This window comes from Xiphias gladius, chromosome 11 (assembly GCF_016859285.1).
Source record: "Xiphias gladius isolate SHS-SW01 ecotype Sanya breed wild chromosome 11, ASM1685928v1, whole genome shotgun sequence".
NCBI lineage: Eukaryota > Metazoa > Chordata > Actinopteri > Istiophoriformes > Xiphiidae > Xiphias > Xiphias gladius.
In genome coordinates this window covers 20472-306885 of record NC_053410.1, presented here as the reverse complement: position 1 = coordinate 306885, position 286414 = coordinate 20472, and the positions used below count along the sequence as shown (strand labels likewise).

The window sequence follows — 286414 nt, the reverse complement described above, 5'->3', positions numbered from 1 at the left end:
AGCTCAGAGCCTGTTTACCGTCTCACCCTACTCCCTCTCTCTGAGGATCTCACCTGTGTGTCTCGCCTGTGCGTCTCAGGTGCGTTCGGAGCTGCAGAGCTGTGTGAGTCGTCAGCAGGAGGCGTTGCGCTGCAGAGAGGTGTGGCTCCTCGGTCAGATCGAGCTCCTGGAACAACTCAAGACTGAAACTCTGCAGCAGCAGCTGCAACAACTGCACTGGGTAACTGAACAGTAATATTGACGATGATAATAAAAATAACAGTAATAATTATGACAGTAGTAATAAATAATAATAGAAATAATTGGTATTATTTATTGAGTACCTTTCAAGATACTCAAAGAAAATATAGACAACCAGTTCTTTACCAGTTGCAGAGTAGAACAGAAAACACCTGGACTGTCCACCAGGGTGGAAAACTGCCTTAAACTCAACGGAACATAAAAGCAGCACAAGAACGTAGAACATATAGAACACGTGGGGCAACAAAAAGACAGAGCGGAAGAAGAACGTTGTCTAAATTAAAGTGCGAAACTGGAGAAATCGCATCTGAGATCAGTTTTCAGCAGAAACAGATTCGGATCATTGCTGCGGTGGACACATTCAGTACAGACTGAGGTCTGTTCCTGAGTTTACTGTGCGTTTACTGTCGACCATGTTTATGACGTTGACTGGCTGTTTGTGCTCTGTGTTTCAGCTCAGAGGTCAGTTTGATGTGATCGCTCATCAGCTGCAGAACTCTAACAGCACCAACAACCTGAACAACCAGCTGACCAGCTGCATGGAGAAGTAAATACACACACACTCACTGCTGGGATCCACTGATAAGTAGAAGGTATAAGAGTAGAGTTGTTCCTAAAACAGAGAGAAGCGGAATCGTCAGATGTACCTTCGTGTACTGCAGCTGTGAACAGACTCTGTACTTATGTTACATCAGTCAGCAGATGAGGTGAAGCCTTTCTGCGGCTGCTTTAGATAACTGTTACCCTAAAACCTACGACACCCACCCACCAGACTTTGCCTCGCTCTCCTTCCTCATTTTGCTCTGATGCTGTAGCAGTTTGAACATATTTACAGAAGTGTTCAGCTTTACCCAGAAGTAACCAGATAATTACAAAACTTACTCATTCATCATAAAAATATCATTGTCTCGGTAGACACGTGTCACGTGCCTCCCTCAGAAACCAGGAACGCCAAACACACTGAGGGTGGGAAGGGGTTCACTGAATGACTGGTTCTGTTTTTCTTAATAACAGTCCTAAGAGTTTCTCCTCACACACCCTGATCTGTACATATTTAGCGCCAGTTGTTTTCATCAGTCTGGAGATAAATGCTGCCGTCTGCAGAGGCTCTGTTCAGACACATCCAACTCTGCAGCATGAAATGTGTGAGGGTGAAAGCAGCAGTAGGGAGGGACTCAGGGTTTGATACAGTCAGGATGTTCTGCCTGTGATAAGACAAGAGGAATCCTGTGATACAGCACAGAAACATCCTGCACTGATTCTCCAAATTTTTCATTTGAGAGTTTCACAGTCAGCTGAAGACAAACAGAGTTTTTAACTCAGCAACATGAACAGTGTTTGTGTTCAGCTATAGAGTCAGAGCATGTAGTTGTAGCATATATTTTTTTACACTTACTGAAAAAATGCGACTTGAACGCATTTAGAAACACGGTAACAAACATGTTGAACATAATCGAACTCCAGCGACTGCACAGCTTCATTTAAACCAACGAGCTCAGACGTGACCTGTTCTGGAGAGCTGTTATATATGTTAGTATACAACAATTCTACAATGGAATTATAGACCTAGTTATCATAGGACAATATCATATTAAATGATACAAAATATTTATTATTTACAAATTAGAGCTGCAACTAATGATTATTTTCATTATCAGTCAATCACGCTAACTAGTTTCTGAATTATTCAATTAATCATTTGGGCTGTGCATCATCAGAAAACTGAAAAATCATCAGGACATCATATCCCAGAGCCCAAGGAGACATCATTAAATTTCCCTTTTTGTCCAACAACAGTCAAAACCTCAAAGATATACAGTTTATTCTCTCACAGACAAAGAAAAGCAGCAAATTCTCACATTTGAGAAGCTGGGATCAGTCAACATTTGGCATTTTTGCTGGACTTAAACAATGAATCAGTTATTAAAACAGCTGCAGATTAAACTTAAACCTGAGGATATCATGATCTCTGCTGTCCCTCCACAATAAAGCTCCAGAAATCCACTTAGAAATTGGAGGAAAAAGGGGCCTGCAGAACTTCATTCAGAATCTTCCTGTTTTTAAGTTTCCTTCAGTATCACAGTGACCCAGTGACAGTTGTCTGTACATCCATGGCTACACTGCAACAGGAGCTGATCACAGCTGATTCAGCAGCTTTTAATGGGACAGTTTGACTAAATGTGAACTAATACAGGCCTACAACAGCTAAAAACAGTACAGGTGAGAAAATGAGTTGATTATACTGTGATAAAATCCAGGGTAGGGTGTGTGGTGTAACTGCTGGGTGTGTTTGTTTTCTCCACCTGGTTGTGCAGGTTGTCCTCTCTGAGTCTTACACCAGAGGAAACACCTGAGATGAGTTTCCACGCCGACACTCGCTCTCTGAGGCAGGCCATTACCTCATTTGGCAGCATCACCGCACAGGTAACACACACACTTAGGTAACACAAACACACGCACACGCACACACAGGTAACACACACACACAGGTGTTCTTTGGACTGAGTGATGCTAACCAGGTATTTTCTGTACTTCCTGTTTTCAGCTTGTGGAGGGTGTGTGTTCTCAGAACCCCGCTCCACAGAGAGGTCAACTGCAGAGTTGTCCAATCGCAGGCAAGAACCAGGTAACTCCACCTAGCAGGTGATAGCAGGAAGACGAAGTCAGATGTTAACGTCAGGAGTTACATAGCATGAATCAAAATATCTTTAATCTGCTCAATGTTAGTGCTGAGCCGTGTAACCTGCCTCATCCGTGTAATAGGCTGCTGCTGTTGACAACAGAACCAGAGAGTCCATCACTTCATTCAGCGGATAAAATGAACCATGTAGTGTAAAAACAATCAGCGTCAAGCGACAAGAAATACTTAACAAAAACATTAGTGCAACAGATTTATTACTCATTATTAACGTCTATAAAACCCAACATAGAAAGATAAAGTTTTTCCTATTCAGTATTTTTGAGGATGGAGACAGACGGTGTCTGACCAGAGAAAAATATTAACACCTGGACAATGAAGCCATAAAAACAGACTACAGATGTGCCAGTTCTACTGATACTGATGGCATCACACTGTGAACATATAACAGCTCTTCTGTCATCATTAGAGGCTTATACTGATTCTGTGCAGCTGGAGATGCCGTGTGAGTCGTAACATTGAGTGAGAGTGAGAGCTGCAATTTACATGGCAGACAGAGAGGAAACTGTCGCAGGTTTCCTCAGGTCAGCTGTGAGGAAGCCTGCGACAGGTCCAACGCTGTTCGGCAGGAAACCCTCACTGCAGAGTTCGGTGAACGCAGACTCAAAGAACCAAGTGATCGACAGCAGGCAGGATTTTTGGGGTTCTTCACGACTATTAGCATCTAAAAGAAATCGCGACATTCACGAAAACATGAATGGGTTCCTACAGTCTCACTCCAGTCGCATGTCTTAAACTTGCTTCTGTTTCAGGTATTTTTAGTCTATTTGATGTTGGTTCTTTTGCAGAGTCCTAGTCATTTCACTGTATTTTAGCACTCATAGTAATATACTGTAATTTAACCTACTGTGACACTTTGGCCACAATATTTTGATACTGGCACATCCCCAAAGTAACGTACTATTAAGAAGCAGAGTCAAAATGTATCCAAGATATCCCATAATTGCACAATTGAAAAGACACCAGCTGATTGACAATATTCAGAGGAAACAGTAAGAAGTAAAAGCTGCTGTCTCAGAGCTGCAGAGTAAGACAGAAGAGCTGATCATTCACAGAGCTGGGCCTGGAAACACTCCAGCATTCATTCCACAGCCAAGGCCACGCTAACGTCACCGAGCTGCTCTCCGCTGCCTGCACATTAATACGCTACATCATCTGTGGTCCAGCTGGGATCTCTTAAGGGGACCACGGATGATCCGTGATCTGGATCAGTCTGATCTGTGTCTGATCTGTGTCTCTGCAGAAGACGGAGGTCGGAGCTCTGGGCGACTGGCTGCTGGGAACTCGTCCAACCAGCAGTGCTCCTATTGGTTACCAGTCCAGCAAGAACCCTCAGGATTGGCTTGTGTCACACAAGGAGAGCAAGGTCAGAGAGACATCTTGAGATTTTTTTTATCCAGTCCAGAACCCAGAGAGATTCACATTAGAGAAACTAAAACCTAAAATATTCAGCATTGTTGCTTGAAAACTTACTGAAACGACGAATCGATTATCAGTCAAAAAAATCAGACAATGGTTTCAGTTATAATTTGATCATTTCTTTAAAGTTTAACGGACAGAACTGTAATTTCACACTAAAATTTCTGGAACCATTTGAGTTTAATTAGTTTTGTTGAGTTTCCCAAGAAAAACTGATTTTAACCCGAGTACATATTTATTCGTTATTATGGAGAACTTCATTCTCCGTGGATGTGGACAGATCTGTCATTTTCAAATCTTCAGCTGACCTCAGTAAAACACTCTCAGGGTGACTTAGTCATTAATCAAGTTAATCAAGTTTTACCTGTAATTAATGCCAAAGTACATAGTTCTGTCCTGGGAACTTCCTAGAAAATTAAAAGGAGTGAACTGAATCCATAAAATAAAGAGTTACTAATAATCAGTAGATAATTTTCAGGCCCGCAACTTTTTAGTTTGAGGCTGAAAATGATAATTAACAAATTACCGTGAACAGTGAGAGAAAGTGTAAGCACAGGAAAGGTTTGTTTTCCGTTTTCATGAGTAAGCAGCTCCAGACTTTTTACTGTAAATACATCAGATATCAAATAACTCGTGATCGCGTTGACATAAAGTGGCCCCGAGGTGGAGAAACTGTGAATGAATCGATATTAAAATATTGTTTAACTGGAGCTGATTCAGGTTTGAAACCATCCTGTCGTTGATGACGACATGTTAGATTGACCTCGTGTGCTTTTGCAGACTTCCTGTCCCGTCCTGGCCTCGGTGGACTTCCTGCAGGCCTGGGGTCAGCTCAGGGACCTGGAGGCGTGGCTGCTCCAGGACCAGACCCCCGTCAGCAGGGAGAGGACCAGCAGCAGCAGCAGCAGCTGCAGCTCCTCCTTCTCCATCGAAAAGATCGACGAATCAGAGTTCACCGTCACCCCTGAGGAGGAGGGGGACGAGGAGGAGCTGAGCGACTGGCTCATCACCCCGCCCACTGTAGCCATGGAGACCATGTCAGACGCTGAACGGTGGCAGCAGGTATTGAAGCCTTTTGAGGACAGCTGGTTGTCTAGTGATTGGCTGGTGGGGTCGAGCCGCCCGGCCGCCGACTGCTCCTCCTGCTGTCAGACCACCAGGGCCGTGGAGATCGAGAACCTGGGCCTGCTCAAGTGCCTGAAGACCCCACCAGCCTCCAGCCCCGCATCCCCCGCGTCCCCCACCTCCCCGGCCCCCGCCGTCAGCCCCCCGGTGCCGGCCCTGGAGGCGTGGCTTCAGCAGGCGGTGCCCGTGCAGCAGACCTGCAAGGCCAACGAGCTCTGCTCCACTTACTCCGACTGCATCTGTGAGGAGAACTGTGGGAGAGAAGCCCTGAGCCTCTGGCTGCTGCAGCAGGACGGGCGAGACAAGAATGGAGTCCCCGTGGCCAAGAACACCCCCCCCATCATGAAAACCGCCCCGCCCAGCCTGTACCACAGAGAGCAGGGGCAGAAGGTAACAGCAACCCACACTGTCTGTTTTTATCGTGATTTATTTAGTCTCGCTCTCTTCGTTTCTTTTCAAAAATCTCTTCTATTCATTTCGAACCAAGGTGCAATGTACAGTGTAAATGGTCTCAGAATGACAGGTCATGTTCTTGGACATAGATCAGGATAAAACCATGACCCTCCCCCCACCCATTCAGCCTGAATAGATCACATGACTAAAGAGTGACCGTAGACAGACCCTGCCGCGCGCCTCGGCCTTTGATATCACGTGACGTGAACATGTCAGTCAAGACTGTCGTGGTCTCTCCTCAGGTTCAGGCCATCCTGGAGGCCTGGCTCCACCCTGCCAACGCCGCCGCCGCCTCCTCGTCCTGCAGGACTCCTCTGCAGGCTCACACCTCCTCCCTCTCTGGCTGGGTGACTCCTGAGGAGGAGAAGGGCAGCAGGGAGGACCGCAGCTCCCAGTTTAAGCATCCCTCCTCCTCCTCCCCGTTCCAGCATCCTCTGGATCCAGACCTCTGGGTCCTCCAAGGAAAGACTCTGACTCCTGCTCCGGTGTCAGGAGATCAGCCCCGCCCAGCTGAAGAGGAGGACAAGTGGCTGCTGAAGAAGAGGACTCAGGCTCAGGTAACAAGACCAGTGCGGACCAGCAGAGACCAGCGCAGACTAGTTGTCATGGCGACAGAGAGGCTCAGTCCCACTGAAGGATCTGGATTTGCGTCTGTCGGGTCTGAGCTTCAGCCTCCACAGTTTGAAGCTCAGATTCACATACACACAAACCAGCCCCAGTGCATTCTGGGAGTTCACAGGTCCAGTTAGTTCAGGAGAAAGAGGGAAATATTGTGAGCAACAAGCACGTTCTCCGTCGCGTATCTGACTGTTCTTCCCTGTTCTCTGTTCTCAGGAGCGTCTGGTGCTACCTACCGTCTGTGACCTCTTCTCCTGTATGAAGGTGGGCGGGGACAAAGAAAAATGGCTGCACAAAGCTCCTGTACAGGTGAGATAAAAAACAGTCAGAGCACTAAGCTCCTCTGTTGACTGAGACTGTGTCCACTGCAATAGGCACCCACCTGTAAAGACCTGCACCCACCTGTAACCTCAGCTCTGACAGAACATTCAGCAGCTGAAACTCGACAGGTGAGAACAGGCTCCTCTCATCGCTTGTCTCTCTGCTTCCCCTCCAGATGTGATGATGACGATGTTTCTTCTTCTTATCCAAATTAATCGCTGATCAGCGCACATGACGGCCACAATCTAACCATCACCGCCTTCTTCCTGTGACATCGCCGCACTGAGCCGCCGCTCCCCTCCGATCAGGATCAGGAGCGGACCGATCAAGAGCCAAACTGGGGATTAAATACTCTCAGCCCCAGGTTAAAGCTGTGTCGGAGCTTTCAACCATGTCTCACAGTCTTCATCTGGAGGGAAAACGGAAAGGGGGGAAAAACTGTCTGTGATGTGGTTGAAAGCTCAGGAGACACTTTTAGAGTAAGGATTGTGGTGTAATGGACTGAGCCTCTCGACTCTGATCGACCGTTATCCAGAAAATCATCAGCTGATTAGTCGTTAATGAAAATAATTCTCTTCTGTCCTGCTTCACGCTTTCAGCCATTTAACCCTTTAGTCTATTGACAGAGAACTGATTAGTTATTGATCAGTTGTTAACTAGTGATTGTAATCATTAGGCAGAAACTCAAACAATCCCAAATGACATGAGGATGTCCAGACTGGAAGCATAGCGGATGTTTGTCATCAGCTGATCCTGACAGGAGAGGAGGGGCGGGGTTAACACGGGGTGGGCGGGGCCAAAGTCAGATTATATATAGTAGCCTTTCTTTTAATGGATCTTATTTTAACAGGTGTTTTTATGAGACTTTTCTGCTGCCGGTTTGGGTGGAATGTTCCTGTTCTTTGTTCGACGTCCTGTCTGTCCAGACTGACGGCTGCTGTCCGACCTTCAGTCCACATGTGATTTTTAGTTTCCATGACGACACGCGGTCTCTTTGAGATCATCGTGAGCTCGTCGCGTGTCTTTTATTGCCTGGCAAACTCGCTTCAAGGCAGAAAGCACGTTCGATCAGAATCAAAGAGAAAGAACTTGGTTTCCCAGGCGACCGATCACATGACTTTGCCGTGGGCAGTGATTGGTGATTTTTATTGAAGCTTTGCTGTGGTCTTTTTTTTGGGGGGGGGGGGTTTCTGTGATGTCATCAGTTCTCTCCTGCTGTGATTCTCTACAGTAATAAAACATAATGACATCATTGCCGTGTCTGTGACATCACTGATCTTTTACTGCAGTAAAAGTACAAATACCACAGAGTAGAAATACTTCAGTAAAAGTACAGAAATATCAGCATCTAAATATAAAGTACCAAATGTAAAAAACACTCGCTGTGCAGAATAATAGGTATGATGATCATTGTTAATGATGCATTCATGTGTTCATCACCTCACTGCTGCAGCTGGTGAATGTGGAGCTGAGCAGTTGAATCTGTAACATCAGTTATTTATTGATCATATTTAGTATCAGTAATCAGTAACTGCAGCTGTCGGATCAATGTAGAGCAGTAAAAGTATAATAATGACACGATAAGAAAAAGGTCGTTAGCTCGTGGTACTCTACCTGTTGGGACGCAGTATTTACAGAAATACTCAGAGAATCTCCTACTTCAGTAACGCTTCATTTTACACATCTGTAAACTCCAATTATCTCCTAAGAAGCTTCCTGGAAAGAACCACGTAATAAATATTGGTTCTATCTGAGGTAAAACAGCGATCAGTTGATGAACTAACAGTTATTTCTAAACGCTTCTAAAACCAACACAACCCTGAGCCTTTCTGAGCCTTTTCACGTGCTCACAGGAGCACGTGACCACAAACAAACCTCTCAGCAGAAGTGGAGAAAGTTTCCAGTGACAAATGACTGAGAAGTAAGTATTTCACTGGGCTTAAATGGAGTCGACGATAAACTCAACACAACTAATGAATTAAATAAAAGAACTTGAGACTGTAAATTACAGGCTGGATTATAGAGTTTCTGTCTGCAGCAGGTAGACGCGCTGCCCCTCAGGTGACCCGTTACCTGAACACACAGTAAACACGCAGTCGGTTTACTGGAATCAAACGGGACGTTGACTCTGGTTTCTGTTGAAGGAAATAAACAGTTTCAATTAAACTGAGGGGAATTTATTCGGAAATTCTCCGAAGTTTCCACCTGAGAAGAAGAGGAAGTTGATTGTCCAGTCAGGAAAATAAGAGCAGCTGCAGCAGTTTGAGCGACGTGTACACCTGTAACCTGCTGCTGAGGCTGAGGACAGTCTGAATAACAACGGATCCATTCTGACGTCCAGATAAGACCCAAATACCACAGGACACTAATGGCTGGAAAGCTGGATGTTTTATTTTTTACTCCAGAAGGAACTGAAACATCTGAAAATTGGAGCCTAGACGTGTTCAGAACAAACAGGAGTCAAAGTCTGATGGTGATTAAAAACCTGCAGCTCAGTTAAAACTGGCTCAAGTTAGAATGCAACAGAGACAAGTCACAGAACCTGGTCCACGTTCAATATCGCATCCTGAACATGGATAAACCAGGGCCAGGATCGGGATCAGAGACTCAGAGACACCAGTCGACCAGTTCTTGACGACAGGACGGAGCAGACCTGACTAAACAGAATGAAATAGTCCCGACACAAACCAGTTTAACCACCGCTAAAACCAGTAACACCGACACTCATGATTCATGTGAATTAAGTTTCATTTTCTTCTTTCTCACATCTTCAGTTTTTCTGAAAACAGTTTCAAGAATTCATTTTTACTTTTGGACACGTTCATTGAATTAATTAGCGATTTAAAAATGAACAAAGGTCGATAAACTAATCAATGAAGTGAAAACTCTCTCTCTCTCTCTCTCTCTCACACACACTCACACACACACACGCACACAGAGATTAAGAGTTTATACACAAAGTGAACCAGTTCAGATATGAAGGGCCCCACCAGGCTCTGGACCAGGGCCCTGAGGGGTCAGGGGCCCCTGGTCCAGAGCTTGTATATGAAAAGTTCATTTAAAAGCAGAAATGTCCTGATTCCGATCACAGTCTGTTAATATTGATCATCTGCAACCGAATCCAATCAATATTTGATTTGTAGTTTTCCTCCATATTTCAGCTGCAGAACAAACTGAGGCTGCAGCAACATTTTATTTCAGCCCAGTGAATTTAGGGAAGTAGTTTCAATCAGCTTGGCGGCAGAACTGCTTTGTGTGAGACCACAGACCACAACGACACACAAAACCACCACAGACACACAAAACCACCAATATATTTATCGTCACAATAAAATGTTGAAAAGCATGAAAGGATAAACGACTGAAGTTGTGTTTAGTGGTTTGATTCCAAACTTGACTGAGCACTGAAGAAAACACTGACCTGAGACCTGGACTATGGAGTAGGATTTGGGGTTAGTGAGGTAACTTCAGGTTAAACTCTGGGTTCTCGGGGTTATGACAGTGGTTCAGGTCTTACTGGGGCACATCGCCATGGTAACATCGTCACCTTTTATAGAAGGTCCCGTGGAGCTCGGTTCATGGATTGTGAGAGGGTCTCTGTGGAGGACTACAGTGATTAAGAGACCAGCAAGCCCCTTTGGCATTTCCTGATGATTTTTATATGAGCGACCCTCATCACCGCAGAGGACCAGCTCCTCAGCAGGACTGGACCCCCGTGTAGGAGCCTGGTCCCCTCCTGTCTTCTTCATCTCATCATCGTGATTTCGTCTTCTGATCTCATCCTACAACAGAGACCGACCGGAGCTCTGAAGCCTTGTGCTTGTTTGACCTATAAGATACGAACCGCAGCCTACTTACTGCTTTGAATTCTGTTTTTAAATGTATTTTTTATTTGACACCATCGGGCTGCAGCTGAACCACTACGAGCCTGTTAACTTACACATTCACACAGTCGATCATTTTATTCCAGCTGTTCTTCCTGCGTTTGGCAGCTGCAGCTGTTGCTTTCGGCCCGGATCACGTGTTCAACTTCTTCGTATTTGTCTAATATCACAGTTTTGCTCTTCGTCTGTAAAATATGCCGCTCTGCTGCCAGTAGACGTGTCCTTGTCTGTGATTGGTCATATGCTGCAAACATGTCACAGCTTAGCGTGATCACGGTTGTCAGGCTCAGTGAGGCCACATAACGAGAAGACATCCTGGTATGTTGAACTGGCTCCGTGGTTCAGGTCTTGGGATCAGTGACTGACTGTTTCCCTGCAGCTGTCAAACAAACAGGTTCAGGTGAGTCTGAAGGTCAAAGATCTTTAACATAGAGCGATGATCCACACGTGATCAGCAGTCTGTCTCCAGGAACAACAGCCTGTTACTGAGAATCATTAACTGACCTCAGGACAGTTCACACCGGGATCATTTACACCAAACTGAAGGTAAAAGCACTGAACTCTGTCAACAGATCGGTCCAATTATCCAGAGGTGTCACAACGTTTCTATTACAACGTAGCGAAGTCTCCATCGAGTCCACAAGTCTCAGGTCAAGTCTCAGGTTAGTCTAGCCAAGTCCAATCAAGTCTCGAGTCAGGTTTCAAGTCACGTCTCAATTTTGTCAACAGTCAAGTCCAAGTCAACTCTCGGATGAGACGAGATGAGTCTATCTTTATGCTCGGGTCAGTTTAGATGACAAAAAGTCTCAGTTTCTGTCGGGACAGGTCCAAGTCAAGTCTCAGGTCTCTGAGATTCTGTGAAGATGGATCGATGAGTTGATCAATGATTCTGATAATTACCTATGAATCAAAAACAACTCTCATCCTCTGCTGCCAGTTTCTCCCGTCTGTCAGGTTTTTGTTTTTTCCTCTGTTTGAAGACGTCACCTGGACTCTGAGAATGAATCAGGAACAAGTGTCATCAAACAGTCAACCTGTGTTCACCTGCTGAACTTGTTTGGTTCCGGCCTGAACTCGCTGGGGGTTTGATCCTTCTTCAGTTTAGAGACAGAGTTTTGTTGAAATGTTCAGCTCAGCTCTGTTGCGACCTTTGACCCCGGCCTGCCCACACTCAGGTGAGTTAACACAGCTGTGTTTGTGTGAATCCCTGAGGGTCATTTTCTGAAAACACAGTGCAGAGGATCAGTGAACTCAGCTGTGTTTGAGCAGAGAGAAGGTGACCTGCCACAGTCAGGTATGCACAAGGCTTTTATTTTGGAGTTTCACTTGTTTACATTCTGTTATTTACGTCCTGTCTGGGATTTTTGGTGTTTAAAGTTTAATAGTTTCGAATCTTGTGGTATTTTGGAGGTTTGATCAGCAGATGTTTTATGTCCACGACCAGAACTGGGTCAAATATTCCATCCATTTTCATTTATTTATTTATTCATTTATTTGCAGCAATTTTCTCCTTTTTATCTCTTCCTTTTTCACCTGGACGATTGATTGTGGCTCAAAGGATCAGCTGCCGACAGACGAGAAACATAACTAAAAGAGAAATATGAATAAAGGAGCTTTGTATTTCTGTCTGAATCGAGAACAGAAGAGTTCTCACATGAGCAGGTGGTTCCAGTTCGGGATTTTCTGGGTTTTATTCGTTGGAAACTTTGTTAGTTCTAGTTTTTAATGGTCAGTGTAATTCAGGTACTTTTATGTTTGGTGGTTTGGGGGTTTTTGGGGTTTGATAGGCTGCTTTGTGTTGGCTGCAGTTACTGAGACGTTTCCATCATGTTTTCTTCCGTTAGTGAAGCCAAATCAGCCTGAGATGCGAAGACAGAGTTGATTCTTGTCTCAGAGGAGGAAAGATGAACTCAGGTGACCTTTCACCTGGCAGTTTCTCCTCAGACTGAGATCTACAAATGACAGAGATGACGATGACGACGAAGGACAGTTTTCAGCCATGGAAATCTGAGTCTGTTTGTGCTGTTGGACTGAAGAAACAGTCTGAAGAATCACTGTGGACTTAAAGATGAACTGTCAACGACTGATCTAACAAATGACTGATAATAAAATACGTAGTAGTTGCAGCTGTGAACTGCAGGACTCCGGTGTCACAGCGTGAGTCAGTAAAGCTCCAGCTCCGCTCAAGTGTCTGATGTGACTCGTGGTGTCCCACAGGGATAAAGTCTTGGACCCTTTCTGTTACTGCACATCTTCATCTATGTATCCGTTACCGGGAGCTGATGATATTCTTTCTTTACAAATTTATTTCTGAGACAAATTCTGAATTACAGAAAATTTCTAAATGGTTCAAACTGAACGAACTTTCTTTGAATTTTGACAAATCTTATTTCATCATATTTACTGCTAAAAATAAAATTTACTGAAAATCGAATTCTTGCCTTTTCACTGGAAATAAATCAATCACTCAGGTCTTCGCTCTCTGTGTGAAAGATCATATTCATTTAGTTTGCAGGAAAACCAAATCCAGTCGGTGGTTTGGTTCATCAAAATGTTTGTTAACCATTTAGTATAGTTCAGTTTATCCCACCTCACATATGAGAGTACTGTATTTTTCACATATGTTCATCTACAAAGACTGATTTGGTTCCTTTATGATTGAATAGAATTTTTCCGATAAGTTCAATGATCCACTCGTGACACCAGACGTCTACATCAACACTTTCTCTGCTGCGTCTCTGTCCGATTCAGATTCGGGGGAGTTCACCACAAACCTCACATTTAAACTTAGAGCTGATCTGATGAGACAAACTACTTGACTTCTGTCCGTTGCAGTTTCTTCCTCCTCGGATCTTGTCAGTTGTACAGTATTCTGTGCTCGTTACTAGAAACCGACATACTTATGGATCTTGTGTTCAATTCATTAATGGCAAATATGATTATTGGGTATTCTAATCGTGTTTATACTCATGTGTTTTTGTATTTTCTCCGGTATGTCGTGTAATATGTGTGTTTTTTTCTTCATTGAGAAGTTTTTTTTCGTTTCTTGGTGAGATGTCTTTAAAAGCCTGTTTTTATGGGTTTTTGTCCTTTTTCTCTGATCGTCAATGAAACAACCACTGAGACTTTGCAGAGTTTCATTCAGACTTCATTTCCCAACCTTCATTGAGAACTGCTTGTGTTTTATTTGGAAACGTGCTGAAAATATTCACCACTGTGGAAACAAACTTTTGTGAAGACAGAGCGCCGCCTGCTGCTCACTCAGGCTCCCTGCGGCTGATTGGCTCTGACTGACACCAACTGTGTGACGGTTTAACTGTGTTCAGGTGTGACAAATACCAGGATTTGGATCTGGATCGGGACCTTGACCTGGACCTGGTCCTGACTGATCACCGCTGTGTAGTTCAAACACACTCACTGCTCTCTGCTGTGTTTACATGCAGACTGGTGTCCTGCTTATGATCTGGTTTCCGGAGAATCCTGGTTTTGATTATCCACATGTAAACGTCAAGTGTTTCAGAAACCTGCTTCCTGATTTTAATAAACCAGAATGTGCTACCTGGGTCTCTCAGAGACTTTATCACCTCTTCCTCTTCCATCGGAGATGCTATCGCTGCCACAGGTGAACTTCCACCTGCAGCTCTTATGTTATTTGAATCTACAACGGATCTGTCTGAGAGAGCGACAGAGCAGTAGGTCTCTCTCTAAGTGCTTCATTTATTCTTTGTTCTCACGGTCACGTACAGCAAAGTGCTGACAGATCTATGATTGATAGATTTATTATTGATAATACTTGCAGGGACTTTGCCCTGTTCTATCATAACGTGCTATTTGGATGCCAGAACTTTCACAAATCAAAAGAAAAAAAAAAGCATAAACTTGTACATTTCATCTGATTATTTGACAAATAGCACGGAGATAAATGTTCTGGATCCAAACCTGTCTTCGCTGAGGGATTCACAATCTTGAACAATTTAATAAACAGTGTTGATGGACACACTCAAATCTTTTACTGCAGTAAAAGTATTAATATCACTGAGTAGAAATGGTCTGTTACAAGTTAAAGCCCTGCATTCACAATTTACTTAAAGCACCGATAGTAACTGTGCAGAATAATATAGGATTTTCAGACTATAATTATTGATGTATTGAAGTGTTTGTCACTTTAATGTTGCCGCTGCTGAAGGTGAAGCTGATTTTAATTCATTTATAAACTGCTGAGTACTTTGGTTCTCACCTTATCTTGAGCTGTATTAATAAATCCTAATTTATTTGTTGACAATATTTTTGTTTTGTTAATCAGAATCTGTAAAGTGACTAAAGTCATCAGATAAATGCAGTTAAGCACAAGTAAAAAAAAGTGGCATAAAGTGGAAATACAAGTAGCTCCAAACTGTACAGTACTGGAGTAAATGTACTTAGTTACTCTTCACCACTGTCAGAGTCTGACCTTGGAAAGGCTGAGGGGTAAAAACTGCAAATCCAGTATGAAGACCAAGAGATGCGGTTGAAAGCTCAGCTCCAGGAAGAACCTAGAAAGTGGACCTTGAGTTCAGACTAATTGTGCCACACTTTCTGATCCCAGGGTCAAGAATGAACTTCCGTGTTCAAACGGACAATTTTCATCAGCTGCAGAGGGCGGGAAGCGCTGACGGCGCAGTGACTGGAGCATAGAAAGCTGACATTTTGTGACATTTGATCGGTAAAGAGTGGATTATTTACAAGCCGAACTGACCGGCAGCCTGTAAACACCGTGAACATCTGCCGGTGTCCTCCCCAGCTGTGTGGAGAGCAGATGTTCGAGGCAAGACTAACTAAACTTTCCGGGTTTCCTTAAGGGAGTTCAACACGACCTGCGAGAACGGTGCTTATTTCAGTTATTCTCCAATGAGAAGACACAACATAAGTTGAGAGAGAGAAATAAGGAGAAATAGGGAGAAATAAACCCCGATATGACACAGCAGCAACAACCGACAGGACCGGGAACACGAACTTTTCTGGCTTCGAAGCCGCTCGGCGTCGATGGCTCTGAAGCTTCACGACACCTCGCGACATTTGCAAGCAGAGTTTGCGGCCGTCCAATCAGATTGGATGCACCGAGCAGGCTGCGCAGGAGCTCAGCCAATCACAGACCAGAGAGGGTCCGCGCGCTTTTCCGCCTGCCGCCTCTCTGCCGCAGCGTCTCATCTACTCTGCCCGGCGACCTGCCGCTCGGTGCCGCTGCGCGCCGCTCCGTGCCGCTCCGTGCCGCAGCAGCGGTTGCTAGCCGAGAGCCTGCCGCTGCTCTCCGGTTGGGATGTGACAGAGGTGCGGCAGACTACCGACCCAGACCTCATCCAGGACGAACCGGGAGAAGCGGGACCGTTCCGGGTTGAATCGTAAGTGTTTGAGTTGAACATTATCTCGGTGGTTTGAGCGGTAAAAGGCTGAAACGGAGCGCGTATGTGGCGGTGTGTGTGTGTGTGTGTGTGTGTGTGTGTGTGTGTGTGTGTGTGTGTGTGTGTGTACACGCCGTTCAACCGGTCAGACGGATCCTGGGGGGAAATACGGGGACAAATCCGGTTAACGCACAAAATGTCGATTCAAGAGACAAACGGTGACGCTGCTGCGGACAACACACCGGAGGCCCGAGGGCTTACCGCCCTCCTCCTCCTTTCCTCCTCTCCTCCTTTTCCTCCTCCTCTTTCCCTCCCCACTTCCCCTCCTCCTCCACCTCTCCTCCCCTTCCGCCTCTCCTCCTTTTCCCTCTCTTCACCTCTCCTCCTCTCCACCCGCACCCTCTGTTTCTCCTCCTCCTCTTCGTCCTTCTCCTCTTTTCCTCCTCCCCCTCCCCCTCTCTTCCTGTTTTCTTCCTCTTCCCCCGTTCTCCTCTTTTTCTCTCCCCTCCTCCTCTTCTTTTCCTCCTCCTACTCTTGTCCTCTTCTTTTCCTCCTCCTCCTCTTCCTCCTCCTCCTCTTATTTTCCTCCTCCCCTCCTCTTCCTTGTCTTTTCCTCCTTCTCTTCTTTTCCTCCTCTCATCCTGCCTTTTTCCTCCTCTTCTTTTCATCCCCTCCTCTTCTTTTCATCCTCTGCTTTTCCTCCTCCCCCCTCCTTTTCTTTTCTTCCTCGCCCGTCCTCCTCCTCTCCTCCTCCCCTCCTTTTGCTCTTCTTTTCCTCCTCCTCCTCCTCTCCTCCTCCCCTCCTCCTCCTCTTCCGTTCCTCCTCCTCTCCTCATCCTCTTCTATTCATCCTCTGCTTTTAAACCTCCTCCTCCACTCCTCCTCTTCTTTTCCTCTTCTCTCCCCTCGTCCTCCTCCCCCTTCCTTTCCTCCTCCCCTCCTCCTCCTCTTTTCCTCTTATCTCCCCTCCTCATCCTCCCCTCCTTTTACTCTTCTTTTCCTCCTCCTCCTCTTCTTTTCCTCCTCTCCTCCTCCTCTTATATTCCTCGCTCCTACTCTTTTCTCCCCTCCTCTTCTTCTCCTCACTTCCTTCCCCTCTCCTCTTCTCTTCCTTTCTTCACCCCCCTTCTTCCTTCCCCTCCCCCTCCTCTTCTTTTCTTCCTCCTCTTTTACTCCTCTTCCCCCCTCCTCCTCTTATTTTCCTCCTCCCCTCCTTTCCCCCTATTTTTGTTCCCCCTCTTTTACTCATCTTCCTCCCTTCTGCTTTTCTTTTCCTCCTCCTCTCCTTTTCTTCTTCTTTTCCTCCTCCTCCTCTTCCTTTCCTCCTTCTCTCCTCTTCGTCTTCAAAACCTAATCAAAATGTTTATCTACGTTACAGGTAAATAAATTAATAGATAATATTGTATCTAGATATCAGCCATAATATAATTAAACCTCCCAAATATCAATGTCACTATCAGATAGACAGTTACAGACAGACAGTTATAAAGAGACAGTTACAGAGAGACAGTGACAGAGAGAGGGACAGCCAGTTACAGACAGACAGTTATAAAGAGACAGTTACAGAGAGACAGATAGTTGCAGACAGACAGACAGTTACAAAAACAGACAAACAGACAGACATGGATACAGACAGTAACAGGCAGAGAGACACTTACAGACAGACAGACATAGAGACAGACAGTTACAAACAGACAGACAGTTATAAAGAGACAGATAGACAGACATTGACAGACAGACTGGGACAGAAATCTGTCAAGCCAAATAGACTAAGTAGACAGCTGGTTCTGTTTGAAAAATTCAAAATAAAATTCCTGTATACAAAGTGTTTCACCTTTGATATTTCCCAAGTAATTAATACTCACTCACGGATTTAACTATTTTTTCCCTAAAGAACAAAAAACTACAGGGAAATGGGAAACGTACCTATATTCTTTGATTTTCTCCTAATATAACAATGAATACGTTTTTTTACATCTCTCCCCGGTGTCTCAAAAACACACGAGGACAAAGTCAGAATAAATATTAACAAACTGTCCATATTTAAATTTTAAATTGTGACTAAAAGTAGCCCGTATTAAGCATTTTTATATATTTATTTTTCAGGAGTGACAGCAATTATTTATTAATAATTCTAATACTTTTCAGATTTTAAAAGAAATTGATAGTTTTTTATTTTGCCATTATTTAACCTCAATTTTATTAATATTGTTTCTTGTTTTTTGTATTTGTATTTTATCTTCTATTTAACTTAATTTTATATCATTGTTTTTTCTTTTTATTTTATTTTACGTTATTTTATTGTGAAAGTCAGTCCGCCGTACTTCCGTTCTTCGCAACCATTTAATCCTATCCCACAATGCTTTGTGTCCACGTCCCCTGCTTCCTGTTTATTGTGACCGTCTCGACCGGTAAAATTTTAACGTTTTCTCCGCTTTGCTGCCGTTAAAGCTCGGTGAGTAACCGAATCCCGAAACGTTTCACCGCCAAATCCGGTTATCGCCGTTTATTCCGCGGTATGTTCTTTTATTTTGACAGTTAACGTTGAAGGAAGAGAAAATCCCTCCTCTGCTTCCTCATCACTGACACTGAGCCCGGCCGAGCCCCGGAACTCCGCTCAGAAAATGGCGTATTTAAAACCTCCTCGCTTTAAGTCAAACAGAAAATAATTTTTAAGAAGATTTAAGACGTTTTGCATGATAAAGGAGTCTTTTAATAATTTCGGCGTTAAGATAAGACATGAAAAAGCTGTAAATGTGGAAGAAACGTCATCTTTAATAATGGATGCCCTGCTAGCAACCGCCCTCCGCGGGGTATTTAGTGGGAAATAATCGCGGGAATAATTAAGAAGTCTGTCAATTATTTTGATATGCAATGTCAAATAAATGCTGCTTATTTTATTTAATACGTCCTAGACTGAAGAGTGAGGGGACAGTCGATTTAAAAGGAAAAGTCTGCCTGTCACGTATGTAGGGCTCCGGCAGGCTTGGAGACATAAAGAATAACAGATTTCTGAACGGAGTTCGGCGAGACGGTCTGTCGAGGTTAAAATAAAGAATGAAAGTGTCGCAGAGCAGCCGAGGGGTGCTATCAGATTTATTGGTTAGTGACCACTTCTGATCAGCTTTCGGCACAACCGTCTCTGCTGCTCATATTAAAGATTTTATAAATGTTAAATTTCACGTTGGTGGCTGTTGTGTCTGACAGAGGTCAGAGGTCACCTGTGTTTATTATGTACAATGACTTCACAGTGTTGTCCTTATATGGGTGTGTCAGCGTCAGTGTGCAGTAATGACAGTTTTTGTTTTCTGGATCAATAATGTCTAATGACAGATTCCAGTAGTTGGTGCACTAACCAGGTCTGTAGAAATTGATCGATTGCTTTTTATATTCCTTCATCCTTTAATGTCACAGTAATGTCAGACATGCGTCTTTAGACTAGATTTAATTAGGTTAGAATAGACTCAGGCTGTCACACGCTCAGCTCACTCCCAGGTAAAACAGAGAAAAGCAGCAAAGCCTCATTGATGAATTTCTGTGAATTAACTCATCGATTAATCGTCGTAATGATTTTGTACCAAAGATGAGAATATGAGATGTGGGACGATGGTGGTGAGTCTGTCACGGCATCAGAGCTCCAACGATCAGTCAATCATATGACTCAACTATTCTGATAAGTAGTCACTTAATTCATTTATCAGTCAAACAGCAGTTATTTCTCCAGTGTGTCAGGAAGCTGAAATTTGGGCCAGTACAAGTACTTGAAAACTTTAGAGAAGTACAGTACTTTAGTATCTGTACTTATTTACTTTCACGTCTGTTAATATTAAAATAAAGTTCATATAAAAATGTCTTTCATGGGGAATAACAGTGTTTTAACAGACTACTGATATTATTGCTGAAACATTTATTTACTTATAATTTTAAGTCAATTTTCAAGCAAAGACTAGTGGGTCAGATTTTTAGTTTTTCTATATTTTTAATCACAGTAAACTGAACATCTTTAGTTTAAGACTGTTGGTTGGACAAAACAAGGCATTTTTACCTTGAACTATAAGAAAATGTGTTGACAGTTTTAATGATTATAGGACATTTTTATAAACTAACTGGATGATTGATTGATTAACTGGCAGATTAATTGACAGTGAAAACATCAGTTACAGCCCAACACAGTGTTGATATATTAAAATTTCCTGGAACTCAAAGTAAAAGAACCAGGAGGGGACGTCTGGTTTACACAGTGAATTACATTCCTGACCGATCAACATGTGTTGATGCAGCAGTCAGTCCTGCTCTAACACCCCCAGACACAGCTGAAACAATCAGTCCACCAATCCACTGGTTCCCAGCCTGTGGCTCAGGTCCCCACAAAGGGTCACAAGATTAATCTGAAGAGAAAACACTGATTTCTGCTACACATTCATCTCTCAGACTCTCCTCTGTCTCTGCTCTTTTCTTGTGAATTTGCGGCTGATTTTTCCTCTTCTGAAATATTCAGATAAAACAAGAGGAAGAGAAAACTGTAGCTGAACACAGCTGATGAGGGGGGGTCGAAGTACTGAGGACTTTTTGTGTTAAGGGGTCACATCCTGAACAGGTTGGGAACCAGTGGATTATTCGATCAGTTGTTCAGCAGAACATTAACTGGTCTCCTGTTCCAGCTGTCACAGATGTCCTTAGTTGCAGCCAGAGGTGTAAGAGAGAGAACAACCAGCTGATCAGCGGCCAGATGTTGTTCTGTTCAGCTGATCAGTGTAATCACTGCTGTGTTTATCTGAAAGAGAGACTGTGACAGCACATGCTGACCCTCACCTCCCCTCCCCCCCCCCTCGCTCCTCCTCAGACCTGTGGCTGTTCCTCTGAAGCTCTTCCTCTCCTCCACCTCGGTTCAGGATGGAGGACTCGGAGACGGAGCTGGCAGTGTCGGAGTCGGATGCCCTGGGTGCGGACTTCATCACGGTGGAGCTGGACACGCAGCCCATCGAGTACGTAGTGAAGTGGGCCGAGGTCGGCTCAAAGTTCACCATCTCCTGCGTGAAGAAGGACTCAGATGACCCGTCGGACCTGACGGCTGACCAGCTGAAGATCGAGACGGACGAAGCCTTCTTCGCTCCATACGAAGAAGTGTACCCCTGCGAGGTGACGGAGCAGAGCGTGGAGATAAAGACAGACTCTGATGAGGAGGAGGAGGAGGACACCGAGGAGGAGCAGGAGGTTCTGGTGGAGGCAGGGAGCAGCCAGCTGGACGGTGAGGCCGACTCGGACCAGGCCGACTTCGAGCCGGATGAGCGGCAGTACCGCTGCAGCTTCTGCGGGAAATGCTACAGCCACGCCTCCAGCCTGTACCGCCACCAGCAGACGCACACTGGGAAGAGCACCGGGGCACCGCCACCCACCAAACGGGCGCTAGAGCCGACGCATCAGGACGCACGCTACACCTGCCCCCACTGCGGGATGAGCTTCAAAGGCAGCAGGTACTCACTGTTCCACCTTTCGGCATGTTGGAGTTCTATATTTGCCAACAGGGAAGTCCTGATCAGGTTTTTAGGGCACCAATCCTGATATCTGACCCAGCAGACACTAAATAATTGCACAAAGGTACTGATTCGAGACTACAAAGTTTATAATCTTTGATTATTGATTGATTATTTATCCGATCAGAATCAAAGTTAAACCGGAGAATCTGACAGAACAAAATGAAACTTGTCTGAACTCAACCAAAGATCTTCTGTGAGGGAAGAAGCTCCACTCTGTAACACCACTGTACAACCATAGTGTTTCTGTAGTTCAACGACGTCTTCTCTCTAACGGATCACATCAAGTCAGTTTCAGGAGTCACATTCTCTAGTTAAACTTTGATTTTGAACGGATCAATAATTTAAGATTCTAAACTTCAGGCCCTTCAGTCTTTGGATCATCATGTAACATCAGATGTGTCACATTTGGTGTCTGCAGCTGTTTCACTGTGTCAGATACAGATTTAATCGCATTTAGGTTCAATATAAGCATCAGATCAGACATAGTCTGGATGGTGATGAGTGAACAGCTGTTTGAAGCGGTTTGTATTTATAGTTCAGATGTTTCAAACACTGCAAGATCCTAAACATCTTTGCTGGATATAACTCACATCAATCAGCTTATATTATATTTAGATGTTAGGCGTCAGGTGTTCAACTGATAACTTAGTTTTTGAATGTCAGGAGAATCCTGTTTGGGTGCTGCTACAGGTGAGCTGCAGGCGCTCAGGTAAGCTCTGATCAAAATGAAGCTCTTGAGGTTATTCAAAAATAAATACAAGTGGAAATTTTAGAGATTGTTTAAATGTAGGTTTATGTCTGAGCCTCGCTGTGGTCTTGAAACTCTCAAGTCTGAATCCTATGTGATCTGAAGACGGTCGGCTCAAACAGTAAAAGGTTACCTACTGGTTACTATCCATTTATTTTCTCGTGACATTCCTTTTAATGAAATTTTTAATTCAAAATATTTAGATAATAATTTTAGTCTCAGATTTTTATTAATAAAATAAAATGTAATATCAGTGAAAAAAACCATGTTATACACGTCCTGTTTCAGGTAGGTTACGTATATAAGTAAATACGTATTAAATACTGTGCATACAGAAGAGAAAGAGAAAGTGTTCATTTGATTTTTTTCCCCTGCTTTTCTGGGCCCTCTTTCTGTCCCAGCCGCACACAGTTGGATTTTGCTGCTAGGTGGATGTAACCGCCCACTAGTCATCAGCAAACGCAGTGATTGGCTGTGCAAAGATCAACTCACAAGGCAGCCTGGGACCAGATTTGCCGGAAGGCTCGTAATATGTACATGTACACACTTTTTATACTGCTCACCCAGCTGTAGACCAGTCAGCACGCACACACGCACCTCCGTCCTCCCTGATGGCAGCCGCTCTGCTGCTCCCTCACCGTTGCTTGACCACCCACTCACTCCGCTAGTTTACCGCTAGCCGTTAGCCTACACACCGTAGCTAAGACAGTAGTGGTACCTAAAACTGTCAACAAAAACTGCCTCCAAAACTTTGTGTCCTTAACGCACAGTTGCCAACACAAGTTTGTTTACACTTTCTTACCCTCCCACAGACCACTCAGCTGCCGGCCACCTATTGATTATCCGGTTTCGACGTAGAAATCGGATCAAATTCCTACTGGCTTGTGAAGTTGGGGGGGCCACTTTGTTGTGGGGGAGCCAGAGGAATGGCAGTCGTAAGCGACTTTATATTTTCACAGCTTTTATTTTACACCTCCGACTTTATAAAAAACACACAACCCATTTTAAGGATGTGGAGCCTCTTATCTTTCTTCAGACTCTTTATATAAAAGTCTTTTACTTTAAATAAAAAACACTTGACTGTAGGCACCTAAGGCCGGTTCAAAAAAATGTCCTGTTGGAGGAAATAAACATTCTGGCATGAACCAGGGTCACTATTATTTTGTCCCTATTTGTTTCCTGACCTCACTGATCTAACAACAGTCCTCAAATAGGTGTCCCTTGTCCTGCAGATGTGGACTGCTGAGTCCTGACCTGAGGAGTTGTCTGTGTTGTGCCACGCACATGTGGAGCAGTTGATTGGTTTCCCAAGTGAACAGGCGTGTGCCTCCCTCGCTGCATTTATCCTCATACACTACATTGCTCTGCTTATGTCTGGGTGCTCAGCAGTCCACCTGCATCTTGAGAACAACGATGTACACAGTTTGGACAGAGAGGACTGATGGTTTGAAAGAGGAGTGAAAGAAGCTATCTACGTTAAACTGGAACAACCATCACTAAACAGAGGAGGTGGTCTGCGACACCACTTATCAGCCTCTTACTAAACAGTTTCTAGATCCCTCCCCAGGCAGATGAACATCCATTCATTCCATGACTTATGTGACCCTGATGACTCACGTGATGGCCGGGTGGGTCAAAGACTCACACGTGACCCTAACGACTCTCAACGTGTTAACGATGCCCACAGGAGGTTAAATGCCCGGGACTCCCCACCAGTCAGTTAGAACTGAAGAAGCCTTTCAGATGAGAGGTATATCGTCTTCAAGAACCTCAATCAAGTCCAGTTTCCTTCGTATAGCACTTAGAAACACCATGACCTAGATGACTGACATTCTTCAACAGACACGATGAACAAGCTATTACTAATAAGGGATTTACTTCACTTGAAAACAGTTAAAAAATAAAGGCTCCTTCTAGCAAAGCAGAGAGCAAAACTAAACTGCAGAAGACCTGAAGTAATGACTGAGGGATTTATCTGACCGAAATTTTTTAGTTATAATTTAATGAGCTGTTACCAGCGAACTCAAGTAAATAAGCTGCTTCAACCACCATTCATTAGGCTGATCGTGTAGTAATGTCTCTGTTTGCTAAAAGTCCACTTTTAAACCCAGAGTGGACACACGGTTCGTCAATAACCATGTTTTCTATCTCTGATATAATAATCATGATTTGCAAAATGATTCCCCTGATCTATAAAAATGTCTCTGTTGCTAATTATTTCTTTTCTCTGTGCATCCATGCTCGTCAGTTTTTGTAAACTCGGGACTCGACAGGTGACCAGGTTACAACACAGAGCTGAAAACAGACTGATCTCGCTTCAGGGTACAGGCCTCTGGTGGTGCAGGGAGGATTTTTATTTGTAGCATATTTATACATTTCCTAAACGTTTAAATTATCACAAGATTATTTTCAAGTTTTGTCATTCGACGAATAAGGTGTCATCTATTTTAAATAATGATTTTAGATCTGCAACGCTTAATCGTTGATCGACAGAAAATAAATCAGCAACTATTTTGATAATCGATTAAGCAGTTCAGTCATTTTTCAAACAAAAATTTCAAACATTTAATGGTTCCAGTTTCTCAAACGTGATGATTTCTGCTTTTTCTGGCCACATATCATAGTACACTGAATATTTTTGGGTGTTATTTTCGGAATGGTCATAGACTAAACAATTAGTTGATCAATCTGCAGATTAGTTGAGAGGAAATTATCTGCAGACAAATCGATAATGAAAATAAAGGTTAGTTGCAGCCCTAATTGATGTAATGTTTGTTTGTTTACCTGTCAGGATGCTGGGGAGTCACCTGCGGCTGCACGGGAAGCGGCGTATCCATCCCTGCAACATCTGCGGGAAGGAGTTCAACCACAGCTCAAGCCTGTCGCGCCACCGCCTCATCCACAAGAAAGGAAAAGGAATCCCCAAGGACGTCGCCCTCGGCCCCAACATGGCCACCCTGCGCCACTCGCTGAAGGCCGGCGGCAAGAACAAGAAGACCAAGCGGCAGCAACAGCAGCATGTGGCGGCTGCCATCATTCAGAGTCAGAGCGGCGACAAGTTCTATGCCTGCCCACAGTGCGACATGAGCTTCAGGACGTCCACGCAGCTGTCGAAACACCAGGTGACCCACGTCAAGGAGCTGCTGGACAACTACACGCCTGGCAAGGAGAACCTGGGCGAGACCTCGTCTGACCTCAAGATCCGCCTCAAGCTCTGCTCCCGCGACAAGCCCAACTTCTACACCCTCTGTAAGAAGAACCGCCGCCGCCGTGGAGGCCGGGCCAGCAAACGGGGCTCCACCACCTCTGAGGAGGAGGAGGGGGGAGGAGGAGGAGGAGGAGGAGCTGGAGCTGGAGCTGGAGCTGGTCGCCACGGCTGCAGCCAGTGTGGGAAGCGATTCAGCCATGCCTCCAGCCTGGCGCGGCACCAGCAGACCCACAGGGCGGGGGATGGCGGTGGGCGGGGGAAACTGCAGCAGCACCAGAAGCAGCTTCATGCCAAGACCGGACACCCCGCCGCCAAAACCAAGACCTACACCTGCGCGGCCTGCAACAAGACCTTCATGCACTCATCCAGTTTCTCCCGCCATAAGAAGGCACACCTGGAGGAGGAGCAGCGGGCTCGCGCCGCTGCTGCTAAGCGCCGGAAGAGAGCCGTCTTAGATGAGACCGCCCCGCTGGAGTCTGACTCCGAGTGACGTTGCCCGGCTCTGGACTGGGTTAGGACCAGTTCTGGACCTGAGTTCTGAGTTGGTTCTGAATCAGTATTGACTGGTTCTGGACTGGTTTGGGACCAGTTCTGGAAAAGTTCTAATTTGAAAAAAGTTCTGGACCAGTTCTCCACCAGTTCTGGACCAGTTGGGGACAGATTCTTGGCCGCTCGTGGTTGTCCAGGTTTTGGGAACTGGAACTGGTTGATTCTTCTCTGGTGTAGATAGCAGCAGGATATCCATATATGGTCGTATGGCGGAGGGATCTCCACATATGGTCGTGTCCATATATGGTCATAATTGACCATTAGTTAATTGCGCTTCAGGATGGGATTAGATTTAAAGTGTTACCCCCTGCCCCGTCCTGTCCCCTGCCACGCCCCCTACTCCACGTGTCTGTTAGGATGCTGTTTGCTTTCATTCTGCCCTCTCCACACTTCATTCCCCATCAGCCCCAGGACCTCTGTCAGCACGCAGAGCAATATGGGAAACTGAGTCTCTACAGAAAAGCTTTACACCGACAACACCTGTAGATTCCGTTTATATTTGATTTCTGTGATAAATAATCAAAGTACTGAGACCAGATGGTAGCAAGCCATTTTGATTTAATGGAAGTTCATTAATGACAAAGTTACTATTTTCTATTTTTATTTTCTGAGCTAAATCAGGATTTTGAGGAAAAAATACTTTAGTCTCAGAGTTCTGTGTTTACAGTTTTTCTCAAAATTTTGTGATTCATCCGAATTCAGAGATGTATTTTCCGAGATTAGTCTGGATCCTGTAAAACACACCTCATAATTCTGACTTTATTTGTAGTGGGGTTTTTTTCTCAGAATTCAGATTTGTCCCTGAATCTGAAAATGTTCTTGAGTTTATTTCTTAGCTTGAAGATAATGATCAAATATTCGTGTCAGCTCTACAGCAGAAAATGTTTTTCCAACCAAACCAGGACTTTTTTTTTTCTCTCAAATCTTTCTCTGCATTTCTGAATAATAACAAGTCAGCTGATTAAAGCTGGAGAGACTATTGTCGTTGATAAACCTCCCTCAGAGTTCAGAGCAGCGACTCCTTCACTCATCTCCATGTTTGTTTCCTTCTCCTGATTTTTCCCCTCGGATGTCACGGCCCAGTTCCTCCCTGAGTGATTTTGATTGGCTGAAGTTCTTATTGGCACAACGTTCTGATCAGTTAACTGTGTTATAGCTTTGATATTTGACATTTTTAAAAGATTAAAATGTGAAATCCGAGCAGACAAGCCGACCGGTCGGAGCTGGCATTCCTCCACATTAATGTATGCATGAAGACTATTACCTGCAGCTAGTCGGCCATATTTGTAGTTTTTCAGCCAGGTGTGTTTGATGACCGATCTGCAGCGTCTGACGTTTGGGTTTCTTGTTTTAGCAGCAGAGTGGTGGTGTTGGCGGACGTTGAAGGGGAAACTGCACTACTTATTTATGAATTTGGAACAATGTTGTAATATATAAATATAAATGGTATTTAAATGTGATTCACAAGTTTAAAAAAAAAAAACAAAAAAAAACAAGAGAGCATCTAGGCAGCCACGCCTGGCCTAGCTGCCCTCGTTACCGTAGCAACATCACCGCCACATTTATCGTTTAGCATCGTCATCATGGGCAGCAGCAGACAGGAAAAGACTCCAACAACAGCAGACGTCCGGTTTTTCAAAGTTAAAGCCTCCAGATCATTTTATTAACGACCAACCTGTAAAGTAAACCCCCCCAGATTTTGTGACAATTTTTGGGGATATGCAGCAAATTTTGACTCAAATGAACGTCCATCTGAGACGACATTTGGACAAAAATGAACAAACAAAGCCAACTGGTTGACTTAAAAGAGATAGTACAAATAGAAAAGTAAACGTGAGATGTCGCGCCATTTTTTGTGAAATTGTGACGCAAACGGAGGTCTGTCTGAGGTAACATTTAGACGTCCAAATCTCATGACATTGGGACAAAAATGTCCAAAAACAGAACAAGAATTAGAGTTGTGTTTTATTGGTTCATGGAAAAGACGAAAGTACAAGTATAAATGAGGAGTTTCCACAAAGTAAATGTGAGTTTTTGCGACAACTTTGCAGTGATTTACCGCAACTGTGGACTCAAACGTACGTCTGTCTGACACTTCAAAAAACTTTGAGGACTCTTGTGTCCCAGCACGGAACATCTGTCTGTCCAGGCTCATGCCAGCTTTGGTAAATTGTTGGTTATTTAGAGATTGATGTCTTGGACCAAACATGAAGGAACATCAAGTTAGTTTTTCTTCCCTGACAGATGGACCAGCTCTCACCTGTGGACATCAGCGGACCTTGCCCCCCCCCACCACCACCTTTCACTTTTTCATTTCCTGCTTGTGGGGCTGTCTGATGGCTGCGGACACTCTGAGTGAAGACTCTGTGAATAACATTTCCCTGTTTGAATTGGATTGGACTTAATTTAAAGGGCACCTATTTATATTTGTGTGTAGGCGGCAGGTCGTCTGAGTCGCGCTACAAACCTCTGGTAGAAAATGAAAAGAAGCACTCTGTGCGCACCCCCCGAACCCCCACCCCAGCTCCCAATGCTCCGGTCTCTGTCTCCTTCATTCCGGGCCTTAAAGCTGCCGTTCTCCTCCTCCTGTCCACAGCAGCGTTTTGCATTTAGATCCATGTTGTGTTGGCTTGTTTTTGTTTGGTTGGTGGTTTCTCAGCTTCACCTGCAGATAGGTCGTTCGTCATTGTATCGTGTTTGAATAGAATAAACCCAGTTGACATGTTTTGTCTTGCGTTTTGTAATAAACCTTTAAAAGAAGTTTCCTCTGCGTGTCTTCACTCTGTGAATTGGATTCAGATCCAGACTTCCACACTCTGGACTCACGGACCGAGTCCCCCATTTCTGACCCTGTGACTCGTTTCACGGTATTTTTCTGAACTGTGCCGATGTTGTCAATTTCTGCACGAGATGTGCAGGTCCGCTGCTTTACACAGTATCTATACAGATCTATCTTCCCTCCACATTAGCTGATAAACACGATATTATATCAACATCAAACCCTCCGAGGATCCCCACACTGACGGACCAAAACCTGCAGATTAGAGCTAATCCAGATTATTCAATCAGTACGTGTTCTATCTGTGCAACATGGAACTTCACTGCATCAATAAACAAATACGGCAGCAATGAAAACAGCAACGTCTGCACAAATGAATCTGGTGATTGTTATTTATTTTTACTTCGTCATGTCCACGTCTTTACGGATTAGGAATAATCTGCTTCAGTCTCCACCCCCAAACAGACTCTTTAGAAGTCCACAGAAAGTCCTCGAGTCCTGTTGTGGACTCCATGAATCCTGGATTTGGACAGACCTCCTCCCGGGAACTCACTCGTTAAATTCTCGATGCGGTGAGTTTGGTTAAGTCCGGACATTTGGGTTCGAGAAGAATTTGTGTCGGAAGCCTCTTTCCCCATGAAATAGCATCAGACCAATATTCCTGTCAGTTCTAGTGACTCAGTGTGACCACAAGAGGGTGATAGACGCTCAGCATGGTTTCTGTATGGTTCAACGGGGTGGGGGGGGGGATGCAGCTCTCTCCATACTACACAGTTCAGATCACAGTGTTTTACATTTAGTAAACCACATTTCTCTGGTTCACTCTTCTTTGAAACTCAGCAGTTAACGTCACGTCCAAAACACTCAGTCACACTGATCCCACAACACGCTGGATCCGCATCAGGATCCACTCTGGGACCAGACCTGACAACAACTGTCTCCCAACAAGGAAAATATCTCTCAGAACACACTGACCTTGACACACTAGCATCAGGCAGCGTTACAGTATGGATCACTGCTGTCACTGCTGATGTAGCTTTTCCCTGTTGATATATTGATGTGCTTGGTTGGTTATTATTTATTTATTGGTTTATTTACTTGTTTCTTTTTATATTTGCCATAAACCACGATTCCATTAAAACAGATAGAATGGCATTTTGTTCCGCATTACAGTAAACGTTATGTAAATGAATCAGAAATGCTGCAACATGGTTCACCAGGCTTTTTTATTTATATTTTATGTACAGATGGGTGACAGATTAAAGGAGAAGCAGCATAAAGCGTCTCAGTCAGGTGTAGAGCCACCACCAGCCTCCAGAACAGCTTCAGTTCTCCTCATGATCGATTCTCCAAGTCTCTGGACTCTGCTGGAGGGATGAACTCCAGACTTCCTAAGGATGTTCCCTCATCTGGTGTTTAGATGGTGGTGGTGGAGAGCGCCGTCCAACACGTGGGTCCCAAATCTCCCGTAGGTGTTCAACTGGGTTGAGATCTGGTGACTGCGAAGGCCACGTCACATGATTCGCGTCATTTTCACACTCATCAGACCATTCAGTGACCCCTCGGGACCTGTGGATGGAGGCATCGTCATCCTGTTCCTCTGCTCATGGTTCGGGTTCATCCTTTAACTTGTCGTTCGTCTGGAGTTATTTATCCGTTGCTATATTTGCATGGAGTAATTCCAAGTGCACAAAGTAAAAATGAAAAGTAATTCCACTAGTGCAACACAACGCTGTAACACTGACTATACAGAGATGTATAGGATGGTAGAGATACAGAAACACAGCACTGTTTTATGTCCTCTCCTCAGTCCACCAGGGAGAGAAGCTTCCCCACAGCCCTCTGCCTATATATGCAGACATCCCACGTTCATCTGATCATAACCCCCCCCACCTTCATGAGGAGGAGAATTCCTCTGTGGGGCTGAGGGATGGGGAGTGAGGTTGGACAGATACTGTACGGATTCGGTCCGATTTTAGCCCTTAAAAATTCTGCCAGATCGGTTGTTGTTCGACCTGCAGTTTGAGGAGGGTCACGGGTCCCGATCGACGATCTGGCTCCTGGGCGATCGGCCGATCTCTGGTAGGTCAGAGGTTCCGGTGGTCCGTCTGCAGCTGTTCCACAGTCCGACCCACCACTCGGCTGCGGGCAGAAGATCAACTGACTCGAACAGAGTGAGCGGAGAAGTCTCAGGTTCAGGCCGAGCAGATCAATGAAATCACAGCTGGGGGGAAAAGGGACACCGTCCTGGGCAGTGCTGTACTTGAGCAAAAATTTGAGGTACTTATACTTTACCTGAGTATTTTCTTTTCCTGTTACTTTATACTCGTACTCTACTACATTTATGTGACAGCTGCAGTTACTATACAGTTTAAGATTTTTCACACAAAACGTGAAAAGTTTATAAAATCTGATGCTCGGTTAAGAATTCAATTACAGTACCTACAATATGTACAAGCACACCTGAGACATTTAGTCAATTGACAGAAAATGAATTGACAGCTACTTTGATAGTGCTTTAAGTCATTTCTTTGAGCAAAATGCCTGAAACATTTCATGCTTCAAGCTTCTCAAACGCGACCATTTGCTGATTATTTGCACCTTTTGAATTTATTTTGAATTATTTTGAGGTTTGGACTTTTGGTCGGACAAAACAAGCTTTGTGAGGGCTTCGCTGTTTTCTGAAAAAAACAATGAATTAAATCAAGCAACTGATAAATGTATAATGAAAATAATCGTTACTCGCCGGCTCGGACAGAAAAATGCTGTTCACACATTAAAGCATCAGTTATAATAATCTAATGATATAAAACAGTAAAACAGTCACTTACTTTTAATTATTCCCTTTAATACTTGAATTAAATTTTCCCGATTACACTCACATACTTTTACTGAGGGAACACTTTAAATGCGGGATTTTTACTTGTAACAGAGTATTTTTTACAGCGCTTTTATTGCAGTAAAGTGTCTGAGTACTTCCTCCTCCACTTATTCCGGCGAAGGGCTGTAAACTGGTCTGTGACTGGGTGAGAGTGGTGAAACACCACATCGGCCACATTTGCAAACTGTTCTGGAGTCAGCCTCACCTGATACAGGTCTTCCTCAGTGTTGGTCCCATTTAGGAGTTTATGCATTTTTATTTTTTACATCGTTTTAAATGCAGATGTAGCAGAATGTGGTAAATGTCAAACTTTGTCGTATTTACGGCTTCTGTCTCTTTGTATAGAATCATATAAAGTTTACTTTTCCTTCTCGACTCCAGCTTCATGATCTTATTTTTCTTTACTTCTGCACCAAAACTTATTCTCCGTGTGAGAAGATGTCAAATTAAGTCTGATTCTCAAAAAAACTGAACCCAGTGCTGGGAAATATGTTACCAACTGTAAAAAAACAAAAGAAACTACCATGTCCTCTGAATCCTTTCAGAATAAAATACATCAACAAAACCCCAGTTTGAGGTTTCCTGTCTGTGTGGCAGCAGAATGCAAATCATTTCAACATCTGAATCTGTACATTACAGATGTTCCACCCTTCAAAGACGGCTGTTTGACACAGTAAATAACACCAAACTACTCGACAATACTTGTGTACTTATACTTAAGATTTTGAATGCAGGAGTTTTACTAGTAACTGAGTATTTTTAATATGAGGTATTTCTACTTTTCCTGGTGTAAAAGATCTTAATACTTCTCCAACCACTGGTTGTCAGTCTGTGTTTTTAATATTTCAAGCAATGTGTGAATCAAATTATTTTGAAACTCCGGTCCCCATCCTCTCTCTGTTTCCTTCCTGTTGGAAAGTTAAGTTTCATTTTCTGAGCTGGTTGTGTTGCAGCTGCTTTTCTCTTTCTAAAGGTTTTTGTGTGGTTACATCAGCGGTGTATGTAATGTTCCTGGGGAATTACTATCATTAATAATCATCTGGACATTTCATCTGTGTTTCCACTACAGATGAAGGGAGAAAGGTTCTGGGAGCTGATGTGGGGGTGAATTCAAAAGCATCTGCCAAGGTAACATGATTCATTTTGGACTTTTCGACGAGCTGCCTCTGCATGCTCTGACTGAATATAGTAGACTTAGAAGAAAAGGGAAAATTTCAAATGTGGAAGAGCTTTTCAAAGTCAGTCAAACAGAAGTGAAAACAGATCTCATCCCCAAAGAAAGCCAAGGAAAAGGCAACATGAAGTGTATGCCTCTCGTCTTCAGACACTCCAAAAGACTAGAGAGCTTAGCGAATGTCGTTTCGAGGAAACGACACTGCAGCTCAAAGTGCCCACAACATTTCTACTGTGCCATGGAAACCGTCAGATGAGTGTATTTAGTATTGAGGTAAATAAGCTGTCCCAAAGCTTGATGGGTTTCCTCCAGTCAGAGCTGTTGTGTTTGTCATGTGACTGATTAGATGCCAGTTGTTGTAGTTGCTCTCAATTTGATAAATGCAGTTCAAACTATTTATATAACTTTGCGCTAAAGGAAAAAATTTAGTTCAGTAACAATGAACTAAATGTTATTAATTGAATACATTTAATTTATTGTCCAGCCCTGTATTAAAACATGTAAAATTATACATTATTTCAATTTCAAAAAATCTTTTATTCAGTGAGGATTTAACTGAATATATAAGCTTTAGTACATTTTATTCAATCAGGATCCATCAGAGACCAGACTCTCCTGAACCTGAACCAGCTTTGTGGCCATGAACAGTGACTGTCCCAGGGAACAGTGGTCTATGGATCGTCCTAATAACTTCCGGTATGAACAGCAGTCGACTGATCAGAGGTGAGGATCTGAAACTGAAAATGAAAAGACACTGATGATTTTTATCAGACTAAAGCCAGCCCTGTATTTAAAAACCTGCATGTGTGTGATGGTGTGACGGTGTTGTTTGAGGTACAGGTGAGGCAGTGAAATATGATCCAGGAAGTCCAGTGTGAGTGTTTGATTGGCCTAAACACAGTGCTGTGTGCTTTTTGCCAGATGAATGAATGAGCTGCATTTCTCACACGGTGCTTAGTGTCTTAACGCAACCTCAGTTCTCGGCAGGTCCTTTGCGCCAGCGGCTGCACGGTACATCACATTACATTCGTCTTACACAGGCTTTTGTCCAAAGTGACTATCAGCAGCAGCCAACCCCCTTAAACCCTTAGACATGGTTTCTTTTTCCCAACACATACAGTACACATAGACATTAGCTGAAACACCAGCGTCGTCGTTCACATACTTGCCAGTGTACTCTGTGTGTATGTGGAGGATATAAAGTAGATTCACTACAGGGCAGATTAGGGCCCGATCAAACCTGGCCGAAAACAGACTATCCTCCTCGTGAGCTTCTGCTTTTGTACAATGAAAACCGAAACCCCAGCGACGCTTGAGCACATTACAATATTGTTAACGAGATCACGAGATCACAGCAGAGAAAACGACATAGGTGATGTCGTAGATGGAGCTCTGAGTTTCTCTTCAGAACTTTCTGTCGTTGTTGTGGTGATCCAAAACCGCCCCCACCAATCATGAGCGGAAGGAACACAGGACACGTCAATCAAAGCAAGTATATTGTTGGCTTTGGAAGCAAGAGCCGGATGCCATCAGAAATCAGAAAACATGGGGCGTGTGCGATCCCATAGCACAACTGCTAAGAGTTTGATTTTGAAATGAGACATAAGCAAGAGCTATTATGGAAGAGGGTGTGGAGGTGAAGTTTAAAAATGTGGTTTTCAGATTGAGGTTGGAAGAGGAGCAGTCACTCTGCTGCCCTAACTTTATTCTGGGCTTCAGTCAACCACTGTGGAACCCGGAGAGAGAGGCTAACTGACACAAACCACCACAGACTATCTGAGGACCAGCGGCAGAGGTCTGAGAAATAACTGCTAAAACATTTTTGAGGTTGATTTATTAGTTTCTTTAACAGGGACTGCACTGATAAACATGGTTACATGCAGATAAGCAGTGCAACAGATGTAATGTATTCAAGGCCTATAACTAAAGCTCATTTGCAGCTTCCATCCTTCACTAGGCCTTAAAATGAGGTTAAAACACCCAAACAATATTGTTGCATGAGGAACTACACAGTGCCCGACCCCCCCGGGCCTGTTTGATGGCCAAATCTGGCCCATGTATTTGAAACATATTCTTCTGCATAATATTGATTATAAATCTATCCTGACGTTTTCTCTGTAATGAAAAACAAACCGAGACTGTTTTGGTATGGTTCAGGGCTCTGTTTTCCTGCAGCACACTGAGGTGTCTTCTTCAGCCATATGGCGCCCCAAATCCAGCAGTGCACTACAACCGAGGTGCCATGAATGAGCACGTTCTGCGCTGTCCGCCGTCCGCCCGCTCAGAGCAGGTCAACTACTCATGTCTCAGCAGATGTTGAACTTGGTCCCCCTTTGAAAACACCCTCTGTGTGTTCAGATGGCCTCCACTAAAACTGTCTGGTTTTGTCTCATGATTCACAGTTTAAAAATATTTAGGAATTTTTCGTATGTGTTGCACAACCACGAATTCCTTGCCAGTATGTAATTTAGTTCCCTTATTTAAAGTTTGTTTCACTTTCAACACATTGTGGCTTTACATAAACTTGCTGAAACTCATTGTATCTATTGAGATTAGGAGCAGGACTGAGATCTGGTTGTTGAAAGGCTTTCTGCATGGTCTCCTGTTGTGATACAGACGAAAGTTCACTTTGTCACAGCCAAGCTCAGCTTCTGATGTTCCAACAATACCTGTTTTCTGATGAAATTCCCTGAAGAAGTCACTCTCCTCTGCAGGGCCAGTGGATGTCAGCAGTAAGCTTGTCCAGGCGTGCCCACTGCAGACTCCCTTCAGTCTGCACATTTGCTGGGAGACTTATATCACCACTTAACATAAGCAAAAACAGCAGTACTTTAAAAACAACGTCCCTGTTGTTTGTCTTCGCTTGTAGAATTTTGTGTTACTGCCAGCAGGTCAAATAAATGACATGACATCCATGCCCAAAAAAGTTGTTTTGCTATGATAGTGAAACATGGACAGGAATATTTGGTGTTTCATCTTTATCTTCATGGTCAGACCTTGTCCAAGTGGAACACTTAGGAACCACAAACAAGGCAGTTATATGTAGACATAGCTTTTGTTCCTGCAGATGTAGCCTAAAGGTTTTCTTTCTTTACAGTTTGATTGGTTGAACTGAATGTTGTAGTTATTTACAAGCCAGGAGAGGAAAGAGGAGCAGGAGAAGCCACTAATAAAGCAGCCATGTGCAGTCGTATCCTTTGTCTCTGGTGCTGTGGTTTGAAGCACAAATTCTTAGGTTACTCATTGGGTGATTGTAGGTTTCTTTTAAACCATAATCCAATCGTTGAAAAATGTAGATCAGTCCAGCCAAAAATAACAGGAAAAGCTGGTACAAGGAGCAACGTGAAAGAGTAGGTGAGGTGCCTAATAAACCACCACTGCTCTCAGCATCCATCTTGATCAATATTATCAAAAGTCTCTGTCTGGATAATCAGTTCATTGCCTTAATATTAATAAATGTAACAGTAACATGTTTGAATAAATCCGAGCAAGTTTCCCTCCTCATGTTGTTCGCTGCTGTTGTTTGTCCTGATTAATTCCAGTCTGACCAGTTCCAGTTTATGGTCTTCTGGACTGGACGGTGAACTGATTGGTTAGTGGAACACGTGGTTAGATGTTATTGGTTGTTGTAGCTGCTCTCAGTTTAACTTTGTGATAACAGTAAGTTCTGTTCACTCACATGTTCAGAATGTCACAAATTTAATAAAATGTAACTTAATGTTCAGCCCTGTATTAAAACATGTAAAACTATACATATTTAAAAAAATCTTTTCTTCAGTGAGAATTTTTCTTAATATGTGATCTTTAATATTTCTCTCAGGATCCATCAGAAACCAGACTGTCCTGAACCCATACACACTTATGTGTCTATGAACTATGACTGGTCTATGGATCATTCTATAACCTTCAGAGATGGATGCCACTCTCCTTATCAATGGTGAGGAACTCAAACTTACAATGAAAACAGATTGAGGCGTTTTTATCAGACACTCTGTTGTGACTTCTCCCATTTTTCAAACCTTTACTGACTCAGAGGAATTTCTCTGAGCACTAACGCTCTTTTTCAACTGTCTCACACTCAAACAGTCTAACACATTCACACTGGTAGCACCCCAGTATAGCCAGGCTTTGAACTAGTCAGGTATTCCTGTCTTTTCTGCACCTGTGAAATGGAATTGAAGCTTCGCTTGGCCAAATGTACATGCCAAAAAACTTCCCTACCTATGTAGGGAAACATAACATAACATAAACTACCTTTTTGTGGGGGTGGTTTAGTTTCCCAATTAGACAGGACCAAAAAAAGACTCCCTACTGACCCACAACTCCCAAAAGCAGACAAGTACAAAGGTATTGAAAATGGACAATTCTCTTCTACTGAGTGGCAAGAAAGTTCCCAAATGTACATGTCCATTTTGATTGCCTTTATATGGGTAAATGGGTTTCGTATTTGGAGAGATTTGAGTTCTTTCAGTACAAAAAAACTGGGCATGAAGCTGATCATTTGTGCTGTGCTACGTATGAACACAAAAAATACGTAGTTTAGAATAAAATACATCTGGACCAAAAGCACCCATTAGCACTGCACTGTATCTGGAAAGCCAGTGGAATATCTGGACTCAGTTGGAGCAACATAGCTACTGCATCTGGACAAAAAGTAGCGTATCTGGACTCAGTTGGGGCCAGTATATCACTTCTGTCAAAAAGGAGCCCAGATGGACTCACTTGGGTGCAATGTATTGCATTTGATCAAAAAGTGCTCCATACGGACTCGGACTCACAAAAAGTTCCCCATCTATACAAGCAGCATCACAATGCGGCAGCAGCACCCCCCAACAGGATTCATCACTTCAGCACAGTCAGACCCCAAATGTCAAAACATTTCAGAAGAAATCGTCCATTTGGAATTACCAGTTACTAACACTGGATAGTGCATTGACACTGGGGTGAATTTTCAGACCCCAGTTCTGCACTGACATGTGCAGAAAGCTTAATGTTCAAATTTTTGAAGGGGAATTCTGTAAGTCTTCTGGCAGTGAGAGAGTAGAATGTCTTCCTTTCCACACTGACAGAGAAATGATCTGAACTCAATGATTGTTTCAGAGTTCTCCTTATTGAGAATTCAGAAACCCCCCTCTCTGTACGACAGGTGTATTAAAGTGACTGATAGACATTGTCTGAGTGTGTGGGTGGTTTGGGTGCAATGCAGTATTTATCCTGTGTTTCTATCAGGAACAAGCTGGAGAAACATCAAGCAAGTTGTGTTTCCATGAAGAGTGACTGGTCTATGGATCTTCCTATATTCTTCAAAGATGGATGCCACTCTGTTGAACAAAGGTGGGGACCTCAAACTGATAATGTAACTACAATGATGTGTTTATAGCTGTGTTTGACCCCAGCTCAAGTCAACCAACATAGAGGAGTCAAACGAGTATCATTTACAAAACAAAGCTTATTTTAAGTAGTAAGTGCTGAGAGAAACACGAGGGCTATGGTTGTTATAGACCATGAGGGCTGGCTGGAAGAGACATACACAGCAAAATGTTCAAGGCAAGAACTAGGGCCAATGCCTCTTCCTCTATACTAGAATACCGTTTCTGATGCAAGTCAAACTTTTAGAAAAATAGTACACAGGATGCTCCACCCTGATGAATCCTCTTGAAGGGGAACAGCTTCAACACCAGCATCACTTCAATCAATGGCCAGTTTCAAGGGCCTGTTAAAGTCAGGGGCAGCAAGATAGGGAGCACTAAGTATGATTGCAAGATTTAGCACAAGATTCTCAAAAGCAAGTTGGCATGTATCTGCCGAAACAGAAGCTTAGCCCCTGCTTGGGGCTAAGTAGGTTAGTCAAAGGAGCAGTAACAATGGCAAAGTTCTTAAGGAAAATCTTATAATATCCTGCCATACCAAGAAAATGTTTCAGCCAACAGCAAGACTTAGGGATACCAAAGTTAACAATAGGCAATTGCACTTTAGGAGGTCTAACTTGTTAACAAAGGTAGAAGACCCTACTCTGTACAGAAATTAGGTGTTTGATCTGACTGGAGCAACATAGCTACTGCATCCGGACAAAAAGTAGCGTATCTGGACCCCGTTTGGGGCCAGTATATCACTTCTGTCAAAAAGGAGCCCAGATGGACTCACTTGGGTGAAATGTATTGCATTTGATCAAAAAGTGCTCCATACGGACTCGGACTCACAAAAAGTTCCCCATCTATACAAGCAGCATCACAATGCAGCAGCAGCAACCCCCAACAGGATTCATCACTTCAGCACAGTCAGACCCCAAATGTCAAAACATTTCAGAAGAAATCGTCCATTTGGAATTACCAGTTACTAACACTGGATAGTGCATTGACACTGGGGTGAATTTTCAGACCCCAGTTCTGCACTGACATGTGCAGAAAGCTTAATGTTCAAATTTTTGAAGGGGAATTCTGTAAGTCTTCTGGCAGTGAGAGAGTAGAATGTCTTCCTTTCCACACTGACAGAGAAATGATCTGAACTCAATGATTGTTTCAGAGTTCTCCTTATTGAGAATTCAGAAACCCCCCTCTCTGTACGACAGGTGTATTAAAGTGACTGATAGACATTGTCTGAGTGTGTGGGTGGTTTGGGTGCAATGCAGTATTTATCCTGTGTTTCTATCAGGAACAAGCTGGAGAAACATCAAGCAAGTTGTGTTTCCATGAAGAGTGACTGGTCTATGGATCTTCCTATATTCTTCAAAGATGGATGCCACTCTGTTGAACAAAGGTGGGGACCTCAAACTGATAATGTAACTACAATGATGTGTTTATAGCTGTGTTTGACCCCAGCTCAAGTCAACCAACATAGAGGAGTAAAACGAGTATAATTTACAAAACAAAGCTTATTTTAAGTAGTAAGTGCTGAGAGAAACACGAGGGCTATGGTTGTTATAGACCATGAGGGGCTGGCTGGAAGAGACATACACAGCAAAATGTTCGAAGGCAAGAACTAGGGCCAATGCCTCTTCCTCTATACTAGAATACCGTTTCTGATGCAAGTCAAACTTTTTAGAAAAATAGTACACAGGATGCTCCACCCCTGATGAATCCTCTTGAAGGGGAACAGCTTCAACACCAGCATCACTTCAATCAATGGCCAGTTTCAAGGGCCTGTTAAAGTCAGGGGCAGCAAGATAGGGAGCACTAAGTATGATTGCAAGATTTAGCACAAGATTCTCAAAAGCAAGTTGGCATGTATCTGCCGAAACAGAAGCTTAGCCCCTGCTTGGGGCTAAGTAGGTTAGTCAAAGGAGCAGTAACAATGGCAAAGTTCTTAAGGAAAATCTTATAATATCCTGCCATACCAAGAAAATGTTTCAGCCAACAGCAAGACTTAGGGATACCAAAGTTAACAATAGGCAATTGCACTTTAGGAGGTCTAACTTGTTAACAAAGGTAGAAGACCCTACTCTGTACAGAAATTAGGTGTTTGATCTGACTGGAGCAACATAGCTACTGCATCCGGACAAAAAGTAGCGTATCTGGACCCCGTTTGGGGCCAGTATATCACTTCTGTCAAAAAGGAGCCCAGATGGACTCACTTGGGTGAAATGTATTGCATTTGATCAAAAAGTGCTCCATACGGACTCGGACTCACAAAAAGTTCCCCATCTATACAAGCAGCATCACAATGCGGCAGCAGCAACCCCCAACAGGATTCATCACTTCAGCACAGTCAGACCCCAAATGTCAAAACATTTCAGAAGAAATCGTCCATTTGGAATTACCAGTTACTAACACTGGATAGTGCATTGACACTGGGGTGAATTTTCAGACCCCAGTTCTGCACTGACATGTGCAGAAAGCTTAATGTTCAAATTTTTGAAGGGGAATTCTGTAAGTCTTCTGGCAGTGAGAGAGTAGAATGTCTTCCTTTCCACACTGACAGAGAAATGATCTGAACTCAATGATTGTTTCAGAGTTCTCCTTATTGAGAATTCAGAAACCCCCCTCTCTGTACGACAGGTGTATTAAAGTGACTGATAGACATTGTCTGAGTGTGTGGGTGGTTTGGGTGCAATGCAGTATTTATCCTGTGTTTCTATAAGGAACAAGCTGGAGAAACATCAAGCAAGTTGTGTTTCCATGAAGAGTGACTGGTCTATGGATCTTCCTATATTCTTCAAAGATGGATGCCACTCTGTTGAACAAAGGTGGGGACCTCAAACTGATAATGTAACTACAATGATGTGTTTATAGCTGTGTTTGACCCCAGCTCAAGTCAACCAACATAGAGGAGTCAAACGAGTATCATTTACAAAACAAAGCTTATTTTAAGTAGTAAGTGCTGAGAGAAACACGAGGGCTATGGTTGTTATAGACCATGAGGGGCTGGCTGGAAGAGACATACACAGCAAAATGTTCGAAGGCAAGAACTAGGGCCAATGCCTCTTCCTCTATACTAGAATACCGTTTCTGATGCAAGTCAAACTTTTTAGAAAAATAGTACACAGGATGCTCCACCCTGATGAATCCTCTTGAAGGGGAACAGCTTCAACACCAGCATCACTTCAATCAATGGCCAGTTTCAAGGGCCTGTTAAAGTCAGGGGCAGCAAGATAGGGAGCACTAAGTATGATTGCAAGATTTAGCACAAGATTCTCAAAAGCAAGTTGGCATGTATCTGCCGAAACAGAAGCTTAGCCCCTGCTTGGGGCTAAGTAGGTTAGTCAAAGGAGCAGTAACAATGGCAAAGTTCTTAAGGAAAATCTTATAATATCCTGCCATACCAAGAAAATGTTTCAGCCAACAGCAAGACTTAGGGATACCAAAGTTAACAATAGGCAATTGCACTTTAGGAGGTCTAACTTGTTAACAAAGGTAGAAGACCCTACTCTGTACAGAAATTAGGTGTTTGACCTGACTTGTCGACAAGCAGACAGGGGGAGCTCCATGAGCTAGCACTAGGTTCAGGACTGCCATGCTGTAACATCTACTTCCTTACACATAAACTGATGCTTCTCAGGACTCACTCTGTAGAGATGCTGTTTAACAAGAGCTGCATTACCCACATCAGTATCATGCTGAAGAAAACTGGTGCAGGTAGGTACATCAGAAAAGAGAAAAGGTCATTTGTAAATAACGTTTGACGTTTGTGATGTCAGAACACTGTGTTGGATCTAGATAAGAAAGGTTACCATCCAAGTTGGCCACGATTTTAGAATCTGGCAGTCTTGCCTCATAAATCTCTGGTTTAACATCAGTGATCTCAACTACAGAGGCTGGGGTGATAAAAACAGCAACAGGTTTCATATCTGAGAGCACAGTCTGATTCCTGTCAAAGTGAGGTTTCAGTACATTTACATGACATAAGCGCATTTTATGTTTGCGATCTGGTGTCTTAACCAGATAGTCACACTCATTAACCTGTCGTTCAGTCACATAAGGCCCACTGTACTGAGCCCGCAAAGTAGACCCTGAAAGTGGGAAAAGCACTAATACTCTCTCCTGGATAGAACACCTGATGTTTTGCCCTTTTGTTGTACCAACATTTCATTTTTTAAATTTGGATTCCAATCAAGTTTTGCTTGGCCAGTTCAGATGCCCTATCAAACATAGACTGGAATTTACACGCAATTTCAAGAAGTTGGTAGAAGAAGGCTGCTCTGCCGGCCATTTCTCTTTCAACAGTTTCAAAGGGCCACAGTGTGGCCACACACCAGTTCAGCTGGGCTAAAACCCAGTGACACTTGGTTCACTCCTCCGGACGTAAGTAGAAGTAAAAGGGTTCTATCATCTCAGTCTTTCTCAAATTCTTTGAAGTATACTCTCAATATGATTTTTAGAGTCTGGTGAAAACACTTGGCATGTTTTACAATACTGTGCAAAATCTGATTTTACACCTAGCCTTTAAAAATACCCCATCACCTGAGCTAGGGACTTTTTGACTCTCATATGTCCCGCGAGGCAATGATCACTACTGCAATCATTATCACAAGTCATTCCATTAGAGGTCCACCTTCTCAAAAGGTACCTACAAGGGACATAAATTATTGCATCCTCTGCAACAGTACAGTAAGCAAAGACAAATAACCCAAACTGAAGCTTTAAACAAGGGCACTGGAGCCTAAAGCGGACTAATCAGTGGAACTGGAGGACACGTGGAAGGATCAGTGATTGAAATGCTCCAGTGTCTCCCAGATCTGCTTTTACCAGAAGCTTACTCTCAGATTAAGTTATCTGAGAACTAACAACAGTAAAACAAATTCACTCTGGTAGCTGCCCAATACAACCAGTCTGATTCAAGCAGACACTGAGCAGCTCCATTGGAGCAGCTGAAGGTTTTAGGTGCCTTGCTTCAGGGCACTTCAGCAGTGTACAGTGAGAGCTATATGGAGGGTTGGTGAGCTGTTGATTCTCAGTGGGATTAGCAGTGAACCTTTACCACTATAGGGAGTCGTCTGATTCACTGTTCACATCCAGACATCACTTCATGGACCTTTACCTCATGTCTGTCTCTGTGTGGACAGGGATAATGTGAGCTAATTCTTCATGATTCTTCCACAGAGTCGACCACGAGAGCTCTGAGGTTCCCAGTGGTCAGTCAGCCCAGCAGCATCGGACACACCTGGACTCCATATTTATGGTCTGTACATGTACAACAACCATTTATACATCTGTTCTGTTCACAGTCATCTCCATGCTTCACTTGTTAGACCAGTGGATTGTCAGTCTGTCCAACATGGATCTGATGTTTAAAGAGTACGGTCTAGACCTGCTTTATTTGAAAAGTGCCCTTAGATAACCTCTGTTATGACTTAGCCTATATAGATAAAATTGAATTGAACTGAATTAACTGTTTGGCTCCACGATTTTAGTTTGACAGTGTCATTCATATACTATTCTGTTCCAGCTGCTGGAGGAGAACATTGTCACTTTTGTGAAGAACGAGCTGAAGAAGATCCAGAAGGTTCTGGGTCCAGATTACCCAAAATGCTTAGAGAGTCAGAAGGAAGATGAGGAGGTGTTGGACAGTGAGGATGAAGAGCAGAGGAGGAGCAGCAGAGAGGCATTTCTGACGATCACACTAAACTATCTGAAGAAAATGAAGCAGGAGGAGCTGGCTGACTGTCTGCAGAGCAGTAAGAGGATTTCTCTACAGATTCAACATGATGGATGAATGTGACATTTACTAACGTCTCATCACATGAGGGGAATTATGTTCTTTAAGGATATGATATGTTAAAATATTTACTCCAATTTATTGATCTTAATTGTTGTGTCTTCATTCAGGACATCCAATTGCAGCTTGTCAGTGTAAACTCAAATCTAACCTGAAGGAGAAGTTCCAGTGTGTGTTTGAGGGGATTTCAAAAGCAGGAAACCCAACCCTTCTGAATCAGATCTACACGGAGCTGTACATCACAGAGGGAGGGACCGGAGGGGTCAATGATGAACATGAGGTCAGACAGATTGAAACAGCATCCAGGAAACCAGCCAGACCGGAAACAACAATCAGACAAGAAGACATATTTAAAGCCTCACCTGGAAGAGATGAACCAATCAGATCAGTGATGACAAAGGGAGTGGCTGGCATTGGGAAAACAGTCTTAACACAGAAGTTCACTCTAGACTGGGCTGAAGACAAAACCAACCAGGACATACAGTTCACGTTTCCATTCACTTTCAGAGAGCTGAATGTGCTGAAAGAGAAAAAGTTCAGCCTGGTGGAACTGGTTCATCACTTCTTTACTGAAACCAAAGAAGCAGGAATCAGCAGGTTTGACGAGTTCCAGGTTGTGTTCATCTTTGACGGTCTGGACGAGTGTCGACTTCCTCTGGACTTCCACAACAATGAGATCCTGACTGATGTTACAGAGTCCACGTCAGTAGACGTGCTGCTGACGAACCTCATCAGGGGGAAACTGCTTCCCTCTGCTCGTCTCTGGATAACCACACGACCTGCAGCAGCCAATCAGATCCCTCCTGAGTGTGTCGACATGGTGACAGAGGTCAGAGGGTTCACTGACCCACAGAAAGAGGAGTACTTCAGGAAGAGATTCAGAGATGAGGAGCAGGCCAGCAGGATCATCTCCCACATCAAGACATCACGAAGCCTCCACATCATGTGCCACATCCCAGTCTTCTGCTGGATCACTGCTACAGTTCTGGAGGATGTGTTAAAAACCAGAGAGGGAGGGGAGCTGCCCAAGACCCTGACTGAGATGTACATCCACTTCCTGGTGGTTCAGTCCAAACTGAAGAACGTCAAGTATCATGGAGGAGCTGGGACAGATCCACACTGGAGTCCAGAGAGCAGGAAGATGGTTGAGTCTCTCGGAAAACTGGCTTTTGAGCAGCTGCAGAAAGGAAACCTGATCTTCTATGAATCAGACCTGACAGAGTGTGGCATCGATATCAGAGCAGCCTCAGTTTACTCAGGAGTGTTCACACAGATCTTTAAAGAGGAGAGAGGGTTGTACCAGGACAAGGTCTTCTGCTTCGTCCATCTGAGTGTTCAAGAGTTTCTGGCTGCTCTTCATGTCCATCTGACCTTCATCAACTCTGGAGTCAATCTGCTGTCAGAAAAGAAATCAACCTCTCAGAAATCTGAAACAAGAAAACACAAATCTGCAGAGACACACCTCTACCAGAGTGCTGTGGACAAGGCCGTACAGAGTCCAAATGGACACCTGGACTTGTTCCTCCGCTTCCTCCTGGGTCTATCACTGCAGACCAATCAGACTCTCCTACGAGGTCTGCTGACACAGACAGGAAGTAGCTCACAGACCAAGAAGGAAACGGTCCAGTACATAAAGAATATGATAGAGAAGAATCTGTCTCCAGAGAAAAGCATCAATCTGTTCCATTGTCTGAATGAACTGAATGATCGTTCTCTAGTTGAGCAGATCCAGCAGTACCTGAGCTTAGGAACTTTCTTCAAACTAGATTTCTCTGCTGCTCAATGGTCAGCTCTGGTCTTCATCTTACTGTCATCAGAAAAAGATCTGGATGTGTTTGACCTGAACAAATACTCTGCTTCAGAGGACGCTCTTCTGAGGCTGTTGCCAGTTGTCAAAGCCTCCAACAAAGCTCTGTAAGTACAGAGATAGATCTACTCATCATCATTTAAATATATTTAAATACTCTGCTAACTTTTGAACATGAAAGACAAATACTTCCTGCATGTCTTTTTTCCATTGTAAACTCTTTAGCCTGAGTGGCTGTAACCTCTCAGAGAGAAGTTGTGAAGCTCTGTCCTCAGTCCTCAGCTCCCAGTCCTCTAGTCTGAGAGAGCTGGACCTGAGTAACAACAAACTGCAGGATTCAGGAGTGAAGCTGCTGTCTGCTGGACTGGAGAGTCCACACTGTACACTGGAAACTCTCAGGTCAGATGTAGTAACAATCTCAAATCTTAAAATTTTTTTTTAATGTCTTTAAACTTAATGGTCTATGCTTAGTTTAAACAGGCTCTTTAATTTTGGCATTTCTGAAACTTAAAAATTTTCATCAGGATCTTAAATTTAACTTTAAAGAAAATCTTTTCATTTCGCTGAAGTCTGTATTTTTTCCTATCCAGCTTCATCTGCTCTACAGCATACAGTGTCATGTGATTGAGATTCCTGCACATTTATTTATTTCCAATTCAGTCATAATTAAATGTAACATCCTCAACTTGTTTACAAGGATTTTAGCTAATGCAGTTTCACTGAATAAATTTAAACAGTTCATAATTTTTGCGCAGTGTGGAAATGCAGGTCTGTCAGTTCCTTGTGAGTTGTAGTGCTCGTTTAGATCTGTCTTTCTTCTGATTTTAATTTATACCAACATCAACTTATAAGAAGTTACCAAAAAATTTTTTTACCAGTATGTTCTTGTTCATTATTGTGTCCTCAGACTAAGAGTGTGTAACCTCTCAGAGAGAAGCTGTGAAGCTCTGTCCTCAGTTCTCAGCTCCCAGTCCTCCAGTGTGAAGGAGCTGGACCTAAGTAACAACAACCTGTGGGATTCAGGAGTAGAGCTGTTGTCTGCTGGACTGGAGAGTCCACACTGTACACTGGAAACTCTCAGGTCAGGATTCATCACCCCGTTCAACTGATGACCGTTTAACTTTACATTAATTCTTTGTATTATTTTGGAGTTTTTATGCCCCCAATGAGCAAGTTCCATTGAAATGAATGGGGGGCATCTTGGAGCACAATATTCGGGTCTCATAATAAATCCATGGGGCTTGAATGGTACTGATTGTTTTTGTTACCATAGTGACAGGAATGCGCACCCCTGTGGTTATGTGGTGAACTGCAATTACTCAATGTCACTCAGGATTGTTCTAACTGAGTGAAAGAGTCAGAAATGTGTTTACATTGGGGCCAAATTACTTGCAGTTTAAATGTGTTTCGATTTTGAACAGCCCTCATATGTTAAATTGATTGATTCCTGCTCCGTGGTCCACTGCAGCAGCTATGATCAGAGACTGTGATGCAGGACAGTGTGAGTTGTTTACCTTTAGCAAGGAAGACCCCAGTAACAGGTGTCTCAGTGACATGTATGAGGTTTTATGCTATTTATTTATTTTTTGTGTTATATTGTTTCCAATTGTGGTATTTGAGTAATTGTCTTATTTTACTGTTTTTTGCCTTATTGTCTCTGTTATTGATTGCAGACAGGATAAATTTCAAAATAATGACAAAGGTTACAGGAAGCTGCAGCTGCTTCACAAACTTAAAATAGCCTTTTAAAAAAAGCCTTAAAATAGTTTACTGATGGAGCAGGAAATATTATGTTTGCATTAACCAAAAATTTTAAGCACAGTGCATGAGAAAATGTTGTCTGATTGTTGATGAACATTACTGCTAAAGGTAATGAGCTCAAAATCACAGTAGCCAACCATGCAGTACCCTCAAATAATGTAAGAAGTTGTTTTGTGTGTTTGCAGGCTGTCAGGCTGTCAGATCACAGAGGAAGGCTGTGCTTCTCTGGCTTCAGCTCTGAGATCCAACCCCTCCCATCTGAGAGAGCTGGACCTGAGCTACAATCATCCAGGAGACACAGGAGTGAAGCTGCTGTCTGCTGGACTGGAGGGTCCACACTGGAGACTGGACACTCTCAGGTATGGAGACACATGCTGCCGCCACAGACAATGTCTGTTAGAGAGGGTAGAGCTGGAACCATTTTTCAGCCTATATTAACTTTCAACTGAAAATAATGAGCTGTAGCTGTTAACCAATAAGAGGCTGCACTAAAACAATATCTGCTGATTAATAAGTTCTACATTTAGACATGTAAGTGCAAATGTAGAGAATAACAAACCTTTGTCTATGAGAAATGTGTAATGTCCATGTTCGCATGCTGAAGGAGACTGTGCTGGTCTGACCCCCCTCCTCCTTTCAGGTTGGAGTCTGGTGGAGTCCGATGGTTGAGACCAGGTCTGAGGAAGTGTAAGTGTATTTTTAATTTGATTTTATGAAAAGAAAAAGCAGCACATTAAACCATCTTCAAACTGTCAGATCACTTATTCGGATCACTGACGTCATGAGTCATCATCAAGCTGTCAATGAATGAACAGATGACGGATCAATAACTGCAGCTGTCTCTTGTCTTGTTCTCTCCATCAGATTTCTGTGAACTCACACTCGACACAAACACAATAAACAGAAACCTCAGACTGTCGGACAACAACAGGAGGGTGACATATGTGAGAAAGGATCTGGCATATCCTGATCATCCAGACAGATTTACCTACTGGTCTCAGCTGCTGTGTAGAAATGGTCTGACTGGTCGCTGTTACTGGGAGGTCGAGTGGAGCGGACTGGTTTCTATAGCAGTGACTTACATAGGAATCGACAGGAGAGGAGACAGTTATGACTGTGAGTTTGGAAGAAATGATCAGTCCTGGAGTCTGGAGTACTCTGGTCGTCGTTACTCTGTCAGGCACAATAACAAAGTGACATCTATCTTCTCCTCGTCCTCTGTCTATGACAGAGTAGCAGTGTATGTGGACTGTCCTGCCGGCACTCTGTCCTTCTACAGAGTCTCCTCTGACACATTGATCCACCTCCACACCTTCAACACCACATTCACTGAACCTCTTTACCCTGGGTTTAGGCTCTGGTCTGACTCCTCAGTGTTTCTGTGTTCTCTGTAGGAGGGAGAACCTCTTCTGCTGGAGGAACTCGCTCAGTACTGACCAAATAGTCAGTTTGCAGAGAATTACACACAGCTTGTCTCGTTTAGTACCAGCCTGATCTCTTGGTGGTTGTAAATGCAGTCTTTACACCCATTGTGTTTTTTACGTGACTGATTATTTTGTCAGGGAATCCAATGATAACATGGACGCTTTGTGACTGAACGTACCATAAGCTGAGGTCTGTTTGATTAGATTCTTTAATTATACTAACTTTTCATACTATATTGAATTGAGAAGTAGTATCAAAGAAACTTTATAGTCTCATTCACAATTGATTAGTTTGAAATGAGGAGATCATTTCTGATTAGTGTACGCTGAACACACCTGTTAATTTCGGCTCCTGATTTTGCTTTAATTTTAGTCAAATTTTAGTCATTTAATTTTTGTTAGTTTTAGTGAACAGAAAATAAAGACATTTTAATTGCAGGTCTCATTTTTGTCTATCGCAAGGTTAGTGAAAAAGGCTGTTTACTTGTTCACACACACTGTGTCCATGTGACTCAGCTACAGTAGACTGACTCTCCTCAGTGAGCCCTGTTATCATTTCCAAAGTCTGGCTTTTCAAACAGACCTGCTCTGTCATTCCTGCTCACCCAGCTTTACCACAGCTACCTGTGCTCCCCACTGCAGAGCAACGAATCATTCAGAGGCTGAATTCAGGAACACGAACACATGACAATGGAGCATCAGATCTCCCTGCAAACTTTGTAGAATGGCATTCAAAAGATTATGACTGCCATGCTGGCCCATTTTAACTCACTAGAATGAAGCCACTGGAGTCCCCCCCACTTCTCAGTCTTTCCTTGATAGAACTTTAAATTCTGATTTTTTTAGACTGCTTCGGTGATCAGTAGTTGAAGGTTCTACGTGTTACAATCAGAGAAGCCTTGTTATTAATGAAACTGGTGGCCGTTAAGTGAACTGCACTCAGCTTTCTGTTGCTTGCCTGCGCTCGCACTCTGTAGGTAGGCACGAGCGAGCGTCCTGGGCATCGGACAAAACAGTGACGTGACATGTGAGACACGTGATTGACAGGCATCACGTTGATAGATGAGGTTAGTGAAGTTACACTGTTATTATAGTTTGACTATAAACTATAAATGAGACAAAAGATTATATTTTACTCTCCAGCACAGTGCTAAAACGAAGTGTGGAGATAGGCCTGGCTGTGTGAGACCACAGTTTGACTAACATTATGTTTTTTTGAAATAGGATTTATAAAGTGTAATATCGTTATCAGCAAGCACAATATAGGCTAGTGATGCTGAACTAATCCATTCTTGCATTATATGATACATCGGCATTAGCTAGCTAGCCAGGTTTATCAGTCGCTGTTGGTCCAGCTTTCACTGAGATGCTCAGCAATGTCAGAATAGCTAAATTTCGCCAGCTCAGGGTTGGTTTTCATCCCCAAAACCAAACAAAGATCCCTCCATGAATCAAATGAGAACTTTTGCTTTTGGAAGAGTTTAAAAAGTGTTTGCCAGAGCATATTATGGTTTATTTGAATGGGCAAAAAGTTGCTTGACTTCGCCAAAGCTGCTGTCCTTACAGATAAATTTGCCTTAACACACAAAAGTGTTTTTTTTGTCGCGAATCCCCGGTACGTGCTGAGAATATAAACGCCGTCATCTAAAGTCTTCCGGCCCGGTCCCTCCGCAGCGGGTGAAAACCGTGAGTGTTTTTATTGTCATGAGCCCGATCACCTCATCGTGGGCTTCCCTGTGTTAAAGAAAAAGCAACAGTCTCAGAGTAAAAGCCCATCTGCTGTAGGACTAATTCAGTGTGAGTCAGTCGCTAGCCAGCGTGACTGGCAGTGAGGCGAACAGGGTTCTGATTACTATTCTGAGAGATACTGCTGCAAAGCATTCTGGGGCTTAACGTGCCTTTTTCAGACGAATCATACTGTGGTTCTGACCCATTGCTGTGGAGTCTATGCGTGCTACTTCACACAGTTACTGTCTCCTCCCCCTGGGTGTCTGGCACAGTGAGAGTTGGTGTGCGAGATCAGCGGTTGATCTCATTCTCAAGAAATCAAGAATCAAGAAAACATAACATATGTTGCTCCGATATTTTTTCTAGCCAGGGTTAAAAAGTGATGCTGCCAAATGTTTTAAGTCTTGTCACGTTTGCCAAATAACAGGAAAGCCAAACCAGGTCATGCCTACGGCTCGTTTACATCCAATTCTGGTAATTGGCAATCCCTTTGGGCATGACAGAGTTGACTGCGTTGGTCCCTAGCAAAACTGGTCACCAGTACCTGCTCACCGTGATGTGCGCTGCCACATATTTTCCTGAGGCTGTCCCTTTGCACACGTTAAGGGTAAAAGCAGTGATGAGAAACCTTGGCTAAGTTCTTTTTCCCCATTTGTTACCGAAAGGCATTCAGACTGACCAAGGGTCTAATTTTATGTCCAAGATTTTTGCACAGGTTATTTCAGACCCTTCTCATAAGCATCAGGTCTCCAGTGTGTATCATCCAGAGTCAGGGTGTACTGGAGAGATTTTACCAGACACTAATAAGTACTGGCTTAAGTCCAATAGGTAGTGGGATGAGGGTCTGCCACTGTTACTGTTCGCCATCCGTGAAACCACAAAGGAGTCTCTTGGGTGTAGTCTGGCGGAGCTGGTTTTTGCGTGGCCCGCTGCAGTTGCTGCAAGAGAGGTGGCTGGCAGAGAAGCCCAGCCCTCTGCACAACCTGTTAGACTATGTGAGTTAATTTGGGGAGAAGTTGTACACTGCTTGTGAGCTGGCACATAGTTCCCTTTCCGCGGCCCGGTCTAAAATAAAAAATAATATTATAAGAAAACTCTCAGTCACCATTTCCGGCCGTGTTTTAGTCTTGTTACCTGTTGATGGTTCCAGTCTTCAGGCAAAGTTCTGTGGTCTTTATGAGGTTGAGTGGCAAGTGAGTTACAGCCTACATGATTAAAACGGCAGATAGGAAGAAAAAGTCCCGTGTGTCACGTCAATATGTTGAAGCAGTATTTTGTCCGTGATCAGTCTGGACTGCCACCTCTGACCGCTGTGCCATGTGTCCTTCCTGTGGTGACTGTGGTGTCCCTGTCTTACAGCCCAGAGGACGACGGGTTATGTGACCGCAAGTCTGTTTCAGTTCCATGTGCAAGTCTGGAGAATTCCAGATTTCTTGGAAAATCTGGAGGGATATTTGTCTGAGCCAATGAAAAGTGATATTTGCCACCTCATTTGTTGCCATGCACCACTGATAAGCCTACCCAGTCCACAGTCTTTCAACATACATAGATGTTGGTGACCACAAGCCAATTAAGCAGCACGCGTCCCGCCAGTGAAGCGGGCGGTACTGCAAAAGGAGGTTGAATTTCTCCTGGAAACTGGCTTTGCTGTGCAAAACTCCAGTCTGTGGCGCTCACCCTCACGTCTGGTCCCAAACTCTGACCAACCTCTTCATTTGGATCACCGCAAGGTGAACACCGTTACCAAGCCGGACTTATTTCCCCTTCCCTGCATGGATGATGGCATAGATCGTGTAGATCGTCTTGTCCCCTATCTCTCTCTCTCTCTTTCAGTTTAAGGTTGAACTGGAAGCTGATAAGATCTCTCCACCACCATCCTTAAAAAATGGGTTGTGTCTATGGAGAACTGTAAGGATTCCTTTGATAAAACCTCCTTCGGGCAGATGTCTCTCTGTTCAGGATCAATATGTGAAACTCCTCACCCCCACATATCAGCATGGATCATTCATGACAATATTTTAAACTCACAGCAGTCTTAAAGAAGGACCAGTCATGCAGTCATGGATGATCAGGTGATCTTCATTGAGTTTTTGTGTCTTTGTGTATAGGCTCATTAGGGACCAGTGTTACGGGCTCAGACTGCAAATGCTGTGGTATGTGCCACTTGTCCATGATGTTTACTCTCCCCATGTATGATAATAAACATGAAATAAATAAATGATGATGGATGCTGGTGCCCTCTGGTGATCAGAGTCAGAAACTACAATACTAACCTGCAGTGGAACACTTGTTGCCACAGCATGACAAAACTAGTGTCACAAAAAATGACATTTAGATTTGATGACACACCTCAGGTCACAAAATGCACTTTGAAAACAAACAGGGCTCCACTGTCACATCTTGGATTTGGCGAAAGGAAATGTACTTTCTTCACATGACAGAGCCCAGCGTCCTCAACTTGGAGTTTGTAGCATGAAATGTCAGAAACTTGTCACAAGTGATGTGTGTTTGGTTCAGAAAAAGAGTTAACATGCATTTTGTGGTGTAACGTTCATCATCTGTTATGATATTAAATGTTGCGAAAATGAGCTGAGGGAATGTTGCGCGAAATGTTATCAATGTGTATTTAATCCGGTGGAACCAATAAACCTAGTGGTTCTCATTATTGTAAATTAATCTTTTTTTATTTCATATGACATAATAAATTGGATGTTAGAAAACATGAAGTGTTTATCTTTGACTATCGCTGAATGAGGAAATGGCTGCAACAAGCTCTATTCTCTGTCACAAACTGTTTGATCCAGTAAAACTGAATGAAACGTTTCTTTAAAATGATATTAATGTTGCTAATATGCATATCCATCCATACAGAATTTCAGATCAATGTTCTTCCAGCCACTGTGTGAACGAAGTTTGTGTCTCCATCTGGTGGGAGTTGAACAATGACTACGTGTCGGACACAGTGTACAAGTCAGATAACAGCCTCCATATGTTGGAAGTATTGTTGAAAAAGCTTCACACTGGTTGTCTGTCCCTCTGTGTGTGTTAATAAGTGGGTGTGTGGCCATCTGCTCCCTTCAATTGATTTCCATGACATTTACAGTGAGAATGCTGCTTTCATGACGAAGCTACAGCTGTGGATCGAATGAAACTACTCCAGCAATCTAAGGCAACAACTGGACTGGAACTCTGCAGATAAACTGATAAAGGTCTGAGCCCCTGGGGGGATTGCAGGGTGTCTGAGCAGGTCCGGTGCCCCTGTGACAAAAAGTCTGGACCCCTTTGTGGTCTACAACGTAGGAGCCAAAACGAACCAGGACTCCTTTTTTGAAGGGCCATTAAGGGCCATTTTTACGAGGCACTCGGACCAAAGTGAACTGTGGGCCCCTATAGAGTCCATAAACAAACCAGAACTTCTGAACTGGTACACTTCCTGCCTCAGTTTTATGAACCATGTGATGATGACTTCAACTGAAATATCAAAGGTATTAAAACTAGACTTTTCCTGATTATACTTGGATTCTCATTCATTGTTTTTATCACACCTTTTCTGAACCTGGTTTCATCTGTTTTATTAGAATAAAATTAAAATATAAAATGTAATCCAGCTCATGAAATGTTAGATTTGATTTTATAATTTTGAAGATTTTAATTTGCTGCCGCTGTGTGAAAAACTTTATTAATTTATGATCGGGGAAACCATCGGTACTACAATCAATGGACTAATCAATCATAAGAAGTCAGTTGATTGATAAACAGACTGTCAGACGTCATACTGTGTGTCATTCCAACCTCACCTGTCGTGTAATATTGTCGCATATTGTCAAGCTGATACTGAATCATGACACCTTTTTTATACCTGCAGACTTTCAGCAGCTTTTTGGAGAAATCTGCTCGTCTGCTTGTTCCTCAAAAATAAAATCGCAGCTTTCAGTATAAAACGTTGTTTTGTAAATCTTGATTCAGAACAAAAAGGTTGAACATCTTGTTAAAAAATATGATTCTGCTGAAAAAATATTATTTCAAAAATGTAGATTTTAAAGTCTCCTCCTGTTTTTGCAACATGTAAAAATACATTAATAATAAAACTTCATTAAAACTATGGGAATCACTAGAGCCGTATTTGAAGAAAGCCTCTTTCCCACACTTTAATAAGACTTGTTTTATTTTATTCAGCTATCATATAATTATATTATACTTTACTATTTATTGGTTTTACTTCTGATTTTATTTATTTGACTGTATCAGTACTTTTGTCGTCATGCTCTCCGGTGTATTGTAATACACTAAAGTCATGTTGTACAGAGGCCTGTTTGAACTGTTGGCTCAACAAAGAAAAAAAACGTACCTGTGTGCTTCGGTTGTAGGCAGAGCCCTGAGTCCTTCCAGGAATCAGCTCACCTGTCACAGAGCTTTTTCTCCTCAGGTGTGGCTTAAGAGTCTTTGACTTCAACACTTTGGACTTTGTGAATCAACGGTAAGTTTGCTTTCTTTCCTGTTTCCACAGTGACTTTTCTGCTTTGTCTCTGGCTGATGTGAGTTTGGATCAGTGCTGAACTTCCTGTTTGATTGCAATGTTTGGAGAACTCTGGCTGGCTGAAGGTCCATAAATCTACATGTTGTTGAATTATTGATGACTGATTATTTCCCTTCTTTAGGCTTTATCAGAAATACTTGATCAGAAGGGTTCAGCCTGAAACAGCTGCAAATTCAGATGGATCTATGCAGGATTCTTTTGATTTTTTTATGTTTTATAGAAGTTTTCTAATGTGAAGGAATTGCATTTCCACTAAAGTTAAAACCGTAAAGCTCCAGAAGACTTTATTGTTGTTTATTGTAGAATGGTAAATTGTATTTTACTGTAATTTAATGGCAACTGTTTGGCAACTTTTGCTGCCAGACTTTTTACCATTTTTTTTTAGAGATTTTTTTGTCTTGCACATTTATCAGCAGGTTGTAGTCGACCTTTTACTAATTCAAATGTCTGGGCCATTTTTTCTATTGGAGATTTGTTGTGGGTCTTTTTTGTGTTAAAGGGGGGCATGTTTCCTTGTGTGGTTTGAGTCAGCCTTCATTGTAAAAACACCAACTAAAGTAAAAACTGCTGTTGTGCCAGAATACCAAGCCAGTCACAGTGCTTCAACAAAAGGTGTGTTAAGTTGCTGTCAGTTGAGGAACACAGGGACCCCAGTTTTCAGGTCTCTGCTGTCACCTGTTGTTTTCAGGACAGGAGGAGGTAAAAAAACATGTCTAAGCACTTGTACTGTAACACTGAACATGATCTTAGTTGTTTGTTTCAAAGGGATACACTCCCAGTTTTGGATGATATACTTCTTCCACTTATCGTTAATCACTTTGCACAAATGCGTCTGACAAATGAGCATAATGTGATGTTAAAAAATGGAGGACAGAAAGATGTAGTCAGTGGAAAAGGGGATGAGGGTGAAGAGGAGGAGGAGAGGAGAAGAAAAATATGAGGAGAGAAGGGGAGAAAAAGATTGAAAAGGACAAGAGGAAGCAGAAGAGGAAAAACTGAGGTATAAAAAGAGATGAAGAAGAAAAGAGGAGCAGGAAGGAAGAGGTGTAGAATAGTTAAATCTTCACTGGCCTCCAGTGGTCACAGTGAGTAACTACAACTGGACTGATGGTATGATGTAAAGGATGCATCAGTGCTGATGAGTTATCAGTTGACATGCTGATCATTGATTGGACGGATGGTTTCAGCTCTGCTCTCTGTGTGTCCTCTACAGATGAAGGGAGAAAGGCTCTGGGAGCTGATGTGGGGGTGAAGGTAACATGATTCATTTTGGACTATTGGACGAGCTGCCTCTGCGTGCTCTGACTGGGTACAGCAGCCTGAAGACACAGAGGACTGATGAAGAACAAGAATGGTTTACATGAATAGATTTAACAGAAACCAGTGAGCGCCCTCTGGTGGTCCCCCCTGCGTTCCTATCAATCCACAGTAATCCTGTAGGATGGATTTATGGTTATAGTACATGCCTGTCATTGTGGATTGATCTCCATCTTTCAGCAGTCCTCAAACCCACAGACCCGACGCTGCGATCTCCGAGGAACAGAGTGAACGCTGAGCTACAGTCTGTCTGCTGTCAGCCGTCACACTGATGTTTGGCTTAGTTGGAGCAGGCAGCGGCAGCCAGAGAAAGGAGAGAGAGCTGCAGTCTGTTCAGTTTTGTCAGTTTTTATTCCGTCTGATAACTATCAATCAGGTCCAATGTATGGGAACGGTGCAACCTTAAAAATACTGCAAAAACATATATATATATTTTTAAATTATCAACAAAAAAAAACTAAACAATTGAGACGCTAGATTTAATTGAAAAAAGTCTAAATACATTTTGAAAATAATCTGGTAAAGCCTGAAAAGCAGAGTTTACCAACACTACACACGATGACGTGATAATCACAACCTTTCATTCTTGGTGAAAGAGTGTGTTACTGAAAAATCCTCAGCTTTGATCAAAACCAAAGATGGACATGACTGTAAAGCAGCAGCTGCTGGAAACGTTGCAGGATTTGGGAGATGAAGAGCTGAAACACCTGCAAAATGCTGAGTTAGTGGACGGTTTCACAGCCATCAAAAAGTACCGTCTGGAGAAGGTGGACAGACTGAAAACAATGGATTTGATGGTTGGATGTACACTACTAAAGATGTTATGAAGGTGGCAAGGTTGATTTTAAAGAAGACCACAAGAAATGAAGGTCAGTCATAGGAAGAGAAAAACATAAACATACATGGCACATAATGCAGAAACAACAGTGTCAAATACATTTAAAAACATGAAATGTTTTTGAAGCTCAAGCTGTATAAGGTTCACTTGACCTTCGTTAAACTTCTTGGCTTTGTCACCGTGTGTTTCCAGACAGTTGATGTCTGAGGACAAATGCCTTCTCTTTGATGTTCTCTATATTTTTATTTTTAAGTCTTGAAAACAGAAAATGCATCATTTTTACAGAGAAGTATTTATGATTTAAGATACACTTTCCTCCAACAGGAAAGTTGTGCCTCAAGATCTGTCAGCCTGTGCAACTTCTGCAGCAGGTAGAGTTCAATAGGTTTTCTGAGGGGATGTCAGTAAAACGGAAACTAGTTGAAGAAAACACAAGCAGCCCAAGCTGACCAATCATAATTCTTGTTGTCTCCATTAGGAGACCTAATGTAGACACCAGAGACACACAAATCCTACAGCGTAACTTGAGTGGTTCCTTTGGTAGGCTCTGTAGCTACACCATAATGAAAACCTCAAATCACCCTTAATGTTGACCATGTGGGAATGTAACCCAGAGAGAATGAGAATAACTTGATGAGAACCATCCACATGATATGAACATGGCATCAGTATCAGATACTTTTTATAAAACTTACAGAGAAATAGTCAATTCCTCTACCACATCTACTTTTTTTTTAACGTTACGTTAAGAATCTGTCTGAGCTGCTCTGAACGTCATTTATGTAAAAGTGTTTGTTTTACTCTCTCACTTACAGCTTTGTCCCAGCAGCATCTAAAACAGTGAGTTTTTGCAGAAAATTCAATCAATTCACTGGACAGGGGATTCTGTGGAGAGTAAAAGCACTGCACTGCAGGTCAGCCCTGCACCTACTGGGCACCGTAGAGGGCGCTGTTTCCGGCCCTACCAGTGACCCATGAGTCAGAAAAACTGACCCACACATCTGGTTTGTGATCTGCTAAAAATCACCCTCAAAGGGCCAACACACCTACAGTCAAAAAGCAGTGTACATCAGTAAGGTTGAATAAACAAGCATAATGTTACTGTATTTGATCATTTAGACGGATATAAAGTTGATGGGTTTTTTTGATAAAATTATACAGAGCTGTGGCATAGGGTGCAATCAGGTATTGTTTTTTTTACAGCCTGAAAACTAACTGTTGTTTGTGCAAAACATATTGAGTCAGGCCAGTTGTGAAGCTCTGTCCTCAGTCCTAAGCTCCCAGTCCTCTAGTCTGAGAGAGCTGGACCTGAGTAACAACAAACTGCAGGATTCAGGAGTGAAGCTGCTGTCTGCTGGACTGGAGAGTCCACACTGTACACTGGAAACTCTCAGGTCAGATGTAGTTACAATCTCAAATCTTAAATTTTTTTTTTAATGTCTTTAAACTTAATGGTCTATGCTTAATTTAAACAGGCTCTTTAATTTTGGCATTTCTGAAACTTAAAAATTTTCATCAGGATCTTAAATTTAACTTTAAAGAAAATCTTTTCATTTCGCTGAAGTCTGTATTTTTTCCTATCCAGCTTCATCTGCTCTACAGCATACAGTGTCATGTGATTGAGATTCCTGCACATTTATTTATTTCCAATTCAGTCATAATTAAATGTAACATCCCCAACTTGTTCACAAGGATTTTAGCTAATGCACGTTCACTGAGTGTTCAAGAGTTTCTGGCTGCTCCTCATGTCCATCTTACCTTCATCAACTCTGGAGTCAATCTGCTGTCAGAAAAGAAATCACATTACTGATAGACATCAGCAGGTGTTGTATATCAATATAAAAAAAAATGATGTGACAAGTTTTTTTTGTGTCAGGCTGTCAGATCACAGAGGAAGGCTGTGCTTCTCTGGTCTCAGCTCTGAGATCCAACCCCTCCTATCTGAGAGAGCTGGACCTGAGCTACATTCATCCAGGAGACACAGGAGTGAAGCTGCTGTCTGCTGGACTGGAGGATCCACACTGGAGACTGGACACTCTCAGGTATGGAGAGCCTTATGTTACGTATACAATATAAAAAAAGACAATGTATATATTAAACAATGAAATAAAAAATATAGTGCAGGATAGATATGAATAAATAGTCCCAAGAACAGAGTTGGAAAAGACTTCAAGTTTTCTGGGAGTTTGCTCAGATATAAACTGAATGCTGTTTCTCCAGGTTTAGTTTTGCTTCTGGGGACAGTGAGCAGACCTGTCCCAGACCATTTGAGAGGTCTGCACAGTTCAGAGTGAGCAGCAGACCCGAGATGCATTTTGGCCTTAAACCATTCAGTGCTTAAAAACAGCAGTATTTTAAAAGCTGAACACTGACTTTCACTGAACACTGTCTCTGGTTCCAAAAAAATTAGTTCAGACCTACTCAGTGCCATACAGTGTGTGTGTATGGCACATACATACATAGTCACCTGGTGATGTTGTTGTACAGATAGATCTGTGTGTCAGATATTGAACAGAAGTGACGCAAGGATGGAGGATGGAGGATTGGATTCAAACCAGTTTAGCACCGTGCCATGAAGTCCCACTCAGTTTTCCAGTCTCTCTAGTAGTATGTTGTGATCAACTGTGTCCAATGCAGCACTGAGATTCAATAATACCAAGACTGAGACTTTCCTACTGTCTGTTTTCGAGTGGATTTCATGCAGGGCCTTCACGAGAGCCGTCTCAGTGCTGTGGTGTGAGCAAAAATCCTGACTGGAAAACACCAAAACAATTGTTAAGGGCCAAAAATGTGTTCAGTTGTTGAAAAAAAACCCTTTTAGATCATTTCACCTAAGAATGGGAGGTTTGAAATATTGAACGTATGTGTGCACATTAAGACCCGTAGAGATGACTAAGTCCAGAGTGTGGCCCTTGTTTGTCGCGGTCGTCATGTCATGAAAATCCAATACTGAGGGGAACTCTGGGTTTTCAGCTCCAGAAACAGAGATGGCTTTAATTCTGAGTCAGTTACTTTGGTAACTTTAACTCTGTTAGCTAACCCTCCTGCGGAGGATGAGGGAGCTGTCTTCCCCTTCCTCATTCATACAGTCCATATTAGGTCATATCAGAGATTGTATCAGATCATATCAGGAAGAGGGGAGAGTGAAGGGGGGAGGTTTTATCAGCATGATGACATAAGGCTGTGCTTTTGTGTCTTCCTGGTGCCGAGGCTGCTGTGTGTCAGAGTCCGTTTGCCCTGAAAAGTTGATCCCTTTCATATCACAGGTTTTACTGAGTTATGCATTCAGTGATAAGAGTCAGCTGAACCTATTGATAGCCATGCTGACCGTTGGCAGTGGTCCACTAAACAACTATTCTGTTTCGTAGTCCACTAAGTTACTGTTGCATCAATGTGCAAACAAGAAGAGCATCTGCGCTCTAGCAAAGTATGACCTCCAAAGGCCGCTATTAATAGGAGGCACCGTGACTCATGTTAGACTCCCGTCTCGAAGAACGCTCTATTGTGTTACTTCTCGGTCACAAGCTTCATCTACAACAGTCAAGTGCAAATGTAGAGAATAACAAACCTTTGTCTATGAGAAATGTGTAATGTCCATGTTCGCATGCTGAAGGAGACTGTGCTGGTCTGACCCCCCTCCTCCTTTCAGGTTGGAGTCTGGTGGAGTCCGATGGTTGAGACCAGGTCTGAGGAAGTGTAAGTGTATTTTTAATTTGATTTTATGAAAAGAAAAAGCAGCACATTAAACCATCTTCAAACTGTCAGATCACTTATTCGGATCACTGACGTCATGAGTCATCATCAAGCTGTCAATGAATGAACAGATGACGGATCAATAACTGCAGCTGTCTCTTGTCTTGTTCTCTCCATCAGATTTCTGTGAACTCACACTCGACACAAACACAATAAACAGAAACCTCAGACTGTCGGACAACAACAGGAGGGTGACATATGTGAGAAAGGATCTGGCATATCCTGATCATCCAGACAGATTTACCTACTGGTCTCAGCTGCTGCGTGGAACTGGTCTGACTGGTCGCTGTTACTGGGAGGTGGAGCGGAGCGGAGGGTTTGATATATCAGTCAGTTACAGAGGAGTCAGGAGAGGATGCAGTAAAGACTGCAGGTTTGGAGAGAATGATCAGTCCTGGAGTCTGGACTGCTCTGATGATGATGGTCGTTACTCTGTCAGGCACAATAACAGAGTAACATCCATCATCTCCTCCTCTTCCTCTTCGTCCTCGTCCTCTGTCTCTCACAGAGTAGCAGTGTATGTGGACTGTCCTGCCGATGCTCTGTCCTTCTACAGAGTCTCCTCTGACACATTGATCCACCTCCGCACCTTCAACACCACATTCGCAGAACCTCTTTACCCCGGGTTTGGGTTCTTGCTGTTTGACTCCTCAGTGTCTCTGTGTTCAGTGTAGGAGGAAGAGTCTCGTCTAAACAGGGTTGATGTCAGCGTCCGAGTTGGAATTACAACTGGGAAAGTTGAGTTTTTATGAAAGCTCTGACATATCTGACTTTGGCAGCCCTTTCATACTTTTTAGCTTAAAGGCTGTCGTTGAGGGAAATGAAATGCTGAAGGTTTGTGCTTATTATTATTTAGTTCTGTGACCCTCACTTTAACCTTCCTTTTTACATTGTGCATCACATCTGTTGTATCTCACATTATCTGTTGATAATCTGTCTGTATACCGTAGACTTTTATCACCTGTGCATACACTGTTTCAATTATTCTGTTAAAATCAAGTGACAATCCTGCACCTAATGTACGGTGTTATATTACCATCACTATACAGTATGTAGTCTAGTTCTTTAGTCTCTATTCTAGTTCATGTCTGTTTAGTTATTGTGCGTAATTTAGCCGCTAATTGTGTTTTGTTTTTGTTTTGTTTATTTTTCTCTTATTGTTTTTGTGATTTATGCAAAGTAGCTGCTGTGGGATGCATAAAGTTCTCTGTCAATCTAATCTATTTATGAATGATATTCCCACTGTGCTGGCGTTGAAGGAGTGCAGCATTAAAACACCTGCCTGTACCTGTCTCCGTCCCCTCACACAGTATCTATGGCTGTGTCTGAAATCACACAGTCACCACATTTACTGTCTGAAATCTGAGCGTGGAAATTTAGGCTCTGCTCTTTTCCACCGCAGCAGCATGACGATCAATCAAATTAATTGGTCGTTGTACTGCTCTTAGTGTCTCTCTGTTCAGGTCGTCTGTATTTTGGATCCGGTCTAATTAGCCTCGGGTTCGGGCCGGTTTTTCATGGGTCCAAGGTCCAGGTGAAGACCTGTACTCCTCACCCCCTTCAGCTCTGCAGTAAATGTGTGCATTGCAGTGGGGCGGTGGGTGTCTGTGTGTTAGTGTGTGGAGTGTTGCGTGCTGTGTTAAAAGGATCAGAGTGTTAATCTGCTCCTCAGATTCACTTTAATCTCATCACTGCTGCTGCTAAGAATACGCACGCACACACTTGTCTTACATTAGTTGTTAGGACACTTGTTGAGGTAATGCGTTTTCTAGTCCCTTACCCTGACCCAGACATAAACCCAGAAAAACCAGGTCTCAACCCTCAAACAGGCCTTTGAAGGTGTGAGGACCAGACAAAATGTCCTCACAACGATGGTTTCAAACCAAAATTTCTCCACACAACCATAGAAAGAAATGTACACGGTAACACACACATGAACAGTGATGTGTCCACTGAAAGAATTACACCCATCAGCGGTGACAAATTTTTTTGAACTAAATTTTTGAAGGAAACGATTCAAATCAGCAAAGTCATTTTTAATTTACACATCAGCCCCCTACAGTCGGCGCTGAAAGTTCGGTTTGACCTGCCCGAGTTTCTTAAATTTTAGAAGAAATATATTCCTGATTATTGGAAAATGAGTCGAATTCATCTCCCGACGTTTTTACTGCAGAAACAAACTGATTCGTGTCCCACAGCTGAGAATTACACCTGTCACTGATGATGAGGACGACAAAAAAATGTCCGCAGTCACAATCTGAAGGTCTAGACCCTAAAGTCTAAAGGTTAAGGTTTCATATCTTCAAAAAGTCACTGTTGTAAAGACGGGTTGTTTTATATTCAGACCGGTGCAGCAGCTGTGGGTTCCCAGTTAAAACGCTTTCACTTCTCGTGACTGTTTTTTTCTCTGGCTCGGAGAAGTGACCCGATTGCTCCAATAACCTCTCAGATAATCTGATCCAATCTGAATTTTGCCTAGCAACAGGCTGTGAGGAGCCGTGTAATTGGTGGTTATAAGACTAAAGTCAGTTAATGGAGAGTTCAACATCATCTTTCATTCATTCATATTTAAATCTTTCTTCTCTTACAGACAGAACTTTAGGTTTTTCTTTTAGTTGAACTTTCAGTTCATCCTCAGTCTGCTGATTTAAAGTTTAAAAAAAAAAAATCAGATGCTGTCATTTGAATCGGGGATAAAACCCCTAATTTTACACAGGTAAAAAACTGGGATTAATTATGTTTGTGATTTATTTGACAATAAGCAATTCCCAATCTTAAACCAAATCATTGAACTGTGAGACCATTTGATCAAAGTAGAAGATCACTGGTCAAGAAACCTGGCTGTGGACACGTTTTCTGATGATTGCAGATCATGTTTGAGTAACATCAAAATAATAACAAAAAAATAATACACAGATGGCATCATACATCACAGCAGTTATATGAATAAATTAACACCAATAGACTGTTTCTGGAGATGAGAACTGTTCTACAAATGCCGGTGGAAAAATATCATAATAATCATGAAGTCTGTTCTGGGTTTAACCACTGAACTTCAGAACTCTGACTTCTCTTTTGAAAGGAGACAAATACTTTTGTCTTTTACAGCAGCTAAACAGAGATCGCTGAAATACTGGAGTCTCATCATGATGAATGAATGGGTCACATACTTCCTGATGAACAAGATCGACGAATGTTGACAAAGAGACACTTCACTGACCATCTGTGACTTTATTATTACATCAATTGTGGAAGAAACCAAACCTGTGCTCTAGACCTGAAGTACAAAATTTCAGCATGTACCTGCAGTAAACCTCCTCTACCTGATTTTATTCTAACTTTTCCCTGCTGCTGCTGCAGATGTGAGACTGACAGAGAGCAGATCTGACTGTGATCTTCCTGCTGTATGAAGAATAAATTAATTTAACAGAGGCTTGTTACATTGGTTCGTTAATAAAGACTTGGTTCAAAAACAGTGAACTTGTCCCTTCCAGGACCCCCCTGGGTTCCTGCGTCATGGCCGCTGTCCTTTGCCCTCAGCTGACATCAGCAGAGTTAATCTGTTTCTCTGAGCTGATTATACCTGTTTATCTGCTCAACTGCTGGTAATGATCTGCACACTGTAAAACACAGTGAAACACTGTAAAACTTTAAAATCGCTGTTAAACACTGAAAAATGAAAGAGAACACCTTGAATGCTGTGAAACACTGTAAAACACTGTGGAAACGGTTCAAAGTCTGCAACAGTTCCCCTGCAGCACCAGACTTGAATAATTTCTAAGTCTTCTCAGAGCTTGTTTTCATGTAAAATGAACTGAACCTAAGCAAAAAAAAGTCTCATAAACTTCAGATATTAATAAGATGACTGGGAGCAGGTTGACCCAGTTTGTTCTTCTTACATATGAACATCACATTTGAGTCACAGAGCTGAACATCTGATTTTTATACCAGGTGGTTTAACAACACCTGCTCTTCTGAAGGTATTTCCAGAATCCTCAAAGGTGCGTCAAAACATTTGGATAAAAAATGTCCTGTCTGCTGCAAGATGAAAAAGATTCTTAACACATTTGCCAGGTTGAAACATGTCCAAGCTCAATTTGAACGACATTAAGCAAAATAAAAAAGTTTTATTTGGCTATATTGTATATACACATATAATATATATGCATGTGAATTCCACCTGTTTATACGTGCATACAGCTGTATACACTCCTATATATGCCTGTGTACAAAACCGTATATACCTCTCTCTCTCTCTCTATGTGTATATATATATACACACACACACACACACACACACACACACACACACACACACACACACACCTGTATATATACTATATACTTTTTGAATACCTCTATGTAAACATGATTATTTTTTATATTCACCCCATTCTTGTATAAATCCCCATTTATAAGTCCGTACATACCTGCCTATACTGTACCTCTCTATATAGCTGTATACAGTATACCCCTTATATACACAGGTATGTACTTGTGTTTACATGTCCAGGAACATTGCTGATGCATTGATGAATTTTATAAAGGATGAGTCAGACAGTTTGGTGTCGGTCACAATCTCTTTATAGGTTTTATCGTACACAGCGGAGCAACTACGAGCTCCAACCAACCCACAACAACTTGCTGAAAACATCACAACTCTCCATGTTACAAAGAAAAAAACCCCAGAAACATACAAATATTACAACCTGCAACTGAAAACTGATTTTCTCTTTAAAATGACTCTTTAATCACTATAAAGCTGATCTGACTTTACCTCCATAAAACTGAACACAGACCAGATCCACACGTTCTTTGATGCAGTTTCCCTCACTGTTAAACTGAGTTAAGACTAATATTAATGTACAGTTTGATGAATATGAAATTGCTCATCAAAGCATGTGTGTTGGTTTGGCTGCAACTTTACAGTAAACTTTCCTGTTTCAGTCTGAACCAGTGTTGTTCTGACAAAGAACCAGACAGCCACACCCGGAAGTTTTCTCCCTGAACTCGGTCTGCTAGGCTCAGTCCTATCCCAATGCCACAGATGTTAGCATCAGTGTTAGCTATTTTTCCTTTGACCATTGAAACTGAAGCTGTGTGCTTTCATGAATCAGTTTATCAGCAAACCTTAAAAAACATGTGAAAGTAGAGAATTTAAGTTAGAGGTTGTGGGGTCAACATAAAAACAAAAAAATTCAAATCAAAGACGATGCTGCATGAATCTTCCTAGCTGCGTATATCACTGTACATACCTGCATATACCGTCGTTGTATAGACCTGTATATATCTTCATATATACCTCTGTATATACCTGCATAGACATCTGTACATACATCTGCATATACCTGTATATACCTCTGTATATACATCTGCATATACTGGCATGTACATCTGTATATATCTGCATGTACCTCTTTATATACCTCTGTATATACCTCACATTTCACCTTCCTGCCTGGTTCGGTCCCCTAAACTGTCAATCTAAGAATAAACTTTTTAGGATTGTGTCAATGGCAAGAAAAATAGTTGGCAAACCCCAAAAGCCCTGGACTCAACATTTCAAAGAAAGGACGGGGAAGAAGGAGAGGAGTATCCCGGCAGATAGCTCCCGTCCGATCTCCAGCCAGTTTGAGCCGCTGAACTCCAGGAGGCGCTATAGTCCCTCTGGCAACTAAAAATGGATTTAAGAAGTCCTTCATCCCAAGTGCCGTCAATATTATTAACCCTACAAAGTGACTGATGACATTTAAGCCGCAGATATCGACATGAACGGTTTTAATGTGTAACGTGACCTTGTCTATGTGTTTGTTTTACTAACTGCTTGTCTGTTCCTTTCTTGTCGCTGTTCCTTGCATTTGGTGAGCTGAAGACAAATTTACACCCTGGTGGACAATAAAAATATATTCTATTCTATTCTGTATATACCTGCATTATACCTCTCTATTTACCTTTTGCTGGTCAGGAGGGCTTCTGCAGATGTAGCAGTACCCCTCCCGACCAGCAGTGGCAGCACTGAGCGCTATGAGGTTCTTTGGATGTTCAGCAGTCTGTTTCCATGTCGACCAACCATGTCAGAAGTCAGACCGCGACACTAAAGACCAGAGCCCGACCGATACTGGACACAAACACCAAAACGCGAGTGTAAAAACAGCCGATAACAATAGAGTCACTGTTTGTTTTTCACAAAAACAAACACATTTGGCAAGAAACTCCCAAACATATTTGTATGCTCTGCGCTCACTGCTGGACAAACTGTGTAACTGCAACAGTTTCGAAATCATCTCAAACATATTGGATATCTGTGTGAAGAGCTGATGTAAGCTGATCAGTGATCAGCAGTGTGACCTATTGGTCAGGCTCTGGTAAAGACCGGCGTCGACTGCCATCTGACAGGAAGCATTAATGAGGAGGCCGGAGAATTTAATTTAATATTTGTATATAGCTTGAAACCCAACCCAGATGTTTTATTTACAGCAGCAGGTTTCTGTTCCTCCTGTTTAAAAATAAACTTTGTTCAACATATTTACAGAATGGAAAATATCGACATCCACAGTACGTTTAAATGACTTTTTCACTTGAACGAGTGTGTGTGTGTGTGTGTGTGTGTGTGTGTGAGAGAGTGTAAGTGTGTGTAATAATCAAGCATTTTAATACATGTATGATGGCGTATTTCCAGAAAACGGGGAAGGCCTCTCCTCTCTCGCTCCCTGTTTTCTGGGGAAGTGGCGGTTGAGAGGGGGATGGGGGGAGATGGGGGAGACCTCAGTCCTATGTGGTGGGCGGGGCTCTCAGGTGGTGGCCTCTGGCCCGTCCCCGCCCTCCTCCACCTGGTTGGTCTTCCCCAGCGTCTTCAGCTTGGCCAGCAGCTCGGTGAATGTCTCCTTCACGCCTTTCTCCAGCAGCCAGCCCTCACTCTCACACTCCGGGTTCTCCGGGTCCGTCATCGTCTCCAGAGCCGTGCACAGGTACTTCAATCCCGCCATGTCCACCGACTGACCCACCCACGCACACACACACGCACACGCACACGCACACGCACACAGGGTTAGAATATGTTATATCACATCACAGCACATCATTATGGAGTAGCAGTCGCCTGGTTCCAGACCTCTGAATCACAGTATTTCTGAGCTACGTCCAGTTCTCTCCAGGGTTTTACGCGGCCGTGTTTCTGTCACGATCTTTGAGTGCGAGATCATAGAGTCTCCACCCCACTGGCTGGAAGTGTCTGGTGCTGATTGGTCCCAACATTGGTCACAACGTCCTCCTGTCCTCCTGAACCTTACGGGGTTTCACTTTGCGTAAACGTGATTGTTGCTAGTTTGCGTGATCTTGTTATACTTACAACTAGGGCACAGGGTCTAACTGTGAACAGAGTAATCCACCATCTGTAAATGGCAAGTTGTAGGGATGAATTTGCCATTTTCTCTCAATTTACTTTGGGGAGTCAGGTTCAGTCAATGTCCTGTTTGTTGCAGCTCAGGTTAGTCAGCACTTTATGGGGAGATCGATTATTTGGTTTGTTGTATAATTTTGTAGTAATACATTTTTCAGAGTCTTGAGATTCTTTTACAAACAATGACGTCAGGTCACTTGTTGAGAATGCAAACAAACACGACAGGAGAGGCTTGTTTTTTTTTAGTGTGCAATTGTTCCTGCAGAATCCCTGGTGATGTTTGGTGGACTGACCCTCAAGAATGACCACCAGTGGGCTTGGGAAAACACCACTCATCACTCACTACATATCAAATTTACTCATCGATATTGCTCCTGCTATGGGTGGATGATATATTAATTACCCATAATGGCTTTGTTTGGAATTCGAGAATGATGATATTGGTGACCGTACTACATTGTAATGCATTAGATACTTACACCTGTTTTAGCCCGCGTGTACTTGAATTCCATTTATTGCAACTTGTCCCGAAACTATTGAAAAAGTTCCACTATTTTTCTTCACTTTTGAATTTTTGTCCTAAAAAGGGGCTTGTTCAGTAGATGACTACTTGCGAGAAAATCATTAATTTGACTGCTAATAAATGAATGGGATTTACTATCCATTGTGTTAAATTTTCTTGCAAGGAGACCGAAAACATAGCAATATTTCAGATTGATAACCAATCGATCTTGCAATTTCAATGCTGATAACCTGGTGGCTTGCACCTCCAACAAAACGGTGGATTGGTGAGCGCCCCCCATTGCCCGTATGTGTACGAAAGAATCTTACTTTGAACAACCTTCATCATCTGCTCCAGCAGGTGATGTTGATTCTCTATCAGCTGATGATCAAACAGCAGCAGGTGGTGGAGATGAAAACTTTATTTTTAACCTTTTCACAGTCGTGTGAAATGTGTGTTTATCAGTCTATATTGTTTGCTGCCGTCGATTCAAGTCGTCACAAGCAGCGTGTTCTCTCTAACGACCTTAACCCGGTACTTTGCCAGTGGGGTTTTGGAGCACGCCTGCTAATGGCTGTTTCTGCAGCTGGAGAAACGGTCGACCAATCCTTAAGTATGAGAACATCATCTTCATCTTTGTGTCAGAACCACAAAAATGGTGATGGAAAAGTATTTCCAGTCTAGATGAGATATCTGCAACTGTACAGGTTGTTGTAAGTGGACAAACAGAAATAAGGACTCTACAGTCGTAATAGAAAACACCCCCTCCCAGGGTAAGTAGCCAATCAGAGGGTTCTCAGAAACCAGGGGGAGGAGTTATAGGTATGGCCAAGTCTCAGGACTTTTTAACTCCAAGTCCAGATCCAACTCCTCCAGGTCTCCGAGACCAGCAGCGACATCAGTGATGTTGCTACACAACAGAGGTCTGAGTGATTGAGTCCAGGATGTTGTTTTTAAATCCGCCGCCTGTCGTCATGCTTCAGGTCAAACTTGTTGTTTTGACCCAGATACCGAATCGCTTCTCGATCTCAGGAACTGTCCCTCATCCTGACCTTCCCAGAATGCAACCTGTTGCTGCTGTGAGCAGATTAAACCCCCCAGAATAGTTCCTGATCCTCGGTGAGCCTGACCACCACTCGGCAGCTTAGCACACTGCAACCTCAGCACCCAATCCACGGCCGAGTCCTGAGTCAACAATCAGCTACTGCTAAAACATCTGAATGCTACACAAACACTGCTTCTTCTCATGTTTCTCTAAAAGATCTCATCCTAACCACAGACTCCAGGTCAGCGTCTGCACACTTTTAATGTGAACAACAAAAACATTTTTATCACGAAGTGCTGTAACAGTTATACATGCAGCTTGATCAGAATTGAAAAATGATTAAATACATTTGGACAAATGTATCAGATTTCAGAACAAATACCGGTGTGATCTTGAATTGGTTACTGAGTTTCGATACAAAACTGCTAAATATAGTTCAAACACAGCATTTTTCCATATGAAGTCTGGTCTATGCACACTAAGGAGCCGAACCCAGTTTTGCTTTTGTGAAGCAGCAGCTGTCCACTCTGAGAACAAACATCAGCTCGTCTCCTTTAGCGCTAATGCTAATCACATGCTAGTCAATTACGCTGTTAACCTGGTGTATTTGAGGTCGCTTCGGTTAATTTACTGCAGGTGTGCTGCTGCGCTTATCTTGTTTTAAATCATAAGATTAAGAAGGTGAACGCAGTTCAGGAGAAAGTCCTCAGAGATTCTGAACTCGTTAATTTGAAACTAACAGCAGGCGAGAGGCAGATTTAGCTCTGAGTTTTCACCTTTTGCGCTAATTTTCCAGCCACGCCCCATCATCAAAATGTAGGTGGCAGGACAACAAAGAAATGTGAAAAACACATCACCTGAGCTTCCAGTCATTGCTCTCACAGCAGAAAACAATGACTGATTCTGCTGCTTTGTGGTTTTACAAGGAGCGATGTGTTGGATTATTTCTGGGCCCAGAAGAGACTGGTGGCAGCCAATAAACAATCTGGCACAAAACCGCTGTAAAACTCAGAGCTGAGAACACCTCCGTTTTTTTTACAAATAAACAAACCAACCAGATACAACATGTTAGTCAGTGAGCTTTAGAGGAGCGGGGAGGTGGATTTTTTTACCTTCGGACAGAGCCAGGCTGGCTGTTTCCAGTCTATGTGCTAAGCTAAATTTGGAAATTTACCATACAGACATTTCAGTTGATTCGATCTGCATATCTAACTCTCACAGAGAAAGAGAAGACGATTTACCCAAAGGTTGAACTGTTTCTCTAAGTGACAGTGTCCCAGGCTGGTTGCTGATTGGCTGAGGCTGGCTGTGGGCAGACTCTTACCTCCAGGATGATGGTGGCGATGACAAGCGCCCCGATGCTGGTCATCATGCCACTGTAGTAGGAGAAGAGGGCCTCGCGGCAGCCCCGGGTCCAGATGTTGAGCTCCTCGGTGCGGTGGTCGTAGTCGTAGTGGGCGGAGTTATTGGTCAGGTGGTGCTGGAGGCAGGGCCGAGGGGACCCGGGGTTACAGCAGCTAAACGGGACGCTGTCCATCAGGTACTTCCCCTCCACGTTACTGAGGACACGACTGCAGGACAGAGACAGTCAGAGGTCATGAATTACTGAGGGACCTGAAGGGTCAAGGAAGACTTCAATTCGTTTTGATTGTGAACAAAAGGTCGTTTGGTTTCGGGGCACTTTGTGATGTCCCTGGCGACTGCTCTGAGGGGGCGTGGCCTGGGAGTGACTGACAGCTACAGGAGGGTAAAATTGGATCATGAGAAATAATCATCTCAGTGAGAGGGAAAGGATCTCTTAAACGCATTAACACAGTAACACGACATGGAAACACGCAAACTCTACAACCCGCTTCAGACCTGCAGCCACAGACACGCGTTTCTGTTTCCTTTTACATCTCTGACAGTCGGCTGGTGTTTACGATTGAGCATATTCAAAGTCTTCTGCTGTAAATTTAACTCTAAGGTGCCCGAGTATGTTTGTAATTAAATGTATTTTATCTGAGTGTTTTCAGAGTTTCAGCTGGGGTTCACCTGGTGAGAGAATCAAAGTCCCCCCCAGTCCTCTGGTTTGGTTTAACCTTGTCATGTTTGCAGGCGTGTAAGCTCCAGCGGGGTGGAAATCAGATCTTGACAGATTATAGACTTAGAGAGGAGAAGCCGGTACATCGACCTCCTGCACAGTAACTTTTACTTCCTTAATTCCCTCATTTATCCTCCACTGACCCCTTTTAACAATACTCACTCTATCACTCTGAGCAATTAAAGTTTAGTTAAAGTGGGATTCAACTGAAGAACACGACTGACTGTGATAATGGTAAAATGATCTGTTGAGGAAATGTTGGAGATTTAATTCAGGCTTTTCTCTTCCCTGAAAGGTGGTTAGGAAGCTTAGAGATGATCCCGGTTTGTGCTCTCGATGACCCCGAGGGACAAAAATGAGCCTGAATTCAGAGAATCGAGACTCAAAAACTTTCTGATGTCCTGCAGAGCTAAACATCCTGATCATAGGCCAGAGTTCAGTTTAATGAGACCCAGAAAAACCCAGGTAAAACCGTAAATCAAAATATATATCAGTGTTTCTGTCTGTTTTTATCCCACGGAGACTTGAATCCATTAGTCAGTGTTTATCTCTTCATGTTATTGTAAACTGTACAGAAATCAGCAGTGAAGTCGTCAGTGAGACCTACAGATGGACCTTTGTCTCCATTTTGGATCTTACTATTAACAAATTCTTGCAGCTAACGCTTAATTTCACTATTGAAAAAAAGCTGCGGATTATTTTTCAATGAATTGATTGGACTATTTAAAAAAAGAAAAAAAAGAAAAAAAAAAAAAAATCAGGTCCGAGCTGGCGTCTTTAAAAGGTCTTGTTTTTTCCAGCCAACAATCCAAAGCCCAGAGATTAAGTTTACTGTGTTCGAAAACAGAGAAACTGACACCAGAGGATGGAGGCAGTTTGGAGCTGATATATAACAATTAATTGATAATGGAGATAGTTGCAGATTAAGTTTCTTGCTGATCTACTAGTTGACGAACGGACTGTTTCAGCTGTGACCGACCGATGGCTGCAGTATTCGGCGTGTACTCACTCTTTGACCTCATCGTTGCTCATGTCCAGGTAGCGATTGCTGATCCACTGCACCTCAAACCAGTCCCTAAAGTTGTTGTTACCGCAGCAGCGAAACTCGATCTGAGTCATGTCCAGCGTCCTCTTCATGAAGCAGCGTCCCGGCGTGTCTGTGTCCTTGTAGAACTTGATGCCGTTCTTCAGGCCCTCAGCCAGGGTCAGGTACATGGCAAACTGCATGAGGAAGCAGAGCAGTGCCGTCAGCAGCAGCAGGGCGTTGAAGCCACAGCAGAGCAGCAGGTATGGCTTCAGCATCGGCTTCCACTTTGCGAACTTGACCGGGTCCAGAGAGTCGTGGCACACCTTTCCCCCAAAGGCGTTGACCCCGCAGGCCAACATACCCAACAGGATCAGCAGGTTGGGCACTAAATGGCTCTCGTTGTTGTCCATCATCTCGCTTCTCTTCCGCAGCTCGATCTTGAAGAAGATGCCGAGGCTGAAGATGAGGATTCCCACGATGACTGAGAGCCAGTAGAGCATCCATAGACCCTGAGCCAGCTTCACCCGCTTCTGCAGGTTGAACTTCACTGGCATGAACGGCATTTTAACGTCTCAGTGCGACCGAAACACTCCGCTGAAATCAACAGTCACTATACGTCAGGTATCGAAAAGAAAAAAAGTTTCCTTTGGTGAGTTCAGTTCGAGAATCCGTCAGGGTTTCAGAGTTTTAATCCATTCCAGAAAGCAGCAGCTGAATGCGAGTCGGCCACAAATCCTGGTTTCAGACCCATAATGCCGAACTGCGTGTCAGGACAGTCCATAGTGCTCGTGGGGCAGAGGGGTCTGCTATCAAATCACAACCCAATATTCGCATAAAACAGTCAGATGGCTTCAGCTGTTGGCTCCTCACACCGATATTTTCCTACAGAAGGAAGCATCGAGGTGTGAATGTGAGCGAGCTGCGACACTTCATCCTAAATCCCCGATCAGCTCTGATCCCATTAACAGCAGATCAGCTGCTGCCTCTAATCCTCCCACTTACTGCAAATTGGTTTGATGATAAGCAGCAGCTTCCTTCTCTCGCAGCGCTTCACTTCTGCAGGCAGAAGCTCACCTGTCTCAACTCACTGCAGGTGTGCCTCAGCGACAGGAAGTAGAACTGATGAACTGGACACTGGGCTGTCCGTCCAATCACCAAAGAAAATACAGGAAAATTCCTGTAACGAGGCTTAATGAAGCAGAGAGAACTTTAAAACGGTGGAGGGTTGTACCATGGCAACAGACTGTCCAATCACACGGTGCTACAGTCAACATTACAACATTTTTCATGTCTCCAAAATCTGAAAAAAGTGTAGAGATTGGCACCAGAGTCGTCCAGTTCGGTTTGTCGGTTGTGAGTTGGTGTCTGTTAATGTGATTGGAGAATCTTGGGACAATCTAAAGTCGTAATTGATTAAATGAAATTTAAACTAATCAACAGATTGTGGTGAACCTGTTGGCTCCACATAGGGTGAAGCTGAGAGATCTGCTGATCCAGATCTCAGAGCTGCAGACAGGTACAAGAACACAGTGAGAGGGTGTAGCTCTGCAGGTCTAAGGCGACTGGAAGATCTGGCCTCCCCACGTTCAGGCTGGGTCCAGACTGCAGCAGAGCCGAGTGGGAGGCCCAGAGCTCACCCCACGCCTTTCTTCCACCTACTCCAGGTCGCAGGTGGAAGAAAACAAGCCCCCGTCGCTGCAGAGACACCTCAATGTAAACCCACAGAAACACTTGGATCTATGCCACTTTTTAAATGCATCTGCTAATCTGTCCCCCAGATCCTGTAAAACCTTTTACATGTTGAAAGTATTTTTCTGAAATCCCATTAAAAGCTTATAATCTACAAAATTAAAGTTTTCCGTTAAAGTCAGAAGTCTTTTCTGTTCTGAGCTGCTTAATGACAAACTGACCCAAAGTCCTCTGCTCCATAAATCTCCATTGAATCCTCAAGTCTACATTCAGAGCGCCACACTGACAAAGAGCCAACAAAGGGCCGACAAAGGGCTGAGGAGTTTGCATACACACTGCTGATGGTGGGACTTCTGATATTTCCGCTGTTACAGCATCATGTGTTTCAGTTTCTTGTGAAGACAGATGATGGTTGAAATCTGAAGCTGACAGTAACTCCTGCTGCAGCATTTTCACATCAAGACCGTGGAGCTCAGACTGAAGCCAAGCCTGCTCCCCTGAGGATGAGCCCTTCAGATTTTAATGACAGGTGGACATAAACAAACAGAAGAACAAACTCCTTTTAAAGTTTTTATTGGTTTTGTAATTCTTATACAATATTGTACATTTCCTCATTTATACAAGAATTCACATATTAACAAGTCAGAAGTGATAAATGATGCAGTGGTGAGGAGGCAACATGCTGTCAAGACCCTCACGTAACCCTCAATAAAAAAAAACAACTAATAGATAAACAATATCTCTCTGTTCATCAGTCTGAAAATCTGGTTTTTATTTTAAACAAGTGTAAAAACTTTGTATCTTTGAAACAAACCAAGTTTTTCACTCGTTTAAAGAAAAAACAAACCAATAAGTGAAGTAAATGATGGAGATTTCTGCTTTCTGTGTTTCTGCTCACTTTAATCTCATCTGGAAATTTCTATTTGCCTCTCACCTCACATTTCAGCCAAAACTCAAACCCATAAAAAACACTCAGCTCTTCAAACAAGCAAACACCTGAAGCACACACACCCAAAGCCTCTTTAAATAAAACATTAAAACAAAAGTTTAAAAAAAAAAAAAAAACTGCTCTGGTATCAGCCGTTCATTCCTAATCAATACGCCGCTCTGATATGTGGTTTGATATGTTGCAGAACTGATCAATACTCAGCTGAAGCTCCAACCCTGAACTCTTTCTAATGAGACACAGAGAACATGTTTTATATGCTTATTAATATTGCTGTTTTTAATAAAATGTGGGGTCTGAAACTTCACGATGCTTCACGTGAACTCTGGGAATCTGTTGTCGTGGAAAGTGAAAAATCAACTGAACCTCAGGAAACTAAATTCAGGATAAAGTTTATTGGTGCACAGAAGATTAATCAGCAGCTATTTTGATAGCTAAATAATCCTTTTAGTCACTTTTCAACAAATATTTGCTGGTTTCAGTTTCTCAAATGTGAGGAACTGATGCTATTTTGTTGGTACATGACAGAGTGTCAACAATGAATCAACGAATCCAGTGGAGTAAAACTAACTGTCAACTGTTTTATTTATCCATTAATCATTTTAAGTCTGATTTTAAACAGAAATCTGAAACATGTTCTGATTAAAGATGAATTTTCTGCTTTCTTGTTCTTACTGAGTATTTGACAAAACACGAGACTTGGTGACATCACTTTGTGCTCTGACATATTGTGAAGGATATCTATCATTGTTTTTTGGTGTTTTAAATCAGCAGATTAATCGATAAAGAAAATAATCAATAAATGCAGTTGAACCAAAGCTTCAAAAAAGACATTTCAGAATAAAACACATCAGCAGGGGCCATCAGTTTTTTTTTGTTTTTTTTTTACATTCTTGTTTCTTGCATTGAAACCTGGGGGAGTGAAAATACCTGGTCAAAGCCTAAATTAAAAATAATGTCCATATCAAACAAAGGTTTGTCTATGAATCAACTGTTATGTCTTGTCTATCTAGAAGTCAAAGGTCTTTAGTGTCATAGCTGAGAGCCTCTCAGGTTATCCAGGTCAGTCCAGCACTCAGGAGGAAACAGACTGTGATTTAAGTGATTTAAGGGGAAAGTCTCACTTTCTTTTTTTACTGTACAGCTTTTTGATAAGAAACAGTCTGTTTAGAGCCGATTCTGATTTTTTTGGTGCAGGTTACTTCCAAACTGTAAAACACCAGAAAATTAGTTTCTCGCAGCCTGAGGCGATGTATTCAGACATCTTGTTTTATTCAACCAACAGTCCAAAACCCAAAGAGATTCAGTTTACTAGGACTACAAAATGTCAAATCTTCACATGTGAGAAGCTCGAAAAGAAAAAGTGGTTTAGTATTCGTGCTTGAAATATGACTAAGATAATTAATCTGGTATCAGAATATTTACTGATTAATTCTGTGGCTTCACTAATTGATTAATCAACTTTTCTTTGATGCAGCTCTAAATGTGTTGCAGAGGAGTGACGTGCTCCACCCAGTGTGACTGGATCATGACGCGTTCATACAGGTTTTTGTATCGATACTACGATACCCATGAGCCTCAGCTGCTGTTGCTATTGAAACTGCTGAACATTTTCTCAGGATTCTACAAAGTATAAAAGGAAGCTACAAACGTTGTGGAATACGAAGCTCTGTGACCGTCATTGAAATGCACCCTTGGAGTTGTAGTTTTTCCGACCAAAGGTACTTTGTACGTGCGACTTTTTACTGAAGCAGCAGATTTTTTCAGTTTCATGTCCATCACAAACTGTCCTCACACTTCACTCGTCTGTGGAAACAAAGCAACAGACCTTTTCTGAACCTCTGAACCAATCGGAGTGTGGACGACAGCGTCTGAAACCAGGTGAACTTTTTCCCATCATGCAATGAGAAACCACGACCTGAGATAAGGTTTAAATCTGAAGGAGTCACATCAAAGATTACACAGATTTTCAGGTATTTCAGCTGCTGGGTTCGTTTGAAAACATCTGTCAAGCAATCTGCACGTGACAGTTGCGAGTGGCCGGCGCTTCACTTTGGCTCTCTGTTAACGAGTTAACGAGTCCTTTTTTCTTTCTGCAGAACGCCATGTGGATTTTTAAAGATTTGCAGATTTCCCACAGAGTCAGAAAGTCAAAGAAAAAACTATTAATGTGAAGAAATTTAAACTAAAACATCTAAACCAAAGGATCCTAACTGTCCTGGAGTCAGTGTTACTGCCTCTCTCTGATTGGACTGAGACATAGAGAGGGTCAGAGGTCAGACAGAAACCAAAAACCCAAATGTCCTGAAAAAATCCCTGAAAGCTGATCTGAGCTCAGCACTGGGCTGTAGGAAGCTGACTGGTCGAGGGGAAGGGTTCATTATTAAAAAGGGGGCAGGGTAAATGCTGACAACCAATCACTGGCCGTCTCTCTGAGTGTGAGGGGGCAGAGCCGAGAAAAACATCACAGGTGCTGCCAGTCGATGGCAACCAGTGTCTGATTGGCCTCCTGAGCGTGGCCGATGACCTCGGCGACGCCGTGCTGCCGCCACAGACGCTCGATCTTCTTGTAACGCTCCAAACACAGATGGAGGGGGTTCCCCCGCCTGCAGGGACACACACAAATATAAACATACACACAAGACACACACAGAAAAAACAAATGAACACAAACGACAACAAACAAATATATAAAACCATAAAAAACAAACACAAATATGAAAAAAACAATCAAAATAAACAATTGCACAAGCAAATAAATAGACAATAAGTAAACAGAAAACAACAACCACACATAAATCAAGAAAAACAAACATTAACACACAAACATCAAATCAACAAAGCATGAATAAATAAGAAAATAAACAAGAAAATAAACACACAGATAGATGTGTTGAAGGTAGTAAATTATTTACCGTGAAGGTTGCGTGTTCATAAAGACTGTCTGTGTGACAGTGTATTATTTGTGTTGTGGGGACATTAATCTGTTGCAACAGTCATGTTGCGGGGACTTGAGGTAAGGTAAACACCTACTTGAGTCCCTGGTCGGTCTCTCCGTAGTCGTCCAGGTAAGGAGGAGGATAGAAGCAGCCTTTTGTTTTACCTGCTACAAACAACACCTGACTCTCTCTGACCCTGCACACAAGCACATGCACCCGCACAAGCACACAAACGGTGAACAGGTGTTGCAGTAGTATGAAGTAATGACCAGTGTAAGAGTGTACAGTCAGATAGTTGAAGTACACCCCAGCTAAAAAATGATTTTTTTAATCCTGTATAATCGGTACATAAAGACGTTATAACCGGTTTATTTATCCTGTATAATCAGAATATAAAGACGTAATAACCGGTTTATTTATCTGTATAATCAGAATATAAAGAGCAATAACGGTTTATTTATCTGTATAATCAGAATATAAAGACGAAATAACTGGTTTATTTATCTGTATAATCAGAATATAAAGACGTAATAACCGGTTTATTTATCCTGTATAATCAGAATATAAAGACGCAATAACCGGTTTATTTATCTGTATAATCAGAATATAAAGACGCAATAACCGGTTTATTTATCTGTATAATCAGAATATAAAGACGCAATAACCGGTTTATTTATCTGTATAATCAGAGTATAAAGACGTAATAACCGGTTTATTTATCTGTATAATCAGAATATAAAGACGCAATAACCGGTTTATTTATCTGTATAATCAGAGTATAAAGACGTAATAACCGGTTTATTTATCTGTATAATCAGAATATAAAGACGCAATAACCGGTTTATTTATCTGTATAATCAGAATATAAAGACGCAATAACTGGTTTATTTATCTGTATAATCAGAATATAAAGACGCAATAACTGGTTTATTTATCTGTATAATCAGAATATAAAGACGAAATAACTGGTTTATTTATCTGTATAATCAGAATATAAAGACGAAATAACTGGTTTATTTATCTGTATAATCAGAATATAAAGACGAAAAAACCGGTTTATTTATCCTGTATTATCAGAATATAAAGACGTAATAACCGGTTTATTTATCTGTATAATCAGAATATAAAGACGTAATAACCGGTTTATTTATCCTGTATAATCAGAATATAAAGACGCAATAACTGGTTTATTTATCTGTATAATCAGAATATAAAGACGCAATAACGGTTTATTTATCTGTATAATCAGGATATAAAGAAGTAATAACCAGTTTATTTATTCTGTATAATCAGAATATAAAGACGTAATAACCAGTTTATTTATCCTGTATTATCAGAATATAAAGACGTAATAACCGGTTTATTTATCTGTATAATCAGAATATAAAGACGTAATAACCGGTTTATTTATCCTGTATAATCAGAATATAAAGACGTAATAACCGGTTTATTTATCTGTATAATCAGAATATAAAGAAGTAATAACCGGTTTATTTATTCTGTATAATCAGAATATAAAAAACGTAATAACCGGTTTATTTAACTGTATAATCAGAATATAAAGACGTAATAACCGGTTTATTTATCTGTATAATCAGAATATAAAGACGTAATAACCGGTTTATTTATTCTGTATAATCAGAATATAAAGACGTAATAACCGGTTTATTTATCCTGTATAATCAGAATATAAAGACGTAATAACCGGTTTATTTATCCTGTATAATCAGAATATAAAGACGTAATAACCGGTTTATTTATCCTGTATAATCAGAATATAAAGACGTAATAACCGGTTTATTTATCCTGTATAATCAGAATATAAAGACGTAATAACCGGTTTATTTATCCTGTATAATCAGAATATAAAGACGTAATAACCGGTTTATTTATCCTGTATAATCAGAATATAAAGACGTAATAACCGGTTTATTTATCCTGTATAATCAGAATATAAAGACGCAATAACCGGTTTATTTATCCTGTATAATCAGAATATAAAGACGCAATAACGGTTTATTTATCTGTATAATCAGGATATAAAGAAGTAATAACCAGTTTATTTATTCTGTATAATCAGAATATAAAGACGTAATAACCGGTTTATTTATCCTGTATTATCAGAATATAAAGACGTAATAACCAGTTTATTTATCTGTATAATCAGAATATAAAGACGTAATAGCCGGTTTATTTATCCTGTATAATCAGAATATAAAGACGTAATAACCGGTTTATTTATCTGTATAATCAGAATATAAAGAAGTAATAACCAGTTTATTTATTCTGTATAATCAGAATATAAAGACGTAATAACCGGTTTATTTATCCTGTATAATCAGAATATAAAGACGTAATAACTGGTTTATTTATCTGTATAATCAGTGTATAAAGACGTAGTAACCGGTTTATTTATCCTGTATAATCAGAGTATAAAGACGTAATAACTGGTTTATTTATCTGTATAATCAGTGTATAAAGACATAATAACCGGATTATTTATTTGTATAATCGAATATAAAGACTTAGCATTATTTATCTGTATAATCAGAGTATTAAGACGTAGTAACTGGTTTCTAATAGACTCTAATGCAGCTGTGATCAGATCTCAGTGTTTATCAACGTCTCTGTTGATCCAACTCCTCCTGTGGACACATGTAAGTGGAGGCTGCTGGATAAACAGATGATGAACGACAACAAAGTAAAACACAGCTGGAATAATATAAAATATGTAGAACAAATACTGAAGATTAATAAACTCTGAAACATGTCGTTAGATTATATCATAAACTGCATTACAGTCTGTTAGAAACCATTTATTTTATGTATATTTACTGATTAAAGATGATAAATACAGGGTCTGAGAGAAATGTCTGAACCAAGTATGTAAGAAACAGGTCAGTATACTACACAGATCAATTGTAAGATATGATAATAAACATAAATTCACTGTTATGGTTATAATTTGAAAGTGCAAGTTAACAGTAAAATAAACCAAAGTACTGGACAAATTCAAATGTTGACCTGACGGTGGCGCTAGATGAAATCAGAGGATCACCAAAGTTACTACAGTTCATCCTGAGGGGAACATTACCGTCTGACCCACATTTCACCACAGTCCATGCAAGATATTCTGAAACATTTCTGATATCATCATCCACAGGGCCTCTGCTAACAGCTGACAGGAGTGCTATTAGCAGAAGGGTTAGCAGTAGAAGTACCCACAGTAGCAGTGGTATTAGCAGTAGTAGTAGAGTCCAGGTGTGCTACCTGAGGAAGAGTCCAAGGCCGGCTCCACAGGTGAAGGTGTGGGCAGTGCAGGCTCCTACGTCCTCTCCGTCCACCTCCGTCTGACAGCAGTAGCTCTGAGAACACAACATGGAGCCACAGACCAAGCATAGAGTGGGAGCACGAGACTTATCTCCACCTGACCGCGGACACCTGCACAGGTAACAAACAGAAAGATTCAGTTTCTAGACATGTGCACATGGTGCAGAAGCAGGAGACATGGTACCGTCACAGTCATCTCATGGTACTGTCACTGTGTGTGTAACATCTAACACGTGTGTGTGTGTGTGTAACATGTAACGCGTTTTTGCGCTGACGTGAAGCTGGACGCCTGGTTGATCAGGACACTGTAATCTTCCGGCAGCTCAATCAGTCTGTTCGACTCTCTGGGGAACCTGACGATGACCCTGCCCCCGTGCAATGTCTGTCTCACACCTGGATGACAACACCACCTGTACCCCCACACACACACACACACACACACACACACACACACACACACACACACACACAAACGACAGAAACACACCCAGTGTTAACAGATTGTGTGATGGATGGCAAGACAGGAAAGTTCCTCATGTGAGCGTTCCTGTCATCCGGTGGTCATGTGACTACAGGGGGTCGTGTGAGGGTTAAAATATGACCATAATGACAATATAACACCATCATGTCTGTCAAACCCGGGTGGAGCTACACTGACTGATGGTCTTTGGCTAAAGGGTTGTGAGGTTTTCAGGTACATCGTTAACTGCTGAGGTGTTATCTGTGTGCGTTACCTGTATATGAGTGGCTCCAGCAGTGTGTATTGGCTCTGGTGGAGCTGCAGCAAGTTGGAGGGCAAACTGAGGTAGCTGCAGAGCGCCTCCCACTGACCTGGACCTGCAACTACAAAACACACACACACACACACACACACACACACACACACACACACACACACATACACACAGTTTATGTAAAATTCAACAGACAGAAAAACAAAAACAGAAAGTTTCTTGTGTTCAGGATGTGTAAAGATCAGTGCTGCTGCTGTGGTTGTGACACTCTGACACATTCCCACCTGAAGCTGCCCAGTAGCTACCCAGTATAACCAGTCAGACCGCAGGGGTGGTAAAGAGGGAGGGGGAACTTCCCCTGCCCTGGTCTGTGTTGAGTAGTTAAACTTTTGAAGAGAGAAATATTTGCATATTCAACGAGTTTGCAACGAGGGAGAAGGAGACGAACAGTTCATTTCTGACCCGGCTACTGAAGTTCTTTGGGAAAAACCCAGAACAGATATAAATATTATTTTATTGGTCTTATCTGGACTCAAAGTGACAATATTAAACGTTCAGAAACTATACAGAGACTTGATGTTCCAGCTTCAGCTGCATGAACTCTATTTTCAACCTTCAACAAAACTACACTAACTACACATCACTCATCTACTTTTGTTTATTTACACTTTTCTAAGTTCTGCATTTCTTTCTCTTCATTTCTTCTCCTCCTTCATTTTCTATCTCTTCATACTCTCAAAACAAAAAAATGTTTCTACTCAGTTTTATGTACAAATCATAGTCAGCCAGTTATTTGTTAAATATTAACGGAATTAATTTGACGATACTTTGTTCTCAACCTCATTGTGTGTTGTCATGTTGTTGTGTTGTTGTGTCTCTCTGTTGTCGTGCCTCTGCGTGTTGTCATGTCTCTTTGTGTTGTCATATTGTGTTGTTGTTACCCAGCAGGTCAGCGTGCGGCGCCGTAGAGTTCAGGTAGTGGAAGAATAGGGCCGCGGCTCGGAGGAACGGCAGGACACCGGCTTTGACACAATGCCACAACTGCCACCCAGAGGACACTTCAGGTAACACACTGATCAACACAGAAAAACACGGCAGTTACTTAATCGCATAAAATGCACGATGCAATATTTAATAAATGTGAGCTGCTGCTATCAGAGTGTGGTGTTTCAAAGTAAAATTAAGAAAACAATGAGCTTGATAAATTAAATTAATTCAGTTAAAAAATGATTTGGCAAGAAAAAGGATAAATAAATTAATAGATGAATAAATAGTATCATATTTTTCAGTAATTATTGAATTCCTAACATACTTGTCTGTATTTTTATATTAATGGCCAATTAATAACTGTGAAAATAAATTTATAAAAGAAATGAATAAATACAGAAAATATAATATTTTTATTATTCTTTTCTTTTTTTGGGCAAATTGTTAATTTGTTACTTTTTTATTTTAATTATGCCCATTCATATTTTATTTATTTATTTTCTGTGTCACTGTTAATCAGCGAATCACTAATCAATATCAGCTCACCGAGTTAACACATCTCAGCTGTTCACCTCCACTTTAAATCTGTCTGTGTGTGTGTTTTCCATCAGACTCGTTTCTTAGTTTTACTTCCAAATTAATTGATTCATTATTTAGTCTAAAAGAAAAAAAATATGACTGATTAACAGCTGCAGATAAATTTGATTAATTCAATCAACCATCTGTTTTAAACATGATGTTATTTAAGACCCTTGAACACCTGGCAGTTGACTCACCTGTCTTTCTGTGTCAGTGTGAGTGTGCTCACCTGCCCAGGTGTTTCCTCAGTGTGTTGTAGAGCCGACAGGTGAGTTCCTCCTCCTCTGATCCTCCACTGTCCTGGTCCATACACACCTCCTCTATAGACAGACAGGTGAGAGGCAGACAGAAAGAAAGATGAGATGGGTCGAATCAGTGACTACTTCAAGTGGAGCTACCTGCAGTGTGTGTGTGTGTGTGTGAGTCACCTGTGGTGGAGGTGAGCAGGATCTGAACCAGGTGAGCCACAGTGACCAGATGAAGGAGGTGGAGGTGGGCTGAGTCGACCACACTCTGTCCTGATTGGTCCAGACTGTGAACCGAGCTGTAGGACAACACAGTGTAAACCTGCAGAGAGAAATACACTGACAGTTAAACTGGATTTATATTAAAAGTTAAATGGATTTACTGAAAGAGAGGTGACCAATAACCCGATGGTCTGTCTGGATGAGCTGCAGAGATCCTGTGTGGATATGGGAGACACTTCCCGAAGGACAACCATCAATGTAGCACTCCACCGATCTGGGCTTAATGGTAGAGTGGCCAGACGGAAGCCTCTCAGTGAAACACACATAAAAACCTCTGGCGTTTGCAAAAAAGTACACACAGTGGCATGTAAAAAAGGGGGGGGCCCCCTGGTCAAAACTTCTGTTACTGTGAATAGTTAAACGAGTAGAAGATGAACTGATTTCCAAAAGGCATAAAGTTAAAGATGAAACATTTCTTTAATATTTTGAGCAAAATTTCTTTTTTTACTTCCATCTTTTACATTTTCTAAATAACAAAAAAGGAAAAGGGTGTGAAACAAAAGTTTGGGCCCCCTGCACGGCCAGTACTTAGCAACATCTCCTTTGCCAAGTATCACAGCTTGTAAATGCTTTTTCTAGCAGTTCAGACTCTTTCAGTTCTTGTTTTGAGTATTTTCACCCATTCTTCCTGCAAAAGGCTTCTAGTTCTGAGAGATTCTTGGTCCATCTTGCATGCAATGCTCTTTTGAGGTCTCTCCATAGATTTTCAATGATTTCGATGATAGGACGGGGGACTGTGAGGGCCATAGCAAAACCTTCAGCTTCCACCTCGAGGTAGTCCATTGTGGATTTTGAAGTGTGTTCAGGATCACTATCCTGTTGTAGAAGCCATCCTCTTTTCCTTTCTAGCGATCCTACGAGCAGTTCTCTCTGTAAGCTTTCTTGGTCTTCCAGACCTCAACTTGACCTCCACTGTTTCTGTTAACTGCCATTTCTTAATTACAATGCGAACTGACGAACAACTACCTGAAAACACTTTACTAACTTCTTATAGCCTTCTCCTGCTTTGTGGCCATCAGTTATTTTAATTTTCAGAGCCAGGCAGCTGCTTAGAGCACCCCATGGCTGCTGATTGTTGGGACAAGGTTTGAGGAGCCAGAGTTCTCATAAAGCTCTGAAATTTGCATCACCTGGCCTTTCCTAACAATGGATTTGAAGAAGCCACAGCCCTAAAAGGCTAATTAAAGTCTCTTTACTGGCCCTCTCTGTGTACTTGTCATTCAGGGTTCACATGAGAATGGTCTGCGTGTGTGGTCCAGGACTGGGCTCACTGGCCAATCACAACATGTAAACAACCCTCACTGACCCGACCTGAGTCGGTGAGGGTTGTTATCTGTTGGACACAACCTGGAGCAGTGGAGCTGTTTATATAGTTTAGTTACTTATTTGTCAAAAAGTATTAAGCAATTGAAATATTTGCACTGGAGCTCCTCATATACGTTATTATTTCATAATTAAGCCAGATACTGCCATAAACAGGATCTAACTTGGTGGGAAACACTGAAGTTAAACTGTATTTAAACTGGATATAAAGTGATTTAACTCACCAGCAGGTGAAACATGTCGATGTCAAGGATACAAGGAGTGTTTTCCACCTGAGAGTCTGGAACCAGGGCTGCATCACAAACACACACTTATTAAAAACTACTTACATTTTAACTGTTATTCACAGACTGTGTGTAATAGAAAGTGTGTGAGCGTTGTGTTGTTTGTTTACCTGCGAACAGTCTGATGAAGTGTGTGTGAACTGTTTTCAGTGGAGCTGCAGTCCAACAGGCTGAACTGAACCTGGTTAAAGAGCTGAGACAGTCGTTCTGCAACAAACAAACAGACAAACACACACAGACACACACACACACTTGAGTTTTACCTGCTCTGCTAATCTTAGTGCCAAATCTTTCTATCTGGTCCTCATGTTGTTACATTGTCAGTCATTATACGGCTGAGGTGAAACTGAGAGATGCTCCGCCTCCGTTCACAGGTACATTTTTATCTTTTACATGAGGCTGGTTTGAGATCAGTTTATCTGAAAGCTAATCAGACTGAACATCTACACAGATGTTATTCTAAGAATCCTCACATCCCACTCCTCACTACACTAAAGGTTTTGTCTGGCTTTTTTATAAAATGAGTAAGTGATACTCAGTTACTGAATATTTTGACTGAGTGTATTCATTCTGTCAGTGCTCATAAACCTCGTCACCAACCACAACGTCTTCACAGTCAAACACAGAATGAAGAGTTTCTTAAACAACACTGCACCGTGTGGTGATGGATTCCTTGCAGGTCTGACTGATCTCAAACCAGCATTTGGTCACGAAAACACAGCAGGAGGAGAAATAACAGCTCCAACACACGTACACGCTGGTTGTAATGATTATTGATCACCTGCTGGCTGATTTTCACTGAACTGATCTGACACCAGCAGTTGCCTGGAAGGAACAGTGACATCATCCAGCTCAGGTAGGCTCAAACTCTGCCGCTCTGCCCCTCCTGACCAATCAGACTGCTTCTGTCTCTTTAACTGGTCTGAACAAACAAAGAGTGTGTTACCTGTCGGCAAGGTAAACTTCCAAACAAGGGCTTCTCCTCGTCCATCAGGAGGCGCTCTGCAAGGAAAAACACTGTCAGGATGATCTCTGACTTCTCAGGTGTGTGTACCTGACCTCTGACCTTTCAAGGTGTATGTATACTTATACTCCAGATGGTGTGTGTGCGTGTGCGTACCTATTCTCTGAATGGTGTGCGTGTGTGAGTCTGTGTGTGTGTCTGTGTGTGTCTCTGTGTGTATGTGTATACCTATACTCTGGATGGTGTAGGCACAGGTGGACCAGCTGAGCACCGGGACTCGGTGGTCCTGCTCGTTGGGGTTCACCTTCAGTCCCACCTTGTAGGTTGACATGCTGAAGGTGGTGATCATCTCACTGATGCTGCTGGAGAATGGGTTCCTGAGGGACACAGTGACATCATCATCTGCTGACATCATCCAGGTGTGCTTTCACAGACGTCCTGTGGTACTTGTTTTTGTACTAATGATCAGTATCAGACTGGGACATCTGAGCTGTAAATCTGAATCGTTCCACCTGCAGCCCTCTGGACTCTGGGCTCACAAGGAGGTCTGGGCCATGTACAGTCATTACAGGTAAACATAATCATTTACCTGTAAGTTGTTCATTAAACTAGATTATCTTCAGTGATGTAGATGTACTTCATAACAAGTACATTGGGCTGCTAAATAATGAGTGATGATCTTTAAATGAGAACAGACTGAGTTTTGATATAATCAGTGTCATTTCACCTAAAGAACAAGTTTACTTATGTTTATAGGACAGCTGCAATGGAACCAGATCCTGTGGACATGAACTGTGATACAGGTTATTGATCGGGATCAATACAAACAGCTCCTGACTCACTGTGGAGTGACGTCGACTCTGAAGCCTTCAGGAACAGTAGACTCCGCCCCCTCTGCTGCACCTGAAACACACACCCCAAAACAACAAAAAACAAAAAAAACAAAACAAAACATTAACACACACACACACACACACACACGCGCGCACACACGCACACGTGTGCCTGACTAAGCGCATCCCCGCCCTCTAAATGACTGACAGGTGACTCACCGTCAGACTGCTTCCTGTGTGCGGAGTGTAGCGCTGCTATCTGCTGATTGGTTGTCTTAAGCCATGTGTCTAGACTGGGTTGATGGACACTGAGAGGAAAAAGAGACAGAACGCACCCGTCAGGTAACAAAAAACAATATCAGTTTGTTAATAAATCAATAAATCTATATCTGGAATCTGCTGGATTACAGGACATACTGCAGTTCTGTGACTGTGTGTGTGCGTGTGAGAAGACTACCAGGTACCTGTGGCCAGCTGTGTATACCAGTTGCAACGTGATTTTATACCTGTGGCCAGCTGTGTGTACCTGTGGTCAGGTGAGACTGTGTGTGGTAGCAGAGGGATCACAGTGTTGCTCAGACACTCGCAGAGCGGACACAGAAACTCTCCGTTTTCCACATCATAGCTGGTGTGACCGCGAAGACGCTGTTGACGCCTCTGCTCCTTCAACTGCACTGCCTCAAAGTACCTGAACACACACACACACACACACACACACACACACACACACACACACACACACACACACACACACACACAGATGAGTGGGGGGATGGGGTGGGGACTTTAAGATGCCTGTGTTCAGGGACCCTTTGTCTCATAATCCCTCCATGATCACTGCAAAAGTTAGTGGACATTAGAGGAACTGCAGCTTAACACACTGATCTGACTATTGGTGACTGCTGGTTTCTGATGTTAGAAAGTTAATGTCACGCATGTTAAACGCACATTTTTCTTGTCCAGGCGAGGAGTCTGATCCCTACATACCTGATGAAACTTTGAATGTTTCACTAATATAATGAGGAATACATGTTAGAAGGGAGAGTTCAACTGAATGGAGGGAGAAAATTCCTGGGATCAGATTTTATTCGAGTTAAAATGGCCCCATTATTGAATTATTAGAGATTTGATGGCTGACTTTTGCTATATGATTGATGTCTCTACTCAGAAGGCCTGTGTTCAGTGTGTGAGAGCTGACGGTCAGTCTTGTCTGACCTGCTGTCTGGTCTGTTTGAAGCTGCAGTGTCGTACCTCTGCCAGCAGGTGGCGTGCATGATGTGTCCACAGCTGGCTGTATGAATCCCCAGAGACAGGTCAGGGTGCATGAACAGAGGGTCATGCCGCTCTGAAACACATTCACACATCAATCAATCAAATAACCATTAACTCCGATTGGTAACTGACCTGATGATGTCAGAGTGAAGCTCACCTGGGTCGGGCAGGTTGCGGTGGCGGTTTTTGGACAAAACGGTCGACCTCTGGACAAACGCAGCCAGCACCATGGCTCTGCCATGACCTCTGACCTCCTGCTCCTCCTGACACAGGATACAGGTCACCAGCTGACGACGCTCAGCCCCGCCCACCCTCCTGGGACCAACACACACCTGTGAAAGACAGGTTGGCACCAAACTGGGGGGACTGGGAGCGTAGGAGGGGCAGGAGAGGGAGAATAATTCAATACTCTGTCACGATTTTTTGTTGGTGGATGAGACAAGAAATGTTTGAACCACAACTGTGTGTCTGCACCAATGGATGTTAACAGGTGAATACAGGTGTACCTGTTCTCAGCAGCAGCAGATGTAGAGGCCTCCAGCTCCTCCAGACTTTGTTGAAAAAGTTCTTTGTTCTCGTTGATAAAATGTTTCTGCATCTCTGACATCTGAGCCATGATCTTCTCCCTCCGGAGCCGAGCCATCTCTGCCTTCCTCTTCCTCTCCGCCTTGTCTTTGTCTCTCACCGTCTGCAGAAGACAACAGGTGTGTTTTCTCTTGAGCCTGCTGATGCTGATGCAGGTCGGTGTGTTACTGAAGGGTTTTTGTGTCTTACCTCCTCCGGTCCTTGTCCTGGGCTGGTGGTGATGATGGACGTGGAGGACGTTCTTTCTCGCATCGTTTTGATGTTTGCCACCATCTGCACACAAACAAACAAAATAACAAACTTCTACATCAAACACAGAAAATCTAAACGACACAAAGAAAAAGGCAGATTGTCCAGATAAACTTCGAGAGGACAGAGAGAAAACTGTCCTTAGCTCTGCGGGATGCGGAGGGACAGACGTGCGGCAAAAATGTCCTGTTAGCAGTGTTAATATCGTCAACTGAAGCTACGACAAAAAACATTCACTGACATCCTTTTTTTCCACGACAAAAACTAGACTAAAACTAAAGAAAAGTGTCTTTTAAAAACAAGAGCTACGAAGAAATATTTTACATTATTTATCAATGAATAAAAACTATATGTTAGAGTGAAAAACAAATCGACAAAGGAACCAATGACTGTTTAAATGTAAAGTTGTTTGAACTGTCAGCTTCTGAATGAGTTGCTACCAACATGAATAACTATGGTTTACGTTACATTCACAGTCCTTTTTGCTGCTTCCTGTCTAATTCTCAGTGGATTGCAGATGAAATTAGTCCATAAATTTGGTCCTTCAGACAACGTCAGAGAACATTGCTGCCAGAGACAGAATGTTACTGAATGGAAGATGCTTCTTATTAACGACAGTGCAACAGGTCAGACGGATAAATCAGTTTCTGAACAGCAGATATTATTGACTCCAGGAGGAAACTTTTTTACTGATCAGGAGCTACAGTCTGTGATTCTGCAGGGTATCAGATAAGACTTTATCCATCACATTAACAATGTTGATGAAAAATTAAAAACATTTCATGGTAGAAAACAGAGTTTTTGTTTTTAAGTGTTAAATTCAATTCTAGCCTAATTTTCGTTGTGAACAAAAGGTCGACTAATGTTAGTCATCATAGTTTTCTATGATGAAAGTATTTCTGGTGGAACAACATGATTTGAGTGAACTGAACCTTTAGGATCAGGTCAGACAGATGATATTTACATCATTTTAATCTGTATGATCTTGTTTACCTTGAGGATCCAGGTGATCATGTCTTTGTGGACTTCCAAGTGAGGAGCATTCTGCAGACTCTCCAACAAAGCTAGGACACTTCCTGAAGTACTGGGAGCTTCACCGGGACCTGAACAAAGACAAAAACACAAAAACACACACACGGGTAAACACATACACCCCCCTCAGTGAGTCAGAGAAAAACAGAGAAAAGATTTAACAGAGAAAAAAAACAGAAACAGATGTGACTAATGGCTCAGTGATTGAACTGAAAGAAACTTTGATTAACAGCATCCAAACACAAACACAGAGTCAGAAACAGGTTCTCAGTCACAGGTCAGGTGTTCTGATGTACACATCAGCAGCAACGTTTGTAATGTTCTTACTCATAAAAACATTAAGTATCTACAGATTACAACAAGCAGATGACAAATTAAAATACAGAAGTAGTGAAGTGTTAATGTGTGCGTACTGTATACAGTATGTGTGTGTGTGTGTTCATGTGTGTAACTGTGTGTTACTGTGCGTTAATGTGTGCTAGTGTGTGTTAACATGTGTAACATGTGTTACTGTGCGTACTGACGTGTGATCTTGCAGGTGTAGTTGTAGGTGACGTCTTCGTCTCCGCTGCTGCTCTCCAGCTGTTGCTTCTCCTCTAGCAGAGCCATGCCCACCAGGTGGAGCACCTGTTCGTATATACAGTACACAGAAGACACAGAGAGAATACAGAGTTAACATGCCATCCAAACACCATACACTGGATATCTATATGTTATTTTCTCATCAGAGAACTACGGTGTCCCCGGAGGGTCATACTGCAGAAAAAACTGATATGAAATCTGACATGAAATCTGAGACACAGATTAAATTGAGAGTTTGGACGAAAATGTTAAACTGGTTTCAGACTGACATCAGTCCTGTCTGTTGTACAGTTTATTAAACTGTTGGTTAATCTGTTTGTATTTGAGGATGTGTTGTTCTCAGCTTCATGTCATTAGTCTTGTGTGTTTCCTTCACTCTCACTGTGGGTTTAAAACATTTTGATTTGGATATTTAGATCAGTGGATATGCTGTGTTATTATGATGATGATATTCAGTGGTGGAAAGTAAGTACATTTTCTCAGGTACTGTACTGAAGTACAAATTCCAAAGCACTTCTTACTTCACTACGTTTATCTGATAGCTACAGTTACTTTACATATTAAGATCTTTGCAAACAAAACATGAAGGTTTTATAAAATATGATGTTTTGTACCTTACATATACAAGTAGAGCTGAAATAATTAGCTGACCAACTGAAAAGGAATTGCCAATTTTAATCTAATCTTTATGATTTTGCGGTTTGGACTGTTGGTCTAGCTTTGTGCAGGCGTCAGTGGAGAAAATTATCCTGAGATCAATCTATGAGGAAAATAATTAGTTGCAGCCAGCATCAAAGCATAGTGATCAGGCTTACTTGTGGTTCCTAGAGTCTCCAAAAGAAGAATGGGAGGCAGAGCCTTCAGTTATCAGGCTCCTCTGTTTTGGAACCATCCTCAAGTTTTTGTCCGGGCAACAGACACCCTCTGCACGTTTAAGAGTAGCCTTAAAACCTTCCTTTCTGATAAAGCTTAAAGTTAGGGCTGGCTCATGCCAGTTTTTACTCTATAGTATTAGTACTTTTACTTAGGTACAGGACTTTCTTCACCCCTGATGACATTATATCAAGAGGCTGAGTTATGAAATTTTTTTTTTCCTGACTGAAATCAGCCCTGTGTTGTTTTTCAGACCCCCCCACCCCTGTCCGACCGGCTCCATTCAAAGACCATTGTCAAATACCTGAAGTCGGTCTGAACAATCCCCCCCCCCGGCTTACCCTCTGCAGCATGGACTCAGTCCAACCCCCCCCGCTGGGCTCCACAGCCCACTGCAGCACAGCGCCCTCTACAGCCAGCAGCACGTCACACTGCAGCAGGTTCACCAGACTGCCAAACAGAGGACAGAGGGGGGGAGGGGGAGGGGGAGGCAGGGCTGAACCACACACACACACACACACACACACACACACACACACACACACACACACACACACACACACACACACACACACACACACACACACACTACCATAAATGACTGAGCAGTAAATATAACCTCATGATGTGATCTGTTAATAAAAGTGAGCTGCAGGAGACGATTTCTCTGACGCTGATCTTTTCCTGAGGGAAAAAACTGGTCCACTGTTTCATGTTCACACTGACCTTGTACAAACAAAAACCCAGAGGAGGGAACATGAAGTGTTACTGACTGACAGCAGGTCAGTTTGCACTTTAATGTGCATAGTTGTGGTAATGAAACACACTTCATATAATTTAGTAATGAGAGGACATCGTGTTGGGCTTTGCTACATGATGGGGGGTAATAACTATTTCACTGTCAACATTTTATAGACTCAATGACTGATGGAAAAAAAACTGGACATAAAGAAGCTGCAACTACGATCATCGTTTCAGGTGTGTGTTGTCTCTTCCTCACTTCTCCCTGCTCCACCTCTCCTCAGATGTGTTCATCTGAGGAAAAAATGTGGTGAAATATGCTGCTTTTCTGAAGAATTAACGCCACTGGTGTGTTGGACTATACAGAGAAATTAATAGGTGCTTCAGACGCTGTTGGCTACACTGGTGGAAAGCCCACAGAAAATGAAGATGATGACGAACGAGGCTTTGAATAGTTCGTCACCATCAGTTCGTCACCATCACCATCACAAACATCAACATTTCAACTGAAAACTGTTTGAATCACCAACATGTGGTCCAACACAGTTCTGCACCCCAACCCAAAATAAAACACTTTTCAACTACATGAACCACAAAGTGCTGTATTTCATTCAAACTGTGAATTTCTCTGAAAGGTGAGGAGCTAAGTTTGATGTCTGAACTCAAATAGCTCACAGAAAAAACTGATTTGATCATTGTTAGTATCCTCAGACTCCTAATCAACGGCATGTCAGGAATGATGACAGAGACATGATGTACAGAAGCATCACAGGAGGATCACTGTGTCACACTTGTCAATGGACTTCATGACCTGATCAAGTACACACCACGGTTACCAAATGACATAAACACACTGGGGAGACAACATTACGACTGCCCAACTAAAACACTGTTGTTCCTCAGCATACAGCCAAAACGGCTCCGAGCTATCGAGGCACAGACTCTACAAGATCTCTGAAGGTCCCTGTGGTATCCAGACCTAGGTTTTGGCAGCAGATCCTTTAAGTCCTGTAAGTTGTGAGGTGGGGCCGATGTGGATCAGACTTTGATATCAGTTGGTTCTGACCTTCAGGTTTAAAACAGTTTCAAAGCTCAGCTTTCAAAACTAACATTATGAGCAGTTAATTAATGTGTAGCTTCCAGACAGACAGGTGTGTTTACCTGTGTCCTCTCCGTTCTGTCTCCTCAGCTTCCTCTGAGCCTCCTCAGCCTGAAACAAACAAAAACACACACACACACACACACACACACACACACTTACCATGACAACATAGATAAATGATTCATGAATCAATAACCTGATCACCACCCTGATCAGTGTGTGTACCTTGGACTGGTCAGCTCTGCTGTAGTGATGGAAGTACAGGTTGAAGTATTTGTTCCACTCAGGACGCAGTTCATACAGACCTCGACCTGTCACACCTGGCTTCCTGTAAATACAGTACAAATACACACAGTACTGCAGTCAGTGCTACAGTCAGTACTGTGACACCTGAATTCTAACAGTAAAACAGACACACCTGTCAGTTCAGGTGGATCGGGGTGTTTTAAGGTGGACAGAGAGCTGCATTTTATTGATTCATTACTAAAAGGAAGAAAAAATATCTGTGGGCAAATATCAGAAATGTTCCTTATCCGGTGTTTGATTGACAGCTGAGTTCCAGCAGAATGACAAAGTAAGCAGACCTGAGTTGTAGTCACAGGTCGTGGTCAGACCAGGTGTTAGCAGGTCTTAGAGAGCAACAGACACAGCAGCAACTGAACTGCTCTAAGTTACATTTAGAGGTGTGCTAATTATCTGCATGGACAGATGACACGGATACCCTACTATAAAGGAGACAAACCCCCAGACTGAAAGAAACACTCTTTGTGGTGGTTTTGCATCTGTTTGAGGTGGCTTTGCATCAGCAGGTCACTTTTACCTGGTGAATGTATGTCTGGTGCCTAGTTCAACAAGTTGAGGTGCAGGATAAGACGTGGTCATGTTTGTAAGTTTGATCAGATGGAGAAAGTAGCAGTAAGGCTAATGCGGTTGTGAGTCAGTGTGACTGTCTGACACAACACTGATGTTACGGCTTTATTCAAATACGGTTTTAAATGAAGCCATCTGATTGGCTGGCTAACTTTATTATGACACGTTAATGCAAGGACAGGGAGCACATCACAATACAAAAATATATTGATTTCTCCCTAAAATTAAATACTATTTAATATCAGACTTCAAGGTGGACTGGTGGGGGATTTTTTAAAAGTGGATGTGTATTTAAGGTGGAAGTGTGAAGAAATCAGACTGACTTGAATGAAGCCACGCTGTCGATGACTCTCTCCAGACCGGTCTCTTTATTCCCCTGAGACAGAGAAAAGTCAGAGATCAACTGTCCGTACACACTGAGGAGAGACAGGTACACAGACAGACACACAGACCAACAGACAGACAGAAAGACAGGTACACACAAACAGACAGACAGACAGACAGGTAAACATACAGACAAGTAAACAGACTCACGTTCTCTGGGAGAGCCTTCACCAGCTCACTGTGAGCCATCGGTCTGATCGACAGCTGGTGGATGATTTCTCTTCTGACCTCATCAAAGGGCTCCACCTGTCCAACACCTGCCACGTACCGCTCACCTGTACCACACACACACACACACACACACACACACACACACACACACACACACACACACACACACACACACACACACACACACACACACACTTAAACCATCAGCTGCACTTTGTTTCATTCTCAGACAGTAACCAGGTTACTACAGAGCAGGTAAATACCCTCAGAGAACTTCCTTCCTGTGTTAACATACTGAATATAGGACTGACAGTCTTAGGCCCTGTCAGCAGTTTGTCCTGGGGAAGGTGCTGGAGCCAAAGTAAGATATCTGCCTCTATCACCTTCCTCAGGCCTCACCCCTGAACTTGACAAACACCTGGAACTGAAACCTGAGATGTTTGTGGTTCACAAAAACAAAACTGAATATGATGCTGCAGCTACCTGTGTCACCTGTTTAACCCGAACACGCCACCTAATTCGTGTTATTTTTAAATAAAACTGAAGCAGTACAGACGGACTCACCGACGACCATGATGATGAGGTGAAGCATCTCTTCGATCAGAGTGTTGTTCTGCTGGACCACATCCTGTGAAACAGACAGTTGAGTGTCAGTGGTGTCAGTACTCACCTTGTTGGCCTCTCTGTATCTCTTTCTGACATCTGTTACAGTGTCAGTGTCTGAAGTTGTTGTACTTGGCCCACAACACCTCAGAAACACATTATCTAATGATATAGTTACTCTAGATGGCTTTGCCCTGAACTCCAGCACCACTTCTAGGAATCTCGGAGTTCAATCTTCAAGCTCTGCCTTATTTTCACCTACGTATCATTGCAAAAATCAGGCAAATCCTGTCTCAAAAAGATGCAGAAAAACTACTTCATGCTTTTGTTACTTCTAGGCTGGATTATTGCAACTCCATATTTTCAGGCTGTCCCAACAAATCTTCACATATTCTCCAGCTGATCCAGAACACTGCAGCACCAGTACTGACAGGAACTGGGAAAAGAGATCATATTTCTCCTGTGTTAGCTTCTCTGCATTGGCTCCCTGTAAAATACAAAATAGAATTTAAAATCCTCCTCCTCACCTACAAAGCCCTTAATGGTCAGACACCATCATATCGTAAACAGCTCATAGTACCCTCTAACCCCAGGAGAACAATGCGCTCCCAGAACGCAGGCTTACTTGTGGTTCCTAGTCTCCAGAAGTAGAATGGGAGGCAGAGTCTTCAGTTATCAGACTCCTTTACTCTGAACCAGTTTGGGTCCAGGAGGCAGACACCCTCTCCAGGTTTAAGAGTAGGCTTAAAACCTTCCTTTTTGATAAAGCTTATAGTTAGGGCTGGCTCAAGCATGACTTGAACCCCCCTGTAGCTATGCTGCTATAGGCCTAGACTGCCGGGGGACTTCCCATGATGCACCGAGCTCCTCTTCTCCATCTGTACGCACTCACTCATATGGCATCAATGCTCGTTACTAACTTGGCTTCTTCTCTCTCCGTAGTTTTGTTCTTCCTCGTCTCTCTCCTCTCTCGTCCTGTCGCTTTCTGCAGGTATTTCTGCCTCTGGAGCTGCAGAGTCTGGATCTGTGACTGCAAACCACCAACTGCCCCCATGATCTTGCTCAACACCCACTGCTTCAATTACTGTTAATATTATTACTCTTATATTTAGTCCAATGATTATGATTATTATTCCAACATCTCTATGTGGAACTTACACTGTGCTGTGTTCTCTTTCATCTCTCTCTCTGTTACTTCTGTTACGATCTGGTGCTATATAAAAAAAAATTAACTTGACTTGCCAGTAAAGCGTCATCACTGACCTTGTTGGCCTCTCTGTATCTCTTCCTGACGTCCGCGGAACTGAAAATGTGAAACAGTTCGAATCGACTCAGAACTATCATCAGGAAGTGGTTTGGATCCATCATGGATGCCCCCGCCTGCACCAAAACATAAAAACAACACCAGTAAGAGACTAAAACTACAGCCACCTGCTGTCAGACTACAGATAGAGTCAGAGTCATAGAGTGTGTTTCTACCTGCAGCATGATGATGTCTTTGTCGAACATCTCCACTCTGCACTTCACGTTGTGGTAATAATAGATCTGAAACACAAACACAAGTGTTACTGCTGTTACCGTTACTGATGTTTGCTCCTGTCTGAGAGAAATTAACTCGCTGTCCCAGCAGCAGATCAGCTGATCACATTATTGATCACTTCAGTATTGATCATCAGGTATGGACTCACCTGGTTAATCAGGGAAAAGCCATTCCTTCTCCACATCCCAGCATGCACCTGGGCACACAGTACCAGGCAGCGGAGGGGGAGTTCGATTAGGATGGGGGGGCTGAGTTCACCCTGAGGACCGACACACGCACACACACACGCACATGCACACACACACACACACACAGTAACAATGACCTTAATTGACTGATCTGATTGGTTTAAACGATGTGATCGGGTTTGAAGAACTAAAGTTTTTCAAATTAACTGGCCTCATGTGAACAGACTCAGAGTCTGTGAGGAGTGTTAAACTTTCAACAGAAGAAAATGAATTTTACTTATTTGAGGCAATGCAGCGTTTGATCAGAGTTAAACATGTCTCATCAAAGATCAGATTAGTTTTTACACAACTGAAGCTTCAGTAAACTATTTTGCAAAGAAACGATTCAAACTGTGAACAAACTGATGATGTATTTAATGTTTCCTGAACACATCCAGTCTGAATCACAGAGAAATCAGGTTTTTACTGACCAGAGGCAGCTGTTCAGGGAAACGAGAGGCAACTTCTGTCCTGCTGAGTAGAACATGGAGACCTGGGGGGTGGGGGTGGGGGGTGGGTGAGAGAAGATCAGTCAATGTCTGACCTGTCCTCGGTCTCTTCTGTCTCAAACTCTACAAATAAAATCTGACACAAAAAATGTAGTTTATAATATAATCTAACAACATGCTTAAGTGTTTATTAATGTTCAGTATTTGTTCTACATATTTTACATTATTCTAGCTTTGTTTTACTGTGTCGTTGTTCATTATTTTTTTACCCAGCAGCCTCCACTGACTTATGTCCACAGGAGGAGTTGGAGCCGGTAACAGAGACGTTGATACACACTGAGATCTGATCACAGCTACATTAGAGTCTATTAGAAACCAGTTACTACGTCTTAATACTCTGATTATACAGGATAAATAAACCAGTTATTACGTCTTTATAAACCGATTATAAGGGATAAATAGAGAATTTTTTTTTTTATTTTCAGCATGAACAAGTAATGAACACAACATTAACATATCGCCAATTTTTAAGTTGAAATGTTGACCTTGATATCAAAGTTAATTATCTCCATTAGGGCTGAAGATCAGCACTGATCTCCTGATTTAATTCAATTAATTTCAATTCGATTCTTGTTGATTCAGTCACATCAGATAAATACCAACGCTGAGTAAAGCTCTTTTCAGAATTTACCCAGGGAACTTAAATTTCTTTTACATTCAACAAGTGAGCAACACTGTTGTTGCCTTGAATATTGAACTGTGTAAAGTCACATTATGGGGAAAACTGTTTTTCCTGGTTATAAAACTGAGAATTTATTTTCCCTTGCAAATTTAAATGAATGAAACACAACACATCTGTATTTTTAGATATACATATGCAAAACAGTTGAACAGGAATTTTAAAAAAACCTGCAGCACTTACATTCTGCATAATTAAAAAAAAACAAAAACAAAACATTCCCATACAGCTACACATGGACTGTCAGCAGCAGATGATTCAGCTGAGTACAGACTTACAGACGTCCACTTTAATGATCAGTGTGAGACCAGACAGGACAGAAACTGATTCTGCTCACTGATTCATCTGCACTGTTTGTGTTGAGATCTGCAGAAAGCTGTTAGCTGGTGTTTGCCCCCCCCTCTCGGGAGGGACAGACTGAATAAAGTAAAATCTCACACACTGATCACTCCACTTCCACGGCCTCACATCTTGTAGCCAGAGATTATATCTCTTCAACAAACACAAACTGAGCTCAGATCAGTCTGCAGAGGCTTTTTTCAGTCTGTCCCTCTGGTAGATGTCCAGAGTCAGTGAACCATCCTGAAACATACAAACTCAACTGAATCTGTGTCAGTGTGTGTACCACTGTGTATCAGTGTGTGTCTGTGTGTATCTCTGTGTTTATCACTGTGTGTCAGTGCGTGTTTACCTGCCAGCAGCCTGCAGACCGGCAGGTGTATGGACACTTTGTCCTGAGACACCTGGTACCTGAACGTCTCCACACAGTGGCCGGCCAGGCTCAAGCTGATTGGCTGCTCACCATCTGGCAGGCCACTGTGACAGTGACTGAGTGCGCTTAGACACTTCCTGTAGGCCTCGATCAATACGTGCTCCTGACACACACACACACACACACACACACACACACACACACACACACACACACACACACACAAGAAATAATAATCAATTCACCTGACAATTATTTCATTATTGATCAGTTATTTATTGTATAAATTGTCAGAAACAGTGAACTGATTGATTATCAATTATCAAATTATGCAGATTAATTTTCTGCCGATGGACTAATTGATTAATCTTCCATCTCTAATCAACGCATTTTTAGCAAATATTCAGATCTATAATTTAGTCTCAGTCCAACACACAAGTGAAGTCAACTCTGAAACACCAGTCAATACTAATCAATAATGACCAATCATTAATCAGCAAAGATGTCTAAAAGTTTAGTTGTAGAAGCTCAGTTTGTCACATCATGTCTTGTTGTTGTTGTGTATATGTTGTATGTATGTAGTGTGTTGAGCTGTATGTACTGTACAGTGGTGTTAAAAGGTTTGGGCCCCTGGTCAAAATTTCTGTTACTGTAAATAGTTAAAGGAGTAGAAGATTAACTGATCTCCAAAAGGCATAAAGTTATAGATTAAACGTTTCTTTATTATTTTGAGCAAATTTTCTTTTTTATTTCCATCTTTTACATTTTTCTAAACGACAAAAAAATTAAAGGGGACTGAAACAAAGGTTTGGGCTCCCTGTATGGTCAGTATTTAGTAACACCCCCTTTGCCAAGTTTGCCAGAGATTTTCAATGATGTTTAGGTTGGGGAACTCTGAAGGCCATGGCTTGAGGTAGTCCATTGTGGATTTTGAAGTGTTCAGGATCATTAACCCGTTGTAGAAGCCATCCTCTTTTCATCTTCAGCTTTTTTACAGAGAGTTTGATGGTCCCTCCCAGAATTTACTAGTATTTAATTGAATCCATTCTTCCCTCTACCAGTGAAATGTTCCCCGTGACGCTGGCTGCAACACAAGTCCAAAGGATGATTGATCCGCCCCCCCTTCTTAATAGTTACAAACAAAACTTCGCTTATACGTAAATGGTCCGGTCTTATCGCTTTATTTTACATTCACACACACATTCATACAGTGCTTTTCTATATAAACAGGGCTTTCTACACACACATACATCGGGGGCAATTTGGGTTTCAGTATGTTGCCCAAGGACGTAGTGTCAAACACATGGCATTCCTGGAATTTAAGGCCATGCTACACAGAAAGATGTTTCAGCATATTGCCTGTGTTTCAACTCTTACTTGAAATGACCATTTTACAAATGAAAGCCACGCCTTGGACTGTTTCTCCCTCTGCGCCAAGACCCCTCCTTGTTGAAAGTTTCCAGCAGAGTAGACGCATGAGTTTGATGTCATTATTTGACAATGCTCAACTGTCAAAATGTTTTTTATCGATGTTGATAGAAAAACATGCTGGCATCATAAAAGGAACCGATAAGCTTGGAGACATACAATTCTGATGGTTCGGGCGATTTGGAACCGGTTCTTGATTCTCATCCCTATTGTGTAATATGTATGTATGTGTTGTGTAGACTCACATCAGCGGAGCACCACTCCTGGATCATGGAGATGATGTGAGTCAGTTTCATCTGCAGAGTGAACGCTGCCTCCCACTCAGGCTCCATCTCTATGTGCTGCCCCACCTGTCTCACCACCGGGTCCATACCCTGAGATAGACGGGGAGAGAAAGACAGGTTCAGAGTCAGAGACAGAGAGAGGAAGAGAGCGAGAGAGAGAGAGAGAGAGAGAGAGAGCGAGAGAGAGAGAGACACCGGATTCAGAGTCAGACAGAGAGAGAGAAAGAGAGAGAGAGAAGTTCAGAGTCAGAGAGAGTCAAGTCAAGTCAATTTTAATCATATAGTGCCAAATCATAACAGAAGTTTTCTTCTGGTCTTCTGGGCAAATGTGGCTCAGGAGGTAGAGCGTGTCGTCCACTAACCAGAAGGTCAGTGGTTAGATCCCCGGGTTCCTCAAGTCTGCATGTCGAAGGGTCCTTGGGCAAGATACTGAACCCCAAATTGTCCCTGATGTAGCATCGGTGCATTACTGTGTGTTTGTGTGCATAGAAATCGCTGTATGAATGTGTGTGTGAATGGGTGAATGCTGCATGTAGTGTAAAGCGCTTTGAGTGGTTGATAAGACTAGAAAAGTGCAGTCCATTTAGCATTTACTATTTTCTCAGGAAACTTTTCATATAGAGCAGGTCTAGATCAGACTCTATATAGTTATATTTACAGAGATCCAACATTTCCCAATAAGGAAAAACTCCCTTTAACAGGTAGAAACCTTGAACAGAACATGGCTCATGGTGAGGAGCCGTCTGCCTTGACCGGCTGGGTTCAGAAAGAAAGCGTGTGAGAGAGAGAGAGAGATTATTTGCCAATAGTCACAATTAAGTCTTTTCCTGTTTCCATGTGGAATATTCAGGGTCTTACTTCTTCAGTGGTTTGGTTATAAGAGTGAGTTCCCTGAATTCAGAGAAAATACCAAACATAAAAACATCATCGTTCTTCAAGAGACCTGGTGGAGATCAGTCTCTGTCACTCACTGTTGGCCAAACTACAAAGAAATCATTCTATCATCAGTCAAAGTCCCTAATGTTAAAACGGGGAGGGATTCAGGAGGCATTTTTATCAAGTACAACGCAGAAACGTCAAATTGCATAATCCCAATAAAATACTAACGATCAAACATGTGTCTTAAAATTAAAAGACATAATTAACTGTCCAAGAGACATATTCCTATGTGCTGCCTACATTCCCCCTGCAGCTTCCAGGCCCAGGGAAGTGTGCTAATCTGTGGAAACCCGAACACACACACTGGCTCTCTACCTGACTACAGTACAGAACTAGGGAACAGTCATATATTTGGGCAAAACTTCCCACGAAACGTAACTAACCTTCCTTGTTACAAAACTGACCTCCAGATACACAAGAATCAAAGAGACCTCCTGCAGCTTTGTCAAAGCCTGGATCTGTACATTGTCAGTGGTAAGTTACGAGGAGACTCCTTAGGAAAATGTACTTTTTGCCCACCTCTCGGCAACAGCCAAGTTGATTACATTGTAACAGATCTAGATCCTTTCTCTCTCAGTGCATTCATAGTTAAACCACTGACCCCTCTGTCTGATCACAGCAATAATTATTGTGTTTATCAAAAGTACAGGGACTAACTACACCAAACCTCTACAGCCAAATAAGCTCTTCAAAATCAGCTAATCATACAGATGGGCCGAAAACAGCAAAGAAGAGTTACAAAAAGCCATCAGCACCCCTGAAATTCAAATCCTTTAAGACACTTATCAGGACACCACATCATTCACAGTAAAGAAGGCATCAATGATGTTGTTGACATGTCAAGCACATTATCATGTAAACGGAAAAAAAAATAAAACACAAATGAAACAATCCAAAAAAGTCCAACGATGCAAAAGAATATAAGGAAATTAGACAAAGCTTAGAAGATTATCCAATTAAAACAAAGAGATCCAGGAAATGTGAATTTAGGCCTTCTTTACTGTGATGCACTTAAACACTTAAACACACAAAAAGGCGCAATACGCATACAAACAACTGACATTAATCGAAGAGTCCACAAACACAGACGGATTTTGGAAAAAATGAAATAATCTTTAAAAAAAAAATCTAAATTTGTCAAATTGGCAATACTGAATGAAGACATATGGGTCAGTCATTTCAAAATACTTCACGAAACATTACCATATAACACAGACCCAAATCCAATTCAAATAATAGCAAAATCAAATGAACTAGAATTGGCAATAAAAGAAAATCAGAAACCCCTGGTCTCCCCGAATCACTGAGCAAGAACTACTAAGCACTAAAACCCCAAAGAGGCCAGCAGGCTTGATGGAATTATGAATGAGATCTGGAAAAGCAGAATTCAAAAACTCCAATTGTCCATCCTGAAACTCTTCAATTTGATTCTGCATGTAGGTTACTTCCCTGATATCTGGAATCATGGTCTCATTACACCAATTTTCAAAAGCAGATATAAATTTGACCCAAATAATAACCAAGGCATTGTTGTGAACAGTAATTTGGGGAAGGTTCTTTGAAGCATTACAAATTTGAGACTCTCAAACGTCCTTACCAAACACAATGTAATGAGTAGAAGTCAGATTGGATTCATACCAAAACACCGCACTTCAGATCATATTTACACCCATCAAGCCATAACTGACAAACGCTTCCAACCGAAACACTAATAAAATATTTGTTTGTTTCATACATTTCAAAAAGGCATTCGATTCTATTTGGCACAATTGTCTGATTTACAAAGTTATTGAATCTGGTGTAGGGGGAAGAACATATGACATAATTAAATCATATTACACAAACACCTGTGGTATAAAAACTGGCAACAGAGGGACAAACTTCTTCTCTCCGAAGCGTGGCGAGACATGGCTGACAGGAGTTACAGCAGAACCTGGACCTGCTAGAACAATACCACTAGACCTGGGTCCTGGCAATAAATATAAAAAAAGACTAAAACAACGATTTTTCACAAAATGATCCAGATCTCAGGAAAACACATAGCTTCACATTAGGAACACACAAATTAGACACCTGTACAGATTACAATTATTTAGGAGTGAAAGTAAGTTCTACTGGAGGTTTTAACCCAGCAGTAAATGAACTGAGAGAGAAAGCACAGAAGGCATTCTATGCAATAAAATATAAAATTTGCATTCAAATCCCAGTTTGACTCTGGCTCAAATTATTTCAATCTGTCATAGAACCAATACTCCTCTAAGGTAATGAGGTGTGGGGTCCTCAAACTTCAGCCCAACAGGACAGGCAAAAGTCGCAACTATGCATTTAGAGTTCTGCAAAAGCATATTGCAGGTGCACAGAAATACCACCAAAAATGTTCTGCCTCAAGACCAGTCAGAGAAAAAACACAGTCTGAATCATCAAAATTATAACACACCAGAAACAAAATTATGTCAACCATCGGAACACACAAACAAATGTAAAAAGCAAAATGCAGCGCTATCTGGCCCAAAATAGACAGTACAGTGTGGCAGACACCCCAGTGTCTGACATTAAACACAGAACCACCTTGACAAAGTACATACTCAGTGAGCACAGCCTGGCCATCGAGACAGGCCGATACAAAAAAAACCCCAAAACTTGGCTCCCTAAAGAGGAGTGGTTCCGCCAGCTGTGTAAAAAAAGACATAGTTGAGAAATAGCTGAGCAGGTCCATAGATCAGAGACAGACAGGTTGTACCAGGTGAAATTCAGGTGTGTATCTCGCTCCATCTTACCTGCATACACTTGAGCAGCTCCAGAAAAGCGTCGAGACCTTCTAGAAACTTCAGTCTGAGCTGATCGCTCCACTCAGAGGGACGACTGATCAGGACATACCTGTACACACACAAAATGGTTTAACTTGAAGATCTGGTTTAATTGGTGGAACTGCTATATAACTAATGGAACTGGTACATTGCTGGGATAAAGTGGTATAGATGTGTGTGTGTCCTTGCTATATCTATATCTCTCTCTATAGATTTTATATATATCTATAGATATCTATAGATATATATCTACATACATCTCTATATATCTCTATATATCTCTATATATCTATAGATAGATAGATATATCTATAGATAGATAGATATAGAAATATATATATCTATATATATAGACACACACACACACACACACACACACACACACACACACACACACACACACACACACACACACACACACACACACACACACACACACACACACACACACACACACACACACACCAATGTACACCCAGAATATGGTTTAAAACATGTGTGTTTGGCTGGGTATGACTGTAACATAATTGGTATCGATCTGTTAACTGGTATAAAACATATCTAACCGGTATATAACTGTAACATAACTGGTATCTAACTGGTGTATAACTGGTCCTCACTTGAGGTCTCCAATGAGGCTCTGAACTCGTCCGAACTTGAAGGCCTGCTGGGCAGTGTAGCGGTCGAACTGGAAGCGCCCCTGCAGGTCTCTGTGACGGAGGTGATCCACAAACGTCCTGATGATGGTGGTCATCAGGTTCTCCTCCACCATCAGCATACGAGCCTGCCGCGCACGCACGCGCACACAAACATACACACACACACACACAAACAATTGTCTTACATTAGTTGTGAGGACACTCAATGACATAATGCATTCCCCAGCCTCTTACCGTAGCCAGAACCTAAACCAGATTCTAACCTGAACCTTGAAACTAGGTTTTAACCGTAAAACACACCCTTTAATACAAAATTCATCCAAACACCTTTTCTGAAGAGTTAAAAGTCCATTCCCCTGATTTAAATTTCATCTTAGTCAACCTGTGAAAACAGCTGTATATCCAGAGATGTGGAGTTAATTTTCAACAAAGAGACATAAGAAGTTTAAACCAAACTACTGATGAAGTACAAACTGATCTGTTTATTAAATCAAAGGCTCTAAAGTTCAGAGTTGGTAGATTTGAAAAAAGCACAGATCATGTATAAAGTCTAAACCAATTGAAGACCTGAAAGTGTCCACAGATTGTGTAAAATGAGACAAAAAGTAAATGACTGAAGAGGAATCTGTAAGTTTAATGATTGATGTGAAAATAACTGTAACAAACTTTTCTCATCTCAGACACAAACAGTCACACTGTACTCACCAGAGATGGGACAGTGAATATTTGTACAGAGAGGTCAGTGATGGAGAACTCACGGTCGTGGTCATCTTTCACGTAGTAGCTCTGCAATCGTTCATAATTCTACCCAGGATAGAGACAGAGAGACAGAGAGACAGAGAGAGAGAGACAGAGAGACAGAGAGACAGAGAGACAGAGAGAGAGAGAGAGAGAGAGAGGTGTATGGAGGTTCAGAGAGGAGGAGGACGAGCACTCACCATGGTCGGGACAGTGAAGAGCTGAACAGACAGCGAGGTCACTGACACCACTCGCTCGTGGTCGTCCTCCATAAAATCTGTCTGGAGGCGTCTGTAGTTCTAGAGGGGGGACGACATTCACCTCTGGGTCAGAAGTCACTGCTGCCAGGACGACGCCCCCCCACCAACTTAAACCCTGATATGCACTGATACACTCAGTGTGAAATCTAAAATGTTGAGGGACAAAGTTTAACTGGAAGCCCACCCTTCATTGCAGGTACTTTAAGGCAGAAGTTTTCAGACTTTAAAACACTTAAGAGACTAGCTGTTTTAGCTTGGGTCAAAAACCCTCCTCTGCTCGAAGATCTGAACACAGACATGAAACACATTGATATCATCCAGTGTGACTTAACAGCTCTTTTCAGACTGGCTTCAATGTCAGACTTATGGGATGTATCTTATTCCTCTGAGCCATAGAGCACCATTGTTTCCAAACAGTATTAAAAAAGGCATCAATGAGCCACACACATGTTCCTTCATTACCATGATTACACACAGTATTCAGTAGTTAAGACTGAGTCCCACACACACAATCTTGCTGCCCCCAAATACTCACTACAGAACCGCTGAAAATAGTCACAAAAAATGCTCTGTTTCCTCCTGTTTGTCTGATAAAAACTACAGAGAGCAGTTTTAGGGGATTACTGAGTCTTTTTTAAAAATTTAACTACACTGGCTTGTGACGCCTTAAAACAAACCAAAGTATACTTTCAACCCCTTGTCACTGGTTACAAATGTCTACCTACTGTAACCACTTGTGACTGATTTTCGCTGCTTGGTTTGAGTAGTATGTAAAGTCCTGAATAAACAAAACTACCCAATAATTCACAAGGAAAAACACAAACATTAGACGAACCTGGTGAAGCAGAAATGTTTTTTGTTTTTTTTCCCCCATAGAGGAATAGGATAAGTAAACTCTGCAGGTCTGCACAATCTGTCACCTCCAGCTGTCCTCTGTTTCTACCCGTTTAAGAAAATAAACTTTAAAGGTCAGGGGTTGGAGGATAATCTGGGCCATCCCATATTAAAACACACCGACTGCAGCTAACTAGGTCACAATGGAAACACTGTGCAGCTGAGGAGCAGCAACAACAACACTGTGTTCACATGTATCAACACAAACAGGTGAATCCAAGAAATCACTGGCAGATCAGAGCAGAAGTCAGATGTATAAATCACGTGTGCATGCAACATTTCTCCCACATGAACTGGTATTTATAAAAGCAGAATATGTCTCGTCTTACAGACCTCAGACCAGCGTACACTCAGCTTTCTACAGTGATCTGAGGCTGATATGATGGAGCAGATGGTAAATAAAACATTCTTTATTTGGGCTGATAAGCAGTTTTACTGTGTGTTTTGATCTTTATTATCCCATTTATAAATTTAATTTGGATAAATTACTTTTGTGTGATCACTCACACACACTGGACGCATCCTTCGATCCTGATATTTTAGTCATCAACTGCTCTCAATCTCACATTCTGCTGTGGGAAACGTTTACAAATCCTTTTCTACAAAACACTCTTAACTTCTAACATCGATTGTTATCAGGAAACGGGCTGATCAGCAGCTGACAAAGCTTTCCTGGAGCTTTTGCTCTTATCACATGATCTTCTTCAGCAGATGGAGTGGCCCAGCTGTTATGGAGATGTCGGCATTCAGATTTAAATTTTTTGGAGCTTTGCTTCATGTTGGCTTAAAAATCGAAGAGGTAACAAAATGGGTCAGCTCACTTGGTTTATCACGTACCATATATCAAGGCTGAGTCCTTATCACAGCAGCCTGGGTTCAAACCCAGCCTTGGCCCTTTGCTGTGTATCATCCCCTCTCTCTCCCCTGCCTTTCCTCTCTCTCTCCATGTTCGCTATATAAATAAAGGCAAAAATGCCAGAAAAATAACTTAAAAAAAACTGTCCAGCTCCATCTGCTGGTGAAGAGCATGTGGTATGATTGAAAATTCAAAAACCCTGAGGTGAGATTGTTTTGTTTCCAGGGTGAAGAATGGCTTTTGAAAGCATCTGATCAGCAGGTTTCAGACATATATCTCAAAAAGAATAACTCAGACAGGATTTGTTCTTTAACCTTAAACAACATGTTTGATATAGATCATTTAACTTGTTTAATAAAGAACAGTGAATCTGGTCTGTGTGTTTGAGATGTTTCATATTTTAAAAAATCTGCTGTTAGTGCTCCGATCAGGCTACACACTCACACAGATACTAAGTGATCTGCAAAGAGATCAAACCTGCTGATGGATCAGTCAGGATCTATCGATCAGGTGGGTTTTGATCAGGTGTGTTACCTTGGCAAACTGGATGGCAAAGATCTTCTTGTACTTGAGGTCCATGAGGAGGCTGTTCATCAGCAGCTGGTGGTAGATGTTCCTCGCTCCTACAGACAGACAGACAGACAGATCAGATGAGTCCCTCCATCTTACCCGCCTCAACGAGTCACATTTAAAAGTCGAAGTTTTACATTTCAGGTGGATCTGATGGGAGAAGCATCAGCACGTGTTCAGTTCATTCTGAGTGAATTTTTATTCACTCAAGCAAAATATTACAAAAGAAAATCTTTAACAGGATCTCTGCAAGTTCACCAAGTTACATATGAGACATTTTTTAATATCCCGTAGAATTAAATTTAATATCAGACCATTTGACCATAAAACCAGTAGGGACAATGTGGCCTAGAATTATATATTTTTATTATTATATCACATTGTTGTCAGTAGTTCCAGGCTTTATATAAGAATAACTCAACTATAATAAGCAGCAGAAAATGATTCATTATTTTCATGTCCACTATGAGCTGATGATCTTCCTCCTGCAGCAGCAGGAGTGACAGTGTTTGACTGAACAGCCTCCTGCAGCTCAGTCTACTTCCACAACCAGACCACTGTTAGTGTGAAAGTGGAGCACGTCTCCTGACAAACAGGTAAGGCAGGTGAGAGAAAATGTTACACACTTCTTTTCATTAAATTTAAGACCTTATACCCTCTAGGGTCTTTTATTATTCTAAGTTCATTTAAGACTTTAAAGACCTGCAGATAACCTGTTCTATAGAATATATTAACCCACGTATGTGTGGTTACTTGTATATTAGTGCACACAGTACTGTATACGTTACCTTTCCACATCTTGGAGTCGTTGAGCATCAGTTGGTCGACCAGTGAGGAGTTTTCTCCTTCTGGACCTTTCTGGAGGCCGACCTGACACAGGATCCTCCTCAGACCGTCTGAAACACAATGTTAATACACTCACAACATGCAGCAGCAGTGACACGCAGACAAAGGGATCATGGGTAATGAAGTCCAGACGTACCAGAGTACTGAATGATCTGCCCCAACCAGCTCAGGGCCTTCAGAGCAAAACACTGATGAGCAACAACAGACGAGTGCATCACCTGGACCCTGAGAGGTTTTGACTGACGACTGGTGTTCCTCTGGGGGGGAGATAAAGAGTTTAAAATGTTTAAAAAGTAAATGTACTCCTCTACTGTCAACAAACAACAAAAGAAGACTGATGCTGAATCCAAAATGTCCAGACTTCATTGCACTCACAATCTACAATAATAATAAGAATCATTTTAATAAAAATAAAAATAATAGCAGTAATGATCTTTAATTTTGATGACATTTGCATGTCTGCAAGTCTGAATTGATAAAATCAATGAAATGTGTGAAAATGAAATCCACCTGCAGTGCAGAGATCCTCAGTTCAGTTTTTATAGTGAATGTAATATCAGCTGTGTTCAGCTTCATGTAAAGAGAAAATTTCACCACCCCTCATAGTCTGAGGCAATAACAGTCAACATGCGATGGTACATCCAATGAACATCTGCAGGGGTTCAATCCTGAGTGTGTGAACATCTCTGTTAAATCAGTGCAGAGTTTTTATAACACACTTTTGTCTTCTGTTTGTTTTTTGATCCAACACCTGTAGAAGTTTCTCGATGTGCATCCCCCCACACCATCTTTGTCTTTGTCTTTAAACATTTGGAATCAGAATCAGCTGTACAGCTTAGTCCAGACTGGTCAGTGTAGTAACCACATTGGTACTCATGTCAGTATGGAGGCACAAACTCACCACTATCACAGACTTGGCCTGTTCGCAGAACTGGAAATCTCCATATCGAACCGACTTCCTGCCCTGCACAGACACAGACACAGACACACACAGACACACACACACACACAGACACAGACACACACACACACAGACACACACACACACACACACACACACACACACACACACACACACACACACACACACACACACACACACACACACACACACACACACACACAGCAGGTAAACATTAAAACATGTGACATCACCTGGACCTTTCAGCAGATAACGTGGACCCCCTCTTCATTTTAATAACTTTCTGTTCCTCTCAGAACATTTACAGGTTTGTCTGAACTTGGGTCAGTGTTTAAGAGTTCCTCCAACAGCAACAACAAAAATGTGTACTTACATCTCTGTCAACAGTGGTGGCGAAGCTGACGGCTTCTTTCTGGCTGCAGTTGACGGCTTTCTGCAGAGTGTAGATCACCTGCTCATACGTGTGGACTTCATCATTAAACAACATGCAGTAGTAGGTGTCTCCTCTCTCCCTGCGTACACACGCACACACGGAGTATCAGTACATGCGGTACAACAGTAAGTGTACTTTTACTGTAACTGATCAGCTGACTGGTATCAGATCAGATGATACTGATATATCTGTCTGCCTTTACTCAGCATCTTTAAATGGACTAAACTGCAAACTCCAACTCCAAGATTTTAAAGTTTTCTTTATGATGTTTTTCTGACTCTTGTGACGTTTTTTTATTATTCAGTGTTGATTATTGGTTGTCTGGCTTTATGAGGTTTTTTTGATGCCTGTCTGATTGCAAAATTTTCTCTTTTGAAAATGAGATTCGATCTGACGGAGACCTGATTAAATAAAGTTAAATACAAATAATGTGTGGTTCTTGATTTTTCTCTACATTTTTATCTAATTCATGAAAACTCCTAAAAAAATCTCTGGTTAAAGTAACTTGTATGATTAAGTAAAGGTATGTGCGTACAGTGGCTCCAGTCCTGCAGGTAGCTGGTCCTCCTGTTCCCAGGTCAGCAGGTCCACAGCATACTTCAGGATGATGGAGAAAATGCTGTAACCACGGGCAACCATGTCAGCTGGGAGCTGGGCTACGGGGTCCTGAAGGGACAAACAGTACAGAGTGATTATTAATGCAGAAAGACAGTGACTGGCAGACAGACAGGTAAACAGACAGACAGCTGTCTCACCTCCTCTGTGTCTCTATTGTTGTCTGTAGGTGTGTGTTTCTGGCAGTAAGGACCCTTCTTCCAGGCTTCAGCATCTCCACAGTCACAGAAACCTCCACCTCCTGACGTAGTCATCTACAGCACACACACATACATACCAGGTCAGTAATGCACAAGGACACAGGTCTGTCTTTCTAAATTTCTGAGGGCCTTCAGTGACAGAATACATTACTGGCCCCTAACCCCAACTTAAAACTGATTCTAACCTGAACCTTAAAGCCAGGTGTGACCCTTTAAACAGCCCTTTGAACCATGGAAAATATCCTGACAGTGCAGATATGTCCTCTCTGCAATGGTTTAAAACGGAAATTGGTCCTCACAAAGATAGCAATACAAGCCTTCACACACAAGAAAACAACATATATATACACACAAAAATGCGCAGACAGTCATAGAAACACACACACTTTGTGCAGTCAGTGGGTCAGGTGTGTGTGCTGGTAGCGTCACCTGCAGCAGACAGCAGACTTTCAGCTTTCCTGCTTTCAGCTGCAGAGTCGCAGCCTCAGCAGCTCTTTGTGGGGCTGACAGGTCGACCTTTGACCTCTAAGAGCTGCAGCACGTCATCACATCCTCCTGTAGACTTCCTGCAGACCTTCTGATCAACAAACCTCAGAGTAATACTGTGTTTTAGGACTAGAGGCTGTTCAGGAGGGTTCTTGCTCTCTATCAGTCCTGTGTGGACTGTCTGCACTGCTCATGCACCAGAAGAGTAAACTGGACTCCTGTTTTGTGGACTGCAACATTGGTCCTGGTATTGTTCAACGATCCCACACACTGTTTGCTTTTTTTGACTTTTTCACATTGTTTAGACAAATACAACAAACACAGGAGTCAGAGGTCGTCATCATTTTTTGTAGTGCACACAGACCCCGATGTCTGTTGGCATGCGATCGTCCTCTGTCCACAGACACGTCTGTCCTGGATATGATCCGAGCTTTAAGATGATCACTACACACCCAGCAGTGGGTGGGTGGGGTCTCAGTGTACCTGCCAGCAGATGTGTCTATTTAACAGCTGCAGTGTCTCACATCAACCTCTCTGTCTACTCACCCTGTATCGATGCTCTTTGTGAACACTGCCCAGGAAACACTGCATGCACAGAACACATGTGGGATCAGCTGCACACTCCCTAAAAACACACACACACACACACACACACACACACACACACACACACATCTTGGTTAATACCTGAACAGGGTATGTGTGTGTTCACGAATAATAAAATGTTCAGTTTGTGTTTTCAGAGAGCTGTTGATTCCGCTGGTTGTTGTGTGTCTTTGTCAGTGTTTGCTACCTGTGCAGGTGTGTGTATATATTACCTGCAGAAGTAGGTGTGTGTGTGTGTTACCTGTGCAGGTATTTGTATACACTCAGCGAGCACTTTATAAGGAACACCACACTAATACTGGGTAGTTCCTCCCTTTTCTCTCAAACAGCCTCAGTTCTTCGTGACCTGGATTCCACAAGATGTTGGAAACCTTCCTCTGAGATTTTGGTCCACGTCAACATGACTGCACATCATCATTTCTGCAGATTTGTCCGCTGCACATTCCTGCTGCCAATCTCCTGTTCTACCACATCCCAAAGGTGTTCTACTGGATCCAGATCTGGTGACTGGGGAGGCCACTGAAGTTGACTGAACTCACTGTCATGTTCACGAAAGCAGTTTGAGACCAGTTATGCTTTGTGACATGGAGCATTATCCTGCTGGAAGTAGCCATTAGAAGATGGTAAACTCTGGCTATAAAGGGATATGTTGTTCATTCTGATATGCTTTTCTGTGCACCACAGTTGTAAAGAGTGTTTATCTGAGTTACCGTAGACTTTCTGTCTGGACATTCTCCTCTGTCCTCCCTCATCAACAATGTCTTTTTGTTTTTGGCCCCATTCTGAGTAAAAACTCTAGAGACTGTTGTATGTGAAAATCCCAGATATCAGCAGTTTCAGAAACACTCAAATCAGCCCGTCTGGCACCAACAATCAACATTCAAAGTCACAGATAACATTTCCCCCATTCTGATGTTTGATGTGAACATTAACTGAACTCCTGACCTGTATCCTCAGGATTTTATGAACTGCTCCCACATGATTGGCTGATTGGATAACTGCATGAATAAGCAGGTGAAGAGGTGTTCCTAATAAAGTGCTTAGTGAGTGAATGTTACCTACAGAAATATGTGGGTGTATCTGTTGCCTGTACAGGTGTGTGTGTGCATTACCTGTGCAGGTGTTTGTATATTACCTGCAGGAGTAGGTGTTTGTGTGTGTGTGTGTGTGTGTGTGTGTGTGTGTGTGTGTGTGTGTGTTTGTGTTACTCAGCATTTTCGTTACCATAATAAAACTTAAGCGCAGCACATAAAGTGAATGAACGGAAAAATCTATGCTGAGAGTTCCCTACCGCTCTGGAGAGAAAGGATACTGTTCTGGCCCAAATATAAGACAATATTTTTTTCCCTCAAACCTAGGTTTAAAAAAATTGGGAGGTTGCCCACTTCAGGACCAGACAATTACGTGGTCATCCATTACGACAGATATTCTTTTTGAATGGAGAGAGTACCGGTGTAACTACGGTCTTTCAAAGAGTGTTGGATTATGACTTATTTGTAGCCTTATTATGTTGCTAGGAAAGCGTGAGTGTTTTCAAGTTTTTGGTTAATCCACTTAAACCTGCAGGAGTTTCTGAAGGCTGCTGCAACATGTTCTGCTGCCACAGAGGAAATAAATTCATGACAACTGAAAACAAGTTCTTCGCATCTCACACACAGAAAATCTGTCAAACAGACAAGAATTACGTGTGTCACAGATGATGAGCTCAAAAAGACTGAAGTGTGAAAAATGAGAAAATAATTCTGCGAGAGCAATGAGTGCAGTGAGAGAAGAATCGACTTGCTACAGTAACTCAGTCAGCTGACAAGTGGGCGCTGGGAAAGTGAGCTGTCTACGGACGTCCAACCAAACAAAAATTTTGGAAAGCAAGCAAACAGTGTTACATTGTCAGGTGAATACGGGAGGGTGAGAGAATTGCATTTCAAATCCATTCACTATGAGTCTTGTTTGTTATTTTGTAAGGCACACAGTGCAATCGCTGATAAAAATGTGAAAGATTACTTCAGGACATGGCCACATTTCATCAGAGAGAAGATTTGTTTCACTTTTCTTCTTGATCATGTCTGAGTTATTGTGAAAAACAACCACCTGTGTTGTGTTTTTATGAATATTGTAATGACAAGCCCCCCCAAAAAATAAGAAGCGATCACAGTGACTGGAAACTGCCCTCCAGGGAAAACCCTGTTACCTGCAGGAGTAGGTGGGCTCCCCCACTTTGAACACGTGACCACACAGTGGTGACGGCTGGTTGTTCTCCTGTAGCTGAGCCAGGCCGGCTGCTGGCTCCTCGCCCAGCAGGAGCCACTCCAGAGGAGCCAGGAGGAGCAGCTGACAAGCCAGCTCCTCCCTCTGCTCCTCCCTCTGCTCCTCTCTATGGTCCTCCCTGCTGCTGCTGCCGCCGCTTGGACCCAGGCAAAGGATTCTGGGTACATACACGGCCAGGTGACGATACACCTCCTGCTGCAGGTTGGCCGCCGACAGCCACCGCTGTGGGAGAGGAGCAGAGGAGAAGAGAGAGGGGGAGGAGGAGAGAGGAGGTGGTACTGGTATTAGTACCAGTGATGTATCTCAGTAACACTAGTAAACTCATGAAAAACAGTTTTCGTTACACTGATGCAGAAACAATAAAAACGTATTTCCGCAGTTCACAGACAACTGATCAGTGATCAGTTCTCTGTGGTCACTGATCAGTGAGAGACAGGAAAGTGTGGTGTGTAACACCTCTGACTGCTGACAATTCATGTCATCTCGCAGTGTATACCACTAAAATAATAATATATTAACAATATGTATTACAATAGATTCATTGTCGATTAATTGATGAGTATGATCTATAAAATTCCTGTTCTTATTTCCCACATCCCAGGGTGACGTCTTTAGACAACACCCAAAGACATTCAGTTTATTATTCTGTCTATTATCAAATGATGCAGAAAAGCTCGTAAGCGTCATTTCAATCGTCATTTCAGAAGCTGGAGACAGCTCATGTTGACATTTTTACTTAAAAATTATTAAAACCATCAATAATTTATCAAAATCATTGCAGCATTAGTTTATTTATAAACAGATAATCAAAGACGCTTCACATGATAAGTGTGAAAACATCTAGAAAACTAAAACAGAACAGTACAGTACTGTAGTACTCTTGTAGTAGTACTGTAGTAGTCGTGTGTCCCTATGCAGCAGCAGGTTCACATTAATCAGCTCTGTCACAGTTTAACCTGCAACACTCACTGACACACTGACCCAGATACTAACACTGAGCTAACACCAGGCTAATATTGCTAAGTTTGACCAGTGTCCCACTAAATCTGTGAAACCTAAGTGCTTTGTTTCAGACTCATAACTTTTAATCAATAATGAATTCTCTTAAGATATTTAGTCGGTGTGTCCAGAAGGACACGATGAACACAAGAACATATTGAACACGAGGAACACGGTGAACGCGAGGACCATGGTGAACACGAGGACCATGGTGAACACGAGGACCATGGTGAACACAAGGAACACGAGGACCATGGTGAACACGAGGACCATGGTGAACACGAGGAACATGGTGAACACGAGGACCATGGTGAACACAAGGAACACGAGGACCATGGTGAACACGAGGAACACGAGGAACATGGTGAACACGAGGAACACGAGGAACATGGTGAACACAATGAACACGAGGACCATGGTGAACACGAGGAACACGAGGACCATGGTGAACACGAGGACCATGGTGAACACGAGGACCATGGTGAACACAAGGAACACGAGGACCATGGTGAACACGAGGAACGTGGTGAACACGAGGACCATGGTGAGCACGAGGACCATGGTGAGCACGAGGACCATGGTGAACACGAGGACCATGGTGAACACGAGGAACACGAGGACCATGGTGAACACGATGAACACGAGGAACACGAGGAACACGAGGACCATGGTGAACACGAGGACCATGGTGAACACGAGGAACATGGTGAACACGAGGACCATGGTGAACACGAGGAACACGAGGACCATGGTGAACACGAGGACCATGGTGAACACGAGGAACACGAGGACCATGGTGAACACGATGAACACGAGGACCATGGTGAACACGAGGAACACGAGGACCATGGTGAACACGAGGAACACGAGGACCATGGTGAACACGAGGACCATGGTGAACACGAGGAACACGAGGAACATGGTGAACACGATGAACACGAGGACCATGGTGAACACGAGGAACACGAGGAACATGGTGAACACAAGGAACACGAGGAACATGGTGAACACGAGGAACATGGTGAACACGAGGAACACGAGGACCATGGTGAACACGAGGAACGTGGTGAACGCAGTGAACACGAGGAACGTGGCGAACGCAATGAACACAAGGAACGTGGTGAACACGAGGAACGTGGTGAACACCAAGAACATCATGAACACAAGGAACACGAGTAACACGAGAAACATGATGAAACACGAGAAACGTGGTGAACACAAGGAACATGGTGAGTGAATATTTGTCAAAGACTCAGGACACATTTGCTCTAAAGTGACCCAGTTCTGCTGAATCCAGTCTTTATAGTGCTTCAGGTCTACTGTCTATATGAATAACAACAACAGAGCTGCAGCAATCGGTCGATTAATCAATAAGCTTATCAACAGCGGGTGATTCCACAAATGGTGTGCCCATGTTATTCATAAATTAACTTAGCTGTTTCCTAAAAAATAAATGTGACCCAAGCCTGAAATATTCAGACATTACTGAGTCACCCGTTATCAGCTGTGGAGCTGTAAACAACCTGTAGAACGCCTCACCTGACAACATCTGATCTATATTCTGATCCAGAGCTGGATGAACTGTGACGTTTATTATCAATTACTCTGTCAGTTACTTTCTTGACTAACTGATGAGTTGTTAATATTCATTCCATCTTCTTAAAGCACATAGTGATGTTTTCAGATGTTATAAAGGTTACAACAGATGTCATCAGTTTACTGAGACTGAGGAAACCATGTAAAGACAAAATATTTTCCTAAAAATGACTCAAAACGATGAATCGATTTTCAAAATAGCTGCCAATTATTTGTCTGTCTCATGACCAATGGATGAGTTGACAGCATTACAGATGTGTGTGCAATCTGTACCGCCTCGCCTCGCCACTGTTTTTCATCAGTGAACCTGTCACAGCGTCAGTGTGTAAATGTGTGTAAAAGGTGTCAGACGAAAGTGCCGAAAACAGAACAGCCCTGTCCTGTGACATACACCCGGGACCGTGTCTCCGAACCTGCTGTGGCACCGCTCCGATGTTGACACACGGTGTAACAGTAAATAAATGTCCAGGAGCGGGTTCAGACGATAAAAACGTATGGATGTGTTTCACGCAGATTAACAGTCGGTGTGTAACCGGTGAGTTCGGGTTGACACAGGCTGAGCATATGTTTCTAGCAGCTTTAATCTGAAATCCAGATGTTTTACACATCACCCCTCCAGCTAGCCTTAGCCTTAGCATTAGCATTAGCCGTAGGTTTAGGTTTAGCATTAGCTTGGCGTAGCCCAGCGGATTGACCTCTAAATCCCGCGTTCAGCAGGCGACAGAGCTCAGACTGATGCAGTGACCGGACAGGTGAGAGTCAGGGGGACTGAAGGGTCGGGGAGCCGCTTACCGACGCGGTGTCTTTGGCGGAGAAATTGAGAAATTCCGAACATAAAGCAGACGGTGGATCTCTGTCGGACTCGGCCGCCGCCATCTTTCCTCCCTCTGCTCTGTAGCTGCTGCAAGAACAACCGGAACCGGAAATGATCAACAGCTGAGGGGCGTTTTGAGTCTGAGGGGCGGGGTCGAGGAGCAGAGGGCGGAGTCTGGGGTCTGATATATATGTGTGTGTGTGTGTGTTTGTGTGTGTGTGTTTTCAGTTTCATAACAAACATATGGAATCCCACTGAAATAATGATTTACTTACTGAAGTTAAAGTTTGGACTTTCTTTAATCGTGACATGACTTTTCATATATTTATTTTCTCTTGATGGTGTAATGGGCCTCCACATGTGAAAACACAGAGGCAGAGGAAGTCAAAAATAATATATATACAAATAAAACAGATCAGTACAAAAAAACAGTATATGAATAAAAACATCTCATTCACATCTTTAAATGTTGCAGTTACAGCATGAAAATCAAATACTGGAACACAACAGATCTTTCATCAAATTTATGATTTAATTCTTAGTTTACATATTATTATGTTACATTTTTACAATTCTGAGGGATTTTAGTCAAATATCAAAAGCGATGGAGGATCACAGAGAGAGGCGCTTCAGTGGTATTTAAACACATTTACATGAGATAAATTAAACTGTTTCTACCTGGTTCCCATTTATTTACACAGAATATTGTAATTCAATTAGAGTGAAGCTTGTGTTTTTATGAAGCTTGAGAAATATCCAGTAGTTGATGTAAGACACAGAACCAGAGAATAAGGAAAGGTTCTGCTGATGCTTAATTTATAGGTTTGTTATTTCTTAAATATTTTAGAGGATGGCGTCATCTCTTGCTAATTACAGGGTACATAAACAAATTCATTATTATATTTTCAGTATAATTAGAGTCTTTAAGTCAGAGCACATGTAAACATCTAGAAATGTATCTATACAACACATATGGAGAATAAAGTTTCCAATAATAAACATGTAGAAATGTATCTATACAACACATATGGAGAATAAAGTTTCCAATAATAAATGAGTAATGACAGAATATTTGTGGATATCATTTATTTATTCAGACAGGTCTGAGTTCTGCTTTGTCTTATTTCACGAACTCAGAAAGGAACTTATATTTTATTTATAGCCAACAGAGAGTTTCCTGTGTGATCAGACTGTTTTATCTTCAGTGATGTTTCAGACAGAAAATGAATCATGAGTTTAGATGAAAAACCATCACCATGTGTTGGTGTAATTATCACAATTTAATTTTCAAAATCAAGAGTTGCATATCTACATTAGATAAAATACACCACAAAATAAAATATTAAGTCTTACAAAGAGCAAACCCTCAAAAGGAAAGGCATAAATTCAATGAAAACATTATGAGTGAACTGGAAAACATGCTTTAACTATAACACTGCGATGGGAATTTTGTCATTTGAAAACTAAATGTGTGTTTTTTACTTGCATCATAAGAGGAAGCTGTGTTTGATTAGACTGAATCAACCAATGAATTTAAAACTGGAATAAATGTTGAAGTTAAAAGTAAAGTATAGACGACCAGTTGATCAGATTTATTGAACTGTGCATCACTGAAAGTCTTACTCAGAGTAACTAATATAACAACAGTTCAGCTCTGTGAAAAACAATGTAGAACACAGCAAAATAATACATAATAACTCTGCAGGAACATAACATCACATGTATTTCCATGAATCTGTTGCCCCAGTGCATGCCTCACACCTACCTCAGGTAACAGCAGTCAGATGATCAGCGCTCGGCCTATCATATGATCAGCACTCGGCCAATCATATGATCAGCACTCGGCCAATCATGATGTTTGAGATTTGATCATGGTTTCAAATTTCTACTCATGTTGCCTTTACAATAAGAGTGTGCTGTTCAAGATAACTTCATTCAGGATCAACAAATTAGTCCTCAAACCATGTTTGAAGAACAGGACATTGGTCTGGTCTGGCTTGGTCTGGTCTGGTCCTCACAAATCAGGTCTCACACAGATTCAGATCTGTTAACCTGATTCAGTCCTGTTATGAACCAACTGCTGGACCAGAGACCGGAGCTGCATCATCTCTGCTCGGATGGCCTGAAACTCCTGGTTCTGCTGGACCTTGTTCTCTTGGTTCTGTTCCTGAATCTCCTGGTTCTGCAGCTTCTGTTTCTGCTGGTGCTGCATGTTGTGTTCCTGAAGCCCCAGGTTCTGCTGGTCCTTATTCTCCTGACTGTGGTTCTTCAGGTACCGATCCATCTGGACTCTGAGAAAGAAGGGATTAAGTGTTAGACCAGCAGCACGGTGGCACACAGGCAGAATCTCCAATCTCATTCAGAAACTGTTTCTCAGGTTCCAGTTTTTCTGCCTGGAGACCTCAGTGATGGTCGCATTGATCTGAACTCACCCTGAACCAATGACTCTCTCCATGTGTCTCTGCAGAACCAGGAACTGATCTAGAGTCTCCTGCAGGACACACAGAAACACACCGACCCTCTTTACTTTCTAAACTTTAAATAAAATAATTTTGACTTATATTGTTTCTTCAGACGCACTTTGATCTGCGTGGTGATGCGTCCCATCTCGCCATGGTAATGGGGGTTTGTGGTGATGTCAACATCATAGGCGTCAGCCAGTGGTGCGCAGTTGTTGGAGATGTACTGGTTGTCATAGAAACGGCGGAGGAGGGGCATGGAGTCCTCCACCTGCAGGATTACGGCAGCCTGCTGCATCACAGCGTTTGCCTGCGAGTTATCATGAACCCTGACACGCACAGACAGTAACACTATATAGAGTAGATACACACACATTTGTATAAATATACAGCATATAAACAAAGGGAAACACACACACACACACACGACACAGACACAACACACGCACGAACACCTGGACCTGAAATTGTTTCTGGACCAGTTTTTCTTGATCTGGTTTTGTATTTATCATCTCAGTACATCACCCCTAACTGTCCAAAAACTGTGACTCATCTTTGTTCCTAAAGAATAAAAGTAAAATAATTTGATCAACTTAACTCTTAACTTGTGAAATCACACGTATCTCAGCCAAAGCTTATTAGATCTACAGATGTGTTTGCAGACAGATGTTCATGAGAGCAGAGATGTTTGGGGAACCCTTGATGACACTGAGCTTATTAAAAGATCACCTTCAGCATTATTCTCAGGAAATAAGCCCTAACGTTGTAGACGTAGAGTAAAGTGTAATCAGCTTTGTTAACTCGCATAATGTCCTGTAATGAAGTTCTAACCTGTTGGAGCTGGAGGAGCTGGAGGTCAGACAAAAACAAACATCACTATGTAATTATTAAAAGATTTTGCTCCAGCAAAAATTAAATAATTTATTGATGGCCTTGTGCGGGATGCAAAACCAGTTAGGAATGATTTCCTACTCAGGTTAGTCGCGGTTTAACTCTCTCTGAGGTAGGATTGGTTTTAGTCCTGGTTTAATTCTCTCTAAATCAGGACTGGTTTCGTCCTGGTTTAACTCTCAGTTTCATCCTGATGACAATTGATAAATACGGGCCCTAATGGAACAGAGACAGTCCAGGTGTAACCTCTGACCTCTGAAAGGTGTCAGTGAGTAGGGCGATCAGCAGGTTGACACACAGGATGGAGGACGCAGCCAGAAACGTCCCACACAACAGAGGAGCCATGACGCCATCCACCGTTGCCATAGCAGCGTATTCATACTCGTCAACCAGAGTGATGCGGTACAGACTGTAGAGCAGGCCAGACACAGACTGCATGCTGGGAACTGAGGACGAGCCTGGTGGGTTGGGGTACAACAGAGTCAGAATTTTCATTAGAGGAGCTGAAAGTATTAGAAAATATTAATAATACAACCTCTAGGAACCTGTACTGTGATTTCATCACAAACTCACTGGGACTGGAACTGGGACATCACTGGGTACAGTGAGAGAAATAAACACATGACATGAAGTCACATGTAAGGGGACACACACACACACACACACACACACACACACACACACACACACACACACACACACACACACACACACACACACACACACACACACACACACACACACACAGACTCTGACCTCCAAATATGATCCAGAAACTGCAGGCGTAAGGAACAAAGATCTCAGCGTACAGGAAGAGGAAACACATCAAATCCCCAACAATGTTCCCCAACATGACAACGAACGGACCCATCAACCTGCGCATAAACACACAGAAACTTTAAAGTGGCTGTTAACATTTGTTGTTTTAAAGTTTACAGTTTACATGTGACATCAATCTGTGTCGACACTGACAGAGTCTCCAGGTGGTTTAAACAGAGAGCTCTGTCCACAGTCAAACACCTAGACAACATGAAAACAGGTAAATCTCGTCTTCTTCAAACACTTTTCAGTTAAACAACAAAACATCTGGTGAGAAGTGAGACAGACAGGCGGCTGATTACATCTGTATTTTCTGCTGTGTTCAAACATATCCACCTTTAAAGTGATGGATCACAAAGAAAGTGAGAGAGGATTAAAGGACGTCTTCTTCACTTCACTGTCACACAGCTCCGACCCTCCCTGAACAACTGAAACACTGAGCTGCACTTTAACAGTTATACACTGAGACGCTTTAACATTTACACACTGAAACAATGAGACGCTTTAACATTTACACACTCTGGAGACTGGTTTGGAAAACCACTGTTGTAATTTGGACGGAGGCTGAAACTGAGAGAAAAATACGAGTTTACTAATTTAGCCTGTTTAATGCGGATGTACTCAGAGTGAGACCTCCCTGCAGCACAGGGGATCTTTGTCTGAACAAATGGTGACCCTGAGCTCCTCTGTTGTCGGCGTAACAGTGAGGTGATATAACTTGACCACTAAGGTGTGCATTGTTCTACTATAGCAACCCGGTCAGCTGTCCTGACCAGAGGTGGAGGAAGTACTCCAGTAAACTGCAGTAAAAGTACTCATAAAAAACAGAGTAAAAATACTCTGTTACAAGTAAAGATCCAGCATTTAAAATGTTACTACAGTAAAATTGTGTGAGTATTATCAGGAAAATATACTTCAAGTATTAAAGGGAAAATACTCAGTGCAGTAAAACGTAAGTGTGACTGTTTTACTGTTTTATATTATATCTTTAGATTATTATCACAGATGCTTTAATGTGTGAACATGTTACTGCTGCTGCTGATTCTTCTCTTGCATCTTGCTTTGTCCAACCAACAGTCAAACCTAAAAATTAAAAAAATTGTTAAAGGGTTAAAGGGAAGAGCAGCAAATTGTCACATTTATGAAACTGGAACCATTAAATATTTTTACATGAAAAATTACTTCAATTTGTAAAATAAGCAATAACAGCAGCTGTTAGAAAACTGAGCTGCAGCAGCAGGACAATACCTGCTTCTGGAAAGTAGCGTGACACGAAAACAAAATACTCAAAGTAATAATATCATCAAGTATTTACTCAGGTTTGTACTTCGTCACTCTTCCACACTGGGACTGAACATCTGGGTCTGAACGTCTGAACATCTGGGTCTGAACATCTCACTAAACCTCAAGGCCTATACAGTGTGTGTGTGTTACCTGCAGATACATACAGTGTATGTTTGTGTGTGTGTGTGTGTGTGTGTGTGTGTGTGTGTGTGTGTGTGTCTGTTTGCGAGTGTGTGTGTGTGTGTGTGTCTGTTTGCGAGTGTGTGTGTGTGTGTGTGTGTGTGTGTGTGTCTGTTTGCGAGTGTGTGTCTGTTTGCGAGTGTGTGTGTGTGTGTGTGTGTGTCTGTTTGCGAGTGTGTGTCTGTTTGCGAGTGTGTGTGTGTGTGTGTCTGTTTGCGAGTGTGTGTGTGTGTGTGTGTGTGTGTGTCTGTTTGCGAGTGTGTGTCTGTTTGCGAGTGTGTGTGTGTGTGTGTGTGTGTGTGTGTGTGTGTGTGTTTGTGTTATCTGCAGATGCAATGTGTGTGCGTGTGTGTCACCTGTGTGTGTTACCTGAAGGCTCTGACGTGTTTCATGAGTCGCAGCCACAGGAAGATGATGGTGACAGAGAACAGACGTAGACTGGCAGTGTGGAGATGGACGGACGGACCAATCACATCGGCCATGTGGACGCTGAAGGACGCCATTAGCAGAGAGTACACCAGCCAATCAAAAACATTCCTGACAACACACACACGACAGGTAAGTGTAGTTACAATACACACTACAGACTGAGAAAACAATCAGCCGACAGCAGAATAAAGTGAACACAACATTTACTGACAGTTTCAGTCGTATCAGGATCATGACCTAACCCCCCCATTTTTAAATGTCTCTCCCTGCAGCAGCTGCGGGCTCCTCCACAGGTAGGTGCTTCTGCTGAGTCTAGTCACTCTGATCCACATGTTCTGGTCTGAATCATGTCTGGGTTCAGGCTCTAAATCTCTTAGGGATCTTTATACAGACTGAACAAGATCCTGTGACAGACATTTTCAGTGTCTGACGATCGGAGACCATCATCTTTTAAATCACTTCATAAAAGTAATCTTTTTAAAAAAGCCTTTTACTAATGTCATCCTTTCTTTTACTCTGGTTTTTAATATATTTGGTTTTTTTTCTATTTAATAATTTAATCCTTTTTGTCTTATTTTTTAAAATTAATTTTATTGTTGGGTTTTATTTTAATGGCCAATTTCTATTAACTTTTTATTTTGCTGAATTGCTTTGCTGAATGCTTATAGATTGAAATTTCCTCATAAATGCTTTATAGATAAAGTTTTTTATGTGATTTATTTTTGAGTTTATTATGGGGGTGAATTTCAAATATTTTGTGTACTATACTGAGGGTTTTTCAATGCTGGGACACTTCTGTTCTATAGGGTTACAGGATTTTAGGTTTCTCTTTAATGCTGTTGTTGTTGGTGTGTGTGTGTGTGTGTGTGTGTGTGTGTGTGTGTGTGTGTGTGTGTGTGTGTGTGTGTGTGTGTGTGTGTGTGTGTGTGTGTGTGTGTGTGTTAATACCACAGGTCTTGGCTGTAGCTTCCTCTCATCCTGTGAATCTGTTTGTTCTGATGCAACAAGAAAACTCTCTCCTGCAACACAACACACACGATATTAAATAGTATTGATACTACTGATACTACCGAAACTACTATTACTCGTAACGCTGCTGTATTTATAAGTGTTCGACAGCCTGCTGTGTAGCATGCTGCCCCCTCCTGGTTGTTCTGCAGCAGTACCACCAGTGTTCAGGATCAGTGTTAATGAAGCCTGTTAGAGTCTGACATTATAAACTGAGTATTTCATTTCATTATAATTCTGCCTCCTGTGTCAGACTGACCAATTTAGTTTGTCATGTGAAAACCATGCTTCTCCAAAACATCGACTTATCATAGACTTGGAAAAACAGCTCTGTTTTCAGATCTGAGTCCAAGCATGTTTCAGATAATCCCACTGGGTTTTTACTGATTTATTCAACTGAAAAGGTCAGTTTGAAAATTTTCTCAACCCAATAAAAGAGCACTCATTCCTTTATGTCCTCTGAAAATATCAAAATCACCAAATCTAGATATGAATGGGTTTAACTAAACAGTGACAGTAGAATTTGAAATGAGGATCACAGAAATGTAGCGATGCCAATATTAACATTAATATTTAGATATTTAAGTTTATTTGTTTGTTAAAAGGTTGTAAACATTAAAAGTGTGTTGTGTGTGTTTTCTCACCTGAGGCCACATTGGATGTGAGCAGCGCAGGTCGTCATGGAGACGATGCTCTGCCCACCGCTGCCAGAGGCGGAGCTTCCTCCTTGAACGCAGGATGTCCCGCGCCTCCCTCAGCACCTCCTCCAGGGTCAACAGCAGCGCCAGGACTAAAAAGAGGACACGCCACCAGTCCTGAGACAGAAAGGTGAGAGAGAGACAGGTGAGGGAGAGACAGGTAGAGACAGTTCAGAGAAACAGACAAGAGAGACACAACAAGTTAGAGAGAGACAGATGAGAGAGAGACAGACAGGTCACCTGGGGGAGGATGTAGCGATCAGGTGAGTCTTGGTGGACAGACGCAGAGAGGGCGACGATTGTCCAGGAGACGTTGAACAGGAAGTTGAGGATGAGGAGAAGCCACGCCCCCAACCTGACAGACAGGTAGAGACAGACAGGTAAGAGACAGACGGCCAGGTAGAGACAGACATTTAGAAACAAACAGGTAAGAGACAGACGGACAGGTAGAGACAGGCAGGTAAGAGACAGACAGGTAGAAACAGACAGGTAAGGGATAGACAAAGAGAGACAGACAGACAGAGCATTGACTGTTCACCTGAGTGCTGATGTAAAATAAATAAAGAGTTTACCTGCCGTAGAGTTTCCATTTGACCTGGATCAGTTTGAGAAAGACTGGATTCATGATCAGGTCTAGTTTTCCTTCCTGGACCACCACCTCTAGCTGTTAAACACAGGAACCATACGGGTGAGCATAGTGCACTTAACTCTACACTGTAGAATACCACACAACCGCTGGTGAAAACTTACTGGAGACGTCGGCTCAATGACCACTGCCTCTGCAAAACAACGGACGGATACAGACAGACAGACAGTAACAGACAGAGAGGTCAGTGAGTGAGTGGTATTGTCAGTACAATAGCAGCAACAGTTTCAGTACTATTGTAAGAGTGCAGTAGTATTGCAGTATTATTATTAGGTGTGTGTCAGACTGAAATCTGAGGGACTAGTGTTGGGATAACGGAGGACCAGCGACAGACCAGTGGGGGCCAGTCAGGTGAGTGTGGTTGTGGCTCTGGGTAAAGCAGGTTCAGGTAGTAGTCCGTAGCATGGTAAAAGCACTGTTACCTTGCAAGTGCTTCTCATGTGAGCATGGTTCTGGATCTGGTTCCAGCAGGTTCAGGTAGTAGTACTGCTGTCTGGTCATTCTGTCAGTTACATGGAACTGAGTGAGCGCCAGCTGGGCCTGAACACAACACACAGCCACATTCACCACAGCACCAGGACACACCCTGTTCTGTACTTTTCAACTTTCCATATTTTACAGTACAACTTGAATTCAAATGTAATGACTTATTTTTGAACCAATCACGCCCTGTTATCTGTCAGTAGGTAGGACATTGTTACCACTGGACTCATCCGACCAATCAGAGCAGTTATACAGAGCTGTCCATCTGAATCCTTTATTCCTGCCTCCGCCCCGAGCTCCAACAGGACCCGAGCTGCCTGATTACGCTCTGCAAAGACACGCCAAAGGTGTCAGTGGTGGTGTCAGTGGTGGTGTCAGTGGTGGTGTCAGTGGCAGAGTCAGTGGTTGTGTCAGCGATGTTGTCAGTAGTGCTGTATGTGGGGTTGTCAATGGTGGCGTCAGTGGTGGGTTAGTGGTGGTGTCAGCGATGTTGTCAGTAGTGCCGTCAGTGGTGATGTCAGTAGTGGTGTCAGTAGTGGTGTCAGTGGCAGAGTCAGTGGTTGTGTCAGCGATGTTGTCAGTAGTGCTGTCAGTAGTGCCGTCAGTAGTGCTGTCTGTGGGGCTGTCAATGGTGGCGTCAGTGGTGGGTTAGTGGTGGTGTCAGCGATGTTGTCAGTAGTGCCGTCAGTGGTGATGTCAGTAGTGGTGTCAGTGGCAGAGTCAGTGGTTGTGTCAGCGATGTTGTCAGTAGTGCTGTCAGTAGTGCCGTCAGTAGTGCTGTCTGTGGGGCTGTCAATGGTGGCGTCAGTGGTGGTGTCAGTAGCGGCGTCAGTGGTGGTGTCAGTGGCAGAGTCAGTGGTAGTGTCAGCAATGTTGTCAGTAGTGGTGTCAGTGGTGGGTCAGTGGTGGTGTCAGCGATGTTGTCAGTAGTGCCGTCAGTAGTGCTGTCAGTAGTGGTGTCAGTGGCAGAGTCAGTGGTAGTGTCAGCGATGTTGTCAGTAGTGGTGTCAGTAGTGGTGTCTGTGGTGGCATCAGTGGTCGTGTCAGTGGTGGTGTCAGCGATGTTGTCAGTAGTGCTGTCAGTAGTGCCGTCAGTGGTGGTGTCAGTAGTGGTGTCAGTGGCAGAGTCCGTGGTTGTGTCAGCGATGTTGTCAGTAGTGCTGTCAGAAGTGCTGTCAGTAGTGCTGTCAGTAGTGCTGTCTGTGGGGGTGTCAAGGGTGGCATCAGTGGTAGTGTCAGTGGTAGTGACATTGCTGGCGTCAGTAGTTGTGTCTGTGGTAGCGTCAGTGGTGGTGTCAGTAGCAGAGTCTGTGGTAGTGTCATTGCTGGCGTCAGTAGTGGTGTCAGCGATGTTGTCAGTAGTGCTGTCAGTAGTGCCGTCAGTAGTGCTGTCTGTGGGGGAGTCAATGATGGCGTCAGTGGTAGTGTCAGTGGTAGTGTCAGTGGTGGTGTCAGTGGTGATGTCAGTGGCGGCGTCAGCGGTTGTGTCAGCAATGTTGTCAGTAGTGCTGTCAGTAGTGCCGTTAGTAGTGCTGTCTGTGGGGGAGTCAATGGTGGCATCAGTGGTGGTGTCAGTGGCAGAGTCAGTGGTGGTGTCATTGCTGGTGTCAGTAGTGGTGTCAGTGGCAGAGTCAGTGGTAGTGTCAGCAATGTTGTCAGTAGTGCTGTCAGTAGTGCCATCAGTAGTGCTGTCTGTGGGGGGTGTCAATGGTGGCGTCAGTGGTAGTATCAGTGGTAGTTTCATTGCTGGCGTCAGTAGTGGTGTCTGTGGTGGCATCAGTGGCGGCGTCAGCGGTGGTGTCAGTGGTGGTGTCAGTGGTGGTGTCAGTATTGGTGTCAGCAGCGGTGTCTGTGGTGGTGTCAGTGGTAGTGGCATTGCTTGTATCAGTAGTGGAGTCTTTGGTGGTGTCAGTAGCAGAGTCAGTGGTAGTGTCATTGCTGGTGTCAGTAGTGGTGTCAGTGGTGGCGTCAGCGGTTGTGTCAGTGGTGGTGTGAGCGGTACTCTCAGCGATGTTGTCAGTAGTGGTGTCAGTGGTGGTGTCAGTAGTGGTGTCAGTGGTAGAGTCCGTGGTTGTGTCAGCGATGTTGTCAGTAGTGCTGTCTGTGGGGGTGTCAAGGGTGGCGTCAGTGGTAGTGTCAGTGGTAGTGACATTGCTGGCGTCAGTAGTTGTGTCTGTGGTAGCGTCAGTGGTGGTGTCAGTAGCAGAGTCAGTGGTAGTGTCATTGCTGGTGTCAGAAGTGGTGTCAGTGGTGGCGTCAGCGGTTGTGTCAGTGGTGGTGTGAGCGGTACTCTCAGCGATGTTGTCAGTAGTGGTGTCAGTAGCAGAGTCAGTGGTAGTATCAGTGCTGGTGTCAGCAATGTTGTCAGTAGTGGTGTCAGTGGTGGTGTCGATAGTTTTGTCAGTAGTGATGTCAGTACTACCCAGGTTGGCGGCGAGCTGCAGTGGTGTTCTTTGTTTGTAGTCGGTGCAGCAGATTGAGGCTCCAGCCTGCAGCAGTAGTCTGATCGAACCCACAGCATCGTTCTTTGCAGCATAGTGAAGAGGAGTCTGCTGGTCCAGGAGAGTCCGAGCCTCTGGATCAGCTGAGGACAATACACACACAGACAGAGACAAACCTAGTGATCAAGATTCTGTAGATCTGATCTGTCCTGTACGTTCAACAACTACAGCTCCAATGAGTCTTTGCCAGATATGGACTATCAAAACCTTACTAGTGCTGACAAACTGACTGTTTTTTCATCATACAAATGAGCAGTTGTTAAAATGTTTCTTTCCGTTTCGGCAGAGATCTTCTTACCTCAAATTTGGACAGAAATCCTCAAACATATGATTCACCTTTAGAGACACACTGACTGAGAATATACCCCATCTGCCACAGACCAGAGGACCAGAGATCAGCTTGAAAATGGGGCAGGACTTTGGCTTTTCTATGGCTCAAAATACCATAGTCATGGACGAAATATGAGTCAACATATATGCTCCTTGGCACTAACATGTAAAAGGCCGACCTGCACCGCTACATAGGAGCAAGCCCCTATGACTGAAAGAGACATAAAACCGCCACAGACACTAAAACCACCACAGACACTAAAACCACCACAGAGGCATAAAACTACCACAGACACATAAAACTATCACAGAAACTAAAACCACCACAGAAACTTAAAACTAGGACAGACAGTCTCATCCACAGACCTTTCCGGTCCAGCAGGAACCTAACCATGTCCTGGTAGTCCAGCGCCGAGGCCACATGCAGGGTTGTGACTCCAAACTGATCCGGGAAGAGGAGGTCTGAACCCCGGTCCAGGAAGAACCGCATCACATCCACACTCCATGCCCTGGAGATCTGAACACACACACACAGCAGTGTTTGTGTGTGATGGTCCAAAAAACAGCCTGGTTACAAAGATGTTTACAGTAAAATAGCTCGTCAATTTTTTTCTAATGCAGTTTGTCTTTAAATGTACAAATAAAGACAAATGACAGGAACCTTAAAACCAAGCAGGAGTTGTATTAAGGAAAAAATCTGCAAGCTTCCGGCTGTTTTTCATGTCAAATGTTCCACGTGTTCAGTGTTTGTTCTGCTTTGTAATTACCAAACCAAACAAATGAAACTGAAGAGTAGAGAAAAATAAAACTCTTGTGTTGACCTCGTGCAGAACGGTTTGTCCATATCTGTCTGAGCTGTTTGGATCGGCTCCATCTGAGATCAAGTCATCCAGAAAACCCACGTCCACCTGAACACACACAAGACACACACAGACACACAGAGATACACAAACACGCAATGATACACAAACATGATTAGGATGATGACCTTTTTTAACTAACTGATCAAAACTGAAAATACAGGTGAACTGATATGAAACCTTACTGTTTTAAATGCTGTTTAATACAACACCTGGCTACTTTCGCATTTCTTTTTTCTTTTCTTCACTCTTTGTTTCTTCCTTATTGTCTGTGTCAGTAATTAAACCTCTTCTTAAGAAGCCTATTCTGGATCCAGATGTTTTAGCCAATTATAGACCTACTGTATATCCAACCTCCCCTTTACTTCTAAAATCCTTGAAAAAGCGGTTGCAAACCAATTGCGTGATTATTTGCATAGGAATGGTGGAATTTTCAGTCAGGATTCAGAGCAAGTCATAGCACAAAAACAGCACTGGTGAAAGTTAACGATGATCTTCTCGCGGCCTCAGACAATGGACTTGTCTCTATAATTGTCCTCCTAGTTCTTGGTGCTGCATTGGTGCGGCTGTGGCTTGGGAGGTAGAGCAGGTCGTCCACTAACCAGAAGGTGGGTGTTTCGATCCCCAGCTAGTCTAGTCCGCATGTCCATGTATCCTTGGGCAAGATACTGAACCCCAAATTGCCTCCGATGTATCATCGGTATGCGAATGTTGTGTGTATAGAAAGCGCTGTTTGTATAGAAAAGCCCTGGATGAATGTGTGTGTGCATGGGTGAATTTGGTATGTAATGTAAAGCACTATGATTGCTCAATACGACTAGAAAGGCTCTATATAAGTGCAGTGCATTTACCATTGGACCCGAGCGATCATAAGATTTTATTAGAGACTGGAACATGTCATTGGGCTTAAGGAACCCCACTAGGCTGGTTTAAGTCATATTTATCGGATAGATTCCAGTTTGTTCATGTTAACAATGACTCTTCCGTGGACACAAAGGTTATTCATGGGAGTTCCACAGGGTTCTGTGCTGGGACTGATACTTTTCACTCTATACAGTATATGCTTTCTTTAGGTAACATTATCAAGAAGCGCCACATAAACCTCCATTGCTATGCAGATGACACCCAGCTGTATTTATCTATGAAGCCAGATGAAACTAATCATGTAGTCACGTAATCAGGTAGATTGGCTTCTTCTCTCTCCCGTAGTTTTGTTCTTCCTCGTCTCTCTCCTCTCTCGTCCTGTCGCTTTCTGCAGGTATTTCTGCCCCTGGAGCTGCAGAGTCTGGATTTGTGACTGCAAACCACCAACTGCCCCCATGATCTTGCTCAACACCCACTGCTACAATTATTATGATCAGTCTGATTCTTAATCTTATCATTATTATTAGTAGTAGTAGTATTAGTAGTATTAGTATTACTATCAGTATTATTGTTATTACTATTATTATTACTATACATCTCTATGTGGAACTTGCACTGTGCTATGTTCTCTTTCCTCCTGCTCTCCCCCTCTTACCTGGTCGGTGTCCTGGTTGGTAGCAGCCAAGTATCTGAAGTGATCCAGCAGTTTTTTGTTCAGTTGATGTTTTTTATTTGTTGTGTCGGTTTCATCTCTCTGCTCTTCATCACTTTCATCATCCTCAGCCAGACCTCTGTACTTTGTTGCCATCTGAACTCCTGAACATACGTCATATCATTAAAACTTTCACGTATCCAGATCTGCTGAGTGGACTGATGAAAACCACCTGGACTCACCTGTCAGTTTTCTTCTCTGCTTCCAGCGGCCACAGGAGTACGATGCCCACCGAGCTGCAGTCGTCATTGCTGCTGACACTGAGGACCTGGACTCCTGAGAACACTCTGAGACCTGAAGACAAACAGAAATCTGAAGACGAACAGAGACCTGAGGACAGCCTGAGACCTCAAGACACCCAAGAACTTAGGATAGACAGAGATTTTAAGACAGACACTTGAGGACAAACATAGTCTAGAGCTGCAGACCAGTAAACCAGTATGACAGTCAGATGTTTTCCAGGTCAAATGATTGGCTGTTTGTGATTTTATTGGTTCTCAGAGGTGAAAGTGGACGGTTGGTGTTTATTTTATCCTACCGGGCGAGGCAGACAGCTGGGGTTTACAATGTTAATTCTTTATTTACTCCTTCTTTATTTAGCTGCATTTGTTTGAACTTTTTCTTGTTTTGTTTCTTTAGCTTTACTTTTCTTTTCTTTCGTGGTTTACAAAAGTCTCCATAAATAAAGTTTTTAATCATTACTGCTAAAAACATTTTCAGGAGTTCATTAGTTTAAGCTCCACGCTACTGGGACCAGCAGAATAAAACAAACACTCAAGACTGCAGGTGGACCTGACTCTGGTTCTGGCTTACATTTACCTGGATTGTCTTGGTGCTTCCTGTCATCTCCAGTTCCAGTCCAGGATTCTGCAGACCTGTCAGACCAGCTCGGGTCCCCCTCTTCATCCTGGTTTGTCAGCCCTCTGTCCACCAGGTCAGAACTCCAGACTTCCACACTGATGAATCTGCCAGACCTCCTGAAACCTGCCAGACCTCCAGAAACCTGCTGGACCTCCCAAAACCTACAGGGCCTGCCAGAGCTCTTTCCAGATGTCCAGTATCTCCTAGGACTAAAATCAGCTAAGAACTGTCTCTGATCTGGATCTGTCTGAGTCTTAGCCTTGTGGTTCTGAATGACTGATCAGGATTTGTCTTCACCTTGTGTTCGTTTGAAGGACTGATCTGGATCTGTCTTCACCTCGTGGTTTTCAGTTTAATGTCTAGAAAACAGATCCATAACATCAACTGATGGTGACGTTTATCAGCTGCTGCTGAAAGGTTTATGGTGCATCTTATCAGTGGGTGGAGGGTCTAGGTCCAAGTCCAGGTCCACGATCTGATCTCATTTTTACATGTATAAATACCATGTATCGTATACAATAACCATAAACAAAGTTCACCTTTGAAAACAGAAAAAACAGCTCAGATCTAGCAGGAGGGTTAGAGTTCATATAATGATCTTAAACAAAGACTAATATTAATCATTGTTTCATCTTTTCGGTTTGACCTTTTTCTCTGAAAACCAACAAGTGGATTTTTACCTGTAAAGGTGTATCTACCAGCATGAAATGCATCCAATAAAGTTAAAGATTGGTGATCCAGTGATTTTTTATCTTGTAGGATGTTTTTAAATGTCTTTTGATAAAAAAACAAAATGATTCCCAAAAAATCTGACAAAAGAGCAAAAGTAAATAAACAGCAGCCCAAGCAACAACATTTATATTTCATATCAACATCTTTTCAAAATGTTTAAAATCTGTCTTAGCTGAGTCAAGTCTGTGTATATGTTTACGGGACACTAATTTTGTTGGTTATCAGGTACTGATTAGGTCAGAGCTCTCATCAGTAAAGTTCCAGTATCAGACGACATGATTTGGAAAGTAAATGACATCTTTTTGAAAGAGAGTTCGCATGGATTTATTACAGAGACACAAAGAAAAACACGTTTTCTCTACAGGAGCTTTCAGTGAAGTCAGAGCGGCAACATGATGACTGATTCTTCATTGTCACCTAAAGATCAAACATGTACCAGAGAGGGTCAAACCAGACAAACACCTGCATAAACACTGGGTGTTAAAGACATGTTGAAAACTCCTCATGAGTAAAAAGTACCATCTCTATTAAACAACTGATCCAGCAGAATAATATTTATTACTCAATTTAAAATATGTCTGAGCAGAGAAGGCAGATACATTTATTGGGATTCAGTTCATATTCACACAACCCAAGTAAAGAAAATGAAAAAATACTGAGGAGTGAATCCATTTATAAAACACACAGTTTCCTGTTTTTATGTAGTTTGATTGTTTTTTAACAGAAGCTTCAGATTTAGCTGCTGAACAGTAACGATTTTATTGTGAGAAAATCAAGCATGATCCCCTCCATGTTGCTTTTCTGTTTTATTTGAGTTCACCAAGTGATTTCCGGTTTTCCTTCAGGATGAATAAACTCCTACCTGATATTATGATTACAGACTTACCGATTACAAGAAAAAAGAAAGATTAATAATCTTTTTTATAAACCGATTTTTTGTGCATTTTTTTTACCTTCATCCAACAGACTGAGCAGAGTGAAACAGCAAACAGGCTTCAACCAGTGAAGTTCTGATCACATGGTCAGTGTGTTAAATCAAACACAAAGTTTAAATTGTAACTAACCCCCCCTGAATATTTTGTCTCTGCTCACCTCCACTGGTCGACCTTCTCACCTGCCTGCAGTGATGTATAGGTGTACTCCAAGACACTGTGACATCACTGGTGGTGGTTACAGGTGTCTGATCACAGCCAATCACAGGCAGCAGTGACACTGACTGTGGTCAGAGGTGAAACCGACCTTACACTCTCATCCAGACAGAGCAGAGAAACACTGCTGTTCAGTTACTCTTTAAACCACATCTCCCATGATCCTCTGCAGCTCTCTTAGCAACCAGTTTCAGACTTGTGAACATTGTTCACGTCAACATCCGACTCCTGCTTCTGATGGAGAAGTTGGTGATGTACCTGAGCCAGTGTCTGATATAACAGAAGAGCTTTGAAACCAAAGATGCGTCAGGTCAGACTCAGACCCCCATTCACTGACTAAACCAAAACTAATGATTATAACATTAATTATTCACGTACAGTATTTTAGTTCTAATGACCAACTTTCTTTTACACATCATGATGATGTTCCGTTTGTGGCTCCTGCTGAAGTGTCTCTGAGCAACAGCTGTCAACATATGTATATGTGTCCGTGTGTGTGTGTGTTTGTGTGTGTTTGTGTGTGTCTGTGTGTGTGTGTGTCTGTACGTGTCTGAGTGTGTGTTTATCCAAACCAGTGGTTTCCCATACACTCCCTGTTCCAGGAGACTCCACAGAGCCAGCACCACTCTGCTCTGCACAGAGGACACTGCATGTGCATGCAGCCGCCTGCAGAGGGAGACAACAACAGTCGTTAAATACAGTTGTTTTTAATGAGTGTTAGCAAAGTGTTTTATTTCCAGCAGGTCGTTTCTGTTTCATTATCATGACTGTTTTTATTTCATATTGTTGGACAGAAATTCTTTATGGTGCTTTGCTTGTACTCCCTCTGTGCCATTAAAGCTCTGACCCTACTGATACTTCTGTTTATTTTCCTTGACATTTGATAACTGATGTTATGATTGAAATCAGGAATCATTTGATCAAAGATTTGATGTCAACTCTCAGACTGGTTTTAAAACTCAACATCATCTGATAAGTTATCTGTGCTGATGAGCTACAGCGCTCTTCAAGTCCTGTTAGCACAGAGTCTCTGTAGAAAATGGTATCATTGATTTCTCATGTCGTTATTGTTACTGAGTCTATTCTCTGTTTAACTGAGGCTGTGATTTGATTTTGCCATCTACACCACAAACATGCAAGTTCTGTGTCGTGGAAAAAAGTACGTCTGGAGCCATTAACACCTGAACCGGTTCATCTTGAGCAGACTCAGACCCTCTGCTATCAGAGTTATTTACCGTTTCTCTCCACAGGAACTGAACACTTAGGGCAGCGTTTAGTCGACTCCTGGATGAGGAGCAGAGAAGCTTGATCCCACCTCCCTCTGAAAGATGCCTCCTCCCCCACCACAAAACCCTGAGGAAGAGAAGAGAGGAGAGGAGAGGGGAGAGAAGCAGGAGAGAGGAGTTAGTGATATATTTTGTCCTGCAGTGTCCGATCCGTCTAGCAAGGGGCAGCAGAGACTGAGACATCTGTTTGTTCAGGTTTGACTCTTTGAAGAAAGAACCAGAGCTACGACACAGACTGTCTCAGGGTCTGTCCCAACACCCACACCAGATCTTGAGCAGTAACAAGTGGATCTCTGTGCTGCCAGGTGGTAAACAGGTGTGTCCATTAAATACCAAGAGAGTTACACTGAACCTGCACTGGATGGACACTTCCTGACCCTGCTTCAAACAGGTCAGAGCTCAGAGTATAACACCATTCACAATGGTCTACTGCTCCACATCAGTGCAGATGTTGGCATTAGTCGGCCTATAAGCTGGTTTCGCGGCCAACAATAATTAACAGACATGAAGAAGTGAAAGTTTTTCATTTTACTGCTCTTGTCCAAATAGTACATGTTATAACAGAACCTCCACACGGATCAGATCATCATCACCATCATCATCATCACCATCATCACCATAATCATCATCACCATCATCATCATCATCGTCACCGTCATCAAAATCCCAATCACCATCATCACCATCACCATCATCATCATCACCATCATCACAATCACCATAATCATCATCATCATCATCATCGTCACCGTCATCAAAATCCCAATCACCATCATCACCATCACCATAATCATCATCACCACCTTCATCATCATCATCACCATCATCATCATCATCACTATCATCACCACCATCATCACAATCACCATCACCATAATCATCATCATCATCACCGCACAGCGCAGCAACGTACACCTCAGGGAGTTCTGTGGTTGGTCGGCTAACCTGTGAGGCTTCACCTCTGGGTGGGACAGGCAGTGTCTGACAGGCCCCCTCGTGGTAGCCCTCCCTGCAGTCTCTGCAGAAAACAAAGCCGCAGCCCAGCTGTCTGTCACACTCCACCCTCCTGATGCCATCAGGTGGTAGAAGCCCTGCCCCACAGCCAGGTGACGGACAGATAAGTCCGCCAATCGACAGCAGGCACTCCTCGGCCCCATACTGCAGATACCGCCCATACTGAGAGAGAGAAAGAGCCCAGGTGTGTCAGGGGGAATTATGGGTAGGATGTGTGTAAAATGAGGATAAGACAATAAGAAGACGGAAACACTCACCTGATCCTCTCCCAAAATCCTGAAATGATGCAGCTCCTTAATCAGAGAGTCGACACAGCCGGCTGCAGACAGACGCAGATATCACACATTCACACACATTTATATATGAAACGATTTCACTGTATACGTCGCATGATGGACACAGCCTCTAGTCCTGAAGTGAAGCCTTAAGTCCGTCTGGGATGAAAATGTATTTTCAGGTTCTGGGGCGTTAATGAAAGATGATGATGATGTTCTGATGAAAAAGGATGTGTGAACATGAGACATTTGTCAGGCAGCAACTGACGGTTTCTGTCTAATTAACAGCTAATTAACTCCATGATTAGTCACAGTAATACCCTGCCTGTGTGTCTGAGGAGGATTAACCTGGGCTCTAGGTTTTATTCTACACAGACTCAGACTAAACAGAAACTGGATTCTTGCTGGGCAAGTGTCTGTCAGGATGTTCAGTCTGGTGACTGAATGTGGAGCCAACATGTCTTTACTGGCAGACAGGATCCTCCAGAACACTCACCAGCACACGGCAGAGAGAATCCGATCACAGCGTGATGAACAAACTGGCGCTCGTTCAACCGAGTCTGACAGTACCGACGGAAACAGTCCAGACAGATCACGTGACGCTCCGAACACTGGAAGACCAGGACCACGTCCCTGACGGAGAAACAGAGGATAAAGATGAGACAGATGTTCTTACAGAACAGAATCAGACTGAGCTGCTGCTTTTATTGATCTTCTTATTGATTTATTGATTATTATTACTAATTTCAATAATATTAATTCATGTTTATTTTCCTAAAGTCTCTTTATTGAACAATATTCGCATATCAGTTCTATCCTTATTTTTCCTATTTTCTTTTTACAAAATAAAAAGTTGTGACAGTGGTGTTTCTAACTAGCAGATGAGACACAGGGCAGTATTTGGTGTCTGTTTTACCTTCAAAAATTCAAGTTATATATCATAGCTAACGTGTTAGCTAACTTCTCTTTCTAGTGTGATCTCCTGACACAGATGTAGGATTTTTGTTTTTCTTCTTTTTCTGCGAAGGAATAACTCTAACAGAGAAAATGATTTGAAGCATTATTAGGAAAACATTTGTGGATGAGATCTACTGAAAGCTACTGAACCTGACAGAGCTGGTTGGGTTTACTGTGATATCATCTGATGTGGCGTTCAAAAACCTGAGGCTTCAAACACATAATACTGACAGAAATAAAAACATATGCGCTGTGGCTACATTCAGAATCACAACATTACGTGTTGATCTCCAGGATTTGGCTGAACTCAGTCTGCAGTGCAGATCGAAACACACACAATAACTGAAACTGTAGGCTAAACAATACGGCTTATTTAAATATAGAAATCACACGTCGTCTTAAACAGTCATACGGTCGGTTGCCCCTTACAAAGGAGACATTATTCAGCAGCTTGTTGGTCTGAAATGTTTGGTGAGAGACCTGCTGTGAGGTGTTCAGAAACTGAGAGCCGACTCAGAAACCTTTGATCAGGACTGAAATCTGATACTGCATGTGTCTATGTGTGTGTTACATATGTGTTACATGTGTGTTACATGTGTGTGTGTGTTACATGTGTCTATTTGTTACGTGTGTCTGTGTGCTACATTTGTGTGTTACATGTGTCTGTGTGTTACGTGTGTTACATTTGTGTGTGTTACATGTGTCTTCATATTAATGTGTGTGCTACGTGTGTGTTTGTGTTACATGTGTATGTTATGTGTGTGTGTGTGTTACGTGTCTTTGTGTTACATGTGTGTGTGTGTTACATATGTCTTACATGTGTCTTCATGTTACCTTTGTGTTACATGTGTGCTACGTGTGTTTGTGTTACATGTGTATGTTATGTGTGTGTGTGTGTTACGTGTCTTTGTGTTATGTGTGTTACATATGTCTTACATGTGTCTTCATGCTACGTGTGTTTGTGTTACATGTGTATGTTATGTGTGTGTGTGTGTTACATGTGTCTTTGTGTTACATGTGTGATACATGTGTCTGTGTAACATGTGTGTGTGTGACACGTGTCTATCTGTGTGATACATGTGTGTGTTAAATGTGTCTTTTTGTTACATGTGTGTGTTAAATGTGTCTGTGCGTTACGTGTGTGTGTTACCTGTGTGTGTTTTACATGTGTCTGTGTGTTACTTATGTGTGTTACATGTGTGATACATGTGTCTGTGTAACATGTGTGTTACATATGTGTGTGTGTTACGTGTGTCTGTGTGTTTGTGTATGTTAGGTGTGTGTTAGATGTGTGTGCGTTACCTGTGTCTGTGTGTGTTACATGTGTGTGTGTGTATGTTAGGCGTGTGTGTGTGTGTGTGTGTGTGTGCATGTTAAACGTGTCTGTTTTTGTGTAACATGTGTCTGTGTGTGTTACGTGTCTTTGTGTTACATGTGTGTTATGTGTCTGTGTGACACATGCCTATCTGTGTGATACATGTGTGTGGTGCATGTGTCTTTGTGTGTTACATGTGTGTGTGTGTGTGTGTGTGTGTTACATGTGTATGTGTTACGTCTGTGTGTTATATTTGTGCGTGTTATGGGCATGTGTTGTGTGTGACAAGTTTGTGTGGTACATGACGTCGGTGCAGGCGATGCAGGGCACATCTCTGGTGTTGGTCATGATGAGGTCGAGGGCCACAGAGAGGTCCTCATCTGAGGTCGGATGGGACGCACACTTCATGAAAAAATCCTGCATTCACACACACACACACACACACACACAGAAAGAGAGAGGGAGAGACAGAGAGAGAGAGAGAGAGAGAAAGAGAGAGAAGGGAGGAACTAAATCTCCCAGAATACCAGTGGATGACTGACTTCACATAGAAAAATGCTAATAAAGATAAATAGCACACACTGAACTATGGCAGTCATATCAGAAAGCTGTAGGGCTGCAACTAATGATCATTTTTATTCTAAATAAATCTGATTATATTATTATTGATTATATGATATTTTCAGGATTAATTGATTAATTATTTGGTCATTAAACGTCAGAAAATGGTGAAAAACACCCGTCACAAAATCCTGGAGTCCGAGATGATGTCTTCAAATGTTTTGTTCTCTCCAACCAACAGTCCAAAACCCACAATATTAAATTCACAGTAAAGTCTTGAGGCAGCAAATCATTTGCAATTCTTTTTGAAAAAGTGTCTTATAGGATTATTTGATTATAAAAATAGTTTGAATCGACAAATCAATTAAACGATTACTGATTGAGGCTCTTGACAGCAGCTTAGCCCCCTTACCGCGTCATTGCCGTGACAACCATCTGACTGACATACACCATGGATACGACTTGGGAGGAGGACATCATCCCAAGAGGACGGACCCTGAGACACAGACACAGAGATAATAACAAATACTGATGCTCTCACCTTCATCACCATCATCATCATCATCATCATCCTGATTATTATCATCATCATCATCATTATCACCACACGTGCTCAGTAACAGACGTGTTTGTTAAAACGGTGTTCAGGAATCATCCACTGATATCAAAGGTATCATAGAGAGAGAGACAAACCTCCTAAAGAATCCTGAATAGAAAAGTCTGTAATACCAAAGATGGCAGATGTACGACACATATCCCGCCCCTTCCCCCAAGAGCCAATCGTCTGCTTTATAAAAGTCGAACGGGAAACATATCAAGCCAATCGTGTTGTTACACTGACGCGAGCGAATCCTTGTGCATGCGCGGTATAAGTATAACTCGTGGAAGAAAGCGTTTTAAACCTTATCCTGGGGAAGTCAGTGGTTTCATCAGAGGGGACTGGTGATTCTAAACAAGCAGTTTTTATGTCCCGGTTACCATTGAAAGTGATGTTATGGCTCGTTCCCCATTCATTTTAATAGGGACCTGGGCTTGTTAGCCCGAAATAACTGCCCGGGGGGGTTGCCAAAATGGCTACCGAGTGGTGAGACTTGCCTACAAGGACTCTGCTGATATTTAACACATACCAGTCAGGTACATAAGTATTTAGACAGTGACATAATTTTCATAAATTTGTCTCTGCACACCCCCACAGTGAATTTGAGACAAAACTAACAAGATGTGATTAAAGTGTAGACTTTCAGTTTTAGTTCAAGGGGTTTAACAAAAATATCACATTAACCCTTTAGGAACTAGAGCCATTTTTATACATAGTCCCTCATTTTCAGAGGCTTGGATTGTCCAAAAGTAATTGGACAATCCAACCTAATTACAAATATACAGATTATATTTATTACTTGGATGAAAATCCTTTGCAGTCAATGACTGCCTGAAATCTGGAACCCCTGGACGTCACCAAATGCTGAGTTTCCTCCCTTGAGATGCTCTGCCAGGCCTTTACTGCAGCCGCCTTCAGTTGCTTCTTGTTTGTGGGTCTTTCTGCCCTGAGGTTTGTCTTCAGTAAGTGAAGATCATGTTCTGTTGACTTGAGGTCAGGTGACTGACTTGGCCATCGAAGAATATTCAATTTCTTTGGCTTGAGAAGCTCTTGTGTTGCTTTTGCAGTATGTTGTGGGTCATAATTGATCTTGTACTGTGAAGAAGCGTCCAGTCAGTTTTGCAGCATTTGTCTGAATCTGAGCAGATAGTTTAGAACTATACGCTTCAGAATTCATCCTGCTACTTCTATCAGCAGCCACTTCATCAATAAACACCGGTGACCCAGTTCCATTAGCAGCCATACATGTCCATTCCATAACGCTGCCTCCACCATGTTTGAAAGATGATGTGGTGGCTTTGGATCATGAGCCGTTCCTTTCCTTCTTCATACTCTTCTCGTCCCATCATCCTGGTACAAGTTCATCTGGGTTTCATCTGTCCAAAGAATCTGGTTCCAGAACTGGGCAGGCTTTTTTAGACAGTTTCTGGCAAAGTCTAATCTGACTTTTCTGTTCTTGAGTGTTACCAGTAGATTGCACCTTGTGCTGAACCCTTTGTATCTACATTCGTGAAGACGTCACTTGATCTTAGACTTGACAATGATACATCTACCTCCTCGACGTTGACCTGTCTAGATGTTGTGAAGGGTTTTTTTCCCCAAGGAAATAATTCTGTGATCATCCATTTTATTTGTCTTCCATGGTTTTCCAGGCCTTTTGGTGCTGCTGAGCTCACCAGTGCATCCTTCTTTTTAAGAATGCACCAAATTGTTGATTTGGTCACTCCTAATGTTTCTGCCATCTGTATGATAATTTTGTTTGTTGTTTTCTGCTTGATTTGTCATGAAATAATGAGGGAACAGGCCACACCTGAGCATGAAACTGACAGTCAGTCGATTGTCCAATTACTTTTGAGCCTCTGAAAAGGAGGGACTGTATAAAAATGGCTGTAATTCCTAAACGGTTAATGCAATGTTTTTGTTAACCCCAAATTAACAACAGTTAACACCAGTGGGATGATATGGACTAGAACTATTTATTATTCTGTCATTTGTTTTCCTTACATCCCAGTTGTAAAAAAATAAAAATTCCAAATGATATCGCTGATTTTATGAATTTGACATGGTTGTTATTACCTGTTATTTACTGACACCAAACTGCTCCGAATTATGTTTTTAAAATAAACTGAAACCTGAGACTGGAACGCTGCAACCTCCATCTACTTAGACTGGGTTACACCTGCTGAAAAGCGCCCACTGTGGCCACACACAGTATTACAGCACACTGAGGCAGGAAACTGGAGGATCATCATGAACTAAATGATTCACTGACAGTTAACTGACTACACATAAATACTGCGTATTTCCATTACAAATACCGTGTTACAGCAGTATAAGTAGTGCTCTCACCCTGCTGAGTGTCAGCGTTGTCTGTTTGCAACTTCTGCAGCGAACCCGCAGTTTTCCTGGTTGGACCGACTTGCAGCTCTTACAGTACACAAAGAAAGTACTGCAGGTGCGCATACCTGTACACACAAGCACACAGTCATAGCACTACTAGTGACATACTACGGGAGCACTGACGCACTGCAGGTGTACTGACATGCTGACCTTTCAGACCTGCTGTCTGCGCTTCCTCTCTTGCCTCCTCTGTCTCTCCGTCACCTCCTCCTCCTCCCTCACTCCCTTTCAGGATCACAGCCAGGCCAGTAGAGGTGGCGGGGAGGCGCGAGGAGCTCAGGTCCAGCCTGGTCAGGCTGTCCTGCTCCTCCTGCCCGCCCCGAGTAAGACGCTCCTGCAGGAGGAGCAGCCGGGAGGAGGAGGATCCTGAAGGAGGGAGGACGACATGGACGGTACTCTGCTCCGGGAGGTCACAACCCTGAGAGAGGGAAAAGAGAGAATGGGAGATAAGAATTAATATGACAGGAGGAGTTACCATGAGGAGGTGAGAAACCCTCCATCCAGTAACCTTTCGTCTCGTGCTCTTCCTTCCCCCACTGCTCTGCTCTCCCATTATTCTTCACTCTTTTCTGCACCTCCTCCTCCTCCTTCTGTCAGAGTCCAGTTTGGCAGCCTATTAGATCAGCCACCTCGTTTAAAGCTTAACGACGAGCTGTTAATCAAACTGCAGATAACAGAAGACTCAGATTCCGTGTCGTTCCCCACCGTCCCGCATTCATCTGAACTGTGACCTCCGACCTCACCTGTAGTGTGGACGTGCTCTGCAGCTCCCTCCCAGCGAACAGCACCCTGAGCTGCTCCGGTCGTACTCCCTGCTGACTCCCCACCACCTCCTTCAGCTTGGCCACACTCGCCTCCTCCTGCAGCTCCACGGCCACACCTGGCCCCAGGTTGTACCGCACAAATACTAAAGACACACACAGGTGACGGGTCAGCCTGTGTCAGATTAAACCGGAGGCGACCACCAGATAGACCGACATGACACCCGAACAGCTGCGCTGCAGAATAACTATGTTCTTTCTCACAGCACCTCGATTCGTAGATACCTGTATTTCAGTCACAGGGGACGCTTTTACCGCATCGGTACTTTTCCTGCTGATACTTTAACTACAGCAAACTGAAAATGCTTGTGTACTTTTACTGCAGTAAATGATCTACGTACTTCTGTTTCGGATGGTCAGTCAGACAGTTATTGATGAAAGTGACGGGTTCTCACTCAGCTGAAGTCAGAACCGAACAGAACCGTCAGTAGAACACAGTGAAACCTCGGTAGAACCCAAGTGGAGTGGAACAGACTCACCGATCATCCGTCACTTCGTCCTTCGGTCTCCGTGTGTTTTTAGTCTGCCCGCCGCGGTGCACTCTGGGTACTGTAGTCCCGCCGCGCGCGCACGAACGCTACTAACGTCCCGCTACAGAACTACAGCGCGGTCAGGCGGGATTGACGTCACGGAGCGGCACCGGAAGTGGAGGTATTTATGAATTTTAATAAACTTGCTTTTCTTTGTGTGTTTTTTTTCTGAGCGGCAGCTGAAATATTGAAACATTCCCGGATCCACTCGGTCGTTAAAGTCCCGGCAGTGTATCCGGTTCGTGTCTCCAGATGACAGATAGTCCGGACAGCATCGTCCTGCAGCGGACACACAGCGGAACCGGGGCCGGCCCGACGGTGAGAGGAACCCGGTTTTATGTTCAATTCATCTGCGGCGTGTGAACACATAAACTGTACATATTATATTTAGTGTTCATTTGCAGCTTGAATATTTATTATCAGCACGTTGGGCAAATGTATACAATTTACATGTCAGACACACACTGACTGTTTAGCTGCAGTCACTATAATAATGATAATATTATTAATAATAATATTAATAATAATAATTAGTTGGACACCTCAGTTTTACTTTACTGTGTGGGTGTTATAGTCAGTTACAGTATGTATTATCAGAGGTGGAGGAAGTACTCAGATACTTCACTGAAGCAAAAGTACTGATACCACAGAGTAAGAATACTCGGTTACAAGTAAAAGTCCTATATATGAGAGTATATGAAAGTAAAAGTCAAAACTTTTACTTTTAGTAAAAGTACTCAGTGCAGTAAAACGTCCCTGTTTGACTGTTTTGCTGTTTTTTATCATATCATTAGATTATTCTCACTGATGCTTTAATGGGTTCAGCAGCATGTTGCTGTTTTGCTGCCCAAGGTGGAGTTCAATTTTAAACATTTTATACAAGGCTGCAAATATTTTCATTATGATTAGCTGATTATTTGGTCAATGAATTGATTGTTTGGTTTGTAAAAATTCAATAAGTGCCCATCACAGTCACCCAGAGCCCAAAGTGAAGCCTTCACAGTTTTTGTTTTGTGAAACCAAGTGTCCAAACCTCATAAGTACTAAAAATAAATTAAAATAGTTCAAATGAAAGCAGCAAATCGTCACATTTAAGAAGCTGGAACCTTGGAATGTCTGACGACTTTTGACAGTCGGTCACCCAATTTCTTCAGCTCTACTTCTATTTACTGTTGGGTAGTTTCGTTTATAACAAAGCATCATATTTGATGAACTCTTTTCAACTTTTGTTTGCAAAAATCTGAGTTAGTAAAGTAAGCTGTAACTGCAGCTGTCAGATCAATGTAATGCAGTAAAAAGTTCAATATTTCCCTTTGATGTATGGTGGAATAGAAGTATATAGTAACATAAAATGGAAAGTAAAAACTTAAGTAAAGTATAAGTATCTCAAGATTGTACTTAAGTCCATTACTTGAGTAAATGTACTTAGTTACATTCCACCACTGACTGTTGTGTGTGATTACTAAATATCTGCTGGTCAATAATCAGATGTATTGATTTAAAACGGACTCAGCTGACATCATGCTAGCCAATAAAACTAATGAGAAGGCTGCCATTGAAGCAATTATTAAACATTCATTTAAATTCCAATTCTACACTGTCTTCTTACTGTTAATGTCTGCACAAACAGATTGTTTATAATCTGAACAGATTTGGAGAAGAACAGATTTGAAGCAGCGACAGGACGTTTCAGGTTCAGTGCAACTCATTTCTCCTCTAAATTCTTCAAATATTTCACTAAAAATCAAAGATTCAGTCCAAAGTTCAAAAACTGAAAACAGATCAGTGGATCAGAACTGTGTTTATTCTTCTGTCCTCTCCCATGAAATCATCTGACGACCCCTCAGGTTCACCTGGTGACCCTCTGGAGGGGCCCGACCCCTAGGTTGGGAACCAGTGGACTAAACTATCTACCTGTATATGACGCAGTTAAAAGCAGCTCCACCTGGGGCAGCTCCAACAGTAAAATGCTGCTGAAGCCTCCGTGACTCAGTGATAATAATATAATTTATTATTATATGTCAGTCACAGGGAGTAGTTTATACAAAGTACTTTTATTTTTAAATGTTAATACTCTTTAATACTTTTAATACTATAAGTACATTTAGCTGATGATACTTGAGTACCTTTACTGAAGTAGGATCTTTTACTTGTAATATTGCATTTTTAAATTGTAGTATTTGTACTTTTCTGAAGTAAAGGCTTTGAGTATTTCTGCCACTGCTGTCTGCTGATTTATTTCTGTTTGTGCAGTTTGACACTGTGACCTATGGAGGGCGCTGCAGACGGTCACTGAAGCCCAAACAGTATCATAAATGAAAAAAAATGGGCCACAAATTTCACTGAGTTGAATGTGTCAAGTTTTCACTTTAGTTTATATTCTGATTGTGTCTTGTTACCAGAGGAGACGGAAACTAAATACATTTACTGCAGTACGGTTGTGAGGTACTTTTACATGAATATTTCCACTAGAGGCTACTTTATTTTCTGATCCACTACATTTATGTGACAGCTACAGATTATTTTTGCATAAAAAACAAGATGAGCTTTCAAAACACAAAGCATTTTTCAGTGAAAAAAAATGGATTATTAATGTTTTATTTTACACTAGAACAGAACAGAAAACAACTTTATTGCCCACAGTGGTGGAAAATTGTCTTTGGCAGTTAATTAAAACATCCACACACACAGCACTGATAGTGTGAATCGTCAAGGTAATGAAATAAAACAGGTGAACAGCAAACATTTAGCCAAAGTAACTTTTCCTCTGGTTTTACTCCAGTCATACCTGGACACAAGCTCTCAAACTTTTCAGGGTCAGAATGTGAGTAGTTCACTGACGCATCAGAACCAGTAAATATCTGGTGTTTTTAGCTTTAACCTCAGAGAATGAGGAAACAGTCACATGTCACTCAGATCACCAGAGCAACACATAAGGAGAAGTTACAGCCAGTCAGTCGAGCTGCTGATGTCTTGACTGACAGACAAGGCTGTGGTATCAGCTGTCACTGAGTTTATTCTTCAGAATCAGTCTGGTAGTCTTTGAACTGAGATTACTGTGTCGCAGTTTACCGGTGAGTGTACAGGTGAGTGTACAGGTGTTTAAAGGTGAGTTTACTAGTGAGTGTACAGGTGAGTGTACAGGTGTTTAAAGGTGAGTTTACTAGTGAGTGTACAGGTGAGTGTACAGGTGTTTAAAGGTGAGTTTACTAGTGAGTGTACAGGTGAGTGTACAGGTGTTTAAAGGTGAGTTTACTAGTGAGTGTACAGGTGAGTGTACAGGTGTTTAAAGGCGAGTTTACTAGTGAGTGTACAGGTGTTTACAGGTGAGTTTACTAATGAGTGTACAGGTGAGTGTACAGGTGTTTACGGGTGAGTTTACTGGTGAGTGTACAGGTAAGTTTACAGGTGTGTACAGGTGGTGTTGTCTGTGTGAGAAACAGCTCATGAATGTAGATTCATGACTAAAACAGTGACAGAAATATTCCAACTCTCTCTTCATCTGATTTATTTCTTTATTTTGACTGAAGTCTTTATGAAGACCTTTCTCTTAACAACAGTTTATTACGAAAAAGTATCCCCTCTTTCCTGCAGATGGTGAAGGTGGAGTCAGGTGTGACAGGTGTGTCGGTTGTGTCAGCACTGACACCGTCACAGATAGCTGAGCTTCACTTCCTGCGTGCGAGAGTTCGAGAGCTCGAGAGAGAGAAAGCAGAGCTCTCGGCTGAGAACCAGAGACTGAAGAACATGCTGGTCCACGGTGAGTCCAGGCGGTCCGTGTATCTTTTGGTCTTTCGATTTTCCTACCGAGTTCTGCCTCTCTGCTGAGAACTGCAGGCCCGTTGCAGGAACGCGCTAAAGCATAAACTACCAGACATTGTAATGAATTCTGAGGCAAAGTACAGCTTGAAAACGATGCAAAAGTCTTTGTCGAGCTTATCAATGATGATAAGTTATCTGAAGTCTATAGTTTGTGAACGCTTAGAGTTATTAGACTGAGAATAGCTTTCTTGATGCACTTCATCTGAACATCTTTTCTGTTGATCAATGTGTTTTTTGGCATAGAATTTCTGACAGATATAGAAAATTGTTCTGGAATGAGTTTTCAGATGTGGACCATTGAATGGGTGTCAAATTCACCCAGCCAAGTCGAAGTTGATAAAATAAAGTGTGCGTGTGAGTTTCATTTAATGTGTCCTTTCTGTGTGTGAGGGGTGGATGCTCCTCTCACACAAGTTTTAGCCATTAGTTTATAATTAAAATTCTTAAATTCAAATTGTCAAGAAAAAAAGGCACCAAATAAATATTAAACCATTTGATTCATGCATCTTCAGAAATAAAGGAACAATGTGGTTGCGTATAATCCGGGTAACACCATTTGATCTTTACAATGTCTATAGTGAAATACTAGCAGAGGGTGCATTATTAACAATGTTCACAGGTGACGGAGGGCAGAACTTGGCGTAACACCTGTCTCAGAATATTTAAAAAGATGCCTTTTTTCCTTTCTGTTTTTTTGTGATTTTATTTTTTATATGAAATAAAAAAGGGAAATGAAACCATTTTTAAAATTTCGCTCATCCCTTTTTGACCATGAAAAAAAAGCCTTGTATAATTTTTGTATTTTTAGATGAAAAATCAAATAACCACTAATTTTTTGTTAGATGGGACGTCAAAGATCAGATTAGGTTTTCTTTTAAATCGGTCAGTCAGTCTGTTCGGGTTTAATTGTATAACCTTTATTGTGACTTCATTTTCCAGAGATCCCTGGGCTCCTGTCCACCATGTGGCAGATGTTGGGCCAGGTTAACAGTCACAACTCTGTCTCCACTGCAACAGTCGGGAGCAACAGTTATGCTCCTTATCACCACCACACAGCGAACAATCAGGATGGAGACTTCAGCCCTCAGGTCCACGTCCAGCAGCTCCAGGAGGAGCTGAGCAGGGATCTGTCGGAGTCCTGGGGCCCACTGGGCTCTGAGGACGAGGAGGTGCCAGGAGGCGCAGACTTGGGCTTGGGGAGCCACATGGGGGAGGAGGCGCCACTCTGCAGCCAGACTGACATGGAGGAGCTGAGGAGGAGCTGCTCCGAGAGCCAGTGTACTGCTGGAGACGCAACCGGACAGGTGAGAACACCTCTGATCTGGATTACACAGAATCTGATCCTGTTTACACTGAATTATTTCCGTTTTACAATGGATCTGATCTGATTTACACTGGATCTGATCCGGTTTACACTGGATCTGATCTTGTTTACACTGAATCTGAGCCAGATTACACTGGATCTGATTCATTTTACCCTGAACCTGGGACGGTTCTCAATGGATCTGATCTGGATTACACTGGATCTGATGGAAGTACATCTGAGCTGGTTTAAACTGTCCAGGTGAGAGCTCATTAACAGCTCGTTAGTGTATAATTTACCCCTCCTGTCCAGGTGAGCCAGGTGGAGGTGTATCCAGGCTCTGGTGTGCCCTGTGATGTGCGGTCGTGGCAGGCAGCCAATCAGGCACAGTCTCCCACGGCAATGGCGCGGACGCTGCTGCTGGGCGTGTTTGATATGAACACACTGATGAACAGCAACCTGAGAGGCGGGCGGAGCCGCCGGCCTGCCTTCCACCCACAACGGAGCGCTCTTGACCCACACAAGATCAACGCCATCTTCAGTAGGTTCAGACATTGATGGACTGTTCCTTTAATCTGCCGTGTGTGTCTGTGTCTCTCTCTCTCTCTCTTTCTCTCTCTCTCTGACAGTCTCCCTCTCTTTCTCAGACGCCATCTTGGCTCGGTTTCCTCTCGCCAAGAAAGGAGTCATCGGCTCTGGCATCAACTCCAAACTCTCTGAGATCCGTTTTCGCTCCCGCAGAGCCAATCGAGATCCCCGGTTTCTCTGACAGACAGCTGGACGTCCCCGCCTACCTCACCGAAAACAACATGGATCATTCAGTGAGAAGGCAGCAGTGTGGAGCTGCCGGACCAATGAGGAGGCAGCAGTCTGGAGCTGCTGGACCCATGAGGAGGCAGCAGACTGGAGCTGCTGGACCAATGAGCAGCTGTCGGACTGACTGACAGTTTAATTTCAAACTCTGTTCAGGTGCAGGTTCAGCCTCAGGTCTGGTTCTGATGTCACTGACTGAGCAGCTCTGCTGCCATAGGGACCTGTTGGAGAGCTATGTGTTGCCGTGATGACACGGTGACCTGTCTGACTGTTTATCACCATGTGTCCTCCTTCATCCTTTAGTTTCAGTCTACAACTGGCTGATAGAAGCTGCTGGACTCTACTGTGTTCTACTGTTTCTAACATGGAGGCAGCTGAAGCAGAAGATGGACAGGGGGACAGGCTGTGATATTTGTTTTGATTTTGTATTGTCATGTGTCAGATATGCTGTTTGGTGGTTTGTTTGTGTTCTGTAAATCACAAAGGTGGAAATTAATTAACTCTAATAAATACATGACATGAACGTACATGTCCTCTGTTTGCTTCCTGATCTCTTACTCACCTTCACTACCTCATCTTCTCCTTCTTTTTCTCCCTCCTTCCTTTTTTGCCTCCTCTTTTCTTTCCTACCCATTCTTTTCCTTCTTTATCTCCTCCTTTTCTTTCCTACCTCCTCCTCTCCTCCTCACAACTTCACACTTCCTCCAACAATGACATCACTCTCTTAGCTTCATTCTACTTTATAAATGAGGTGTTATGCTTTCTGCGTGTGTGTGTGTGTATGCATTTTTGTTACCTCCTTGGGACCTTTTCCAGTATAAACACCAACCTTGTTGGGACCAGTAGTCCTCATGGGGACCAAATCCTGGTCCTAATGAGGCAAAATGTCATTTCTGAGGTCCTAGTTAAGGCTAAGGGTTAGGCTGTCTACAATGAATGGAAGTCAATGCAATGTCCTAGCAAGGATAGCTGCACAAATGTGTGTGTGTGTGTGTGTGTGTGTGTCTGTGTGTTGGAATGTAAAGTGTGTAACTGTCCATTCAGAAGCTCTATTTGAATATGAATCAGCTGTCGCCGGGCGGAAAACACCCGACACAAAAGACTTTCCTCACTTCGACATTCTGCTTCACCTCCTCTCTCTCTCTCTCTCTCTCTCTCTCTCTCTCTCTCTCTCTCTCTCTCTCTCTCTCTCTCTCTGTATGTCTCCCCCCTCCTCCCAGCCTGAACTTCCTGAAACAAGGCGTCCTCCTTAATGAAGACAATCTGCTATTCTTTCCTGTTGAAAGAAGCACTGAGGACTCACTGAGACTGCCAAGGACAGAGACAAAGACACCAGGAGGAGGGAAGACGGGGGAGGAGGGGGGGAGAGGAGGGAAGGGTCCGACCTCTCTTTCATACAACATGGAGGTCTGGACTCAACCCAAACATCCCACAGCAGATCCAGAACTCCTCAAAGACCGAAATCAACTGTGGGAGAAAGTTTAAATAGAGGAGGAGAAGTAAAGGGGGAGGAGAGAAAGAAAGAAGGGGGAGGAAAGTAAAAGCGGAGGTATTAAAAAAATGGGAGGAGACAAGGAGGTGGAGAAGAGGAGCTTAGGAAGGAAAAGAAAATCGGAAAGAAAATTAGTAAATAGGGAAAGAAAGGAGGAGAGGAGAGAGGATGGAAACGAGGAGGTAGGGAAGGAAAAGAGGAGGTAGGAAATGAAAGGTGAAAAGAGGTGAGAACGGAAAAGAGGAGGAAGAGAAGGATGGAGGAGAGGGGAGAAAATGAGAGAAGAGGAGGAGGCTAGGAAGGGAAGAGAAAACTGATTAAGTCTCAGCTGTTGTCACATCGTCTACTATAACTGCTCAGTTATTCAGACAGATCTGAGATCAGTGTTTCTACACTCTTTACATGACAGCACTCTAATTTAGAGTGAACTGCCCCTTTAATTAAACCTCCAGCAGAAGAAAAGCTGCTTCTTTGTATCTCAGGTTGATTTGTGGTGTCTGGATCAGACCAGATCGACTGAAAACCTGAACTAAGACCAGCCAGGACCTTTTCCCAGGACCTCTTCAATCCATCACACAGAGGAGCAGAGAAGGGGGTAATCTGACCCTGTACTCAAGTAAAAGTACCAGTACTACAGTTTTAAAAAAAATACTCTGTTACAGGTTAAAGTCCTGCATTCAAAATCCCACTGAAATAAAAGCATACATCCTCTGAACTGTAGTGTAGCAGAAGAATAAAGTAATTCAAACTAGAAATACTCAAGATACAATTTCCTGAGATCAGTACTAGATCAAAGCACTGCTGTAAATGTACTCAGGAGTGATGGTATCAGAGTGTTTTCATTTTAAAGCTGCTGTTTGTGTTTCAGCTGAGCCTGTCAGAGTTGTGTCTTCCTTGTTCGTCCAGCACGTAGAAACAGGAAGTTCAGAGCCAGACCGATCCAGAGTCAGCAGACCAGTGTGATGTTAGCTCAAAGCCTGTCAGACACACCTGAGGGGAGCAGAGCAGGGGAGTCGTACCAGAGTTAATGTAAACACACACACACACACACACACACACACACACACACACACCATCAGCAATAAAAAAAATACAAACAGGGTTATTTGTAGATAAATCGAACACAGTCTGAGGACACAGAGTCATTTGAAGCTACTGACAGAACTGAAACTCTTTCCAACAAAACTCAGAAATCTGACAGTAAAGTCAAATTTGATCTGATCCACCTGTTGCACCTATTTCAGTCTCACCTTAAACCCTAAACCTGAAGCTGCTCGCTAATCGGGTTTTATTTGACTCTTCAACTGTCGTCACTATAAAAGCCAGAGTTTCTACTTCTTCCTTCTCTGTGACATTGTTGACTTCACGATTTTTGTTCAGTTTGTTCCCACATCCACCTGCTGAAGGAGGAAACTTTCTCTGACCCCATCTTAAACCTCACCTGGATGTACTCATGGCTTTACGTTAATGGGGACACACTGGAGACTGAACCTGTTTACAGTGATGATGTTTACAGGCCAATCTGACCTGAATGGTTTCATGTATGTTGTGTCTTTGTTGTCATGTTGACTGGTTCTGACTGATTTGTCCAGGGAAACATGGACCTACGCCACACCAGGACAATGAGCGACACCTATTCCTGCAGCCAATCCACAAGCAGAGGACTGAGAGGGTCCAGATGAGGGCAGGTGTGTTCAGGGCAGGCACAAATTGAGGGGATTACACATAGTGGACTCACAAAATACAAACAAATACAGGAGTAATACTTGTTTATTAGATATATGGTTCATATCAAATGTTTTTATACTTTATTCTTTCTGGATTCACACTAGAAAATCTGACTGATTGAAACTGAGTCTTTGTGCGTTGGTGTTTTAATCAGTGTGGATCAATTTGTCCTGTAACACACTGCCTGAATCACAGAGTTTTTTACAGACAGATGTTTGTTCTTCTGAAGAAGGGTCTCATTTTGTTCTTTTGTCTGATGGAAAACAAAGACCCAACACATAGTCAGCTGATCTGAAAACACACACACACACACACACACACACACACACTTTCATTCAGCAGCTGTCTGTCTGCTTTTGGTATGTTTGCTGTTATACAACAGTTTAGATCTGAACATGGTGAATCAAACTTGACAGGTCAAAGTTACATGTTAAACATCTTCAACTGCTCTTCCATTAGGACAGTCTGCTGCTGTCTGTCTAACTGTGTCTTAACAGAGACATATGGATCCATCTAACCTGCTTGTGAATTTTGTTTGAAATTTTGTGCAAAACAGCGCGGTAAATCAGTCTCAAAAGAATCTATACAAATAGGTTGAGATTTGCAAATATATTTCCATTAAAAAATGCTAAGTTGATGTACAAATGAAGATACGAGTTGTAAATTAGAGGCACAGATACAGATTTAAAGATATAAATCATTCTACATTTATTTGTGCATTGTGTTTTACAAGTTACACAACTTAATATTTGTTCGTCAATAGTATTGAGACTGTTTTAACACCATAGTTACAAGCATTACGGGTGCTACAGTAGTGTGAAGCATTTGAGATGTTACAGGTGTTACAGATCTTATTAGTGTTTCAAGCATTGCAGGTGTTACTTTTAAGTCCTGCCCCGCTCCTGAGGACATTTCTTACTCTGTTTCTTCTTTAGTTTCTCTGTTCCCCTTTTTTTGAAATCACTTACCTGTATATGGTTGTTTTGCTTCCAGCCCTTGTGTGTTTCCTGCCTTTGTGATTGCCCTGATTAGTTTCACCTGTGTCTCATCGTCTTCCCCTCACTAGGGTATTAGGTTAGTGTGTGCCCCTCCCTCAGTGCCAGTTCATTATCTTCTTAATGTTGTTCCTAGTTTCAAGCATTGTACCTTGCTCTCAAGAGTTCCAGCATTTTTTCCTAGTCTCCTCGTTTATTTTTTGGTTATCCCTGTCTTCCAAATTGCTTTTAGAACTCCAGTGTATTTCCTAGTGTTTATCTCCTGGTTTTTGGATCCTTGCTTGTTTTGTTTTTTCTACCCCTGCCTACTTGGAAATTGTAAGACACTTAGCCTTTATCTATTAAATTTCATTCTTTGCATCAACCTGTCTGCATTTGGGTCCTCCGTTCTGTTTCCCTGTATTTGACAGAATGAAATGGCCAAAAACGGACCCTTCAGATACTTTGTTCGATGATGTGTATGTATGATGTATGATGTGACTTATACCCTTGTGTGCATTCACGGAGGATGGAAAAGAGCCCCGAGTAGCAAGTACAAGGAAGCTGCTCTGGGGATGGCATGTAGGGAAGTGTCCTCCACACTGTGGCTACAGAATTAATTGCCTGAGTGGCTAAAGGGCTTTAACACCCCCGATTCCCAGCTGGATAGCCCCCCTTATGCTAGCTTGTTCCAGTGTCTGCTAACCCTCAGCCTGCTTCTCTGATGGTCAAGCTTGGGTTAGTTTACCTCCAGCCTGCTAGCCACCAGCCAGTTTCCAAGTTGGCTAGCCTCCAATCAACTAGCTTCCACCCTTCATCCCAGTCAGCTAGCCTCCTTTCTGCTCCTAGAAGGAAGCAAGGTTCATGGAGATGTTGATTTTCCCCCAAGCTCCCCAGCTCCAGAGACTCAGCACCATGATCTACGTCCACCAAGACCATGAGTTAGCCGTCCCAGCCAACATCCTGTTTGTTCCGGAGTAAGGGGTCCTGGCTGATATCTCGTCAGTTCCCAAGCTTGCTCCTGAGCCGGCCATGATGGCTGACATCTCGTCAGTTCCTGAGGCTGTTCCTGAGTCGGCTGCGTCAAGTCAGCTCCTGGTCTTCGATCAAATGGTGACACCTGCTCCTGAAAACAGAATAAAACTACATATATAAATACAATAATGAACATGCAGAACACAGGACAACAAACATCTGCAGTACAAATAAAGTTTATCAGTGAAGCTCTTGGAGTAGTAACAGAATAAATACTCCTGACCTTTGACCTGTCCTTACATATAAAAAGAACAAACCACCAGATAAAGAGTTTCTCTGTTCTCAGTGTAGCCTGTGACCTTTGACCCCTGGCTGATCTGAGAGCAGTCTGAGGACATGTTAATGTGACCTTTCCTTGCCTAAAGGTCGTCTGAAGGTCACACGACTGAGTAAACAGTGATGTCGTTTGTTCTCACCAATCAGTGCGCAGAGTGGGCAGAGAGAGCCACAGATTTCAGTCATTCCAGAAATTCTTTTGAAAACACAAACAGACCCACACAGGGCTGTTTAGTACTCTCTAGTACCCCTCAGCCTCCTGCAGTACTCTGCAGTACTCTGCAGTACCCATCCTTACCCCACAATACTCTGTAGTACCCTGTAGTGCTCTGCAGTACCCCTCAGTACCCTGGACTACTCTGCATTACTCTGTAGTAGTAGTAGCAGTCAACTTTTCCATTTAAGACAATATAAACTCTGAAATCACCAAATTAAAAAAACCTGTTTAATCCACAGGTCACAGCACCAGTCACGTGTGTGTGTGTGTGTGTGTGTGTGTGTGTGTGTGTGTGTGTGTGTGTGTGTGTGTGTGTGTGTGTGTGTGTGTGTGTGGACAGCAAATGTTTTCTTCTGTTGTTCTGTCAGAGAGAACAGCTTCATTGTTCCTGACTGAACGCTGTAAAAAACCCTCCGTGGTAACAAGTCCCCAAGTCTCTTCTTCAGCTCTCATTCAGCATCAATCTAGTCACATGAGCCTGTCAGGTGACTGCAGGTTTGTCGATTCAGCATCAGTCTGGTCACTTTCCAGACTACTGGAGGTCTAACACTACTGAAGTAATAACAAACTATTGCTGAGCTGCAACTCACCATCGTTTTCCCAGTTAACTTTTTGGTCTAAACAGTGAAAAATAACCCTCGCATTATCCCAGAGACCGAGGTGTCGTCTTAAATCTTTGTCAAGACCCGAAGAGGTTTACTTCACTGCGGTGTTAGACTAACAGAAGGAGCAAATCCCCACATTTGAGAAGCTGGAACCATCAAAACTTCATTTTTTTTTTTGAAAAATTAAAAAACAATTGACTGATGATCAAAATAGGTGCAGATTAATTTTCTGCAGATTAATTTTCTTTCGATTAACTAATTGATTTGTCGTTATAGCTCTGCACTCGTGCCAATTAAAGTTCCGTTTGGTTTTCATTAATAGAGACTTCATACTTATATATATATGATCTGTCACTTATCTGTGACAAATGTTCACTTCCGGCATCTTTGTAGGAGAATATAGATGTAAAAATACAGATTTGATTTTTACAGAGCTCCACTGTGGAGTTTTGTACCTGCTGCCTGACAGACGAAACACGAGGGGAACTGGTCTGTAACATTCTTTGAGTCTGATGTGTTTCTGCTCCGAGAGACGAGTTTTCAGCCAGACATCACAAACACAAGAAGAAGAAGTGCTGTTGTTTTATTCTTCCTCTCCTCCCCCCTTCCCCCCCCCCTTTCCTTTCCCTTTCCTCTCCTTTCATGCCCTTTCTTCTTCTCTCTGCTCCCAGGCGTCAGGGAGGACGGGGGAGGAGAGGGAGGAGGGGGAGGCTCGTTTCCATATGAAAAAGAAGCAAAACTATTAGGCCAATTAAAGTATTTAAAGCAACAGATTCAAACTAAGCCGCTTTATTCACACAGACGCCTGGGAACGAGCGAGGGACACTGACACTCTCTCGCTCTCGCTCGCTCTCTCTCGCAGTCTGTTTTCTCTTCCTTTCACATTTTTGTAAATTGTTAAAAATAATGAGTTTTGTAATGTTTGTTCTTAATGTGGTTTTAATCAGTTAGGAAACCTTAAATAATTCACTGAAGTGAAATAGTTAAGTTTGTTTTCACAGCTGTTTAAGAGGATAAACTCTGAGCTGAATATATGTATATATACAGTATGTACTGTATGTATGTACATATGTGTGTGTGATGAAGGTTTGGAGGTGATGTCATGTTTCACAGATCAGTGTTTTAACAGGACTAAACCTGAGCTGGTGTCTTATTAAAATAAATGACCCTTTCTTTATTATTCAGTACCATTTAAAAACCAGTTGTGGAGGAAGTATTCAGATTCTTTATTACAGTAAAGGTACGAATACCACACTGTAAAAATACTGTAAAAATACTTCATTAAAAGGAAATAAAAGGAAATAATAGGCTGCACTGTAAAACAACATGCAGGAATTTAGTGAAATCTAAAAATATTTTTCAAATTTTTTATTTTCTGACTTCAGAACTTATAAACTGGCGTTATTCTGACTTGATGCTGAAATGGATGAATGACCCACTGAAGTTCACTCCACTCATTAAATGAGGTTTAAAAAAAAAAAAAGGTCACCGTACTCACAGACTTGCCAGACCTGAGGCGTGTTTGTGTTAAAGTCACAGGCAGCTGCCTCACAAGTTGTCGTTGTCTCCAACAGCTGCAGCTTTAATTTCTTCATTCCTAATAAAACACTGACTCTTCAAACCGAGAGGATGTAAATGAAAACTAAATCTGTCTGTAATGTTTGTCACTTTGACTGATCTGTTGTTGATTCAACTTCAGATCTGAAGTTTGCTGAACTCAGCTGGAACAAAACTAATTTTTAAAACTAATTATTTAACTGAATTCAGTTGACTCAATTTTTAAGATAGCAGCTGGATTTATGTTTTTAAGTTGAACCAACTCAAAAATTATTTACAGTGTGTATTGAAAATGTTACTTCAGTAAAAATATGTAAGTATAATCAGGAAAATTGTATTTCAAGTATTAAAAGTAAAAGTATTCAAGGTGGTAAAATGTCCCTGTGACTGTTTTACTGTTTTATATTATATCATTAGAATATTATCACTGATGCTTTAATGTGTGAACAACATGTTTCTGTTGTAGTCACGGCGGAGCTGATTTTAATTAGTTTACATAAGGCCGTGTGGGTTTTATTAATTCATCTGCTGATCATTTTTCTCAATTAATCGATTGTTTGTTTTATGAAAATTCAGAAACTTTCTAAGTGCTTTTATTGTCGAATACTCAGAATTTGTCAAAATAAATTTAAAGTATTAAAATAATTCAAAGGAAAAGCAGCAAATCCTCACAGTTGAAAGGCTGGAACAATAAATAAGAAAACAAGAAATATTTTTTCATTTTACATGAAAAATGACTTAAACCATTATGAAAGTAGCTTCTGATTAATTTTCTGTCCCTCAACTTCTTGATTAATTAATTGTTTAAGCTCCAATTGTGTTTACTGTCGGTCTAATCTATAATAAATCTTGTATTTCATAATCTGTTTGTATATTTTGAATGTAAAAAAATTAATATGTAAAGTAACTAAAGTTTTAAAATAAAATGTAATGCAATTTGTCTCAGGTTCATCAAGTCACACAGAGCAGGACGGGAAGTCCAGTGATGTTGCCTTCAAAATAAAAGCTGTGTAAAACAAAAATAGGCGTTGGGAAAGTTGAGAAAAAGAATACAAATTAAAAACACTTTCTGTTTGATGGTCTCATTATAGAGGGCTGTTTTGTCTCTGTGTTCCTTGTGTGACCATGTGATTTTATCATTATTGTTAATATTTATCTCTTTCCCCCAGTGTTTTTTCTTTCCTTTCTTGTATTTGTCTCTTTTCCGTTGTCCTGTTATTTTCTGTCTCTGCTGTAAAGCAGTTTGTGTTGTTTATAAATTCCTGTTATGAATAAAGTTGAGATTAATGTGCAATAAATAGATTTTAAAAATTACAAACAGGTGATCGATGAGCCTATTGATTAACTATTGATTAACCTCCTGTGCTCACAGTGATGTAGAAATCCTTCACAGATTAACCCTTTAATCATTTTCTCTGCTGTTTCATCAAAACGCAGATGATTATATGAGTGATATGAATTGTATATATGAATTGTTTATTTTTGTTTATTTTTTGAAGAAAGTGTTTTGTTTTGTTTTTTTACTTAAATGGAGAAAAATGTCTGCAGCATGTTAAATCTTTATCTGTAAATGTAACGTCTCAGGTTTGGTCCATAATATAACCTGAATGTTAGTTCATTTGTTAGTTAACTTTTTCATTTTTTAAAAAGTTTCATGTTTACATAAAATGTGTTTCTCTTCTTGTCTATAAAAGAAAAGGTCATTCATTTCTCTTTATTTGACTTTTTGCTGTAAATGTAAATGTTCTGGTAGGATGTAAATGTAGTAGAACGGGTTAATCCGTATGGATGGTGACAGACGAGACAAAAGAAGATTTAAATGGAATCAACAACAAAATGGCTCCTGGAGAAGGAAGCTGATAACTCTGAGTCTGGAGATGGATTTTGTGTTTCTGAAGGATAAAAACGACTGATCTGACATCTGGAGTAAATCACAGCTGTGTACTTACTGTAAAATTAAAGATGATTATTTAACTAATAAAGGCTATTTATCAAATAAAACAATGGGCCTGTGTTCACATCTGACTAAACTGCCTCTTTGTACTGAAACTGGTCGGTTTGTTGCTTTGAAGGAAGAAAGATGAATGTGTCCAATGTTGATCTGAGAGAAACACAAACTGAGGGCCATTGTGTTTCTACAGCCTTTTGTACTGACGACTTCCTGATCTGTAATGATGCAAAGCGGTGGTGGGCAAACATCGGCCTGCGGGTCCAGTCTGGGGACTCATTTTCTCCTCACTTTTAATATTTCAGGCGGATTTTCTTCCTAAAGACTCAGCGAATGTCGGTGGGTGACTGTTCAGAGGCGGGAAGATCTGACCTGATCAACACGTCGATGTCATTGTTTCCTGGAGTTGGTGCCCAAAGGAACTAAGAAACACAAAAAACGAATGCGAGATGTGAGATCATCAACGTTTTTCTGTCAGCCGTTCAACGCCGTGATGCACAGACTGAAACTATGCTTTTATACTGAAGGCTCGTGTTTTTATTCTGGAGGCTGGGATCGGAAGCTCCGCTTATCCTGCTGGAGAACTTGACTGTCCTTCTGCAGGTCTCAGTGTCGCCGAGTGTGTCTGTGTGGGTGAGAGTGCGTGTGGTGGACCGGACGGAGCGGAGGGACGAAGCCGCTGCTGGCCGACAGACAGCCGCTGAGCACCGCGGAGGTCCGGAGAGAAAGCCGGGTCCAGAGCCGGAGCTGCTGGAGCTTCTGGAGGGAGAAAGTCCGGAGTCACAGCCGGTTCCCCTGTGATCCGGGTCAGTTTACCGGCCGGAGGAGAGTTTTATTTTTATAACTTGTGGGATTAAAAGCAGAACAAGAGGAGAAAACAGAAAACAGCTCCGGGACCGGGTCTGGGTCCGGGTGTGGATTTATCTCCATGCTCATCATACACACAGGAGGTCCGCTGTGATCCGGATCCACTTTTGTATTTTGTTCGGTATTTTGTGTCGGGGTGTGTTGGGTTGTCGGACCATGGTGGGGGAGATGGAGGGGAAGGAGAAGCCCAGGCCCAGTCCGGATTATCTGATGCAGCTCATGAACGACAAGAAGCTGATGAGCAGTCTGCCGAACTTCTGCGGCATCTTCCAGCACCTGGAGAGACTGCTGGACGAGGGTGAGACACTGGACCACCTGTCTGTCTGTCTGTCTGTCTGTCTCTTCACCTGTCTGTCTGCGTTTTCACGAGAAAAAAAAAAAAATCAGTTTCTAATTCATTTTTCAGAGAAAACGGTGGAGGGAATATTCAGATTCTCCAGTACCAGCAGCCTGATGCCAAACTGTAATAATACTAAGTAAAGATATCAATTGCTAAGTAAAAGTCCTGCATTCATAGTTTTACTTAAGTAAAAATACCGAAGTATCCAAAGTAAAAGTACTTATTAAGCAGGTAGAATGGCCTCTATCAGTGTTACATTATCATGTTATGTTAATCAGTGGTGGAATTTTACTAAAGTTCTTTACTATTTGATGTAGTTGAATTTAACTTGAAGTATTTCCATTTTCTGTCACTTTTCATCCCTCTACTCTCACTTTTTACTGCACTACAGTAAGAGTAGAGCTGAAGTGATAGGTCAGTTGACAGAAAGTTATTTGGCAACTGTTATTGTAATTGATTAATTAATTCAGTCACTTTTCAAGACAAAAAATATAAAATTCCCCAAAACTCTCTGTCTGTGGCTCCAGCTTCGGACATGTAGTTATTCTCCTGTGTCCTCAGTCTTATGTCACAATAAAGTGAATCTGTTTAAGTCTTGGACTGCTGACTTCACCTAGTCGTAGAAGAAGTACTCAGATCCTTCACTCCAGTCAAAGCAGCCTAATAACACAGTGTAAAATACTACAAGTAAAAGCCCTGCATTCTTGGTAATACTACTGTAAAAGTGCAAAAGTATTATCATGAAAACATGAATGTCAGCGCTGAAATGATTTGTGGATTAAAGGAAAAATAATTGGCGTCTTTTTGATAACTGATTAATCATTTCAGTCACTTTAAAACAAAGTGGAAACATTTTCAGGCAAAGTGAGTTTTTCTTCCATTTTTTTCTGTTTTATATCATTGGCAGCTTTTTATCTAAATTATTTTAAACAAAAATGAAACAAATATGACGGGGCTGTTTAAATCTATAAAAACTTAAGTCTGTCCATGAAGAACAAAAACAACAACGTAAAAAACAAAACACTTAAAACCTTTATTTTACAGTGAGAATATTTCAAACCTTAAACCTCCTGAAACTCATCAGAACCTGCTGATCAGGGAACAGGTGAAGACACTAACGAGGGGATCAGAAACATCTGGAACTGATAGAGAATCACAGCCCACACACACAGAACATATCTGCAGCAGTTGATTCTACTGAGAGAGCAGAGAGATGATTTTACTGTTTTCTAGGTGAAAAACTAAATACATAAAATGACCGGAAGGAGTTTATTATTCACCTGAAAACACGTTAGAGAACATTTATAGAAATTCACAAGTTAAATGAATAAATAACATGAAGTGTGTGAGTTTAGTTGGTGTTGAGGCAAACATGTCTTATGTTGGTCTGTGGGCAGTGTTGGAACTACGTACTACAGTACTGCACTTGTGTGCAAATCTGAGATACTTGAACTTTACTCGAGTATTTACAATTCATGCTACTTTCCAGAGTTGTCAGTGGTAAATATTTTACTTTTTACTGCACTACATGTATTTGACAAAACATAAACTGCCTCTAAATTACGATAGATTGCATGAAATCTCTTTCTTATCGAGTCATTTTAGTCTGTAACTGAATCCATAGTCTTTTTCTTTACGAACAGTGAAAAACTCGCAGTGCTATAAGATTATTGCAGCCTCTTTTCAATGCAGTTTGAAGTGTTTTTTTCAAACAACGGCAAACTGCCTCATTCTTGTTTGATGCTACACTCTCTGATTTTTCTAGAGAAATTTTAAACTAATTTAAAGTGAAATCTGTTTGAATACAGAATTCTTATTGCACTGACAGATTTTCTCAGATTTTTAGAAGATACAGGTTTTAAGGCGTAATTATACACAGAAACAGATGGGTGACAGATTAAAGGAGAAAGCAGCATAGAGCGTCTCAGTCAGGTGTTGAGCCACCACCAGCCTCCAGAACAGCTTCAGTTCTCCTCATGATCGATTCTCCAAGTCTCTGGACTCTGCTGGAGGGATGAACTCCAGTCTTCCTAAGGATGTTCCCTCATCTGGTGTTTAGATGGTGGTGGTGGAGAGCGCCGTCCAACACGTGGGTCCCAAATCTCCCGTAGGTGTTCAACTGGGTTGAGATCTGGTGACTGCGAAGGCCACGTCACATGATTCGCGTCATTTTCACACTCATCAGACCATTCAGTGACCCCTCGGGACCTGTGGATGGAGGCATCGTCATCCTGTTCCTCTGCTCATTGTTCGGGTTCTTTCTTTAACTTGTCACTCGTCTGTGTGTTTTCATGAAATTGGGGGGTTTGCAGATGAAACTGCCCAACAGTTTATAGAATAGTTACATTTCTTAATGGCTTCTTACACATTAATGCATCAGTTTTAATAATCCTATAATTTTATATATATGTATATATGATACAACACCGTCAAAGGAGCCTGAGTACTTTTACTTTTGATACTTAAAATACATTTTGCTGAAAGTACTTTTGTAACTGATGTTTAACTGATTAACAACCTGACTGAGGACACATCTGCACACATACGCTTTCACTATCCTGGTTATAAGTCTCATCATATTCAGTGGAACATAAATAACGTCCAGGTTATTCATCATGTCCCTGTGTACAGGATACATATACAGTGAGGTGAGTAAATAAACGGCAGACAGTCAGAAGTTCAATGTACAGATTCTACATCAATGTGACGTTTAAAGTAGTTAGGATGTTTTGAATTAAAAAACAAAAATTTCTGGTATTCCTGCCCAACTTCACTGTGACTAAAAACGTCTCTGATTGGACAGTTGGTCCTGACAGAAGGCAGATTTATGTTTCATGTGAACGGTGAAATTTCCCAGCAGCACCTGAATGCACCACATTATATTTGGTTTCTTCTGAATGTCTTCATCTGTGTTTCCCTCCTCCTCCTCCTCATCTTCTCTCTTATTTCTCTGACCTCTCTCTCTCTCTCAATTACAGTAAGTGCAGCTATTCATCTCTTAATTGGTATAATGAATTAATTCAGAAGCTAAAAGGAAGTGTGTGTGTGTGCGCGCGCGCGAGCGTGCGTGCGTGCGTAGGGAAAATCAATTTACCCAGAATTCCCTTTGGCTGGCGTCCCTGCTGTAATGGTCTCAGTTGTGCAGACAGAAAGTAATACCAGAGACAGTGTGTGTGTGTGTCTGTATATCTGTCTTTGTGAGGACCTGTTTCAGTTTTTAACAATCACAGTGAGGACATTGCCGCATTGTGAGGACATTTCTGCATTATGAGGACATCTTGGCCGGCCCTCACTTCTTCAAAGGGCTGTTTGAAGGTTCAGACTTGGTTTTAAGGTTCAGGTTAGAATCAGGTTTGTGCTCGGGGCTATGGAATACATCATGTGTATGAGGGTCCTCACAAGTATAGAAAGACAAACGTGTGTTTGTGTGCCCAGAGGTCAAAAAGCCAAAACTTGTAGTATTGAAAACCACTTTATTGTGAGACCCACGTGTTTCTGCTTTGTTGTTGTTCATACAACACATTAGAGATCACAACAAGAATATAAAAAATATAAAATAAAAGTCAAAAATGAAAATAATAAGAGTATTAAACACAGAAAGAGGGCGGTGGTTAATGACACTAAAGGCCTTTCTCAGACTACATCCACATGAAGCCATCTAAATTTTAAAAAGCTGTTTTCATGTGAAACCGATCAGTGTCCTCACTGACAGTCTCCAGGTGGTTTTAGTAGAGAACTCTGTCCATAGTCAAACACCTGAACGACAGTTAAAACAGGTAAATCTCTTCTTCTTCGAACTCTTTCCAGTTAAACAACAAAACTGCATCACAGCAATATCTGGTGAGGAATCACATGGACAGCTGGCTGACAACGTCTGTATTTTATCATCAGCTCAGCATAATTCAGGTTCCAGTCAGCCATAATGTCGTTTCAGGCAGCTTTTTTCTCTGTTTACTTTGGTTCAGATTCGGAGACGAGAGTTTGAAACGATTCAGGTAAAAATCAGGTTCATTAGAAAGCTGTAGGAGACACTGTATACACTGTTCTGTGTGAGTCTTTGTTTCCTTGAATCTCTACAACAAGGTGGAGAGTGCAAAGTTATTCCAGCCCAAAGAGTCACAATGGACACATTTATGGGAAATACAGGCTGAAATGGACTGGAATTATCATTTAGTGTGGACGTACTCTCAGACTGTACTTGTCCTCTTCAGTCACAGTCGACTGTTCACATTCAGAGTCACATCCAGATTCAGTCGAGATGACCTGAAGAGGTCTCACTTTGTCTTTTTTTTACGAGGAGCTGACAAGTATCCCAGCATGCTTTTGGGCCTCTGAAAATGAGGGACTATGTATAAAAATGGTGTTAAACCCCTAGAACTAAAGCTGAAAGTCTACACTTCAATCACATCTTGATGGCTTCATCTCAAATTCACTGTGGGGGTGTACAGAGGTAAAGTTACGAAAATTGTGTCACTTTCCAAATACTTATGCATCTAAGAGAATAAGAGCCTGTCCCAGTCGTATTTATGATTCCGATGTTGACATGAATGCTGTTTATAGTTCGGAAACCGATAATTAGGGTAACTCTGATATGACATGAACGTGGCATTATTACAGAATCATGATGGCCTGCAGTCTTACAGGAAATGGTGTTTGTTTAAGGTAACTAAAAAAACATAAATATTGAATAAACAATGTTAGATCGTTAAAAACAATACAAAACTATTAGAAATAAAATGACTGCTGGAAAAATGACGGTTTAATGTAAATTGTTGTCAACACTCATCCTGGTATTTCCAAAACTTATTTTTTCGCTTTGATAGACTTTGATAGACATCTGTCAGCTTTGACTAACATGACACATATTCAGTCTCCAAAACGTCAACCAGCAGCGTGGGTTCAAATCACAGAAGCCCCTCACACAAGTAACATTAGTCCAAAAATTGAAAATTATTTGTATGAGGATATAACAGTATGTAGCATGAACCAGTGCCACATGTCACATTTATGGCATTTATAGTCTTAAGTAGCGCCCGTCCCTAGATCGACCTTTAAAATACATAAAACTCAACAATAAAATACAAACAGAGCAACATAAACCACAAACAATGATACAATAGAATATCAAGAAACAACAAGCCCGTTTTATGTCTGCTGCACAGACGATTTTGTTCTGGATATTATATTATTATTATTATTATTATTATTATTATTATTATCAGGAATGACTGCAGTGTAAACAGACGGAGCTTCACTCATAAACTGTGCCAATACAGGTTTATTGAACAGACACAGGAACATGAACATAGACTCTGATCACCTGTTTGATGTTTTCCTTTTTCTGATAAATTACAGTTTGTTTCATTTTTCATCCTTTTAGAAAGGCTTAACGGTTACAGACAGCAGAGAACTCCACAACAACAGCACCGACAAATTTATGGAGATGACATTGTGAAGCATTTTACATCAGGCTGATCCGCTATCAACAAGCTGTCACCAAACTGATCAGTAACGTACTGATCACATTCTGAGAAATGTTCATTAAACAACCTTAAACAAACAGTCAAGTGTTAAAACATGTTTGTTCCTGTAGCCTCAGAGTAAAACTATCCACCAACTAATTAAATCAATTAAAAAGCCGAAATAAAACTAATTGTTTCAGTTAATTAATAGAAAGAAACCATGTTAAACATTAAAGCGCATTTCAGAAAATAAATTAGACATCTGGTGTTTGTAGTGGTCTCCCTCCCCCGTGTGATCCCGACAGAACGCAGTCAGAATTACTACAAACACTAGAGGGCGCTGCAGTGGCAACGTGAACACATGCTGTTTCTAAACGTTACTGCCGAGGACAGACTCACTGCTACAGCGATTACCAATGCTACTCCTACTGCTACTGCTACAAAGCCCAACTCACACACGTGTTTGAACTTCTGTCTTTGTGAGGACACTCATTGACATAATGCGTTCCCTAATCCCTTACACTGACCTAAACCTGATTCTAACCTGGACCCTAAAAACAAGTCTGAACCCTCAAACAGCCCTTTGAAGGAGTAAGGACTGGACAAAATGTCCTTACAATGATGGTTTCAAATCAAAATTTGTCCACACAAGCATAGAAAAACACGTAGACACACACACACACACACACACACACACACACACACACACATACATCAGGCTGGCTCCAAGAGAAGAAGCTGTCTGGCAGTTTTATGTGGAGCATCTCTTATTATTATCACAGCATTGTGTGTGTGTGTGTGTGTGTGTGTGTGTGTGTGTGTGTGTGTGTGTGTGTGTGTGTGTGTGTGTCCACAATGAATGGAAGTCAATGCAATGTCTTAACAAGGATAGCTGTGTAAACTTGTGTGTGTGTGTTGATGAAACTGTCAGGGTGATTTATGGTCTCTGTTATTAAAACCTTTCCCTCAGACACACTTTTCTTCTGATGTTTTTCGTGATTTGTCAGCTTTCAAAAAGTCCAATCAGTTTCCTGCTCTGACCACACACAAACACACACACTAGAAGTTACATTTGTAGAAGTTTTAATTATTTTATATTGGAGGACACTGCATTTGCACATCAGATATCCAACAAGCCCTCCATCCTACATGACCACGTAGTTCGTTTATCCTAACCCTCAGATATGACCTATAGGAGTGACAGCGGCAGGTATACTGGACCTTCTGGACCTTCGTTGTCATGGTTAAAATAACAAACAGGTTAAGGTTGTGGATAAAAGAAACAACGTTGACTCATTTTGAAACAGGAAACTAACAGCAGTCTCGTGTTTGAAAGTCCTGTGTTTTGTCAACCATCCATCCGCCCTGACTTCCTCCTAACATGGACTCCGTTTCTCTTTATACTACGTCAGCTGTCTTCCTCCTCTGCTCCTGTCATAATTACTACGGCCAATAGAGGTCACCTAACAGTAAAACGTAGCTATGTGTCGTAATAAGCTCCTGCACAAAGGACCTGTGGGCTGTTTTTTTTTTTGTTTTTTTAACAGGAGAACAGTCTCCAGATATTCTGTTTGTGAATGTAACACCAGCTCCTACAGAGAGTGGATTGTTTTTAGCCTTAATATTGTTAGGCTAACAAGTTTCCTCCTGTCAGCAGTGGTGGCAAATAACTAATTACATTTAGTCAAATACTGCTTTTATGTACAATTTCGAGGTACTTGTTCTTTCTTAAGTATTTCCATTTTATGTTACTTTATACTTCTACTCCACATCTCAGAATTAAATATTGTACTTTTAACTTCACTACATTTATCTAACAGGTGGAGTTACTTTACAGATTCAGATTAATAAAAGAAAATATAATCAATAAATAAACAATGATGTTTTATCATAGATTGAACTACTCAGCAGTTTATAAAGTAATTCAAATGATCTACACCTTCACCAGCTGCAACATTAAAATGATGAACATATAAAATACAACAATAATTAAATACAGTAACATAATATTCATTATACTGCATGGTGAGTACCTTTATTTTTGAAGTAAAAGGTCTGAGTACTTCTACCACCACTGCACATCATTTTATAGCAGTGGTTCCCAACCTGAGGGTCAGGAACCCCACAAAGGCAGACAAGATAAATCTGAGGGGTCGCGAGGGGATTACAGGATAGAAAGAAATAAAAAAACATGTTTCTGATGTTTACAGATTCCGTTGATTTTTATCAGACTGTCCTCTAATCTGTGCTTCAGGTCTTCAAATAAAATATGGAAAACAAAATCCCTTTGGCTGAATTGATCAAAGTTGGTAGACATATGCAACCAGTGACAATGTGTTTTAAAATAGACACAGTGTCGGTTTAAGGGGTCACAAGCCAAAGAGGATGGGAAAAGCTGTTTTATATTGCGCCTGTGAGTCCAGTTTAACCAGGGTGAGTTGATGAGTACCCCAATGTAGTATATGGCTCAGGCTGAACTGTCCTGGCTCCTGATTGGCTCAGACAGAGTGTCCTGGCTCCTGATTGGCTGTGTGAGGCGTTGTTGGGAGGATTTTGGTTGCTCTGAACTGATATAGCCAACAGACAGCTTCATTAAATCTCCCAGCATGCACAGGGAGAAATAAATAAATCTGGGGGCTTTGAATGTCATGGATGAGGGCATCATGGCAACAGTTACCTGGGATACTGTTACTTCCTGTGGGAGATGGCAGCGACTTCAGTGTGACTCGGAACCATCGATGTATTAACAGATGAGATGCAGCGCCCCCACTCAGCCTGTGGTGACTTGTAGTACTGCAACCAAAAATCCTGTAAAAGACATGTAAAACTGTTGACACCTCCAGCTGCAAACGGGCTCAGTTATTACTCCTTGTGTTTTAATGCATGAAGGGGTTATGTTTGTAAGACTTTCCCAGAGCCTAGAAAAGTGAGTTTTATTTGCATGACATCTCAATGTAAATTCTGCGGGACCAGCGGGGGAAACCCTACTGAGCATGTACAGTGGGACGCACAACGCGCAAGCGAGAACAGATTTTTGGCTAATCTGCTAGGTGACCAATTAGTTTGCTATCCAAACTCATGCTCATACTGGTTTCTATTTATTTCAAAATAAAAAATAGTCTTTATTGTGCTCGAAAAAAACAGTGAAACACTGAAACTGTCCGTACAGTATATAAGCTATCATGACATTGTGGTGATGAGTTTTCTTTCCCACTGCTGTTCCTATACCGGACTGAATATAAACCAGAAACACGTCTATAAGCTGATCATATGTCAGGCGTTGAGTTTACAGACTGTTCTGCTGAAAACAAGTAAACACAAAATCTATTAATGCAGTTAAATAAGGCAATATTATAGCAGTACAGAAGCTCAGACTCTGACTACATGTTGTGCTTGTTCAAGTGTGTGTTGACGTGTTGTGTGTGTTGTATATCTTAACACTTGTGTGTTGACGTACTGTGTATGTGTTGTGTGTTTCAGAGATCAGCCGTGTGAGGAAGGACATGTATAACGACACTCTGAATGGTTCAGAGAGAAGCAGCGAGCTGCCGGATGCTGTCGGTCCGACTGTCCAACTGCAGGAAAAACTCTACGTCCCTGTGAAGGAGTACCCTGATGTAAGTGTGTGTGTGTGTGTGTGTGTGTGTGTGTGTGTGTGTGTGTGTGTGTGTGTGTGTGTGTGTGTGTGTGTGTGTGTGTGTGTATGTGGGGGACAGCAATGGAGAGATATTGTCACCATTTAGAAGAACAAGGGTGACAAGGCCATCCATGTCAACAGTAGAGGTATAAAACTCCTTACTGTTGCTGGTAGGGTCCTGGCCAAGGTGATGCGTCAGAGGCTGATCAAGAATCAATACGGCCTGAATCATAGTGTGAGCTTAGGAAGAACAAGAGCATGGTCGAAATGGTTTTCACAGCTTCAGGAAAAGTACTGGAAACAGCATGAGGACCTGTTTATGGCCTTTGTCGACCTCTCCAAAGCCTTCAACACTGTCCAGAGAGAACATTTGTGGGACATCCTCCTCAGGTTTGGATGTCCCAACAGTGTCGTCAACATCTTTTGCCAGTTTCACGATGGAATGACTGCTCGGGTGACCATAGGACGACAATAGTCTGCCCCTTTCCCTGTACATACAGGCATTAGGCTAGGGTGTGTTCTAGCACCAGTGCTCTCTAACATCTTTCTCCTATGTATCACCCAACATCTCCACAAGAAGATTGAGGACAGCAGCGATGTGGCAGTGGACTTCAGACTAGACGGCAACCTCTTCAATATCAGGGGGCTCCAAGCAACCACCAAAGTTCATAGAGTGAGGGTCCTTGAGCTGAAGATGAATGTGCTCTTGAGCCTCAAACTCCATAAGACGTCCAGTCTGTCCTTCATGCAGCAGTGAGAACGTAGAGCAGGATGGGGCTGACTGTCAACACCACCAAAACAGAAGTAGTTTGCCAACTGAGTGCCAACATCCCACCCACACCACCAGTCTTTACTGTTGCTGATGAACAAATCCAACAAGCATCGGCCGCCGTTGGGAGACTTTGGCACCGGGTCTTTCAAAACAAGAATCTACATCTCCACACAAAGGTCTGCGTCTACCAAGCCATCTGCATCCTCGCCCTCCTCTACAGCTGTGAAGCTTGGGTTTTTTACAGCGAACTCCCTGGAGCACCTCCACCTACACTGCCTTCGGCACATCCTGGGAATTACCTGGCATAATCATGTGCCTCATTCTGATTTTCTCAGAAAAACCAACCGCAGAAGCATTGGGGCTATGATCACCCGGCACCAGCTACGAAGGCTGGGACATGTGGTAAGGATGGCCCCAAACTGGCTGCTTTGCAGAGTATTATACAGCCAGCTATACCATGGATGATGCTCTGCTGCATGGCAGAGGGAGTGCTACAAGGCCCAGTTGAAGACTGTGTAAAGGAATTGCAAAGTCAGACCCAAGAACTTGATATTGCTGCTGACCAAAACACCTGGCGGCAGCTGTGCCTGGATGGGACCCATTGCTGGAGGAGGAAAGGATAGCCAGGAGACAGCAAAGGAGACTCTGGAGGAGCACACTCATGGTAGCCGCTAAAACTACCACCACAAATACAGGTACCACCTGCAATAGGACCTGTGGATCTAGGAAAGGACTATTCAGCCATCAAAGAACTCGCTGATAAAAGACAGAAGTGGACGTCGGCATCAGATTCGATGGACAGCCATAAGCAAGTGTCTGTATGTATGTGTTGAAGTTGCATGCTGTGTTCAAGATCACTGCACTGCTAATGAAGGTTAATTAAGGTTCATTATTATACACAAACACACACACACAAACACACACAAACACACACACACACACACAGTCCGTCAGTGTTTCAGCTCCTACTGTGTGAAGCGATGATGCAGTGATGTTGTGTGTGTGTGTGTGTGTGTGTGTGTGTGTGTGTGTGTGTGTGTGTGTGTGTGTGTGTGTGTGTGTGTGTGTGTGTGTGTGTGTGTGTGTGTCTGGTGTGTGTGTGTGTGTGTGTTGTCTTTAACTTTAGCCTGACAGCTTGTCAGAGTTCTCTATCATGAAGCAGGTTCAACATTAATATGTGTCTGTGTTTCCTGAGTCTAACATCAGTAATCCTGATAATAACCATGTCAGAGAGAAGCAGGTTAACTGGCTCAGTTAACTTTATTAGTTTTTTAGTCCAGAGAGCAGTTTTTAATTACAAAGATCCTCAAAAACATGAATGAAGTGACTAATATGAAATGAAATGAAAGTGAAATCTGCAGGGAAAGTTTTATTAAAACCAGGTGAAAGGAAAAGAAGATGATCACAGAACTTGAACAGAAGAAGAAGTTGCAGAAACCCTAGAAATAATTTACAGATGTTATGTTAAGGCTATAAAATGTGTGTGATCATTATTTATGTCTTTAGTACAGAGTGAGTATTTGTGATTAACAAACTTATGAACATGTGCTCTAACTTGATGATGAGCTCCTGTACTTCACTTCAGTGGGTGATGACATTGCTATGAATCAAAAAAGACAACAGAAAGTGGCACACTGCAGTTTATTAATTTCAATTTAATGCTCCTTTACACTGTGAGATTTTGGGCAGTCGGGTGGACAATGTAGAGCTTTAGAGACCAAACAAAGGCCACAAAGCACTCTGATAAATCTCACAATGCTATGAACCACAACTACAAAGCATTGAATCGGTATACAACTACAAACTAGCCAATCACAACGCGACTACCAATCATTCAGTTGGAATATGACTGCAAACCAACCAATCAGAATATGAATAGGTCTGTATAGGGGAGTTGTATTTACTTATTGATTGGCTGGTTGCCATGGTAACTCTCTCTCTCTCTCTCTCTCTCTGCATCAGTTTAACTTTGTGGGGAGGATTCTGGGTCCTCGTGGTCTGACAGCGAAGCAGCTGGAGGCTGAAACAGGATGTAAGATCATGGTGAGAGGGAAGGGCTCCATGAGAGACAAAAAGAAGGTATACACATATACACACTCTCAAACAGACTGAAACACAGTGATACGCACACACACCTGAATTTACACAATTAATTTTCAGTTTAAATCAAAATATATTGTCGCTTAAATTTTAGCCAAGGGAATAGACTTACACAGACAGTTCATTAACACAGATGTTTCACGGAGGTTTTGGGGTCTATCAGACAGAATCAGTGGATTATCTGTGGAAAAAGTAAAATAATCCCCGTTGTAATGAAGACTATAAAATGGGGTCATGATCAATACACAGTGTGATAAAGAGATTGTGGACTTAAACTTCTGAATTTTAAACACATGTATATTGATTTTAACAGCTGTTTTATAGAGACAGATTATTGTTTCATTATTGTTGAAGCAAAGTCTTTCTCATTTTTTTCTGTTTTTGACCTTTAATTTGTTCTTCACTTCCTGTCTGTCCTCACCTGACAACAGCATTCACTGTCTTATTTCCCTGAGTTACATCATGAAGATTGACAGTTAAATGAGCCCTCTGATTTGGCAGCTGTTACCCAGGTAATAGCAGGGGTGATGTTGGGTCGATCAGTGCTTGTTATGAGCCAACAGTCAGAAAGATGAACGCTCCTTATTCAACTGTTTTCTGATGGGTGGAAGCGTCCACTGAACAGCCAGTAGGACCGGCCATGTTGATGAGCTGTCGTCTGTCCTGAGGTGACAGTGTATGTAACACAGAGAAGATGATTTTTCTTTTCATCCACATGGTCGACACATGAACATAACATATACACACATAATAAACATAAACAAAACATCAGGATAAGTCAGTGATCAGTTGTGGTCGTCTACGTTTTTCACAAGAATTGTCTCCTTGTTGTGGTTTTGAGTCTCTTCTGTCCAGAGCCTGGTAGGTCTGTTCGGTAATCCATCCATCCACTACAGACCACAGAAAGTGAACAAAATTTCATCAATTCCTCTTAGTCCGACAGACATTGCTGGAAAACATTTAGAGTTTATTAGAGAAGAGAGTCTCCTAGTGATTGAATGATTCTGAAGAAAGTCGTTTATCGTCGTTTATCATCATCAGAAAAATACGAAATATGACCCGATCCCAAAAAAGATGGGACACTGTGTAAAAGTAAATAAAAACAGAATGCAATGATTTGCAAATCATTTTCGACTTATATTCAATTGAATACAGTACAAAGACAAGATATTTAATGTTCAAACTGATAAACTTTGTTGGTTTTTTAAAATATACATTAATTCTGAATTTGACGCCTTAAACATGTTCCAAAAAACTTGGTACAAGGGCATGTTTACCCCTGTGTTACATCACCTTTTCTTTGAACAACACTCTGTAAGTGTTTGCGTACTGAGGACACTAATTGTTGAAGTTCTGAAAGTGAAATTGTTTCCCATTCTTGCTTGATATACGACTTTAGTTGCTCAACAGTCCGGGGTCTCCATTCTAGTATGTTGTGCTTTATAATGTGCCACACATTTTCAATGGAAGACAGATCTGTACTGCAGGCAGGCCAGTCTAGTGCCTGCACTCTTTAATACGAAGCCACGCCGTTGTAACAGGTGCAGAATGTGGCTTGACATTGTCTTACTTGAATGTGCAGGAATGTCCCTGAAAAAGTTTTTTGTCTGGATGGCAGCATATGTTGCTCCAAAACCTGTTTTTACCTTCAGCATTAATGGTGCCTTCACAGATGTGGAAGCTACCCATGCCATGGTCACAAACCCCATACCATCACAGATGCCTGAGGGATCAGCGTTCAGTGTTGGTTTTCAGCTTTGCCCCTTATGTGCAGAGATTTCTCTGGATCCTCTTAATCTCTTGACGGTATTATGGATTGTAGATGGTGAAATTCCTACATTACTTGCAATTGTGGATTGAGAAATGTTGTTCTTAAACTGTTTGAGTATTCAACCCCGCAGTTTTTCACAAAGGGGTGAACCTCGCCTCATCCCAGCTTGTGACTGACTGAGCCTTTCAAGGAGGCACCTTTCATACCCAATCATGATACGATCACCTGTTGCAATTAACCTGTTTACCTGTGGAATGTTCTGAACAGAAGTTTTTTGAGCATTCCACAACTTTCCCAGTCTATTGTCGCCCTTGAATAAGCATATTCAGAATAAGCATATATTTACAAAAATGAATGACGTTGATAAGGTAAAACATTAAATATATTGTCTTTGTACTGCTTTCAATTGAACATGTGTCAAAAAGGATAAGCAAATTATCACACTAAATTTTATTTAAGTTTTACACAACGTCCCAGTTGTGTTTGGAATCAGGTTTGTATTAAAAGCAACACCGACTCACCTCTCCTGCTAAAAAAAGTAGTAGAAGTGACTGAAGTCATAAAGTTACTGAAGTGATAATAAAGTGAGTGAAGAGGACAAAGAAAGAAAAAAGATGAAAACAATTTCAAACATTTCAGGTCAAACTGCTGTGAAAACATACAACTGTTAACAAGGTTAGCCACCTGCTATGCTAACAGAGATACATGAGACAGAAAGAGCAACAGGAGTTCAACAGAAACCAGATGGAAGAAGAGGAGAAGAGGAGAGAGGGAGGAGAGGAGGAGGATAGGAGGGGAGAGGAAAGGAGAGGAGGGGAGAGGAGGAGAGGAGAGGAGGGGAGGGGAGAGGAGAGGAGGAGAGAGGAGGAGAGGAGAGGAGAGGAGAGGAGAGGAGAGGAGAAGATAAAAACAGAAATGTGAGACTTGGATTGATTTGTTGTTTCTAACTGATGTCCTGCTGAAACACACACAGGACTTATTTATTATCACAGCTCATCTGTGTGTGTGTGTGTGTGTGTGTGTGTGTGTGTGTGTGTGTGTGTGTGTGTGTGTGTGTGTAAATGATTGTCCAATCAGCTGTAGCTCCTCAGGTTGCTGGGCAGATTAGACCTCATTGTGTCAGTATACAGGCCTGTAGAAGAACTGAAGAACCCATTTGGGTGACAGGTGAAAACATCTTCAAGAACCAAGCAAGTCAAGCAAGTCCAGTCGCTTTTGTATAGCACTTAGAAACAGGCCTGTAGTCCTGGAATTGAAGGTTGTAGCAATTGCGTAAATAGGTAAACTGCTGTAAGGTGAGCTAACTTCTATCATGTCGGCCAGCTGTGTTAGTGCTGGTCAGCTACAACAGGTTTCTCTGTATTCCTTCTCTGCTGGCTTGTTTACTTCCTCTGAGATTTGGTAAAAAGAAAATGTCTGTTTACCAAATGAGTAACTGACCGTTACTTGTGTGAAATAACGGTCACGTGAATGACAGTCACTTGGGTGACCATCACTGTTAGTGATGGCCACCCTTCGCAATATTGTTAATAAAGGTTTTGAATGTTACATGATGCGAATTGTATTTCAACTTGTAGTTTGTTGGGTTTGTCCCTTCTCTTGTTTTGTACAGTTGTAGGAATATAATGTTGTGTTGTAGTGTATATTTTTCTTCTGTAAAACAGGGAAAAAAGCAGAAAAGGCAGTTTATTATTGGTCAGAAGTTTGCATGTAAGTGTTCACCAAAGTAAAATTGTGAAGACATTTCACAGATTTACTTCATCCTACGAGTGAATCCACCGATCACAGTGATTCTGTCGGAATGAAATGAATTCACCACTGAATTTCTCCATTTTAAATGCTGTCAGCCCTACAGCTGTCAAGTGGGAACCGTTATTTCAGGCGCCACTGGATCAGGAAAGAAAAGTCTAATCGACATGATCTGTGTCTGCAAGCCTCCCTGTTTACTATACAGTGCACTGTATTTACTGTTTGCCATTTTATTTAAGGGGCTTATTTATAAATGAGCAAATATATAATCTATATGTACAATAGAATAAAAAATTTACTTTCCATGACATGAACACTACAAGCCTGTCAACATAAAAACTAGGACAGAAGTCAACTACAACTCCCACTGAGTATCACTGAGGTCACACACTGAACAAACACCTGTCTGTCTCTCTCTACCTCTGTGTGCAGGAGGAGCAGAATCGAGGGAAGCCTAATTGGGAGCACCTGAACGAGGATCTTCATGTCCTCATCACAGTGGAAGACGCTCAGAACAGAGCTGAGATCAAACTCAAACGAGCTGTGGAGGAGGTCAACAAGCTGCTGGTGCCTGCTGTGAGTCATCTGACCTCTGACCTCTGATATCTGATATATATATACAATAGGTATATTTATCAGGTATATAGATACGAATACTATAGGTGTATTATAGGTGTATTACTGGTGAACTTATGTTTGTGTGTGCGTTAGATAGTATCAGTGATATTTCTGCTACAGAGTACAAATGAAGTCTGAGAATTAAACTGCTGTGTCTGTGTGTTCTCACCTGTTGACTCACCTGTTGACTCTCTACTGTAACATCTCTGTCTCCTCCTGCTGTTCCTGATCCTTTTAAACTACACGACCTCCTGTCCTGGCAGGGTGTGTGTGTGTGTGTGTGTGTGTGTGTGACATCAACTGTGTTGAAACAGAGTTGATGTCATTGTGGTTTTGAGAAGTCATATGAATCATGTAATGGCTGAAAGATGTTGACAGGGTTACAGGGACGCTGTGGCTGAGTATTTATGGTGATAATAAATCCAATTAGAATTTTATTTACACCTCTGGCTGATTTAATCGTTACCTGCATTGGTCAGTGATTTTAATCCCGTCTGGTAGGCTCCTCTGTAATTTAACTCATCCTTCTGGACAGCATTTTAACCCTGGTGAAATGAGGTCAGGACAGTATCATCCTCTGTTAAAGCACCAGGCAGTGGAACATCATCTTTTTATTTTCTTACTTCATGTTCTTTATTTCTGTCACAGTACAGCTCTGATCTGATTACAGGTCATTAGCAGCTGTATTATTAATATTTTCTAATACTTTCAGCTCAGTTACATCTGTTCTGTTTCTGTCTGCTGATTTCTGACACCCGACCTGAAACAGTGTTCAATTCCTGTTTTTATTTTTTGTGAATGAAACTTCTCTACAAACAGATCAGAGCATGCGGCTTTAACTGGACATTAAAGAGTTATGTTAATGAAGAAAGTTAACGAACGATCACCTGCTCATAAACAGGTGACGTTCATCAGGCTGAAACCAGAGATCTACGACAAGTTTGTTCAATTTGGAGAGTTCTGTGAATGTGGCTCTGAAACACTCAGAACTATAGAGAAAAAACGTCAGAGAGTTTTAGGAGAATATGAAAATGTTTCTGCATCAGGCTCAATGACGATTTGTCGGCAGCTATAATGTTGTCCAGAATGACGACTTTTATTTTGAAGGACGAGGGGAAATATTTTATTACCCACTCCTGTGATATTAATCCTGTCGAAATGAAGCTGTTGAGAGAGTCTGTGTGTGTGTGTGTGTGTGTGTGTGCGTGTGTCTGAGACAGTGAGACAGGAAGTGCAGTGATTCTGCTGATCCTGACTTCCTCCACTCTCACTTCCTTGATTTCATCCGACCAATGGTGAGTCGGGAAGACTCTGTCGCTGGGCGAGAAAAAGAGGAAGAGAGCCTGATAATTTTGTATGTGTGCTTGTGTGTATGTGTGTGTGCGCGCGCGAGCGTGTGTGTGTGTGCGTGCGTGTGTGGCTGTTCAAATCTGACAGGAAGTTGGACAGGAACCTTGTGAAGTTCGTTTCATGTTTGAGTGACCTTAAAAGCTGTTAAGAAATTGGTTTGTGGTTGGACTGAATGAAAACAAGGACATAAATTAATTATCTAATTAGTTAATGAGCTTGTTTGAGTTTAGGAAAGTTAAAACTGCACAGGTAATCACATCAGTAATAATCTTTTAAGTGATTTGTTAATTTTAAAAATGTCATTTTCAGATAGTCATTTTAGTACATTTTCAAGTAGTCATAAAGTTTTAGGTATTCTTACATGTTTGGGTTTTCATAAATTTTAAGATAGGTAGACGTACATTTTTAGAAAGTTGTAAATTTTTATGACTTACTACATTTGTAGAGGGTAGTAAAGTATTGTCTACGCATTCAAGTAGACATAAATACATTTACAGGTATTCTGACATTCTCATACATGTTTGGGCAGTCGTATATTTTCACATAGTAGTAAAGTTTAAAGAGTTAGTCGTAAGTTTTCAGGTATTTGTAATTTTTAAGGAGGTAGTTGTACATTTTTTCTATGATTTGCATACATTTTCTAGTAGTCATACACATTTAGAGGGTAGAACATTTTGTACATATTTACATTTTCAAAGTGTATATTTTGGGGTAATCATACATCTTTAAGGGGTACAAAATTTTTACGTACATTTTCAGATAATCTTACATTCTCATACATTTTTAGTAGTTCTAATTTTGTACTTAGTTGTAGTAGTTGTGAACTTAAGATAGGCAGTGAGATGTTTTATAATTTCATTTTGTAGTATTTGTAAGAGTAAGTAAAGTATTTTTATAATTTTTTGAGTAGTAGTCAGATAGCTTCAGGGGATAGTAAATTACTGCGTAGATATTCAGGCAGACATATGTACATTTTCAGATATTTTTGCATTCTCATTCATTTTCACGTAGTCATACATTTTTATAGTTGTCATTTTTCACACATATATTTTGTGGTAGTTGCAGATTTGTGGGCTGTACTCTTTTTTAGAGGATTTTTTACGTATATTTTCAGGATGGTGCAAAGTTTCAGGTATTTTTACATTCTTTGGGAATAGTAAGTTTTCATAGTCAAAGTTTAAAGACGTAGTTGTAGGTTTTCACATTGATGTACATGTGCGGTTTCAGCTAGTTGTGCATTTTTAGAGGGTAGTACATTTTTACATTCTATTTCAGGAATTCTTACATTTTCAGGTACTCAAATTTTAGAGGTTTGCAGTGGAAAATATGATATACATGTACAGTTTCAGGCAGCTTTACTTAGTGTGTTGTACATTTTACCTACATTTTCAGGTATTCTTGAGTTTTTGGTTTTCAAATAGTTGTCAGCACTTGTATGTTTTCGGGTATTTGTACATTTTTGTTGTACATGCATTTTCCCGCAGCTGTTGATATTTACTATTCTCCTCTAACAGCAGCTGCAGACTGTTACAGGAGTATGACCTGCGTTTTCAGGTGTATTGCCTGTGTTAACAGGTGTATTACAGGTGTTATACATGTATATTGCCTGTCTGTGCTTATAGGAGTATTTCCAGTGCATACAGGTGTATTACAGTTGTAATACCTGTGTTTACAAGAGTATTACAGGTGTATTACAGGTATATTGCCTGTGTTTACAGGTGTATTGCCTGTGTTTACAGGTTTATTACAGGTGTAATACCTGTGGTTACAGCTGTATTACAGGATGTCTTCCAGTTAGCTTGTGTTATAAGAGAATAAAGTCTAAACCTTGCTCCACAGCGCCCCCAGTGGCCAGAGTCTCCTCAGAAAAGGCGACTCTGTGGTCCCGTGGTGTCAGCGGGCTGAAAACCTGCAGGAGAATGTAAACACACACACTGTACACAGTGGTGGTTACAGGTGTGAAGCCTGGTCTGATGCTGGTTAAAGGTCCATCACCTGAATGAAGAATGAAGTTCAGTCCCTTTAATCACCACTGAGGGTCAGAGACGTGATCTTGAACTGATTAGAGGTTGAGGTTTCTGAAATCTAAAATTAAAAATAAAAAAAAATAAAAAAAAAATAAAATAAAAAGCATCAAATCTGAAAATCTAATTATCACAAAACTAAACAACAACAACTAAGAATGAACATCACACACTGACTGACTAATACACCCTCAACTGTAAAACCAACCACCACTACAAGTAAAGTAGTACTAGAAAGTAAAGTATACTTAAAAAAAAAGTACTCTATAAAATAAAAAATTAAATTTTAAATAAAGAAGTATAAATTAAAAAATCAAAATAAAGTAAAAAAAAATCATCAAAAAAAATCAAAAAAATGTAAAAAAAAAAAAAGTGAAAAAAAAAAAATAAACTGGCCTGTGTGTGTATTATAAATAATATTATTATTTATTTATCATTGACTCAGTCATGCTTTCTATTTGTTTTATTGCTGGAGCTGGCTGCTCTTTTTGCTTTTTGTTTATAGTTTAGTATACTGGTAGTTTAGTCCACTGGTTTGGTTTCTGGGGTTAGGCAGGGTAAATCTGAGGTCTAACAGGGGTTTCATGATAGATTTCAGATCTTCTTTTTTTTTTTTTTCTTTTTTTTTTTTTTTTTTTTTTTTTTTTTTTTTTTTTTTTTTTTTTTTTTTTTTTTTTTTTCTTTACATTTATTGAAAAAAACCATGTGAGAAGTTTGGAGGGGAAATGTCTCTTTGGTGGAACTGAATACAACTCGAAAACTGAAATATGACGAAGACACACAACTACACACTGATTTAGTGTCAGGGGGAAACACTGGTTTAATCTGTAGCTATGTGTTGTATTTCATAAACTGATTGTATGTTTTTTATGTAAATTCTTATCCAGAAGAGTAGCTAGTTACTAAAGCAGTCAAATAAATGTAGCAGAGTTTTATTTTACTTATAAATCTCCACTAAATCCTCGTGTTTACATTTTGAGTGCCACACTGACAAAAAGCCAACAAAGGGCCGACAAAGGGCTGAGGAGGGGCCACTAAAAACGGGGTGGTTTGCCTACACAGGGCAGATGGTTAGCCTCCACTGGCTGATCTCTGATGTTTCCAATGTTATAGCGTCGGAAAGTTTCAGTTTCTTCTGAAAGCAGAGACAGAAATAGTGAGTTTGATGGTTGAAATTTGAAGATGACAGTGACTCCTGCTGCAGCACTTTCACATCCAGACTGTGGAGCTCGGACTGAAGCTACATTACTGTTGGTTTGCCACAAAGTCTGAGTCAGCATTCATTTCATTTTTCAAATAATTAGCTAATTTCAGTCAGATATTTTACTAATATTTTTTCTGTCAATTTACAAATTTTTATCGGATTTTCGGTTATTTTATTGATTTCTATCACGTTTGTTACTGATATTTCTTCATATGTTTTTTCAGACAAGCACTTAGAGAATGGATAACGACCTTCATCTGTCCACTGTCAACACGAACACTTCAATTTCACTGTCAGTGGAAATGTTCAGTTTAAGTGTGACACTACAGCGATAGAGGAGACAATACAGACAGAAAACACTGGAGGATTTGTCCACATATGTACTGTATATATATGTGTGTATGTTGTTTCATGGTTGTGTCTGTGTGTTTCAGGCGGAGGGGGAAGACAGTCTGAAGAAGATGCAGCTGATGGAATTAGCGATCCTGAACGGGACCTACAGAGACGCTAACATCAAACCCTGTAAGAGACTGACCATTTAGAGAGAGAGTCCGACCAATCAGAGAGAGTGTCTGACCAATCAAATCAAGTCAAGTTAATTTTATTTATATAGCATCAAATCATAACAGAAGTTATCTCAAGACACTTTTTCATATAAAGCAGGTCTAGACCGTACCCTTTATAGTTATATTTACAGAGACCCAACATTCCCCCATACGGGAAATCTCCCTTTTAACAGGTAGAATCCTTGAACAGAACCCATCTCTTGGTGGGGAGCCATCTGCCTGACCACCTTGGTTGAGGGAGAGAGAGAGAGAGACTGACCAATTAAAAAACTGTCTACCCCCCTTCCCCACACACTCCTCCCACTCTCCAACAACCCCAACCCCACCCCACCCCACCCCAGCCTCCCTTGCCTTCTCTCTTGCAGCCTCCACTCAGACTCCTCGTGTCCTCTCTGGTCCAGCCCCCATCTTAGCCCCGCCCACCACCCTTCGTACACCTGCCCCCACAGGCCCTGCCCTCATGCCTCTGATTCGTCAGATTCAGACGGTGCTGCCCAATGGAACGCCAGCTCTGATGCCGGGGGCGGGGCCTGAGTCCAGTCTGATCTACGCAGCGCCGTACGACTACCCATACGCTCTGGCTGCACCAGCCTCCATCTTGGAGTACCCCCTGGACTCTGGCGGGGTGTTAGGTAAGCCCGCCCCCCCTTGTTCCTGCGACTGCTCGCCCACCCCCCATCACCACCCCCATGGCCAGTGGAGCCCCGCCCCCACACTGCTCCTTAGACACACCTCCTAAGAGAGAGAAAACAAGCATTCCTCTGCCTCCACACCACACCTCCTCCACAACAAACACACACACACACACACACACACACAAACACGCCTTGTTCACAGCTGAAACCTGCTGTGCAGGTGTCACCCCCTGCTGGACTGAGTCATCAACAGTAACTCGGAGGTCTTCACAGGTCCAAGGTGTTGGACCAGATCCAAAATCAACCTGATGAAAACCATTACTCTCTACAGAGAAAGAGCTGATCTGAACAGACCTGAGGATACTTAGACCTGATCAAGAATGTGTTGGACCAGAACAGACCCTGATGGAGAAAACTGCAGCAATAAAAAATTAATTTCAGTCATAGAAACTAACTCCATAAATTAGTTTATACATTCAGAGACTCATTTATAGTAATAATGTCAACTTTAGATGTTCTTTCAACGGACTGAAGATCAGCAATCCGTTTTATATCTGTTGATCAAATTCAACATCAGGCTTTAACAGGCTGCTGGTTCCCTAAAATACTTGCTCCTACTGAGCTTGCGCACTATCAGGAAAGATATCGAGTAGAAAAAGTCAAGGAAAAAGTTACGATAATACGACAAAAAGACGTTATAATATTCAAAGAGAAAAATGTTGTAAAATTTGGAGGGAAAACTCATTGTATTTCCACAAAACAGTCAAAACATTTCAGGAAATATGAAAAAACTTTTTTTATATAAATATACATATATATATATATACACACACACACACACACACACACACACACGATCAGATATGCTACTGAGCATGCTCGGATCCATTTGGGTATCAGACACTGACCCACAGACCAGAGACCTGATCAGATCTGACTCAGGTCCTGGATCAGGTCACATCAGGACTGAATCGACCTGTGAAGACCACTACAGTAAAGGGAGGTTACGTTAAAAATAATAGCTCCACAGAGTGTCCTGATACTGAAACATGATGGCCAGAGTGGAGAGTTTGTTAGTTAAATTCATCTTCGACTGTCTTCAATGTCACAAACCATCAATTAAAACATAAAATAGTTTTGGATTCACCACAATCCAGTATGTTAAAAATGTAAAATAAAAGCTTTCTTCAGTGTGTTTGTCCACAGGGGGGCGCTGCTCTGTGTCTCCAACATCTTTGTAATGTAACATTTACTGTGAACGAGGTGTTCAGGTACGACTGTGTTCTTTAAGATGTTTGTACTACTGTCGACATGTCGCACAGACTGAACCTCACAGTTTTATTTAACAAACTTATGATGGGAAGGCTGCAGCATGGGACTGCAGCTTCCTGCAATGAAACATGCAACACCTGTTAATCTGTAACTTAGACAGTGTATGGAAGCCAACACACCTCCAACACGCCTTCAACACGCTTTCATCACGTCTCCATGTTCTGATGCTAATCTGATGCTAGGTTTTCAAATTGATGCAAGCTGTGTTAAACAACAGAAGATTCTAAGGACGTTTAGTCACGTTTCAGTGATGCAAACAACAGTATATTTTGAAATTATTTTTAGACCTAAGATTAATTATAATTAACAATAAAACCAGTTCAGTCACTTACAGTAAACCAAGGGAACAGCTCTAACCAGAAGACCAACACTAAGTACATTAAGTACAATTTTTAATTGTATTAAAAAACATTTAAGTCCTTGACCTTAAATCATCTCACTAACAGAAGTCTGATTGTTCAATGTCATGATCTACAAGATAGAATGAAGTATCAGGGCCACAGCTAGGAATAAAGTTGAATTATTTTAAAAAAAAAAGTCATAATATTGTGCAAATATAGTTGTAATATTCTGGGAAGTAAGTTGAAATTGTAAGGAAAAAATCTAAATATTTTGAAAAAAGCCACAATGTTATGGGAAAAAAGACATCTGTTGTTTAAATCACCTGAGAACCTCTCAGATCTCACCTGTAACCAGAATTTGTCTCAGTTTATGCCTTAATCATGCTTCTAATGATTTTCTCTCTGTGTAGCTGTGATGATGTGTTGACATACGCGCGTACATGTGCGTACCTGTATGAACTGTTATGTGACGCTGTGGATAGGTGACTCCATGTCCTCCATGACGGTTTGTGGTGTTTGCGGTCTGGTGCAGGTGTGGTGGCCACTAAAGTTCGGAAACACAAGCGTGTCCGTCCTTACCGAAGGGTGGCGACCACAGACCGAGGTTAGTTCGCCTTCTAATTTATAAAACACTATGTTGATGTGAAACCGCTGTCTGTGTCCACACTGACAGAGTCTCCAGGTGGTTTTAGCTGAGAGCTCTGTCCACAGTTAAACACCTGAACAACAGAAAAACAATTAAATCTCTTCATCTTCAAAGTATTTTCAGTTAAACAATAGAACTGCATCGCAGCCGACCAAACTGATTTTATGATAACAAACTCATCTGACAGAATCAACATACATACACATTGATGACAACAGCTGTGTGACCGGATATATTGCCGTTTAAAATGAGTGACCATTAAAGTGCCCGGATGGCTGAACATTTAAAGTGCTACCACATTAATGCAACATCTCCGGTTTGAATTCATCCGGGGGGTTTTTATGTTTTGGGGAGAAAAATTTAGTCTGAACGGTGGCTGAAGCTAAGAGAAAAAGATGCATGTTTGCATTTAACTGGCTTGATGTGGATGTATTCTCAGTAAATATGTTGTCTTAAACACAAAAACGTCAAGGAAAAAGTGAAACATTAAACTTTACTTGCAGCATGTTTGCATTGTGGCTGCCTGTGTACTTTCTGTGTAACTGCAGCATTAAGAAGTTAATCCACAAGGGGGCAGAGCAGAGCCGCATCATCACTGTTCAACACATAATGTAACCAAACAGAGAAAATAAGTGTTTCCATCCACCTGTTTTATTTACGTTTTCCCTTTGCACATAAAAAACCTTAGTGGAAACAATGGACATTTATAAACAAACTGATCCACTGTAACAGTGACTGTGTGGATAAAGCCCAAAGTAAAACAGAGAGGAAAATACCAGATCTGTGTGAAGCGATGAGGAGACTGGAACCTTCCTCACATTAACACATGAAACCAACAGAAACGTCAGATTTCCATCATGTTCTCCACATGGTTTTCCATTGTCTGAGCTTTGACTGGAGCTCTTTTAATGACCTCATCTTGCTGTGTCCTCTTCTTCTGTGGTGGTTTAAGAGCAGCGACTGGAGAAACAGTTCCACCTGCCCTTAATCAACTCATGTTCACAAAGCAAAAGTGGACTCGTGTTTTACTTTCACCATTTTCTGGAAATTCAGTTAAAATTTGTTCTACATAGGGATAGAAACTTGACAACAGATAGTGCCCCCCACCACTAATAGGCTGAACTACCTGTTGTGGACGAATAGCACTGATTTCTGCATATGACAAACATTCCGAGGATAAACATGATCTCGTAGCGAAAAGCAAGAACATCTAAGTGCTAAACAAAGTAAACAGGAATAATTTGAAATTTTACCAGAGAAGGTGTGAAATTGCCCCACAGGTAACAGAGCAGGTGGTTTCTGGGAAATGCAGTCCTGATGTGTAATGGTGAAAATGCCCTGTCAGGATCCGCCAACTGAAGCTAAATGTTTTCTTTACGTCACAGCAGTTTGTTGGAAACATGTTTAAAATGACCTTCTGCTCCATTATTTTGAAGACTTTATGGATCCACGATGATGTTTATAACAAATACTGGACAGTTTAAACAGAAATTACTATGATAAGTATTAAAAACATAAACTTTTAAATAAATCCACTTTGTTCTCTGGTTCCTCCTGAATCTGATGTTTCAGTTTCATTTCTGTCTCCAGGACGGGTTTAGCTTAGCTTAGCACAAAGACTGGAAGCAGAGGGAAACTGTTAGCCTCTACTGGGACATTCAGGTGTAAATTAAAATAACTCTGCACCATCAGAATAACTAATTGTATAAAACCGGTGCACTAAAATTGGCCAAAAATTAGCCTGCTAATGTTAGCAATACTTTGGGCATTGTTTACATTAACACTCTCACCACAGGTTTTAGTAATCACAGTTTCTGAAAACAGAACATTTATAAACAGATTCTCACACTTTTTAATCTTTTGATGGAGCTATGCTAACAGTTTCCACCTGCTCTCAGTCTTTGTGCTAAGCTAGGCTAACCCTGTCCTGGACCTATCTGTTTTTTACACAAAGAGAAAAAACTGAGCTAACACTAAACATCTGACTCTGAGGGAGAAGAAGAGAAAAGGAGGAGTTATTGAATGTAATAACGAAAGGTTCTCAACCATTAATGTAATGTCAGCTAACAGTGTTTATTAATTTATCTGTGTGCACAATCCAAGTCTAGAAATATCAGTTTGACTTTTTGTCATGAATAAATTCAGTTTTTTCCACTTTGAATTGGATTTTGAAACTACTGGGTTTCCTCAGAGGCAGAGTGGTGATTGCACCGTAGACCTGAAGGTTTCTCAGCACTGACAGACCTGTTAAAAACTTTTAATTCGTCTTTAGTTTCAGACTCTGAAGTCTACAACAAAAACACTCAAGGTTTGATGAGGAATCAGATTTTTCTGCTGATCATCACAGTATTAGATTCACATTTTACAGTATTTATCTCCTGTATACAACACACTGATTCCAATAAATACGTTCATACAAATACTGAGAATCCAGCACTAAACATGAATAATAAAGGCTAAACTCATGTGTCTCCCATCATGTCAAAGAAAAAAAACATTTTTTGAGACTTCAGATTACAGGAAACAAAGTTGTGTTTTCTAGAAAAAAGTTGTAATTTTTCCCAGAAAAAACTTAACTTTATTGGAAAAAGTCATCATATTTCTAGAAAAAGATCAGAATATTTCAAGAAAATTTGTAATATTTCCTTAAAAAAAGTTGTAAATATTTGCAGAATGTCTCCACATTTTGGGAAACAAAATTATAATATTTCGTAAAAATAATGGGAATAGTTCCAGAAAACAGCTGTAATATTTTTTGGAAACAAAGTTGTAATATTTCAACAAAAAATTGATTATATTTCTGGTACAAAGTTGTAGTATTTCAAGAAAATAGAATCACATAGTTGCATAAAAAGTTGTAAAATTTTTCGAGGATAAAGAATGATAAAGGTTGAAATCGTGGATCCCTTGATGACACAGCAAATACCACATCTTTAGACCAATCAGATCCTTGGATCTCAGAAAATGTCCAATTGAGTCTCAGAGTCACTGTGAGGTTACCGTCCATCGGCAGAAATGATTTTCTCCTCTCTGAACCAGAAAGATCTAAAATTCTTTCAGAAGCTAAAATCCTGTAAAGATTCAAAAGAAACATAAGAAATATGTTTTTTGGTGTTTTGTTACTAAAATGGTCAAACTGTAAACTCTATTGATCAAAACAAAGTAACATATAGGTAACACTGACAGAATTAATGAAACAAATCCGATGACATTGCACAGAGTCCTGGTGTGAACCCACCGTGGGGACGTCCAACTGGTCTACTTGTCTAAACTCAACACACTCGAACCCGACGACTGGTAAAAACTTGACCGGACAGGATTTATTTGCGTGGCATCTGTGACGCCATTTGGTCAGACGCTGTCAGTCTGCGGCAGGTAGCATTCAGGTGCGACCAGTAAACCTGTGTTAGCTGGTGTCTGGCTGTGATGGCAGGTGTCATTAATGAGACAGCTCTGAAACAAACTGTTATGTCCTCCACCTCCTGCTCCTCGTCTCCCTCTTCCTCCTCCGCTGTCAGCACAGTAGACAATTTAAAAACTCCAACAAACCTCAAAGACGATGATTTTAAAGAGAATAAATGTTCTGACCTGAGCAGCTACAGGTCATTTCATGGACACGAAGATGAAGAGTAGGAATGAATTTTACAAATTAGTATTCCTCTTGAGACATTTTTTATGTTTTCCTGTCTATCACTTCTGTTTTGTTTTTGCAATGAGAGTAGTAGTTACTAGTGGCTTATTAAAGTATATGTAAACACATATATATATATATATATATATATATATATATATATATATATATATATATATATATATGAAAAGTAAAAAGCAGGAATGTATATGAAATATAATATTTGATTTGTGTTATGCATAGAAATCCATTAGAGGGCTGTTTATAGGAAGAAGACGTAGCAGCTTTATAGAAATGTTTTTCTATTTTACAATCTATTTTAGGGCTTTATATAAAAGACAGGAGCTTCCTGTTTATATGCAAGTTTCTATGAATGATAGAGTCTTTAAACTGAGAGTTGTTAGCATCAAACCTTCTGTTTAGGAAAAAAAAACATGTAGTGTTGCTTTGTGTCATGAGAGCAAAGATTTCCATGTTTGTTGTAAATAGAAATGATTCTTCTTGATAAGACAATAAAAATTATTGAGTAAAAAGAGTAAAACTCTGTTTCTGGCTCTAAATTTGAATCTCACTGTCCTCGTTATGAAATTTGGTCCTTTTTATTTTCAGCTGGTGCTTTCTCAGAATTCATTCATCTTTGTTCATGTTCACCTTCATCACTTGCTACTGCTTCTAATTCATGTTCATCAGTGAAGTCCAGACATCATGTGGCTGTTAGATGGTGCTAACCAGGGCCTGCTGTCAAATTCTTAATTGGTTCTGACTTCTGAAATTCATTTAAAGTCGGACTGTTGGGACTTATTCCACAAACCAACCTACAGTTTTACTGTGAGAACAAGATGAATAGCTGTTTTATTTGGATATCAGTTCTGACTGTTGCTCATCTAGTTTCATTTCAGCATTTTCTTCCCTTTTCACAGACCTCTTGTTTGTTTGCTGCCATGATTTTCATTCACTCTGTTTCCTCTTTGATTCAATCAGTCCACTTCTGCAGAGCCAGATGTTTTACACATGCTTTGAATGAGCTAGCCAGCTTTGTGGCTAATTATACAACATGAACAGTCAGATTTCAACCCTGGAGCCATTTTTAAAAAAATGAAAGGACCCAGTCATTATTTAACATTTTTTCTAGTTTCTAATTTATGCAGATATGAAATACGTGTTTCACACGAACCTGAGAGAGATTCAGGTTATTTGAGTAATACCTGTATATTATTATTGTTTACATATAAGCTGTAAACTCCGAAGTTGTAAAGTGTTAGTGTTCAACTTACAAACGGAATGTGTGTGGTTCACACTCTGATTTGTAAAGTTTATATTGTTGAATAAAACCTACACAAACCACCACAAAAAGACTAAAAAATGACAGAGTATCACTATATTCAGTGAGTGGCATGAAAAAGTTTGGTTACCCCTGGTCAAAATTTTTTGTTACGGTGAATAGTTTAGTGAGTAGAAGAAAAACTAATCTCCAAAAGGCAGAAAGTTAAACATGAAACATTCTCTTCAACATTTTAAGCAAGATTAGTGTATTTTTTTTTGTTTTGTTCATGTGTAGAGTGAAAAAAGGGCAGGAGCACCATACAAAGGGTTGGGCACCCAAGGAGATTTGAGCTCTCAGATAACTTTTTGCCAAGGTCTCAGACCTTAATTAGCTTGTTCGGGCTGTGGCTTGTTCACAGTCATCGTTAGGAAAGGCCAGGTGATGCAAATGTGAAAGCTTTATAAATACTCTGACTCCTCAAACCTTGTCCCAAAATTTAGCAGGCATGGGCTTCTCTAAGCAGCTGCCTAGCTCTGAAAATTTAAATAATTGATGCCCACAAAGCAGGAGAAGGCTATAAGAAGATAGCAAAGTGTTTTCAGGTAGATCTCCATATAAGAGTGTGGTTACCACACTGTTACACTGTAGCATTTGTCAACCAGAATATCGAATCGTCCTCCTAAACCTGAACCCAGAGCAGATGGAAATCTACTCTTAGAACACATGAAGGTCCAGGATATGTTCAGACTGGGTCCAGGCTTGGTTCAGGTTGGGTCCAGAGGTGAAGCAGGTCTCTCTGCTTTCTGAAGGGGACCAATTGGATCTTCTGTCATTGTTTTTACAATAATTAAAAGGTCAAAAAAACATCCTGCTGAAACTAACCTCCACTTTCTTCTTCTGTTTTTTCTCCTTCCTCTTCTGTTTCCTAACATCGACCCAGCCACTGCCCACTAACCCTCTGACCTCTGACCTTGTCCTCACCCAGAGATGACCCTGCTGTCTGCTGGTCGCTCATCCTCTGCTGCTTCTCTGGTTTCTGCAATAAAACACAAACACACATACACAGGACTGACCATTGCTGCAGACCTACAATGGGTCTCACTGCAAAGCAATCAGGAAGGTCTAACACTCCTTGCTTACCCACCCCCAACTCACCCCACCAATCATGGAACACTACTCCCCACAGTCAGAACCACCAATCACGATTTAGGCTGGGTATCTGTCAATATGATCCACAAGTTTCAAAAAAGTGTTTTTCATGTGACAACACAAATCGAAGGTCTTAAATAATTTTTGTTTTAATGTCAGCTGAAGTCAAGCAGCCGTACATGAAATGTATCAATGAAACACAGCTCAGATTGAAGTATGAGTACGAGGCAACAGGACTGAGATCCTAAATTCAGAAAAAGAAGCAGGCAGACAGCTGCAGTGGGGTGACTCTAATGAGGAAACAGATGACAATGAAGGCTTACAGGCAGATTGACAGACAGGTACAGGTACAGGTACAGGTACAGATACAGGAACAGGAACAGGTAACAGGCAGGTTGCAAGAGCAGGAGTGTACAGCATGAACATCATGAAGGGCAACAATGATCTGGCCAGGGGCAGGTGGAAATGGGCTTATATAAATGAGAGATCAGGATAGGAAATGGGGGAAAGGTTTGTGAGTGGATGTGGTCAATCAGGTAAGCTTGAACAGGTGGGAAAAATATCTAGTGGGCATCTGGTGGATGGATGGAGAATGGCAGAAGAAGTGCATGAACTGGGCAAGTGGGAAAGTGGCTGCAGGGAGGGACAGAGGCAGAATGGGCAGAATAAACACAACCAGGACAGGAATTGTGACGATGACACAATGATTTCAAGTAGGAAACATTTGACCACAGAGTGAAGTGGTAGATCATCAGTTCCTCATTCTGCTGCTGGGGGACAAACAGACCACAAAAAAAATCAGCTGTAGGAAACTTCAAACTCTAGGAAACAGCTGATGCTGAAAATCAGGACAGTGAGTATCCTGACACTATTACCCTATTTACACCTGGCATTAAAATGTAATAACATACTGTATCTGTATACGTTACACATGTTAATACAGGTATAAATGCATGTAGACCAAAATGGGATGCAACTGGATCAACCAGACCACATCTGGAGGTGGTCTGTCTCACACTGATCAGATATCAGTGGGTGTAAATGCCAGTGGTTGAAAGTAAGTATATTATAAGTATATTTACTGAAGTATTGTACTTAAGTACAAGTTTTAGATATTTGTACTTTACTTGTGTTACTGAATAATTCTACTTCACTACATTTCAAAGGTAATTATTGTATTTTATACTGCATTGGATTTATTTTACAGCTGCAGTTACTTTACAGTTTAAGATTTTTCGTACAAAACGTGATCATCTTCTGATACATAACACGTTGTTCGTACACAAAATCTCATGTTATCCCATCTTATCAAGTCATTTCATAAAGTCTTATGTTCTTTAATACAAATGAAAAAAATCTGACAGTGCAGTAAGAATATTACAGTTAACAGTATTGTCTAAAACTGGCAGTGATCTGCCTCACTCTGTCTTGTTTAAAACTACAAACTCCTTTAGGACATTTTAAAAAAACAAATTTTAAGTAAATACTGGTTGAATACAGTATCCTTACTGCACGGACAGTTTTTTTTTCATTTAAGTGGGTGGTGGTGGGGGGTCAGAATAAACAGTTTATAGAGAATTTATTTCTCTTCCCTTTTCGACAAAAACTGTAAAAGGCTCCTAACAGATTAATGTTATGTTTAACCTGTTTTGTGGACTGGAGATTGGCAAGAAACTGGGCCTTGGATCATCGTCGTCTTTGCAAAGTCAGTCACTGCAATCAACCAGTATAAATAATTATGGCGTTTGGACACAAAGAACAGCTCAGTTTCCATCTTTTCAACTTGCCCATGCATCCTCTCATTCTGGGACTTACCTGGCTCCAGAAATACAATCCCTACATTAACTGGTCCATTGGTGAGGTAGCCGCCTGGAGAAAGGGTCATGCTTTAACCTGTCTTTCTTCAGTCTGTTCCCAGAAGTCTCCCTCTTTCTCTGGTCTGGTCGTCCCCTGAGTCTCCCGAACCTCCGGAGTGCCAGCCATCCCCTGGGTCACCCAAACGTCGAGAGTGCCAGTTATTACCAAGTCCTTGGACAGGGAGAATCCAGATCTGTCCAAAGTGCCTCTTTGCTATCACAACCTTCAAGAAGTTTTTAGTGAGTCCAGTGCCACCTCCCTACCTTTTCACCATGAATAAGACTGCGCCATTGACCTGCTGCCTGGAACATCACCTCCTAGAGGGCATTTCTACTCACTTTCCTCTCTGGGGAGGGAGGCCATGCACAAGTACATCTCTGCTTCATTGGAAGCTGGTATTATTTGCCCTTCCTTGTAACTTGCTGCTGCAGGCTTCTTTTTTGTGAACAAGAAAGACAAGTCTCTGCGCCCCTGCATCAACTATTGTGAACTCAACAGCATCACCATCAAAAATAGGTACCCCCTCCCTCTAATTTCTTCTGCTTTTGAACTTTTACAAGATGATAAGGTCTTTTTCTAAATTATATCTTAGGAATGCTTACCATCTGGTGAGAATAAGGGAGGGGGATGAGTGGAAGAATGCCTTTATGATAATATAGTGCTTCGGGATATGCCTAAAAGGTTTGATTTTGTCTACCAGGATGATATTCTCATCTTCACTCCTGATAAGCAAACTCACATCAGACATCTCATAGAATAACATCAAAAGAGACCCTGGCAATGTAAGTAGGGTGGCTGATTCGCCTACACCTTGTAAAGGAAAGAACTGCAATAATTTCTGGGGTTTGCCAATTTTACAGACGCTATATTAGAAATTTCAGCTCTGTTGCTGTCCCTTTACATGCGCTAACCACCTCTCACCCAGTGGTCCCCCCAGGCTGAACAAGCCTTCCAGAGACTTAAGTCCAGTTTCACTTCCTCAGTCTCCTATACCCTCACCTTCAGTTTGTTGTGTAAGTGGACATGGGCGCTGTTCTGTCTCAACATTCTCCCCAGGAAAACATCCTACATCCCTGCGCCTTTCTATCACAGACACTTTCCCCAGTGGGGGAGAATTATGATGTGGACAATAAAGAGCTGCTGGCTGTCAAGGTCGTACTGGAGGAGTGGCGGCACTGGTCGGAGATGGGCCAAACAGACTTCTCTGGTTTGGACTGACCACAAGAAACTCGAATACATCCAAACTGCTAAGCGGCTCAACGCAAGACAAGTGAGGTGGGCCATATTTTCCAATTGATTCAACTTTAGTCTGTCATATCGTCCTGGTTTTAAGCATGTCAAACCTGATGTGCTGTCTCGCTAGTTTGACTGTTCCTCCTCTAGTCTATCCCCGTCCAACCTCTGAGCTTACAACTGTGTGGTGAGAGCCATCTCATGGGGAACATAGGAAAGAATTAGGAAGGCTTTGGCTAATCCTCCTGTGCCGGAAAGTTGTCCTCTGACCTGGCTGATTGTGCCACTTTCCCTCTGCTCTCAGGTAATCCACTGGGCTGACATATCTCTCCTCTCCTGCCACCCTGGAGTTAAAAGAACCATCTTTACGATAAAACAGTGCTCCGGTTCCTAGACTTTGTCACCGTACTCCCCCTTTCTGAAGGTAACACCACTGTCCTTATGGTGGTGGATCAATTTTCCAAAATCGTGAACTTCATTCCGTTGCCTAAGCTACCCTCTGCCGAGGAGACAGCAAAGGTTTTGTTGTTCCATGTTTTATGTCGGCATGGTTTCCTAGGGATGTGGTGTCAGATGGGGCCCGCAGTTCATTTCTCAGTTTTAGGGGGGTTTCTGTACCTTCATTGGAGCTACTGTCAGCCTCTCTTCCGGTTACCACCCTCAATCCGATGGACAGACAGAGAGGTTGAAAAAAGGAGCTGGAGACCTGCCTATGCTTCCTTGTCTCTCACAGCCCCACCTCACAGAATATACACCTCATTTGGGCTGAGTATGTGCACAACACCCTACCCTGCTCTGACTCTGGCCTCTCACCTTTCCAATTGGCTTGTATCCTGAGCTTGAGACTGGAGTTGGTGTGCCCTCAGCCCATATTCTCATACATAGGTGTTATCGGGTGTGGAGATGGCCAGAGGGTTTGGCTCTCCTCCTGGGGCCTTCTTCTTTGGGTCAAGTAACACATTTAATGCCTATATTGGGGATCAGATAATTAGTTTACAAGTTATAAAACAAAACACAGTTATCAGAAAACAAAAAAGTTATAAGTGGAGACTGAGTCACTAAAAGGGGAATGTTATCGAACAGCCTGTCTAGACGTAGATCAAAAAATTCTGCTGCTAAGAACGCAGTATAATGAACTTTCTGCCTCCAAAGGGGGAACTAGAGTTAAACGGACATGAGATCTACTCAGAGAGAGGAAAAGTTTTGAATTGATTTTAAAATTCTACTGTTGATTTATAAAGACTGAATGGTTTATTTCTGTTCTGCTTCTTCATTCTTTACTGGCTAGACCTCTCAGATGGTCTGGACCATGTCTGCTTTCAGTCCCATACCGGGTCTACTCCAAACTAAACATGGAGAAGCAGCCTTCATTTAGTATGACTTTTCTCTTCTCCTTTTTTGGTTTTTATTTATATTTATATGATCTCTTTTTAAATCCTATTCATGTTGCATTTCATATTACATTGTGTGTCTTTTAAATCTTGTTATAATGTCTTTTTTGTCTTCTGTAAAGCACTTTTAATGCCTTTTTGTTGAAAGGTGCTCTACTATTAATCTTTCCTTGCCTTACACAATGATGAGCATGATGTTTATCTCCTTTAATGAAACACAAAGCACAATGATGAACTGCATCAAGGTGTTTTAAGGTGGAGTGAGCAGCATGAGAATAAAGCAGATCTCCACAGTCAAAGAAAGACACATTACTCTACAATACTTTTCCTGTCCTCAACACACAAGCAAATTTTATTCTAACATAAGACACAAAGTTTTAGCTTTAGTTTTGTTGCAAGTTTGTTTGCAAGATTGCTGTGTAGACAAATTCCCAGGTATTTATAAGATTGGACAGTTTCCATGAAGTACCATGAAGTGTTTAGCTGGCAGCAGGGAGACATCAGATAGGTTTTGTCTCATCAACATTCAGTAAAAACGTGAGGTTGTGCAGAGATATCTAAAGAACATAAAAGGCAGACTGTAATCAGGTCGTGGCGCGAGTTAGAGAATAGTCATGTGCAGACAAAACTGTATCATCTGCATACAAATGGACTTTACAACTATGTGTTGGAATGATAATATTTTTTATGTAGACTGTAAAAAATAATGGACTGGAAACAGTATTTGCTTTACTATTGAACCCTAACTACCATCTGTCACAAACAGATGCAAAACCAACACAAAGAGACTCCAAACCACCACAAGAATTTCAAAACCACCAAAGAGACTCAAAACCACCACAAAGAGACTCAAAACCACCACAGAAACTCCAAACCACCACAAAGTGAAACATTTTGTGAAAATCTGGACTTAAACACAGAACTCAGACATAGTTTTCAAAAATTCAAAAAGCAGAGTTATTGTGACTGGGCAATGGTGAGGGTTTGGGGAACGGAGCCAGTGCAGACAGTAGAGCAAGGCTGGAAGACCTGGATGGATCTCCAGCAGAACAAGCAAACAGATGTGGAGCTGGGTAAAGCAAAAACACAGGAGCAGGAGCAGAGGGTGGACCTGGAGCACATATAAGTATAGGATTAACAAGAGCCGGGCAATCACGAAGAGAAATACAAACTTGGACTAAGAGTTGGCCATGTGTTAGAATCGCTAGGCAGACTGAGCGATCTGGCAAAGAATGGAGTGAAGATGCAGGTGGTGATTGGTGGATAGGTTTCAGGTGTGTAGGTGGATTGGCAGCAAGAGGGAACCGGATAGCCATATCCAACAGACACACACATACACACAGACAGGGACAGAGACAAACTGGAGACAAACAAGAGACACAAGGGAAGGCAACACAGCAGAAAACAATGGAAAAGAGGGAGTGGCACAGCCTAACAATGACACAAAGAGACTCAAAACCACCGCAAAGAGACACAGAACCACCACAAAAAGATGCAAAAAACCATAGAGATGCAAAACCACCACAAAGGGACTTAAAACCACCACAAGATGACAACAAACAACACGGCTGTTAAAAAAATATAATTTACATTATTACTCCTCTAATATAATCCAAAAGTCAGTCAGTCAAACTTTCTCAAATTACTTACATGAAAAGTTTTATTTGGGAAATTTTAAGTGTTTTTTATTGTTCCTTCATATCCATTAGGTTAAAGGAGGAGGAGGAGTGTTGTTGCCAGTGGAGGAGGTGAAGGTCAGAGGTGGATGGAGCCTGTCGTCCCTCCTGTCAGCTCTTCTTTCAGTCTTTCTGCAGAGGAGACACTGCTGACTCTTACTCTGCTCCTCCCAGGAGTCCGTTTACCTCCTCATTAGCCCCCACACCTCCTCCTATAATGCTGTGAGGAGGAGGAGGAGGGGGGGGGGGGAGTATTTCTGTCTTTATCTGCATTGATCTTTCATTTCAGATCAATTACCTCATCAGATTCCTTGACACACTGGCCTACTGGAATGTTTTCTATGAATTTGAATTTTTTTCCTCTGAAGTCTGGTGTATGTTTGACATTAGCCTTGGTGGAGGTCTGTGCTGTACTGAGTGCCATTGTAGTTATTATTATTATTATTATTAATAACAATAATAATAATAATAATAAGAAAAGTTTTATAGGGGGTTTTCTTAAACAAAAAAAAAAAACACCCACACAACACTGTTTTTTGGGTGAATCCAGGTCGTAAGTAGAGCCTTATTTTATAACTGTAATGCTTGCAAAGGATTTTAAACACTTTCACCAAGAAATGGTGCTAGCATACCTTACCACCTCCTCCTCTCCTCACATCTCCTCCTCCTCATGTTTCCTCCTCCTCTCATTTCATTTCCTTTGGCGCCACCCTCAGGACAAACTACATTTTTAGCTTCATCCCCGGTAAGGCACTCACAGTAAATAAATCATGAGGAAGTTTATTCTCATTATTTATTTATGAAATCTCTTTGATGAGACAGATGGGCTGACAGCAAAAAGTCCAAAAACTAGAAAACATGAAATCTCCACACAGCCTTTCACAGCCTTGTTTTTAATCAAGTGATCATTTATTTTCCAACAGAAGCAGGAAACAGTAAACCAGTCTGTCAGTCTGACCCCCCATCAGCATCCCGCAGCCCTGTTTTCATGTTACCATGGTGAATATATACCCCCCTGGCTGACATTTATTCATCATGAAATCATCTCTCTCCTTCTCAGTTTGTCAGTAGATTCAGTTTCTCTTTCTCTCTCAACCCAGTCGGTCGGGGCAGACGCCCCCCCACCATGAGCCGGGTTCTGTTCAAGGTTTCTTCACTCCTGAGTCTCCTGGATGATTGTAGCTTAGGTCCAGCTTTCTCAGATGGCAGAGTTTGGATCTCAGGGTTGAAGCCAGAGAAGCACAGCCTTCCTCTGTTATCTGACAGCCTGACAGCCTGCAAACACACAGAACAAACTGTTACATTATTTGATATGTGAGAGTGATTAAGAATCAAAACAACAGAAATATGTTCATGTAAAAAGACTGAAACAAACTAAAGACCAGTGTTTTGAAATCATATAATCAGAGACCATCTTTCCAGGTTACGAGTTTATCCAATAATGTAAATCAGGATTTAAATGGTGATCAGTTGAACAGGTTGATGAATCTGTCCCTGAGAGTTTCCAGTGCACAGCCTGGACTCTCCAGTCCAGCAGACAGCAGCTTCACTCCCAACTCCTGGAGGTTGTTGTTACTCAGCTCCAGCTCTCTCAGACGGGAGGACTGGGAGCTGAGAACTGATGACAGACCTTCATGACTAGTATTCAAATGGTTAAAAACACAGTCTGAGGAGACATTAATTAACATGAAGAAAAAAATTATTGTGAAAATGTGATTTTGTAACTTGGGTTTGGACTAAAGTGCAATCAGGAGGAAAATAGATTGGACTATAGTTCAGACAAAACTAACAGACCTGAATTTTAAAAATTGGTCAAAAACCAAACAATTTAAATGCATATATTTCAGCCTTTGACCACTGGCAGCATCCCGAGAAGAGCCTCCTCTGAAGCAGAGTATTTATGCAGGTCAAATATGTCAAGATCTTTTTCTGATGAGAGCAAGATGAAGACTAGAGCTGACCACAGAGCAGGAGAGAGATTCAGTCTGGAGAGACCTCCTAAACTCAGGTGCTGTTGGATCGCCTTCTCTTGAGAGCGATCATTCAGGTCATTCAGACAGTGGCACAAGTTGATGCTTTGCTCTGGAGACAGATCCTCATTGATCTTCTTGAGGAACTGAACTGTTTCCCTCTTTTAAACCCTTTAACTATACGTCAACGGGTTGCGTGCTTATCCTATAAATTTACAGCAGATTACAGTTTGGTGTGTTGCTGGCAAAGATGATGTAGGTGAACTGTGGTTTGGCTGGTTTGTTACGTGGATTAACAAGATGTGGTGAATATTGTTCGGTTTATGTGCTTAGCTAACCAAACAGCATGCTGGTTAGCTTAGTACACAGTTAGCATTCCAATTAATTAAGCAGACTAGTGAGACAGCAATCGAGAGCAAACAGAGGCCATCCTCAGCTACTGTCTCTCAGGTGAGTTTCACTGCAGGAAAAAAAGGCCCCTGTGAGCATGCAGCCCCTTTTTATGCACTGATCCCTGCTGGGTCCTGGTGCTAAACTCTCTGCTACCCTCCCCTCCTCATCAATAAAAATCTAAACACCATTGATCCTGATCCAACAATCAACCACTTCTCCAACCAAAACAATCAACCATGTCACTGTGAACATCAGTCAGAAACTAGAGAAAAAAGTTTCAATCAGTCAGAGGTCCACTTACTGAACTTTTAGCCATGAACTTCATCAGTGTGCAGCTCTCTTCTGTCCTGAGCAGGTCTGTGTAGAAAAGAAGCGTTATGTTTCACTTCAAGTTCAACTTCGTCAGATAAAGTGAAGTTTCTCTGAGTATTGTCCTTCATCAGTGTGAGTTTCACGAATGAAGTATGTAGTCTGACTTGTTGGACTGAGGCCGATGTTGAGTATTCCTTTTTGCTTAGGAAGGTTCCTAACTGTGAGAAATGACCTGGAAGTATCTAAGTGTCAGCCATGATGAGACCTGGTTGAATTCTCTAAATGCTAAGGAAAGGAGCTTCAGTGCTTCCTATCTTATCTCCTTTAGCATAGGATACACTGGACCATCCTTTATGGAAGGAAAGGAGATAATGCCGTCCCACAATTCCTTGCAGAAGAAAATCTAGGGTAACCCATTCAATGACATTCTTTGGCGCATAATTACATAGACTACTGTGAGTGCAGTCAGATTCTCTTAGCAACATAGTTACTTTTTCTTAAGTCCTTATGAATTCCCCTTCACATCTTTCCTTGACTTCATGAGGTTTTCCATTGAGGTCAAGGAAAAGTGGTTAGGAAAGAGATTTTTTTAACTTTTCAACCACTTTTCAAACACCACTGTGTTTACAGGATCAAATGTTATGTGAGCTGAAACCTCCTCACAGCTCAAACAAGTGTCTTTCAGGATCTTTCAAATTCAGCATCTGTGAAAAACCTATTCAAATTTCTTAAGAGTTGGTTTTGAACAAACTTTTTTCTGAATGCAAGTCAGACTAAATTCATAAAATTTGGTAAGTGGTATTTGTATTTGGACTAATACCCTTTCTCACACTTTAGTAACACACTTTATGTTACTTTATGTATTTATATTTTATTCAGCTATCATATAATTATATTATACTTTACTATTTATTGGTTTTACTTCTGATTTTATTTATTTGACTGTATCAGTATTTTTGTCGTCATGCTCTCCGGTGTATTGTAATAAACTAAAGTCATGTTGTACAGAGGCCTGTTTGAACTGTTGGCTCAACAAAGAAAAAAAACGTACCTGTGTGCTTCGGTTGTAGGCAGAGCCCTGAGTCCTTCCAGGAATCAGCTCACCTGTCACAGAGCTTTTTCTCCTCAGGTGTGGCTTAAGAGTCTTTGACTTCAACACTTTGGACTTTGTGAATCAACGGTAAGTTTGCTTTCTTTCCTGTTTCCACAGTGACTTTTCTGCTTTGTCTCTGGCTGATGTGAGTTTGGATCAGTGCTGAACTTCCTGTTTGATTGCAATGTTTGGAGAACTCTGGCTGGCTGAAGGTCCATAAATCTACATGTTGTTGAATTATTGATGACTGATTATTTCCCTTCTTTAGGCTTTATCAGAAATACTTGATCAGAAGGGTTCAGCCTGAAACAGCTGCAAATTCAGATGGATCTATGCAGGATTCTTTTGATTTTTTTTATGTTTTATAGAAGTTTTCTAATGAGAAGGAATTGCATTTCCACTAAAGTTAAAACCGTAAAGCTCCAGAAGACTTTATTGTTGTTTATTGTAGAATGGTAAATTGTATTTTACTGTAATTTAATGGCAACTGTTTGGCAACTTTTGCTGCCAGACTTTTTACCATTTTTTTTTAGAGATTTTTTTGTCTTGCACATTTATCAGCAGGTTGTAGTCGACCTTTTACTAATTCAAATGTCTGGGCCATTTTTTCTATTGGAGATTTGTTGTGGGTCTTTTTTGTGTTAAAGGGGGGCATGTTTCCTTGTGTGGTTTGAGTCAGCCTTCATTGTAAAAACACCAACTAAAGTAAAAACTGCTGTTGTGCCAGAATACCAAGCCAGTCACAGTGCTTCAACAAAAGGTGTGTTAAGTTGCTGTCAGTTGAGGAACACAGGGACCCCAGTTTTCAGGTCTCTGCTGTCACCTGTTGTTTTCAGGACAGGAGGAGGTAAAAAAACATGTCTAAGCACTTGTACTGTAACACTGAACATGATCTTAGTTGTTTGTTTCAAAGGGATACACTCCCAGTTTTGGATGATATACTTCTTCCACTTATCGTTAATCACTTTGCACAAATGCGTCTGACAAATGAGCATAATGTGATGTTAAAAAATGGAGGACAGAAAGATGTAGTCAGTGGAAAAGGGGATGAGGGTGAAGAGGAGGAGGAGAGGAGAAGAAAAATATGAGGAGAGAAGGGGAGAAAAAGATTGAAAAGGACAAGAGGAAGCAGAAGAGGAAAAACTGAGGTATAAAAAGAGATGAAGAAGAAAAGAGGAGCAGGAAGGAAGAGGTGTAGAATAGTTAAATCTTCACTGGCCTCCAGTGGTCACAGTGAGTAACTACAACTGGACTGATGGTATGATGTAAAGGATGCATCAGTGCTGATGAGTTATCAGTTGACATGCTGATCATTGATTGGACGGATGGTTTCAGCTCTGCTCTCTGTGTGTCCTCTACAGATGAAGGGAGAAAGGTTCTGGGAGCTGATGTGGGGGTGAATTCAAAAGCATCTGCCAAGGTAACATGATTCATTTTGGACTATTGGACGAGCTGCCTCTGCATGCTCTGACTGAATATAGTAGACTTAGAAGAAAAGGGAAAATTTCAAATGTGGAAGGGCTTTTCAAAGTCAGTCAAACAGAAAGTGAAAACAGATCTCATCCCCAAAGAAAGCCAAGGAAAAGGCAACATGAAGTGTATGCCTCTCGTCTTCAGACACTCCAAAAGACTAGAGAGCTTAGCGAATGTCGTTTCGAGGAAACGACACTGCAGCTCAAAGTGCCCACAACATTTCTACTGTGCCATGGAAACCGTCAGATGAGTGTATTTAGTATTGAGGTAAATAAGCTGTCCCAAAGCTTGATGGGTTTCCTCCAGTCAGAGCTGTTGTGTTTGTCATATGACTGAGAGGATTGATGAGAAATAATGTGTGAACTCTCCCAGCAGGTTGTAATGTTTGTGTGAAAGTGGGGGCTCTAGTATAAATCAGTGTGAGGACCCAAGCCGGCGGTGGCTATGCACAGGGGTGGTCTCACGCCACCCGAAAGCGTCTTGCCTACCCAATCAAAGTTAAGAAAAAAATGTTTTGGTTCAGCTAATGGAAAAATATCACAGAAAATACCAGTACCACTTCTAAGTTCTGATTGGATGGGCAGCCTACAGCCTTCTCCTCCTTGTTGTTCCGGCAATATGCCGGCAGCTGAGGTTTTCACAGAGCAGGATCCATATCTGTATAAAGGGGACAGCCGGCACAGCGGTGCTGTTTCCCCGATGATCTGTTTTTCCCCTTACCTTAACCTGAACCCAACCCTACAGGTGCTACGGGAAACACAACTATAACGGGAGGGAATCACTATCTGAAGGGGGGACAGACTTCAACGGAAATTTGGCATGCTTTCTAAAATCACACACTGCTGAGGCATTAAGCCAGCTTGGTTTGGTTCGGTGTAAACAAGCAAAGCCGGCATAATGAGGGGTCTTATTAATGGCAATATAGTGTGAACTCTGTTTAAAAGAGGCTACAGAGAGTCTGCTGTGTGTGTGTGTGTGTGTGGGGGGGGGTTGCTATGACAACTATGAACTCTGATGGCTCAGACTGCACACATACAGGGCAAGGCAAAGCAAGCGCAAGCACACACATGGTCCCACTGCTTCTGAAAAATCACACACACTCAAACGCATAAACTGCTCTCACTCGTGTATGTATTAGAACACATTAGTTTTCTAAATCACAGTTTAACTTTAGTTACATTTTTCTTTATTATGCTTATTTTTGTCAGACCATCTTAGATCTTGACCTTTACTTTAGTATTTCTATTTTAATGCTACTTTTTATTTCCACTTCACGACATTTCAGAGGGAAATATTGTACTTACTTATTTATTTGAAAGCTAGAGTTACTAGTTACTTTAAAGATTAAAATTTTACACAATGGATAATGATGTGATATTTTCTTATTACATACTGATTGATTTGAGATCGCATTCCAAATTTATATAAAAATAAACTGAGTCACGTTTTCATTATTTCTTTGATTGCATTTTTAATTGATTAGAAAGCATTTATTCTTTTGTCATATTTTAAGCTTTTTTCTTTATATTCAATTTTAAAATTTTTTACCATTTTTATAACAGATTTTGACTTTAATATTTTTAATGTGCTTATATTGAATGCTTGTTATATTCAGCTTACTTGTGATTGATTGCTAAAAGATGACCTGCTTTTGTATGTTGATTGATTATTGCTCAACCCTGATTTGAACTGAAACATATATTGAGTATAGCTATGATAAACCTTTTTTGTTGATTATTGTACCTTTGGTTAGTTTTATTGATGAATTGGTTATTGTCTGATTGGTGATTTGGCTTACTTAATTGGTTATTCAGCTCACAGATGATGTATTATGTATGCAGAAATACAAACCCCCCCCCCCCTTAGTTGGGGGTTTTGCCTGGTTCAAGATTGATTTGATTTTTATACCATTTAGTCCTTAGCAAAGGAAAAATTGAATGACAAAAGAAAAATAAAGAGAGAAACAGAGAAGCCCTGAAGACACAGAGATCAACCTTATGTTTACAGATTTAAATCAAATTGACCTTAACCTTATGATAATGATGATGATTTGAGGTTTACAAAATCCTCCAGCAGAGGGAGCTGTTTGTACTGAATAAACTCTGCACGTTGTTAATGAATTCATCAGATCTGACTCATTATTCAGATCTGCTGTTTGATGTTCACACACACAAAGTCATAATGAAGTGGATTAAAGGTGTAACTTGGAGCAATGATGGAGGTCGTCAGATCTGAAGAGAAGAGGAGGAAAAATGAAATGTAGGAAGGAATAAGAAGAGGATGTGAGTTGAGGAGGACAAAGAATAACCAAAAACAAAAGGGAGAATCGGATGCAGCTTCTGAATCAATCCAATGCTCTCCAGCTCAGACTGACTGCTGTTGGAATCATCGACTCTGTTCTGCCTCCTCTCAGACAGAAGGAGGCGGAGGAGGAGGAGGAGGAGGAGGAGGTGGTGATGCTTCTCTTCAGTCTCAGATTCAGCACAGAAAAGAAACCAACCAGAAGTGTAATGGGATCCACAGATGTGATTTATCCCGACTTTAAAACCAAGTACCTGCTGTTAGTGTTGATTTAAAGGTACTGGTTTCACTGTGAGGACGATCTTCATATCTGGTGAGTTTTTAAACAGGGTGTGTTAAATCAGTGTGTTGGTGTTAAAGCACAGTTGGTTCTGAGTGAGTTCATTCGTCTAAAACTGCAGCAGTTCAGTGTAATCTGCTTCAAACAGACTTTGTCTTTGGGTTTTAAATCTGATTCGGTATCACCTAGTTTGACTAAAAATATACAATGATGCAGTGAAAGAGAGAGTGAGAATAAGATCATTTAAAATCAATCTAGGCCAGAAGTCGACTGGTCGTTAAACCAGAAATAATCTTCATGTTGTTGTTGGTTACTGACACATTTTTTTTCCTATTTAAGCTGAGAAGAAAATATGTTTGGAAGCAACCAAGGTTTTTATAAGAAGATGAAAATGTCAAGATGAGATGAGACAGAAAAGCTTCTGTTTGAGATGGAAGATGGAGCCTGGAAACAGCAGCCTGTTTTTATTTTTAACAGAAAACTGAGTTTGGAAGTTTAAAAGACAGACAGTAACGTTTGGAAGCAGCTTCATTTTTTAATGAACAGATGAAGAAGTTTTGACACAGAATGAATTTTTAACAGACAAACTGGAGTTTGGAAGCTGCCTGCAGTGTCCTTAACAGAAGATAACCTTTGAAGTTTTTGACTAACAGACAACAGAGCCAGGAAGCAGCAGCTGGTGTTTCAGACAGATAGGAGCTTTCATTAACAGAAAATAAAGTTTGGAAGTTGAGTTTCTAACATTCACAAAAAGGAAGTTTCATTGACAAAGGATAACACTCAGAAGCAGTGATAAAGTCTGTAAGCAGCCTGATGTTCTCACAAAGGAAAGAATGAGGTATGGAAAACAGCAGTCCATGTTTTTATCACAAAAAGTAGTCTCAAAGTAGGCTGAGTTTTTAAGCTAACAGAAGACAAAATTTGGAAGCAGTCTTTGTTTTCAAGATGAACTTTGGGAGCATTCTTTGTTTTTAAGCTAAAATAAGATGAAGTTTGGGAGCAGTTTTTGCACCCTGAATGTTGGCGGTCGCAGGTTTTCCTTCTCCGTGGAGCTGATGAAGCGCCTCCCTCTCAGCAGACTCAGCCGGCTGCATCGCTGCGTGTCGGAGAGTGAGCTGCTGGAGCTCTGCGATGACTACGACCGTGACAGGAACGAATTTTTCTTCGACCGACACTCGGAGGCCTTCAGCTTCATCATGCTATACGTGCAACACGGCAAGCTGCGCCTCGTACCACACATGTGCGAGCTGTCCTTCTACAACGAGATGCTGTACTGGGGCCTGGAGAGCTCCGACCTTCAGCCGTGCTGCCAGCGACGCCTCGACGACCGCATGTCCGACTGCTTTGTCCATTTCTTCCCTGAGGAGGAACCTCGGGGCCCCAAGGAGCACCGGAGCCGTTGGCTGGAGAGGATGAGGAGGACATTTGAGGAGCCCACTTCCTCACTGGCGGCGCAGATCCTCGCCTCTGTGTCAGTGCTGTTTGTGATCATCTCCATGGTGATGCTGTGTGCCAGCACCTTACCGGACTGGAAGGCCACCGAGACCCTGGACCAGCACAGGTAGGACACATTTCAGACCACATGAGTACACATACTGTGGTGTATACAGACCTATACCTACTGTACATACATACATGTTGATACAGTTTATATGTGTTTAATATGTGTTTATAGGTGATATTTGTTTCTGTCTGTGATCCCTTCATGTCTTACATTTCTAACTCTGCCTGGATCATCTTATTCGTCTATAACTTAATTGGTGCCTATCTTGACTCTCTCTCTCTCCGATTCTGTCTCTTTCTGATTGATCCTCCCTCTCTCTGATTGGCTGCTACCCTGCAGGATCATCGAGGCGGTCTGCATTGGTTGGTTCACAGCTGAGTGTATTGTCCGTTTCCTGGTGTCTCGTGATAAGTGTGAATTTGTCCGTCGTCCTCTGAACATCATCGACCTGTTGGCCATCACACCGTACTACATCTCCGTTACTGTGACGATCCTGACGGGGGAAAACTCTCAGCTACAGCGTGCAGGCGTCACGCTACGTGTCTTGCGCATTATGCGGATCTTTTGGGTGATCAAATTGGCGCGTCACTTCCTCGGCCTGCAGACTCTTGGCCTGACGCTGCGGCGCTGCTACCGCGAGATGGTGATGCTGCTGGTCTTCGTCTGTGTCGCTATGGCGATCTTCAGCGCGCTGGCCCAGCTGCTTGAACACGGCCTGGACCTGGAGGCTGGAAACCAAGACTATGCCAGCATCCCCGCCGCCTGCTGGTGGGTCATTATCTCCATGACGACGGTGGGATATGGTGACATGTACCCGGTGACGGTGGCAGGCCGCGTGCTGGGCGGCCTATGTGTGGTGAGCGGCATTGTGCTGCTGGCACTGCCCATCACCTTCATCTACCACAGCTTTGTCCAGTGTTACCACGAGCTCAAGGTGCGCTCCGCCCGCTGCAGCCACACCCTGTCCGCCGACTTCATCAACTGACTGCAACACTGCAGCCAACTTCATCAGCTGACCCCAGCTCTGCAGGCGACTTCATCAACTGACCAAGGAGCAATGCTGTTGCCAAGGTGGACGCAAAATGTCCAAACAATCCCACCACTGAGGCAGGAAATACTGCAGACATTACAGCTGTTTACTCCACACTGACCCTGTAGTGTCCAGTTAATAAACTGACTGCAACTCTGGACGCAACAGTGTCGCTGCCGAGGCAGGAAATACTGCAGACGTCAAAAAAAAACAAACAAAAAAAACATTTAAAAACATTTAAAACATTTTTCAGACAGATAGGACCCTGTCTATGGATGGATTTTAAATTTTTTTTTTTTTACCTCCTGATTTTACTGCCCCACAGTGGATCATTAGTGTGTTTTCTGTCGTCAACCTTCAAAAACTACAAAATGTCACATTAGGTCCTATTAAAACTCTTCAAAATTTTACTACAACTTTTTGTTTGCTTTCTCCTTTAGGTTTGTCTCAAGTTTCAGGAGCTTCAGTTTGTGTTTTACACCCACCAAAAGTATCCAACAGTCGGTGATATTTATTTTACAGGTGCTGTAATTTCTGATTCATTTCCAGTGAAGTTTCCTGGAGAGAGCTGTGTAATGTCATATAAATTATTGGTAAACAGACACAATGTTATGAGGTAGTTACTAGGGATGGGAATCGAGAACCAGTTCCAGTTGAGAATGGGTTCCAAATTGTCCAAACCATTGGAAATGTATGCCTGTGAGCTTATCAATTCCTTTTATCAATGCCGGCATGTTTTTGTGACAGTCAGAGCTGGGCAGACCTATTGCTACAGTCACTGCACGAGTTTGATAAAGCCGCGCAAATTACGCAAGGGCCCCAGCTCCCCCTCAGCTCAAAGCAGGTGTCAGTGTTAGCGGTCAAAAAGTTTAAAAAAATCTCCTTTTTCTAACCACTTTTCCTTGACCTCAATGGAAAATGTCATGAGGTCAAAGAGAGATGTGAAGGCGAATTCATGAGGAATTAGGAAAAGGCAACCGCAGTGCTAAGAGAATCCAATTGCACTTACACTAAGCTACGTAATTATGCGATGGCGGATGTTACTGACATGGGTCTGCCATGGGGAAATTACAATGTTCCAAAGATGGACTACAATAAGCGTATCTTAGATACTTCGTCCCGTGCGTTCTTACCTTGTTGTTTAATGCAGGCTATATGAATGTGGACAGCCTGGGGAAAAATACTACTTCATTACCAAGGCTGGAATTTAAATAAAAAACAAATAGTGAAACAGAATGGTTGTCACATTGAGAATGGCTGCATACATTCACCCTGCTTTCCGCTCATATTTATCCACCTGAATCCCAGTTAGTACAAATGTATGAAAATAACTGCTAAATTCATGCAGGATAGGCATAATATGTTGGGCCAACAACTCTACTACTGTACATATCATTTATAAGTTTCAAACATGTGGAATTAAAAACATAATCTGGCTAAAAATGTCTCATATGACTTTTTCTTGAAAGACACTCAGAGGAACCCAACCAATACTTTTGCGTTAATACCTTACGTACATTTTGCTGCTAATACTTATGTGCTTTTACTTTAGTATGATTTTTCCATGCAGGACCTTTACTTGTAATGGAATATTTTGACATTGCCTGTACTTTTTTTGGTACTTCTACTTAAGTAAAGGATCTGTATACTTCTCCCACCCTTTCATTTATTGAGGCAAGGGTTTCAGCATCTGTAACTGAAGTACAGTGAATTAATGATATTCCTAAAGGCTGGCAATACAAAAGCACTCAAAACGAAGATATAACAAACTTCATTTTGATAATTTTAAAACAGCAATGTAATGTTCATAGTTCCATTGTTTAACATAGTCTAAAGTTAATAAGTAACGATAACTTACATGATGATCTGCATCCCTTGTTGGTCATGATCATTTGTTTTCGTGAAGGGCTGAATGGTGCATCTCTTTAAATGCCGCTGCTGCGGCGAGGAATTGTGGAACAGTATTATCTCCTTTCCTTTAGTAAAGGATGGTCCAGTGTATCATGTGCTAAAGGAAATAAGACAGGAAGCTTTGAGCTCCTTTCCTTAGCATTTAGAGAATTCAACCAGCTCTGATCATGGCTGATACTTCCAGGTCATTTCACTCAGTTAGGAACCTTCCTAAGCAAAAAGGAATACTCGACTGCAGCCAGTGTTTACAACACTGATGAGAGGATGAAGCGGAACCATCCTTCTAGTCACAAAAAGAAAAAAAAAATCATCATGAGCGTGAGCTGGGGGAACAGCAGGAACAGTAATATTAAGTTTAAGTGTATATGTCTCAATATGGCTATCTCGCTAACCTCACTGGACAGTGTGTCTCTTGGTGTCTCAATTGGCATATGAACATGCGTTCCCACGCCGATATATATATATAACGCCCATATACGATATATGGGCGTGATGGAGCACCTCATAGGCGCAATGATTCTCTAATCTCTCAGTCAAGGTTCAGTTACAACACTGGACTAATGCAAGATGGAAAGCAATGGATTGACACTGACTATTGATTAAATATTGAATTTAAAATGCTGATTAGCTGTTCATACTGGGCAGTATGGATGCACATCTCTTAGTAATTAATAACAATCAAGTATTCAGCCAAGCCACAGTATAAATAATATTTCATATTTGAAAATGTATAAAAGGAAATCTCGGGGAACCAGTAAGAATGGGCCGCATGCAGTTGATAAAATGAATAATAAAGTTGCAGCTATAGCCTAAAGGCTTGTGTTTACATTGTATAGCCAAAGCTAATTGTATAATATTGTGAGGACTAGACTAATTACCAGGCAGCAGAGCCTAAAGTCAATGTTAAATTTTATCATTTTCTACATGTTATATTTTCTCCAATTTCTTATTTATGTCAATGTTAATATTCACTTATCTTAAGATTCTATAGAAAATATTCTATTAAATAAATATTGTTTGTTTATACCTCATTCTGTTCTGTATAGGTCAACTTATTCTTAGACTCACAAATGGAGCAAACTGTTTAAAGTAGGGTGGATTGTAGTGGAAGCATTGTGGGTTCATTTCATGAAGAAAGATGACGGCTGCAATGTCTGTAAGATGGTCATTTCAAGTAAGAGTTGAAACACCACACACACAGCTGTGGGGAGACTAAAATGTTTTTGACTTTTTTCAGAGCTGAGATCCATTTAAAGCCATATAAATATTCATTTATCTGTTGTAAACATCTCCATAGTTGTAAAATTGTCTAAAATTAACAAAAATAAATAAAATTGAATGAATCTGATTGAAAGTTCTCCCCAAAACTATCACCGCATGCATCAGCCTTTTCAAGCATATTCAGTTTATTTTTAGCAAACCACAGAAATGTAAAATAAAGCTTTACTGCTATTTTTTTCTCCATATTGTTCAGCACGGAGTTGTGTTTGTCATATCAGAGCCTCTCGGCGTCAGAGTTCAGTCTCTGGAACCAATCTACGTCATACTGAGTGAATCATTGAATCTATATCACTGAAATATCTTATTTCGAAAATCGACATCCTCATTCCATCCATGCTCGATTTATTATCATCAGTATCCCTTATGTTTACAAATTTCACATCTTGAATTTTAGTGTATGTATAAACCATGTGTACATTCAAAAACCATGCATCCAGCATTTTCAACACATATACTGGTATTTATAAAAGTGGATTTCAGACCCCTGTACACACAGTTTTCTAGTGCCAGCTGCAGCTGATATGAGGAGCTAATTAAATATAAGGTATGACACATGATCTTATAGTAAAACATTGCTCAGGTTTTTTGCCAATGTCCCTGATTGTGTTACTAGTTTTTCAGACTACACAGCGTTCTGTAGAATATCAAAGTTGTATTTATAAACTTGAATTCAATATTTATGAGTGATGAGTTTTATGATTGTTTCTGTTTACATTCTGCTAACATTTCCCTGTCAATGACCTTTTCATGTTATCCTGAATTGAGAAGCACTTTGTGAAGTCTCTTTCAACATGAGTGCTAAAAATGAATCAGGGATCATCCTTCTGACGTTAAATACAGTCAGGTATACAGTCAAGTATTTGAACAGTGACAAAATTTTCGATTTTGCCTCTCTACACCAGTAGAGTGTAGAGTGTCTGAAGTGTAGACTTTCAGCTTTAATTCAAGGGAGTTTAGCAAAAATATTGCATTAAGTGTTTAGGAATTACAGCCATTTTTATACATATACCCAAAAGTAATTGGACAATAGACTGACAATCAGTTTCATGTTCAAGTGTGGCCTGTTTCCTCATGACATATTATGCAGATAAAAGGTCTTGAGTTGATTCCAAATGTTGAAATTGCATTTAGTAGCTGTTAATGGGAACTCTGAATATGCAGTCCAAACAGGTGTCGATGCAATTGGAGGAGGTCATCATTAGACTGAAAAACCAAAACATACCTATCAGACAGATGGCAGAACTTTTAGGAGCAGCCGAATCTGCTCAAAACTGACTGGACGCTTCTTCACAGTACAAGATCAATTATGACCCACAACATACTGCAAAAGCAACACAAGAGCTTCTCAAGCCAAAGAAATTTAATATTCTTCGATGGCCAAGTCAGTCACCTGACCTCAAGTCAACAGAACATGATCTTCACTTACTGAAGACAAACCTCAGGGCAGAAAGACCCACAAACAAGAAGCAACTGAAGGCGGCTGCAGTAAAGGCCTGGCAGAGCATCTCAAGGGAGGAAACTCCGCATTTGGTGACGTCCAGGGGTTCCAGATTTCAGGCAGTCATTGACTGCAAAGGATTTTCATCCAAGTATTAAGAATAATCCTTATATTTATAATTATGTTGGATTGTCAAATTAGTTTTGAGCCTCTGAAAATGAGGGACAATGTCTAAAAATTATGGTGAACCGTGGGAGGGGAAACCAAGCTTGTGCATGGCACAGACTTCCACATTGACTGAGACCTAAAGAACAGAACCAGGTGTAAATGCGTTTGTAAATCTGACAAATCTGACAAAAAGTGTCTGTATATTTCTGTCTTTGAGTGTACAGAATTATATTCATCTGGCCTCTGGACTTCAACTGAGCTAATTTTCTGAATTTGTGAAGCTTAAAAAATATTTATCAAGAAGAAATAAAGATTCTGAAAGTGTGCAACATTAAGTTGTCACAGAGCGGGAACTTCACAACATATGAATCTAAACAGCTGATTTTCAAAGTAAAATATTCCCTTGCTGTAATTTCTGAGATACTTAAAACGTAACATAAAGTATTCAGGTGTGATTAAATTTTATAGTTACAGGTTCAGGTGATTATAAGATTAAAATCATTTTAGACATTATTGCTTCCATAAAATGGAACAAACATAGACAAACTTGCCTTTAATCATTATTGCATAACATCAACGTTTGGAGGAACATTTGGTGAAGCAGAGAGCTGTCAAATGAAGCTTTATCTTTATTTTTACTCCAAATTATTCAGTTTATAGGAGATGTCTATGTCCCATGAACAGTTTTCAGTCCCTCTGTAGAAACTCCTTCACATCTGTAAGTAAATAATCTGTAGATGTAAATAAATCTAAACCTCCTGCAACTTTCCTTCAGACCAGCAGCATGGCAGAAACAAACAAAAGAACAACTACACAAACTATTCCTCTACTCTTCAGTCAAACATGTTTTATTCCTTCTTTCCCTCTGTCCTTTCTTTTCTGCTTTCTTTCCTTTCTTGTTTTTCCTTTATTCTTTATTCTTCTTTCCTTTTCTGTTTGTTTGTTTATCTCTCTCTCTCTCTCTCTCTCTCTCTCTCTCTCTCTCTCTTTGCTTCCTTCCATACAGAGCTGTCCCTGAACTAAAACACATTGTCTGTTAAATATCTTTCATTTATTCATTAAATCCTGGTAAATTATTCATTAAAGGAGCAGGTCATGTATTTATGAATCATCTGTCCTAACTGCTTAAAGCCATTCCTTTAATTTGTCACTGTCTGTAGTACATTGCACGTTCAAAAACCACACATGCAGGTGTTCCCTGAATTTAACTAATTTCATGATATTAGCCACACCCAATTCCACCAATATTTTTTTTTCTTTTGCAAAATTGGAAAATACAAAAAACCTACTTTTTAAACGACTCCTTTGTTGTGAGTCCAATCTACACAAAACTTTGCACATAGAATCTAAGGACTCCCATGATCAGAAGCTATTAAAAGAATGTGCAACTAATAAAGGAACAACTTCCTACCGGGTTGCAATCGAAACAGGAAGTGTTGCATATCTTGTGAACAATCACTCCTATTAACATTAAATTCAGCTCAGTAGTTTCCCATGGTCCACTGAGGCTCTGTGCAAAATTTGGCGCGAATCAGCCACTAGGATGCGCTTTAGTTGAAAAATCATGAAACATGTTCAAACAAAATTTCCAAACTACTCCAAGGCTGTAAGTGCGATCTGCATGAAAATTTGCATGAATCATCTATGTACTCTCTGATCACAAGTTACTGAAAGAATTTTGTTACTCCAATGCAGAGGTTACAAAGGAAAAACTTTTGCTCATACAAAAAAAGTGATGTTGTATCTTTACATAGGTCTGTCCGACTGACACAGAACTTGGACCGCTAGTTTGCCATGCCACACCGAGGTTCTGTGTGAAATTTGGTGTATATTGGCGTGTCGCACTTTTACACAAAGTTTAAAAATATGCAAAACAACCTTTTCAAAATCATTTTTGGTTGAAGTCCAATCTGCATATATTGTTACGCATAATCATGAGGGTCCATCTAAGGACCCTCATGATTATGCGTAAGATCACTTACCCCAGAACTTGGTGTAAATCGCAACAGGCTTACTTGACCCCAAGTCCAGAGTTTCTGCCAGGCTAATTTAACCATGCTTTCTTGAATACCCTGCTGGAATACCCTGCAGAAACATTCTAGCTTTGGTGAAATGTTCTCCACCTGTGCGGCTGACAACATGAGACTTGTATTGCGCCCATGGACCTGCAGGTGTGACTGTCATTGCCTCAATGGGCTGCTGGGTGCAAACTGCATGGGTGGGCATGGACCCCGTTAATATCTGCCTGCAGGTCTAGTTTTGTTAATTGCTTTGTTTACTTATTTTTTATTATACTGATGCTCTTGTTATTGTGCTGTCCCCTTTGCTGCTGTAACACTGCAAATTTCCCTGCTATGGAATAATAAAGGATTATCTTATTTTATCTCATCTTATTGATGACTATCAGATTATTAAGAGATGATTTTGATCATTTTTGTGACTGATTTTGTGCAGAATTTAAAGACAAACTCACATTGCCTCTGTAGAAATGAACTTTACTGTCTGACTGACGTCTTTCAGCTTGCAGCCCTGATCAGGATCTTCATACAACACATTACAAAGAACATTTAAATAGAAATGTGCAGGATTAAGGAGTTTATTACCTGCAAAACTAAAAATGTTATTTGTATGATACTTTGCCCATGTGGTAGAATCTGCACAGGTGAGACACCCTGTTCCCTTAAGAGCTGAACACTGATCACTGGTCAGGACGAACGACGTAAACAGTCCTGCTGCAAGACGTTTCAATGAAATAAAACATTACATTTCATCTTTATTCTTTATAACCATATAAGTAATTAAGTCCAACAGAAGCATTTTGAATTGTTTTAATCAAAAGTTTATTTCCAGGAGGCATGAATGAGGACTTCTCCTTTAACACGTTTTTATAGTTTTATGTGGTTTTCTAACGTAGCTCTTCTTAGCTTTTCTTCTTTTTTTATTGTTTTTTTTTGTATTTGATCTTAGATTTTACATCTTAAGACACTTACAGTGCTAGAAAATCCTACTCTGCTTCCAGTGTGGTGCGTTTTAGCAACTTTTCACACAAAAACATGATACTACTACTACTAATAATAATAATCTTTATTTGTGCAACCCTTCTCAGACCAAAGTTACGAAATTTTTCATAGAAAAAAAAAACATTAAAAGATGAAGAAGAGTTGTAAAGAGTTAGTGTTTAGTAGGTTTTAAAGACATGACAGAGGCAGGAGGAGGATTTATAGATCTGAGTTTGACTTCAGCAAATAAACTGTCAGAATATCACTAACTTCATTATTATCTGTGATAAAAAGACATTTTGTATAAGCTCATCAAAGATCTGAGAATATCAAGTCCAAGCAGGTAAACTGTCTGGAATAGTAATCACTGAAAATCACTGTGACTCCCACTGAGGCCTCTGAGGTCTTAACCTCATTCATTTTTACCACAGGCTGCTCCAACAATACGACAAAACATTGATATAATGATACAACAAAACAACGATGCAATGATACAACAAAACAATGATACAACAATACAACAAAACAATGATAAAATAATACAACAAAACAGCAAAACAATACAACAAAACAACGAAACAATGATACAACAAAAATAACAATACATTGATGGAACAAAACAACGATGCAATTATACAACAGAACAACAAAACAGTATAACAAAACAATGATACAAGAATACAACAAAAAAACAAAAAAACAATACAACACAACGATACATCAAAACAATGAAACAATACAACAAAAAAACAATACAACACGATACATCAAAACAATGAAACAATACAAAAAAACAACAATAAAGCGAAACAATACAACAAAAAACTTCTGCAAAAAACAAAACATCAATCCAACAAAACAACAATACAAAAATGATACAACAAAACAACAATACGATACAACCATACAACAAACAACAGCCAGATAATGTTCTGAATAAATTCATCCTGAAGGTTCACGTTTCTTTAAAGCCAGCTGTTTAAAATCACCTGATTCTGAACTTTAATCTGACTTTAGTGAACTTTAATGTGTTTTAAGTGATATTTATTGTGATTTTAGTGTACTTTAATCTTTTCCGGCGAAGCATCATAATTGATTTATTCCAGTCAGGCACGCAACGGACGCCTCTCCCGCCGCGGGTCCTTCAGTGTGGCTCTGACGCCATCACCCAGCGCAGTGTCGTCATCAGGAGAAGAAACAGTAAGCAGACCATCAGAAAGAGGAGGTATCCGCTTGTCCAGGTGTGTTTTACCTCTGCTGCCCGTTCCTCAACATGTACTATAGACTGAACGGAGTGACGCAGCGGCTCACCGGAGCTCCCGCCACCGCCTACAACCCGCAGGTGAGAACGGATATCGCGTGACCTTGTTAGCACAGGGAGAGCACTTAATGCTAATGCTAACAGAAACATCAGAGCTGTAAGATAAAGAGGATCAATACACAGGACCCAGTGTATTGATTATTACTGGGGACTCATATGAACATAAAGTTTTTACTGGATAATTGATTAATTGATTAATATTGATAACTGATCAGCTGATCAGTTCACTGATCCATCACTGCTGATGACCAGTAAACAAACAGCTGCTGACAACCTTTTGACACATTACAAATATTTAAAGATAGAATATTTATTGATCTGATCTGTAATGATCAGCCCTGTATTGATCTGATATTTGTCTCTGAACGAGCTGATGACAGACAAGACGAACAAACTGTGTTCATATTAAAGTGGCAATCTCAAAGATTTTCATTGACATAAATGTCTGTTAAGTTACTATCTATCACTAAATGAGGTAAAACTATAATGACTGGCGACTGATGAAAGTACTGCAATATTTATATATTTGCAGTTTTATGAACTGGGGGTCTGTGGCGACATTCCTGGAAAAATGCTGTATTAAGTTACTGCTAATTTAAACCAAACATTTCCTACTGCTGCAGCTTCACATTAAGAGCATTTAACTGGTGAAACACGAGTTGACTTTTATTATGAAGTATTCACAGGAATTGCCATGTGTTTGTCAGTGAGCTCATCACTTACCGCTGTCCTTCATCATAAATGTCACTTCAAAGTAAGACAACGGTCATTATGGGCATTTCTGGACAGTGGATAAGTTTGAAATATTGCAGGGAGTAGTAGAAGAAGAAGGAGCAGCCATGGTGGGCTGTTAGATGAAGAACTGCTGGCAACAGGCTGCACCTTCTCAGCCAGGTAAGCGGCTCCTGTCACCGCGTCCTACTGTTTGCAGACTCACAGAATGATGGAAAAAGTCAAATTATTGCCTGACTTCTTTTATTAAAATTATTAGTTTGTTTTGTGTTTTGCTGCGCCCAAACTTCCATGACCTTTAGTATTAAACCATATTTGCTGTTGCCACCAGTAACTACAGGTGTCACCAAATCAACCAGGACTGAAATCCTCCAGACTGACACTTTAAAGACAAAATAATTAGTGGAGAAACTAATAATGTGATTAGTCAGTGATGGAAATGTCTTCAATCAATGATTCAGATTCAACATTAAATCATAAAATGTCAGATTTTTGTTCTGAACACATCAGTTTGTTTCTTCACTCGGTCACAACTATTGATCGCTTTCATGATTGATTAAGCTGCTGATTAGTTTCTCATTTAACTGATTAATCATTTCTTCTGTAAAATGTCAGAAAAGAGTATAAAGTGACGTTTTCTCTTCAAATGTCCGGTTTAGTCTAAGAGAAGTTTAGTGTGAAATATAAAACATTTGTGAAAAAAAGGAATGGATTTTTAAAACATGAATGTTCCTCCTGATTAGCGGATGAGCTGTTAACTCTGAAATTGCTGCAGGTTAAAGCCTTTTTTTTGTCCAGGTCCTGGATCATTCTTTAATTACTGATAAAACTCTGACACATTGAACAAAGTGACATCAGAGGATGAGAGGTTTTATTGATAAATGACTGAAACTGTTAATCAGTTATCAAAATAGTTTATGTTGATGAACTGAATCGATCAATCAGCTGATTGTCTCAGCTCTCAGCTGAGCACGTCATTACAGATCATAGTTAGTTAAACTCTGAACAACAAGACTGATCCAGGATCTTGACAAATAAAGGTTTTAACCTGCAGCAGTTTGACAGTTTGTTCTCTGTAAACTGTTCTAATAATAAACAGCCCATCCTCTCATTATGATTAACTTTTTATGCTTGACAAGATCACCTAGAGGTGGAAGAAGTACTCAGAGGTTTTTCTTGGTAAAACTCCTAATACTCTGTTACAAATAACAGTCCTGCATTCGCTGTAGTACATAAGTAAAATTACAAAAGTTTTATCATAAAAAAGGCTTTACTTGAGTATTTCAATCTTTTAATACCTTATACTTCTACTTCATTACATTTTACTACAGAAGTAAAAGTAAAAGCTTTTCTTTGTTTTCTACCTTTGGCAGCTCTTTATTCAAGTAATTTTAAACAGAACTTTGTTTTATAACACAATAAACTAAGATGAAGAGATTAGCCAATTAATTGATCAACAGAAAATGGAATTTAACTTTTTGACAAATGGACCATCAGGCGTCATCCTGTGGGGAAATATGACGGCGATTTTTACTATTTTCTAAAATGTTATAGACAAAACTGATTGATCATGATAATAGTCAATAGCCTTCTCTGTAAATGAGGTCATTCTGAAGTTTCATGAGGAAAAGCTGTTCTGCGATCAGTTCAGACGGGGACCAGGTGTTGGTTTAATATAAATGATGTTTGAACAGACTGATTTGAGGTCTGTTTGTATAACCAGACACACTCACTCGCTGTTTGATTTAAATGTCACATAAAACTGTAAACAACCTGAGCTTTTATGTGACACGCTCAAAATATTAGTAAGAGTACAAAAGTATCAGCATCAAAATATACTTAAAATACAGAGTGGTGGAAAGTACATTTCCTCAAGCACTATACTGAAGTACAGTCTTCAGGTACTTGTACTTTACCTGAGTATTTCCATTTTATGCCAATACAGCAGTAAAAGTATAAAGTGGCATAAAATGGAAATACTCAAGTAAAGAACAGGTACCTTAAACTGTACTTGAGTAAATGTACTGAGTTACTTTCCACCTGTCCGGTCTGATGCAGTTTAACCTGATGTCTGTAAAGTTTCTATGGTTTAGTTTTGCTGGTCAGAAATAATGCAGTTTAGTGTTAAAGATGCTGAACTGAACGACCTCACACCTGTTGTTATCACACCTGAGTGTTCACACTTGTGCGCCAGAAGCATCACTGCTCACCTGGTCCACAGGTAACATTCACTACATCTGTCTCGACCTGTCTGTGTCTCACTCAGGGTCTGCGTCCAAGTGTCCCACCTGTCAGTCCTCCTGCCATCTTTGCATCGCCGACCAAACTGGTGTCAGAAACAGGAAGTCAGGTGGAGTACCTGGGAGCCAACAGAGTCAATGAAATGCAGAAATTCTTCCAGGTAACTCACCAGTGTGTAGCTCATCCCCCACCTCACCTGTGTTACGTGTCAGACTAGACTATTGCCATGGTTACCTGCAGGTTAATATTCTGTATAGAGGTGAAACTGTTTACCTGACAGACACTTGACAGCCAATCAGACAGAAGGATTCTATTTTTTAGGGTCCTTCAGAGGTCCAGAGCTCAATGAACAGGTCTACATACGTCAAGGATGAGGTTACAGTAGTCCTTAACTATATTCGAGGGTCCTTCAGGGGGTTCCAGAGGTTGTCAGTAATGTTTCAGAGGTCCTGAAAGATGATCTAGGAGTCATGGAGGCGGCTTCAGGAGTGTTTGAAGAGGTTTAATGGGTCCTTGAGAAGGTAATGGTGGTCCTTAAAGATGTTCAAGGAGTCCTTGATGGTGCTCCAGGGGTTCCAGAGTTCCTTGAGAATGTTCAAGGGGTCGTAGAGTGACTTTCTCTGGTTACCTGTAGTTTAATATTAAATCCGGTTAAACTGTTGACTGAACTCTACGCAGGTGTGTTTGTTGTTGATCATATGACCTGTATGAGGTGATATAAGCCCCACCCCTCACACGTTACCTGTTTTTTCCCTTTCTCAGAGGGCAGATGGGGTCCCTGTACACCTGAAGAGGGGTCTGATAGACAAGTTGCTTTACCGAACCACCATGGGTCTGACGGTGGGGGGGGCGATATACTGCCTTGTGGCTCTCTACATCGCGGCCCAGCCTGGCAACAAGTGATGCTGCAGAGCTGCTGCGCTCTGATTGGACCAGATGTTTCCTGTGTATGTTCAGTGTGAGAGTTGATGAGGTATTCAGGGACAGGTGGAGGTTTCTGATGAGGTGTTCAGGGACAGTCTGTCTGCAGATAAAAACACTGTACAGAAATATGATTTAGTGTGGTGAATTAATAATAAAGTTTATTTTGTTGTGAAAGAATCAGTGTGTGTGTGTGTTTGTCTGTTTTTACTAATCTAATGTTTCAATAAATAAATTGAATAGCTAAATTTTGAGATCTATCACAGATCCATCGCTGTTAAAATGTGTGAAAATGTACATGTCTTGATTAGTGCAGTGTGTCTAACTGAAAGTATTTAATTCCTTTCATTGTTCAAATCTTTGTTATATTCAGGGGTATAAATCTGCTCAGTATTCAGTGTTTAGTTGTCCTTGAACTGATGAAGGCTAGTGTGGAGTATTTCTAGGAAAATCAATGCAATACCTCTCTTGTATATTTTACATCTTTTCTCAAGAAACCTTAAAGAAGTTAATAGCACTCTGTATTAAGGTGGGAGGTGAAGTGTTCTTGTCACCAGCCCTAGTTACTATAAATTGCAATTGTACCTCAGCAGAAATGTGTGACATCGAGACAAGCACCTCTGCAGTGAGGAAGTGTGATAATGTCCTTATTTGCATGTTGAAGAGAGCTGGGGTCAGCTGGGCAGCAGTATTGTGGGAAACCAGGTTTTAAATAATGTAACCTGGCTTATGTGCTCTGTGTCTGGGTACGCATTTGGCCACATTTTAAACATTTTTAAAGTCAGTGTTGGCTTCACTGTACAGTCACTTAACAAATGTATAAATTTAGCACCCTCACGTGTCAGCATTCAGAGTAAAACCGAAAACTATGCTGTCAGACTGGTGTGAGACCAGTTTCTTTTACATTGAGAATGTTTAAAATCAGGTGGCTGGAGGGAAAATATCTGTAAAATTTAAATGTACATTTTTTCTCATTTCACTTGGACAAAGCTGTGAGACATCAGATCTGTTGTTTGTTCCTCTGGTCTGAGTCGATCCTGTCTTTATGAATCCTGATCCTCCTCTCATTATCTCCGTGTCATATTGTTGGATTATTGAAGATTATCTGTCCTCTTATCTTTATTATTAACCCATCTAATCGAGGCACCAACAGACCTCAGATCAGCTTCATCTGAACAACAGTCTGAAACTGAGACTAGGAGTATTTCTCCACAAACTTGTTTTATGTTACTGGTTTTGTGTAGATGAAACAAACAATAATCTGAACAAAGAGGATGAGTGAAAAACTCAGACTGAGAAAGACCTCAGACCGTGTTGAACTGTTCCTTTCAAAAAACTCTCTCTGAATATAATCAGATCCCATCAGATCAGATATATGATCTGCAGACTCCATATAGTTCCTGTGAAACCTGCTGACAGATCACCGATGACTGTGATGAATGTTTTCTAGGTAATACAAAGATTTTGTGTGTATTCAGAGTAGAAGCAGATTTTATTTTCTATCTGTAGAATGGATGTAGTCAGACAGCAGGAGGTGATGAACTGTTCACGTCTGATTCGATTCATTCTGTTAGAGAACTGCTCCAGCATTTATCTGACGACCTTCACATCCTCTGAAAACACTCTTGACTCCTCACTCACGCTTTTTCTTTCAACTCGTATTTGTCGCTCACAGATTCCTCAGTTTGTGTTCAGAGCTGCTGCAGATTTCTGAGTTTAAACTAAGCAGAATAGACTATGGTTTCAGTAAAAGTTCAAACTTTCCTCTGTATGTGACTGTAGAGGCTAAAAATCTGCACAGAACTGCAGGGCTAGAGAAGTTTTAAGTTTTGGCATACATTTTTGGTTTTATAGCATTGAATGATGTTAACGATGATGTTGTGAGTTAATTAGTTAATCTTTAAAATTGATGAGATTCAGCCTCAGTGTGTTTAGTGTCTGATCACTTTTCATCTGTTACACACACATGCATACACATACTCTCAGCTTGGTCTGATGAGACAAAATGATCCCAATATTGTGCAGCGTGTCATATTACTGGCTCTGTTGCCATGGAGACGGCAATGGGATGCTTGAGGTGAGCTGTCACGGTATCACATCACATCATATCACACACACACACACACACAGCTGATACACAAACAGTCTGAACACTGTGTCCAGTTTATTAGGAACACAAAAACTCACACTGAGTCAGTCTCAGCAGCGTTTTCACAAAATATTTTTCATGTTATTATGATACATTTTCTCGTTATTACTATAACCAAATTATTCAGATTTTCTTTTCTTATTATAACAACATATCACTTTATTTAGTTATGTCACAAAACTAAGAATGAAAAATGAAGTACAAAGACTCTGCTTTAAGGATGACACAAAGAGAACTGTCATTTAAGCCATTGTTAAAAAGTTAATTGCCTGACTGGATCAAGGACTTTCACACTCCTGATTCCCAGCCTGTCTCCCAGTCGACTAGCCTCCAGCCTTTTTCCAGGCCTGCTAGCCTCCGGCCTGCAGTTCAACTTGCAACCTGGCCTGTTAGCTTCGAGCATTCTAGCTTTCAGCCTTCTCTCCAGCCAATTCACCTTGGGTACGTGATCCTGCAGCCTCCTGTTCCAGAACTAGCTAGCCACCTGCATGTTCCTGCGACCAAGTCGACCAGCCTCCTGTTGGATCCTGACCTTGAAGATCTCAAGCAGTCCCCTTTCTTCAGGACTCATCTGGTTACTGCCCCAAGATATCTAGGGGTGGGTGCCCCTAGAAGGAAGCGTCAGTCACAGAGACATCGATCTTCTAAGCTGCCCGGCATCACAGAGCCTCAGCCTATCGCCTGTTCCTGAGTCAGTTGTCCCTGCCGACATGGCTGGAGTAGACAACCTATCTGTTCCTGAATCAGGAACCCCGACTTAGGAACAGATAGGGGGATTCTATCAGACAGAGGGATTCCGTCTTCACCGTCAGCCTCCAGGGAGAAACCGCCTTCGCTGTTAGTCTCCGGAAGGATCATTCCTTCATCACTGCCCACCAGCGGTCTGGTCTTCGTCGTCATCCTGATGCTTGACCTCTGGAGCAGACTTTCCCTCGGCCCTGCCCTCGTGGATGCCCTTTGGAGTGGACCTGCCTTCGTCCCTGCCTTCGTCCCCATCCTTGTGTCTCCATCATCCTGAGCAGACCTGCCTTTGTCACCGCCCCCCTGAGCAGTCCTTCCTTTGCCTCCGCCTCAGACTGTCTGGCAGGCCTCCGGGCTGTCCGCCAAAGGTCTCTGGCTCCGCCCCTGGTCTGCCCCTGGGCAGTCAGCCGGAGGTCTCCCTGTCTGCCTCTGTCCACTCCTCCTGCTGGTCCCCTGAGATACTCTACCCCATTCCTCTGGCCCCTCTGACTAAGTCGAAGTATTTCTTCCTGTGGTGAGGACTGATCCAATATTCTATCTGAGTCGGAGGATGTGACCGTGTCAAATGTGAACACACATTTCCTAAAGGTAATGTCTCAGATAGGCAAACATTTCACTCGGGTTGTCTCCAAAGAGTCAAACTGTGTTGGAAAAGTCTAAATATTTGTAAACATCCTGTCGCTATGTGTGTTTGTGTTGTTTTAACAAACTGCAGCTGATCATCAGAGTCTGACCTAGAATCCTGTTTCACCATCTCCATGGTGACAGAGAACATCAGGTCACCATCTCCATGGTAACAGCAGGATTCAGGCTGCAGAGACTAACAGAGAGTCCTTTAAAAAGTTCGCCAGAAAAGTTCTCAGTAATGCAAATTATATAAAATTAATATAAATGAATGTCCTCAAACTTCTCTCCGATAATTAATGTTTTTTTTTTTTAATGATTGATTGATTTAAAAATTGATTATTATTAATTCATTTCTGAATTGAGGTGATGAACGTCTCAGTGGGACATGTTTCTGTTGCCGGAAGCTGACCTGCTGGTTACCGAGACAACAGAAATAAACCATATGACCTGCTGTGACCTCAACAGTCTCTCATGAAGCTAATTAGGACAGACTGTCCTCGTCAAGAGCAGCAGAGTGACCTTATCGAGCTCCTCACAACGTTAACAGCTCAGTCATTAACTTGCAGGCAGCACAGAGCTGTGATTTGCGATCGTCCCAGTAACACAACAGACAGCCGATGACTAAATAACTGAGTGATGACAGATGGAGGTCTGTCCTTCAATCATTAATTCATTCATTCATCCTCTCTTCAGTCTGACGCTCATCTTCAGCTTTATCGTTGTTTTATTGAATCTGTTCTGCCTGTACCATGGTTTTATTTAATTTGGTTGTGTCGTCTCAGTCCAACTTAACCAGGCAATCGGAAGCTGAAGCTGCACCCCAGACATTTATTGCGAAAGGGTTGATCAACAAGGCCCAGATGATAACTGTTCTGATCTGGTTATAAACAATATAACCTCCCTCAGGTTGGGTTACACGGTCCTCAAAACAAAGAATTTAGACTCTTTTATTCCTGCAGCCACCCAAAGACTGAAGGACCTTTTATATCACCTGGACTCACCTTTATTTAGATCTTTATATCTGGTCTCTTTATTTATTTGGTATTTGGTCTATATTTCATCTCATCTTTCACAGGAGGGCTGTGGTGTTTCAAGTGTTTGTTTTTCTGCTGTGTTTATCTCTTATTGGCATATTAATTTATTTTATTCTTTTCTATTTGTTTCTTTTAAATGTCATCAGTGTGTTCCTCCTCACATCGACTGAGATCATACAAAGTAATGACATGTATTTAACCGCAATTCTGCAGTCCCTCGCCTCTCCAAAAGGTGGCGTTAACGTACCTTTAATTGGTGTGTCTACAACTGTAAATATTATAGAAAAAGAGGAGTCGATAACAACAGCAGCAGCAACAGCAGCAGCAGCAGCTTCTTCTTCCTCCTCTTCTTCTGCTGCTGTTGCTACTGGCCGTTTCAAACAGGGCGTCTTAGTTTGATTAAAGTATCGGAAACAGAAGCCTTTGGATTAAACTGATCTGAGGTAAGCTTGACCGGGTCGTTATGAACGTTACTCGGTTACAAAAAAATGCTCCAATTAAACACTCGATGTATTCACACGGTACTCTGTTAGCGTTAGCAGTAGCCGTTTCCTGTTAGCTTCCAACGAACTGAAACTTCACAAACTTCTCATCATTAACGTAAAATTAACGGTTAATAACGACGAGTATTGGTAGCTGGCAGTACCTTACAGACTGACCGGGGGGTCGGTGAATGTGTCGGTGAATGTGTCGGTAATTTATCAGAAAGAAAAAATTCCCTTTAAAAACCACTGATTAGCTTCAGTTAAACTAACAGCGGGTAGCAATGTTCAGTTAGCCCACAGGAGCTAACTGCTAACATTCAGTGTGTTAGTGATCTGCATATATACGTAGAATATGTAACAGTATATATGTAGAATATATAACAGGATATATATAGAATATACCGCACAACCATATATATTTGTAGAATATATAACAGTACGTATATAACAACAGTTTTTTGACTGACAGATGTATTACTATCGATATGCGAACACTGAGGTCAGCTGCTGCTACAAATACCTCATGTTCAGCTACAACATCATCTTCTGGGTGAGTCACCTCGTCACACATACATTCACCTGTTGATCACTTGTTCACCTTTGTCCATGTTTACCTTATCACATACATCTACGTGTTTATCTGTTGATGTCTTTATCTGTTGGTGTGTTTACCTGGGTGTTGGTTAAGAGGAATTGATGTTGTTACTTCCTGTGTGGTTAAACAGGAAGAGTCAGAGTTATTATGAAACATCCTGAGCCAAAGACTTTGTCAGAAACATTTTCCTCACGTTGATTCGGTTTTGACGTGGACTTACAAATACAGTCCACAATACGGTTGGGTAACATTTCAATTTTATAAATTCCAATTCTGCATATTGAGTCTAGGTTCCGATTCCAATAGTTTTTGCAGAGAAACAAAGAACAAATATTTCAAGAAAAAAAAATAGCCTACCTTTTATTCTTGGCATATTTAGGGTATAATCAGTAAACTGGCAATTGTGACAGTAAGTTTATTTTTCCTTGAAGGCAGGGTTGAATTTGGTATTTAGTGCCTTGGTCATCTCCCTGCACATTACACTCACATTATTATGCTACACCTATCATGGGGTAGGCCTCATTGTAGTTTACTGTAGACTATCATGTTAGTTATTATTATTAATGTTAGATATTGCTGTGAATAACCAGATATCATTGATGCATTTTGCATACTTAAACGGAGGGGACTTAACCATAGCAAAGGGATGTATCCCCTTCACCTTAAACTTTGTCATCACTTGGTGACATTCATCCACTTTCTCGTTCGTCATCTTCCCCTTCATGGCTAAAGTGAAAGGAGTTTCTGTAGTAGAGGTGGGTCTCTGGGGATTAATCAGAGGTGGAGGGGTGCTCTGAGTTCGCATCCAAGAAAAATATATGTTAGAAAACATAATTAATTTACGTTCAATATAATACGTGAGTGTCAGCTCATCTGTGTTTTGTACCTGAGTGTGAGACGTTGCTACTGTTAACATTAGCTGTTTGTGGGGTGTTATTGTGGCTGGGAGACTGCAACACAACTTTTTTTAGCGAAACTAAGCCATTTCGAGTGTTTGCTGAAGTCAGCCATGGTCCAAAGAGGTAAACAGAAATGTCTTTTCTCACATGTTTTGTTGACGTACTGCATAACAAATGATGTGACGTTAGATCCATGTTGCAGGTCCTTCCAGATAAGTACAATTTTTATGGACAGTAAAATGGTCACTGTAGTTAAACTCTGCAGTGAGCATTTTAGTGTGACTGAAATATCCAAAAGTTAGGAACTGATAAGCAGATTCGACATGCAGGTGTCTTATCAAATCCACGGCATAAATGCTGGTGTCTGATGAATCTGTCAAATTGCTAGTGTGTATTTGTTTGTGTTGAAGCTGGCTGGAGTTGCCTTCATTGCTGTCGGTTTCTGGGCCTGGAGTGAAAAGGTGAATTAACACACACAGTCAGAAATAATTATATTAACCATAAACTTAATAAAAACATTTTACATCATATTAATATCTGAGAGAATATCTAATATCTAGACTCGTTGTACTGGTCTGACTCTTGACTGGTTTATTGGTCTGACTGTCCTGTTCTGTTGTTTCACAGGGAGTCCTGTTGGACCTGACCAAGGTGACCCAGCTGCATGGTTTCGACCCAGTGTGGTTGGTCCTGTTGGTCGGTGGAGTCACCTTCATCCTGGGCTTCGCTGGCTGTGTGGGAGCTCTGAGAGAAAACATCTGTCTGCTCAAGTTTGTATGTTGAAAAACATCTGTCTGCTCAAGTTTGTATATCAAGTTTCTAGGTCAAAGCCTAGAATATGGCCGGACTGCCCTTTATCTGTTTGCTTCTCTTCTACTCTATGCTCACATATACACCAATATAATGAAGCTGAATTCCCAATAAATCTGTCCTCATTTACATGTTTCTCTGTTTCTGTCGTCAGACAACGGAACAAGTATGAAATAGTGACTGAAACGCGGCCCATTAAGACGACTTGTTAACCAGCAGTCACTTCCAAGCCATTTCCAAGCTGCTGCTCTGCTCTGCTAAAGTCCCGATATAGCTGCGATGTCCTCTGACAGAATCACCACACACATAAGTGGAAGACAACGGCTGTGTTGTGATTTCAGATATATTTACCTGTAAAATGATCACTCAGAGAGAAAGTTAGAAGCATATTCATGTCCGTGTCAGTTGCCATACGGTCAATTGAATGAGACACATAGAGAGGTTTTGCCTGCGGAGGGGCAAATTCTGGCGACTCTCTTCTACAGAAACGACCCCCTGATGACACAATAGAAACTGTTTGCGCCTATTCATTTCGAACGAGAGACTTAGTCATGTGGCATTCAGTCAGTCAGTCAGTCAAGGACATTAGCGTTTATAGGTCTGGCCCCACTGTTGCGGTCCAGCTGAAAACATCTTGCTGTACGTTTTCTTTGACATTTAAAACCATTTTTGGGTTTTTTTGTTTTTGTTTTTTTTGTTTGTTTTTTCGATCAGTTTTCAGGTGTGATTGGCTTCATCTTCTTCCTGGAGCTGACAGCGGCGGTGCTGGCGGTAGTTTTTCAGAGTCAGGTCAGAGAATGGATCAACAAGTTCTTCCTGGCAAACGTCAAAGCGTACAGAGATGACATTGATCTGCAGAACCTCATCGACTCTCTGCAGATGATGGTAAGTCATCACTTGTTACTAATTATATTCTCATTTCTAATTTTAATCACTTAAATATGTAACAAAATAGAAAACCATTGCCCTCAAATGTTTAGAGAAAAGTACAGGAAACTCAAAATGACTTTGTTCATGTTAAGTGAAGTACCTTGCTTCTTGCGGGTAGAAATATTTTTGTGTAAGTGACCACTGCTGTGGAGCTCAGGAACTTTTAGTTAAGTTTTAAGGATCTTGCTTGTTATTTGAAGTATTTTGTTTACTTACAAGTTCAGTATCTTGTTTGTCTAACTGAAACACTTCACTTCAGCTCAGGAACCTTTAATCGTTAGTATTTTGTTTCTGCTGGGTGAAGAATCTTGTTTCTGTACCAGAACTGCTGTTGTGGAGCTCAGGAACCTTTAGGATCTTGCTACTGATGGGCAAAGTATCATGTTTCCAGTTGACTGAGGTGTATTCTTTATACAGAACCTCTGCTGTGGAGCTGAGGGACCGGACGATTGGGATCTGAACATTTATTTCAGCTGTAACGGAACTCATCGGAGCAGAGAGAAGTGTGGAGTTCCTTTCTCCTGCTGCCGTACTGATCCTGCTGTGAGTTTATTCCTGACAAATACTGATCAACACATGTCAGTAGTCACCATGGTTACATAAAACTATACCAAGTCTGACTCTAACTCTGTTGATGTTCTGTTTATGTTTATGTTATGTTATCATTCCTCCTGATGTTCACAGTTTGTATTTATTTCAGGACTCAGTGGTGAACACTCAGTGTGGATACGACATGAGAAACAGACCAAAGGTGAGGTTCTAACAAGAACTTTTGATAATATAACAGTAAGCCTGAATGTTCTCAGAGGAACATATTCTCTAATGTTCTGTAACGTTTTGCAATGTTCCTGTGCAGAAGGAGTGGAGTGATTATATATATATTAAAGGGTGTATCGCAGCGTTGGAGGACTGGTTACCTGGAAATCTCTACACTGTGGCCATTGTCTTTATTGTCATCTCTCTGCTGCAGGTACAAATACTGTATACTCAACATCACAGTACTGCAACTGCATCCGTACTCATTGTGTACTACTACAACTTTGTACTGTCACTGCAACAGTACTGAGTGTCTTGAAGATGATACTGATCCTTTCAAAATGTTTTAAATTTAAATCTCTTTTAATTCAGACTTTTAATAGAAAAACGTTTACAAAAATAAAATGAGTGGTAACATTATTTTGAAAGAACTTCAGTGTAATTTTGCGTTATACAAATCAATAATTACTACCTGTGTACCTGTCCACCTGTTGACATGTCTACCTGTCTACCTGTCTGTCTCTCTCTCTGTGATCAGATGGTGGGCATCTACTTGGCCAGGACTCTGATCTCTGACATTGAGAAGGTCAAATTCAGCTACTGATGTCTACATCTTCAGGGCAGAGCTTACACCTGCAGGGGGCGAGGCTTTACACCAGGTGTTACTGGACCAAGTTTCTACAGTCAGACACGTGCCTTCTTCTTCTTCTTCTTCTTCTGTCACTCTGTTGTATCTTAACATTATCAGTTCAGTCTTGTGATGATGTTGTTGCTATCGCAACTGAAAACATGGTGATCTGGTTTTGTTTGTTTGTTTACATTGACTGAGAGATGTTCGGAGCCCCTGAAGTCCTGAAAGATTATTTTTTTCCCGTCTGAAAAATCCATCTAAAATCTTTGAGGACTTCTGACGTTCTGTTGATGTTATTTTTATATTTTGATTTTCTGTCAGTGAGCGCTTCATCATGTAAGTGATCTGTAGCTGATCAGCACCAGACTGCCTTAATTTTTCCTGCAATTTAAGAAGTTTCGCACTGCCACTCTTCATACTGCAATTTAGGCCTTTTTCTACTGTTTTGAATGTTTATTGAACCAGTGTGACCTTCGACCTGATTGGCTGTTTACAGTTCAGTCCTTACTGATGATTATGATGATGAAAAAGTGTCAGTGATTTTTAAAATGGGAACCTGTCTCTAGTTTCTCTAGTATCTCAGTTGAGGCGTAAACTGGGACATTGAGAGAAGGAGGAGTCAGTGATGTCATCCAGGTGTGATACAGCAGGGGAAGTCCCCCCCCCCCCCCGCTTTATGATCATAGCTTTGTGTTGTTTAGGAATGATGCAAACAGCTGATATGAATGTGTATAAACACATGCATAAAATTTTATGTGGACGCTGAATCTTTAGCCAATCAGAGCACTACACATGAAGATGGCCCACCTCCAACACTAAAACTTAGCATACTGCTAACGATTATTTTCATTATCAACTAATCTTCTGAATATTTCTGTTAATTGTGTAACTGTGACGGTGAAAGCTGTCCGTCTCAGTGTTTTAGAGCCCAGACTGATGTCTGCAAATGTTTTGTTTTGTCTTGACAAAAAATATTCACTTTACCATAATCAGCCACATATACAACAAAGAATGGCAACAAATTCTCATGTGAACCTGGACACATCAAGTGTTTGGTTGCTGACTAATTTTCCGTCAGATTAATTGATTGGTTGACTGACTGATTTTGCCATGTTTAGACCTACAACAAACAAACTGGAAATGTGGATTTGTCGAGCTCTCATTGGTTAACTGATAAAGGTTCATTCGGGCTGTCACTGAGTCCTAAATCCAGACTACAGACTCCCTGTACAAATGTAGTGCATAGTGTATGAGTACTGCATATAGTATCAGTATGTAGTACATAGTAGTACTGAACACTGGGAGTTAGACACCACAGAAGAAGAATCAGACTTCAAACAGTTTGAAGATAAACTCATCTCAAAACACAAATCATTAAAATCATGGACAGTTCCTGTAAAAGGCTTCAGGTCATGTGATCACATGTTGGATTAAATATGAAGATTGAGAACTTAATTGACACTGGATTCATGTTAACAAGCTTTGGTCAAATAGTGTTTTTTTAAGTTTTTTTATGAATAAAGATTTCAGGATGTTCAAGCTGATCACAACAAAACAGAAAATATTCTGAATTATTGTAAAATTTCAGCTTTAATTCTTTTATTGTTTTCTCTTTCTGATGATGAATTAATGAATTATACATTTCATTGCTTTTTAAAAAAAAACAGACTACTTTTATTCAGAAGGGATTCTGTTTTTTATAAAGGTGAATTTTTATCTTTTTATATTCAACAAAATAAAAAGAGTTTTGGTCTACGTTTGTTGTTTGATTCTTTTCAGAGCTTCAAAACTGGTGAAAGTTAAACAGTTTAAACTTTATTTTTTAATTTAAAAAGTTCAAATGTAAGTGCCTTTATTTAAAAAGTAGATCAGATCAGAGTGATCACAGTGATTATGCATGACATGAAAAGAAAAATATGTAAAAGAAGAATGAATTAGACATCATGAATGAAATGTAATGACAGAGTTTGGTCTGATTTATTGATTACAATCTAATTAATCAATTAAGATACACTTCATTGATCCGAGGCAGGTAAATGAACCTTTGACAGATTAACATCTTAATAATAAATAGGTTAAATCAAATCCCATAGTAAGTTTTTGCACATACTTTCTAATGATGTTTGTAATGGAGAATATTTCTGAAGGTTTTCTACCTTACGTATCTTATTCCTTTAGGCGGGAAACCTTCACAACTATACTTCTGATTTTTTCTTAAATATTTTATTTTTATTTTACTTGTTTATTTCCTGTCAGACAGTTCATGTAAACGTCGAATGCAGCTTCACAATTTTTTTTTCGGATTAAATGAATTTATTAACAATAAATCAGCTTAAATCATGTCTGTTTAAAATTTGCAATGAGTTGTTTTATTTTCTAGCTGCTTCAAAGACGTTATGCAACAAAAACCAGTGGTTACTTGACCTACCACTACATCTGATTATCGTTCAGCAGACATCCACCAATAATACAATAACAAATGTTGTGATTGGCTGTCAACACCCACAGAAGGTTATCAATAAACTGAATTTTCCCGCTCAACCTTTGTTAATGAAAGCCTAACTCAATCACTTCTTGCGTGTATGTATGCTTGTGTGTCCGCAGGGCGGCGCTGTTCAGCAGCATCTGAACCCACAGAAACAGAAACACTCCGCAGTGCAGCAGCAGCAGCTCAACTCTGAAACCTGACCTGCCTGCCACTCACCCCCTCTCTCTCTCTCTCTCTCTCTCGCTGTCTCTCTCTCCCTCTCTCTCCCTATCTGTGCACCCTCTTCCCCCTCTTCCTCCTCCCCCTCCTCCAGGGGAAGCGCGCGCTGCCAGATCAGGCGGAGTCGGAAACGCGCAGCAACGTTGGTCCGTCGTGTCTGCGGCTCCGCGGCTTCTCTCACCTCCCTCTAGGCTGTCGGATCCTCCGGGGAGCGACTTCTTCTTCCAGCCCGCAGGAAAACAGTGGATCTTCGGCCTCACGGACGGACGGACCCGGCGGGCAGCGCGGCGGGTAAAGACCCGGCTCGGCTCGGCTCGCCTTCTCCTCCCCCCGGTGCGGTGGAAAAACCCGGACGGAGGCCCGCAGTGTGCGCTCAGCCTCCCGCAGGCCTCCGGCCCGGACTCCCGCTTTTCTCCCGGAAAATGGACGGATTCACCGGCAGTTTAGGTGAGTCTCAGCCGACGCTCGCGCCCTCAACTTCACCTGGTCACCTGTCCGTGCAGCGGCTGGACGGTGAGAGTCGCACGCGCCTCTGGCGGCTTTACACGTGTCACTGCTGTATTTACCAGAAAGACTCTGCACCGCCCCTCCGGCGGCTGCTGGGCCACAAAAGCAAGTGCTCCTCCTGAAGCAGACTGCAGAGACCTGGACCCCCCCACCCCCCACCCCCCAGAGATAAAGACCCTAGATCTGACAGAGACCAGCAGGGATCAGTAGGGAGCTCAGTTAGAGTCAAAAACATGTTTAACACTTTTATTCTTTCTGAGATTCTGCAGGTCCCGGAACCACAGTTTGGAAACCTGTGTGTGTGTGTGTGTGTGTGTGTGTGTGTGTGTGTGTGTGTGTGTGTGTGAGTGAACTCTGATCTATAGAACAAAGAGTCAGGAAATTATTTATTTATTCATCCAGTCTGCTCACACCTTTGTGTGTGTGTGTGTGTGTGTGAGTGATTGAGTGTGTGAGTGTGTGAGTGAGTGAGGGAGTTTGTTTGTTTGTTTCTGTGTGTGTGTTTCAGGATGTAGTCTGCCGTATATAAATAGATGTCACAGTGAAACTGAATGAGATCAGACTGAAGAACAAGGAAACCAGCACCTGATGTAAAATCTGATCAATAATAAAATGATTAAACCAGTTGAACTTTTAAACTTTATAAAAGCATTTATGAGTCAATCAAACTTTATTTGTATATCACCTTTCATACAGATGATGGCAGGTCAGAGTGTGTTTCAGTTAACAGAGCAGCTGATAATAAAACTAAAACATTTAAATGTAGAAATAAAAATAATGAAACAAATCAAATAGATTAAAATTACATTTAAAACTGTACATAAAATAAAAGATAATAAATAAATTAGATAAAAGTTCGTGTGGCCACCTGCTGCAGATACATGTCACTGTTTAGAAAATATTAAGGAGTTTTGTACATTAATGAATTTATTTTTAAAGGATAATTACTCCTTTTTAAATTTATGAATTAACATTTTCCTTAATTTGCATTGTAATAGATTAAAAAGTACCATTATTTTACAAACGCAATAACTTTATATCATAATAGATTCCATTAATGTAGCCATTAGTAAACCTCCTTAAAAATCACATTAAAATACCATCATTACATCATTATTAATAGGTTTTAATGGTTGGTTTACAGAAATTACAATATTTTCCTGATATTTTTCAAATATTTAACAGATGCTGAGTTCATCTATCTGGATCACTATCAGGAGAGAGAACACTGGATTAGTTCTACTCTAATGTCTCAGTTGTAAATGATCAGAATCTGATGGAACTGGTACCAAGTTCAGACCACATCTCAGTCTCCAGCTGTAAGCATGTTTCAGTGCAGATCTGGTTTAATGAAGAGTCAAATCAGTGATTCTGGTGTCTGACTTTGTTGACAGCAGGATTGGAGGCAAGATGTTCGGTTACAGACATTTCTCTGTGGAGGACAAACATTAATGTTGTGTCAGATCAGAGACATGTTTGGATGGATGGTCTGGATGAGTTCAGGACCAATGACGTTCAATTTGTTGTTTCATGAAACACAGGATCGACGGGTGCATCTTTGGACAAGCATGAATCTGTTTTAAATGACCAGATCTGACATGTGTGATCTGGTCTGGGTTTCTATGATGTCTCTGGTCTAAACCTGGAATTGTTGTTAAAGAGATTCCAGTGATGTTTTTCTCCAAAATGTTTTTATCTGTTTATGTCGGAGGCTCGACCTTCTGATGTTTTAAGATGAACTTATTGTCCCTTTGGATAAAAAGGTCAATCAGTGAATCAGGCTATTGGTTTAGTCTTTGTTCTCTCCAACTTTTAAACTATCAGTAGTTGCTCCTTCGTTCACTCTTTGCTGCTGGTTAGCTTTCTGGTTTCTTTCACTGCCTTGCAGTAGGCAGTTTGTTGTTACTGAGCTGTATAACTGACCAAATCAGGTCATTAAGATGTGGTTTTGCCTGAGTTTGGTGAAGATTGTATTTGGGATGGGAATTGATAAGATTTTGTTGATACCAGTGCCAGTAATGATTTTGCTTATCTGTCTGATTTTTTTTAAATCAGTTTCTTTGACAATTCCTGATCAATTTTCTGCATTATGTTGTTATAACCTAGGATATTTACCCTTGATAACGGACGTGCTGCTTGGTTGGGAAGCAGTGGCACTCATGCAGAGTGTAGGACTCATGCAGTCCTGGAATTTAAGCCATGTTGCATAGAAAGATGTTTCAGCATATTGCTGGTGTTTCAACTCTTACTTGAAATGACCATTTTACAGACATTACACCCAGCACTGTCGTTATATTTCTTCATGAAATGAAGCCACACTTTGGACTGTTTTTTCCTCTGCGCCAAGACCCCTTCTTGTTGCAAATTTCAGCAGCGTAGACGCATGAGTTTGATGTCATTGTTTGCCATGCTCAACTGTCAGAAAAACATGCTGGCATTGATAAAAGGAGTTGATATGCTCGGAGGCATACGATTTGATGATTCTGATGATTTGGAACCGGTTCTAAACTGGAGCAGGTTCTCGATTTTCCCATCCCTAGATTCGATCAAATATGTTGGATAAAGAGTGAAAGTATGTTTTCTAAAATCTGAAAATATCTGAAAATGTTTTTCTAGAACCAGATCGATGCTGTCTAAACTTATCTGTTTGTGTTGATCCAGAGAAAAGAGTGTCAGGTTCAGGAATTATTAATACAAACTTGTGACTAGTCACATGATGGCACTGTGAGGAGGTGAAAATGATAAAGACCCTGGAGACTGATGTCATCAACATTTATAGTTTTACAGATATTAGAGGAGAAAGGCTGAGGTGAGCACATTTTCTATTGATCCTTATGGAAAAAAAAACCTTTTGGTTTTTAAAATTTTGTGTGAAAATCATGCATCAGGTTGTGACCTAAAATTCAGCCCGTTGAACACTGATCCGATGCATGTTTTCTTTCCTTTATTAAAGGTATATATAAAAGGTGCACAAACATCAGCACAGCAAAATGTACAGACAGATAACAAGACAAAGCAGTTACACAAAACAGTTATTAAGTTAGTGCACATTTAGAGCTACTGTATGTGGAACAAATACTTGTCATTATAAATGATGGTTTGCATGTGTAATATGTGCATGCATCACTGAGCGTGGCCAAAGGTATGTGTGGAAAACGGACATCTGGCTCTAAACCTTTTGGGGGTAATCTTCACAAAATTAAGAAGTTATTCCAGACGCTTGACTTTTTTGACATCTTTTTAGCATAGTTGTAATTTGTAAGACTGTCACGTGTCACTGTTCCAGTGTCAGTGCTGGTAACATTAGATGGGAGCTGTGACGCACAGAACTATCACTAAAAATAAATGTCCTTGTCTGAGAATAACTAATTAATGTTGATGCATAATGAATAATGCTGGATTACTTTTCTTATTTCACTGGCTATTTGGGATAATGCATATATAAATGACTTTAAATAAACAGCATTTGAATACTGATTTGGACTTTGATTACCATGGCAGCGGTCAAAGCTTTGAAGCTTCGAGGCATTCAGGTCAACCCTAATAAAAATAACTCTTTCTAAACTCAATTGGATGAAAGGAAAAAGATAAACATCAACAACACACAGGTACTTACAGGCGTTTACTCGTATTTCCAGGTATTCCTAGGGAACTAGCAGTCCTGACTCAGATTCCCTAAACCACAGCGAAACTATGTTAACTCTTCAGATCCTCACAGACATGACTGAACTTGCTGCTCGTTAGTAGAGGAGCAGAATCTCTGGTCTGAATTGGGAACAGATTTACATAGTAACATTAAACTTCAGAGAGGTGAACACTGTTTATAAATACTGCATGTAGATCTGTTTACCTGTGTCCAGGTGAGTCAGTCATGAAACCACATTAAAACACACTAACTAGTGAAGTTACCAACTCTCCTCCTCCTACTGAAACCCAGTGTTACAACCAAAGTGTTTCTACCTGATCTGAACTTCCACACTCAAGGTTCCTGTGTCTGGCTCTCAGACATCACAGCCACCTCCCTGACTGATTGGTCAGCTGTGTGGAGGTTAAAAAGTAGGCTGGGTTTGAACTTCGCTCTCAACTCTTTGCTTCTGGCACTTCACTTTTTGTGTGAACAGCTGAGTTCGACATTGAATGTCTTCAGGAGAGCTTCTCCCATGATCAGACATGGGAGAAGCTCTCTTCTCCATATGTAACCCCCCCACCACCCCCAAAGACAGCTGCTCTGACCACCTCCTGCAGTGTGGACATTCAGATAACGTAGAAACATTCTGGAGTAGAGATGAGGTGGACAACACGTCGTACGAACTGATTCTGTTGGAGTGTAACTCGACTCTCAGTTTCCAGATGGACGAACAGACAGACTGCTGACACACTAACCTACAGGCACACACGCAGGAAGAATGAAGAATGTGTTGGATTGTTTCCTGGACCAGAAACTCTGGAGGCTTGTATGTATCTTTGTGAGGACCAGTTTCAGTTTTAAACCATTTTAGTGAGAACATTTAAGCACTGTGGGGACATTTTGGCCGGTCCTCATTGAGTCAAAGTACTTTGTGAAGGTTCAGGTTAGAAATGGCGCTGGAGGCCTAGAAATGCATTATGACAATGAGGGTCCTCACAAGTACAGAAAAACAAATGTGTGTTTGAGTAAAAAATGTGGACTTCCCTCCCAGTTATTGTTGGAGTCAGCTGAACTGAATTACAGAGCCCACTATCTGTGTGTGTGTGTGTGTGTGTGTGTGTGTGTGTGTGTGTGTGTGTTGTAGTAAAGCAGACATGCATACACATGCAGCGTCTGCATGTCTGAACATTTAGTTTTTCTCTGCTGTTTTTGCACTACTGACATATCAAACAATCAGAAAGATCAGTTAATTATTTTCTAAAAATCTATAACGTCTGTGACAATTAGCAGGAATATTACGAATTAATTTGATTCATTTAAATGTTTTGGAGGTGTTTCTGTTTCAATCGATCCAGCTTGTTTCAATTGCTGAGTAACTGTTTGCATGTATTTGTGCTAAAGACCCGAAAACGTGATCCAAACCATATTTATGCTTCAAGTCTATTTTCTTTTGTGTTATGAGCATAACTACAGTGATTGTGTGCTGGGCTCCTAGTGCTGCCAGAACACAGGTGACCTACACTCTGTAGTGTACATGAACGTATCCTACGTAGACACTGTGTAAAATGTTTCCATGGTGAAAACAAAGTTATTATAACATAAAAAGTTCACTGTCAATTAGATAGTGACATGGATGACAGTTGGTAGATGTCCTGTAAACTGTGATGTGATTAGTAACACTGTATGAACCACCTATCTTAGTCTGGTTTGACTATGCTTAGTAATGCCAGCTTTACAGATCATTTATTATCCTTGTTCAACTGTTTCATACATGAAATCCAAAAATACATGAAGTAGGTTGTGTGTGTATGTGTGTTGTAAAGGGGTGGAGCTTAGAGCTCAGGAATGTGGGAAACAGCTGTGAAATATGACACATATACTAGTGTGTAACCCCCCTACCCTCCTACTCCTGCCTAATACAAGCACACAGACACCTGAACACTGAAACACCTCCCTCACTAATGTGCTGCTGTGTTTCTGGCGTTCAGTTGATGTGAGCTATTCTGCGTGAAGGGGTAATGAATCTGACCAAACATTTTTACCTTTGATCAAGTTAGCACAATGTTAGTATGATATCATCCTGTTTGTCTACAGGGATGCTGCAGATGTTACATGTAAAGTTAATGTGGACTCAAGATTAGTGTTAAAGTGGAATGATTGGAGTATAAACAGTATATTAACATCTGGTGTTTCTGTCTCACTGTAGATCACAATATATTGAGATCCAGTGTTTGTGTCTCACTGTAGACGGCAGTATATTTAGATCCACTGCCCCTTCTTTGTAGATGACATTTTCCGACCAGGTTCCTCTTTTTCTTTGTAAATGACAATATATTCAGATCCACCGTTTCTGTCTCACTGTAGTTGGCAACCTATTCAGATCCAGTGTCTCTGTATCTGTTAATGACAGTATATTCAGATCCAGTGTTTCTGTCTCACTGTAGATGACAGTATGTCTGGAGCGAGTGTCTCAGATGTCAATGATCGTCTCTCTGCTCTGGAGCTTCGTGTTCAGCAGCAGGAAGATGAGTTGACGGTTATGAAAGCTGCTCTTGCTGATGTCCTTCGTCGTCTTGCTGCCTCCGAGGACACCGCTGCCTCCGCGACCAAAAAACAGCAAGGAGGAAAAGGTAACATTTCCTTTTCAAAATCTCTTGTCTGTTGTGCCTGATAAAACACGATGTTACGTTGCTCGGCCCAGAAGTTCACGTTTACCAGTCACTGATGGACAGGTCTGATTGATTGTGATGGGTTTAGTAAAATATCCATGGTCCAATAATGGGACTGTTTGGTTGCTGGCTGATGACTATAAACTACAGAACAGTTTAATATCTGAGTTTGACTGTTGTTATATATAGCAACCACTGAATCCCTGATCGTATTTACAGTTTATATGTCAGGCTTTAACTAGTCTGGTTTGGTTTCATAATGGTTATGGTCACTCTTTAACTGGTCGGGTTCAGTCTTTTACTGGTTATAGTCAATGTTAACAGCAGTGTGCTTCCTCCTGCAGGTGGTGCTGCACTGCGTGAAGCCTACTCGATGTCCTGTATCGCTAACGGAGGAACATCTGGACGAAAAAGAGACTCCACTTCCGTCACCAGGAAGGAGACAGTATCGTCCGCCGCCAAGAGGTATACACACTCAAAATCACTAACTTCCATTGGTAGGTGGACAAACATGATTTTCTTGTAAGTGGGTCACAGGTCATTTTAACAGTTGTTGCAGTTTTTTTTTTGCTGTTTTGAAGTCTCCTGTATTTAAATCTTTATCTCTGTTCCCATTCTTAATGTTTGGTTAACTGTAACTGATTTTCCTTCTCAGCGACATGATTTCAGCAGACCAAAATAGATCTGATTAATCTGATTGATATCTGCTATTTTTTTGACTCAGTTTTTTTGAGAACATGTGCCCAATGCTCTCACCTGTCCAGTTGAAACCGAGATGGAATACAATGAAGGAAAGTAGAATGCAGTAGATTTAGTCAGCAGCCTGGGATTAATTTTGTAGTAAACTAAAAATAATTAAGCAGCAGCTGTACCGGCTAGCTCTCAATCACTGGCATTATTAAGTAATCACAGTAGAATCAGTAGAGTGACATTAGTAATTTCTAATCTCTCACAGTCCTGGTTTTGTCCGCAGTGGAGGAGACAGGAAGGAGGATGTCAGCAGCCAGCAGTCTCAGATGGATTTTGGTGGTTTGAATCATTGCAGTAAACACAGTAGACTCAGTATATGTAGAGTAGAACCAGTAAAAAGAGTAGAATCAGTAGAGTAAGTAGTTTGTAGTATCTCATGGTCCTGGTTTTGTCCACAGTGGAGCAGACAGGAAAAAAGAGGGCAGCAGCCAGCGGTCTCAGATGGAGGAGATCCAGGAGCGTGAGGAAACTCCTCACCCAAAGGACCTGTCCTCCTCTCCCTCCTCCCCCCACCATCCCCAGACCCCTCAGACTCCTCAGACACCCCAGCCACAGAGACCAGCCCAGTCCACCGACAGCAGTAAAGGCCACCCCCCTCCAAAAAGGTTCCACTTTGTGATTTGTCAGCTGCATCTGACCCTATAGTTCCTGCTGATGCTGCTTTGACATCACTCTCTGTGGTTACTAACCCCGCCCCCCAGGACCCACAGTCCTCCTCTAGTCCACCCACATATGGGTCACCTGACCAGCAGGTACATGTGCACCTGATCCAGCTGATGAAGTGTGGGAAGAACAGGGACAGAGGGAAAACAAGCAGGACTGTGGCTCCTCAGGAGCAGGTCTGATACCTCTTTTCCACCAAGGCCGTTTGAGGGCCAGTTTGGAGCCAGTATCTAATCTCAAACCAGTTTTTTGTGTTTCGACAGCCAAAGAACCGCACTTGTTTCATTTCAGCTCAGTGTGAGAATCTCTATTGAGTTTTGCTGTCATTTTTAGTTGCATATCCCTCCTCTCCTCTGCTTATTGTTTCACTGTGTGTGTCTTAGCCCTTCCCCACACATAGAGTGGAGCAGACCAGAGGAGAGACAGGTTTATAACTCATTACGTTAATTGCAATAACAGCTGACAGACGTCGACCCCAAATGTCTGAAAGTCAGGCCAAAATATCAGCGTTTTTTTAAATGCACACAATGGCAACAGTGGCAAGGGCGCTAGTTTAGCTAGTCATGGCCAGAGCAGCCAGATTGGCGCTAGCGTTGCTGGGAAAGCGGAGACGTATACAGACGTATGGCCTGATATGGCTCTATGGTGGCTCTGTAGCCTGTGCAAAAACAAACCGGTTCTTAGAAGGTTTGCAAGTTGAACCAACTCCGAACCAGCACTAGCACCAGCCTCGAACTAGCACTAGGTTTGCATTGGTGGAAAAGGGGTATGAGTGACTTCCTGGAGTCCTCTGAGGTCTCCTGGAGATTCCTGACTTTGTTGTTAGATAGCTCTTGCTGGGCTGTTTTATCAAAACTACTAACCTGTTCTCTTCCCAGCTTCACCTCAGGACCTCCTCTTCCAGCAGACCTCCTCTAGTTTAACTCCTCCTCCTCTTCTTCCTCTTCCTCTGCTCTAACTGGGCTTTGCTGAGGCCTCCTGGAGATTATTGAACCCTCAGGAACTTCTGTGAGATCTTTGAGGATCTAGGAAATCCAGGAGCCTCACTAGACCTCCTGGGGATCCTGGTGCTTCCTCGAGATCCTGGATCCTCCTGACTTCTCTTTACTCTTTGCTGGTAGAAAGATCAGGCTGGACTGTGTCTGTTTTATCAAAACTACTAACCTGTTCTCCGAAACTTTACTGGAGGACTTCCTCCTCCTGCTGCTCCTCTTCTTACTCCACCTCCTTCTTCCTCACAGCAAGCCTCCTGCAGCTTGGGCTTGGAGTGTCTGACATGTCCCATCTCACTAACCTCCTGGTTTGTGTGTTAAACGTCTTCCTGCTGAGCTTTGTTTCTCTGGAGTCACAGACTTAATCAGTTCAGTGAACTTAATAATGACTGAAATTTTAATCAGTTAAATCTGATCTTAACTTTCTGTAGAACACATTAAAGTAAAAAAAATGTCATGCTTGACATAAATAAATTACATTATCTGTTACACTCCTCATCCCCTGTCCACTGAGTCTGATGTTGCATAATTAAAACAACACAGAAGCATATAATAGAAAATATGCGAAACAATAAAATGTGGAATATGATTCTGTTGACACAAAGCAGACATAAAAAGCTACACATAAAATGCATCAATACACCAAGATTATTAAATACATTGAAAACATAAATGTGACAGTGAAAACAAAGCGACAGTAAAAGACATCCAGTCGCCCTCTGGAGCTTTGAAATTATTCTCTGTTTATTAGTTGGGAATCATCATCATCATTATCCTGCTGCTACAGCATTAAAATGATAATGTGTGTCTCTGTGTTTCTGTGTATATATTTGTGTATGTGTATAATCTGTCTATGTTTGTTCAGGGGACCCAGTGTGAAGCGATCCTCAGGCATGGAGCGTTCTCAAAGTAGCACCTGGGAGAGTTCAGAGGAAAACAGGAACAAACTAGTGAAAGCTGCGTCCACCTCCAAACTGCTGGCAAAAGTGGTCAAGAACGCTGAGAGGTATAAATACACACATATGCATACACATACGGTTGGGTACATAAGTATTTGGACAGTGACACAGTTTTCATAATATTTGCCTCTGTGCACCACCACAGTGGATTTGAAACAAAGCCATCAAAATGTGATTGAAGTGTAGACTTTCAGCTTTAATTCAAGGGGTTTAACAAAAATATCATATAACTGTTTAAGAATTACAGTCATTTTCATACATAGTCCCTCATTTTCAGAGGCTCAAAAGTAATTGGACAATTTACTGACGAGCAGTTTCATGGCCAGATGTGGTGTTTTTCAAACAGATAAAAGATCTGGAGTTTATTCCAAACGTTGAATTTGTTCGTGGGAACTCTCAATATTTGGTCCAAAGAGGTGATGCAAATGAAGGAGGCCATCATTAGGCTGAAAAAACAAAACAAACCTTTCAGACAGATGGTAGGAACTTTAGGAGTGACCAAATCAACAATTTGGTGCATCCTTAAAATTAAGGAATGCTCTGGTGAGCTCAGCAACACCAAAAGACCTGGAAGACCACGAAAGAGAACTAAAGTGGATGATCGCAGAATTCTTTCCTTGGTGGGGAAAAAAAACCCTTCGCAACATCTATCTCAAAACTTAAGGCAGAAAGACTTACAAACAATTAGCAACTGAAGGTATTTGCTCTGTATGTAAAAAATACAGCCCCTCTCATTCATTTCAATCGGGGAAGTGCTCTAGGCATTGGCCAACCACGTAAATTTAAGTGTGTATTCAAGCTTCCTCCTGGATCACATTTCACTTTCTCACCAGTACATAAAACAACACACCTCCACCATCGCAACCCCCAGTGTTGTTTTAACGCAGGACAAAAGTCCGTCTGAATGTGGCCTAAAAGAATTTATTAATCCTGAGCGTCATGATCTCCTTCGTGACTTTATTTTTAGCAAAGGTATTGTTTCATGTCTTATTCCTGAATTGCATTACTATATATATATATATCTATATCTATATCTATATATATATATATATATATATATATATATATAGATATAGATAGATATATATAGATATAGATAGATATATATAGATATAGATAGATATATATATATATATATATATATATAGATATAGATAGATAGATAGATATGTTTTTATGTACATTTATTAGTTAGAGCATTCTTTTCAAAATAAATCCAGTACCGTCAGTGAACCAGTGAAGTGAAATATCCAAAGGAAAACACCAACCAATGCATGCAAAGCAGAATTGGGCCATTACCCATTAATTAACAACATTAAAAAAAACCTACTCAAATTCAGGTTACATCTCTAATTGAGCCCCGAAGACACAGAGATTTCAGACACTACAAACCCAAGCACTGAACCCCCAAAAGAGTCCCTTCTGTCAGCTGGTCCTAAGACTTACTGATCAAGTAACATCAAATACTGTTCAACCTCAGACCAGAACTGCTTTCCAAACTCTAATCAGAGTAAACCAAATTATTAAATTGACAAAAGATGCCTAACATTGGTCAAATCAAACCAAACTTCAAAACAAACTTTATGGCTATCTGGCCCGAAACTATGAACATAAACTGGCAGAGTATCTCTTTACTGTCAGAGACACAGTGCAGAGACAGATCCTGACCAAATACAGACTCAGTGACCACAGTGTAACCATAGAGACAGGACGACACAACAAGTCCTGCTACCAACAGAGCAAAGAGTCTGTGGTAACTGCACGACAGGTGAGGTAGAGACAGAGATGTACTTCATAATATTATCAAAGTGGAATACTCTAAGAATTTTGATCTGCTAATCCCAAACTTCACAGAGCTGATGACGGTGAAAAGCATCAGATTCTATTAGGAGAGAGACATCAGCAGACTTAGCTGCACAATATGTGACTGCATGTCCCAAACTGAGGGACAAATAACAACATCACTGAATGTGACAAATAATTATCTTGACATAGCCTATTATACATATGGAACACACACAAAACACATTTACTGTTTTACTGTCAGTTTTCTTTTAATTTTATCTATTTGTTTGATTTATTTTATTTAATGAATTGTATTCTCTTTTTTTCATCTTATTATTGAATTAAATGATCTTTGACGCTTTGGCAGTATTGTTCACCTGACATTCATGCCAATAAAGCACACTGAATTGAGCTGAAAAAATGAATGAATGGCAGTCAGTCTGCATGTGTTTTTTTTTTAAGACATTATAAATTCATACAAACAACATGCTGTGTTTATATTTTAAAACATTCTAAAGAAGTCCAGAAATATAAGACCGACTCAGATAAATTCCATAATCAAATCATAATTCAACAATGAATCACAGACAAACATTTACTATATAATATAGGAGAAATCAGTGTAAACTCTAGTTAAATAATACACTTTTTCCTCCAGACTTTTAAGACAGCTCTAACAAACACATTAAAATGAAATGACAAGTTTTTGAGTCATTTGGAGGGGGGGGGGGATTCTGATTCATCGTTAATTGTACAGAACAAAAGAAATTATTGACCCACTTTCCACAAATCACAGCTCACAGTCTGTTTATCTCCCTAAGGTTTATTGATCATCAAACCCTCTGATAAATATTCACCCTCACTCAGTATTTTAACACTTGGAGCTGCTGCACAAATATGAAGTTCAGCTGGAAAACAGTCCACAAGTGTGCTTCTGCCATTAACACAGAGCCCTTAGTAAAACTTCAGAATAACTTCAATATAATGAATAAAAGTTCACTTGATGTTTTATTCCGAAACACAAATGCACAGTGAGATGTTTGTTTTCTTCTTATCTGTCTCTTTTCAGACACAAAGATGTGGTGGTCAGTCAAGGTAAACACACATTCATCTTCATTATGGTGGGACCATAGTCGTCATCATCAAGTTTTACAGCCAATAGGAAGCCAGAGCTGTCACCAACAACAACACTGCCTCTAAGACATTCAAAACATTCATATTTATTGGTTCCTAAAGTTGAGTTTGACTCTTGTGTACTGAGTCTCAGAAGCAGTGTTTTTGTTATTTGTTGTTGTTATTTTTGTAGTTATTGTTGGTTGTTATTGTTATTTTTGTTTGTGCTCATGTTTGTGTTGTTGATGTTTGTGTTGTTGTTGTTGTTGAGTGACAATGTCTTTGTCCCAAACCAGCCAAAATGTCGACCAGGGAGAAAAACAGCCAAGCTGGTAAGTCCTGATGAGTCATCAGAGCAACTAGCAGGCTAACAACAATCTAAAAGGCTAACATGCTAACAGCAGCTGAATGACCACTTCCTATTTCTGCTCTGAACCAATCACATCTCTTTCTCTCTGCTTTATATCGTCAGCTTCGCTCACCCTCCTGCTCTCTCTCCTCTTCAGACCGTTCAGGTGAAGTCACACCTGTCTATGGCTCCGCCCAATGACATCATTTACCTCCATATACGGTGCATTCAGAAAGTATTCAGACCCCTACACCTTCCTCACATTTTCTTATGTTGCATCCTTATGCTAAAATCGTTTAAATTAATTTTCAGTCTACACTCAATACCGCATTATGACGAAGCTAACCAGAATTTTAGAAATTTTTGCAAATTTATTAAAAAGGATAAACTGAAATATCACATTGACATAAGTATTCAGACCCTTTACTCAGTACTTAGTTGAAGCACCTTTGACAGCGATTACAGCCTCGAGTCTTCTTGAGTATGACGCGACAAGCTTTGTACACCAGTATTGGGGGATTTTCTGCCATTTTATGCAGATCCTCTCATGCTCTGTCAGGTTGGATGGGGGCCATCAGTGGACAGTCATTTTCAGGTCAAGTCAGGGCTCTGGCTGGGCCACTCAAAGACATTCTCAGAGGTGTCCCTAAGCCACTTCTGCATTGTCTCGGCTGTGTGCTCATTGTGCTGTTGGAAAGTGAACCTTCAGCCCATTCTGAGGTCCTCAGCGCTCTGGACCAGTTTACCATTAAGGATATCTCTCTACTGTGCTCCATTCCGCTTTCTTTCAAACCTGACCGATCTCCCTGTCCCTGCAGCTGAAAAACACAGCTTGATGCTGCCACCACCATGCTATACCGTTGGGATGGTACTGGGCGGTGCCTGGTTTCCTGCAGACATGACCCTTAGAACTGAGGCCTAACAGTTCAATCTTGGTTTCATCAGACCAGAGAATCTTGTTTCTCGCAGTTTGTTCATCTGGAAGTGTCTCCCATCTCCACACAGGATCTCTGGAGCTCAGCCAGAGTGACCATTGGATTCTCGATCACCTCTCTTACCCATATACCACAAGTGGACTCCAATCATAGTGTATAAACATCTCAAAGATGATTAAGAAAAATGGGAGGCACTTGAGCTAAATTTGTTTCGTAAGTGTCAAAACAAAGGGTCTGAATACTTATGTCAGTGTGATGTTTTAGTTTTTTTCCTTTTTAATAAATTTGCAAAATTTCTAATTCTGTTTTTGCTTGTCATTATGGGGTCTTGACTGCAGATTATTGAGGGAAAAAATGAACGATTAAATAAAAATAAATAAACGATTTCAGCATGAGGCTCCAACAAAACAAATGAGGAAAAAAAGTGAAAGGGTCTGAATACTTTAAAAATGCACTATAAGGTTGATCAGGTGCTTTTATTAACCTGCTTGATGAGACAGATTATTAAAGTAATAATCACTGATACAAAGAGAAACCCCGTCCATCACCTCAATGTAAAAGACACGATTGGACACGGATTTCACTTCAACATTGATTGACAGGTTTTTTTAAGGTCAAATAAATTGTTTTTTATAACAGCAGTGATTCTGTGGAGGTATATGACGACACAGCACGTGCTTCACTTGCATGGCATCAACACTGCCTTACCTGTCCCTCGCTTGTCCCTCACTTGTCCCTCACCTGTCTCCCAGCTGTCACTCACCTGTCTGTCTGACTGGTGTTCGATTGTGGTGTTTTATTGAATCAGCAGGTCACGGTCTGTTTCAGTTGATCAGAAGCTGTTTGATGATCTGCAGACAGACTGAGACCTTTAATCTTCTTTCATTCATTCATTCAACCTTTATTTTAACTTGGAAATACATTGAGGTAGATACCTCATTTACAATATAGCTAATCAAAAGATAAACAAAAGATCCTAGGAACCAAGAAACATAAATGAGAAACTTAGATAGCATGGTTATAAAAAGCAAAACTAATAAAAAGCCAAATTTAGCAGAATAATAAAACCTTAAGAATAAATAAAGCAGTCAAAATTTAAAGCAAATGAATCAACTTAAGCAAGATCATTTGGAAATGAAGAAATAGGATAAATAAAATTTTTAAAATAACCTGAGGATAAAAATTAGGTAACCTTTATCTTGTTCTGCATGTTATTCCAGGTTGCAAGTGCACAGTAACAAAAACTGGATTTTCAAAGCTCTGAAAAAACAAACAGTACCTGCAACGTAATCCAATCCTCTGAGTGTGTTCGATAAGGGCCCCCATTAAAAGAAAGCAACAAAGTAATGGACGGGGATAAAAAACCAGTAAGGGCCTTGTAAATAAATAAAACCCAGTGTGTATCAAACCTTACAGAGAGAGAGAGGGCCACCCGACCTAGCATACAGCTCACAATTATGAGTATTATAATTATCACCGGGAATAAATCTTGGTGCAGCGTGATAAACAGCATCTAAGGGCTTCAGGATCACAGCTGAATTATGCATATATAAAATGTCAGTATAATTCAAGACTGATAGGAAATTTGCCTCAGTTAGTGTCCTCCTACAATGCAGGGGAAAACATGTCCCTATAGATGAAACCATTTTTTTTCCTTAATGTGCTCACCAGTTTAGTCACATGAGATTTGAATGTTACCTTCTCATAAATTCATATTTCAAGATTTCAAGATACTTGAACACTGTGACTCTTTCAATATTAATACCATTCTTAGTAGAGATGAGATCGTCGTAATCAATATTTTTTGGCTCGGTGCAACTGACCAGTTTTGGTCGTGCTCCCAGTTGGGGCCATGGGTCACTGACTAGGACAGGAGCAGCGTTAGATCCTGATGTAGTGGTATCCAAGGCCGGTAAGGAGGCAAAAGAGTTAGCCATAGCATTAGCTGTAGCTGACATGGAATTGAGCCGGCCCTCATCGTCTCTGATCTGCTGCAAAGTTATCCTGGCATCCAGCTTGGTAATTTTCTCAAACAGAGGGGTATAGTTTTGCAGCCAGTTGGGGAGCAGAGTTGAGACATGAGTTTTCAGAGTGGAAGCATGTTAGCTCTTGGCTAAAAACAAAGCACACCAGCCCCTGTTGAAGGACAAACTTCCCATCTCTGATCTGCGAAATCAGCATAGTTAGAATTACACTTGAAATAAAGCTAAAACAGAACAAAACAGAATTTAAGACAATGCAAAAAATAAAAATAAGGCAAGACAGCCAGCCCAGGCTAAAAGCTAAGCGGAAAAACATTTTAACATTGCTCTAACACTGTGCTCTAACTCTGAAGAAGTGCTCTGAATCTTTTACTGATTTTTCAAGGCAAGTAAACACACTAAGGAGAACAAAAGAACAACCCTGTTACCTGTTCTAACAGGTTTCTTTAATCTGATTGGATGAAACCAACACAGTTCACCTGTAAGAGAGAACATGATTAGAGCTAGACTAATAAATAAATTATTGTCTGATTTGATCTCCTCAGAGGAATATCAGTGTATCTTTGATCTGATCGGTAAATATTAAAGAAATGTTTGAGGCCATTTAGAAAGATCCTGATCAAACCTGCTGGTCAATGTTGTGTGTTGTGAGCTTTTGAGTGAAGTTCAGCTCAGGTAAAGGTTGGTATGTTCAGATCCTGATCTGAGTCTTTTATTGATTATCTGTAACCAAATCCAATCCAATATTTGTATTGTGACAAAACCACCACAAAGAGACTCAAAACAAATACAAAACAACTTGCTTTGATCTTTTTTTTTTCATAATTTCCCCTACACTATATCTTTCTCTCTTTTTGTCTTTCTGCTGTTTCAGAGGGGAATCACATCAAGATGTTCATGCGTGGTCGACCGATCACCATGTTCATCCCTTCCGATGTTGAGAACTACGAGGATGTTCGCACAGAACTTCCTTCAGAAAGACTAAAGCTGGAATGGGTGTATCCTTCACTCTGCATAAAGGGGACACTGATGGGACGCAGTTACTTTCAATACTAGTTGTAATAATAGTAATAAATTGTTTTATTCAACAATTGGTTGAGGCAGACGGCCGCCCACCATGAGTCGGATTCTATTCATGTTTCTACCTGTTAAAAGGGAAATCCTTGCCGCTGTTGACACGTGCTTGCTCATGGGTGAATATTGGATCTCTGTAAATATAACTATAAAGAGTACGGTCTAGACCTGCTCTATATGAAAAGTGCCCTGAGATACCCCCCCTATAATTTGGCGCTATATAAATAAATTTGAATTGAACAATATTTCATACAAGAAAAAGTGCTTTATGTTCAGGTACAACAACTTCAAATTTATTAGATAATGACAGACGGCTCTATCAGCAGTTGAAAATTAACCACTATGGCTCAAAAAGTATTTAGACCCTTTCCCCTAATGCACACTTTTGCCCAACCAAAGTCCAGACTTAAACCCCATAGAACAACTGTGGAAAGACCTGAAGATGGTAGTTTAGACGCTTCCCATCCAATCTGATAAGGCCTGAGAGGATCTGCCAGGAAGAATGGGATAAAGCTGTCCAAATCCAGGTGTACAAAGCTTGTAGACTTACCCAAGAAGACTCAAAGCTGTAATTGCTGCAAAAGGGGCTTCTACAATGACCTGAATTAAGGGTCTGAATACTTTTGTAAATGAGAGATTTCTGCTTTTGATTTTTAAAACATATACAGAAATTTCACAAAAGAAAATGTAAAAAGGGGTCCACATACTTTCCACTGTACATGCAACTAAAAATAATAAAAATAATATTGCTATTTGTTAAAGTAATTACTTACAAAGAGGGTATAACTGCTGTAATAAAAGATAGTGGGTAAAAGGTTAGTTTAAAATCTTCAGTAGATGTTTCATATTCTCAGAAGGAGAATAAAATCATATTGATGAATTTGGATCTAAAGGTCAGATAGACAGATTTACAGACCCAAACCAGACCAGTATATCCAGAATACACCAGTTGCAGTTTGATATGCTGGCAGGGGAAAGGTCATAGATTCTGGATCTTTCATACTTTAATGACTGGTTGATGTAGATCCAATAAAAAAAGCTTTGGTGATCTAAATCCACAGATACAGAGAGCTGAGTGTCATCTGCATATAACAATAAAAACACAGATTGCACATGGTGATACATGTGTGGATATTTAGATTGAACAGTGGAGACAGAACTGAGCCTCAGTAGATCCACAGTTGATCCCCAGAAGACCTTTTATAGAACCCCAAAATATATATTTAGTGGCTCCTCAGGTGATCTGAAGTGGTCCTCATTAGATCTACAGTATGTATCCACTGTAGACCATACATATATCCTCAGTAGGCCTTTTGTAGCTTCTCAGTAGATCATCAGTGACCTTCACCAGGTCTCATTGGATCCTCAGTAGGTATTAATAGATCCTCCTTAGCAGATCTTCAGTAGATCCCCAAGTGACTGTTAGTCCTGAAGAGACCTTTAGTAGATCTTCAGTGATCTTCAGAAGGTCTCACTGGATCTTTACCAGAACTCTGTAGTTTCTCAGTGAGCTTCACTAACTTCTCATTAGATCCCGTATGGATTGCCTGTAGATCCCCAGATGTTTCCTTGCAGCAGGTATGATAATCATGGAGATTGCAGAGCAAACGTGTACCTCAGTAGATATGTAAATCCTCGGTAGTCTGTACCACTCAGTAGATATTCTGGACATATCAGTAGATCTCCAGGTGTGGTCCTGGTGCTTCCTTGACCTGATACAGGTATGGTTACCGTGGCAGAGACTGCAGAGCAAATGTCTACCTCCTTCCAACTGGAGAGATCGTTTACTTCATCGCCTCTGTTGTGGTTCTGTTTAACTACGAAGAACGAACTCAGAGACATTACCTCGGACACACAGATTGTGTCAAGTGGTGAGAAAACACTCAAACATAAATTACCTGCTGCACTCCTTTTGGTCTGTGGTGACAAGTGAGTGACATCATCTCTTTGTGTCTCTGTCAGTCTGGCCATCCATCCTGATAAAATCCGGATCGCTACAGGACAGATCGCAGGAGTGGACAAAGACGGACGGGTGTGGACAAATATGGTTTACAAATATGGTTTCACTGAAGTGAATGTAATGTTGAAGTGCGAGGCAGGCAGAGTGTATTTCATCTACAAAAAAATCTACTGTTGAATAACATATGTGGACAACCAAACATTTACCAAAAATTGAGACTTAAACCAGAATTATGATTCTTTTACATTTCTCATCAACAACTAAAAACAAACAGCAATAAAGTGAAATATGGCCGAACGGGAAATTGAATTAATTACTGTTTTAATGGAAAGGCCAACACCTGTAACCATGGTAACTATACACAACAAAGATAGAAACAGCTTTAAACATGGTAACTGCAAACAACAAAGATGGAAACAGTTGTACACTCAGAATGATTAGAATACATAAATATAAAAATGCATGACATAAATGTGACTAAAATTTGACTTAAATGTATTTTAATAATAATAATAATAAATACTAATGAACCTGTCCATCTGGTGTGTTTTGTCAGTAATGATAATACTATTACTACTACTACTACTGCTGATGATGATGATGATGATGATAATAATAATAATATTAGCAGTATTGATGATAGTTGTAACTAATCTGTCTGTACCTGTGCTCAGGCGCTGCAGCCTCATGTTCGTATCTGGGACAGCGTCAGTCTGTCGACTCTGCAAGTCGTCGGTTTGGGAACATTTGAGCGAGGTGTGGGCTCTCTGGCTTTCTCCAAAGCTGTGAGTATCACCAACCACATCATGGGAACTGTAGTCCGCATGGACCACAGTACTGAGATCACTGTAGTTCTGTACATCAATGGTGTTTATTTTTCAGTCTTTAAATGTCCTCTGTTTACTGACGGAGAATTATTTATCAAACAGAACTGTTCATGTCACCTTACTCCCCTCTGTTTTGCATCAATTCCCCCTGTTTCTCCCTCTCCCTGTTACTCTATCTCCCTGTCTCTCTCCCCCTATCTATCTGTCTCTCCCTGTCTTATTCGAATTTTAATTCAGAGAAGCTGACATGACCGTAGTCAAATACAGCATTGTCAAAGCACATTAGACAAGGCAGTATCAACAGGTAAAAGGAACATTCTAAGGTATTAACAACAAAACATATTAATACTATATTTCAACAACAATGTCAACAATATTTTGCAACATCACTGTTCCTCAAAGTATGGCAGATAAAGACATACTTTGCTGCTAGACTGCAGCTCCCTATGTGCTGTCTAAGCAGGATTGGTAGTTTGTTTATGTTTGTCATGTGGTTGTATTGAGGATGCTTGTATTTGAATTTTGGGAAATACTTTGTTCGGATTGGCTGGAGTTTCGGGCATTCTGTTAAAAAGTGCAGCTCTGTCTCAACTATGTCTTTCTTACACAGCTGGCGGAACCACTCCTCTTTAGGGAGCCAAGTTTTGATTTTTGTTTTTTTGTTTTTTACTGTATCGGCCTGTCTCGTTGGCCAGGCTGTGCTCACTGAGTATGTACTTTGTCAAGCTGGTTCTGTGTTTAATGTCAGACACTGGGGTGTCTGCCACACTCTACTGTCTATTTAGGGCCAGATAGCGCTGCATTTTGCTTTTTACATTTGTTTGTGTGTTCCGATGGTTTAAATAATTTTGTTTTAGGTGTGTTATAATTTTGTTGATTCAAACTGATTTGTTCTCTGACTGGTCCTGAGGCAGAACAGGGTTATAAAGTGTTTTTCATCTAAGCATCACGACCAAATGAGTGAGGAGAATCTCTTTTTGCTCAGCTCCTTGCAGTGCAATGCTTTGTAGTGATAGCAGGGAGGTGGGGTCAATGTTTTTAATATGAAGCCAAAAAGCTCTTTTTCTAATTTTGATGATTAACGGGAATCGGCCTAATTCGGCTCTGCAGGTGTTGTTTGTGGTTTTTCTGTGCACCTGCAATATGCTTTTGCAGAACTCTAAATGCTTAGTTCCTACTTTTTGCTTGTACAATTGCACTGAATTTTGGCAAGAAAGAGGACCCCACACCTCATAACCTTAGAGGAGTATTGGTTCTATCACAGATTTAAATAATTTGAGCCAGATTCAAACTGGGATTTGAATGCAAATTTTATTGCATTGAATGCCTTCCGTGCTTTCTCTCTCAGTTCATCAAGTTCCACTGAAAGTAAGTTCCGCTGGAGGTTTTACTCCGGTAGAACTTCCTTTCACTCCTAAATAATTGTAATCTGTACAAGTGTCTAATTTGTGTGTTCTTAATGTGAAACTATATGTGTTTTCCTGAGATCTGGATCTTTTTTTGAAAACTCATTGTTTTAGTCGTTTTATGTTTACTGAGGGCCAGGTCTGGCGGTATTTGCTCTAGCAGGTCCTGGTTCTGCTGTAACCCCTATTCTGTAGGAGACAACAGAACCATTGACAAAGTAGAGTTCCAGGCTTTGACAAAGTTGCAGGAGGTCTCTTCCATTCTTGTTTACCTGGAGGTCAGTTTTGTAACAAGGAAGGTTAGTTACGTTTCGTGGGAAGTTTTGCCCAAATATATAACTGTTCCCTAGTTCTGTACTGTAGTCAGGTAGAGAGCCAGTGTGTGTGTTTGGGTTTCCACAGATTAGCACACTTCCCTGGGCCTGGAAGCTGCAGGGGGAATGTAGGCAGCACATAGGAATATGTCTCTTGGACAGTTAATTATGTCTTTTAATTTTAAGACACATGTTTGATCGTTAGTATTTTATTGGGACTATGCAATTTGACGTTTCTGCGTTGTACTTGATAAAAATGCCTCCTGAATCCCTCCCCGTTTTAATATTAGGGACTTTGACTGATGATAGAATGATTTCTTTGTAGTTTGGCCAACAGTGAGTGACAGAGACTGATCTCCACCAGGTCTCTTGAAGAACGATGATGTTTTTATGTTTAGTATTTTCTCTGTATTCAAGGAACTCACTCTTATAACCAAACCGTGAAGAATTAAGACCCTGAATATTCCACATGGAAACAGGAAAAGACTTCATTGTAACTATTGGCAAATAGAAATATAAACACTTTTGAAAAAGTGAGAAATCTATATAGTATTGAATGGAAAGTAGGGATGTCCTTGACTAAATACAGTTTTAGTCAACTAATACTTGTAAAACCTATTTAATTATAACCAACCGATTTATTAAACAAATCTGCAAAAGGTTCTCAGATGAATCTGCAGATGTTCTGTAGTTGCTCTGGTCCTGGTGTGGCTGCCTTGTTGATGAGGTGGTGGAGGGTGGTAGGAGCCAGCAGGGCGTTGCTGGGTCTCTGAGGTGGTGATAAAGGCAGGCTGGGCCGTCTACTTGTCCCGGGGGGTGTTCCTGGGCTGTGTACTAAAGCTCTGTGCCACCCTGTTCACAGATTATGCCACCCTCTCCTGCTTTGCCCTCAGGTCATTAGTTCTAGCATACACTATAATGTGGCTGGTCTGACCCAAGGTGGACTCTGTGACCAACTGAAGGGCGTTGTCAGTCCTGGGGCACCATATTTTACTAACTTTGTTTCTCGGAAAAACTGTTCCTCATTATTAAATTTCCCATTTCAGTGTATGAGAATAACAATGTCAGAATCACTGGCTATCTTTTCATCTCCAGACGGCTTCCTAGGCCTGCTGGTAGGGGTCTCCCTGTGTGAGTCAGTGGTAGAGGTGGTGGGGGTGGGGTTTACTGCAGGTTGTTGTGATGGCCTGGTGTCAGTCAGGATGGGGGGAGCTGTGGCTCAAATTGAGGGGACGTGTTTGTGGTGACGAAGGGGGGGGTGTTGGTGGGACTGGCCTCATTGCCTTGAAACATGACGGTCGCATTGTGATAAAAATGTACAGTGAGAGGTGGACTGTTGCTGTCTTAATCTTCAATGACTGTCCTACCTCCCACTGCATATGCTCCTCTTTTTATGATGGTCATAGTAAGCACAGATAGCTTCATGCCAGGCATCAGTATTGTCTGTATATATCAAGAGGTTACTTATAACCAGTCTTTCTGTTTCAGAGGTCTGCAGTCAGAGCCTCTGGGGTTTCTCTCAGTATGTTGTGTTTATAAGCCTTCTTTGCCTGTGTAGTTTATGATAAGGGGCTGGAGTTTTCCCACAGTAACAGGCAGCATTGTATCATTCATGATGGATCACCAACGATTCCCTGTTGCTCCCTCTTCTGCTAATTAGCAGGCTACTCTTAAGTTAGAACAGTACTAGCCTTTTGGACCCCACTGTCTACCTTGAAGATTTTTGAAAATATGAAGGTGCTTACCTTACAACTGTACAGTTTTATTTGAGTGGGAAGAAGACTGTTATAGTTTTTTGTCTTTAATCCTTTGGTTTGAAACTTGTTGTCCTTAGCTAAGCTTAGCCTTCCCCCTCGTCTTCAGTGACATTATCTGTCAAGTTAGCCAAGTTAGCTTCTCAGTGTTCCTTTGCTTTTCTTTTCTTCTATGATCCTTTTCTTAATGTTTTTTTTTCCAAAAAAATTTGTTTTTGCTGTTTTCCTCTCTTTAAGATTAGATTTTTTCAAAATGTATCAGGGTCATCTCAATTTAAACAATTTAAATTGGAATTTCTGTAAGAGCTTCAGTGAAAAATCAGGTCTCTGTCTCTCTCCCTGTCTGACTGTCTTTCTCTCCCTCCCTGTCAGACAGACAAACAATCACTGTCTGTCTGTCTCTACCTGTCTGTCTCAAATTCAAATTCAGGGGTGCTTTATTGGCGTGACAGTTTCAAAACACAATGTTGTCAAAGCATCAAAATACAATTTAGCCAGGTACACAAGAACAGGTAGAGCGGGTCATCCACTAACTTGGAGGTCGGTGGTTTGATCCACGGCTTCTCCAGTCCGCATGTCGAAATATATTTACAGTTTGTTATATGCATGTGTATGTGGCCCTGTTCATACCTGGCATTAGCATGCATCCCGGGTCATCCAATCACAAGTGGACAGCTCTAAGTACAGGTGTGAATGCACCCAAAATACATTGAGGACGCATTGAGATCCGATTGCTCAGACCGCGCTCAGGTGGTGTGTACGTAAATGTGTCCTGGGCCACATTAAAGGCACACCCACTCCACTAGCATCATCTGTATAAACGGATGTACGTACTTATTTTCGCAAACAAATGCACCTGAGACGCATGTTATTGCCAGGTATGAACAGGGCCTCTGTGTTTGTGTCAAGGTCATTCACTGTTTCTCCCTGTCTGTCTTTCAGGACTCTGGTCAGCACCTGAGTGTGATTGATGACTGTAACGATCACATGTTGACAGTTTGGGATTGGCAGAAGAAATCAAAGATCGCTGAAATCAAGGTGAAAACACTTTCTTATTGCTATGAAGCACATTTTTTTTCAGCATGTTTATCAGTGTAGTTAAGATACATTGTAAAACACATTTTTCTTTCAGTTTTCAGCTGTTTTATAAAAACAGGTGGTTCTGACTGGTTCTAACTGGACTCTAACTGGTTCTAACTGGTCTGTGGTGTTCTTTCAGACCACTAACGAGGTGGTGCTAGCCGTAGAGTTCCACCCCACCGACCCAAACACCATTGTCACCTGTGGAAAGTCCCACATCTTCTTCTGGACCTGGACTGGGACCTCGCTGGCTCGTAAACAGGGAATCTTTGGGGTGAGGACCCATTTTTATTTTTCAAATTCATTTATTTTTAAATTTCTGAAATATTGACCAACATACGGTTAGTTTTATCTGTTTCTATGGCAACACGTTGTTTTTGTCTTATGGTTGATGTTTAATTTTAATAAAATAAAATGCAAAGATAAATAATAAATTAAACTACAAAAAGGTGCTCCGTAGAGCACAGACCTCTGCCAAGACCAGTGTCAAACAACATACACCAGACTTCAGAGAAAAAATTTTTAATTCACAGTAAATGATCCAGATCTGTCCTGAAATTTAATGGGCTCCTCCCTGGCCCAGGCCCCATCCCTCCAAGTTTGGTGCAAATCAGCTCAGTACTTTTTGAATAATCCTGCTGACTAATAAACACACAAACAAACCAACAAACAACCAGACATAGATGATTACATAACCTCCTTGGCTGAGGTAATAACTCTTCAAACACAGGGGAATAATAATATATTTTTTTACTGTTTTATTTTTTCACTTGCTGGATCAGGTTTATCCCTTAAATCTAACAGGTTACAACAAACTTTGAAAAATTCTTTGTTTTGTTTCACTTGTGGTTTTCTTTAAATCAAACATAATGTTTTCAAAAGGAACACTGGAGAACAACTGGTTTTCTTGCTGGGAGCAGTTGGTGGTGATAATGGTCGCTTGCCAAAAGCTTTAGCCAGCGTTGTGTTTAAAAGAAAAGACGTTAGAATACGCCCTCTTTGCAGTGCTACTTCTACATACTCTCATGCTGATCTGAGGCCCGCCTGGATGCTACACTGAAACACTACGAGATGGGATAGGCTGGGGCTAGCTGGTTAGCATGCCAATTTCAGTAGAAGAAAAGAAGTGATAGAAATAGAAGCAAAACAATGAGTTAACATTGGCGTTGTTTTCCATGGCTGGAGACAGCTCTTGGCGACTAAAGGAATCAAGTTTGATGCTTAACTTGAAGCGTTTTTTTTAGACTGGTAAGTAAACAGCTGTTAATGTTAATGTTGGCTATATAGCGATAGCAAAAACTTACATATAGCACCTTTAACTATGATTATGGAATGATGGGGCGGCTGTGGTGATACAATGGGTTGTTCTATGATCACAGGTTTGGCGTTTTGATCCCCAGACCCTCCTCTCTGTGTGCCAAAGTGTCCTTGGGCAAGACACTGAACCCTAAGTCGCCTCACTTGTAGGTCGCTTTGGATAAAAGTGTCTGCCAAATGGGTAAAATGTAAATGTAAAAATGATTCGTCACACTGAGATATACTGATCTCTGATCTGATCTATCCAAGACAAGTGAACTGACTCAGTGTCAATACTTAAATATTGTGAATTATTTTTTCACTTTTTATCAGACTTTTTACAGAATTAGATCAGAATCAGAATTACAGTGACAGCCTAAGAAAAATTGAGACCAACAAAACTACAGTTAAATGCCTGCTGTGATAGCTTCTGCAAAAAGTCAATTTTCACAATAATGAAATGAAACCATTGTGTGTTAATTAATCTGAATCAAACCTGAAGGATTAAATTGATAAAAATATGAATGAGGTTTGGTAGATCAGAGATCTAGGGGAAAAAGTGTGTATGAATGTAAAAGTATGAATGTGAGGAATTTGATCTGCAGACGAACAGGAAGCTCCACCCGGCTGAACACAAAAGAACAAACCTTCAGATTAGAGTTTATCACAAAACTACACTCATGTTCTTCCGATTATATAAACTTGATCACTTTTTCTCACAGTCTGTTTCAGTTCCAACAGAGCTCAGATCATTTCATATCACAGAAAACTCTTCAGCAGAATTAATTTAATAAAAAAACAAAACAAACTCAGTTGAATTTAAATACAGTAATCTCAGATATGTAGAGTAAAACAGAGAAAAAATTCAAATGTAAATTCAGCTCATGACAAGTTTTGATCCTGCAGTGAAAATACGTCAAAGTCTTTAAACTTTAATTTTTTACTTTTTTGTTACAGATTAGATTCCAGAAAACAGAGTAGAAAAAGAGTACAAAGGCAGAAGAAACACAGTAGAAACAGAATAGAAACGCAGCAGAAAGCATTATAGAAATACAGTAGAAACACAGTACAAAACAGAGTAGAGATACAGCAGACACAGAGTAGAAAAGCAGTAGAACACTGCAAAAAAAACACCAGGGGAGGTGTCTGTGTGTGTGTCTCTGTCTGTGTCTGTGTCTAAGTGTGTGTTGGCCCAGTTACAGTGATGGTTTTAGTGTCATGTTTTTAAACTGGTTTAAAGAGGAGCAAAGCCAAGAATTGAACATTTTCCTGCTAAAGTTCTGAAATGGAATCACATCAATTCAATTCACTTCAATTCAATTAAATTTTATTTATAATACGCCAAATCATGACAGAGGTTATCTCCGGTCACTTTTAATATAGAGCAGGTCTTGACCATACATCAGTTTATCAGTGTCACAATCAAACGGTCAGACTGAAATCAGAGATAATGTTAAAGTTTTAGAACAAATTAAAGCGTTGAAACGATTAAAGAAAGGTTTAGTAAAGATCAGACTGGGATTCTCTCTAGTCTTAGTGTTACACGTTAAAGAGCTCAGGAGTTAAATAACAACATTATAATGTAGTAAACTGACTTCATGTTGAACAGAACAGGTGAAATGTTTTTAACTGTTTAATAAAACTCCAGCAGCAGATTTTGTTCAAACAGGAAGTTGGAGGAAAAGTGTTTTCAGAGGAAACCTGAGGAGACAGACAGTGTTTTTGGGTGATGTGCCGCCTCCTGCTGGTTGTTGCAGGAATTTAACATTAAAAACACAACTGTATAGTTCACATAATCTTTCAGGATTTTCTGTCCTGGTGCAACTCTGTAGTCATGGTTTATCTCAGTAGTCCCAGTCTATCTCTGTAGTCCTGGTCAAACTCTGACTCCCTTTCTTGTTATTTTTTTAAGAAATACGAGAAGCCTAAGTTTGTCCAGTGTCTGGCCTTCCTGAGTACTGGAGACATCCTGACTGGAGACTCTGGAGGGATCCTGCTGGTCTGGACCAGGAGTTCCGCTGAGACACCCACTGGAAAGGGACCCAGAGGTGAGCAGGGACCAGTTTAAACCTATGAAAACAAGTTAGATGACCAGTCAGGTTCATGTGTTTACCGGGAGATGATCCTGATGGATTTTAACTCTTTTGTTTATTAACAGTTTCAACCCCTGCCGTCAGCAATCCATCAGAGAAAATCAAATCACTCTGGTTCACAGAAACAAACCTGTGTACAGTAGAAACACAGTACAAATACAGTAGAAATAGAGTACAAATACAGCAGAAACACACTAGAAAAATATAGTACAAATACAGTAGAAACACATTAGAAACAGTAGAAACAGAATAGAAATACAGTAGAGATACAGTAGAAATAGAATAAAAATACAATAGAAACAGAATAGAACAGCAGTAGAAATATAAACTGATACTGTTTCAGTTTAACACTGTGAAGAAAACACCAGGGGAGATGTATTTGCTTGTGTGTTTCTCTGCATGTGTGCGTGTGTGTTGGCCCAGGTACAGTAATGGTTTTAGTGTTATGTTGTTAAACTGGTTTAAAAAGGAGCAAAGCCAAGAATTGGAACCTTTTCTTGCTTCTGAAATGGAATCAGATCACAATTTATTAGTGTCACCCTGAAACAATCAGACTGAAATCAGAGAAAATGTTAAAGTTTTAGAACAAATTAAAGCGTTGAAACGATTAAAGAAAGGTTTAGTAAAGATCAGACTGGGATTCTCTCTAGTCTGGGTGATATGTTAAAGAGCTCAGGAGTTATATAACAACATTATAATGTAGTAAACTGACTTCATGTTGAACAGAACAAATTAAATGTTTTAAACTGTTTACATGAAATAAAACTCCAGCAGCAGATTTGTTCAAACAGGAAGTTGGAGGAAAAGCGTTTTCAGAGGAAACCTGAGGAGACAGAGAGTGTTTTTGAGCGATGTGCCGCCTCCTGCTGGCTGCTGCAGGAACTTCACGTTAAAAACAAAACTGTATAGTTCACATAATCTTTATAAAACACAGGACAGACATCAACAGCAGAGTCAGAGTAATAAAGCAAGTTTAAATGTGTTCAGAGTTTCTTTTCAGCCACTTTCACATGAAACACACTCAATTATTTTTGGTAATATTAAAATAGCACATAACGCTGTGGTGCTCTGCTGGCATCCCATTCAGTGTAAAGTGGATTAAATGATAAATTCATTTAAAATGGACTGATTTTACTATTAAACTCTCTCTCTGTGTTTCCACAGAGAATAGTAAAAACGTCAGGGCTGGAAAATCTCCACTGGATTTGATTTAACACACAGTTTGTGTTTAATTGTTTTTTGTATGCCTTTGATAGTGATGGCAGTTGTGAGATGACAGAAAATGATGTAATGATGCTATAAAGTTATTTTTTAAAGAAAAACATCCAGAAGGCCACTGGTTCCAGCTTCTCCAATGTGAATATTTGTTAGTTTTCTATTATTATAAACTTTAAAAATAACTGTTTGTTGCAGCCATACAGCTTCCTGAGATGGAATAATACAACCTTACCTGAGGTTTTCTGAGCGTTTATTGCTTGAAACACAAAAACAAACACAACAAATCATATATTACAAATATAAACTGAAACAGTTCAGGTCTTAAAACTGGATTTTTTAGAGTCCCTCTACAAGACCAGAACCAGCAGATGGTGGAGGAGCATCATTGGCTTGTATTTTACTTTAGTAGTGCCAAACTTCAAACAAATGTGCAATAAATCAGATGATACAGTGAGTCAGAGTTTTGCAGCCCACAGTACGTGACAGATATGATGTTGATTATCAGTCTTGCTTAATGTCCAGTATGAACGGTAGGAATTACCAAAGCAAGAAAAACCTATTTCCTTGTTAATATGGTAAATGTTAAATGGACTGCACTTCTATATAGCGCCTTTAGACTTTAAAAAAACTGTCCTTTAATGAACTTAGACACTTTGTTTCCTTCACGTTCAGTTTTCTTTATTCTCTTGTAGCAGAACTACACTCTGAATTTAAATTCGCTCTCATGGAAAACGGGGGCACCACCTTCTATTAAAGGAAAGTAGATTAAACCAAATTAATTAGTCTTCTAATCAGAAGTATTAAATTCTTGATTCAGGGATATTGTCTCTGATTTGAAGGAACACACAAGACCACAACTTGGCGATAAATGATGATTTATTTATGGCTAAATAACTATAAGTAACTGGATAAATTTAGGTATTAATAATGAACATATGAAATGGCCGTTCAAAGACGAATCAAACAGATGACTAAGATGATCTTTGAATGAAAAAATGATGGTCATTTAATTGGGCAATAGTGAATGAAGAGTGTAATCAGAGAACAGCAGAATGCTAGGGACCATTTACTTGTCGAGGCTTTAAGATTAAGAATGCAAAGCACTATCTGACATCAACTCTTATCAAAGTCAACAGAAGTAAAGTTTAGCCTACCTTTCTGAACTTGTTCGGTGCTGACGTCACTCGCAGCTACCCAGCGAGACAGCACTCCCTGGGACACAGCGGTTGTCTAACAATGAGACTGAGGATGGAGCAGATTTTAAGGCTGAGGAAGGCTCTTGCAGGCAGGCAGGAGCCTGGCAGATGATGCAGCCTATCTGCTGGTTTCTTGGTCCGTTGCGGTTGTAATCAGATAGGCTCTGCTACACTCACTCTCCTTAACTAGACCTGTTAAATAGTCTTGAAAGTAATCTCATTGGCTGGACTACAAAACTTCCAAAATACTGTCAAAGCGAGACTTGCTGAAGTACAAAAAAAAAAAAACTTGGCTCATTCAGTTTGGTATTGAGTTGCAGACTGATGCTGGTTTTAGATAAAGAGGAAAGTGTGCAAGCAGCTTAACAAAGGAAAAAAAAGGCTTGGTGAGCAATAACAATGTAATAGATCACAAAAAGGAAAAAGGAAAAACCGAAGAGCTGCCCAAAGTAAAGCAAAACTAAGGCAGAACAAAAAGGAAGACAGTTAAAGTAACAAAAGTGTCGTTGGCAAAAAGTGCCAAAGAGTGCACAAAAAAAAAGAGAGCAAACGAAAGAAAAAGAGTAAAAGTGAGCAGGGACAGGGCTCTATTTATCATTTGTATATTTTGGGCAGAGAGCCGGCCTTTCACACCTGAACTGTAACTTTCCTCCAATGAGCGTCCACTTCTTTGTTTCAAGAGATGGTGGAAGGAGGAGCTGATTTTGAAATTTTCCTTACTATAGGGAGATTAATTTAATTTAAATTTTACGCACAATGACCACACACTTTGCATATCACTACGGTCAATCAACAGTGATTCTAAACAGACTATCTAAGAGCATACTGCATGAAATAAGAGGAACAGCATTTATTCGACAATAATCAGCGCAGCACATGAAGGAATTATTCAGAATGGTACAGGACTAATTAATTATCAACATGATGTTCAACTCTGTTAATAAATGAGCAAGAGTTACAATATAATAAAGTACAGTCCTACATTCTAGTCTAATAACCATCACACCAATCACAGAGAAATACATTGAATATTACACAAGGGCTGCAGAGGCATACCTACTCATGGTCAATGGGTGGCAGTGCGGTCACATGGTAAACCATGCACCAAATTTTACATTTCATAAATGCCCATTTTACAATATTCAGACATGGGAATTGGACTAATTTTCCCTAAAAACATTTGCTTAGTAATATTAACAGGATCAGTGAATAGTTGAACAGGAGATTTGTGATATGCATGCTTTATTTTAGGCGCCTGGCAGCTTTCTCATCAGAGGCTCACTAAGGTAGTGGGGGGGTATGCGAGTGGTTTTATGTGTGTTTGTGTTTATGTGAGACAGAGACAAAGAGAGAGAGAGAGAGACTACCGATCAACTATGTGTTTAATTTTGATAATTTTCTATATTTGAACTATATTTCTGTTTGTTGAACGAGGTTTTTGTTCAACAAACAGAAACAAAGATAAAGTTCCATGAGCACTTTATCTTGTCTTGTCCTCCTCGTCACATTCACAGCCAGGTTAACCCAGAAAGGTTGCAAAGAGAGTTCATGTCCGTTGTTAATTTTGTTATCATGACAATGTTCTTCCTCTTTTGGGTTGGAGAATTGTGGTTCCTTCCTCTGTTAAATTTTGATTCTGACACTTTTATTAAGAGGGGAGAAGTTCACCTGGCAGATCCTGGGAATTTCTTAAAAGTTTTTGTGCATGTGTGTGTGTGCGTGCGTGCGTGTGCAGCGTTTCAGATCAGTCGGCAGGTCAAAGGTCATGAGGGAAGTGTTTTCTGTATGTGTGAAATGAGGACCGGCACTCTGCTGACCGGAGGAGGAAAAGACCGAAAAATCATCCTGTGGGACCATGAACTGAGAGCCGACCGAGACATTGAGGTGGTAAACACACACTTATACAGTAATACACACACATTTACATCGATCAGCCACAACATTAAAACCATTTATGTACAGTGACACAATTTTTGGAAGACCTTCAGGAAGATTTAGCAGACTATGGAGTGGACAACTGCACAAATATGACCTTCATGGAAGAGTCATCAGAAGAAAACCTTTCCTGCATCCTCACCGCAAAATTCAGTGTAAGAAGTTTGCAAAGGAACACCTAAACAAGGCTGATCCATTTTGGAAACAAGTCTTGTGGACTGATGAAGTTAAAACTTTTTGGCCACATTAAACAAAGTTATGTTTGGAGAAAAATTGGTTCAGAATTTCAGGAACAGAACACCTCTCTAACTGTTACGCATGGGGGCGGATCAATTATGCTTTGGAATTGTGTTGCAGTGGGGAACATTTCACTGATAGAGGGAAGAATGGATTCAATTAAATACCAGCAGATTTTGGGAGCAAACATCACACCATCTGTAAAAAAGCTGAAGATGAAAAGAGGATGGCTTCTACAACAAGATAATGATCCTAAACACACCTTATATTCCACAATGGACTACCTCAAGAGGTGAAAGATGAAGCTTTTGCTATGGCCCTCACAGTCCCCTGACCTAAACATCATGGAAAATCTGTGGATAGACCTCAGAAGAGCAGTGCGTGCACGACAGCCCAAGAATCTCTCAGAACTAGAGGCCTTTTGCAGGAAGAATGAGGGGAAAATCCCCCAAACAAAAACTGAAAGACTTATAACTGCTACAAGAAGCGTTTACAAGCTGTGATACTTGCCAAAGGGGATTTTATTAAGTACTGACCATGCAGGGTGACCAAACTTGTGTGTGTATATACATTATATACATAAACATAAAATATATATAAACTGTTTTACTGTTGTGGCTAATCGGTGTACGCACATGTATGCAGAAATACTCACACAAATATACATAGAATATATACATATACATGTACAGAATTTCACAAATGTACACAAACACACATCAGGTCATGATCTGTTTTCATCATCAACCCCTTTTTCCCCGTTGCCTCACTTGGAACCAAACATCGTCCTCCTTCTCAAAGTTTTAAACATACACACACATGAAACATATATTGATATAATCCAGCGAGACTTGGTGTCCGTCCAGAATAAACCGACTGAAATTCACTTAGAAATCAGAGACAAAAGAGGCTGCAGAACTTAGCTTAATGTTTTCTTCAGCTTCACAGTAAACCAGTGATAGTTGTCTCTATATCCATGAGTACAGTGCAAACAGGAACTGATCACAGCTGATTCAGCAACTTTTTATGGAGACAGTTTGACTAAATGGAAACAAATAGAGGCTAAAAATGGATCTTAAGTTGTAGCCCACAGAGTATCTCACTGAATCCATGGCAACATTATACTTCCTGTTTAAATTTCTCAAAGCATCATGGGAGCTGTATGTGTAAATGTGAGCAGGAATATCCCCCAAATAGAAGTAAACATAAAAATAACAGGAGTGACAAAATCCAGGGGTCACATGACTGTGTGTGTCTGCAGGTCCCAGATCAGTATGGAACGATCAGGGCGGTGTCTGAGGGGAAGGGGGAAGAGTTTCTGGTCGGGACGTCTCGTAACTTCATCCTGAGAGGAACCTTCAATGACGGCTTCCTGGTTGAGGTCCAGGTGAGATCACAAGTCAAATGTGTCAGTGTAGGAGGGGTCAGGTGTACTCACCTGGGTGTGTTTCTGTGTGTCACATCACATCCAAACGCCAATTCCACCAATTCTTCCATGATTGAATGCATTACACCAGTGACTTTTCTAAGTTATTTTACTCATCTGTACATTTTTGTTTTCTTTGGATTGCTCAATATTTAATATAGACATACCATCCTGCATCCACAATGGCATTAAAATGATTGTTTCACAAAAAATCAGTGAACTATTCATCTGAATTGTATCTTGCTCCAGCTATACACAGAACAGACAGGGAAAAGTTGCTATCACTGCTATGTTTATGCATCAAAAAGCGGGTGTATCTGAAGATGAGATCCATGTCTATGAAAGACATAATAGATATACATGTGGAAAATGCCTCATGTATGACGAGGCAAATAAGGACATTTTTCACCTAAAGGAGAGATCTTTTACAGGGTATCATCAGACCTAAAGCAAAAAACTGAATTTGTTACCAGTGTTACTGACATTGCTGTTGTACAGGCCAAGTGAATTGTGGACCTTAATTCCTCTGCTATCCATGGAAATGATGTTCCAGACAATAGAGTCAAACCTGTCCCACACTGTGGCCTGCAGATCTCTGCTGAACGGTGGACCCTGGTTCAGAACAGAAGTCGAGACAGACACTCTACCATCCCTCAGAAACTTCCGCTGAGTAACAGGCTTACTATTCTGGTTGAACTTGTCAGCTCCATTTCCTTACCTCCAGAGCTCTCTCCTGTCCTCTGGCCAGAGATGTTGCTGTGGAGGTTGCCAACCAGGCGGGCTGGTAATCTGGTCCATCATCTTCCCTGTTTAAGGTGTTCACCTGACAAGAGTGCCGGGAAATGCAGTCATGCTTCTCAGCTGCCTTGTCCTTCCACTTTGATCACAAGTGACTCCACTGTCAGGGATATTAAGCAGAGATCGGCAAAAACCTGTTGCCTACTGGGTGCAAAAGTTTGGTATATAACATATACAGTAAGCTTCTGACTATTCTTACCACTTTCCCATGAAGAAGCCGTAATTATCTGTATCAGTACAAACAATATTCTTTTAGAACAGTCCAACAGGCATGTTCTAATCTCCGGTCCACTCACCACAATCAACCGAGGCATGGGGCGATTTTCCTCATCCCTGAGTTTATACACCTGGTTCTATAAACCCCACTTCCTCCACATTTGCCAGTATAAGTGCTACTACTACTACCACTACTACTATTTCAGATTATTTTAATTTAATCCAGAAATGATCTTTTTTTATTTCTCACTGAAACCTGTCAATTATCTGGTGAAATAAGCTCTTTTTCTGAGTTGTGTCCTCCTAAATACAAATAAATAAACTCTCTGCGGTGTACCGGACAAGCTGGGGGCTTTTTAAACCCATGTGCACTGACAAATATACAACTTTTGAATTACTGCTGTAAAGATTGAACTGTCAATTTTATTACTATTACTTATGAAGAGACCCCCTAAATTCAGCAACATATTTACTGATGGATTATCTGACCTCTTGTCTTTTATGGTAACCAAATCTGATAATCTTTTAATGATAGGTGATTTGGTCATTCACATTTGGTGTTGGGCGAACCCAGTGGCTCATGGCAGGGCTCGACATTAAGGGCCTGCCTGCTTCTCTGGAACAAGTTGATTTTTTTTTTTTTTTTTTTTGAAGGGCAAGTTTAGACTCATTTACTTGCTGCACCATATAGTTAAAAGTCATAAACATACAAAAAAAAATAGTGTCTTCATGTTATGTACCACTCATTACTCAGCTGTTTGGTTAAGTGCCAGGGGAAGCACCAATAAGAAGTAACGTTATAACTGACCCTAACCTTCTAGTCAAAGAGAGAACAAAAAATTGTGAATAGCTGGTGAGATTAATTTACCTGGGTGTGTTTATGAGGAGGGGGAAATGTTCTGCAGCATCTGCCGGGGGCACTCTAACTTTACTGACAAGTAAGTGACGTTAGCTAGCTAGCATTAGCAGCTGTGTAATACAGTATACAGTATATACTTCATTATACACTTCACTATTTACCATAACGTTAAGGTTAGCTAAGCAACAGCCTAGAGAATTGTTACCCGCTCACACTGAATCGGTCACATAGACCCTAAAATACATATTGAGACCACCATTGCACCATGTTGTTGGTGTTGAAAATACTCTTGGACAAAATAATCCTAAGAGGCTTGAGCATTGGTTCCCAACTGTGGGAGCTGTGGGAGCAGACCTGGGGCCAGATGAATAAAACTCTCTGTACATTCACAATTGTGTGTACGCACAAAGACAGCAATATGCATACAGATTCTTTTAGTCAGACTTATAAAGCCGCATGTACGCCTGATTCTATTTCATGAATCTCAGTCATTGTTGAAACGGGCACACAGGCACAAGCTTTATTTCCACTCCCACAATTATCCATAAATGAATTTAGAAGCGCTCCTACATGCCACACAAACAAACAAATTCATAAATTGAATCATTCATATATTGACACAGTTTGGAGGATTTCAACTGTTTGTCTGAATTCTGCATTCGCATACACAATTAAAAAAGGTAATTATTGTCCTTTTTACTTGTGCAAGTGACTTTTGGGCCAGGACAAGTGAAAGGTATATTTACTTGTCCAAAGGACAAGTGCCTCAAAAAGTTAATGCGACTACTTAAGGAAGTGCTGGACAATGTTGGGCCTAGTGTTTTATCAATAATCAATAGCCCCCTGGTCAATTCAGCTTGCTTTAAACATAAGACTCTCACACTCTGATCAAAAAACTTAATCTAGATCTGTTTGTGCCCAATAATTATCAACCATTCATAAAGCTCTTGTTTTTTTGCAGCTGAGCTCCTACATGGACAAATTTCAGTCAGGTTTTAAGATGCACCATAGCATAGAGTCTGCTTAACTGAGGGTGATGAATGATCTGTTCTTGTCTTTAGACTCAGGAAATCACACTATTTTAATTCTTTTGGATCTCTGAGCTGCCTTTGATACAGTTCATCAATCGATCCTCTTTGATCGCCCTAAGCATGTTGTTGGCATTCATGGACTGGCCCTTCAGTGATTCACCTCCTACCTCCAAGACAGATCAGCCTCTGTTAGAATCGATAATGTATCCTCTTCCTCTGCACCATTCTCCTGTGGAGTACCTCAAGGCTCCATATTAGGCCCTATTTTGTGTTCACGGACTCTGTAACATTATGTTGTGATGTGGTCAGGGTTTTATTATATTTATCCTGTGGTGTGTCCAGGGTCTCAGTATATTTATCCTGTGATGTGTACCGGGTCTCTGTAACATTATGTTTTGATGTTGTCAGGGTCACACAGATGAGCTGTGGGGTTTGGCGTCTCACCCGTCCAGAGAAATGTTTCTGACGTGTGCTCAGGACCGGCTGGTCTGCCTCTGGAACTCATTGGATCACAGTCTGCAGTGGAGCCGCATGCTGGAGGTGGGGATGGGGGGCGATCAGCATGAGTTTACGGGGGCAGACAGGTGACTGATTGATTATTAAGAATTCATTGAGATGTGATTGACAGCTCTGTCTCCTCCTCAGGAACATGGACACTGTGCAGACTTCCATCCCAGCGGAACCGTAGTCACCATAGGAACACACTCTGGAAAGTCAGTACAGATAATTTCTAGGTCTACATCCCCCATCAACTCTGTATACAGAGCTAAAGATCAAAAATAGTTTGTAGTTTGTAGATCTCCAGGTGCATCATGGTCTAACTAGTCTCCCTGTCTCCTGATGGTCTCCCTGGTCTCCTGATGGTCTACCTGGTTTCCCTGGTCTCCTTGTCTCAGGTGGTACGTTTTGGATGCAGAGACCACAGACTTGGTGGCGATCCACACCGACGGGAACGAGCAGCTGTCAGTGATGCGTTTCTCCTTAGGTGGGTGGAGTATACTTAAATCGTGCTGTTTACAAACTGTTTCCATGAAGATGTTATCAGAGAAGTGACCTACATGTCCAAGAATACCCCTCTCTCTCTTTGCAGATGGAAGTCTGCTGGCTGTTGGATCTCATGATAACTTCATATACCTCTACACAGTATCAGAGAGAGGACGCAAGTACAGCCGATACGGGAAATGCACAGTAAGACTGTCTGGACTCGACTGGGTTTTTTATTTTTAATATAAATTATTTTTCAGATTTTATTTCCTGATATCATGTCATGTCATTATACATGTTCCACATGTTCAACATAACCTGTTGTGGACAGGTACTGACAGGTAACTTGTTATTTAAACTCTAGGTGTGCTCTCTCTGGTCAACTCGGATTGATTCGTGTGTCGGGGGGGCCTGTAGGTGGAGAGAGAGTCTGCACTGTGAGAAACACATTTACACATGTGACCTTTATGTATCTGTGGTGTTGAGACTCTCAACCCTCCGTCAGTACAAGGACTCTTAGACTCACTGTGAGGAAAATCAGCTGCTCCTGCTGTATGGTTAAATGGTAGCTTAGTTAAATGAGACGTCACTACAGCAGGGCTCACCATGTGCACAGATCAATGAACTATTTACACTTATACACCATGTACACACCCAGGGCCCATGAGTAAGACACCACCAGGACTTATCTGGCCCTGCTAGAATCTAAGCCCAGCTGTAAAACAGGTGGAAGACTGCTTAGCTGACCTGCTAGACACACCATGTTTGAAGAACTTCTCAATGGTAGAAATACCCCGCCATAGTTGATGGAGCCCTTGCAGAATGTTGACCACATACTGGGGACACTCCATGGCTAGTAACTCAGCCCTCTCGGGGATCAGACCTTACTGTGCAAAGTGTTCTCAGATCTTGCCTACCTCCTCCGAATTAGCACATTTCAGCCAGTGGTCTAAGTAAATGAGGATCTGACAATCCTCATGACATAAGGATCAGAGAATTGTAAAGAATAGAGCAACATATTAGAGTTCAGTGTTTTCCCAACGATTTGCTTCAGCAGAGGTGCTATTGTGCGCATGCCCATGAGCATGCAACGCCGGATCTGAATTTACACACATCGGTGGAGGAACAGCCTAAAGGTCCAATATTTTACATTTTTCAGGTGTTTTCATTGAAGTTTTTTATTCAACGTTTTGATAACCACAAGAAGATATATATGTGGTTTTAAGTACCAAAAACCACCTCAATGTCTTTTTGCATCTCCTTTCTCATGCTGCTTTCTGTAGCTCTAACAAGAACAGGGCTTTTTATGTTGGTTGGTTGTTTTGTGGTTTCTAAGTGAAGCACATCCACAGATAATGGATTGTAGCCTACTAATGTAGCTTGGTACAAGTCACCACTAAACACAAACAGCGATGGTCAGTTAGCATGCAAATGAACCAAACAGACGGTCAAATTCTGACTAAAATGGTCCAGCTGGATACGGTGTGGAGCTATACACTGGAGCCTTGGGCCTGGTTCCGGTGCCAACCCCTGGATCATCTGACGGTGTCGTGTTGACCGTCTTCAGTGTTGCAGTGTCCAGGTCCAATGCAGGAGTGGTGGAGCCCACTGCCCTTGCCTCCAGCTGTTCAACCCTCTGGGCGGGCCAGTACAGTGCTATTGTACATTGAGGCCAGCCAGGGGAGCATGGGAGCCTGGCTGCAGAATATTGAGACCAAAGGGGAATTCAGGGAGGTGGATGATCAGGGAGCTGGGACACCAAGAGTGGGAGACGGCATGCGAAAAATGCTTTGCCTGGGCAGCGGTTACGGAGACAAAACCGTCAAGCGCCTTATCCTTTTTTGGGTCCTCTGACTCCAGGTGGTGGATATTATCCCTTAACTGTGAGCAAGCAAGTTTGCAGTCCACACACACAGCCATATAAATAGCTGTTTTTCTGTCCAAGAAACCAAATCCCGCAAGGTTGAATGGTGGGTCCGGGTGGGCCACGAAAGGTGGGCTGAAAGTGGTGACTGTTTTGTTATGACACTACAAAATTACGGAAGTCCTGACAACAAGTTTTAAGGCAGAACTTCTGTATACAGGCTGTGTGTATTTCTCCGTGGATTGAATGTTTTGATACTTCAACAGTATTTATGTAGCACTTAGACCTGCTTTATAATCTAAAAAGACATGGAAATCTCACTTTCTACAATCTATTATGGATAGCGGGAGCTTTTGACACTTGATGGGATCTGGAGGCCCAGATAGCTGCATTAATGATGTCAAAGAATTAAATGCCTCACCGCAGAAAATTTAAAATAAAAATTGTTAATAAACAATAAAAACTATTTTTATTTAACTTAAACAGAACAAGATTATATACATTTAATGAGACAGTTTTCAGACTCATCTGAAAATTCAAATAAAATAAAATCCAAGATAAGTTTACAGAACAAAGTTGCACCAGTTTAGTCTAAGGTTGCACCTCTTTGAAGTTGGCACCTCGCATGATCAGGATATTTATAAAACAATTTTGATTAATTTGAGCATTGTTTGTGCAGGCAAAATAAAAATTTGTGCTGACACAATTTTTGAGAAATTAAACATTCTACTTTTAGGCACAGGCCTCAGCAAACCCATTAATTTTCAAATGACTCCAGAGTGGTGACTTTTTATTTTTATTTTTATTATTTTTTTTTTTTTTGCACATTATTTGCATTTTTGTGCTGCAAAATAAACATTTGCTTCATTAATTCTCAAGTCATGAGCTTTACACTTCAGATAAATAAATTGTCACAACTTGATCAATAATAAATAATAAAGCACAGATGTTTGTTTTGCTTGCAAATATGTGCACATACAATGTACAAATGAATTGGACCACTTGGAGTCATTTGGGCATCAGTGTGGTGCTGACATCAAAGGCCTATGCATTAAATTTTAATATTTAATTTCTCCAAAATGGTTCAAGCACAAATTTGTATTTTGTGTGCAAAAATGTGCACAAATGAATTGAAATTGTTCTGTTCATATCCTGATCACATGAGGTGCTAACTTCACAGGGGTGGAATGAAAGGTTTGGTAGTATTCCCTACAGACGTCAATAATTCACTGCACTGTCTTATTATCTGTTTAATTAGAAACCGAACCTGAGTAATTATTGTGAAATGTGCAAGAATGGCAGCACCGTACGGAATAGGCTGCACAACAGTGTTCATGTGTAACCTACACGCGTCTATTAGTTTACAGGTGAGTGGTAGGGTCACCTTCCTTTCATACTAACCCCCAGTCAGCTGCGAGCATTGTAGAAAGTTGCAGTGGTTACATTTCGTCTGGTATTAATGAAACATGTGAAATTTTAGAAGCGGTGCTAATAATTTGTTTCAGAATACAAATAGGAGAAACACTGGAATTTCCGTAATGGACAACCAGTATGATAAAATTATTGATAGATAGTGGTTCTGTCAAGACTTGCCGCAAGGTCCAGTCTTCCCACTGTAGCTGTGATTGGAATGGCGCAATTAACCTCCCATACAGTCAGTACACTGACACAGAGGCCTGAAGTGGACTGTGAAGGTGTGTCAGTTACCAGTACAACAACATAATTGCAGAAATGCCTGCAGCTAAAGGACATTTGAGCACTCCATGATGGACTATAGCTGTGTGCGTGAGGCAGCATTGCCACTGATACACGGGAAGCCACACTACAGTGTCCAGCTGAGAAACATGCCTGCCACCTCCTCCAACAAGGTCTGATTTCACATGAGATGGCAACTTTGCAAGCTTAGAGACAAAGATGATTTTGCAGTGTGGCAGACACTTCCACTAGAGATCCAGAGAGAGTCTGTAAACCAGCTCTCATTTCTATCTGTTTTCTATCTAGAAATATCTGATCTCAATACACTGACTACACAAAACACAACTCATTGGAGAAAAGAGACGCACATGTCGTGACTGTTGATATGAAGGAACCAGAGAGAACAACACACCTTGTGCCTATATAACCACACTATACCCACTTCCATCAGTACCTGACTACCACATGTGAGGTATCTGAAAAAGTAATTTAGCAGCAGGCTGGAAAGCAGTTTTTTGCTGCCCTCTGATTGAAAATGATGATGATGTTCAGGTGATGATGATGATGATTTTCAGATGATGATGACGATGTTGATGTCTAGGTGATGATAATGATGATGATGATGATGATGTTAAGGCGTGTTCATGACTATTTCACAGGGACATTCCAGCTACATCACACACCTGGACTGGTCACCTAACAACAACTTCATCATGTCCAACTCTGGAGACTACGAAATCCTCTACTGTGAGTATTCTCATACTGCTACTACATTACTACTCCATTAATAGTACTATTGTAGTAGTCTGATACTTCACTACCATAGAACTATAGAGTTACAATATTGCGTATTGTAGTGTTGTAGTACTGTTCAATTATAGCACAGTGTGAAATAACAGTTGTGTATTTTCAGGGGACGTTCCAAACGGTTGTAAACTGATCAGAAATCGTTCAGAGTGTAAAGACATCGACTGGGCGACATACACCTGCGTACTGGGATACCATGTGTTTGGTCAGTACACCTGTGAGGGAATGTCTCTCTGTGTTACTATGTTAGTATGTATGTGAACTGTTTTTGTAAACACTTATATTTTTGTGATGGGTTTTTTTTTTTTCTTTCTTCCTTCAATCATCTGACATACACCATATGACCAAAAGTTATGTGGACACCCTGTGCTCAGTGTTGTTTGGCTCTGACCCTGATCTGATTCCTTTAATATGGATTACCTGCTGATACCAAGCTCATTCAAACTCTTGGGCAGTACTGTAATTATATTGACCTGAATGACTCAACTGCCTGGTGAACACTCGAACTATAACCTGAACATGAAACAAGACAGAACTTTATTAATCCTGAAAAAATGTTCAGAATACAAATAATTCATTAAATTCAATTTTATTTATATAGACCCAAATCATACAGAAGTTATCTCAGGGCACTTTTCATATAGAGCAGGGGGCAGGAGGGAGGAAAGAGAACATAGCAAAATACAGGTACCACATAAAGATGTATAATAATAATGAGACTAATAATAAAACTAATAATTATAATAGTAGGGCTAATAATATCAATAATAGGACCAAAAATAATCATCCTAGTAGTAGTAGTAGTAGTAATAATAATAATAATAATGATGATAATAATAATAATAATAATAATAATAATAATAATAATAATAATGATGATGATAATGATCATAATGATAACAATAATAATAATAATAATAATAATAATAATAATAATTGTAGCAGTTGATGTTGAGCAGGATCATGGGGGCAGGAGGTGGTTTGTAGTCACAGATCCAGACACTGCAGCTCTTGAGGCAGAAATACCTGTAGAAAGTGAGAGGAGAGAGACGAGAAAGCACAAAACTACGGGGGAGGAAAAGCCAAGTTAGTAATAAAAATTGATGGGATATGAATGCGTACAAATGGAGAGAGAGAGAAGCGAAGCTCGGTGAGAGAGAGAGAGAGAGAGAGAAGCTCGGTGCATCATGGGAACTCCCTCGGCAGTGTAGGTCTATAGCAGCATAACTAGGTGGTGGTTCAAGCCAAGCCTGAGCCAGCCCTAACTATAAGTATATATCAGATTACAGCTGTTTCTAAGTTTCCTGTGTTTGAAGATAAATCGGTGCCGGTTGAGGGCAGGAGTGGATGAATTTTGTCTCTAATAGTTGGAATATTATCATTAAAGAAGCTCATGAAGTCTTCACTACTGACAGCTATAGGAATACATCGATCGATAGAGCTATGACTCTGTCAGCCTGGCTACAGTGCTGAAAAGAAACCTAAGGATGTTTTTATGTTCTTCTATTAAAGATGAGTAATAAGCTATTGTGGCATTGCAGAGGGCCTTCCTATCTGTTTTAAGGCTATCATGCCAGGCTAAGCGGGATTCTTACAGTTTGGTTGTGCGGTATCCTTTCAAGTTTTCACGGTGTTTCCTTTAGTATGCGGGTTTGGGAGTTAAACCATGTAGCTAACCTCCTTTGTTTTATTATCTACTTTTCTTGAGGGGCAGTAGAGTAGAGTGTCATTCTCATTGAGCCTGCAGCACTATCAACAAGATGATCAATTTTGGAGGGACTAAAGTTAGCATATGAGTTCTCTCTTATATTGTAACATCGCAGTGAATTAAGTGTTGATGGAATCACTTCCTTAAATTCAGCTACAGCACTATCAGATAGACATCTAGAAAAGACATTTTTGCTTAATGGTGTGTAGTCCAGTAATAGTAAAGCAAACGTTATTAAATAATGGTCCGATAAAAGAGGATTCTGAGGAAAGTCTATTAATGATCAATCTCGATACCATAAGTCAGAACAAGGTCGAGGGTGTGATTAAAACAGTGAGTGTGTTTATTTACACTCTTAGTGAAGCCAATTGAGTCATATAATGAGATAAATGCTGTGCTAAGGCTATCATTATCTACGTCCACATGAATATAATTCACCTACTAGAACTACTTTATCTGTACCAAGGAATAAACTTAATTAAAAAAACTCTGAGAATTCAGATAAAAATTCAGAGTATGGGCTGGGAGCGGAGTAAACTATAGCAAATAGAATAGGCTTTAATGTTTTTCAAGTTGGATGTGTAAGACTAAGAACCAGGCTTTCGAATTAGTTATGATTGAGTTTAGGTTTAGGGTTGATTAATAGGCTTGAGTTGAAAATGGCTGCAATTCCACCTCCTCGGCTGGTGCCTCCAGGAACGTGAGTAATAATATGATTGGAGGGAGTGGATTCATTCAGGCCAACATATTCATCATAGTACAGGATTCAGTAAAACTAAATAAATCAATATGATGATCTCATATTAGATTTTTTACCAATACAGCTTTAGATGAGAGCGATCTAATGTTTAAGAGTCTCAATTTAATTTTCCTATTTTGTTGTACTTGTTCGGTGGTGGTCTTAATTTTATTGGGTACAGAGTTTTTGTACAACTCCTCTTCTGTTTGCTATTGAGTTAATTAGTTCAAGTGCACACACGGGCAGACGCAGTCCCTATTAGGTTTTTTGGTGGGTAAATAAATAAAAACAAATATATACACAGCAGCAGCGTATCCGAAAGGTAGATTAAATCTGTATCTGAAACAGTGAAATAACAGCTGCAGATACTAAAACTGACATATCTGATGTTACATGATTATCCAAAGACTGAAGGTCCTGATTAAAACATATAAAGTTGATCAGATTAAATTATTGATATGATATGAATTCAATTTTAACCGGAAGATGTGACTCCTGAAACGGACGTGAGATAAGTTGATGGTTTATTATAAAAGATGTCTCACTCTGTTGGAGTTGCTGAACTACAGAAACACTGTGATTGTACAGTGGTGTTACAGGGTAGAGCTTCTTCCCTCACATATCTTTGGTTGAGTTCAGACAAGTTTTATTTTGTTCAGATTTAACATTAATTAATGTCTGTGTTTGTGCTATGTCTTTGTGTGTGTTGTATCTCAGGTGTGTGGCCGGAGGGTTCAGATGGCACAGACATCAACGCTCTGATAAGATCTCACAACAGGAAAGTGATTGCTCTGGCTGACGACTTCTGTAAAGTTCACCTGTTTGCCTACCCATGCTCCACCCCCAAGGTGGGACACAAACACACTCACACACATACTTGTCTTGTATTAATTATTAGGACACTCATTGACATAATGCTTTCCCTAGCCTTCCCTAGTTTGAAGTTGTGCGGACTGGCCAAAATGTCCTTACAAAGCCAAAATGTCCTCACAACAATGGTTTTAAACCAAAGTTTGTCCACATAAGCATAGAAAGACATGTACAGGAACACACATAAAGACACACATTATTAAGTTCTTGAATTTAATTATTATTATAGGTACCAAAATGTCAGCACTTTGCAGTTTTACAGAGAAGAAATTAAAAACCTGAAGTCACACATCCACATGATCACTAAAGACGAAGCACTTCCTTCCAATTTCAAAATAAAAGCATCTCTGACTATAACTCCCCAAAGGATTACCTTTTAATACTGTCCATATTAAACCTGAATTATTACCAGCAAGTTTTTCGTAAATGAATCATACATTTAATGTAGATAATGTAATATAATGTTTTTACATGTTTATAATCTATTTCAAACAAGTAAACTACTTGAATTTCATTATTTAATTATTTTAAATCAAAACAAATCACTGCAACAAAAGAAATGTGGTGAGTTATTTCAAATGACACGTGACCCTTATTCGTACCCATATATCAATCAGTCAATAATCAATAATCTCTTTATCTGCAGGCTCCCAGCCATAAGTACAGCGCCCACAGCAGTCATGTGACCAACGTCAGCTTCCTGTATAATGACAGTCACCTGATCTCGACGGGTGGAAAGGACACCAGCATCATGCAGTGGCGTTTGGTGGAGAAATCTTCGCTCTCTCTCACCGACAGCCTCCTGTCAAACCCTGCTCCCCGCCGGGCGGACCCCACCTTCCCTCCGCCCCCTCCCATCACAGCCACGCCTGCACAGGAACACAGTCCTCCCCCAACGGCCAATGGAACCCAAGAACCCTTCCCAGAAACTCCACCCCCCATAGAGCTAGCCCCGCCTGCCTCAGAGTTAACCCCGCCCTACTCTGAGTCAACTCCGCCCCCCTCAGACAGCACAGTGAGTCTGAAGGACAGCCTGGAACCAAGTGACGACACGGCCACACCCAGTGATGAGGGGCTGCCCCCCCTGACACCCCCCTCATAGATGGAGAGTCCCTGTGTGTGTGTGTTGTGGTACAGCTATCTTTGTGAGGACCAGGATGAGCTATACACTTTCTGAAGACAGCTTTATAAAGTGAGGACATTTTTACCAAGTGGGGACATTTTATTCAGTCCTCATTTTGTATCAGAGCTTCAAATGTCTGAGGGTTCAGACTTGGTTTTAAAGTTAAAATCCAGTCAGTACAGGGCTTAATTAAGGGTAATACAATATATGTATTTGAACACACACACCTGAAACACATGTTGATATCATTCAGTGTGACTTCCAGTCCCTGGGGATATCATTATCTCTAATGCAGTTGCAGAATAAACCTCCAGAAATCCACTTAGAAATCAGAGAAAAAATCGGCTGCACAACTTGGCTGAGAATCATAAAGTTTTTAAGTTTTCTTCAGTATCACAGTGATAGTTGTCTTTATATCCATGGCTACACTGCAAACAGGAGCTAATCAGAGCTGATTCAGCAACTTTTAATGGAGACAGTTTGACTAAATGGAAACAAGTAAAATCAAGAATTGTCAGTGGTTAGGAATGCCTTATGTCAGTGAGGGTCCTCACAAGTATAGAAGTACAAATGTGTGTATGTGTTTGTCAGGACTCAAACCTGCCGCTGTAGACTCACATGGTTTATCTCACCAGTCAGCTGTTCAAAAAAAAGTTCCTTCAGTTTGAACAAACATGTGATGTCACAGTTTGAAACACCTGGAGAGTCCGATTTACCTGAGAAGAGACTGGAGGAGGACACATTACCTGACACACACCTGTCACATCTGGAAACTCTCATCCTCCAGTTTAGTTTTAAAATCTCAGCTTGGTCCAGGTGTGTTTTCTGCCTGTCTGTCACAGCAGAGAGCAGAGGACAGGTGAGAATACCTGAAGAAGTTGAAGAAGACCCTCAAAAGAAGAATTCTGTTTTTAAAACAAAATGCTTTAGTTTTACAACACAAAAGACTTGAAGGATGAAAACTACAGTACATTTGAGACAGGTGTGTCTCAGATAATTTTTTCTCCACCAATAAGAGCAGAGCAGTTGAACAGGAAGTTTTGGGGTCAGAGAAAAACCTGCGAGTCTTAAATGTCTTAGAAATGTTTTTTTTAAGTTCTTTGAAGACAAAACCTGCCTCTAATTACATGTTTATTGGTGTGTTATAATGATAAATACTTCAAACGAAAATAGATTTTTGATTCTAAACAATTATTGATCAAAGGGATCGTGTAAAATGAGCTGCGGACTGTAAATTCTCAAAACTTTAAACTTTTTATATAAACAGAAACACTGCGATTTAATCGATTTGTTCGACTCGACTTTGTTGAACTGTTATTTTTCAATACCATCAAACTCAGCAATTCTGAGTTTCACAATCACAGCCCTTCACTACAGAAGGTTTTTAACCGGAAACATACTTCCTGTATGAAACCAGAGAAGACAGAGGTTTCAGACTAATTTGTGCTTGAATATAAAGCAGGAGAAATTGAATGTGTCTCATAGTTTCTGACATGATACTCAGAAGCCGTTGGACATACAAAATGGAGGATGCAAGTCAACTAGCACTCCCAGGATACATTTCACTAACAAACACCCATTCACAGAGCATCTTATTCTTTTAACCCCATTTGGCTCAGGTCTTAAATATGTAAGAACCAGTCAGTTTCAGTGCAGTCTGGTCGAAAGGACACAATTCTGTTTCAACAGCCTGTCACCTTAGGCAGGTGAGAATCCATCTAGAGAGTCGAGAGATCAAGGTAAAGTAAACAGGAGAAATGGAACCTCCAGGGTAAAAGCTGTGACTGACATATGTTTTTAATAATCAGAAATCAACAGAAGCGTATCAACGTGAGATGTCTCTCTCTGACAGAGGATCTGTTTGTATATACTGCAGATGTCTGTGTGTATATTTCTGTTCACCAATGGGGGGGCTGCAGCTCCTCAGCTACACTGTAAAAATACATCCAACACTCACATCTCTCAGCCAATCAAGTCACAGTACACATGAGATCCTCTCCTCTAAGTGGATGGGTTTCGGTGACTATCTGAATGACTGCTGATGATGATTGTTTTTGTCTCTTCTGGACCATTTATGTTCAAATGTTTCCTGAATGTTGGGCTAACAATGTCACTTCGGGGGTAAGGCTATCAGGTGGGGGGAGGGAGGAGGCATTGGGGGGTTTGATGTGGGGTTGTTCATGTTTTTGCCTTTTTAATACTCGTCGGTTTATCTTCATCTTTTCTACGCTCGTCTCTGAAGGGCTTGTACAGAGTTCAGGGATTCACCTGGACATTCAGGTAGGGGTGGGGCCAGAGGGTGTGTGGATGGATCATAGGATGCTGGGGGTGGGATTATGAGGTGGAGGTGGGATCATTGGTGTAGGGGTGGGATTATGAGGCCGAGGTGGGATCATTGGTGTAGGGGTGGGATTATGAGGTGGAGGTGGGATCATTGGTGTAGGGGTGGGATTATGAGGTGGAGGTGGGATCATTGGTGTAGGGGTGGGATTATGAGGGGGAGGTGGGATCATTGGTGTCGGGGTGGGATTATGAGGTGGAGGTGGGATCATTGGTGTAGGGGTGGGATTATGAGGTGGAGGTGGGATCATAGGTGTAGGGGTGGGATTATGAGGTGGAGGTGGGATCATTGGTGTAGGGGTGGGATTATGAGGTGGAGGTGGGATCATTGGTGTAGGGGTGGGATTATGAGGTGGAGGTGGGATCATTGGTGTAGGGGTGGGATTATGAGGTGGAGGTGGGATCATTGGTGTAGGGGTGGGATTATGAGGTGGAGGTGGGATCATTGGTGTAGGGGTGGGATTATGAGGTGGAGGTGGGATCATTGGTGTAGGGGTGGGATTATGAGGTGGAGGTGGGATCATTGGTGTAGGGGTGGGATTATGAGGTGGAGGTGGGATCATTGGTGTAGGGGTGGGATTATGAGGTGGAGGTGGGATCATTGGTGTAGGGGTGGGATTATGAGGTGGAGGTGGGATCATTGGTGTAGGGGTGGGATTATGAGGTGGAGGTGGGATCATTGGTGTAGGGGTGGGATTATGAGGTGGAGGTGGGATCATTGGTGTAGGGGTGGGATTATGAGGTGGAGGTGGGATCATTGGTGTAGGGGTGGGATTATGAGGTGGAGGTGGGATCATTGGTGTAGGGGTGGGATTATGAGGTGGAGGTGGGATCATTGGTGTAGGGGTGGGATTATGAGGTGGAGGTGGGATCATTGGTGTAGGGGTGGGATTATGAGGTGGAGGTGGGATCATTGGTGTAGGGGTGGGATTATGAGGTGGAGGTGGGATCATTGGTGTAGGGGTGGGATTATGAGGTGGAGGTGGGATCATTGGTGTAGGGGTGGGATTATGAGGTGGAGGTGGGATCATTGGTGTAGGGGTGGGATTATGAGGTGGAGGTGGGATCATTGGTGTAGGGGTGGGATTATGAGGTGGAGGTGGGATCATTGGTGTAGGGGTGGGATTATGAGGTGGAGGTGGGATCATTGGTGTAGGGGTGGGATTATGAGGTGGAGGTGGGATCATTGGTGTAGGGGTGGGATTATGAGGTGGAGGTGGGATCATTGGTGTAGGGGTGGGATTATGAGGTGGAGGTGGGATCATTGGTGTAGGGGTGGGATTATGAGGTGGAGGTGGGATCATTGGTGTAGGGGTGGGATTATGAGGTGGAGGTGGGATCATTGGTGTAGGGGTGGGATTATGAGGTGGAGGTGGGATCATTGGTGTAGGGGTGGGATTATGAGGTGGAGGTGGGATCATTGGTGTAGGGGTGGGATTATGAGGTGGAGGTGGGATCATTGGTGTAGGGGTGGGATTATGAGGTGGAGGTGGGATCATTGGTGTAGGGCATGCTAAAAGCCCAGTTCCAGTGCCTATGTAGACTCAGGGTGACTCCAGAGAGTGCCATAATATTGCCACATTTAG

General features: G+C 41.4%; 14 protein-coding genes and 2 long non-coding RNA genes across 34 annotated transcripts in view; 10 read left to right on the top strand and 6 right to left on the bottom strand.

Moving 5' to 3' along the window:
* Window positions 1-8128, top strand: part of ncoa4 (nuclear receptor coactivator 4) — an 18832-nt gene extending 10704 nt beyond the window's left edge. For 2 of the 4 annotated variants that reach the window (XM_040138602.1, XM_040138603.1), the window contains exons 3-11: window positions 80-220; window positions 696-787; window positions 2556-2664; window positions 2786-2866; window positions 4182-4304; window positions 5138-5872; window positions 6178-6492; window positions 6770-6862; window positions 7050-8126. In XM_040138602.1, coding sequence (XP_039994536.1) covers window positions 80-220; window positions 696-787; window positions 2556-2664; window positions 2786-2866; window positions 4182-4304; window positions 5138-5872; window positions 6178-6492; window positions 6770-6862; window positions 7050-7055 — 1695 coding nt within the window. In that variant the 3' untranslated portion in view covers window positions 7056-8126. Of the gene's footprint in view, window positions 1-79; window positions 221-695; window positions 788-2555; window positions 2665-2785; window positions 2867-4181; window positions 4305-5137; window positions 5873-6177; window positions 6493-6769; window positions 6863-7049 lie in introns of all 4 variants that reach the window. The other 2 variants (XM_040138605.1, XM_040138604.1) reach the window with 2 other exon arrangements.
* A 7625-nt stretch (window positions 8129-15753) lies between these two features.
* LOC120796466 (zinc finger protein 135) lies at window positions 15754-29002 on the top strand. 5 transcript variants are annotated; one of them, XM_040139350.1, is made up of 3 exons: window positions 15754-16136; window positions 21029-21610; window positions 25213-29002. In XM_040139350.1, the coding sequence occupies exons 1-3, from the start codon at window positions 15781-15783 to the stop codon at window positions 26117-26119; spliced, it is 1845 nt and encodes a 614-aa protein (XP_039995284.1). In that variant the 5' UTR covers window positions 15754-15780; the 3' UTR covers window positions 26120-29002. The 5 variants fall into 5 exon arrangements, with proteins under 5 accessions (XP_039995284.1, XP_039995286.1, XP_039995285.1 ...); XM_040139352.1 differs by having other exon boundaries at window positions 16032-16136; window positions 20980-21610; window positions 25213-29001; XM_040139351.1 differs by lacking the exon at window positions 15754-16136 and adding an exon at window positions 18484-18591 and having other exon boundaries at window positions 20980-21610; window positions 25213-29001.
* Window positions 29003-32762: 3760 nt separating this feature from the next.
* On the top strand, window positions 32763-53603 carry si:ch211-233m11.1 (NLR family CARD domain-containing protein 3). 4 transcript variants are annotated; one of them, XM_040138460.1, is made up of 14 exons: window positions 32763-32966; window positions 33605-33735; window positions 36833-36949; window positions 38242-38346; window positions 39664-39768; window positions 41090-41194; window positions 43548-43626; window positions 43894-44122; window positions 44274-46077; window positions 46196-46369; window positions 46878-47051; window positions 47917-48090; window positions 48372-48418; window positions 48596-53603. In XM_040138460.1, the coding sequence occupies exons 2-14, from the start codon at window positions 33653-33655 to the stop codon at window positions 49123-49125; spliced, it is 3726 nt and encodes a 1241-aa protein (XP_039994394.1). In that variant the 5' UTR covers window positions 32763-32966; window positions 33605-33652; the 3' UTR covers window positions 49126-53603. The 4 variants fall into 4 exon arrangements, with proteins under 4 accessions (XP_039994394.1, XP_039994395.1, XP_039994396.1 ...); XM_040138461.1 differs by lacking the exon at window positions 46878-47051; XM_040138462.1 differs by lacking the exons at window positions 39664-39768; window positions 41090-41194.
* A 3772-nt stretch (window positions 53604-57375) lies between these two features.
* LOC120796647 lies at window positions 57376-62002 on the top strand. The gene is made up of 5 exons (XM_040139684.1): window positions 57376-57541; window positions 58846-58969; window positions 59444-59617; window positions 61225-61271; window positions 61449-62002. The coding sequence occupies exons 1-5, from the start codon at window positions 57376-57378 to the stop codon at window positions 62000-62002; spliced, it is 1065 nt and encodes a 354-aa protein (XP_039995618.1).
* Window positions 62003-67750: 5748 nt separating this feature from the next.
* On the bottom strand, window positions 67751-74528 carry prph2b (peripherin 2b (retinal degeneration, slow)). Of its 4 annotated transcripts, XM_040138465.1 has the most exons (4): window positions 74387-74528; window positions 73367-74266; window positions 71599-71845; window positions 67751-68323 (listed from the first exon to the last, which is right to left on the bottom strand). In XM_040138465.1, exons 2-4 carry the CDS (start codon window positions 73945-73947, stop codon window positions 68120-68122), a joined length of 1032 nt encoding a protein of 343 aa, XP_039994399.1. In that variant the 5' UTR covers window positions 73948-74266; window positions 74387-74528; the 3' UTR covers window positions 67751-68119. The 4 variants fall into 4 exon arrangements, with proteins under 4 accessions (XP_039994399.1, XP_039994400.1, XP_039994401.1 ...); XM_040138466.1 differs by lacking the exon at window positions 67751-68323 and adding an exon at window positions 69648-69837 and having other exon boundaries at window positions 73367-74528; XM_040138467.1 differs by lacking the exon at window positions 67751-68323 and adding an exon at window positions 69825-69928 and having other exon boundaries at window positions 73367-74528.
* A 1108-nt stretch (window positions 74529-75636) lies between these two features.
* Window positions 75637-119942, bottom strand: ubr2 (ubiquitin protein ligase E3 component n-recognin 2). Of its 3 annotated transcripts, XM_040138828.1 has the most exons (47): window positions 119846-119942; window positions 116382-116680; window positions 114134-114212; window positions 113042-113155; window positions 112822-112952; window positions 112227-112365; window positions 111833-111895; window positions 111068-111188; window positions 110874-110981; window positions 110050-110138; window positions 107706-107804; window positions 106729-106892; window positions 106079-106178; window positions 102324-102452; window positions 100766-100813; window positions 100630-100708; window positions 99182-99243; window positions 98672-98782; window positions 98463-98528; window positions 98247-98363; window positions 96945-97008; window positions 96360-96484; window positions 96149-96201; window positions 95181-95283; window positions 95015-95063; window positions 93454-93608; window positions 92182-92284; window positions 91619-91728; window positions 90566-90649; window positions 90298-90479; window positions 89949-90157; window positions 89771-89864; window positions 89046-89207; window positions 88739-88827; window positions 88529-88589; window positions 87915-88063; window positions 87669-87724; window positions 86833-86929; window positions 86663-86730; window positions 85017-85155; window positions 84818-84908; window positions 83964-84094; window positions 83023-83131; window positions 82564-82698; window positions 82229-82399; window positions 79053-79154; window positions 75637-78625 (listed from the first exon to the last, which is right to left on the bottom strand). In XM_040138828.1, exons 1-47 carry the CDS (start codon window positions 119927-119929, stop codon window positions 78484-78486), a joined length of 5235 nt encoding a protein of 1744 aa, XP_039994762.1. In that variant the 5' UTR covers window positions 119930-119942; the 3' UTR covers window positions 75637-78483. The 3 variants fall into 3 exon arrangements, with proteins under 3 accessions (XP_039994762.1, XP_039994760.1, XP_039994761.1); XM_040138826.1 differs by having other exon boundaries at window positions 100630-100813; XM_040138827.1 differs by lacking the exon at window positions 107706-107804 and adding an exon at window positions 107473-107571 and having other exon boundaries at window positions 100630-100813.
* A 1061-nt stretch (window positions 119943-121003) lies between these two features.
* On the bottom strand, window positions 121004-135348 carry LOC120796646 (transient receptor potential cation channel subfamily V member 5). Its single transcript, XM_040139683.1, has 19 exons — window positions 134851-135348; window positions 134214-134325; window positions 133975-134135; window positions 132417-132503; window positions 131962-132112; window positions 131187-131348; window positions 128983-129092; window positions 128704-128821; window positions 128386-128414; window positions 128208-128299; window positions 127876-127990; window positions 127582-127752; window positions 126878-126948; window positions 125870-126037; window positions 123968-124092; window positions 123471-123663; window positions 122448-122655; window positions 122300-122358; window positions 121004-122158 (listed from the first exon to the last, which is right to left on the bottom strand). Exons 1-19 carry the CDS (start codon window positions 134935-134937, stop codon window positions 121915-121917), a joined length of 2463 nt encoding a protein of 820 aa, XP_039995617.1. The 5' UTR covers window positions 134938-135348; the 3' UTR covers window positions 121004-121914.
* A 454-nt stretch (window positions 135349-135802) lies between these two features.
* On the bottom strand, window positions 135803-146556 carry prkn (parkin RBR E3 ubiquitin protein ligase). The gene is made up of 11 exons (XM_040139320.1): window positions 146479-146556; window positions 145922-146085; window positions 145329-145596; window positions 145128-145243; window positions 142593-142676; window positions 141921-142036; window positions 139844-139980; window positions 139330-139391; window positions 139004-139234; window positions 138008-138125; window positions 135803-137438 (listed from the first exon to the last, which is right to left on the bottom strand). The coding sequence occupies exons 1-11, from the start codon at window positions 146483-146485 to the stop codon at window positions 137335-137337; spliced, it is 1407 nt and encodes a 468-aa protein (XP_039995254.1). The 5' UTR covers window positions 146486-146556; the 3' UTR covers window positions 135803-137334.
* A 63-nt stretch (window positions 146557-146619) lies between these two features.
* On the top strand, window positions 146620-152533 carry LOC120796451. Its single transcript, XM_040139322.1, has 6 exons — window positions 146620-146650; window positions 146751-146847; window positions 150124-150289; window positions 151291-151655; window positions 151967-152195; window positions 152302-152533. Exons 2-6 carry the CDS (start codon window positions 146782-146784, stop codon window positions 152421-152423), a joined length of 948 nt encoding a protein of 315 aa, XP_039995256.1. The 5' UTR covers window positions 146620-146650; window positions 146751-146781; the 3' UTR covers window positions 152424-152533.
* A 10789-nt stretch (window positions 152534-163322) lies between these two features.
* LOC120796761 (protein quaking-B-like) lies at window positions 163323-188534 on the top strand. Its single transcript, XM_040139807.1, has 6 exons — window positions 163323-163464; window positions 172449-172585; window positions 175340-175456; window positions 179430-179573; window positions 184628-184715; window positions 185101-188534. Exons 1-6 carry the CDS (start codon window positions 163323-163325, stop codon window positions 185496-185498), a joined length of 1026 nt encoding a protein of 341 aa, XP_039995741.1. The 3' UTR covers window positions 185499-188534.
* A 4553-nt stretch (window positions 188535-193087) lies between these two features.
* On the bottom strand, window positions 193088-199935 carry LOC120796577. The gene is made up of 3 exons (XR_005708391.1): window positions 199889-199935; window positions 197661-197815; window positions 193088-193644 (listed from the first exon to the last, which is right to left on the bottom strand). It is a non-coding gene; the product is annotated as an uncharacterized LOC120796577 (long non-coding RNA).
* Window positions 199936-208301: 8366 nt separating this feature from the next.
* LOC120796610 (potassium voltage-gated channel subfamily G member 3-like) lies at window positions 208302-210456 on the top strand. 2 transcript variants are annotated; one of them, XM_040139622.1, is made up of 2 exons: window positions 208302-209297; window positions 209580-210456. In XM_040139622.1, the coding sequence occupies exons 1-2, from the start codon at window positions 208723-208725 to the stop codon at window positions 210223-210225; spliced, it is 1221 nt and encodes a 406-aa protein (XP_039995556.1). In that variant the 5' UTR covers window positions 208302-208722; the 3' UTR covers window positions 210226-210456. The 2 variants fall into 2 exon arrangements, with proteins under 2 accessions (XP_039995556.1, XP_039995555.1); XM_040139621.1 differs by having other exon boundaries at window positions 208302-209300; window positions 209550-210456.
* Window positions 210457-219196: 8740 nt separating this feature from the next.
* LOC120796117 (cytochrome c oxidase subunit 7A-related protein, mitochondrial-like) lies at window positions 219197-223462 on the top strand. The gene is made up of 3 exons (XM_040138512.1): window positions 219197-219409; window positions 222387-222521; window positions 223124-223462. Exons 1-3 carry the CDS (start codon window positions 219341-219343, stop codon window positions 223262-223264), a joined length of 345 nt encoding a protein of 114 aa, XP_039994446.1. The 5' UTR covers window positions 219197-219340; the 3' UTR covers window positions 223265-223462.
* A 4670-nt stretch (window positions 223463-228132) lies between these two features.
* tspan14 (tetraspanin 14) lies at window positions 228133-234694 on the top strand. Its single transcript, XM_040139101.1, has 9 exons — window positions 228133-228276; window positions 228788-228868; window positions 230223-230273; window positions 230440-230586; window positions 231337-231507; window positions 231970-232095; window positions 232253-232303; window positions 232409-232522; window positions 232847-234694. Exons 2-9 carry the CDS (start codon window positions 228788-228790, stop codon window positions 232910-232912), a joined length of 807 nt encoding a protein of 268 aa, XP_039995035.1. The 5' UTR covers window positions 228133-228276; the 3' UTR covers window positions 232913-234694.
* An 823-nt stretch (window positions 234695-235517) lies between these two features.
* On the top strand, window positions 235518-284809 carry LOC120796353 (echinoderm microtubule-associated protein-like 4). 3 transcript variants are annotated; one of them, XM_040139098.1, is made up of 24 exons: window positions 235519-236093; window positions 242226-242411; window positions 242795-242915; window positions 243599-243805; window positions 245721-245861; window positions 248669-248694; window positions 249009-249044; window positions 252853-252976; window positions 254774-254923; window positions 255015-255084; window positions 255687-255797; window positions 260256-260351; window positions 260533-260667; window positions 263602-263737; window positions 267932-268080; window positions 269630-269755; window positions 273107-273238; window positions 273344-273411; window positions 273595-273683; window positions 273789-273886; window positions 277901-277988; window positions 278155-278253; window positions 281213-281343; window positions 282012-284809. In XM_040139098.1, exons 1-24 carry the CDS (start codon window positions 236069-236071, stop codon window positions 282465-282467), a joined length of 3000 nt encoding a protein of 999 aa, XP_039995032.1. In that variant the 5' UTR covers window positions 235519-236068; the 3' UTR covers window positions 282468-284809. The 3 variants fall into 3 exon arrangements, with proteins under 3 accessions (XP_039995033.1, XP_039995032.1, XP_039995034.1); XM_040139099.1 differs by lacking the exon at window positions 243599-243805 and having other exon boundaries at window positions 235518-236093; XM_040139100.1 differs by lacking the exons at window positions 235519-236093; window positions 242226-242411; window positions 242795-242915; window positions 243599-243805 and adding an exon at window positions 243812-243952.
* Window positions 236826-240109, bottom strand: LOC120796355. Its single transcript, XR_005708373.1, has 3 exons — window positions 240004-240109; window positions 239770-239918; window positions 236826-237585 (listed from the first exon to the last, which is right to left on the bottom strand). It is a non-coding gene; the product is annotated as an uncharacterized LOC120796355 (long non-coding RNA).
* Window positions 284810-286414: the final 1605 nt, after the last annotated feature.

Coding starts and splice junctions, on each gene's coding strand:
- LOC120796646 (XM_040139683.1), bottom strand. CDS start 134,937: ATGAAGAGGGGGACCCGAGCTGGTCTGACAGGTCTGCAGAATCCTGGA. Junction 124,093..125,869: donor AAACACGTCAGAGCCTTCAG/GTAACACACACA, acceptor GTTTATGCGCAG/GTTGATGGGTCCGTTCGTTG. Junction 123,664..123,967: donor GATCATATTTGGAGGTCAGA/GTCTGTGTGTGT, acceptor GCTCGTCCTCAG/TTCCCAGCATGCAGTCTGTG.
- LOC120796451 (XM_040139322.1), top strand. CDS start 146,782: ATGACAGATAGTCCGGACAGCATCGTCCTGCAGCGGACACACAGCGGA. Junction 151,656..151,966: donor CTGGAGACGCAACCGGACAG/GTGAGAACACCT, acceptor CCTCCTGTCCAG/GTGAGCCAGGTGGAGGTGTA. Junction 152,196..152,301: donor CAAGATCAACGCCATCTTCA/GTAGGTTCAGAC, acceptor TCTCTTTCTCAG/ACGCCATCTTGGCTCGGTTT.
- LOC120796117 (XM_040138512.1), top strand. CDS start 219,341: ATGTACTATAGACTGAACGGAGTGACGCAGCGGCTCACCGGAGCTCCC. Junction 219,410..222,386: donor CCACCGCCTACAACCCGCAG/GTGAGAACGGAT, acceptor TGTCTCACTCAG/GGTCTGCGTCCAAGTGTCCC. Junction 222,522..223,123: donor AAATGCAGAAATTCTTCCAG/GTAACTCACCAG, acceptor TCCCTTTCTCAG/AGGGCAGATGGGGTCCCTGT.
- prph2b (XM_040138465.1), bottom strand. CDS start 73,947: ATGCCGTTCATGCCAGTGAAGTTCAACCTGCAGAAGCGGGTGAAGCTG. Junction 71,846..73,366: donor AGCAACGATGAGGTCAAAGA/GTGAGTACACGC, acceptor TCTGTCCTGCAG/TCGTGTCCTCAGTAACGTGG. Junction 68,324..71,598: donor TCGCCACCATCATCCTGGAG/GTAAGAGTCTGC, acceptor TGGGTGGGTCAG/TCGGTGGACATGGCGGGATT.
- si:ch211-233m11.1 (XM_040138460.1), top strand. CDS start 33,653: ATGAACAGTGACTGTCCCAGGGAACAGTGGTCTATGGATCGTCCTAAT. Junction 44,123..44,273: donor GGCTGACTGTCTGCAGAGCA/GTAAGAGGATTT, acceptor GTCTTCATTCAG/GACATCCAATTGCAGCTTGT. Junction 47,052..47,916: donor TGTACACTGGAAACTCTCAG/GTCAGGATTCAT, acceptor GTGTGTTTGCAG/GCTGTCAGGCTGTCAGATCA.
- LOC120796761 (XM_040139807.1), top strand. CDS start 163,323: ATGGTGGGGGAGATGGAGGGGAAGGAGAAGCCCAGGCCCAGTCCGGAT. Junction 175,457..179,429: donor CCATGAGAGACAAAAAGAAG/GTATACACATAT, acceptor CTCTGTGTGCAG/GAGGAGCAGAATCGAGGGAA. Junction 179,574..184,627: donor ACAAGCTGCTGGTGCCTGCT/GTGAGTCATCTG, acceptor TGTGTGTTTCAG/GCGGAGGGGGAAGACAGTCT.
- prkn (XM_040139320.1), bottom strand. Junction 139,392..139,843: donor ATTCTCTCTGCCGTGTGCTG/GTGAGTGTTCTG, acceptor GTCTGTCTGCAG/CCGGCTGTGTCGACTCTCTG. Junction 139,235..139,329: donor GGATTTTGGGAGAGGATCAG/GTGAGTGTTTCC, acceptor TCTCTCTCTCAG/TATGGGCGGTATCTGCAGTA.
- tspan14 (XM_040139101.1), top strand. CDS start 228,788: ATGTATTACTATCGATATGCGAACACTGAGGTCAGCTGCTGCTACAAA. Junction 228,869..230,222: donor GCTACAACATCATCTTCTGG/GTGAGTCACCTC, acceptor TTTGTGTTGAAG/CTGGCTGGAGTTGCCTTCAT. Junction 231,508..231,969: donor TCGACTCTCTGCAGATGATG/GTAAGTCATCAC, acceptor TTCTTTATACAG/AACCTCTGCTGTGGAGCTGA.
- LOC120796466 (XM_040139350.1), top strand. CDS start 15,781: ATGGCTCTGAAGCTTCACGACACCTCGCGACATTTGCAAGCAGAGTTT. Junction 16,137..21,028: donor GGACCGTTCCGGGTTGAATC/GTAAGTGTTTGA, acceptor ACCTCGGTTCAG/GATGGAGGACTCGGAGACGG. Junction 21,611..25,212: donor ATGAGCTTCAAAGGCAGCAG/GTACTCACTGTT, acceptor TTTACCTGTCAG/GATGCTGGGGAGTCACCTGC.
- LOC120796610 (XM_040139621.1), top strand. CDS start 208,723: ATGAAGTTTGGGAGCAGTTTTTGCACCCTGAATGTTGGCGGTCGCAGG. Junction 209,301..209,549: donor ACCCTGGACCAGCACAGGTA/GGACACATTTCA, acceptor CTGATTGATCCT/CCCTCTCTCTGATTGGCTGC.
- LOC120796353 (XM_040139098.1), top strand. CDS start 236,069: ATGGACGGATTCACCGGCAGTTTAG. Junction 249,045..252,852: donor GGAGAAAAACAGCCAAGCTG/GTAAGTCCTGAT, acceptor CTGCTGTTTCAG/AGGGGAATCACATCAAGATG. Junction 269,756..273,106: donor GCTTCCTGGTTGAGGTCCAG/GTGAGATCACAA, acceptor TGATGTTGTCAG/GGTCACACAGATGAGCTGTG.
- ubr2 (XM_040138826.1), bottom strand. CDS start 119,929: ATGGCGGCGGCCGAGTCCGACAGAGATCCACCGTCTGCTTTATGTTCG. Junction 113,156..114,133: donor ACAAAGAGCATCGATACAGG/GTGAGTAGACAG, acceptor TGTGTGCTGTAG/ATGACTACGTCAGGAGGTGG. Junction 89,208..89,770: donor CACGCCACCTGCTGGCAGAG/GTACGACACTGC, acceptor GTGTGTGTTCAG/GTACTTTGAGGCAGTGCAGT.
- LOC120796647 (XM_040139684.1), top strand. CDS start 57,376: ATGGACATGACTGTAAAGCAGCAGCTGCTGGAAACGTTGCAGGATTTG. Junction 57,542..58,845: donor AATGGATTTGATGGTTGGAT/GTACACTACTAA, acceptor CTCTGTCCTCAG/TCCTAAGCTCCCAGTCCTCT. Junction 61,272..61,448: donor GAGACCAGGTCTGAGGAAGT/GTAAGTGTATTT, acceptor TCTCTCCATCAG/ATTTCTGTGAACTCACACTC.